The following is a 288,358-nucleotide window of genomic DNA, read 5'->3' as shown; positions in this document are numbered from 1 at the left end:
GGGGCAAGATGAGGCTGGGGAGGTGGGCAGGGATAGACCACAAGTGCCTAAAAGTTCTAGTTAAAGGTTTCAAAAGCAATGATTCTAAAAGCAATGGGAAGCATATATAAAAGATAACTAATAAGAACCTACTGTAGATGTAATAGAGAGAGGACCTTCAAGGTGGTGGAGTAGTAAGACATGGAGATCACCTTCCTCCCCACAAATACATCAGAAATACATCTACATGTGGAACAATTCCTACAGAACACCTACTGAACGCTGGCAGAAGACCTCAGACTTCCCAAAAGGCAAGAAACTCCCCATGTTCCTGGGTAGGACAAAAGAAAAAAGAAAAAACAGAGACAAAAGAATAAGGTTGGGACCTGCCCATTTCGGAGGGAGCTGTGAAGGAGGAAAAGTTTCCACACACTAGGAAGCCCCTTCACTGGCAGAGACGGGGGGTGGGCAGGGGGAAACTTCGGAGCCACGGAGGAGATCGCAGCAACAGGGGTGCAGAGGGCAAAACAGAAAGATTCCAGCCCAGAGGATTGGTGCTGACCAGCACTCATCAGCCTGAGAGGCTTGTCTGCTCACCCACCGGGACGGGTGGGGGCTGGGAACTGAAGCTGGGGCTTAGGAGGTCAGATCCCAGGGAGATGACTGGGGTTGGCTGCATGAACACAGCCTGAAGGGGGCTAGTGTGCCACAGCTAGGTGGGAGGGAGTCTGGGAGAAAGCCTGGAACTGCCTAAGAGGCAAGAAACCATTGTTTTGGGGTGCACAAGGAGCGGAGATTAAGAGCACCTCCTAAACGAGCTTCAGAGACAGGCGCGAGCTGCGGCTATCAGCGCAGACACCAGAGATGGGCATGAAATGCTAACTCTGCTGCTGCAGCCACCAAGAAGCCTGTGTGCAAGCACAGGTCACTATCCACACCTCCCCTCCCGGGAGCCTGTGCAGCCCGCCACTGCCAGGGTCCCATGATCTGGGGACAACTTCCCCGGAAGAACACACGGCGTGCCTCAGGCTGGTGCAACGTCATGCTAGCCTCTGCTGCTGCAGGCTTGCCTCGCGTTCTGTACCCCTCAGTCCCCCCGAACTGAGTGAGCTAGAGCCCCCTAATCAGCTGCTCCTTTAACCCCTTCCTGTCTGGGCAAAGAACTGATGCCAGAGGGCAACTTACATGCAGAGGCAGGGCTAAATGCAAAGCTGAACCCCAGGAGCTGTGTGAACAAAGAAGAGAAAGGGAAATTTCTCCGTGCAGCCTCAGGAGCAGTGGATAAAATCTCCACAATCAACCTGATGTACCCTGCATTTATGGAATACCTGAATAGACAACAAATCATCCCAAAATTGAGGCGGTGGACTTTGGGAGCAACTATAGACTTGGGGTTTGCTGTATGCGACTGACTAGTATCTGATTTATATGTTTATCTTAGTTTAGCTTTTAGTGCTTGTCATCATTGGTGGATTCGTTTATTTGTTTGGTTGCTCTCTTCTTTTTTTTAATACATTTTTTATTTTAATAACATATATTTAAATTTTTTACTTTAACCACTTTATTTATTATATTTCTTTCTTTCTTTCTTTCTTTCTTCCTTCCTTCCTTCCTTTCTTTCTTTCTTTCATTCATTCTTTCTTTGTTTCCTTTCTTTCTTTCTTTTTCTCCCTTTTCTTCTGAGCCGTGTGGCTGACAGGGTCTTAGTGCTATGGCTGGGTGTCAGGCCTGGGCCTCAGAGGTGGGAGAGCTGAGTTCAGGACATTGGACCACCAGAGAGCTCCCGGCTCCACATAATATCAATCAGTGAGAGCTCTCCGAGATCTCTATCTCAACGCTAAGATCCAGCTCCACTCAACTACCAGCAAGCTTCAGTGCTTGACACCCCATGCCAAACAACTAGCAAGACAGGAGCACAACCCCACCCATTAGCAGAGAGGCTGCCTAAAATCATAATAAGGTCACAGACACCCAAAAACACACCACAGGATGCAGTCCTGCCCACCAGAAAGACAAGATCCAGCCTCATCCACCAGAACGCAGGCACCAGTACCCTCCACCAGGAAGCCTACACAACCCACTGACCCAAACTTACCCACTGGGGGCAGACACCAAAAACAATGGGAATTACAAACCTGTAGCCTGAGAAAAGGAGACCCTAAGCACAGTAAGTTAAGCAAAATGATAAGACAGAGAAACACACAGCAGATGAAGGAACAAGACAAAAACCCACCAGACCTAACAAATGATGAGGAAATAGGCAGTCTACCTGAAAAAGAATTCAGAGTAATGAGAGTAAAGATGATCCAAAATCTTGGAAATAGAACAGAGAAAATACAAGAAATGTTTAACAAGGACCTAGAAGAACTAAAGAGCAAACAAGCGATGATGATGAACAACACAATAAATGAAATTAAAATTCTCGAGAAGGAATCAATAGCAGAATAACTGAGGCAGAAGAATGGATAAGTAACCTGGAACATAAAATAGTGGAAATAACTAATGCAGAGCAGAATAAAGAAAAAAGAATGAAAGAATTGAGGACAGTGTCAGAGACCTCTGGGACAACATTAAACGCAACAACATTCAAATTATAGGGGTCCTCGAAGAAGAAGAGAAAAGAAAGGGACTGAGAAAATATTTGAAGAGATTATAGTTGAAAAATTCCCTAATATGGGAAAGAAAATAGTCAAGTCCAGGAAGGGCAGAGAGTCCCAAAGAAGATAAATCCAAGGAGAAACACGCCAAGACACATATTAATCAAACTATTAAAAATTAAATATAAAGAAAAAATATTAAAAGCAGCAAGGAAAAAGCAAGAAATACCATGCAAGGGAATCCCCATAAGATTAACAGCTGATCTTTCAGCAGAAACTCTGCAAGCCAGAAGGGAGTGGCAGGACATCTTTAAAGTGATGAAAGGGAAAAAAAGCCTACAACCAAGATTACTCTAGCCAGCAAGGATCTCATACAGACTTGACAGAGAAATTAAAACCTTTACAGACAAGCAAAAGCTAAGAGAATTCAGCACAACCAAACCAGCTTTAAAATAAATGCTAATGGAACTTCTCTAGGCAGGAAACACAAGAGAAGGAAAAGACCTACAATAACAAACCCAAAACAATTAAGAAAATGGTAATAGGAACATACATATTGATAATTACCTTAAATGTAAATGGATTAAATGCTCCAACCAAAGACATAGAGTGGCTGAATGGATACAAGAGCAAGATCCATATATATGCTGTCTACAAGAGACCCATTTCAGACCTAGGGACACATACAGACTGAAAGTGAGGGGATGGAGAAAGATATTCCATGCAAATGGAAATCTAAAGAAAGTTGGAGTAGCAATTCTGATATAAGATAAGCTAGATTTTAAAATAAAGACTATTACAAGAGACAAAGAAGGACACTATATAATGATCAAGGGATCAATCCAAGAAGAAGATATAACAATTGTATATATTTATGCATCCAACATAGGATCACCTCAATACACAAGGCAAATGCTAAAAGCCATAAAAGGGGAAATCAACAGTAACACAATAATAGTGGGGGACTTTAACACCCCACTTTCACCAATGGACAGATCAACAAAAATGAAAATAAATAAGGAAACACAAGCTTTAAATGACACATAAAACAGGATGGACTTAATTTATATTTATAGGACAGTCCATCCAAAAACAACAGAATGCACTTTCTTCTCAAGTGCTCATGGAACATTCTCCATGGTAGATCATATCTTGATTCACAAATCAAGCCTTGGTAAATTTAAGAAAATTGAAATTGTATCAAGTATCTTTTCTGACCACAACATTATGAGACTAGATATCAATTACAGGAAAAAAGAACTGTAAAAAATACAAACACATGGAGGCTAAACAATACACTACTTAATAACCAAGAGATCACTGAAGAAATCAAAGAGGAAATCAAAAAATACCTAGAATAAAATGACAATGAAAACACGATGGCCCAAAATCTATGGGATGCAGCAAAAGCAGTTCTGAGAGGGCAGTTTATAGCAATACAATCCTACCTCAAGAAACAAGAAATACCTCAAATTAACAACCTAACCTTACACATAAAGCAATTAGAGAAAGAAGAACAAAAAAACCCCAAAGTTAGCAGAGGAAGGAAATCATAAATATAGATCAGAAATAAATGAAAAAGAAATGAAGGAAACGATAGCAAAGATCAATAAAACTAAAAGCTGGTTCTTTGAGAAGATAAACAAAATTGATAAACCATTAGCCAGACTCATCAAGAAAAAAAGGGAGAACCCAAATCAATAGAATTAAAAATGGAAAAGGAGAAGTAACAACCGACACTGCAGAAATACAAAGGATCATGAGAGATTACTACAAGCAACTATATGCCAATAAAATGGACAACCTGGAAGAAATGTACAAATTCTTAGAAATGCACAACTTTCCAAGACTGAACCAGGAAGAAATAGAAAATATGAATAGACCAATTACAAGCACTGAAATTGAAACTGTGATTTAAAATCTTACAACAAACAAAGGCCCAGGACCAGATGGCTTCACAGGCGAATTCTATCAAACATTTGGAGAAGAGCTAACATCTATCCTTCTCAAATTCTTCCAAAATAGAGCAGAGGGAGGAACACTTCCAAACTCATTCTACGAGGCCATCATCACCCTGACACCAAAACCAGACAAAGATGTCACAAAGAAAGAAAACTGCAGGTCAATATCACTGATGAACATAGGTGCAAATATGCTCAACAAAATACTAGCAAACAGAATTCAACAGCACATCAAAGGGATCATACACCATGATCAAGTGGGGTTTATCCCAGGAATGCAAGGATTCTTCAATATATGCAAATCAACCAATGTGATACAACATACTAACAAATTGAAGGAGAAAAACCATATGATCATCTCAATAGATGCAGAAAAAGGTTTCAACAAAATTCAACACCCATTTACGATAAAATCCCCCCAGAAAATAGGCATAGAAGGAACTTTCCTCAACATAATAAATGCCATATATGACAAACCCACAGCCAGCATCGTCCTCAATGGTGAAAAACTGAAACCATTTCCACTAAGATCAGGAACAAGACAAGGTTGCCCACTCTCACCACTATTATTCAACATTGTTGTGGAAGTTTTAGCCACAGCAATCAGAGACGAAAAAGAAATAAAAGGAATCCAAATCAGAAAAGAAGAAGTAAAGCTGTCACTGTCTGCAGATGACATGATATTATACATAGAGAATCCTAAAGATGCCACCAGAAAACTACTAGAGCTAATCAATGAATTTGGTAAAGTAGCAGGATACAAAATTAATGCACAGAAATCTCTAGCCTTCCTATACACTAATGATGAAAACCTGAAAGTGAAAGTAAGAAAACACTCCCATTTACCATTGCAACAAAAAGAATAAAATATCTAGGAATAAACTTACCTAAGGAAACAAAAGACCTTTATGCAGAAAAGTATAAGACACTGATGAAAGAAATTAAAGATGATACAAATAGATGGAGAGATATACCATGTTCTTGGTTGGAAGAATCAACATTGTGAAAATGACTCTACTACCCAAAGCAATCTACAGATTCAATGCAATCCCTATCAAACTACCACTGACATTTTTCACTGAACTAGAATTTAAAAATTCACAATTTGTATGGAAGCACAAAAGATCCCGAATAGCCAAAGAATATTGAGAAAGAAAAACAGAGCTGGAGGAATCAGGCTCCCTGACTTCAGACTATACTACAAAGCTACAGTAATCAAGACAGTATGGTACTGGCACAAAACCAGAAGTATAGATCAATGGAACAGGATAGAAAGCCCAGAGATAAACCCATGTACTTATGGTCACCTTATCTTTGATAAAGGAAGCAAGAATATACAGTGGAGAAAAGACAGTCTCTTCAATAAGTGGTGCCAGGAAAACTGGACAGCTACATATAAAAGAATGAAATTAGAACACTCCCTAACACCATACACAAAAATAAACTCAAAATGGATTAAAGACCTAAATGTAAGGCCAAACACTATCAAACTCTTAGAGAAAAACATAGGCAGAACACTCTATGACATAAATTACAGCAAGATCCTTTTTGACCCACCTCCTAGAGAAAAGGAAATAAAAACAAAAATAAACAAATGGGACCTAATGAAACTTCAAAGCTTTTGCACAGCAAAGGAAACCATAAACAAGACCAAAAGACAACTCTCAGAGTGGGAGAAAATATTTGCAAATGAAGCAACTGACAAAAGATTAATCTCCAAAATTTACAAGCAACTCATGCATTTCAATATCAAAAAAACAAACAACCCAATCCAAAAATGGGCAGAAGACCTAAATAGACATTTCTCCAAAGAAGATATACAGATTGTCAACATACACATGAAAGGATACTCAACATCACTAATAGTTAGAGAAATGCAAATCAAAACTATAATGAGGTATCACCTCACACTTGTCAGAATGGCCATCATCAAAATACCTACCAACAATAAATTCTGGAGAGGGTATGGAGAAAAGGGAACCCTCTTGCAGTGTTGGTGGGAATGGAAATTGATACAGCCACTATGGAGAACAGTATGGAGGTTCCTTAAAAAACTGAAAATAGAACTACCATATGACCCAGCAATCCCACTACTGGGCATATGCCCTCAGAAAACCATAATTCTAAAAGAGTCATGTACCACAATGTTTACTGCAGCACACTTTACAATAGCTAGGACATGGAAGCAACCTAAGTGTCCATCGGCAGATGAATGGATAAAGAAAATGTGGCACATATATACAGTGGAATATTAGCCATAAAAGGAAACAAAATTGAGTTATTTGTAGTGAGGTGGATGGACCTAGAGTCTGTCATACAAAGTGAAGTAAGTCAGAAAGAGAAAAACAAGTACCGTATGCTAACACATACATATGGAATCTAAAAAAAAAGATGGTCGTGAAGAACCTAGGGGCAGGACAGGAATAAAGACACAGACTTGGAGAATGGACTTGAGGTCAGGGGACTGGGGAAGGGTAAGCTGGGAAGAAGAAGTGAGAGTGGCATGGACATAGATACACTGCCAAATGTAAAATAGATAGCTAGTGGGAAGCAGCCATATAGCACAGGGAGATCAGCTCGGTGCCTTGTGACCGCCTGGAGGGGTGGGATAGGGAGGGTGGGAGGGAGATGCAAGCGAGAGGTAATATGGGGATATATGTATACGTATAGCTGATTCACTTTGTTATACAGCAGAAACTAACACAACAATGTAAAGCAATTATACTCCCATAAAGATGTTAAAAAAAATAAAATAAAGTACATGTGATGTTATTTTATTGTTTATCCCTTAAACCCATAGTTTTTGTTATATCCTGATTTCACTAGCAACAATCTTTACCAACAATAACATTTTCCAGGAATGTAATCCTTATGGTTGGCAAGAGTGATTATTTCCAAAATATGGAGTAACATGTGCAGATGGGCTGTTTCTACAATAAGCTACATTTAAGATCATGTTGTAAAAAGAGGTTTTATGCATGCATAATGGGAATTGAATTGCTATTTCTTAGAAAAAAATCCAAGAATGTCCTACAAGGACAGACAAATTTATGATAACTACTGTTCATTCAGTGTCTTCTGGCTCCCAGGGACATGCTTGATACTTGACCTCTATTATCGTAGATAATCTCATATTGGACCCTCAAGATAGCTATTATTATACCCATTTTTAAAAAATGAGAAAATTTCACCAATGGGGGAAAGCGGTGGTGGTGGTGGTGGTGGGATGAACTGGGAGATTAGGATTGACATATATACACCAGTATGTATAAAATAGGTAATTAATAAGAACCTGCTGTATAAAAAAAAAATTAAATAAAAAAAAAAGAACCTACTGTATAGTACATTCGGTGCTCTGTAATGACCTATATAGGAATGGAGTCTAGAAGAGAGTGGATATATGTATATGTGTGGCTGATTTACTTTGCTGTACAGCAGAAACTAACACAACATTGTAAATCAACTATACTCCAATTAAAAAATTAATTAAAAGAAAAGTAATGTGAAACTTTGATGGTGTTTAACCAGAAGAGTTACACATACAGATTTGTGTTTTTAAAATATTGCTCTGCCTGCTGTGTAAGAAACTGGCTGAAGGTAGAGGATGGTAAGAGCGGAAATGAGGAGACAAATGAAGAGCTACTGCCATAGTCCATGGTAAGGGTGTGGTGAGAATGATGGCAACGGGGATGCAGGGAAGCAGAAGGGCTCCATGATTGGATATGGCGGTGGTGAGGGAGAAACACCCGCAAAGATTTTCCTCTCTCTACGGTGCTATCTCCCAGGGTAGGTTTCTTGTGTTTGCTTTCCTTCTTACAGAACAAAGACAAAACCAGGCCCTTCCACGCAGCAGCTGGAACACAAAGGCAACACAGCCAGGCTTCAACTTTGTCTCAGAAAAGCTCTCCAAATATCCCATCATTAGGGATTCCCACAGTATTGGGAAAGGAAGCAAAATGTTCCCATTTGATTCTCACTTGTTTGATCCAGCTCTTTCAAGAAGACATTGAACTTCTCCCCAGGCAGTGGAAAAAAAAAATAACGTGTTATATAACACAAATGGGAAAGTGTCATGTTACGTAAAATGTTCAAAATACTATATTGATGATAACCCATTGGTCTCAGCACAGTTTCTGAATACCAAGGCTGCTGGTGTTAGCAATGATAATATAATTATTTAGAATTAGAAAAAAATTATCCTTACATTTTCTACTCAAAATTCTAGGTTGGAGGGGGCAATTTGTACGTAAGAAGAGTCAGGGCACCTCTGAGAGTGACAAATTGGAAAGAAAGGAATTGGGGGGCATTCAATTCATGTATATTAAAGGGCGGTGTAGTAGAAAATACATGGGCTTTGGAATCTGAGCTTGGTTCACATTCTGCTTCTTCCACTTCTTAGCTGCATGATGTTGAATAAATGTTACCCTTTCTGTATCACGAATGGCGATAAAAAACTGATAAAACCTCTAGGCCCCGGTTATTATGAAAAGTAAGACAATGCATTCACAACCAATACAGGTATAATATAAGCTACAATAATGTATTGTACAACATGGGGAACATAGCCAATATCTTATAATAACTATAAATGGAGTATAATCTTTAAAAATTGTAAATCACTATATTGTACACCTGTAACTTATATCGCATTGTACAGCAACTGTATTTCAATAAAAAAATAGTACCTGGCACAGAGTAAACATTCAATAAATGTTAGTGGCAATGTTGTCATGCTTCTGTTTAAAGGAAAAAACGATTTTGACTGTTGGTAGTGAATGGAAAATTCTTCACTCTCACTAGCAATGATAGAAAAGACCATTTCAATTTCAAAGTGAATGGTTTGATTTTCAAAAAAATCAACGAATATTTATTGAACATCTACTATGTGCTAATCATTTTGCAAGGTGATGTGAGAGAACCAAAGAGGCATTAAGACGAACATACAGATGAGTGGGTGAGACATAAAGTAAGACCCAGAAAGGGAGCTCGGTTAGGTCCAGGTGGGCTAAGTTGCCGGTGAGGACAGAGAGGGTGGGTGTTCTCATAAGTGAGAATTGCTATCTGGCGGAGGTGGCAGGGCTGGGACAATGGCTGGTGATAAGATCCACTTTCCTCACGTCTGAATGCAACCCCTAACTGCTAGTTTGGAAAAAATAAGGAAGAACAGTTTCCCCAAGCAATTATGAGTTGTTTTGGAATGGGTTGGAATAAAATATGTCAGCTTCAGGATGTGTGAGATTACTGCTCTGACGTTTACCGGTAAAGCCAGAGTCATTTGACCTTTATCTAAAAGGTATAACTTCGTGAGTTTTCAACAGTAAAAAAAAAAAGTCTGCTTTAGAAATGGCTGCCAGAGAAAATAAGCCTGAACAGACCCCATCGTGAAAGATCTGAGGGCTCCAACCAATTTTCAATTCAATTCAAAGTCATGAGTATGTTCCGGACATCTTCTCTGTGGCAGTCCCGTGGGCATAATGCTCTGTCGAGGATCTCATGGGCTAGTGGAGGGGACAGGCACGTCAACAGATAAATTATGAAACAGCGTGCAGAGTACAGCCGTAGAGATGTGTTCTAGGTTCAGAGGTCACACAAAGGAGAGGGTGATGTTGACGGCAGGTGGGGATGTCCAAGCTGGGTTTGAGGAGACAGCAGTAGGATTCAACAGAAGGATGAGGGAACGGGGAGGTAAGAAATGGTGTTAAGGAAATATACGCAGTTAGGAACTCCAAACAAGCCTCACCTCTCCCAGCTCCCAGGAGGACAAAGCCACGGCCGACCTCTCATGCTTTCTGATTCACACAACTTTGAACCAACTCTGCCCCAGATGCCTTCTCACCATTATTCAGGACGTCTACTTTTAGCTACAAGTTTTGATCCTTGTTTACAAACAGACACATTTTAAGCTGTAGCTGCTCATTTATACTTGAGTGCAGATGAGTTCCATGTGCTGTATCAGGAGAAGGTTTAAGATATTTAAAGAACAGGAATGTCGGAACCCAGACTAGAAAGCTTGATTATGTTCAGCCCCTCCTCCCAACACCCATTGGCTTCAAAACCTTCGCTCTCCATTGGCTTCAAAACCTACTTGTATATTTAAAAATTTACAAATCCGCTGGCTTTTAATTATGTTGACTTTGCTATGTTTGTTGTTGATTACATTTCCTTTTTCTTGGGTACATTAGTAAGACCCTCTAGCAAATATCAAGATGAGTCATTTAATCTTAACATTAGCCAGAATTTGGTCTTTACCTATAGTCTATTTCTTCTTTTCAGATACAGCACTCTGAGAAAGTCAAAGAAAAGTCAAAGAAAAAGACTCCTTTCTTCCTTTTTTTTTTAAAATTAAGCTTACCTGGAAATGCGCAAACTGTGTTCCATTCCTCCTGTGGCTCAGACCCAGATCCTCAGAGGAGAGCATGTGTCTGTCTCTGCAATTGCTTAGGTTCCTATGTGCGTCCGCAAGCCGTTCTCCTAGCCATGCAAATACACATTGTGTGACTTGCCAGGTATTGTGTGCTATTGTTCTTGGCAAAATACTTTGTTCCATTACTCTCCTGCCCAGAGGCAGAGAGGACAGAGGACGTCTAGAAGTCAACCTGGCAATTCTATTCCTCCATATAATTTAGAAGGTTCTGGGAACAGGACAATGTGTCATCAAAGTAGCACTTCCGTGAGATATTCAGTAGAAACAAAATATTGAAGTTCTTGGGTGATAAGAACCTTGGGAAGCCCCAAATCTCAGCAAGATTGACCATGTCTGCAAAGCGGCTGTTGGCAATGTTGCCAGCTTCAGAGAGAGTCTCAGAGAAGGGACTGTAGGTTGGCTTCAGGTGTCTCTGGAGATGGCCATGCATTTTTCTAATTATGAAAGAGTCAGAATATACCTGAGGTTTTGTGGGAAGTGGGTGGGGGCAAGAATGAAGGGAATAGACCTTCAATAGAAGGTCCAGAGGATCTAAAGCTATTTATGAGGCCAAGGACAGTGCATCCTTGCTTTCAGCAGTGGCATGCTGAGGAAAAAGCAGCAGAAGCAGGTGGGGAGAAGGAGCTTTGTCTCTCTCTGGACTAAGAGAAGGTACCAGCATGCACATATAGATGGACAGGCCTTCTGTGCAGACACACACTTGATTTCAGTCTGCTGTTCTTTGTATCCCATAAAACCTCATTCTGGGAGGAATTATCTCAAGATGATTATACTCTTCGAACCCCAAGGAGAGTCCTTTGGGGGACCTTGGTCCTCACCCACAGGTCCCTAGTGACAGGCACATCATGTTTAGGAGATGTGGGGTTGCTAGGGAGAAGGCATCCATTACTCCAGATGGCGTCACTGACTTTGGAGAAACTGCCACCATTATTCAGGACTTTGGGGGAAATCCTTGGAATACCAATGAATGAGGTGAAGGAAATCCTTTAGGATAATAGCAGTGGTCTCAGGGGTGTCCTGGAAAAACAAGAACAACATAGTTGGAAGAGAATAGAGTGACAACATTTGAAACTGGGATAGTTTTTCAGGTATATAAGAGATGAAAGTTTGCATGATGTCTATGCAGATTGAAGAGGAATGGAATATGTCATACAGAGGGAGCTGGAAATGATGTCAGCTGGCTTTGGTCCCACTGTCCTCTCCTCTCTAGACTGTCTTACACTCTGCCATCCAAGTTGATAGACCTAAAATACAAATCTGGCCATGCCACTTCCTATAAAAAGCAATTCAATAGCTCTAGTCATCTCCATGCGGGAAAGTTCACACACTTAGCATAACCCAGGGATCTCACTGATGTGGCACTGGCTTCTTCTCCAGCCTCAACTCTTTGCTTATTACCCATCGCCCCACGCCCACCCTGACCTTTTACCCTTTGCTCTGTTCTTGTTGAACAATTTACCTGCAAAAGCCATGCTCTTTAAAGACTGTACACATGCACATGCTACTCCCTTGGCGTTGCATATCTTTTTTTTTTAAGTCATCAAGACTAAATGCAAGGGACTTCCCCAGTGGCGCAGTGCTTAAGAATCCACCTTCCAATGCAGGGGACACGGGTTCGATCCCTGGTGAGGGAACTAGATCCCACAGGCATGCCGCAACTAAGAGTTCACATGCCACAAATAAGGAGCCTGCTGGCAGCAACTAAGGAGCACACGTGCCGCAACTAATGGAGCCAGTGAGCCGCAACTAAGGAGCCCACCTACCACAACTAAGACCCGGTGCAACCAAAAAAAAAAAAAAAAAGACTAAATGTAAGAGACTTCTAGGAAGACCCACTCAAGGAGAATTAATCACTAACCACCTCTTCCTACTTGCTGCTTCATGCACCCACTGTACCTAGTGTAGTTGACCCTTATTAGTTAATTTCAGATTTAAATTCCATGAGTTTGAATGCTATCAAGCAATTGAAACATCCATGACATATAAGAATTTGCTAATTTTGCCAAGGCTGTAGTTTGTGTTATACATGCTGGGAGGCAGGTTTCTAGAAGGTGGTTTGTAGCTAGTGAGAGAATCTAGTCAACCACCCAGCATTTGCCTTTCCAAGTGACGTGTCCTCCCCGCTTGTGGTCACGTAGGCAGTAATCTCATGGAGGGATGAAAACTTGTTGACCCCTACCTACAATATTACCTATTCAGCCCTATACAAACATACTTTCATGTAACCCTTAATGAAACTCCCATGAGTTCTTATGAAAATTCCCATTTTACAGGTTAGGAAATTGAGACAAATACTTTTCCCACATTTAAACAGCCAGTGGGACTTCTCAGGTGGAGCAGTGGTTAAGAATCCGCCTACCATTGCAGGGGACATGGGTTCGATCCCTAGTCTGGGAAGATCCCACATGCCGCGGAGCAACTAAACCCACGTGCCACAACTACTGAGCCCACGCACCGCAACTACTGAAGCCCGCGCACCTAGAGCCTGTGCTCCACAACAAGAGACGCTAATGCAATGAGAAGCCCGTGCACCGCAACGAAGAGTAGCCCCCACTGGCCACAACTAGAGAAAGCCCTTGCACAGCCAAAAAAAAAAAAAAAAGAAAGAAAGAAAGTATATAAATAGCCAGCAAGTGAAGTCAGGAATCAAACCCAGGTTCAAAACCAACAGAATGGGACAGAGAACATACAACTAGAACTAGTGATTTCTGAAGTTGGTGAAAAGGGACAAAGACTGAAGAAATTTAAGAATGGGATTCTTCTTTAGAAAAGGTTTTGAATAAATGAAACAGTGGGGGAAATTAGGTTAGAGAAGAATTTGCCAATTTGAGGATTCTTGAGGCTATCCTCACAAAGTTTCTGGACACAGATCTTTAGGAATAGTACTTAATGTTAAGGATCTGCGCTTCCATGGCCTCCATGTTGCTAAATCCGAGTCAACCCACAGACTTCTATAGCACTGGGCAGAGTCGATCACATTTCTTCCTGGACCTGCTTTCTTTGCCTGGCTTCTGGGACACCAAGCTCACCTGGTTCTCTTCCCTCCTCACTGGTTACTCCTTCTCAGTTTCCTTTGCTGGTTACTCCTCATCTCTCCAGCCTCTGAATGTCAGAGCATCCAGAGGCCCCTTGGGTTTATTCTTTGTACCTACACCCTCCTTGATCGTCCTTTCTAGTCTCCTGGTTTTACATCTCCCCTACGTGCTGACAACTTCCCTTGAACTTCAGACAACCATATTTCAATGCCTGCCAGACATCTCCGTGTGGATACCTGGCAGACATCTCAAACGTGAAATGTCTCTGAATGTTTATCTTCTCCTTCAAACCTGTTCTATTTTCATTCTTTCACAGCGTAGTTGATGACAATATCCTTCTAGTTGCTTCGGACAAAAACCTTGAGTCATCATTGATTCCTTTCTTTCTTACACCTCACGTCCAATCCATCAGGAGATTTCTGTCAGCTCGAACTTCAACATAGACCCAGAACTTGGCCACTTCTCACCATCCCTATTGCTACCACCTGGCCCAGATCATTGCGCTTCTCTTGTGGATTATACGGGAGCTTCCTAACCATTTCCTTTCTTTTACTCTTGCCACCCACTCCCAACCTCCACTGTCTGTTCTCAAAACAGCAGCCAGAGGATGCTATTAAAACATAAATCCGGGATTCCCTGGTGGCGCAGTGGTTAAGAATCCGCCTGCCAATGCAGGGGACATGGGTTCAAGCCCTGGTCTGGGAAGATCCCACATGCCGCGGAGCAACTAAGCCCATGTGCCATGACTACTGAGCCTGCACTCTAGAGCTCGTGTGCCACAACCACTGAGCCCACGTGCCACAACTACTGAAGTCTGAGCACCTAGAGCCCATGCTCCACAACAAGAGAAGCTACTGCAATGAGAAGCCCACGCACTGCAACGGAGAGTAACCCCCGCTCGCCGCAACCAGAGAAAACCCGTGCACAGCAACAAAGACCCAACTTAGGCAAAAATAAAAATTAAAAAAAAAAATTTATTAAAGTAAAACACATAAATCAGATGATGTCACTTTTTAAAAAATATCTCTAAGGCCTCCTTTGTTCAAAAACCTTTATATTTCTCAGAGTGGAAGCCAAAGTCCTTACATTGACTTATCATCCTCTCCTGACACCATCGCCTACTGACATACCGTATACCCCTTCTTTACTTAGTAGGCTTATCATTTCTTTTCCCTTCCATCAGAGAGCAGGGATTTTGCTCCATTTTATTTATTACTACTTACTATGTATGTCCTACCTAGGCAACACTAGGAGATATTGGGTGTTCAAAAAGTATTTGCCTAATGTTGCAATGGGATCTTACTGAAGGCCAGTACTTAGAGAGTGATGTGATTCTCGGTGTCTATCACGTGGGTGGTGGATACCCTCATGGCAGGGAGTAAGGCGGAAGTTAATATGGGAAATAAATTAAGAGCAGTATAACTGTGATAGGTGCTTATTTGTGCTACTGGTTTCCCAAATGGAAACTTCATTCTTAATGAAACCCTTTTTTCAAATGAGACCTGTTTCTAAATTAACCAGAGCAAACAAACCAGGCCAATGCCAATTTTACCATCAAATGTCAGTAGAAAATCACCTGTCTGCTGCTTTACCAGGAGTCGGTAATTGCCTAGGCACCCAAGGGAGGTGGGTGGTGGTGAGGACAGATATGGCCTATCTCTCACCAAGACTGTTGATGGAGAATGGGCTAAATTCACCAAGCTCTGAGTGAAATTTTTTAGGTTTTTTTTTGTCCCCTCTAAAGAATCCAGAGAATGGACTTGAGGATATGGGGAGGGGGAAGTGTAAGCTGTGACAAAGCGAGAGAGTGGCATGGACATATATACACTACCAAACGTAAAATAGATAGCTAGTGGGAAGCAGCCGCATAGCACAGGGAGATCAGCTCGGTGCTTTGTGACCGCCTAGAGGGGTGGGATATGGAGGGTGGGAGGGAGGGAGACGCAAGAGGGAAGAGATATGGGAACATATGTATATGTATAACTGATTCACTCTGTTATAAAGCACCATTGTAAAGCAATTATACTTCAATATAATTGAAGTATAACACACCATTGTAAAGCAATTATACTTCAATAAAGATGTAAAAAAAAAAAAGAATCTGATTCTTTTTTACAGAGCTTTAGTGTAACCACAGCAGAGATAAGTTTTATTTTACACGGTAGACATGTTCCCAACAAGCTGCAAATCAACATTCCATGAATTCAATTATGTGAAAGGAGGGGTGCTTACTTTTAACAGGACCCTGGGTAGGGGTTTAGGGGGTACAGGGCACCCTGGGTCTCCCACTTCCAGGGGAGCTTCCTCCATCTCTCAGTAAAATGGGTTAATAGTATCTGAGTCACAGGGTTGTTGAGATTATCTGAGATCATCAGTATATATGAAGGTAATTTGTAGAGTATAAAGTGATGTCTAAGTGTTGGTCTGTGACTAAGTAGTAAAACGTTTTCATAAATCAAAATGCTCCTCCCATAATCCTCCCATCATTTATCTACCTTGTAAGTTTCGATCTTTACATACAAACCTGGGTCAGATTTTTATTGTTGTTTTTGTATTTTTATGTTTTAATCTCCATTTCTGTTGTGAAAACTGAAATTGTTTCTAGTCAGTTCCATTATTTTGCTAGATCAGTTTATGCAAAGGACCAGGTGTTTCAGGTCAGCATCTGCTCACACTGACGATTTCCTGAACTTCCCCAGGCCTTCCCCAAATTGCTCAGGTTGGCCACTTTTATGGGTTGAATTGTGTCCCCCTCCCCTACAAAAACATGTGTTGAAGTCCTAACTCTGAGTACGTGTAAGGGTGACTTTATTTGGAAATAGGGTCTTTGTAGATGTAATCAAGGTTGTTGGGTGAACCTTAATCCAATAACTTGTGTCCTTATATGAGAAAGAGAGACACAAACTGACACACAGAGGGAAAACAACATGATGACACACGGGGAGATCTCTAAGTGATGACAAAGATCAGGGTGATATGAGCAAAAGCCAGGGATTGCCAGCAACGACAGAAGCCAAGAGAAAGGCATGGAACAGATTGTCTTTTAGAGCCTTCAGAGAGAACACAGGCCTTTGATTTGGGACTTCTAACCTCCAGAGCTATGAGAGAGTAAATTTCTGTTAAGTCACTCAGTTTGTGGTATTTGCATGGCAGCCCTAGCAAACTAAACACAGCTCTTTCTCCCATTGGCCCATCTGAGGTGGGCCTGGTCACTGTGATGGGCACCATGGCTTATTGCTCTGGGTTTGATAAATGACCTTCCAAGTCAAGTAAGAGACCAATGTAAACTTGAAATAAGTGGTCTGGAGTGAAAGTTCCATCCATTTATGTTCCTGAATGAGCAGGCTTACATCGTCTGTCATATAACTGACTGTACCAATGAACTACTAGTGTGAAAACAACACCCTTCTTGTTGGTTTTTCTCTCCCACCACTCTCTTTCCACTTTAATTGTGAATGGTTAAAAAAAAAAGAAAAAAATCAATTTGATGTTTTTTTGTTTTATACCATTAAAAATTTTTTTTTGAACTTAGGAAAAGCTGCATTATTTATTTCAACACTTTAGGGTAAGGTAGATGCATAATTTTTTTTTCAAATGTCTCTGGGGAGCATATAAATGTGTTGTTAGAAAGTCTCTATTTTGACTTGTCTTCGTGCTTTGATGTCATTCCAAGATTGATTTACCTCTTTGAAATGCACATATATTCCCTTTTACAATATCTTATAATGTTAAATTTTTATTAGTGAAAAAAAAAATGAGAGGGAAAGCTCTATCAGGCTTATCTCAACCTGAAAGAGAAAAACTCAGAAAACAATTTAGTGACCTTCTGCTCTGGTGGCCCACAGTCCTGGCTGCACTTCATAATTACATGGTCCTTTCAAAATATTGTCACTTGATTTCTACCCCTATTGACTTTGATTTCAGTGATTCGAGGTGGGGCTTGGGCTTTGGCACTGTTTTAAGTGCCCCAGACAATTCTCACGTGTAACCAGGATTCAGACCCAGAGAGCTGGTCCGACCATCTCACTTCACAGAAAGGCTGAGATCAAGCGAGGTTAGTGACTTGCCCAGGATCAGAAAGCCAAGTGTCCTGCCACTGCATCCCCAGAGCATTTTGCTCCTCCTTCCCCGTCTGGATAATTCCTGGTCACTCATCAAGGCTTAGCTCAAGTGTTGATTGCTCTTGGGGTCTTTTCTGACTCAACAACTCTCAGCTTCTCAGGCCAGGTCAGGACCTCTCCTCTGTCCCCTTACCTTTCACAGTCACTGCCCTTGTCATATACTTTGTTTCTATTCTTTTTAAAAATTTTTGAATATAGTTGATTTATAATATTACATTAGTTTCAGGTTTACTACATAAAGATTCAAAATTTTTATAGATTATACTCCATTTAAAGTTATTATAAAATATTGGCTATATTCCCTGTGTTGTACAATATATCCTTGTAGTTTATTTATTTTATACACAATAGTTTGTATCTCTTAGTCCTTTACCCTTACCTTGACCCTCCCCCTTCCCTCTTCCCACTGGTAACCACAGTTGTTCTCTATATCTGTGAGTCAGTTTCTGTTTGTTTGTTTGCGGTATGCAGGCCTCTCACTGTTGTGGCCTCTTCTGTTGCGGAGCACAGACTCTGGACGCACAGGCTCAGCGGCCATGGCTCACGGGCCCAGCCGCTCCGCGGCATGTGAGATCTTCCCGGACCGGGGCACGAACCGGTGTCCCCTGCATCGGCAGGCGGACTCTCAACCACTGTGCCACCAGGGAAACCCTCAGTTTCTGTTCTGTTATATTTTTGTTTGTTTTATTTTTAGATTCCACATTTAAGTACTAACATACAGTGTTTGTCTTTCTCTGTCTGACTTATTTCACTTAGCATAGTACCCTCCAAGTCCATCCATGTTGTTGCAAATTCCTTTCTGTGGCTGAGTAATATTCCATTGTGTATATATACCACATCCTCTTTATGCATTTGTCTGTTTATGAACACTTAGGTTGCTTCCATATTATGGGAATTGTAAATAATGCTACTATGAACATTGAGATGCATGTATCTTTTCAAATTAATGTTTTTGGTTTTTTTGGATACATACCCAGGAGTGGAATTACTGGGTCATATGGTAGTTCTATTTTTAGCTTTTGAGAAAGCTCCATACTGTTTTCCATAGTGGCTGCACCAATTTACATGCCCACCAACAGTGTACGAGGGTTCCTTTACCTCCACATACTTACCAACATTTTTTATTTGTGGTTTTTTTGATAATAGCCATTCTGACAGGTGTGAGGTAATATCTCACTGTGGTTTTGATTTGCATTTCTCTGATGGTTAGTGATGTTGAGCATCTTGTCATGTGCACGTTGGCACCTGTCTTCTTTGGGAAAATGTCTATTCAGGCCTTCAGCCCACTTTTAAAATCAGGTTGTTTTATTGACATTGATTTGTAAGAGCTATTTATATATATTGGATATGAACCCCTTATCAGTCATATAATTTGCAAATATTTTCTCCCACTCAGGTTGTTCTTTCATTTTGGCAATGGTTTCCTTTGCTGTGCAAAAGCTTTTAAGTTGAATTAGGTCCCATTTGTTTATTTTTGCTTTTGTTTCCTTTGCCCTAGGAGACAGATCCAAAAGAATATTGCTGTGATTCATGTCAAAGAGTGTTCTGGCCTATGTTTTCTTCTAGGAGTGTTATGGTTTCTGGTCTTACATTTAGGTTTTTAATCCATCTTGAGTTTATTTTTGTATACAGTGTTAAAGAATATTCTAATTTCAGGAATCCCCTGGCAGTCCAGTTGTTAGGACTCCACCCTTTCACTGCCAAATGCCTGGGTTCAATCCCTGGTTGGGGAACTAAAATCCCACAAGCCATGCAGTGCAGCCAAGAAAAAAAAAAAGAATCCTCTAATTTCATTCTTTTACATGTAGCTGTCTAGTTTTCCCAGCACTACTTATTGAAGAGATTGTCTTTTCTCCTTTGCATACTCTTGTTAATTGACCATAAGTGCATGGGTTTATTTCTGGGCTTTTTATTCTGTTCCATGACCCATGTGTCTGTTTTTGTGTCAGTACCATACAGTTTGGATGACTATAGTTTTGTAGCATAGTCTGAAGTCAGGGAGCATGATACTTCCAGCTCTGTTCTTTCTCAAGGTTGTTTTGATTATTCAGGGTCTTTGTATTTCCACACAAATTTTAGAATTATTTGTTCTAGTTCTGTGAAAAATGCCACTGGTATTTTGATAGGGATTTCATTGAATCTGTAGATTACTTTGGGAAGTATGGTCATTTTAAAAATATTAATTTTTCCAATCCATGAACATGGTATATCTTTCTGTTTGTGTCATCTTCAGTTTCTTTCATTAGTGTCTTACAGTTTTCTGAGTATAGGTCTTTTACCTCCTTAGTTAGATTTATTCCTAGTTATTTTATCCTTATCACACATTTTGATTTATAGGGCTTTCTTTCCACTAAAGAGTAAGCTTCTCTGGGGAGATAGGAAATAGCCAGTGGAAAATCATAAGAACTTGCTCCAAAGTTCAACAAAGGAGAACCCCACAGTACTTGCAGTTTCCTAATTTGCATATAATTCTTACGGTCAAATTCATCTCTGATCATTGTTAAGTTCTCTTGCCCTTTTGCTTGTACTTATTTGTTCATGTTTATTGGATTTTTTAATTAAAAAACTAATTCATACTCATGGTCAGAAATTTGGAAAACATTAAAAATTACAGAAATAAAATAAAATTCCCACTGAATCACCACATGAAAGCTTGTTGTTAGTGTGATTCCTCAATTAATCAAGCATTTATTGGGTGCCTATCATATGCCACTTGGTGTCAACAGCTGAGTTCAAGCCAATTCTCCATCTCTGTGTCCTTTCATTTATAAAATGTGCTTTGTTTGTAAAATGCTCATTCTCACAATGATTCCATTAAGTATTATTATTTGCACATGAGCAAACTGAAGTTTGAAGAGGTTGTCTATGTTTCTTAGCTTATAAGCACAAGTTCTGGGATTAGCACCCAGGTCAGGCTGACTCCAAAGCCCATGCCTTCTCCTCCACTGGAAGCATTCAATTGCCAAACTCTGAAGACCTGGTCAGTTCAAAAGAGCAATGAGATTCTGAGCTCTGCTGGTTACCATAGAACCCATTGTTAAGAATGAGTAAGTAGGGCCATCACGGACAGCTGCACAGGTTGTGCACTGTCAACCCCAAGAGGTGTCATTCACATTACAGTCCACATGAACTGCTATCCCAGACACTGTGCAGTGACACAGACTTGAAGATTGGAGCCTGCACTGAACTCAGGACTGTAGCCCTGAGCTGAGCTGGAACATCTGCAGGTGATGTGGAGTGACACTGAGGGCTAGATTGCCTCAGGTGGATGGTCAAGCCCCATGGCTCACTGAGCCACGAGACTGAAATACTGCACTCATGCTGGCCTTCTGAAATGTTCTCTGAAATGCTGCCAGTAAAAAGGAACAAGAGGAGGAGGCCTGGAGAGCTCTGCAGAGCAAGTCAAAGGCCATGTTTACTCATCTCGGGGAAAAGCACTTTCTCTGAGCCCAGAGCAGGAGGACATATTGATAGGCTGGCTGCAGGAGAAGCAAGGCTCCAAGAGGCACCGAGAAGGCACAGTGGGGACTGTTTCTTGGGCCAGGGAGCTACAGCATGTGCCTCCAAGGCTGCTTGAGAAACATCCAAGCTGGTTCCTGGGCATCTTGGGTAAGTGAACAAAGCTGACAGGGCTTTCTTCTCAGCAGGAAAGTGGTGGCCATACCCCCATAGAACTTTGGAGCAAGAAGCAAAGAGGTCTCCCCCAAACTCAGAAAAACCATTAGGAGGAAGGGTTGCGAGGGTGGTGGGAAGAAATAAACAACAAAAGAAACCTGTAAGACAGGCAGATTGCTGAGTTTTAATAATCAACATTGTCATTCTAACAAGCCCTGGCATTTCTGTGGCATTTGCAAAGCATTTTCATACTCTTTTCCCATTTGGTCTTCATAACTGCTCTATAAGGTCATCGTCATCATCATTTTACTAATGAGGAAACTGAAGTTCAGAGGGACCTGCGATCTGGCCGTTACATGCCAGGTGCCACAAACAGAACCTGGCCTCCATGTGCAGCCGAAGCTCCTGATGACAAATCTGAGCTCTCATCATAGGGGAGAGCTTCAAAACTCACAGTGGGAAGTGTGAGCCTTGGGAAGTGTGGCCTTGGGAACCACTGGAAGGAATGGTTAGGAAGAAGCCCTAGAAAAGCACAGGTGAGTCTCAGCAGGCTGGTTCATCTTTGATCTTGCAGGGGATGGCCCCCTGATCTCTCAAGATCTGGCCCCTGCCCACTCTCTAGAGTCTTTACCTCCTATTATCTCTTATTTCTGAAGCTCCCAACTCCCTGAAGCTTAGCCATCATGAACTGCTATTCTGCTCTGTTCATGTGGAAGATAATTCTTCCCCTGACTAGTTTCTAATCAGCAGTTGCCTCTTCCGGGAAGCCCACCCTCATCCTCAGAGTGGGTGCTCATGTTCTGAGTTCCCATAGCTTCCTTTTGCATACTTCTCTCAAAGCAATGATCAACTGGCTATTAGCTATCTTGGTAGCTCTCAGTGCCACCTCCAACAGAGATCCCCCATTACTACTAGTGAAGCCTTCATCCTCTCTCACCTGGTGATAGCCTCACTTCTGCTTTTGTTCCTTTACAGTCCATCCTGCATGTGGCAGTCAGAAGCAGCTTTCTAGGTATAAATGAGAACATATCACTCTGCTGCTTAAAATCCTCTATTGTCAAAGCTGACAATTTACAACTTGTTGGCTGAGTGGTGCTGCACGTGTTTTTGTAAATAAAGTTTTATCGAAACACAGCCGTGCTCATTTATTTATGTATTGTCAATGACTGCTTTTGCACTGCAACATCAGAGCCGAGTAGTTGCCACAGAGACCCTTTGATCTGCTAGACCCCCAATATTTACCATCTAACCTTTTACAGAAAAACTTTGCTGAAAAACTCCTGCTCTATTGGTTTCCCATCTGTTTGGGTTATCTATTGTTACATAACAAACCACCCCAAAACTTAGTGGATTGAAGAGCAGCAATCATTAATTGCTCATGAGTGGTCAATTAGCACATGGCTCATAGGAACAATGCTTCTCTGCTCCATGTGGGGTCAGCTGGGCGCCTGACTGGGGTGCAGGATCCACTTCTTCTTTTTTTAAATTAATTTTATTCAAGTATCGTTGATTTACAATGTTGTGTTCATTTCTGCTGTACAGCAAAGTGATTCAGTTATACATATATATATATATATATATATATATATATATACATTCTTTTTCATATTCTTTTCCATTATGGTTTATCCCAGGATAGTCAATATAGTTCCCTGTGCTATACGGTATGACCTTGTTGTTTATCCATTCTACATATGATAGTTTGCATTTGCTAAACCCAAACTCCCAATCTATCCTTCCCCTACTGCCCCTCCCCACTTGGCAACCACAAGTCTCTTCTCTATGTCTGTGAGTCTGTTTCTGTTTTATAGGTAGGCTCATTTGTGTCATATTTTAGATTCCACATATAAGTGATATCATATGATATTTGTTTTTCTCTGTCTGACTTACTTCACTTAGTATGACAATCTCTAAGTCCATCCATGTTGCTGCAAATATCATTATTTCATTCTTTTTCATGGTTGAGTAGTAGTCCATTGTATATATGTACCACATCTTCTTTATCCATTCATCTGCCGATGGACGTTTAGGTTGCTTCCACGCCTTGGCTATTGTAAATTGTGCTGCTATAAACAGAAGGGTGCATGTTTGTTTTTGAATTATAGTTTTCTCAGGGTATATGCCCAAGAGTGGGATTGCTTGGTCATGTGGCAACTCTACTTTTAGCTTTTTAAGGAACCTCCATATTGTTCTCCACCAACAGTGTAGGAGGGTTCCGTTTTTCTCCATACCCTCTCCAGCATTTGTTATTTGTAGACTTTTTCATGATGGCCATTCTGACTGGTGTAAGGTGATACCTCATTGCAGTTTTGATTTACATTTCTCTAATAATTAGCAATGATGAGCATATTCTCACGTGCCTGTTGGCCACCTGTATGTCATCTTTGGTGAAATGTATTTAGGTCTTCTGCCCATTTCTCAATTGGGTTGTTCATTTTCTTGTTATTGAGTTAGATGAGCTGTTTGTATATTTTGGAGATTAAGCCCTTTTCAGTCACATCATTGGCAAATATTTTCTCCCAGACTGTAGGTTGTCTTTTCATTTTGTTTATGGTTTCCTTTGCTGTTTGATTAGGTCCCATTTATTTATTTATTTTTTTTTTTTTTTTTTTTTTTTTTTTTTTTTTTTGCGGTAGGCGGGCCTCTCACTGCTGTGGCCTCTCCCGTTGCGGAGCACAGGCTCCGGACGCGCAGGCTCAGCGGCCACGGCTCACGGGCCCAGCCGCTCCGCAGCATGTGGGATCTTCCCGGACCGGGGCACGAACCCGGGTCCCCTGCATCGGCAGGCGGACTCCCAACCACTGCGCCACCAGGGAAGCCCCATTTATTTATTTTTGCTTTTATTTCTATTGCCTTGGGAGACTGAGCAGGGTCTGCTTCTTGAATGGCCCACTCCCACAGCTCACTTGTTGATACTGCCTGTTGTTCCGAGAGCTCAGTTGGAGCTCTTGTTCCTCTATGCGTGGGCCTCTCCAAGGAGCCGTTAGGATTTCCTTGCAGCTTGGGTTCCAAGGGTAAGTTTCTAAGGGACAGGAAGTAGAAGCTCCCAGTCTCTTAAGCGTCACATCTGAATTCTATTGGTCAAGCAGCCAGATTCAAGGGGAAGAGACATAGACCACCGACTTCTTGATGGGATCATACATGGAATAAAATCCAGGCTCTCCATAAGCCGACCACTGTCTCCCACTTTGCTGTCATTTCTGCATGCTTCCCCTTATTCACTTTGCTCCAGCCACATTCACCTTCTTGCTGCCCCTCAAACATGCTGAATGGGTTGCTTTTTGGCCTTTGTCCTGGCTCTTCCATGTGCCTAATCCCACCGGTACCCTCCTGGCTGCACCTTCCCATCTCTCAGCTTTATTGTCACCTGCCTGGAGAGGCCCTCCTCCACCTTCTTGTCTAATGCAGAGCCCACCCCGGTCGCTCTCTCTCTAACACATACTTTTTCTTCTTAGCACTTATCTACCTGAAATTCTCTTGTTTCTTGTTATGTGCTATTTATTTATTTACATGTTTACTGTCAGCGTCTCCCTCCCACAACAGAATGTAGAGACCTTCAGCGGGGAGGGATGATTTAGGAGTTTGGGATTAACATAGACACACTACTATAGATAAAATAGGTAACCAACAAGGTTACACAGGGAACTACACTCAATATTTTGTAATAATCTATAAGGGAAAAGAATCTGAAAAAGAGTATATATATATATATATATATATCTGAATCACCTTACTGTACATCTGAAACTAACACAACATTGTAAATCAACCATACTTCAATGTAAGAAAAAACAAAAAAGAATGTAGAGACCTTCAATTCAAGGCAGAAAGCCTGTTTTTGTGTTGATATATGCCCATCAGCCAGCACAGGCCTGGATCAAAGGGAGCATTCGATAAAAATGTGTTGGCACAAGGACTAACTGTTCTACTGACTACACTGTAAGCCCCTTAAGGACAGGTCCCACCAAGTCTGGTGCAGTCCCGGACACACCATGGGTGCTTATCAAGTAACTATTGAATGAATCAGGCTTGAGTATACTTAAATCAGAAATGAGAAATCCAGAGATAGGTAGCCATTCCCCGCTTCCCCACCGCTTTCAGATTAAGCTGCAGAAACAGGCCTGAAAGAGTCTCTCGGAGAGTTGGTTGGACTCTGTAGCTAATAGCATGTGCTCTGTCCATCCCACATCTCTCCCTTCTCCCTTCTTACCTCTCCCTACAACTGTCTCTCAATCTCAAATGGCTCTGAGGCTGCCCTCAGGATGTGAGTGGTCCACAGGGTGCTCCATGGCTGGGTGCTCATGAGCTCCAGGTACCACACTGTTGGACCTGAGACCTTCCCAAATGTTTGCATCGGCTCCAGGGTGGTCCCAAGATGAACTTAGGACCTAGACCTCTGACTAAGGCCAGAAATGGAGCCCTTAACGCGATAAGGTGAGACTTCCAGCGCTTAACCATGAGTAGCTCTGTCCAACCAACATTTGTCGAGTGAATGAATGAATGTAGGGGCAACCCTGGTCCCCCATCTGGCTAGAGATTCTCTATCCTGAGGTTAAGGGGGGAAGGCACAGGCCTGGCTGTGAGTCCCAGGGCCCGAGTCCCAGGCCAATGGCTGTTCCGCTCCTGCCTAGCCCCTGCAGTGACAAGGCCTGGCCCCTCCTGTTCACCCTGAGCATTAGGCACCTCTCTGTCACATCTCTACACTACCTCTTGGGCCAAGAACAGTGAACTCTGCTGCTGGGAACCTTGGAAGGGAAGGACACCCACACACACACATATATTCAGAAAAAAAAAAAAGAGAGAAAGTGGGCCAGAAGATCACTCTGGGCTGTTGCTTCAAGAGAAGAAGAGTTTCTCTCTCCTTAGAAAAATCTACTCACAAAGGCACAAAGCAGAAGGAGCCTGGAACTTTTGTTTTAAATAAAGTCCTTCTCCTAAATTATCATATTTCAAATTGGAATCACATCTCCCCCCCTGGGCCCCCGCCCCAGTGCTCTTTCTTCAGTGTGCAGGTGCACTGATTAAAAGCCACCCGCGATGGGCCTGCCACCCGCTAGTTCTGAAGAGACATGTCCAATTAAAACAGACAACATTTTCAAAGACCCCAGGCAGGCATTTCATCTCAGCACTTTCTCCAGCGTGTCCGCGTCACCTGCGGCAGTTCTTCCTCTTTTTAAAAAAATTCTTCCCCCAATATGAAATTTAGGTCAGTAACTGCATCATCCACAAAAACAACCCTGGCTGCCTGTCTCCCTCCTCCCACTTCTGGAGTTGGATGTTTGGAAATACATAATTGAGCCCAAATGCTGCCCCTGGCTGACTTTGGCGTTTTGGTGAGAACCCAGCCTGGGAATGCTGAGTGGCTGGTGAGCTCTGCTGCCCGCAGGACCTGTGATGAGAAAAAGGCCCAGAAGTTGGTTGTGTGATTCAATCATGAAGTCGAGCCACGCTCCCAGCCCAGGGGGCCAGCTGAGCTGTCTCACTGTGATATTAAATTCTCTGCCCCACCCTGCAAATCAACGGTGTGGCCCTGGGGGAGCCACCAGCCCTCTCTGGGTCCAGTCTTTTATCCACAAAAGGAGGCGACCTGGATGGATCTCTACACGATCCCTTGCTGCTTTTGCTCCAGTACTTCTGTGCTTCGACAGAGCCTTTTGGGGGCAGGTGCCCTCTCAGGGGGTACAGATCTCTCCCACTAATCAGCTGAGGGTGAATCTGTGTCCACTTGTTTCTCTGGATGCCTTGATACATCCAGAGAATGTCCAGATCCCAGAGAGATGGAGAGATGGGTGTCTAGAAAGAGAGGCCTCCCTCAGCCATACGAGGCAGAGGGGAATTGGCTTCCTTCCTATACTTAAGCCAGGGCGAGCACTGTGCCTGCCATAGAGACAGCATATTTTCTCAAACAGAAAAGTAAACTCTGTGCTTGGACAGTAGGCTGACTGGAGCCAGGGCCAGGGGAGGAGGACCTAGAAAATGTTCTCCTGCACTACTCCTGTCTCCGACTGGCTTCTCGTAGGCAAGAAGACTTCCGACATTTGCCAGGTGAACTCGGGAAAAACTTTTCACTCGACATTTTTCCATGGGAGAAAGCTGGGGAAACTGACTTAGGAACAGTCACCTGGTTTTGTCTGACAGACCGTCTGGCCCAGTACTGAGGCCCATCAGGGCACATGGGGACCCAATGGGGTGGGCTGTGGTCATTCATCCTCTCTGGGTCACACTCAGCTACAGGGACCTATTGCTAGAAGAGACCCTATGATGCTATACAGTCCAACCTCTCCAATCTGCAGATGAGGAAACAGGCCCAGACAGGGGAAGTGACTTCCATGTTCGCACAGAGTTACTCACCTTGTTGGTAGACCAGAGATTCCTGACTGCCAGGCTAAGATAATCTCCATTATCTTATGGCCTTTTTTACTATCTTCTTTTCTTCTTCCCTGTTTGAGAATTAATTTAATTCAATTCAAGGGATGTTAATGGAGCACCGGCCTTGTCCCAGGCACTGTGTGGGGCATTGGGGTTGAGAAGTGAAAGAGTCACAGACTCTGATCATAAGAAGTTCACTGTATTCTAGGCAGGAAATTTCTGTAGCGAAGGAAGTGCAGGTCAGCATGATAAACCCTTGCCTGAGCTCCAGGAGCACATGTACCTTCATCAGTAATTGCACCAGCTACATTGAATTATAAGTGATGTCCATTGGACACTGAGATCTTGGAACACAAGGACTTGGCTTAGTAATTTTGTGTCCTCAGTGCCCAAGACAGTGTCTAATACATGGTGGGTACTTAGTAAATATATATATATATATATATTTTTTTGCCATACACGTGCCTCTCACTGTTGTGCACAGGCTCCGGACGCGCAGGCTCAGAGGCCATGGCTCACGGGCCCAGCTGCTCCGCAGCACGTGGGATCTTCCTGGACCAGGGCATGAACCCGTGTCCCCTGCATCGGCAGGCTGACTCTCAACCACTGCGCCACCAGGGGAGCCCAGTAAATATATTTTTTAAAATAAATGAGTAAATGTTTCACTCAAACATAGTAATCTGGCAAGTTATTGAACATTCCTATGCTTCCGTTTCCTCATGTATAAAATAAGGATAAGTATTTCTTTTTCCAACTCTAGTGGACTAGTTTGTATCAGAATAGCTCTCTTGCTGAGAAAAATTTTAAAAGAAGAACTATATATATTTAAGTTATATTAAATATATCTATTTAAGAGCATATGTGTATATATACATATACCTTTACATAAATATATATTTTTAAAATTATATTGTCTATAAATAAAATATAATTTTTAAAGGGTATTGGCGGGAACAAGGAAGTTAGGACTCAAATGGTCAAAATCCCAAAGAGAAGGAAAAAGGGAAATTTGCCCAACATTTGGAACCAGTTTTTTCCCTAAGGTATTTGCTGGTTTCCAGCAGCAGTCAAGAGGCCAAGAGCAGGAAATGACAGCTAAGGAGCTGAGAAGCTGAGCAGGGTTTCAGTAGTCACTCCGGTTTTGAAGTTAAAAATTAGCATTATCTGTCCCCAGGGTGGAGAGACCCTAATAAACACACTGAAAGGTAACACCCTAGGAACAAAGATGAATTGGAAACACCAGTCATCACAGACTGAGGCACAGCTTAGCATCAGCTTAATCTCAGAATCTATGAACCTGATCTGCTTCTATCCTGACTGCCTACAGAAGCTGAAGTAAACCCTCTCTGGAGAAAGATAACATCTCCAGAGCCTTGAACTATTTCTACCATTTTCCACGCACTGTTACTAGCATTCAATCCCAAATCATCAGACATACCAGGAATCAAGAACAGAAAGGATCAAAACCAAGAGAAAAATTGACAAGAGAAATAGACCAATGAGAGATCCAGCTTTTGGAATTAACAAACATACATAAAATAGGTATAACAATAATGCTTACTAAATGAGCTAATGCATGTTTAATGCTCAGAATAATGCCTGGTACAGTGAGCCTAAGATAAGTGCATGTTAAATATAAAGTCAATACTTTGTTAAACATAAAATCAACACATGGGGGTTCTGTCGGGAGAAAATTTCATTCACCCGGCAGACACTTATTGGATCAGGTAGACACTGTGCTAGGCCCTGTGATTACAAACAAGGTGAGGACCCTGACTTCAAGATGGTCACAGCTGGATGAAGAGAGAAATTGAAACCGAGCAGAACCCTTTGGTGTCTTCCCGGGACAGATCCCTCCCCCCAGGTCCTCTGCTTTAGCTCCTCTCTGAAGTACCTAGATAATAGTATCAGATGCACATTTCCTGAGTTGTTTTACAGATGCTAAAACTACCACCAAATGGAAGAAATTAACTACTTGATGACCATGAGCATGTAGTCCCCAGACCTACTGGCACCTAAGGATTGATAATGTTAACCCCTGTGACATCACCCTGTTACCTCACCATCAATCAATCAGAGAATTTTGCACACGTTGATCACTACCCTGGGACTCCCCTCCGTCACTTTCCCTTTAAAAATGCTTCCCTAAAGCCCAACAGGGAGTTCCAGTGTTTTGACCACTAGCTTCCTTGGACTCCTTGCTTGGTACCCTGCAATAAACACTGCACTCTCCTTCACCACAATCTGGTGTCAGTAGATTGGTTTTACTGGGCATGAGCGAGCAGACCCAAGTTTGGTTTAGTAACAAAATTTATCAGTATGGGAGGATATTATAAGGTTGTTCTAAAGAAAAGAGGGAAAGGAAGAATCACAGTACATGGGGCCAATGGATCTAGGTAAACGGAATAGAGAGGTAAATAATATGGTGGGCACTGTGGTCAGGGGGATGGCCAGCTGGAGTCTGATGCCTTCCCATAGTCCTTGGCATTGGTTGGGATCATCTCCCATTCCTGAGGCAGCTGTTATTGTTAACAGCATCCCCATTTTATACAGCAGAAAGCAGAGGCTCAGAGTGGTTAAGGGATTTGCCCTGGTTGGTCAAAGCAGAGTTGGTGTTCAGATTTCCTAAGTGCCATCCAGTATTCTTCCTTCTCTATTATACTATTTCAGAATATGGGACTCCAGGCCAAGGTGAAGATATATAGCATACAGTAAGACTCACTCTAATATTTTAAATGCTATTATTTTTAAATGCTATTACTTTAAAAAAATTTTTTTAATTAAATGCTATTATTTAAAAAAAATTTTATTGGAGTATAGCTCATTTACAGTGTTGTGTTAGTTGCAGGTATACAGCAAAGTGAATCAGGTTTATGTATATATATGTATATATACAACAAAGAATAGATATATATCCATTCTTTTTCAGATTCTTTTCCCATAAATTTATTACAGAATATTGAGTACAGTTCCCTGTGCTATAAGGTAGGTCCTTGTTAGTTATCTATTTTATATATAGTAGTGTGTATATGTTAATACCAATATCTTAATTTATCACTTTCTCACGTTTCCCCTCGGGTAAACATAAGTTTGATTTCAAGATCTGTGAGTCTGTTTCTGTTTTGAAAATAAGTTCATTTCTGTCATTTTTAAAATTAGATTCCACATATAAGCAATATCATATGATATTTGTCTTTCTCTGTCTGACTTACTTCACTTAGTATGATAATCTCTAGGTCCATCCATGTTGCTGCAAATGGCATTATTTTGTTCTTTTTTATTGTTGAGTAATATTCCATTGTACGTATGTACCACACCTTTTTTCTTTCTTTTTTTTAACCTATCCCTGCCCCCTACGCCTGGCAAACACCAACATGCTCTCTTTTTCTATGAGCTCAGTTTTAGATTCCACATGAAAATGAGATTATACAGTATTTGTCTTTCTCTCTCTGACTTGTTTCACTTAGCATAATGCCCTCAAGTTTCATTCATGTTGTTGTAAAAGGAAGGATTTTCTTCTTCTGTTTTTTAAATTTAATTTTATTTATATATTTTTTATACATCAGATTCTTATTAGTTATCTATTTTATACATATTAGTGTATACATGTCAATCCCAATCTCCCAATTCATCACACCACCGCTCCCCCCACTATCCCCCCTTGGTGTCCATATGTTTGTTCTCTACATCTGTGTCTCTATTTCTGCCTTGCGAACCGGTTCATCTGTACCATTTTTCTAGATTCCACATATATGCATTAACATGTGAAATTTGTTTTTCTCCTTCTGATTTACTTCACTCTGTATGACAGTCTCTAGGTCCATCCACGTCTCTACAAGTGACCCAATTTCATTCCTTTATATAGCTGAGTAATATTCCATTGTATATATGTACCACATCTTCTATATCCATTCGTCTGTCGATGGGCATTTAGGTTGCTTCCATGACCTGGCTATTGTAAATAGTGCTGCAATGAACACTGGTGTGCATGTGTCTTTTTGGATTATGGTTTTCTCTGGGAATATGCCCAGTAGTGGGATTGCTGGGTCATATGGTAATTCTATTTTTAGTATTTTAAGGAACCTCCATACCTTCCCCATAGTGGCTGTATCAATTTACATTCGCACCAACAGTGCAAGAGGGTTCCCTTTTCTCCACACCCTCTCCAGCATTTGTTATTTGTAGATTTGCTGATGATGCCCATTCTAACTGGTGTGAGGTGATACCTCATTGTAGTTTTTTTTTTTTTGAATGTAGATGTATTATTTCCTGAATCCAGGGAAATGTATTTTATTTTTTAATTTTTTAAAATTTTTATTTATTTATTTTTAAATAAATTTATTTATTTATTTTTGGCTGTGTTGGGTCTTTGTTTCTGGGCGAGGGCTTTCTCCAGTTGCAGTGTTAGACCCAAACGGTCTACGAAGGATTCCAACTCGCCCAAGAACCGCCAAGAGTCGAGAGCCGTTGCAACACGCAAGAGGTTTATTAGGAGCCGATGCACCGGGGTTCCCTGAACCTCACGCAGGAGGCCTATGGGGACCCCTAAAAGCGGAATCACATACTTTTTATAGGTTTATTTACTCATAGGGCGGGTATATTCTCACAATGATTGGGTAAATGTGGTGACTTTTGAATTCATTGGCTTAGGAACTTTTGTCCCACCTTCTGGCCGTTATAGTTGTTTGTTCATTGTGGCGGTTAGGGCGTATACCTGTTACGGGCAACTGGAAAATTACCCGCTGTCTGGCAAGTCCCCGTCAACTGAAAAACTCCAAGAATTGGTTTCGATAGGGAGAAGGAGTGGCGCACGATAGGGAGAAGAATTGGTTTCGATAGGGAGAAGGAGTGGCGCACGATAGGGAGAAGAATTGGTTTACGGGAACAAGTGAGGGGGTGGAAAGTCCCTAAAGGCCCCACAGCAGCAAGCAGGGGCCACTCTTCATCGCAGTGCACGGGCCTTTCACTGTCACGGCCTCTCCTGTTGTGGAGCACAGGCTCAGACGTGCAGGCTCAGTAGTTGTGACTCACGGGTTTAGTTGCTCTGCGGCATGTGGGATCTTCCCAGACCAGGGCTTGAACCCGTGTCCCCTGCATTGGCAGGCAGATTCTTAATGACTGCGCCACCAGGGAAGACCCTCATTGTAGTTTTGATTAGCATTTCTCTAATAATTAGTAATGTTGAGCAGCTTTTCATGTGCTTCTTGGCCATCTGTATGTCTTCTTGGGAGAAATGTCTATTTAGGTCTTCTGCCTAGTTTTGGATTGGGTTGTTTGTTTTTTTAATATTGAGCTGCATGAGCTGTTTATATATTTTAGAGATTAATCCTTTGTCTGTTGAGTCATTTGCAAATATTTTCTCCCATTTTGAGGGTTGTCTTTTTGTCTTGTTTATGGTTTTCTTTGCTTTGCAAAAGCTTTGAAGTTTCATCAGGTCTCATTTGTTTATTTTTGTTTTTATTTCCATTACTCCAGGAGGTGGACCAGAAAAGATATTGCTGTGATTTGTGTCAAAGAGTGTTCTTCCTATGTTTTCCTCTAAGAGTTTTATAGTGTCTGGTCTTACATTTAGGTCTCTAATCCATTTTGAGTTTATGTTTGCGTATGGTGTCAGAGAGTATCCTAATTTCATTCTTTTACATGTAGCTGTCCAGTTTTCCCAGCACCACTTATTGAAGAGACTGTCTTTTCTCCATTGTATACCCTTGCCTCATTTGTCATAGATTACTTGACCATAGGTGTGTGGGTTTATCTCTGGGCTTTCTATCTTGTTCCATTGATCTATACTTCTGTTTTTTGTGCCAGTACCATATGGTCTTGATTACTGTAGCTTTGTAATATAGTCTGAAGTCAGGTATCCTGATTCCTCCAGCTCCGTTTTTTTCCCTCAAGATTGCTTTGGCTATTCGGGGTCTTTTCTGTCTCCATACAAATTTTAAGATTTTTTGTTCTAGTCCTGTAAAAAATGCCATTGGTAATTTGATAGGGATTGCATTGAATCTGTAGATTGTTTTAGGTAGTATAGTCATTTTCACAATATTGATTCTTCCAATCCAATAACATGGTATATCTCTCCATCTGTTTGTGTCATCTTTGATTTCTTTCATCAGTGTCTTATTGTTTTCTGCATACAGGTCTTTTACCTCCTTAGGTAGGTTTATTCCTAAGTATTTTATTCTTTTTGTTGCAATGGTGAATGGGATTGTTTCCTTAATTTCTGTTTCTGATCTTTTGTTATTAGTGTATAGGAAGGCAAGAGATTTCTGTGCATTAATTTTGTATCCTGCAACATTACCAAATTCATTGATCAGCCCTAGTAGTTTTCTGGTGGCACCTCTAGGATTATCTATGTATAGTATCATGTCATCTGCAAACAGTGTCAGTTTTTCTTTTCCAATTTGGATTCCTTTTATTTCTTTTTCTTCTCTGATTGCCATGGCTAGGATTTCCAAAACTATGTTGAATAATAGTGGTGAGAGTGGACATCCTTGTTTTGTTCCTTATCTTAGAGGAAATGCTTTCAGGTTTTCACCATTGAGAATGATGTTTCCTGAGGGTTTGTCGTATATGGCCTTTATTATGTTGAGGTAGGTTCCCTCTATGCCCACTTTCTGGAGAGTTCTTATCTTAAATAGGTGCTGAATTTTGTCAAAAGCCTTTTCTGCATCTACTGAGATGATCATATGGTTTTTATTCTTCAATTTGTTAATATGGTGTATCACCTTGATTGATTTGCATATATTGAAGAATCCTTGCCTCTCTGGGATAAGCTCCACTTGATCATGGTGTATGATTCTTTTAATCTGTTGCTGGATTCTCTTTGCTAGTGTTTTGTTGAGGATTTTTGCATCTATATTCATCAGTGATATTGGTCTGTAATTTTCTCTTTGGTAGTATCTTTGTCTGGTTTTGGTATCAGGGTGATGGTGGCCTTGTAGAAGGAGTTTGGCAGTGTTCCTTCCTCTGCAATTTTTTGGAAAAATTTGAGAAAGATGGGTGTTAGTTCTTCTCTAAATGTTTGATAGAATTCACCTGTGAAGCCATCTGGCCCTGGTCTTTTGTTTGTTGGAAGATTTTTAATCACAGTTTCAATTTCACTACCTGTGATTGGTCTGTTCATATTTTCTGTATCTTCCTGGTTCAGTCTTGGAAAGTTATAACTTTCTAAGAACTTGTCCATTTCTTCCAGGTTGTCCATTTTATTGGCATAGAGTTGCTTGTAGTAGTCCCTTAGGATGCTTTGTATTTCTGTGGTGTCCATTGTAACTTCTCCTTTTTCATTTCTAACATTATTGATTTGGGTCCTCTCCCTCTTTTTCTTGATGAATCTGACTAAAGGTTTATCAATTTTGTTTATCTTTTCAAGGAACCAGCTTTTAGTTTTATTGATCTTTGCTATTGTTTTCTTTGTTTCTATTTCATTTATTTCTGCTCTGGTCTTTATGATTTCTTTCCTTCTACTAACTTTGGGTTTTGTTTTTTCTTCTTTCTCTGGTTCCTTTAGGTGCAAGGTTAGATTGTTTATTTGAGATTTTTCTTGTTTCTTGAGGTAGGATTGTATTGCTATAAACTTCCTTCTTAAAACTGCTTTTGCTGTATCCCATAGGTTTTGGATTGTCTTGTTTTTGTAGTCATTTGTCTCTAGGTATTTTTTGATTTACTCTTTGATTTCTTCAGTGATCTCTTGGTTATTTAGTAATGTATTGTTTAGCCTCTATGTGTTTGTGTTTAGGTTTTTTCCTCTGTAATTGATTTCTAATCTCATAGCATTGTGGTAGGACAAGATGCTTGATATGATTTCAATTTTCTTAAGTTTACCAAGACTTGATTTGTTACCCAAGATGTGATCTATCCTGGAGAATGTTCTGTGTGTACTTGGGAAGAAAGGGTAATGTGTTGTTTTTAGATGGAATGTCCTATAAATATCAATTACATATATCTATTCTATTGTGTCTTTTAAAGGTTGTGTTTCCTTAATAATTTTCTGTCTGGATGAACTGTCCATTGGTATAAGTGAAGTGTTAAAGTCCCCCACTATTATTGTGTTACAGTTGATTTCCTCTTTTTTAGCTGTTAGCATTTGCCTTATGTATTGAAGTGCTCCTATGTTGGGTGCATAAATATTTATAATTGTTATACTTCTTCTTGGATTGACCCCTTGATCATTATGTAGTGTCCTTCTTTGTCTCTTGTAACATTTTTTATTTTAAAGTCTATTTTGTCTGTTATGAGAATTGCTACCTCAGCTTTCTTTGGATTTCCATTTGCATAGAATGTCTTTTTCCATCCCCTCACTTTCAGTCTGTATGTGTCCCTCAGTCTGAAGTGGGTCTCTTGTAGATAGCATATATATGGGTCTTGTTTTTGTATCCATTCAGCGACCCTGTGTCTTTTGGCTGGAGCATTTAATCCATTCACATTTAAGGTAATTATCAATATGTATGTTCCTATGACCATTTTCTTAATTGTTTTGTGTTTGTAGGTCCTTTTCTTCTCTTGTATTTTCCACTTAGGGAAGTTGCTTTAGCATTTGTTGTAGAGCTGGTTTGGTGGTGCTGAATTCTCTTAGCTTTTGCTTGTCTGTAAAACTTTTGATTTCTCTGTCGAATCTGAATTAGATCCTTGCCAGGTAGAGTGATCTTGGTTGTAGGTTCTTCCCTTTCATCACTTTAAATGTATCATGACACTCTCTTCTGGCTTGTAGAGTTTCTGCTGAGAAATCAGCTGTTAACCTTATGGGAGTTCCCTTGTATGTTGTCATTTTTCCCTTGCTGCTTTTAATAATTTTTCTTTGTCTTTAATTTTTTCAATTTGATTACTATGTGTCTCCGCATGTTTCTCCTTGAGTTTATCCTTCTTGGGACTCTCTGCGCTTCCTGGACTTGGGTGGTTATTTCCTTTGCCACGTTAGGGAAGTTTTCACAATATTTTCTCTCATCCTTTCTCTCTCTCTTCTCCTTCTGGGACCCCTATAATGCAAATGTTGTTGCTTTTAATGCTGTCCCAGATGTCTCTTAAGCTGTCTTCATTTCTTTTCATCCTTTTTTCTTTATTCTGTTCTGCAGCAGTGAATTACACCGTTCTGTCTTCCGGGTCACTTATCCATTCTTCTGCCTCAGTTATTCTGCTGTTGATTCTTTCTAGTGTAGTTTTCATTTCAGTTACTGTATTGTTCATCTCTGTTTGTTTGTTCTTTAATTCTTCTAGATCTTTGTTAAACATTTCTTGCATCTTTCTGATCTTTGCCTCCAATCTTTTTATGAGGTCCTGAGTCATCTTCGCTATCATTATTCTAAATTATTTTTCTGGAAGATATTTTTCTATCTCCACTTCATTTAGTTGCTTTTCTGGGGTTTCTACTTGTTCCTTCATCTGGTACATAGTCCTCTGCTTTTTCATTTTATCTATCTTTCTGTGAATGTGTTTTTCTTTCCACAGGCTGCAGAACTGTAGTTCTTCTTGCTTCTGCTGTCTGCCCTCTGGTGGATGAGGCTACCTAAGAGGCTTGTGCAAGCTTCCTGTTGAGACGGACTGGTGGAGAGTAGAGCTGGGTGTTGCTCTGGTGAGCAGAGCTCAGTAAAACTTTAATCTGCTTGTCTGCTGATGGGTGGGGCTGGGTTCCCTCCCTGTTGGTTGTTTGGCCTGAGGCAACCCAGCACTGGAGCATACCCAGCTACTTGGTGGGGCTAATTGTGGATTCAGGGAGGGCTCATGCCAAGGAATACTTCCCAGAATTTCTGCTGCCAGTGTCCTTGTCCCCACAGTGAGCCAAAGCCAAACCCCGCCTCTGCAGGAGGCTCTCCAACCCTAGCAGGTCGGTCTGGTTCAGTCTCCTAAGGGGTCAGTGCTCCTTCCCCTGGGTCCTGATGTTCACACTACTTAGTGTGTGTTCTGAGAGTCTCTGTTTCCCCCAGTCTTGTCGTAGTCCTGCAATCAAATCCTGCTAGTCTTCGAAGTCTAATTCTCTGGGAATTCCTCCTTCCATTGCTGGACCCCCAGGTTGGGAAGTCTGACATGGGGCTCAGTACCTTCACTCCAATAGGTGGACTTCTGTGGTATAGTTGTTCTCCAGTTTGTGAGTCACCCACCCAGCAGTTATGGGATTTGATTTAATTTTGATTATGCCCCTTCTACCATCTCATTGTGACTTTTCCTTTGTCTTTGGATGTGGGGTATCTTTTTTGTGAGTTCCAGTGTCTTCCTATCAATGACTGTTCAGGAGTTAGTTGTGATTCTGGTGCTCTTGCAAGAGGAAGTGAGTACACGTCCTTCTGCTCTGCTGTCTTGACCCACATCTTCTTTATCCATTCCTCTTTCAATAGATAAAATGTAAGTTGCTTCCCTGTCTTGGTTATTGTAAATAATGCTGAGATGAACTTTGGTTTGCATGTATCTTTTCGAATTATGGTCTTCTCCAGATATATACCCAGGAGTGGGATTGCTGGATCATACGGTAGTTCTATATTTAGTTTTTAAAGTAACCTCCATACTGTTCTGCATAATGGTTGAACCAATTTACATTACCACAAACAGTGTAGGAGGATTCCCTTTTATCCACACGTATTCCAGCATTTATTGTTTTTAGATATTTTGATGATGGCCATTCTGACCAGTGTGAGGTGATACCTCATTGTAGTTTTGACTTGCATTCCTCTAATAATTAGTGATGTTGAGCATCTTTTCATGTGCCTTTTGGCCATCTGTCTGTCTTTTTTGGAGAAATAAATGTCTAATAGTTTACCTCGTTATCCTCCTGATGTTCCAGACTCAGCTTCTAAAAGTCTGGAGACCCAGACTTCTTCCCAGCTGAGGGTCTGCAGCTGGGAGAAGCCGTGTTTGAGGTCCTCTCCAGGCAGGAATCCCTCCAGGACAGGATGCATAGCTGTGTTCCGGGAAGCTGGGCTTTAGAACCCTTGACCCTCTGCAGCTCACTCCAGTTTCATGGAATGTCCCACAGTCAGATGACTGTGGAAACCACAGAGCTGGACCCTAGAGCTTTCCCCACTAGCTTGCTGCTTGGAGGAATGGCCAGATCATAACTGCAGACTTATACTTCCTGAGAGCTGGAAGGTCCCTTCTCTCCTGGCCTGTGTGACTTCTTCCATAGCTGTCTCCAATAGCTCTTGGCTTCTCCACCTGTGGGGAGGGGGCGGGGGGAGGCCCTGCCTAGGGAGCTGTGTTCTAAGGGAATAAACAGGATAGCTTACCTATCCTAGCATAGTACCATGGCCTACCTGGCCAGGGTAAGAACAACATGCCCAGAATGGCATCTGTTGAAAGTGAAGCCTATTTTGAGGAGATGCTTGCTGTATCTATGAGATAATCTCTCCCACGGGGCAGATGCCCAGCCCTTCCAGGTAGTGAAATGTCAAGTGTTCAAGCGGAGGGCTGAGCTGGAGGAGGCTCTCCTGGGATGGCATGTGGGAGTGGCTCCAGGGTGGATGGATGGAAAGGAAGAATCATCCTGCCTCTATTTATGATACGAGACATGAGACAGAGGAACATGAGAAAGGCCATTTGAGGTTGCACATGTGACCACGTATACCAGATTCTCTTTCTGACATTTGTTTCTAGGGATGCGCTGGACATGAAGCCTTCTTACCAGTCAGTGGTGCTTTCCCACACAGCCTAGAAAAGAGGAGGGCTAGGAGGGGCCTCCCAGCTCCAAATCCCGGCCTCACTGCTGACCTGCAATGTGACTTGAACCTTAACCTCTCTGAGTTTTAACTTCCATCCTGTAAAATGAATATATGGATACTTACCCTGCCAACCTCATAAGATTTTTCTGGGGACAAAACCCCTGTCTACAAATAATTTGTTAATGATTCCATAGAGAAGCCTGTGCCAGAATGTAAATCAGTGGTCACTAAACACACAGTTTAGTTCAGAGGATAGTTGGTGTATGGTCAGGCCACTCAAGATGGCTGTTCTCTCACTCCCTGTACACCCCCTGCCTGACCAGTGCCTGTTTCACCTACACCCTACTCACAACACTGACCTTCCTGCATAATCACCCCAGGCCCCAGTTAGTGACTGTTCTTATCAAAGGGACAGTGAGAGGCATGCCCCTCTGCTGGTTTCCCTGGTAACCGATGAGCCAACCTGATGTCAACTCCCCTTATAACTGGCAGTCTCCCCCACCCCAGGAGTGAAGACTTCTGCCATGCTGTGCCCTGCCCACCATCTACCACACAAGGTGGGGTGTCACTCCAGGACCTTGCCTAAGTCATATACGCTCCCCCATCCGTTAAACCACTGATGTCTCTGTTACTGATTCCAGGCTCTTTCTTCAGTCTTGAAGCTGGCCAAATACAGCCTTGCAGGTCTACAGGATGCAGCCCAACAGTTTGTTTATCATAAGACTTCCTTGTTGAAGGAAGAAGTGCTGGGAGAGTTCCTTAGCCCTTTGAGTAGCACTGCTGTAAACATTATACCTATGGGTAGTTCTTGTCTTAAATGCCATTATCCTAGCTACCATATTCTCTCCCCTGGCCCCACCAGCCTAGCCACCTGTTGAACTCCTATCATTTTTCAAGATGTAGCTCAAGCATCTCCCACCCAGATTGCCAGTCCCTTCCTCCTTGGGCCTTTACTGTATGGCAATTATGAATGCAATATCTGTCCCCCAACTAGGCGGTGACATTCTTGAGGTCACATTCATCTCTGTGTCCAGAGACTGGCACAGAGGAGGTGCCCAATGTGCACTCATCAAATGAAATAAAATTTAGAAATATGAGATGTGATAAAATGGAATATTACTCAGCCATGAAAATGAACGAAATAATGCCATTTGCAGCAACATGGATGGGCCAAGAGATTATATTAAGTGACGTAAGTCAGACAGAAAGACAAATAGCATATGATGTCACTTATATGTGGAATCTAAAAGAAATGATACAAATGAGTTTATTTACAAAACAGAAATAGACTCACAGACATAGAAAACAAACTTATGGTTACTAGAGGGGCTAGGGGTGGGGGGAGATAAATTAGGAATTTGGGATTAACATCTGCACACTGCTGTATATAAAATAGATAAGCAACAAGGACCTACTGTAGAGCACAGGGAACTATACATAATATCTTGTTATAACCTATAAGGGAAAAGAATCTGAAAAAGAATACATCTATATAAATATATATGTATAACGTAAAATGTATATAATCACTTTGCTGTACACTTGAAACTAACAAAACATTGTAAATTAACTATACTTCAATTTTAAAAAAATCTGAAAAAAAAAGTGAGATGTGCTCCATCCCTGTCTATTTCTTAGGTGGGTGCCATTAAATCTGTTAAAGAGCCTGGACGGTCGAGGTGTGGTGGTTGAGAGGCAGCTCTGCTTGGAGGCTGGGAAATAAATGAGACACTGACCCTTTGAAGTTGAAAGATTCTGTGGAGCTTTATTTATTCAACACACAAGTATTGGTCACCTACCATGTCCCAGGCATGGTGTGAGGCATTGGGAATACAACTATGAACTAAATGCAGCATCAGTTCTCCAGAACCTGCACGACCTAGTCTCCATATGTCAGTATCACCTTATGGAAGGAAGTGGAGTCTCGGATGCCTGGACTTCCACCATTGGTGTGTCCACCTCATGACGCTGGGTGTTAATAATATGGACTTGATCCAAGTCTTGCTTTCTGAGAAATCCCTCAGAGCCTCACCTGCAGGTAAGGAAGAGGTTTGCTATTTAGATGGCAGAAAGGAGAGGTAAGGGTCAAGGAAGGGCAACAAAGGGTTGGGGGAGGGGATGCAAGGCTCAGTCTGATTCTTTCAAGGCAGAGCTTGCTCTCCCGGCACCTACCTGGCTACCCTCGTCCTATCTCTAGATGCCGCTCCTGCACTCGCTTGTCCCTGCCTTCGTTGGGCCACCTCCCTCCGTCTACATGTTACATCATCATGGCACTCACCAAGCTCCTTTGTATTATAATAATTTGTTTATATGTCTGCTTCTCTTCCTGGGCTGTGAGTTCCCTGAGGCACAAACCAAGTTTCAGTCTTTTCATCTCTTGCCGAGTGTGTCTATTTCTTGAATAGATGGATAATTATCTCCACTTACACAAATGCAGACCCAGGCTCAGAAATACTGTGTCCTGCCTAATGTCACAGCATGTGAGCCAGATCTTCTGAATCCAGCCACACCCAGCAGGTTGGCCCTGGGGACTATAATTAGAAAATCCCTACTCCAGATCAACTTTCCTGTTCTGAGAAGTAGAAACTGAGGCCAAAAAGGGGATCTGTGTTGTGAAAGTTTGAAAATAATGGCCAACTGGGGGTTCTGAATCAAGTTCTCTGGTCTTCAGGTCAGTAAATCTGGAAGTCATTCTGGACATTGCCCTCTGTTTCACCCGTCATCCTATACTCAAAGTATTCCTAAGTCGGGTGGATTCTGCCTCTTCACACCTCTCATTTCTCTCTCTCACCATTGTCACTGAATCAACTAAGACCCTCAGCGGCCTTCTAATTACTGGTCCTCCTCCAGTGACTCCTGCTGCAGCCAGAGTGGTCTTTCTAGGATGCAACCCCAATCATGCCCCTCCCCTTGTGGAAACCTTCCTATGGTACCCAGTGTCCCAGGAATAAATCTAAAGCCGTACCTTGGCATCCTTTCCATCTGACTTCGCACCTCTCCAACTCTCTCTCACCCTTCAACCCCTGTACTCAGGGAGCTCCCCCAGGCTATCTTCTCCCTGCCCAGCTCCAGCCTTTAAGACTTTCTTACTCTGCTCTGGAGCTTTGTGTTTCTGTCCTGTGCCCTAGGAACTAGATCTTTCTCTGACCCAGTCGCTTTAGGTTGGTGAACTGGTTACACATCTGCCTGGCTTTGCTTATTGTTTCAGACTCACGCTGATGCTCTGTCAACCCCTGTTGGCAGATCTAAGAGCACCCCCATCCCTCCCTTCATGCCCACCCCACTCTGTGAGCTTCTCCCGCCCCCAAGTTGCCAGTCTGGGTCTGACAATTCCAGTTCTCGCTTGTCTGGAAGACCCTATCAGAATGAATGAATGGGTGAACCAGGAATGAATGAGTACATTTCTGTACTTTCTCCCTTTCTTCCTGTTCAGATTCCCAGGGCCCTCATCCTGTGCCATGGTTCTTAGACAAGTCTCGCTACAGTTCCTCTTAGCCCAGGCCTAATCTCCCCGAAGTGGCCCATTCTCCAAAATAATCTCAACTTTCCTTGCTCTATCCCCAAGTCAAAATGTCCCTCCCTATCAGGGTGACTGATATGGAGAAAGGGTACAGGCATAAGCCTCAGGAGGCATAGCGTTTAGTCCCAGCCCTGTCCCTTAACCCCTGTGGAGCTGTCACTTAGAGGTCTCCCCTTCCAGAATCACTTGAGGCTCAGTAAGATCATAATCGTGGCAGATAGCCATTTGTGCAAAATTTAAGGCCCAGAGAAAAGCTGAAATTGTGGGCATGGCTTTCCTCTATCCTGATGCCCCAGGCCTGCCTGTCTTCCTGAATTGAAGCCCACCAACCCACTGCTTCTTTTTTGCTTTCCCCAGTCTCCATGCCCGAACTGGGCTTGGTAACGTAGAGCTCTCCATCAGAACCGCCGGTAGGGCAAGTCCTAGCAATGAGGCTGTCCCAGGCTGACACTAAAGCACTTTGCCTTGTTTTATGGTACGCAGTCCTCACGACATCTTTCTGAGTCAGGCTGAGCCGGTGTTAATATCTCCATTTTATAGTTAAGGAATCCAAACTCCAAAATGTGGAAAAACCTGTTCACGAACACAGAACTAAGTGGCAGAACCAGGATTCAACACCAGGTTTCTTGAACCTAATGTTGCATTGCTGCCCCTATAGACCAAAGTAATGGAATTGACCAGGGCCCCTGACCCCTTTATTCCTTCCCTTCCTTCTTGCCTTCCTTCCATTTCCTGGAATGTTGGGAATATAAAAAGACTGGCTCAGGGGCAGGGGACTTAATCCAAGGTGATGAGAAGAGTCTTTGACAGACACAGACCTCACAAAGAGCGTTGGGGGCCCAGGGCAGGGAGCTGGCACGCCGCTTTGCTTGCAGACAGAAACGTACATCTTTCAAATGGACTTGTAAGCCTCATCCAAATAACCATGCATGGGGAGGGGAGCAATCATCACCTCTACAGGAGAACGTGCTTCAGTTTGCCCACCTTGTATTAGATTCCATTCAAACTTGATGTGAAAAGCTCCCAGGGGTGAGAAAGACGACAGGTACCACTTCCAGGCCCCTCTCTCAAGGCTGTTTTGAAGGGCAGCCTGTCATCCTGGCATAGGTGATGGCTGACATTCCTCTCTGGGGCAAACTAGGAGCGGTCTAGACCTGTCCCAACAGCTGTGGGTGAAGATTCTTGGCCCTGCAGAAGAGACTGGGGTCGCCCTGTGCAGACAGATTTGGGCTGGGCCCAGGCAGCTCCACAAATGAGCCCTGGGCACCAAAGGGGAGTAGCTCAGAAGTTCTCCTTTCCAAGGAATCACCCACAGCAGCAGCCCTAGAAAATCCACCACACCCCCACTCCTGGCTGGTACCCGAGGCTAGGGTGCCCTACCTTCACTGACCCTGGGTTCTAAGGCGATCCCATGAGCGCAGCACTCGCCCTGAAGTGGTCACTGACCAGTGTCATTTCACCGCTCTGTCTTGGTTTCCTCCGCTGCAAGGGCAATGATAATACCCACGCTGCCCTGCGGTGAAGATGACAGGAGATCTGAAGATGACAGGAGCTCATCCCAATGAAAGTGTTTTGCAGATTCTAAGCTGTGATTATGGGAATGATTATTATCAGGATCATTAGGGTCACTGCCTGGTTTGGGTCTGGAGACCCAGTCAATGAATCCAGGAGGAGTCTGAAGGCAATCTGGGAGTCATAGGGCCGCCGTACTGATTAAAATGTGCCTGTCTGCCATTGGAGGGCTAGAGAGAAAAGGGGGCTGCTGTCCTTTCAGAGAGGGATGCAATAGAGCGTTTTCGGGTCCCCTTTCTGGAGGAAGAGGGATGGGATGGAGGCGCCAGTGTAATGAGCTCCCTGCGCATGCTACTGAGTGCTGTTCATGGTCACGGTCCTGGGAACAGCACCTGGACCCAGCTGACACTAATTGGTTTTCATGGCAAGTGTGGCTCCTCGGCGGAAGTGCTAAATGGCTGGCAGAGCTCCTGTTTCTGAGCCTCCCCAGATGGGACCCACCGAGGGGAGGGGGCTAGGAACCAGCCACAGGCCCCTGGATTTCCATTCTCAGGTCTCAGCCCACTTAACCACTGGCACAGTTTCCGTCTACACAGCATCCAAGGCCCCCAGCGTTAAGAGGACCTACAAACACCGATTCCGTCACTTGTGGGGTCAGCTCTATGAGTCACACCAAACTGGGTGGATTCAAGAACCAACTCAAAGCAGCTTAATGTTCAAATCCAAGTACGATCGCCTAAAAGAGCTTAATATTAAGAGTTCGGGTTCTAGGGTTAGATACACTTGGACTCAAATTCTAAGTCATCCATTTACAATTTGGGGGATCTAGAACAGGTTTTCTTATCTTTCAAATGGTAAAATATAATAGTACTAACCTCTTTGGGTTGTGAAGAATGAATGGGATAATAGAGGCGCCTGACAAGTAGCCAGTATTCGATATATTTTTGTGGTTTTGGATTTCTTCATCTAAGATGTTTTCACTCTAGAAGGCAGATAAATAAGGCACTGACTAAAATTATTTTTCATAAGAAAATTAGTCTAATTGCCCAAGCTAGAAACCTAAGTGTCATCCTTAACTCCTCCCTCACGCTCACTCACGAAGGCCAACCAGCCAGGTTCAGCTCTCAAATATCTTTCATATCTGTTCCCTTTACAAGGCCACTCACCAATTCAGGCCATGATAACATGCCACCTGTACTGCAGTATTAGCCTCTTTTTTTTTTTTCTTTTCTTTTTTTTTTTAATGCTGTACGCGGGCCTCTCACTGTTGTGGCCTCTCCCGTTGCGGAGCACAGGCTCCGGACGCGCAGGCTCAGCGGCCATGGCTCACGGGCCCAGCCGCTCCGCGGCACGTGGGATCCACCCGGACCGGGGCACGAACCCGCGTCCCCTGCATCGGCAGGCGGACTCTCAACCACTGCGCCACCAGGGAAGCCCAGTATTAGCCTCTTTATTGATCAGTTTATTCATCAAAGACACGTGCACTTGGCAATTAGAGTTCATCATATGAGATAACCACTGCTTCTAGAAGGAACAAAATGATGTGGTCCTGTGCTGCACTGCCCTAGGTAAGTGTACCGTTTCAAGTAGACTGTTAAAACTGCTGAGCATGGCTTGAGGTTCTCCTTAACTTCCGGTGCATGATCTGGTTCCTGCCTCTCTCTCCAGCTTTCCTTCTTGATTCTCCCCTCATGGTACTGTGTAAGTTCATCAGACGGAATTACTTGCTGTTTGCTGGACACGTCATGCTCTCTTTTTCTTTGCACATGTTATCCCCCCTGCTTTTAATACCCTTCACCTTCTTCATCTGGGAAAATCCTACTGGTCCTTTGGACTCAGCTGAGGTGTCACTTTCTTTGGGAAGCCTCTCCCCTCCTGCCCCCAGCACACATACTTCAAGAGTAGATTAGGTGCCCCATCCCCTAAGCTCCCAGGACATCTTTTTAATTCATTCTTTCACAGCACTTGTCACACTCTTTGGTTGGTCTCCTCCCTTCCTCACCCCCACTCCTCCACCCCATAGATGGCAAATGCCTTGAGGACAAAGATACATCTTAAAGCCTCTTTTCATATCACACTCCGAGTGGTACCTAAACAGGGGCAGGTGCTGCTGAACTTGGGGACGAGCACAGCCATTCTATCAGAATTCCTGCAAAGGGCTGCCTTCTAGGGCTGCCTTAGAGCCTCTGCTTATTTTTGTAACCACAGGTCAGTGGGCAACAGTCACCTACTGTAAATTTACAGCGCAAATGACTTCTCCAAGGTAGTCCAAATGGGGATTGAACTGATTTCAAGCTGCATTTCAACTTTTGTAACACTGAGTCTCTTTCGTATTTGCCCTTATTTCTGGGGCACAGCTCTCAAAACGACAAATGGAAGCCTAAGATTCCCAGGTTCCCTCTCCTTACCATGCTGAGATGGCCGAAGCCTGCCTAAGTTCTCAGCCTCTTATCTGACGCTTTCTGCTTGGCTAATCAGCGTGACACCATGCAACGTATGAATAGACAAATGCTTTGAGGAGAAAAGCATCTCAAATTGTCAAAATCACTTCACTGTGCTCCTTTCTCTCTCGGTCCTTCTATCCTGGCTCCCTTGGTGGTCCTGAACTTCAATTTGTGCTCAAAGCTCTGCTTAACCACTGCATTGCTTTCTGCTTGGCTTCTCAGTCTCTCAACCTAAACTAATTATGAGCTAGCAAATCCCTTGAGGAAAGGGTAGAATATCAAGCTCACCTCAACCAGAGTTTCCTCTTCACTCAGAGACCTTGTCCCCTCAAGTCCTGGTTTCCACGGTAACACTCTAATTCCTTTAGCTGTTTTTAAAGTATAGCCCTTCTGTTGTTTGCTTGTTTGTTTGTCAGTGGGAGGTTTGGTCTCCTGCAAATCAGTCCGACGCAGCTGACACCACTGAAAGTAAAGTCGGTTATTCCTCCTTTTTTAACAAAATTCCACTTAAAGGTGATTTTCGGGCTTCCCTGGTGGCACAGTGGTTGGGAGTCCGCCTGGACGCGGGTTAGTGCCCCGGTCCGGGAGGATCCCACATGCCGTGGAGCAGCCGGGCCCGTGAGGCACGGCCGCTGAGTCTGTGCATCCGGAGCCTGTGCTCCGCAACAGGAGAGGCCACAACAGTGAGAGGCCCAAAGAGCGGAGTTCATCCCCACAATATGGTTTCCATACAATACATTTGCATTAAATTTCCAGGAATAAACATTTATTTTAAAAAAAAAAGTGATTTTCACCTAAAGACAAATTCTGAATGAGTTTTTAAGATGATAAAAATTTATCTGAATTACTATATGGTGAAGGGTCATAAAGCAAATCAAACCCTATGAACTTGGGGTTCAAGAGAGAGAACAGCCATTTAAATACTGTGGGCAATTCTGTTTAATAGACCAGTCTATGCAATAAATGTGCTCCAGAAGGAATGTGAGATGGGAGTCATGAATCTCAGGCTCCCTTGGTCAGCTTCAGTTTAAGATACTTGCCATTCTACATGTGATGCTAGATAGAGAATTTTTTTTTTTTTTTTTGCAGTACGCGGGCCTCTCACTGTTGTGGCCTCTCCCGTTGCAGAGCACAGGCTCCGGACGCGCAGGCTCAGCGGCCATGGCTCACGGGCCCAGCCGCTCCGCGGCAAGTGGGATCTTCCCAGACCAGGGCACGAACCCGTGTCCCCTGCATCGGCAGGCGGACTCTCAACCACTGCGCCACCAGGGAAGCCCATGTGATGCTAGATAGAATGACACAGTACAATGCTTGTCTGTCTAAAAGGCAGCTCCTCCATCTGAAGGAATGGCAGGATGGCATCTGTATAGGATGCAATGGTTGTGTTGGACTTACTGAAAAATGGCATTTCAGTCTCCAAAATGATAGTTTATAAGAGACTGTCTATGCTGCTTTAATTCTATGCAATTTTCTCCTCGTATGCTAACTCTCAAGGTCTAGCTCTGTATCAAATTTAACTCAACCCATGCGGCACCCATTTTTCTGCTCTAATTACCTCACAGAACCAGTGCTGAGGAAAAGAGCCTTTACAGAGAAGGGTCATCATTCCCTCCTAGAAGTTTGGGCGGTGGGAGCCACCCTCAGGAATAAGAAGAGAGGACAGAAATCCAGAGGCACTTTCTGCTCCCATGTCAACATGAAGTCAGGAGCTGAAAAAAAGCAATGGAAAGATACCTTAATCTCTGTTAATTCCCCACATTTAAACAAATATCGTCAGCATGTTTTCCTTGGGTGATTAAAATGAAAAGGGCCTCTCTGGATGAATGGAGAACCTCGAGGATTGGGAAGTGGCAGCTCTGAAGGACATGGGCAGTGTACTGAGTGTCTAGGATCCACCGTTGGGGGATGGGGGGAAGGAGGGAAGCCTCAGCAGGAAAGCTGGGCTTCATCAAGCTTTACCTTAAGGATTGTGGGCATTTATTATAATTGTATATAAAATTCACTTTAAAATTTGATAAGTTATTTCAGGTGGGCGCGAGACCCTTATGCATGATATAAGAAAAGAAATTTTGTTTTTTTCTGAGGAGACGAGAGAAGAAAGAGGGAGAAAGGGTGGAGTTGGGAGGAGATGCGGTATAAGGGAGATGGAGAAAGATGAAAGAAAGAAAGAGAGAGGCTAGGACAAGGTAGGTCGAAGATTCTGTGCTACTCCATGCTGGGGATGCTGAAGGAGGCTTTGAGAATCATGTTTTATAAATGTTCCCTTTAAAGTCCTCCTATTAGTTTGCTAGTGCGGCCATAACAAAGTACCACATCCTGGGTGGCTTAAACAGAAGTGCGTTGTCTCACAGCTCAGGAGGCTAGAAGTTCGAAACCCAAGGTGTCGGCAGGGTTGGTTCCTTCAGGGGGCCGTGAGCTGTTCCATGCTTTTCCCCTAGCTTCTGGTGATTTGCTGGAAATCTTTGGTGTACCCTAGCTTGTAGAAGCATCACCCTGATCTCTGCTTCATCTTCACGTGGTTCTTCTTGGGTATAGGTCTGCCTCCAAATTTCCCCTTTTTATAAGGAAGCTAGATTAGGGCCCACCTTAATGATTTCATTTTAACTTGATGATCTCTGTAAAGAACTTACTTCCAAATGAGATGGCGTTATGAGGTACTGGGGTTAGGACCCCAGTACCTCATAATGGGGGGGACACAATTCGATGCCTAATAGCCTTCCTCTCACTCCTCACCAAATCACAAGAGCTCATAGGAGCTGCATTTTAGCAGAAGTCCCACAGCTAAGGCCATGTGCAGCCAGAGATAGCACAGGAGCTGCAAGAAGGACCTCAGGGGGGCGAAGGAGTCACAGGCTCACAGAAAACTTGAAGAAGTCTTCACATGTCTCCTGGCTACCACACCAGGGTGTTACAGATGACTTTTCAGAAAATTTCATTGAAAGCACAGATCAATGTTTTATTACAATCTTGTGGCAGGTGAAAAGGCCTCCAGTCGACGAATTCAAAGATTCACTTTTGGTAGGGTTTTTTTTTTTTTTTTTTTTTTTTTTTAGGAGAAGAGAATAGTTACATCATTATTGGACTACATACAAAAAGAAAAGAAAGATTATTTGGTTAAACATTTGGCTAAACATTAAGACCATTGGCAAGTAGGAGGTTAGGTGATTAGATTCCCAGAACAAAGTTTAATCTAGTTAAAGTTGATCAGAAAATTGATTAGTTAAGCATTTTATCAGGAGCACTCATTTCTTCCCAGAAGTAGATTTTGAATTATATTAATCAAAAAGGTTCTGGGAGGGCTTCCCTGGTGGCGCAGTGGTTGAGAGTCCGCCTGCCGATGCAGGGGATGCGGGTTCGTGCCCCGGTCTGGGAAGATCCCACATGCCGCAGAGTGGCTGGGCCTGTGAGCCATGGCTGCTGAGCCTGCGCGTCCAGAGCCTGCGCTCCGCAACGGGAGAGGCCACAGCAGTGAGAGGCCCATGTACCACAAAAAAAAAAAAAAAAAAAAAAAGGTTCTGGGAATTCCCTGGTGGTCCAGTGGTTAGGACTCAGTGCTTTCACTGCCTAGGGCCCGGGGAACTAAGATCTCACAAGGCATACTGCGAGGCCAAAAACAAGAAAAAAAGGTTCTGTCCTAGACCAGATTTCAAATGTTTTTTTTTTTCTCTGGCAGGGGTTCCTACCTATTCAGCTCCAGCTGACATCCAGGAGGCATTCTAAGGATCTCAAGTCCCACCAGCACCTCTTTAACACACACTTCTTCACCGCCTCTGCCCTCAGAGTCTGCCCTGCACTGTGTCCTCCACTGGAGCAGCTCCAGCCCTACCTGTCCTCATGCTCCCGGAAATGGGAGTTATTCTCCTCTTACAAAATTCAGACTTCTTCTCAAGGCCCCGTGCCTTCCTGCCTCTCTCTCACCTGACCTCAGTCCACCTCCTCTTGGCTCACTGTTCCCCATCCACAGGTCTAGAACATCCTTACTGTTCTGTAGACCCGTCCAGCTCACTGCTGTTTGGGGTCTTTGCACTGGCTCTTCCCTCCACCTAGAGCGTTCTTCTGCAGAGTCGGCTCCTCCCACCATTCGGAGCTCAGTTCCAAGACCCCTCCTCACGGATGCTTTCCTTATCCCTCTCCAAATGACCCTCCATCCTTTACCCTGTTTACTTTCTTCACGGCACTTAGCACCATCTGCCTTTGTCTTGTCCTTTTCTCGTCTGCCTTCCCTACCAGATTGTTAGATGCATCTGGACAAGAAACGGGTCTGTTCGCCACAGTATCCAACTGTCTGGCTCATGTAATAGATGCTCAGTAAATTGTTGGTGAATGTTCAATAAGTATCTGTTGGTGAATGATTAATAAATATACGGAGAAACTGTGGCTCAGAGTAGTTAAGTAATTTGCATAGTATCACACAGCATTAAGTGACGGAGTGGGGAAACTATCAGTAGTTTGACTCACTCTAAAGGCCCTACTCTTCACTAATCTTCTCTATCTTCTTTATCTCTTAACCCTGGGGGACCTCAACACTTCTTTGTTGTTAGTCTATGGGCCAGACCCTGTAAGAGTTAATTTCCTCTTGACCCAGAGACCACAAATCCCTTCTGATGCTGTGGGTCCCCCGGACAGTCCTTTGATACCCAATTTGCTCGGAACTGGTTGCCCTTCCTTCCAAAGCACGAGATACTCACTGGGCATCCCCGAAGCCTCTCTTTTTCTCCACCTCAGAAGCCTTTCACTCCACACTCATGCAGCAAATGGTCATTAAAAGCCTTCTCAGGCTTCCCTGGTGGCGCAGTGGTTGAGAGTCTGCCTGCCGATGCAGAGGACACGGGTTCGTGCTCCGGTCCGGGAGGATCCCACATGCCGCGGAGCGGCTGGGCCCATGAGCCATGGCCGCTGAGCCTGTGCGTCTGGAGCCTGTGCTCCACAACGGGAGAGGCCACCACAGTGAGAGGCCTGCGTACCACAAAAAAAAAAAAAAAAAAAGCCTTCTCTGGGCCAGGCCTGTTCTAGGAGCTGCCAAGTCATCCCTACTTCTTTCAATCAGGGCTTTCTGTCACTGTGCTGCTTCATCCTATTTCCTTCTCAGTTTCTCTAAAACACAAATAAATGAGTAACCACTTCTATCTTTTCTCTTCTTAAGCCTCTTTCCTGCAGGCTCTCAGGCCCAGGGCCCTGTTCACACCTGCCTGGTCCTGTCCCCCCGGGGAGGCAGAAAACAATCCATCCCAGCTCAGAACAAACATTAGCATATCAAAACCTCTGGTTTACATTGTGGTTACTCCCACTCAGCACAACCCCTGAGGCTCAAATCCAAGTGGATTTTGAGGCAAATGGTTTCATGTATTATATTTCCATAAAGGTGCCCTGGTAGGATGCAGACACACCAACCCCGTGGCAAACATCTCCTCAGACTTTCTCTGTCAACTCCAACCCAGATACTGAGTGTTGGGCGGTGGAGGGGGTAAGTTCGATTGGCCTGGCCTTGCTTCTTCTCAGGCATTAGTCCAGGAACAAGTCTAAAATTAGCCCCACCCCCTCCCAGTGCTAAAAGTCAGCTGGAGCAACATGGGGCCAGTTTACTTTAGAAAACCATCACTTTGGGGCTTAGGGTTGAGCAACAGAAACAGGTGTTGGAAACTGGGCCTGGAACCTGCAAGGCAGGAAAGAAGAGCCGGATCAAGTTCAGGAGCCTGGATCAGAACGCCAGATCCAGGGACAAGGGCTGCAAATCCAGACTGATGCAGTGGCCGCGGTCAGATGAAGGAGAAATAGCAGAAACCAAGCCAGAGCTGCCTGTAGCTCTCTATTGCAATGCTAAGGCAGGGTGGGGCCGGTAGGTACAGGAAAGGAAGGAAGTGGACGTTTATTAGGTACAGTGTGTACCAAATGCTTTATATGTGGTGTCTTGTGGAATCTCATTGGTAGGAACTATTACTTTGCCTCTTTTACCATTGACTAATGGAATGTCAGAGCTGTTCAGTAAGTTAGCCAATATCGCACAACCAATACATGGCAAAGCAGGGATTCAAACCCTAGCTTATTTAACATAAGGCCTGGCTGCCTCTAGGAGTAGCAGGAAGGGAGGTTTCAGATCCACCCACAACCCATGAGAATGCACCACGAAATTGCCTGACCAATATTTCTCACATCCTAATTTCCTGGGGAGCCTTGACAAAAGTACCAATGCCTGGGTACCATCACCCAGAGGTTCTATGTAATTGCTCTGGGGCAGGGCTTAAGAATAGGTATTTTACAATCTCCCAGCAGATTCTCTTATGCCACCTGGGTTGAGAGCCAGGCTCTTCACTTGGTGCTGACCAGTTCCCCTAGGGCAAGCTGGAGAAATAAGGTGGGGATAGATGTTTATGCCCGACTATCTGGGTTGCACTCCAGAGGGGCAGGGTACCTGGTCAGCCATGGCATTTTCCACAGAAGATTCTCTGGTTGAGGGTTGGTCTTCTCAAATTCTGAAGTCAGTTAAAGAATTGAAACTCATTCCCCCACTGTGCTGTAGAAACTAACACAACATCGTAAAGCAACTATACTCCAATAAAAATTAATTTTAAAAAAGTTAAAAAAAATACAAAGACAGATGAAACTAAAAAAATAAAATAAAATTAAAACGCTTTCCCACAAAGAGAGGGTGGAAGCCAGGAACCTGGGGACTTAGGATTCTGTAAAGCAGAAATTTTCAAAGAAGAGAGGAGTAGAATCAGCATCATCTATCATTCTAACATGTCACTGTGCCCATTTCACCAAACCTTTATAGAGGGAGGAGACTCCCTCAATGTAACTGGCAGGGATCTCTGCCCAGGAGTGAGAAGTACAGGTGAGTTCCACTTCTGATCTCACTCAGGAATGTCTATTCTGGCACATTAACTCACAGCTTCTATGCAGTTTAGCACTTGATTATGTATCTTTGGTGTCCTTTTGATTTCTAATTGTTTCATATTTAATTACTTCAAGTCTTGCTTTCTTTGAAGTCTCCTGGAGAGCACGGACTGTATCATGTAGGATACAGAAAATAACATCTGAAAACTTCTCATAGTCTTAGCTGGGACATCTTCGGGTCCTCATGATTGCATACTGGCATCATCTTGGAAATTAAAAACAATACTAATGACAGGGTCCCAATCCTTGAGAATGTGATTTAATTGGTCTGAGATGTGGCATGAACATCATGACTTTTCAAATATGCACGGATAATTAGAATATGCACCCAAGGCTGAGAAACAAAATTGAAGGATAATAAAAAGCTATGTGAAAAAAAGTTACAAAATGGTTATGTCTGTGAGGAGAAAAATGGGGTTATTTGATTTATTTATTTATTTATTTATTTTGCGGTACGCGGGCCTCTCACTGTTGTGGCCTCTCCCATTGCGGAGCACAGGTCCGGACGCGCAGGCTCAGCGGCCATGGCTCATGGGCCTAGCCACTCTGTGGCATGTGGGATCCTCCTGGACCAGGGCACGAACCCGTGTCCCCTGTATCGGCAGGCGGACTCTCAACCACTGCGCCACTAGGAAGCCCGATTTATTTTATTTTTGCTAATCTGTGTTCCCTATTTGCTTCTCCACATTGGTTATATAATTTTAAAAATAAGACCAAAACAAAAATGAAACTGGATTAGGTATTCCTAAAATTGTTTAATTTTTTCAGAGATAGATCACTGATGATAACTTGTACCAAGTTGGAATGGGTCCTGATCAGACATTATTCTCACTCACTCAGCAAATATTTATTGAGAGCCTGCTGTATTCCACATGATAGACACTGAACGTATAAGAGTGAATTTTACAAGCACAATCCCTGCTCTCATGAACCATCAAACAAGCAAATACAGACTTCAAGAAGATGTTCTAGTAGGTACAAACAGCTGAGTATTATATTGTTTTGTAAGTAACCATAACAGAAATTACAAATATCCAGCTTACATTTTCTCTCCTTTGTCCAAGGCAGACATTGCTTATTGATTATCTCACCCTTTTCTGCTGAAGCTCAGTATCCACTTCAACATAACCGATCAATCTGAGGTGGTGCTTGAAATAAAACATAAATAGTATCCCGGGAAAGAGCTATGAATTATCTTGTTGAAAGTAAACTAGATGACTCAAAAGGTAATTGAACCCTTCTGGTATGGCCAAGTAGCTCCTCTTGGACCATACATCTTGTAGATAACAAATATAAACTCTGGGCAAAATATAAGAACACCTAATTGAAGGTACTGGAGGGAAAAAAACAGGCAAAAACCAGAGGAGACTGAACCACTGGAAGAAGAGAATGACATGGGGTAAGTTTCCTGATTTACAACTTTTAGCCTAAGAATGGGGCCCTGTCTGTGATATGCAGGGCAGAGGGGAAGCCCTACATTCTATGAATAAACTCTGCCCAGATCTATGGCTGACCCCAAACCACATATGTAAGAGGCAGACTTTAAGAGTCCCAGCTACAGCTAAAAGAGCTGAACTGAAATTCCAGTTGCTACTGGGGAGATAGGATTTTGTAGTTTGAGTTCAGCCACTCTAAAGGTCTGAATAAAGAAAAGTCAATACTCACTAGAACAGCATAATAGAATCCAGACTTTTTACAATATATCATTCATAATGACCAAGATACACTCCAAAATTATTCAACATACAACAAAACAGATTTTTAAAAGAAAACACAATCAACAGAGTCCAACTCTAAGATGACTTAGATGATGGAATTAGCAGACAAGAATTTTAAAGACGTTATTATAACTATGCTCAAGTATGTAAAGGAAAATATGTCCATAATGAATGAAAATATAGAAAATCTTAGCAGATAAATAGAAATTATTTTAAAAGAAATGAAAACATAAGAACTGAAAAATAAATATCTGAAATAAAAATGCAATAAGTGTGCTTAAAAGCACAAGGGAAATGAAAGAAGAAAAAGTCAATGAACTAGAAGATAGATCATCAGAAATGATTCAAACTGAACAGAGGCATAATAAATGTGCAGAGACTCATAGATCTTTGAAACAATGTCAGAATGTCTTATATACATATAATTGGAGTCCCAGAGGAGAGGAGAGAAAGAACACCACAGAAAAGTATTTGAATAAATAATGGGTGAAAAGTTTATAAATTTGGAAAAAGACAAATACTTATGGACTCTAAAACCTCAATAAATGCCAAGAAAGATTAATATCAAAACCAAACCAAACAAAACAAAGATAAAAACATTCAGGCAAATCATAATCAAACTGCTGAAAATCAACGACAAAGAGAAAATCAAGAAAACAATGCTGAGAGAAATTGAAGATGTAAATAAATGGAGAGATACACTAAGTTAACAGATTGAACGATTCAGTATTAAGATGGCAATTACCAAATTGACCTATGGATTCATTACAATCCTAATCATAATCCTAATATGCTTTTTAGTCAGAATTGACAAGCTGATTCTAAAATTTCTGTAGAAATGTAAGGAATTTAGAATATTCAAAAGAAGTTTTTGAAAAAAGAAGTCAAAGGTGTAGACTTAACACTACTTGTCTTCAAGACCTACCCTAAAGCTACAATAATCAAGACAGTGCAGTGCTGGCACAAGGATCAACAAACAGATGGATAGAACAGAATAAAGAGCCCAGAGATAGACCCATACTTAGACATTTATTTTATTTTTGATGAAGGTGTTAAAGCAACCCTATTGGGAAAGGAACAAATGGTGTTGAAATAATTACATATTCATATGGAAACAAATTAATCTTGCCCTAAATCATACTATCCACAAAAATCAATTTGTGAAGGACCATAGACCTAAACATAGAAGCCAGAGCTACAAAACTTCTAGAAGAAAACATAGGGGATTATCTTCATGACTTGGGGGAAGGCAAAAGCCAAAAAAAAAAAAAAAAAAAAAAAATTTACACTTAATCAAAATTAAGTCTCTGTTCATCAGAAGAAATGTCATTAATAAAATGTATAGGCAAGCCACAGGGCTGGAGAAGATATCTGCAAAACTTGTCTGACAAAGAATTTGTGTTCTGAATATACTAAGTACTCCTAAAACTCAATAATAAAATGACAAACAACTCAATTTAAAAATGGTCAAAAGATTTGAACAGACACTTCACAAAAGATGGTAAATTAATGGCCAGTAAGCACGTGAAAAAAAGTTCAACGTCTTTAGTCATCAAGGACATGCAAATTGAACCACTATGAGCAACCATTCCACACTTACCAGCATGGCTAAAATTAGACTGAGAGCACCAAATATTGTCAGAAAAATGTAAACGTACATGGTTGGTTAGGAGGGGAAAATGGTCAAAACATTGACAAAAGATCTTCCAGTTTCATATAAATTAAATACATCCCCTTTCTAAGACCCAGCAATTCTACTCCTAGGTATTTACTAAAGGGATACAAAAACACATGTCCACAAAAAGTGTGTCCAAAAGTGTTCATATTAGCTTTATTCATGATAGCCCCAAACTGGAGGACCAGGTGTCCATTAATAGGAGCCTGGATAAACCGTGGCATATTCATTCAGTAAAATACTATTCATCAATGAAAAGAAACCAACAACATGGATGGATGAATCCCCAAAACATGATGAGTGAACAGAAATTCCACAAAAGTATACAAATTGTGCAATTTTATTTATATGGAGTACTAGAATAGGCAAAATTGATCAATGGTGAAAACATGAGAATATTGGATCTCTCTAGGAGTGTTAAGGCAGGAGTTTGCTGGGAAAGGACATGGGAAACTTTCTAGGGTGATGGTCAATGTTCTGTCCCTTGATAGGGTCTGGGTTGCACAGGTGCGTGCATTTATAGGAACTCATCAAATGATATGCTGACAATTTTTGCATTGCACTGTACACGATTTCATCCGAAAAGAAATAAAGGAATTGTAAACAAATTTGAACTCTGGTTAATAACACTGAAGTACTTTGGGGAATGTATTAATGCCTGCAACTTACTTGGGAATGTAATAGCAAAAATAATTAAATGAGCGGCTGGATGGATAGAGGAATGGATAGAGAATTAATATATGATGAAGCAAATACAGTAAAGCGTCAGTTGAAGAAACTATGTGATATGTATACGGGTGTTCACTATAAATTCTTTCAGCACATTTCTAAGTTTGAACATTCTATAATGGAATGCTGAGAACAAAGATAACTGAAGAGAATTGGCAGATTGCCCATGAGATGAAGTCCTGGCCCTGGAGAAAGACACCAGAGTCTAGCTGATGTACAGGGCGACAGGGTAGGCAAAAGGGACTCGTGGGTCCAGAAACTGACTCTCTTTGCTCTATTCTAACTGTGGCGATGAACCTGGGGGCTGAGGCAAAGCAAAGGACCAAGTGCCTCTTGTATTCCATAAGACCCAGGGGCTCATGCTCTCTGCAATTGCCTTGCTTACCAGACGGTGACTTTAAGAATTCTCAATGTATATAAATATCAAATCACTATTATGTACACTATGATGAACACATACAAAACTACAATGATGTTGTATGTCAATTATGCTTCAATTTAACAAAAAGTCCTCAACAGATCTGTTATAGAAATCTGGAACAGAAGGGGCTGTCGGACACCATTTATTCTCTATCTACTGAGCACCTGCTGTGTGCTACTCTCTGTGCAAGGCTCTGAGGAGTCTATGATCAACCGAATAAAAATGCCTCCTGCCCTTTTTTGATCTCAGCATTGATGAAACTCTGCTCCTCTTCTATGTTTCTCACTACTTACACCCTGACTAGAAGACTTGCAAATCCTTCTACAAGCCATGTTGACATTTCTTAAATCTCTGAATTCAAAAACCCCTTTCTAATGTTGGACGTGAATATCTCTATCTCAACAGAAAGAGATTTTTTTTTCTTGTTTTACCCTCTCTGGAGTGAAGCTTGACACAAGAAGATCCCCAAAGCCTCAAAATAGTTCGGCAAGAAATTGGACACATGCCTAGGGACCCCAAGTCGCTGTACACTCTCCTGAAGTAGAGATGTGATAGAAAGGGCAGTCAGCTGCGAAGCTCAACCCTCTGTCCTCCAACGGAGGTCACAGCCATTACCATGCCTTGTCCTGGCACCACAGCCAGGAGGTCTGCCCAAAGTTTAGCCCAAGGGCATGACATCAAGCAGAGGTGCCTGGCTTCCTGGGTAGCTTGACATGACCTTGAATCCCATGTTACACATCCGATTGCTCCAGACTCACCTTTAGCATACAAAAGAGAAAATTCCTGACTTAAACAAATGTCTCTTTCCCCAAATTTGGTGAAATGTGGGCACGTTATGAGCTAATATATTAATGTCACAAATGACCCCAAATGAGTTGAGTGATACCACAGACAATAAAAAGAAAATAAAAATAGGTCGCCTTCATTAAAAAGACTGTCAACTTTCCTTTCACACAGTGACTCATTCCCTTTGTGGAACTGAATACCTTCCCCTCTGCAAACTCCAGACCATCACCTATTTGTCATCTTTGTAGGCTTACAAATCACCAGGTCTGCAAATCTCTCAGCACAGTGATCCTTTCCAGCTTCTTACTGCTCCTCGTCCTGCCTGAAAGATCTTTGCTTTTTCTCTCGCCCCTCCTTCCCCAAGAATTTTTACCCCTCAGACGTTTAAATACCTGTTTTCCTTCCTTAGAATGTTGGATTCTTGGGAGATAATGATATGACTTAGGGAAATAAGTGTGTGGTTTCCCCACCCCTGGTGCTGGTGAAGACGGTTAGTGCTTCCGGACTTTCTGAAGCTCTTTGAAAACAACAGGGCAAATCAGATTCCAAAGCTTCACCTTCTGAAGGCTGAGCGTGTCTGGGCAGCGGCTGCATGATTTGGATGGAGTCATCACTGGCGAGGCCGAGTTGACTCAGCCAGGAAGCACTTGTTGCTCTTCTAAACTCCACGGCACCAGAGATAAAGTCACCTTTCTTCTTTTAAAAGCAACAGATCTGCCCTGTGAGTCCCTGTCACGTCTGCGGGAACTCAGTGTTTTTTCCACAGCTGGGCACCAGGACCTTCTCTCAGGTAAGAAAGCTCCTCTTTAGTGGATCTCCATTCAGGAAAGCTTGATTCGCGGGCCGGGGGGGGGGGGCACTTTTTAGGGCACCTCAGGGTAAAGTTGGAGTTGGGTCAAGGGACATTCTGGGTGAGAACAGCTGGTTCCCAGGCAGCTGGTACCCACCTGGTGGGCTGGCAGGCCCTGGGCTGAGTGACCACTCAGCTCGGGCTGTAGTGGCATGGAAATCTAACCCGGGCTTGGTTTCAGATGCCTGTTCTAACAGTGGGACAATGAACCCTTTGGTGAAGCAACTACAAGTGGTCTCCTTAGGCTGGGGCTGTCCTACCTGCTTTGCCTTCCTACAGTGGGCTTTGTGTTTTGGGTAGAACCCTTAGAGGGTCTCATGATAAAAGCTGATGTATAGGAAAGCAGCAGCTCTCTGGAGAGCCTTCATTTGCTCATTCGCCGGCTTGAATTCTTCCCTTTTCCTCAGAGTGTAGCAGGGACAAAGGCCCAGCCTCCTTGTCCTGACACGCAGGGACCTTGTGTAAACAATGGCTGTGCTCTCCTGTGGGGCAGAAGCGTGCAAACACATCTTAGAGCCTGTCCATGTGAGTTCTAAGTTTTGGCGTGTGTGCGTGCGTGTGTATGGTCGACCTGTGGTCCTAGGGGCCCCTGAAATCTCCCTGCCACACTTTCTATGAGTTATATGACTCACTGCCACTAATTGAATCATACAGCTCTTATGAGCTCTGGAAGTCTCAATAAAGACATCTTGGTGATGATGGAGGCACCTACAGGGTGATAAATGGCTTTTGAGAGAGTTGAACCACAGTAAAGTGAAAACACTGAGAATTGCAGGGTCCCTTTATAACCTGACACAGAACCCTATCCCACACAGGATTCAGTGCTTTCATCTACAACCTCTGAAGGGAACAAAGAATTTCATTGAGATAAGAGATGCTTGTTTTGTTTTAAATGCAACTGCATACTGGCTGCGAGCGCCTGCTTACTCATTCACCTCAAACTTGGCACATCCAGAATTTATCCTTACCTGAACTCTGCGGAACCTCCCCCGACCCCCGTGTCCCCCAGCTACGTGAAAATCACCTGGTTGTCCACGACAGATTTCTGGACTTCACCCTTGACCCCTCCTTCACCCTCACATTCCCACATCTAGTGTGGCAACACATCCCACAGATTCTGTCTCCATGTGATCTCTCAGATCCATCCACTCTCCCACTTCCATGGCTAATTTAAGCCCTTATCACCTTCTCCAGGAATATGGAAACCTCTTATCCCAGCTTCCTCTCTCCAGCCTCATCTTCCCAGGGCAGCCAGAGTGATGATTCTACAATGTCTGATTGGCACCTGCACGACCTGATCCATCACTAGTCTGTTGACCTGTCTTCTTAATAGTCCTCAAAATTTTTCTCGCCTACCCATCCCACCACCCTACCTGGTCCATCCCACCAGCACTCTTTGCCTGAGTTATTGCAATAGCCGCTTAGCTGACCTCCCTGCTACCAGGCTCACTCCCTTCCTAGTATAAGACACTCCAAGCTTTTTATCTTCCAAGAATTTTTTTTTTTAATTTTATTTATTTTTGGCTGCGTTGGGTCTTCGTTGCTGTGCGCCGGCTTTCTCTAGTTGCAGCGACTGGGGGCTACTCTTCGTTGCGGTGTGCGGATATCTCATTGTGGTGGCTTCTCTTGTTGCAGAACACAGGCTCTAGAAAAGAGAGTTTCAGTAGTTGTGGCTCACGGGCGCAGGCTCAGCAGTTGTCATGCATAGGCTTAGTTGCTCCACGGCATGTGGGATCTTCCCAGGCCAGGGCTCAAACCCGTGTCCCCTGCATTGGCAGGCAGATTCTTAACCATTGTGCCACCAGGGAAGTCCCTTCCCAAGCTTTTTAAGGACATTTCTAATAAGAGCAGAACTTGAAACACTTATTACCCTATCTGGGGTTTAGAAGCATTAGCATTTCTAGGACTCGTGTGGATATTTCAAGGAGGGAGGCAGAGAGAATGGGGGGAGATGGGAGATGTATATTGCAGTGGGAAGATGGCTTAAAGAACACATAACGCTCAGGCCCTGGAACCATGCAGGTCTGCATTGGAATCCTAGCTCCCTACTTCCTAGTGTGTCTTTCACCAAATTGGTAAATTTTCTTAAGACTCATTTTCCTCAACTATGAAATGGAAATAATAATGCCTATTTCTCTAGGTGAATATGAATTAAATGAGAACATTTATGAAACACAGCCATTAAGAGTTTTTAGTTCCTTTCCTTCTTTCCTTCTCTTTTACAACTTATAATCTCTATCATATATCTTATAAGTATCCGTGTGTGTGTATGCACGTATGATTATCGAGTTTTGGCAAGGTGGGGAGGAGTGGCAAAGAAATAGGTGAGAACTCTCTCAAGGAATTTGCGATTTACTTAGAGAGGTAAAGCAAACTTACATAGTATGAAAACATCGATAAAAAATGCATTCTGCCATTGTCATGTGGACAGTCCCAGTTGAGTACATAAGTGGGAAGAGCTTGAGAAAACAGGTCTGCGAATACCTGCAGACAGGGTGCAAGTAGATTTATATCAAGCAATTTTAGATTTAGGCTCTTTGGGAACTTAAAAATCATCGGCCTCTCTGATGTTGAAGTAAAACTTTCCAGAAGACTTTCCACTTTTAGAGTGATTTAAGGACATATGCATTAGAGTTTAAGTGACTTTACTCATTCATTCATTCATTCATCAAACACTTATTGAACACCTACTCTGTGCCAATAGGTCCTCTATTATACTCTTCCATGGGACATGGAACATGGATAATTCTCCTCTTCTTGAATCAGGGATAGCCTTAGAGACTTGATGATCAATAGGATTAGAAGAAAGTGATGTCCCCGAAGGATTCGGGGACATCCATGGCTAGGTTCTCAGGAGCTTTGCAGCTTCCACCTGGTTTTCCTGGCCCACTCACTCTGGGGGAAGCCAACCACCATATAAAGTCATGTGGTGGTAACCTGGCTCTCTGGGGCGGGGGGATCCCCCTGATTTGCAGTGTTTACCAGTTTTTATTCTATAAATACTCCCTCCCACCATGGCTGATTTCAAGCTACCAAAGTGACAGCACTGAATGCAGGGTTGGAAAGAAATACACAGAATCAGTTCTTACAAATTTGTACAAAACAGTCCCAGTGCATGACGGCCAGTTACCCTTGAGGCCATCATCCTGTGAGAACATACAATCTAACTAGATGGAGAGGCTCCATGGAGAGAAGCCCAACCAGCCGCAGATTTTCCAGCCATTCAGATTTAGGATACAGGAAAAAAGCCTACAGACGACTCCAGACTCAGCCACTATCTGACTGCAGCTGTATAGAAGACCCTGAGGGAGAACTTGTCAGCTCCGTCCAGTCACCCCACAGCATTCTCAGAGATGTGACAAGTCATATTCTCTAGGTTTAGAGGTGGTTTGTTACACAGCAAAAATAACTGGAACAAGGTGGTATTCTTGTTTATCCAGGAGGCAACCCAGATTAAGCCTCCAAGGGTGTGGAGGGGTAGAGGGATCTATCGAGAGAATTCTTTGTCCAGGCATATTCTCAGGCCTCAGACCACTGAGGAAGAAAGCATTTCATTTAAAAAGGCCTGGGACTTCCCTGGTGACAGAGTGGTTAAGAATCCACCTGCCAATGCAGGGGACATGGGTTCATGCTCTGGTCTGGGAAGATGCCACATTCTGTGGAGCAAGTAAGCCCATGCTCCACAACTACTGAGACTGTGCTCTAGAGCCCATGAGCCACAACTACTGAGTCCGCGTGCCACAACTACTGACGCCCACTTGCCTAGAGTCTGTGCTCTGCAACAAAAGAAACCACCACAATGAGAATGTCGCAACTAGAGAAAGCCCGCTGACAGCAACGAAGACCCAATGCAGCCAAAAATAAATAAATAAATTTAGAAAAATAAATAAATAAAAAGGCCTGAGAAAGAGACTCAATAACTTTACTAACTAGTTTTACCCTTATAACTAAATCAGTGAAAGAAATCTCTCTCTCTCTCTCTCTTTTCTCTCACCTCCCCCCACCCCTCATCATCTGCCCCATCACTTCCCCATCTAACTCAACTCACATAAAACTCTGCTGGGATATCTCCCTTACCTGCTCTTCGGGCTCTGCTCCATCCTCCACATGGAATTTGCCGGGAGAAGCAGGCAGACAGAAAAAACATGAAGTCGAGGAAATGCCCAGAGTCCAGAGCCCTGGAGGAAAGCAACTGAGACCCCTAGAAAAGAGCAGCCAAGAGGAGAATTTCAAAACAGGCTCTAGGGCTTCCCTGGTGGTGCAGTGGTTGAGAGTCTGCCTGCCAATGCAGGGGATATGGGTTCGTGCCCTGATCTGGGAGGATCCCATGTGCCGGGAACGGCTGGGCCTGTGAGCTGTGGCAGCTGGGCCTGCGCTTCAGGAGCCTGTGCTCCGCGACGGGAGGGGCCAGAACTGAGAGGCCCGCGTACCGCAAAAAAAAAAAAAAAAAAGGCTTTAGTGGAGACACAGGGATGAGTGGTCAAAGCATGAGTCGTTTTTTTTAAGCAACTTTATTATTATTATTGTTTAATTTTATTTATTTTTTGGCTGCTTGGGTCTTCATTGCTGCGTGTGGGCTTTCTCTAGTTGTGGCGAATGGGGGCTACTCTTCATTGCGGTGCGGGCAACAAGAACAATGTGGTGGCTTCTCTTGTTGAGAAACACAGACTCTAGGTGCGCAGGCTTCAGTAATTGCAGCGCACGGGCTTCAGTAGTTGCAGCGCGTGGGCTCAGTAGCTGAAGCACGCGGGCTCTAGGGCACAGGCTCAGCAGTTGTGGTACACGGGCTTAGCTCTTCCAGGGCATGTGGAATCTTCCCAGACCAGGGCTATAACTCGTGTCCCCTGCATTGGCAGGCAGATTCTTAACCACTGCTCCACTAAGGAAGTCCCAAAGCATGAGTTTTGAAATCAGATGACCTGGGTTCCAATCTGGATCCTGACATTTTCTATTTGGTTGACCCTGGAAAGTATCTAGACATCTCTCTTCTCGGTTTTCTTTATCTTTTTAATATTCTTCTTCTTCTTTTTTTCTTTTTTAATTTATGGCTGTGTTGGGTCTTCGTTTCTGTGCGAGGGCTTTCTCTAGTTGTGGCAAGCGGGGGCCACTCTTCATCGCGGTGCGCGGGCCTCTCACTATCGCTGACTCTCTTGTTGTGGAGCACAGGCTCCAGATGCGCAGGCTCAGTAGTTGTGGTTCACGGGGCCCAGTTTCTCTGCGGCATGTGGGATCTTCCCAGACCAGGGCTCGAACCCGTGTTCCCTGCATTGGCGGGCAGATTCTCAACCACTGTGCCACCAGGGAAGCCCTTCTTTATCTTTTTAAATTGAAGTATAGTAGGTGATTAACAATGTTGTGTTAATTTCAGGCGTACAGCAAAGTGATTCAGTTATATATATGTATATCTATTCTTTTTCAGATTCTTTTCCATTATAGGTTATTACAAGATATTGAGTATAGTTCCCTGTGCTATACAGTAGGTCCTTGTTGTTTATTTTATGTAGTAGTGTGTATCTGTTGATCCCAAACTCCTAATTTATCCCTCCCCCACCCCCTTTCCCCTTTGGTAAACATAAGTTTGTTTTCTATGTCTGTGCATCTATTTCTGTTTTGTAAATAAGTTTATTTGTGTCACATTTTAGATTCCACATATAAGTGATATCACATGATATTTGTCTTTCTCTGTCTGACTTACTTCACTAAGTATGATAATCTCTAGGTCCATCCATGTTGCTGCAAATGGCATTATTTCATCCTTTACTATGGCTGTCTTCTCAGTTTCTTCATCTTTAAAATTTGGATAATAATGCCGTCTCACAAAGTTCTTGTGAAGATTAACTGAGATGATGCCTAATACCTGGGGCTGAATAAATAGCAGTCAACCTTAGTAGTAGTGATAGTATCGGAGTCATACTAGTTTACTGTTGTCACAAGTCCCAGAGTCACAGGCTCTCCACAGGCCCAGAGATTCAGTCAGTCAGTCACACTACAGGTGACCGAGATTCAATAAGTACTTAAGTCAGACCAAATATCTATATTCTGAATGTTTATTCTACTGCCAAGTTTCTTCTCTTATTGTCCCCCAAATATATTTCCAAAGGCTTTAAAAGCATGACTGTGCATTATTTCTCCTGTATCTTAAGCAATATGAATTAAAACCATATTTTCTTATTTCTTGTGAGTCCTCTTCTTACCTTCTACTGTGTAGCAGGTAGTTGAGTAGTTCAGTGATCAACACATTTTAACTATTATTATTTTTTAAATGCTGTTAAGAAGAAATTGAAGTTGGGTGACTTTTGCAGGAATCCTGTGCCCAGGGTGCTCCAGAAACGTCAAGTTTACCATTTTACAGATGGCATCACTGTGGTAGGACAATCAGGTTGGAGGATAACATGATCCTTGAGAGCGAAGTGTGAGTGTTAAGTTCTCCTGCTTTATTTATACTTTGTGAATACGAGTTACTAAAACTTTAATCTATGAATTGACGTTAGGCAGACTTGTCTCATTAAATTTATGATTGGTCTAGTCATGTGGATTTTTTGAACAAAGAATAATGCAAACATTCAGACTGTTAAAGAAAAGCTGATTTGCATACTTCTAAAAAGCTTTTCTAATAAAATGTTTATTGATTCACACGTGTGTGCCCACTTCACCCAGCGTCCCCAGTGTCAACATTTTGTGTAACTATAGTACAATATCAAAACTAGGTAATTGACATTGGTACAATCCATAAACCGTATTCAGATTTTATCAGTTATATGTGTACTCATTTGTGTATATGTGTATAATTGTATGTAATTTTGTCATGTTTATTTCAGGTAACTATCACCACAATCAAGACACAAAACTGTATCATCACCACATGGCTCTCTTGCACTATCCCTTTGCATCCATCCCCCTCATCCCTAACCCTTTGAAACCATTAATCTGTTGTCCATCTGTATAATTTTATTTCAGGAGCATTATATAAATGGAATCATGAGTGTTTACATGCATGAGATTGACTTTTTCCACTCGGCATAATTTTCTTAAGATCTATCCAAGTCGTTGCATGTATCAATAGTTGGTTCTTTTTTTCCTGTTGAGTAGTAATCCACAGCATGGTTGTAGCAAAGTTTGTTTAATCTTTTGCCCATTTACCCATTGGAGGATATCTGGGTAGTTTCCAGTTTGGGACTACTACAAATAAAGCTGCCATAAGCATTTGTATGCAAGTTTCTGCATGAACATAAGTTGTCATTTCTCTGGGATAAATGCCTGAGAGTACAGTATCTGGGTCTCATGGTAAGTCCATTTCTAGTTTTAGGGTGAACGGAAAACTCTTTTCCAGAGTGACCATAACTTTTTGCATTACCACCAGCAGTGTGTAAGTAATGGAGTTTCTCTGTATCCTTGTCAGCATTTGGTTTTATCACTATTTTTTATTTTAGCCATTCTGATAGTTGGGTAGTGATAACATATTGTGATTTTAATTTGCATTTCCATAATGTCTAATGGTGTTGAACATTTTTTTTTTTCATATGCTTCTTTGTCTTCTATATATCTTCTTCAGTGAAATGTCAAATTAATGACTTCTGCCCATTTTCTAACTGGATCCTTTGTTTTTTTTATTGTTGAGTTCTGTGAGTTCTTTATATATTCTAGATAAGCATCTATTTTTCAGATGTTTACAAACATTTTCTCCTGCATTGTAAATTTGTACATCATCCTCTAAATAAGATCTTTCAAAGGGCAAAATTTTAAATTTTGATGCAGTCCGATTTGTCAATATTTCCTTTTATAAGTTGTTCTTTTAGAGCAAAGAATAAAAATTTTTTGCCTAGTCCTAGTTCTCAAAGATTTTCTCCCATTTTTTCCTAAAAACCTATAGTTTTACATTTAGATCTGTAATCCATTTTGAGATAGATTTGTGTAAGTCGGAGTTTAGGTCAAAGTTAATTTTTTTGCTTAAGTATGTTCAGTTGCTCTAGCACCATTTATTTAAAAGGCTATCTCTCCTTCATTCTGTTGGTTTTGAACCTTTGTCAAAAATCAAGTGAGTGGGGACTTCCCTGGTGGTTCAGTAGCTAAGACTCCACACTCCCAAAGCAGGGGGCCTGGGTTCGATTCCTGATCAGGGAACTAGATCTCACATGCCACAACTAAGAGTTCTCACACCACAACTAAAGATCTCACAGGCAGCAACTAAAGACTCTGCAGGCCGCAACTAAAGATCCCACATGCTACAACTAATACCCAGCACAGCCAAAATAAATTAAAAAAAAATATATAAATTATATGGTGATCTATCATCAAAAATTATTTTAAAAAATCAAATGGATGTATTTGTATGATTCCATATATGGGTTTTCCATTGTATCCCACTGATCCATGTACCTATCTGACAATACCACACGATCTAGGTGACTAAATCAAAAGCTATATAGTAAACCACACACCAGGCAGAGCGATTTCTCCCACGTTAGTGGTCTCTTTCTAAATTGCTTTGGTTATCTTCAGGTCTTTCACATTCCACATAAGTTTTATAAAATGCTTGCCTATGTCTACAAAAACTGTGCTGGGATTTTGATAGGAATCTTGTTAAACATGTAGTTTAATTTGGAGAGAAGACATTTTTACTAAGCTGAGTCTTCCAGTTCTTGGATGTGGAAATTTTCTGTGCTATTTAGATCTCCTACGGTTTCTTTCATCAGTACTTTGTAATTTTCAGCATTCAGATTCTGTACATGTTTTGTTAGGTTTATAACTAAGTATTTCATTTTCTTTGGAACAATTGAAAATGGTATTGCATTGTTAAATTACACTTTTCATGTATACATTTAGTATATAGAAATACAATGACTATTTTTCTTCTCTTTTTTCCCCAGCTTTATTGAGGTATGATTGACAAATAAGAATATATATTTAAGGTAAACTATGTGCTATTTTGATATACACATACATTGTGAAATGATTATGATAATCAAGCTAATTAACATGTCAGTCAGCTCACATAGTTACCATTTGTGTGTGTGTGTGTGTGTGTGTGTGTGTGTGTGTATTGTGAGAACATTTGAGGAGATTATTCAAGATCTTATTCTCTTAGCAAATTTCAAGTGTACATTATTAAACTATTGCACCATGCTGTACATTATGTCTCCAGAATTTATTCATCTTATAGTTGAATGTTTGTATCCTTTGATCAATATCTTCCCAAAACACAATTAAATGTTCTGTGTTGATATTGAATCCTATAATCATGCTGAACTTGCTTACTAGTTCTGGGTTGTTTTGTTTTGTTTTTGCTTTTTGTAGATTCCTTGGGATTTTCTACAGAGATCATCTGCAAATAGAGATTGTTTTAATTTCCCCTTTCCAATCTGTATGATTTTATTTCTTTGTCTTGCTTTATCACGCTGGCTAGAACTTTCAGCTCTATGTTGAGTAAGAGTAGTGAGACAGACATCCTTACATTGTTCCCAGTCTTAGAGGAAAAGCCTTCAGTCTTTCTGTCACCATTAAGAATAATGTTAGGGGGGTGGTGGTGGTGGGATGAATTGGGAGATTGGGATTGACATATATACACTAATATGTATAAAATAGATAAGTAACAAGAACCTGCTGTATAAAATAAGTAAATAAAATTTTAAAAAAAGAATAATGTAAATTGTAGATTTTTTTTTTTAGGTACTCTTCATCAAGTTGGGAAAGTTTTCCTCTATTCCTAGTTTGTTGAAAGTTTTCATCATGAATGAGTGTTGAATGTTTTTAAATGCTTTTTCTGCATCAATTGATATAATCATATGTTTTTTCTTCTTTAGCCTGTTTGGAGGATTTTTAAATTTGAGCAAGCTTTGCGTATCTGAAATAAATCCCACTTGGTCATGTATATAGTTCTTTTCTATAAAGATCTGCTGGATTCAACTTACTGATATTTTTTGGAGAAGTTTTGCATCTCAGTTCCAGAGAGTTATTGATTTGTAGTTTTCCTTTTTTGTACTGTCTTTGTCTAGATTTGGTAGCAAGGTAATACTGGCCTCATAAAAAGAGTTGCAAAGTGATTCCTTCTCTCTATTTTTTGGACATGATTATGTAAAATTGGTGTTCTTTAAATGCTTGATAAAAATCTCCAGTGAAATAGTTTGGATCTAGAGATTTCTTTTTCAGGAGCTCTTTAAGTATAAATTCAATTTTTATAATAATTGTAGAACTATTCACATTACTTATTTCATCTTGACTGAGTTTTCACTGTTTATGGTTTTCAAGGTATTAGTCCATTCCTTTGATGTTGTTGAGCCTAAAAGTGTAAAATTGTCCATATATTTCCTTATTATCTTTTTAATGGCTACAGGATCTGTAGCAATATCTCCTCTTTCATTCCTGATGTTGGTAATTTGTGTCTTTTTTTCTTTTTATCTTTATCAGTCTAGCTAGAGGTTTACTGATCTTAGTGATTTTTTTTTCTCATAACAACCAGCTATTTGTTTTACTGATTTTCTCTATTGTGTTTCTGTTTTCAGTTTAATGTATTTCTGATGTTATCTTTATTATTTCCTTCCTATCTCCTTTCTTATTTCTGTTATTTTTAAACTCTATATTTTGCATTTGGTTTTTTAAAATAACTTCTATTTCTTTGCTCAGATTTTATATTTTTTCATTTGTTTCAAGAGAATTTGTAATTATTTGTTGAAGCATTTTTATAACAGCTGCTTTAAAAATCCTTGTCAGAAAGCTGCTTCACCTCAATGCTGGCAATGGTTGATTGTCTTTTCTCATTCAAGTTGTGTTTTTCTTGGTTCTTGGTATGATGAATGATTTCCAATTATATTTTGGACATTTTGGATAACATGTTAGGAGACTCTTGATCACACTTAAATATTAAATATTTTATTTTGGTAGCAGTCACCCTACTTAGACTTTTTTTTAAAAAAATCTTTATTGGAGTATAATTGCTTTACAATTGTGTGTTAGTTTCTGCTTTATAACAAAGTGAATCAGCTATACATATACATATATCCCCATATCTCTCCCCTCTTGCATCTCCCTCCCTCCCACCCTCTGTATCCCACCCCTCTAGATGGTCACAAAGCACTGAGCTGATCTCCCTGTGCTATGTGGCTGCTTCCCACTAGCTATCGTTTTACTTTTGGTAGTGTATATATGTCCATTCCACTCTCTCACTTTGTTCACCTTCACCCTCCCCGTGTCCTCAAGTCCATTCTCTAGTAGGTCTGCATCTTTATTCCCATCCTGGCCCTAGGATTTTCATGACCATTTTTTTTTAGATCCCATATATATGTGTTAGCCTACGGTATTTGTTTTTCTCTTTCTGACTTACTTCACTCTGTATGACAGACTCTAGGTCCATCCACCTCACTACAAATAACTCAATTTCATTTCCTTTTATGGCTGAGTAATATTCCATTGTATATATGTACCACATCTTCTTTATCCATTTATCTGTCGATGGACACTTAGGTTGTTTCCATGTCCTGGCTATTGTAAATACAGCTGCAATGGACATTTTGGTACATGACTCTTTTTGAATTATGGTTTTCTAAGGGTATGTGCCCAGTAGTGGGATTGCTGGGTCATATGGTAGTTCTATTTTTAGTTTTTTAAGGAACCTCCATACTGTTCTTCATAGTGGCTGTAACAATTTACATTCCCACCAACAGTGCAAGAGGGTTTCCTTTTCTCCACACCCTCTCCAGCATTTATTGTTTGTAGATTTTTTGATGATGGCCATCCTCATTGGTGTGAGATAATATCTCATTGTAGTTTTGATTTGCATTTCTCTAATGATTAATGATGTTGAGCATTCTTTCATGTGTTTGTTGGCAATCTGTATATCTTCTTTGGAGAAATGTCTGTTTAGGTCTTCTGCCCATTTTTGGATTGGGTTCTTTGTTTTTTTAATATTGAACTGCCTGAGCTGTTTATATATTTTGGAGATTAATCCTTGTTGGTTAATTCATTTGCAAATATTTTCTCTCATTCTGAGGGTTGTCTTTTTGTCTTGTTTTTAGTTTCCTTTGATTTGCAAACGTTTTTAAGTTTTATTAGGTCCCATTTGTTTATTTTTGTTTTTATTTCCATTTCTCTAGGAAGTGGGTCAAAAAGGATCTTGCTGTGATTTATGTCATAGAGTGTTCTGCCTATGTTTTCCTCTAAGACTGTTATAGTGTCTGGCCTTACATTTAGGTCTTTAATCCATTTTGAGTTTATTTTTGTGTATGGTGTTAGGGAGTGTTCTAATTTCATTCTTATAGATGTAGCTGTCCAGTTTTCCCAGCACCACTTATTGAAAAGGCTGTCTTTTCTCCACTGTATATTCTTGCCTCCTTTATGAAATATAAGGTGACCATATGTGTGTGGGTTTATCTCTGGGCTTTCTCTCCTGTTCCATTGATCTACATTTCTGCTTTTGTGCCAGTACCATACTGTCTTGATTACTGTAGCTTCGTAGTGTAGTCTGAAGTCAGGGAGACTGATTCCTCCAGCTCTGTTTTTCTTTCTCAAGATTGCTTTGGCTATTTGGGGTCTTTTGTGTTTCCATACAAATTGTGAAATGTTTTTTCTAGTTCTGTGAAAAATGCCATTGGTAGTTTGATAGGGATTGCATTGAATCTGTAGGTTGCTTTGGGTAGTAGAGTCATTTTCACAACGTTGATTTTTCCAATCCAAGAACATGATATATCTCTCCAACTATTTGTATCATCTTTAATTTCTTTCATCAGTGTCTTATACTTTTCTGCATACAGGTCTTTTGTCTCCTTAGGTAGGTTTATTCCTAGGTATTTTATTCATTTTGTTGCACTGTTAAATGGGAGTGTTTCCTCAATTTCTATTTCAGATTTTTCATCAGTAGTTTATAGGAATGCAAGATATTTCTGTGCATTAATTTTATATCCTGCTACTTTACCAAATTCATTGATTAGCTCTAGTAGTTTTCTGGTAGCATCTTTAGGATTCTCTGTGTATAGTATCATGTCATCTGCAAACAGTGAGAGCTTTACTTCTTCTTTTCTGATTTGGATTCCTTTTATTTCTTTTTCTTCTCTGATTGCTCTGGCTAAAACTTCCAAAACAATGTTGAATAATAGTGGTGAGAGTGGACATCCTTGACTTGTTCCTGATCTTAGTGGAAATGCTTTCAGTTTTTCACCATTGAGGACGATGTTGGCTGTGGGTTTGTCATATATGGCCTTTGTTATGTTGAGGTAAGTTCCTTCTATGCCTACTTTCTGGAGGGTTTTTAACATAGTGGGTGTTGAATTTTGTCGAAAGCTTTCTCTGCATCTATTGAGATGATCATATGGTTTTTCTCCTTCAATTTGTTAATATGGTGTATCACACTGGTTGATTTGCGTATATTGAACAATCCTTGCATTCCTGGGATAAACCCTACTTGATCATGGTGTATGATCCTTTTAATGTGCTGTTGGATTCTGTTTGCTAGTATTTTGTTGAGGATTTTTGCATCTATGTTCATCAGTGATATTGGCCTGTAGTTTTCTTTCTTTGTGACATCTTCATCTGGTTTTGATATCAGGGTCATTATGGCCTCATAGAATGAGTTTGGGAGTGTCCCTTCCTTTGCTATATCTTGGAACAGTTTGAGAAGGATAGGTGTTAGCTATTCTATAAATGTTTGAAAGAATTCGCCTGTGAAGCCATCTGGTCCTGGGCTTTTGTTTGTTGGAAGATTTTTAATCACAGTCTCAATTTCAGTGTTTGTGATTGGTCTGTTTATAGTTTCTATTTCTTCCTGGTTCAGTCTTGGAAAGTTGTGCATTTCTAAGAATTTGTCCATTTCTTCCAGGTTGTCCATTTTATTGGCATAGAGTTGCTTGTAGTAATCTCTCATGATCCTTTGTATTTCTGCAGTGTCAGTTGTTACTTCTTCTTTTTCATTTCTAATTCTATTTATTTGAGTCTTTTCCCTTTTTTTCTTGATGAGTCTGGCTAATGGTTTATCAATTTTGTTTATCTTCTCAAAGAACCAGCATTTAGTCTTATTGATCTTTGCTATTATTTCCTTCATTTATTTCTGCTCTGATCTTTATGATTTCTTTCCTTCTGCTAACTTTGGGGTTTTTTGTTCTTCTTTCTCTAATTGCTTTAGGTGTAAGGTTAGGTTGGTTATTTGAGATGTTTTTTGTTTCTTAAGGTAGGATTGTATTGTTTTAAACTTCTCTCTTAGAACTGCTTTTGCTGAATACCATAGGTTTTGGGTCGTCATGTTTTCATTGTCATTTTCTTAAGGTATTTTTTGATTTCCTCTTTGATTTCTTCAGCGATCTCTTGGTTATTAAGTAGTGTATTGTTTAGCCTCCATGTGTTTTTATGTTTTACAGATTTTTTTCCCGTAATTGATATCTAGTCTCATAGTGTTGTGCTCGGAAAAGATACTTGATATGATTTCAATTTTCTTAAATTTACCAAGGCTTTATTTTTGACCCAAGATATGATCTATCCTGGAGAATGTTCCATGAGTCCTTGAAAAGAAAGTGTATTCTGTTTTTTTTTGGATGGAGTGTTCTATAAATATCAATTAAGTCCATCTTGTTTAATGTATCATTTACAGCTTGTGTTTCCTTGTTTATTTTCATTTTGGTTGACCTGTCCATTGGTGAAAGTGGGGTGTTAAAGTCCCCTACTATTGTGCTACTGTCGATTTCCCCTTTTATGGCTGTTAGTATTTGCCTTATATATCAAGGTGCTCCTATGTTCGGTGCATAAATATTTACAATTGTTATATCTTCTTGTTGGATTGATCCCTTCATTATTATGTAGTGTCCTTCTTTGTCCCTTGTAGTAGTCTTTGTTTTAAAGTCTATTTTGTCTGATATGAGAATTGCTACTCCAGCTTTCTTTTGATTTCCATTTGCATGGAATATCTTTTTCCATCCCCTCACTTTCAGTCTGTATGTGTCCCTAGGTCTGAAGTGGGTCTCTTGTAGACAGCATATGTATGGGTCTTGTTTTTGTATCCATTCAGCCAATCTGTGTCTTTTGGTGGGAGAATTTAATCCTTTTACATTTAAGGTGATTATCGATATGTATGTTCTTATTACCGTTTTCTTAATTGTTTTGGGTTTGTTATTTTAGGTCTTTTCCTTCTCTTGTGTTTGCTGCCTAGAGAAGTTGCTTTAGCATTTGTTGTAAAGCTGGTTTGGTGGTGCTGAATTCTCTTACCTTTTGCTCGTCTGTAAAGATTTTAATTTCTCAGTCAAATCTGAATGAGATCCTTGCTGGGTAGAGTAATCTTGGTTGTACGTTTTTCCCTTTCATCACTTTAAAGATGTCCTGCCATTCCCTTCTGGCTTGCAGAGTTTCTGCTGAAAGATCGGCTGTTAGCCTTATGGGGTTCCCTTGTATGTTATTTGTTGTTTTTCCCTTGTTGCTTTTAATATTTTTTCTTTGTACTTAATTTTTGATAGTTTGATTAATATGTGTATTGGCATGTTTCTCCTTTGATATATCCTGTATGGGACTCTGCACTTCCTGGACTTAATTAATTCTTTCCTTTCCCATATTAGGGAAGTTTTCAACTATAATCTCTTCAAATATTTTCTCAGTCCCTTTCTTTTTCTCTTCTTCTTCTGGGATCCCCATAATTCAAATGTTGGTGCATTTAATGTTCTCCCGGAGGTCTCTGAGACTTTCCTCACTTCTTTTCATTCTTTTTTCTTTATTCTGCTCTGCAGTAGTTATTTCCACTATTTTATCTTCCGGGTTACTTATCCGTTCTTCTGCCTCAGCTATTCTTTCATTGATTCCTTCTAGAGAATTTTTAATTTCATGTATTGTGTTGTTCATCATTGTTTTGTTTGCTTTTTAGTTCTTCTAGGTCCTTGTTAAACGTTTCTTTTATTTTCTCCATTCTATTTCCAAGGTTTTGGATCATCTTTATTATCATTATTCTGAATTCTTTTTCAGGTAGACTGCCTTTTTCCCCTTCATTTGTTTGGTAGGGTGGGTTTTTACCTTGTTCCTTCATCTGCTGTGTGTTTCTCTGTCTTCAGTTTGTTTAACTTACTGTGTGGGGTCTCATTTTTGCAGGCTGCAGGTTTGTAATTCCCATTGTTTTATGTGTCTGCCCCCAGTGGCTAAGATTGGTTCATTGGGCTGTGTAGGCTTCCTGGTGGAGGGTACTGGTGCCTGTGTTCTGGTGGATGAGGCTGGATATTATCTTTCTGGTGGGCAGGTCTGTGTCTGGTGGTGTTTTTTGGGGTCTCTGTGACCTTATTACGATTTTAGGCAACCTCTCTGCTAATGGGTAGGGTTGTATTCCTGTCTTGCTAGTTGTTTGGCATTGGGTGTCCAGCACTGTAACTTGCTGGTCATTGAGTGGAGCTGGGTCTTGGCGTTGAGATGGAAATCTCTGGGAGATTTACACCATTTGATATTATGTGGAGCTGGGAGGTCTCTGGTGGACCAATGTCCTGAACTCAGCTCTCCCACCTCAGAGGCACAGGTCTGACTCTTGGCCGGAGCACCAAGACCCTGTCATCCACATGGCTCAGAATAAAAGGGAGAAAAAAAGAAAGAAAGAAAAATAAATAAATAAAATAAATTTATTAAAATAAGAAATAATTATTAAAAAAAAGAATTTAAAAAGAAAGAAAGAAGAGAGCAACCAAACCAGAAAACAAATCTACCAATGATAACAAGTGCTAAAATCTATACTAAAACAAACAAACAAAAAAAACAGAAAAAAAAATGGACAAACAGAATCATAGGACAAATGGTAAAAGCAAAGCTATACAGACAAAATCACACACAGAAGCATACACATACACACTGATAAAAGAGAAAAAGGGGAAAAATATATATATCTTTGCTCCCAAAGTCCACTGCCTCAATTTTGGGATGATTTGTTGTGTATTCAGGTCTTCCACACATGCAGGTACATCAGGTTGATTGTGGAGATTTAATCCGCTGCTCCTGAGGCTGCTGGGGGAGATTTCCCTTTCTCTTCTTTGTTCTCACAGCTCCCGGGGCTCAGCTTTGGATTAGGCCCCGCCTCTGTGTGTATGTCACCTGAGGGCATCTGTTCTTTGCTCAGACAGGACGGGGTTAAAGGAACAGCTGATTCGGGGGCTCTGGCTCACTCAGGCCGGGAGGAGGGAGGGGTACAGATGCAGGGCGAGCCTGCGGCGGCAGAGGCCAGCATGACATTGCACCAGCCTGAGGCGCGCCGTGCATTCTCCCGGGTAAGTTGTCCCTGGATCACAGGACTCTGGCAGTGGCGGGCTGCACAGGCTCCCGGGAGGGGAGGTGTGGATAGTGACCTGTGCTTGCACACAGGCTTCTTGGTGGCTGTAGCAGCAGCTTTAGCGTCTCATGCCCGTCTCTGGAGCTCCTTTAAGCGGCGCTCTTAATCCCCTCTCCTCGCGCACCACGAAACAAAGAGGGAAGAAAAAGTCTCTTGCCTCTTCGGCAGCTCCAGACTTTTTCCCGGACTCCCTCCCGGCTAGCCGTGGTGCACTAACCCCTTAAGGCTGTGTTCACGCCGCCAACCCCAGTCCTCTCCCTGGGATCCAACCTCCGAAGCCCGAGCCTCAGCTCCCAGTGCTGCCCGCCCCGGCGGGAGAGCAGACAAGCCTCTCGGGCTGGTGAGTGCTGGTTGGCACCGATCCTCTGTGCGGGAATCTCTCCGCTTTGCCCTCCGCACCCCTGTTGCTGTGCTCTCCTCCATGGCTCCGAAGCTTTCCCTCTCCCCCACCCCCCATCTCTGCCCGTGAAGGGCCTTCCTAGTGTGTGGAAACTTTTCCTCCTTCACAGCTCCCTCCCACAGGTGCAGGTCCCGTCCCTATTCTTTTGTCTCTGTTTTTTCTTTTTTCTTTTGCCCTATCCACGTATGTGGGGAGTTTCTTGCCTTTTGGGAGGTCTGAGGTCTTCTGCCAGCGTTCAGTAGGGGTTCTGTAGGAGTTGTTCCACGTGTAGATGTGTTTCGCATGTATTTGTGGGGAGCAAGGTGATCTCCACTTCTTGCTCTTCTGCCATCTTGAAGCTCCTCCCCTATTTAGACTTAAAGTACAGGTTCTGGCCAACTTTTGTGAGCTATAGCTGCAATGACAATTTGTTTTCAGTGTTCTTGCAATACTAATATGGGCCTCCTGTTCCTCTGGGATTATTTGGGCTCTTGCTTTATTACTGCAAGAGCCTCCTGGGCTGCTTGGTGGATGTGGAGTGGGTGATGTGTCCCTAGCCAGGCAATTTCTGAGGGGAAAAGTAATGTCAGGAAGGAAGTCTAGCCATACTAGATATTAAAGCATGTCATGACGTTTACAATAATTAAAATACTGGTGCAACACTAGAGAGATCATGGAAAAGCATGAAGAGTCCAGAAATAGATCCAATAAAGATAGCAATGTGGCATTTCAATCTAGTAGCACTGGGATAATTGACCACCACTTGGAAAGAGTCCACTTTTTAAAAAGTAGCCAATTATCCCAATGCAGTTTATTGAGTAATCCATCTTTTCCCCACTGACTTGAAATGTCCTTTGTTTCATATACCAAATCAATTTCATTGATTATTTTTTAAACTTTTTTATTCTAGTCAAAACAGTTTATTCCAGGAATAAGATTACCCTCTTTGAATTACTTTAGCTTTATAATTTGTTGTGTTATCTGAGAAAGTAAATATCCTCTCAAACCCTGCCATTATTTTTCAAATCAAACATTTCTAGGCTAATAACCAAAATATATTAGTGTGAAAAAAAAGCCAGTCACAGCAAAAAAAAGTATGTGTGTGTGTGTTTGTATACTATTCATGTGTGTGTCTCTCTCTCTATATACATATATTTGTATGTATAAATACATGTGCATGTATATACATATATGTACATATATATTTGCATAGGCATAGACAATTTTTGGAAGGGCACACATGAGTCTAAAATAGTTACTTCCAGGAAGTGAGACTGTTGGGGATTCTATGGATGAGTGAGACTTACTTTTTTTCACTTTGGAGAATTCTCCACTTTTTATGTGTTCTTTAAAAAACAAATACGTATTTCTTTTATAATTAAAAACAGTACATGATTTTCTCTGCCAGAAGTCCAAGCCCGTACAAGGGCACATCATGTATATTAGTGTTTCTCAACTGTGACTACACATTAGAATTACTTGGGAAGCTTTTAAGAAATACGGATGCCCAGGGACCTGCCCCCAGAGATTCTGATTTCACAGGTCTGGGAGAGGCCGTGGGCATCAGGGTATTTTGAAAGTACCCCAGGTAGTTATGATGTGCAGTCACGGTTGAGAACCACTCCTGTAGATGATGTGAGGTTTTAAAGTGTCCCCAGAAGGCCACCGCAATGAGGTCTTTTCGGAATATAGTTATTTGGGAATGCAACCCAAAGTAATCCGTCACATCTCTATCAGGCTAAATGTAGGCATGAGATGGAGTGCAAACAAGTCCAGAGGGAGGTGGTGGAAAGAGCTCTGCTTGAATGTGTGTGAAAGCATCCATCTCTGTAGTAGGCCTTTTTGTTGAAAGGTATAGATTCATTCAGTCTTCCTCCATACATAAGGGATTCATATAAAATAATCATGACCATAAAAGATACAGAAATCTCATAGAAAACCAGAAATAGCAAAACAGCTGTGCCTCAGGAGCCCAGATTGTGTTTGATACTGGAAGGTTCCAACAGAGAATCAGGGTTACTTGGAGGCTTTCAAAATTCTTTCATCTGGAGAACTGCTTTGTGAAAATGAAATGCCCTTTGGAAGCCTGATCTGGAAAACAGATCAAAGAGGAGCCTGAAGAAACCTGAGAATTGACTGGAAACCCCACATTATTGTAACGCTTTCTGCTTCTTGTGTGTGTCTTCTTCTGATGCTTCTCCCTACCGACTGCCTGATTCTGCCTCTATAATACTGATAGAGGAGCTGATTGGCCCAACTAGTCCACAGTGGTCTGTCTCTGGTTGGACAAGCTTTTCCACAGCAGGTGACTACAGAGACGGAACTAACAGTTCATGAGTCATACGCCTATTCATCCCTGGTCACCCAGGCCAGAGAGGGCCTGGGGAGAACAAGTGGGTGCATAAAACTGCCTTGGGATTGCAGGGGGAAGGTGTGGGTAAGGCAGTTCCCTTTAGAATGGGAAAGTGGACGGAACATCCACCACGATTAACCTGCCCAGGCCAAGCACTAAGTTGGTCATCGGTGAGTGCTGAATTGGAGGAGGTTTTCAATGGGGTGTGAAACTGTTTAAATTCAAGCAAAGATGTTAAAGAAAAACTGTCAGGAATGAATATATGGCCCTTGCATGCTGTACATCTCCAAAGGTCTTTGCTTTCTCTATGAATCTGGGTTTTTAAAAGGTCTTAACAGCAGCCTAGGAGGTCTAGCAGAATGGAATTCATGTTCCCTTGTGATTAGCTCTGGGCCACATGTGGCTTTTGGGCACTTGAGGTGTGGCTGGTACAAATTGACTGTGCTGTAGTTGACTGGGTTTTGAAGGCTGGGTAGGAATAAAAGAAATCTGACATCCTCATTAGTAATTTTTTGTATTGAATACATGTTGAAATACTATTTTGGATATAGTGGGTTAAAGAAAATATATTATTAAAATTAATTTCACCTGTATTACTTTTTTAAAAATGTGGCTATTAGAAACTTTAAACTGATACATGTGACTCACATTATCTTTCTCATGGACAGCTGGGTTAGATGGTGACTCTGCTATCTCCCCCCCTGCACAGGTCTGGCTGTAAAGATCTGTGTATGAACGACAGTTCTTTGCTGTGGGGCCCACATCAGTATATTATTCTTGGTTCATAATCAGAGCTGTGGCAGTTCATCTTACTCGGGCTCTCTCTCTCTTTGCCCCGTAGACCGCAGCCTGATTCCTTTTCTCAAACAGAACCACCTAATCCTCTCCTGTGGTTTTCCAACATCCCATACCCAGGCAGCATTGTTCACAACTCTACCTCAGCAAGTCCTTACAGAACTTGGCTGAGCCTCTTGGCCTCTGTTATTCTTTCCTGCCTCATTTTCCCCCTTCTTTTCCAGGATCGGCACACAGCAAATGTTTCGCATCTGTATTCTTGCCCACTTTTTACAAATGTCCTTTTCCGGGAAGGCTGTCCTTTTCCAGCAGCCTTCATTTGGGGACAAATGACTGCTTCCTAATGCTTTGTCACAGTCTATCCTGGTTCCCCATGGAATGAAGTTTGTGGATGGGACTAAGTCACTTCCAGAAGTGTATCTACTAAAGAGTTAATAATGATTTTAATAAAAACAACTACTATTGCCATTTGTTGAGTTTTATTACTGGCCAGGATCTATACGAGGTACATTATAGATATTTCTTATTTAACCCTGACAACAACTTCACAAAGTATGATCCCCTATGACAGATGGGAAAAATTAGGTTCAATGACATTATATCCCTTGCTTACAGTTCTTGCTAGGAAATGGCGGACCTGCGATTTAAATCTAGATCTGTTCCCAAAGTCCTTGCTCTTACCCACTACATTTAACACTGCCTCCTGGATGCTCTGTCACCTCCCAAGTTGGGCAACTCCAAGTTGGAATTCAATGCTGCAATCAAGTGATATCTGTAAGCAAATTTGCTGTGCATTTGCATATTGTTTTCACGATTCTGCAGCTGACATACAGTTCTCATGAAACTCTGATAAAGATGGAATAATGGACTTTATGAGCCCTATTTCATACACTGGAAAAACTGAGCTCCAACAAGATGAAGTGATTCATCTGGGGTTACAATTTGAGTAGCAATCCCAAGCCAGGCAAGAACCCAGTTTTCTGAAAATATTTATTCTTTTTCTTTGCTCATCAGGGTGTCCTTGGGCATTACGCTGCTTGGATGGCAGCATATGGTGGCAAATCATGTGTTATGCTTTTGCTGATTTAACTTGAGTTATGTGAAGAGTTTGCAGGCACAGACTCATTTGAGTTTCTCAGCTGTAGGTGTGTCAGTTTCATTCATTTAGCAAGCATTGCCTGAGCCCAAGTCTGGCCAGCCATTGTGCTAACGGTGGGCATGAAAGGGTGGATAAGATATGATTTTGTCCTAAGAAGACTGCCTTCTAAAGAGGATGACAATCGTCTTGTAAAGAGAGTATTATCATCCAGTGGAAAAGTGTGGTCTTAATGGACTATAAAAAGTTCTGAGAAGTGCCAAGGGAGAAGGAAATAACTCTGCTTGGGAAAGTTTCATGGTGGAGGGAACTTCTGAGCTTGGTCTCAATGGACTGACTTTAGAGATGAAAAGCCTGAGTCACTGAGAGTTCTGCAAAGGATCTCATCATCTTATAACTTCATTAAGTTTCCTAAAAATATGCTTGTTGCCACAGCTCCTTAGAGAGTAGTAGCATAGATTATTTATTGGAGTACTTAAAATATTAACATCAATAAATTCCACAGGAACTTCACAAATACTCTGCCCAGTTGGATAAGCCAATCTGAAAGACTGGTTTTTAAGTTACTCAAACTTTCCAATTCTGCAAAGTTGATACGAATATGTGGAAACAAATACAAAGCCCAGGGGAATCATGTCAACTCTCTAAACAGCCATTTCAGAGAGAGGAAGACTCTGTGTCTCTAGCATTTCATGTCTTTTTATCCACATAAAGAGATGTAATCTTTCGCAGTGGATATTTACAGTGTTCTACTCTCTCTTTTCTTCATACAAGCTTAAAAGTCTTGTATTTTAAGTGCCGTTGAATTTTATCATTTGAATATTAAGAGCCCAGATGTATACTCTAATATATGTGGTTTATTTGGAGCTGAAAGGAAAATATCCTTCTAAGTTTAGAAGTTGAAACTCATCGGAGCCAAACCCTTGGGGCAGCCCAAGAGGAGAGTGCTCTCTATCATACTGTGGTTCACAAGGTTTCCGATGATTGCTTTTTTCTGGTAGCTGATACCAGGCTAGACCTAGTGCAAAGGACTGAAAGTTTGTGTTCCCTCAAAATCCGTATGTTGAAGTCCTAACCCCCAATGTGATTGTCTTAGGAAGTGGAGCCTTTGGCAAGAACTTAGATCATAAGGGTGGAGCTCTCATGCATGGGATTAGTGCCCTTTTAAGAGGGACCCCCACAGAGAGCTCTCTAGCTCTCCTTCTGCCATGTGAGGATACAATAAGTCAGTAGTCTGAAATGGAAGAGAGTCCCTCCAGAACCTGACCATGTTGGTACCTTAATCCCAGACTTCCAGCCTCAAGAACTGTGAGAAATACATTTCTGTTTATAAGCCACCCAGTCTGTGGTACTTTGTCATAGCACCCCATCCTGACTAAGACATCTAGATCCTAGATAATAGAGATCTTAGCTAGAAATTCCTAGTTGAGAAGGAAGATCCCATCTTGTGACCTCTTCCTTCTTGTGCTTCAATTTAGTCATTTGGTTTGTTTCTGTGACCAGATAGATTTATACCCCCTACTCATAACCAAGATGGAACGTTCCTTCTGATTCCTGACTCACTGAAGAATAAGGTCCAGATCTGCTTGGAGAGTATTAGAACTGGGATAAAATCTTGATATTCCTGGAAGAGTATTTCACCTTCAAGCAGCCTTTGAAGAACAGAACAAGGGGCAGGAAGCTCTAGAATGGCTCAGCAGCACTGAGGGTTGTTGGTGAATATCAATATTTTGTCAAAAATTTTAAAATGAATTGCTTGACTGAAGATTTCACAAATACAGTGGGCTGCCTGGGGAGAAAGTAAGGTCCTTCTCACTGGGTATTGAAGTAAAGGCTGCATAGACATATACTGGAGAGTCATGCATAAGGCAAACGTTAGACTAAAGGTCCTAAGATCCCATCTAATTTCCAGATTCTATTATTTACAGATCTTTGGTTTACTTTGTGCATGCCTCTAAGCTTGCACTTAGTACATTGTTCTGTAATAATATGTCCAGATATTTGTCTCCCCTACAAGATTGAAAACTCTTTGAAGGAAGGGCTGTATTTATCCTTTTCTATCCCAAGCACTTAGCACAGTGACTTGTACATAGGAGACACCAAGTAAATATTTATCAAATGAATGAATGAATTCATTTTATATCTATACATACTTTTATGTATATCTTGATTTATACTATAAGATATCAGCAAGTGGACCTGCTTGCTATGAAGGTGTTCATATTCTTTAGAACCCATGGCTGCTTGAATGCCTGAATGATGGAATATGCCATCCGATTCCCTAAGCATGGCACTTCTAGTTAATTAATCTCTTCTCTACTAATGGAGCTGTATTATGGCAGTTAAGGCAGAATCAAAGTATGGATAGGTTTTTTCTGAATTGTATTTCCAGATTAAGCGCCCCCAGAAATGACCCTGGAGGTTATTGTTTAGAGGTCTAGGTATGACCTAGCTGCATTAGGTGAGCAGCTGTGGATAATCAGAAGTGTAGTTGCATCCCAGTCTTGGGGAGGGAGGCAGGTATATGATGGGCAGGGGCTTCAGGGGCATGCTGGGCAGAGGAGTAGGTATGCACACTGAAGTGGGAGCATAAATGGGATAATCTCAGCCAGTTAGACCAGATGAGAAGGTCAGAATAAGGCCAGGAAACAGAGGCAGATAGGGTGCGGGTTTTAGGTGGAGAAATTGCCAAAGGAGCAGAGGAGGGGAGTGAGGTTGCAAAGAGAATACTTTCCAAAGGGACATGTTAAACTGAGGGATGCTTGTGCCAAACAACACCATTCAGTACTATACTCATTCATTCGACAAACACATATTGGGTGCTTGCTTACCTTGCGAAGCCCCTATACCAATGCTAGGGATACGAATAAATAGAATCTCTGCTCTTACGTACGTATACTACAAACTAAACTCTACAGGCATATTAACAGATAATTCCAGTGCAGGGTGATACATGCTATAATGAAGCAAGAACAGGGCAGTCTAGGGGGACACGTAACCAAATCTGAGATGTGAAGGATAAGTTGTATTTTGCAAGATGAGGCAGGAAGAACACTCTTGTTCCAGCTCTGGGAATGGCTGAATATCCAAAAGACCAAGGGGGGAGCTAATTCAGGGACTGCAAATACTTTGAAATAGTTGGGCCTTCTATGCCATGTTAAGTGGTCCAGAATTTCTCCTGGGAATAATGAACCATTGGAGTATTTTGATCAAGGAGTGACATGATCAAATTTGTGTTTTAAAAATATTACAACAAAGTGTGGAGAAAGGGTTGGAGGTAAGAAAGACCAGGACCCACTGAAGTCATTGCCATGTCTCAGTGAGAAGGGATGGTGGCTGAGCTAAGGATGAGACAATGAAAGCAGAGGGGAGTTGCATCCTTGAGACATTTGAAAGTTAAACTGGACAAAGCTTGGTGATTGATTTGATGTGAGATGTAATCAGTTAATCAAGGATGACAGGGGAATTCCCTGGCGGTCCAGTGGCTGGAACTCTGCAGGTGATTTCACTGCTGGGGCCCGAATTCAAGACCTGGCTGGGGAACTAAGATCCCACAAGCTGCGTGGCATGCCCAGAAAAAAAAAAAAAAAAAAAGATAAACAGTTTCTGGCTTAGGCAGCTCTGGAGGTGGATCCAAAAAGAGTTCTGGTGGTCGGGGAGACCAAAGGCTAAACTCCTTAAGTCCAAAGGTCCATCTGGCCTCATACTCTCTCTTAGGGTAGACAGATCTCCTTTGGGAGCTTAATGGGATGTAATAGCTGACTAGGGTCCTTACCCACACTGGCCATTATCATTTATTCATTCATTCAATCAACCAGTACTTGTTAAATATCAATTACGTGTTCATATTATGCCAGTATTCCATAGATCCCAGTGTCCCACTCTGCAGGTGGCTTAGTTCTTCTCTTTCTCTCTCTCCCCACTCCATCTTTTTTTTTTTTTTTTTTTGCTATTTATTTTTTTTCAGTTTTATTGAGGTGTAATTGACAAATAACATTGTCAGATATTTAAAGTGTACATCATGATGATTTGATATACATTGTGAAATGATTCTCCCATCTAGTTAATACATCCATCATCTCACATATTTATCTTTTTTTCTTTTGGTGAGAACATTTAAATTACACTCTTTTAAAAAGTTTCTATTATACAGCACAGTGTTATCAACTCTGGTCACTGTGTTATACATTAGATCTTCAGAACTTGTTCATCTTAGAGTTGAACGTTTCTACCCTTATACTAACCTTTCCCCTTGGCAACCACTTTTCTACTCTTTATTTCTATTAGTTCCACTTTTCTTTTCTTTTTAGATTTCACATGTACATGATACTATGCAGTATTTGTCTTTCCCCGTCTGGCTTATTTCACTTAGCATAATGCCCTCCAGGTTCATCCATGTTGTTGTAAATGGCAGGATATCTTTCTTTCTCATGGCTGAGTAATATTCCATTGTATATATATATTCCACATCTTTATCTATTCATCCAGTGACAAGACACTTAGGTTGTTTCCATATCTTGGCTATCGTGAATAATACATCAATAAACATGGACTATAGATATCTCTTTGAAAAAATGCTTCTCAAAGTCAGAGTTACAGCTGTTAAGTTTTCAGTAGACTTTCCCACTCATTCCATCAACCCCACCTTACTGTATATATTATTGTTTGAGCTGCCATGTGCTATTTTAGACAAAACTATTTCCTCACTTCTTTTTTTTTTTTTTTCATAGAGGGACACTTATTTATTAAATATGTGCTCTGATAAAAACTCTGCAAGTCAACATTTCAACAGAATATATTTTTCTCTGGCATGGAGACCCAATATTTTTTTCTGTAGCTCAGTTTTTCAGTTTGATAGGATCTAATGAAACCCAGGTTTTCTCTCTCTCTCTAATAAAAACTATATCCACTCCATATATAGTGATATATTATGTTCAATATAAGATCTGAAAGGACAAAATGTACACCATCGAAAAGTCAATGAACCAAATTGGTTTAAGTAGCTGCTCCAAACCAATTTTACTGGAAAACTTCAGGCCATATTGTATGGTGATTTTTTTTTTTCTGGTTTGTGATTTCTATCTTTTGGTTTTATAACATTTTCCATTTTGGCTTCTCTTTTTACATCCTCACAAAGATATTTAGATGAACTTTCATGACTTTAATAATAAGTGTAAAGAACAGGGTTTGAATTTATATTTTTCTTTAGTTTTTTTTTTTTTTTTAACATCTTTATTGGGGTATAATTGCTTTACAATGGTGTGTTAGTTTCTGCTTTATAACAAAGTGAATCAGCTATACATATACATATGTTCCCATATGTCTTCCCTCTTGCGTCTCCCTCCCTCCCACTCTCCCCATCCCACACTTCCAGGCTGTCACAAAGCACCGAGCTAATATCCCTGTGCCTTGCGGCTGCTTCCCCCCAGCTATCTACCTTACTACGTTTGTTAGTGTGTATATGTCCATGACTCTCTCTCGCCCTGTCAAAACTCACCCCTCCCCCTCCCCATACCCTCAAGTCCGTTCTCCAGTAGGTCTGTGTCTTTATTCCTATCTTACCCCTAGGTTCTTCATGACATTTTTTTCCCTTAAATTCCATATATATGTGTTAGCATACGGTATTTGTCTTTTTCTTTCTGACTTACTTCACTCTGTATGACAGACTCTAGGTCTATCCATCTCATTACAAATAGCTCAATTTCATTTCTTTTTAAGGCTGAGTAATATTCCATTGTGTATATGTGCCACATCTTCTTTATCCATTCATCCGATGATGGGCGCTTAGGTTGTTTCCATGTCCTGGCTATTGTAAATAGAGCTGCAATGAACATTTTGGTACATGACTCTTTTTGAATTTTGGTTTTCTCAGGGTATATGCCAAGTAGTGGGATTGCTGGGTCATATGGTAATTCTATTTGTAGTTTTTTAAGGAACCTCCATACTGTTCTCCACAGTGGCTGAACCAATTCACATTCCCACCAGCAGTGCAAGAGTGTCCCCTTTTCTCCACACCCTCTCCAGCATTTATTGTTTCTAGATTTTTTGATGATGGCCATTCTGACTGGTGTGAGATGATATCTCATTGTAGTTTTGATTTGCATTTCTCTAATGATTAATGATGTTGAGCATTCTTTCATGTGTTTGTTGGCATTCTGTATATCTTCTTTGGAGAAATGTCTATTTAGGTCTTCTGCCCATTTTTGGATGGGGTTGTTTGTTTTTTTGTTATTGAGCTGCATGAGCTGCTTGTAAATTTTGGAGATTAATCCTTTGTCAGTTGCTTCATTTGCAAATGTTTTCTCCCATTCTGAGGGTTGTCTTTTGGTCTTGGTTATGGTTTCCTTTGCTGTGCAAAAGCTTTGAAGTTTCATTAGGTCCCATTTGTTTATTTTTGTTTTTATTTCCATTACTCTAGGAGGTGGGTCAGAAAGGATCTTGCTGTGATTTATGTCATAGAGTGTTCTTCCTATGTTTTCTTCTAAGAGTTTGATAGTTTCTGGCCTTACATTTAGGTCTTTAATCCATTTTGAGCTTATTTTTGTGTATGGTGTTAGGGAGTGATCTAATCTCATACTTTTACATGTACCTGTCCAGTTTTCCCAGCACCATTTATTGAAGAGGCTGTCCTTTCTCCACTGTACATTCCTGCCTCCTTTATCAAAGATAAGGTGTCCATATGTGCGTGGGTTTATCTCTGGGCTTTCTATCCTGTTCCACTGATCTATCTTTCTGTTTTTGTGCCAGTACCATACTGTCTTGATTACTGTTGCTTTGTAATATAGTCTAAAGTCAGGGAGCCTTATTCCTCCAGCTCCTTTTTTCGTTCTCAAGATTGCTTTGGCTATTCGGGGTCTTTTGTGTTTCCATACAAATTGCGAAATTTTTTGTTCTAGTTCTGTGAAAAATGCCAGTGGTAGTTTGATAGGGATTGCATTGAATCTGTAGATTGCTTTGGGTAGTAGAGTCATTTTCACAATGTTGATTCTTCCCATCCAAGAACATGGTATATCTCTCCATCTATTTGTATCATCTTTAATTTCTTTCATCAGTGTCTTATAATTTTCTGCATACAGGTCTTTCGTATCCTTAGGTAGGTTTATTCCTAGATATTTTATTCTTTTTGTTGCAATGGTAAATGGGAGTGTTTTCTTGATTTCACTTTCAGATTTTTCATCATTAGTATATAGGAATGCCAGAGATTTCTGTGCATTAATTTTGTATCCTGCTACTTTACCAAATTCATTGATTAGCTCTAGTAGTTTTCTGGTAGCATCTTTAGGATTCTCTATGTATAGTATCATGTCATCTGCAAACAGTGACAGCTTTACTTCTTCTTTTCCGATTTGGATTCCTTTTATTTCCTTTTCTTCTCTGATTGCTGTGGCTAAAACTTCCAAAACTATGTTGAATAAGAGTGGTGAGAGTGGGCAACCTTGTCTTGTTCCTGATCTTAGTGGAAATGCTTTCAGTTTTTCACCATTGAGGATGATGTTTGCTGTGGGCTTGTCATATATGGCTTTTATTATGTTTAGGAAAGTTCCCTCTATGCCTACTTTCTGGAGGGTTTTTATCATAAATGGGTGTTGAATTTTGTCGAAAGCTTTCTCTGCATCTATTGAGATGATCATATGGTTTTTCTCCTTCAATTTGTTAATATGGTTTATCACATTGATAGATTTGCGTAGATTGAAGAATCCTTGCATTCCTGGAATAAACCCCACTTGATCATGGTGTATGATCCTTTTAATGTGCTTTTGGATTCTGTTTGCTAGTATTTTGTTGAGGATTTTTGCATCTATGTTCATCAGTGATATTGGCCTGTAGTTTTCTTTCTTTGTGACATCCTTGTCTGGTTTTGGTATCAAGGTGATGGTGGCCTCGTAGAAGGAATTTGGGAGTGTTCCTCCCTCTGCTATATTTTGGAAGAGTTTGAGAAGGATAGGTGTTAGCTCTTCTCTAAACGTTTGATAGAATTCACCTGTGAAGCCATCTGGTCCTGGGCTTTTGTTTGTTGGAAGGTTTTTAATCACAGTTTCAATTTCAGTGCTTGTGATTGGTCTGTTCATATTTTCTATTTCTTCCTGATTCAGTCTTGGCAGGTTGTGCATTTCTAAGAATTTGTCCATTTCTTCCAGATTGTCCATTTTATTGGCATAGAGTTGCTTGTAGTAATCTCTCATGATTTTTTTTATTTCTGCAGTGTCAGTTGTTACTTCTCCTTTTTCATTTCTAATTCTATTGATTTGAGTCTTCTCCCTTTTTTTCTTGATGAGTCTGGCTAGTGGTTTATCTATTTTGTTTATCTTCTCAAAGAACCAGCTTTTAGTTTTATTGATCTTTGCTATTGTTTCCTTCATTTCTTTTTCGTTTATTTCTGATCTGATTTTTATGATTTCTTTCCTTCTGCTAGCTTTGGGGTTTTTTTGTTCTTCTTTCTCTAATTGCTTGAGGTGCAAGGTTAGGCTGTTTATTCGAGATGTTTCCTGCTTCTTAAGGTGGGCTTGTATTGCTATAAACTTCCCCCTTAGAACTGCTTTTGCTGCATCCCATAGGTTTTGGGTCGTTGTGTCTCCATTGTCATTTGTTTCTAGGTATTTTTTTATTTCCTCTTTGATTTCTTCAGTGATCACTTCATTATTAAGTAGTGTATTGTTTAGCCTCCATGTGTTTGTATTTTTTACAGATCTTTTCCTGTAATTGATATCTAGTCTCATGGCGTTGTGGTCGGAAAAGATACTTGAAACAATTTCAGTTTTCTTAAATTTACCAAGGCTTGATTTGTGACCCAAGATATGATCTATCCTGGAGAATGTTCCATGAGCACTTGAGAAAAATGTGTATTCTGTTGTTTTTGGATGGAGTGTCCTATAAATATCAATTAAGTCCATCTTGTTTAATGTATCATTTAAAGCTTGTGTTTCCTTATTTATTTTCATTTTGGATGATCTGTCCATGGGTGAAAGTGGGGTGTTAAAGTCCCCTACTATGAATGTGTTACTGTTGATCTCCCCTTTTATGGTTGTTAGTATTTGCCTTATGTATTGAGGTGCTCCTATGTTGGGTGCATAAATATTTACAATTGTTATATCTTCTTCTTGGATCGATCCCTTGATCATTATGTAGTGTCCTTCTTTGTCCCTTTTAATAGTCCTTATTTTAAAGTCTATTTTGTCTGATATGAGAATTGCTACTCCACCTTTCTTTTGGTTTCCATTTGCATAAAATATCTTTTTCCATCCCCTTACTTTCAGTCTGTATGTGTCTCTAGTTCTGAAGTGGGTCTCTTGTAGACAGCATATATAAGGGTCTTGTTTTTGTATCCATTCAGCCAATCTGTGTCTTTTGGTGGGAGCATTTAGTCCATTTACATTTAAGGTAATTATCGATATGTATGTTCCTATTTCCATTTTATATATTGTTTTGGGTTCGCTACTATAGGTCATTTCCTTCTCTTGTGTTTCGTGTCTAGAGAAGTTCCTTTAGCATTTGTTGTAAAGCTGGTTTGGTGGTGCTGAACTCTCTCAGCTTTTGCTTGTCTGTAAAGGTTTTAATTTCTCCGTCAAATGTGAATGAGATCCTTGCTGGGTAGAGTAGTCTTGGTTGCAGGGTATTCTCCTTCATCACTTTCAGTATGTTCTGCCACTCCCTTCTGGCTTGTAGGGTTTCTGCTGAGAGATCAGCTGTTAACCTTATGGGGATTCCCTTGTGTGTTATTTGTTGTTTTTCCCTTGCTGCTTTTAATATGCTTTCTTTGTATTTAATTTTTGACAGTTTGATTAATATGTGTCTTGGCGTGTTTCTCCTTGTATTTATCCTGTATGGGACCCTCTGTGCTTCCTAGACTTGATTAACTATTTCCTTTCCCATATTAGGGAAGTTTTCAACTATAATCTCTTCAAATATTTTCTCAGTCCCTTTCTTTCTTTCTTCTTCTTCTGGAACCCCTATAATTCGAATGTTGGTGCGTTTCATGTTGTCCCAGAGGTCTCTGAGACTGTCCTCAGTTCTTTTCATTCTTTTTTCTTTATTCTGCTCTGCAGTAGTTATTTCCACTACTTTATCTTCCAGGTCACTTATCCGTTCTTCTGCCTCAGTTATTCTGCTATTGATCCTATCTAGAGTGATTTTAATTTCATTTATTGCATTGTTCATCGTTGCTTGTTTCATCTTTAGTTCTTGTAGGTCCTTGTTAACTGTTTCTTGCATTTTGTCCATTCTACTTCCAAGATTTTGGATCATCCTTACTATCATTATTCTGAATTCTTTTTCAGGTAGATTGCCTATTTCCTCTTCATTTGTTAGGTCTGGTGGGTTTTTATCTTGCTCCTTCATCTGCTGTGTGTTTTTCTGTCTTCTCATTTTGCTTATCTTACTGTGTTTGGGGTCTCCTTTTTGCAGGCTGCACTTTCGTAGTTCCCGTTGTTTTTGATGTCTGTCTCCAGTGGCTAAGGTTGTTTCAGTGGGTTGTGTAGGCTTCCTGGTGGAGGGGACTAGTGCCTGTGTTGTGCTGGATGAGGCTGGATCTTGTCTCTCTAGTGGGCAGGTTCACGTCTGGTGGTGTGTTTTGGGGTGTCTGTGGCCTTATTATGATTTTAGGCAGCCTCTCTGCTAATGGGTGGGGTTGTGTTCCTGTTTTGCTAGTTGTTTGGCATAGGTTGTCCAGCACTGTGGCTTGCTGGTCGTTGAGTGAAGCTGGGTGCTGGTGTTAAGATGGAGGTCTCTGGGATATTTCCACCGTTTAATATTATGTGGAGCTGGGAGGTCTCTTGTTGACCAGTATCCTGAAGTTGGCTCTCCTACCTCAGAGGCAGAGCCCTGACTCCTGGCTGGAGCACCAAGAGCCTTTCATCCACACAGCTCAGAATAAAAGGGAGAAAAAGTAGGGAGAAGTAGTAGAAGTATGAGTAAAGAAAGAAGGAAAGGAGGAAAGGAAGGAAGGAAGAAAGAAGCAAAGAAGGAAAGAAAGGAGGGAGGGAGGGAGGGAGGGAGGGAGGAAGGAAGGAAGGAGGGAAAGAAGGAAAAAAGACAGAAAGAAAGATGATACAGTAAAAATAAAATAAAGTATAATATAGTTATTGAATTAAAAAATATTTAGAAAAAAAAAGGGACGGATAGAACCTTAGGACAAATGTTGGAAGCAAAGCTATACAGAGAAAATCTTACACAGAAGCATACACATACACCTTCACAAAAAGAGGTAAAGGGGGAAAAATCATAAATCCTGCTCCCTGAGACCACCTCCTCAATTTGGGGTGATTCGTTGTCTAAAGGAGGGAAGGAAGGAAGGAAAGAAAGAACGAAGGTAAAGTATAATAAAGTTATTACAATTAAACTTAATTATTAAGAAAAAGAATTTTTAAAAAAAAGTCATGGACGGATAGAGCCCTAGGACAAATGGTGGAAGCAAGAATATACAGACAAGATCTCACACAGAAGCATACACGTACACATTCACAAAAAGAGGAAAAGGGAAAAAAATCATAGATCTCGCTCCTAAATTCCACCTCTTCAATTTGGGATCATTCCTTGTCTATTCAGGTATTCCACAGATGCAGGGTATATCAAGTTGATTGTGGAGCTTTAATCCGCTGCTTCTGTGGCTGCTGGGAGAGATTTCCCTTTCTCTTCTTTGTTCTCACAGCTCACAGGAGCTCAGCTTTGGATTTGGCCCTGCCTCTGCGTGTAGGTCACTGGAGGGCGTCTGTTTTTTCGCTCAGACAGGACGTGGTTAAAGGAGCCGCTGATTCGGGGCCTCCGGCTCACTCAGGCCGGGGGTTGGGGGATGGGGGAAGGAGGGGCACTGCGTGAGGGGCCGGCCTGCGGCGGCAGAGGCAGCGTGACGTTGCGGCAGAGGCCGGCGTGACGTTGCACCAGCCTGAGGCCCGCCGTGCGTTGTCCCGGGGAAGTTGTCCCTGGATCCCGGGAACCTGGCAGTGGCGGGCTGCACAGGCTCCGCTGAAGAGGGGTGTGGAGAGTGACCTGTGCTCGCACACAGGCCCCTTGGTGGCGGCAGCAGCAGCCTTAGCGTCTCCCGCCCGTCTCTGGGGTCCGCGGTTTCAGCCGCGGCTCGCGCCCGTCTCTGGGGTTTGCGCTTTCAGCCGCGGCTCGCGCCCGTCTCGGGGGCTCGCGCCCTCAGCCGCGGCTCGCGCCCGTCTCTGGGGTTCGCGCTTTTAGCCGCGGCTCGCGCCCGTCTCTGGAGTTCCTTTAAGCAGCGCTCTTAAACCCCTCTCCTCGCGCACCAGGAAACAAAGAGGGAAGAAAAAGTCTCTTGCCTCTTCGGCCGGTGCAGGCTTTTCCCTGAACTCCCTCCCGACTAGTCGTGGTGCACTAACCCCTTCAGGCTATGTTCAAGCCGCCAACCCCAGTCCTCTCCCTGAGCTCCGTCCAAAACCAAAACCCGAGCCTCAGCTCGCAGCCCCGCCCGCCCCGGCGGTTGAGCAGACAAGCCTCTCGGGTTGGTGAGTGCCGGTCGGCACCGATCGTCTGTGCAGGAATCTCCCCGCTTTGCCCTCCGCACCCGTCGCTGTGCACTACTCCGCGGTCCCGAAACTCCCCCCTCTGCCTCCCGCAGTCTCCGCCCGCGGAGGGGCTTCCTAGTGTGTGGAAACTTTTCCTCCTTCACAGCTCCCTCCCACTGGTGCAGGTGCCGTCCTTATTCTTTTGTCTCTGTTTTTTCTTTTGCCCTACCCAGTTACGTGGGGAGTTTCTTGCCTTTTGGGAGGTCTGAGGTCTTCTGCCAGCCTTCAGTAGGAGTTCTGTAGGAGTTGTTCCACGTGTGGATGTATTTCTGGTGTATCCGTGGGGAGGAAGGCGATCTCCGTGTCTTACTCTTCCGCCATCTTCAAGGTCCCCTTTCCTCACTTCTTATTCCTATGGCTGCATAATTTTTTTTTGCCTTTTATTTTCTTTTTCATGGACTTAGTCTCTGATAGAATTTTGACTTGGATAGAGGTTAAAATTTTATAGAAAACTCTGAATAAGTTGTTTTATATGGCCAGAAGTCTGGAAAATATTTTCTAGCCTCCAGAGTTTCATGAACCACTCTGGGGCTTCTTGTGGCTGATGTGATGGTGTTAGAGTTTCAGTAACAGATGTGATTGATCAGTCTTCCTTGAAATACTTGTGTTTGATGCAATTCATTTCACATTTTGTGCTTGACTTTCCCAAGCCGAGGTGTGAAATTCAAGCATCAGAGAAACCAGCAGGGTTTTTGAGTTGAAGTCAATAAAACACTCAACATGAATCTATGTAGTTCAGATTAATAAAATAAAGTGTATGGGTGTGAGAGCCTAACTTCACACATCTAGAAGATATCGCGTTGAGAATCTGTTTCCTGGGGGCCAGTGAGTGTCAAGGCCACTGGGCCAAGTGGGATGGAGAATCTACTTTGAAAACCACTCTCTTCTCCAATGATTAAGTAAAGCTCTATTAAAAAATTTAATTTAATTTACTTACTTTTTATACAGCAGATTCTTATTAGTTATCTGTTTTATACACATTACCATATATATGTCAACCCCAATCTCACACTTCATCCCACCCCACCCCCTTTCCCCCCTTGGTGTCCATATGCTTGTTCTCTACATCTGTGTCTCTATTTCTGCCTTGCAAACTGGTTCATCTGTACCATTTTTCTAGATTCCAAATACATGCGTTAATATACGATATTTGTTTTTCTCTTTCTGACTTACTTCACTCTTGTATGACAGTCTCTAGGTCCATCCACGTCTCTACAAAAGACCCAATTTCATTGCTTTTTATGGCTGAGTAATACTCCATTGTATATATGTACCACATCTTCTTTATCCATTCGTCTGTCAATGGGCATTTAGGTTGCTTCCATGACCTGGCTATTGTAAACAGTGCTGCAACGAACACTGGGGTGCATGTGTCTTTCTGAACTATGATTTTCTCTGGGTATGTGCCCAGTTGTGAGATTGCTGGGTCATATGATAATTCTATTTTTAGTTTTTTAAGGAACCTCCATACTGTTCTCCATAGTGGCTGAATTATATTCCCACCAACAGTGCAAGAGGGTTCCCTTTTCTCCATACCCTCTCCAGCATTTGTGGTTTGTAGATTTTCTGATGATGGCCATTCTGACTGGTGTGAGGTGATACCTCATTGTAGTTTTGATTTGCATTTCTCTAATGATTAGTGATGTGGAGCAGCTTTTCATGTGCCTCTTGGCCATCTGTATGTCTTCTTCGGAGAAATGTCTATTTAGGTCTTCTGCCCATTTTTTGGATTGGGTTGTTTGTTTTTTTAATATTGAGCTGCATGAACTATTTATATATTTTGGAGATTAATCCTTTGTCCATTGATTCATTTGCAAATAATTTCTCCCATTCTGAGGGTTGTCTTTTGTCTTGTTTATGGTTTCCTTTGTTTGCAAAAACTTTGAAGTTTCATTAGGTCCCATTTGTTTATTTTTGTTTTTATTTCCATTACTCTAGGAGATGGATCAAAAAAGATTTTGCTGTGATTTATGTCAAAGAGTGTTCTTCCTATGTTTTCCTCTAAGAGTTTTATAGTGTCCGGTCTTACATTTAGGTCTCTAATACATTTTGAGTTTATTTTTGTGTATGGTGTTAGGGAGTGTTCTAATTTCACTGTTTTACATGTAGCTGTCCAGTTTTCCCAGCACCACTTATTGAAGAGACTGTCTTTTACTCCATTGTATATCCTTGCCTCCTTTGTCATAGATCAGGTGACCATAGGTGCATGTGTTTATCTCTGGGCTTTCTATCCTGTTCCATTGATCTATATTTCTGTTTTTGTGCCAGTACCATATTGTCTTGATTACTGTAGCAGTAAAGCTCTATTTTTGTCAAACAAAGTTACTAGAATCTCCAACTCACTTCTCAAGGGTACTGCAAGGATTAATAAAATGGTTTTGAGTGACCAGTGTATGGTAAATAAATGTTGCTTTTTAAGGATGTAGTACTATTGTTGATATTATTTCATAATTGGTAAAGATATAAGATGTTGACTATTTAGCTCATTTGATTAAATGATGATACCAGTAAGATCATGACCCAGGTTTGGATTTCTATTCCAGACATGTTTTCAGTTCTACACAGAGAACATGTCTTATTCCAACTGCAGACTACCTCTAGCCTCAATCAGCCACCTCTCCCATGCTGAGGCTGATGTCTCAATTTGCTAATGGACAAATAACACAGCTTTCTTGGCCCACTAACGTGGTTGGATATGTCATCTTTGTATGTAGAAACATTATTATAGGTTGTAAGTCCTGGAAGACTGTACAGATCTTTGACATCATCTAGTCCTAATTCCTTCATTTGAAGTTGAGGAAATTAAGCCCTGAGAGCATAAATGTGTTTGCCCAAAGTCACCCCGTTAGTGCAAGAGTCAGGGCTGAAATCTGGATTTATTGTTAAGTCCAGTGTTTTCCCTATGGCATTGTGCTATACCCATTCTGGTCTAGAATTCCCCTCTAAAATTTTTGGGTGATTGCCTTGAACACAAATCCCTAGTGAGCCGGGACCCAATAAAGTGCAGTACACTGCCTTGTCTACAGTTGGACGGGCAGTGCAGGAACATGCAGAGCGAACAGCATTCTTGAGACGAAATCAAGCCAGCTGCTCTGATTACAACCATTGATAACTGGTGCCCATCATAATTAGGCTGATAGGATTTCTCCCCTGCTGGATGTCCCTCTGGCTGCATTCACAGATTAGGTCAATCAATCATGTTCAGTTATTCAGCCACGTCCTTTGGAGGACCTGTTATGCATTATGAAGTGTTATGAAGTCTCTTTGTAATGTAGGCAGACGTTTGGCCATGAGTTGTAATCTTCCCAGATACAGTTTACAGGTAGAGATTCCCAGGCTGGACTTCTTGGAGGCAGCCAGTGAGGAGTCCTTTTTATGGAAAAACAAGAACCCTCCTGAAATGGACTTTCTATCATGGTTTTCAAGAGGAAGTGGAAAATTGGTCTTCACGGTCCTTCTCAGTCCTGGGATTTTCCTTAAAATGTATTATATACTTTTTTCAGACTATAAAAGTAATGCATATTTATTATGGAAAATGCAGAAAGTTGCAAAGAAAATAAAAATAATTCATATTTCCAATACAATAGGAACTACCTCAAAATTTTAGTTCAATTTTTCCAGTCTGTTTTTTAGGCCTATATAGAAGTATATAGCTATTTATATTTTTATGAAATTGATACCCTGCCCTGAAATTCTAGGATTCTATAAAGCATGCAGAACTATACACAGTAAGTTCCTTGCTCAAAGCCTGGCCTGCAATAGTTGCTCCATAAACATTTGTTAACTGAATGAAGAAGGGAGCCATGGTGTGTAGACCTGAATAGCCAGCCTTGTCGGAAGATCTCACACTCAGGCCATGCCCGAATCTTTATTTTTTATTGAAGTATAGTTGATTTACAATGTTGTGTTAATTTCTGCTATACAGCAAAGTGAATCAGTTATACATATATATACATTTTAAAATATTCTTTTCCATTATGGTTTATCCCAGGAGATTGAATATAGTTCCCTGTGCTATACTGTAGGACCTTGTTGTTTATCTGTTTTATATTCTATATGTAATCGTTTGCATCGACTAACCCCAAACTCCCAGTCCATCCCCACACCCCGGGCAACCGCAACTCTGTTCTCTATGTCTGTGAGTCTGTTTCTGCTTTGTAGATACGTTCATTTGTGTCATTTTTTAGATTCCACATATATGTGATATCATATGGTATTTGTCTTTCTCTTTCTGACTTACTTCACTTAGTATGATAATCTCTAATTGCATCCATGTTGCTACAAATGGCATTATTTCATTCTTTTTTTATGGCTGAGTAGTCTTCCATTGTATATACGTGTACCACATCTTCTTTATCCATTCACCCGTCAATGGACATTTTGGTTGTTTCCATGTCTTGGAATGCCTGAATATTGACAACAGTCTTTGCATGCTAAAGAAACATAATAAACTAGAAATTGACCACTTTCCTTCAAGAAAGTGTCCCCTTTCCAGGACAGCATCAGTAGTCATTTATCTTCATTTTTTCATGCTCATTATTTATTTCAGGAGATTCCCTTTGATCAGAGAGCTGCACATACAAGAGACTTGCTGCAAGCATGGACCTCAGTGAAACATGGCCTTTGGAGGAAGGAACCTGGCTGTCTCATGCTGGAATTCATCATTTTGCCAACACCAGAGGGGGTATGGCTGCTTTTGCTGTCCCTGATACACGCGATCCTCTTCAACTCCTGCACCCATTGTGTCGACCCAGCTGTACTCTGTACGTGCCCAGTGCTGTTTGCCTTTTCACAGAAGCAGCCGGGTGGAGAGGAGAGGGCATGGACTTTGGTGTCAGACAGACCTGTGTTCAGATGTGGAATTTCCTTCTTATAAGCTATGTGGCCTTAAGAAAATCGATCGTTTCCTCAGCTCTAACATGAGAGTAAGAATGCCTACTTGTAGGGTTGTGATAAGCAGCACTGAGTAATGTAAGCTGTCATTGACTGAGCCCTTACCCTAGCTAGGTGGGAAGTTCATCACATATCTTTGAACACCTAACATGTGTCAGGCACTATTTTCTTGCCCATCTCCCCCCTCCTCCCCTCTTCTCTCCTCTCCACAGCCCTGCAAAGATTAAAGTTGAAGACAATGCAACTGGTATAAACAGTCTAGGTCAGTTCACCTTCCTTCTGGTTCTGTGTCCTAGCATCTGATTAATGCAACTCAGCATTAATCGATGGGGATGTTGTTTACTGTCCTGGCGTGGGGCATCCAAGTGTAAGAGTCACAACCCTGACACAGAGCAGTGGTCCTCTTTCAGGTCTAAGAGTCTGCCCCATCACCCACCCCCCAGATCTAATGGAGATCCACTTGGGCAGTAGGAGTCATTCTATGGATGGGAGAGCAAAGGCCACTGAAGTTAACGCATTCACATGATGTTTTTAGAGAGGGTATGCCTCCCATTTGTCGTTGTTTATTCATTTACTCAATAACTATTGAGCACCTACTATGTGTCAAGCACTGGGAATACAAAAAAAAGAGTAAGATAGACATGGAGATCACCAGACTACCCTCTCTACTGTGTCCCATCTCTAAAATGGGGTAACTTATACAGCAATAGACATTTACCGAACTTCTGCACTGCATCAGGGTACATCTTCCAACCAAGACAACTGCACACAATGGGAGATTCCCCGAAGGGAAGCTTGATACTCTAAGACAGGACACTTGGATGCAGCCCAAACAAAAACCAATAGCTGTTCACTCCTGTGCCCTGTCGCATTGCCACCCTAGTCACTGTTACAGGTCCTTAAGCCAGCGTCTCCTCACAGCCCAGCCCAGGGAGTAAAGTTGAACTTCCCCAGCTCAACATGCAGCCTTCCTTTCCTGATCTGACCCCTGCCTGCCTCTCTAGACTCATCTCCTGCTGCTCCTCACTAAAAGCAAACCCCTTTCTCATCACTGTATCGACCTCCCCCTGGATCCTTGAACACATCATGCTCTCACACACCTGTGCGCCTTTGCGGAGGCTGTCATTGCTATGTGCCTTCTACTTGGCCAGCTCCTGCCCACCTTTGAAGTTCCAGCTTAAGTCATCTATTCTGGGATCTCTTCCTGCTGCTGCCACCTACCCACCCCCGCCCTGATCTGAATGAGTGGTCCATCCTCAGTGCTGCCACGGAACTTGCAGATCCCTGTGTCACAGAGTTGCCGCACTGTGTTGTCATCGTCTGTATCCTAGACAATGTGTGAGCTTCTTGGGGGCAGACATCTTGTTTTATTCACCTTTGCATCCCTTTCACAAGTAGCCTGGCAAGTACTTGACGCATATTTGGGGGCTGGCCGGCCGGCTGGCTGGCTTGATGAATGAACGGATGGATGAATGAATGATGGCTAGGAACATATCCTCTACATATTGCTGCTTTCCTTGAGAATCTTTTTTGACTGTGGCGACCCAACTGGTTGCATGACTTCTTCTGGCACCACTACATCACTTCGCCTTACTTTCAGCATAACTAGAGCATTTCATTCAGTTACCCCTCTCCCCCCCAGAGCTTGTTAACCAAAGCTGGATGAGAGAGGAGAGAATTAAGTAGGTGTGGTTTGTCCGCTGGTGCTTTTGTAACCTAGGCAATAGAATCATCCATCATACAATTTTAGAGCAGAAAGAAGCCCTAGGGATCACTGTGACAAAGGGGTGGGGCTAGAAATTCTATTGTGACCAGCTCCAAGCATTATCACACACCTCCTTGAGTTCACCACATCATGTATCTGCAATCTTTGGAGGTATGGCTGGCTCATAGGAAGGGGAACCAGACCTGTGTCTGGATCTACCTAATAGGGAAGCACTACTCTTGGGTAAGTGATGAGCTTCTGGGGCGGATGGGCAACAGATACCATGACATCTGGCCCCAGTTCAGACAATCAGTATGTGATGATGGAGGTGTCCAAGACAGAGTATGGTTGTATTGCCATATGTGGGTGAAGCGCTGTCCCAGTGAATCAATGTGGCTGAAATGTGAAAGTCCTTGTGAGCAGCTGGATTAGGGTGTTTCTCAGAGGCCTAGGCTGCGGTTCAGGGAAAGGATGTAGGTCCTAAGAGGACTAGGCAGGGTGGCAAAATGGAAACATGGCGAAATGTTGAAATGAGGTGAGAAAACTCGCACTAGAAACAAAGAGGGAGCTCTGCTGTGCCAGACCTAAGTCAGAATTGGACAGATTACAAAAGCATATTTGTAATCATTTATTAGGTAGATACGTTACACCAGACATTATGCTATGTCCTTTTCCCCCTAGTTTTTAAAATTTATTTGTTGTTAAAATGTCTGTTTAATTTTTATTTTTTGTTTTAAAAAAAATAATGGTAAAACTCTGAATTCTACCTAAGTATGTATGGTAACATTTTTCACCTTTATTTTTGAAAGATAGTCTTTTTTTAAAAATTTTTTTATTTTATATTGGACTATAGTTGATTTACAGTGTTGTGTTAGTTTCAGGGGTACAGCAAAGTGATTCAGTTATACATGAACATATACCCCTTCTTTTTGAAATTCTTTTCCCATTTAGGTTATTACAGAATGTTAAGCCTGTGCTATACGTTAGGACCTTGTCGGTTATCTCTTGTAAATATAGTAGTGGGTATACGTCAATCCCAAAGGGCCTTTTTTTGTATAGATATAGACTGTCGCCATTCATTCTCACAACAACCTTATTCTCCTTTTATGAATGAAAATACCTGAGCCTGAAGAGACTGAGAAACTTGCTCAAGGTCACTGGCAGAGTGGGGATTTGAACCGAGGTCTGCCTAACGCCAAGCTGCGCCAAGCTATCGCTCCACAACTCATCCTCCAACCCTCGCTACTCAGCCTTCTCAGTTAAAGGCTCTGATGGCCCAGTTACAGATTTTTTATTGCTTACTTAATTGTCACAGTAGAAAAGAGCACTAGCTCTGAGCTGGGCCAAAAAATCCGCAGTTCTGTCGCAAAGTGTGGATTATCGTCCAAGACCCTCTGACGGCCGCCTCAGCTAATGCATTGCCAAGGCCTTGACCCACCTGCTTCAGAGCATCTTTCCTCCATCCCCTACCCCACGTCCCCTGTTTCCCAACACTGGCTGGTTCCATCTGCTCCATCTCTGAGGCCCACTGTGGGCTAATGGGATTTACATTTCTAGTGAGGTACCAGGGAAAGTCCTGGAAGTGTCCAGGCCTTGAGGTGTTTTTCTTGGCTTCCTGGAGTCCTCTGAGAACTGCATTATCTACTAGGGAGGCTCAGTCATCCTGGTGAGTCATGGGCCTTGAGACAGGGCCAGATCCACGCAACATCTGCCTTTCCGTTATCCTCAGAGCATCTCGGGCTGCCATGAGGGTGGGTCAGCCTCCAGGAAGCTGGCTGGGGAGAACCCAGGATGTCTGAGGGTGATACAGAATTTCTGCAGGAAAGTCCCTCTGCCACTCCCGCTTCCTACACTCTTAAAATACCCTCAAGGACGTGGGCCGGTGGTTATACAAACATATTTTAAAGGCTTGGAACACATTTTCCAAGTGAAATCATATGCAGTGCCTGACACACAAAACAAAAGGGGGTCGGAGCCCTGTTTCTGATTGGCGCAGTGTAAGCTCCTTTGGCCGCTCCTTTGATTTGCCAGCTGCCACATCAGACGTGTGGGATTTGTGCAGGAGGGGAGGCCTCCATAGCCCTTCTCAGTGAATCTATAAAACACTTCTTCATGTTATAGATGTGCTCGCTCAGCTGTTTGGGTATCCTGCTGCCATTCACTCTTCCCAGGGCACCCAGCCTGCTTAAGCTCCTCATTAGGGAAGAGTAAGGAAGCGTGGGAAACATAACCTGGCAGTAGGGGCCAGATGTGTCTAGAAATTCAGTGCTGCTGTTCCCATTCTGGTTATAAAAACAGGAAGGAGCGGATTTCCCTCCTGGTCCCTCTCAAGGTCAGGGAGAGTTTTAACATGTCAGGAAGGAAGGAAGGAAATTTTTCTCAGGGCGGTCTGGGTGCCAAGCACTGCTGTGGGCATTATTTCATTTTATTCAAATCCTCATTGAAATCTCTTCAAGTAGTTATTATTATCCCCATTTTTCAGATGAGGAAACTGAAGCTTGGGAAGGCATGATAACTAAGGCACCATAAGATTCATATAGCAAACACCAGCAGAGCTCACTTTCACACTCAGGCCTTCATTCCCCAGAGCTCTGCTTTGTCCATTTCACTTCTCCATCAGTTTCAAAGGGCAAATCCACCTTTCCATGAAGCTTGATCCTTTGTGTCTATTTCTTTTTTCCTTTAAATTTTATATTGGGGTAAAGTTGAGCTTTGTGTCTATTTCTCTTGCATACAGGGTGGTAAAAAGATTAATACGGGAACATATGTATATGTATAGCTGATTCACTTTGTTGTAAAGCAGAAACTAACACACCATTGTAAAGCAATTATACCCCAATAAAGATGTTTAAAAAAAAAAAAATTAAGAAAATAAAAAGGCAAGCAGCAGACTGAGGGAGAAAAAAAAAAAAAAAAAAAAAAAAAAAAAGATTAATACAACAGAATCTGTTATCCATGGTCTCCTATTGGCATTCGCTTTTTTTTTTTTTTTTTTTTTTTTTTTTAGCAGTACATGGCACTCTCACCTTGTGGCCTCTCCCGCTGCGGAGCACAGGCTCCAGACGCGCAGGCCCAGCAGCCATGGCTCACAGGCCCAGCCGCTCCGCGGCATGTGGGATCTTCCCGGACTGGGGCACGAACCAGTGTCCCCTGCATCGGCAGGCGGACTCTCAACCACTGCGCCACCAGGGAAGCCCGGCATTCGTTTTAACAAGTTTCATAAAGGTCATTTCTTTTTACAGAGGAGATACAGGCTAGGCAGGTTTGGAGACTTGTCAAAGATTAGTGGCAAAACTAAGGCCAGAACTCCGGCCTCTGATTCTCCTGCCAGCACCTACGGTAGGCTGACTGCTAAGGCCATAGCTTCTTGGAAAAACCATTTTAATGTGAAAAAAGAGAGACTCTTGTGCACCAGGTAGACTCTATTTGCAGCGTCTGAAAGAAGCGATTCCCTCTCAGGCCTCTGTCCAGGATACTGGGGTGGAAAATGGGAGATCAGGATGGTCTCTGCATCTCAGCAGAAACTCAGATCCATCCTATGGATGGTCCCTTGTAATGATGTAGTCATAGATTTCAATGGCAGCAAATGTTTTTACCCTTAATCTTAACACAGGGTATTTTGTCTGATTTCACTCAATAGATCCAACTGAGTGTGAGCTGGAAATGTATGATTTTCCTCTGCAGGGACCTTTTTCTTTGTGTATTTTTGGAATGGTTTATTCTGGTTCATGGCCACATACACCTTCTAGTTGCTTCTTGGCTCAGCCAGGGTTTATTTCCTTTGATATGATGTTGAGTGGGGCATCTTTTAAATCTTCATCTCTGTTCCATAGTTGGTAAAAGGAATCCTGGTTGCAGGGGTCTGGAGAGATCCAAGTTGTTTATATATTTCACAAAATGTCTTGCTTTTATTAGTAGCATCTACTTCATGGTATTTGAATTTTTCAGAGACTATATTTAGCATTTTTACCAAACTGAATCCTTGGCTTCCTGTCAGACTTAATATCATATCATCTCTGGGCTTGTATTGTTTCTGCTAAAAGTAATGATTTTTTTTTCAGGTGAGATATAGTGAACTATTCTTCCTACAGAGCCCATTTCTTTTTTCTGGATGTTATCAAACACTTAGAGCAGTTATCTGAGACTTGATTTTCATTTACGGGAAACAAAACAACGATATTTTCTTTCTCCCTTTCATCAAGGATTATATAAAAAGTGGGGTTGTACTAAAATAAAGGAATATTAAACCCTAGGAGAAGGTGAGATGTCCTTTGGGCCAATTCAGCCCTGGAGCTGATGCTGAGACCAATAAATGCAAAATTCTCTTTGATGAAACTATATGGGTGGGTGCATATATTTTCCTGCTGTCCTCTGTTGGCTCGTCCTGAGAGGATGCTGATAAGGGACAGGATAACAGGAGAGAGTCATGCCTTTCTTAGAGCAGACACAGACCCACTCTTCCCTCCTAAATCTGTCCTGCCCATGCTCCCCAGGGTGAGGAGGGGAGGGGGGGCAAGCATTGCTTCTCCACTCTGTTCTGCTGGAAACTAGCAGAGGGCCTCCAGGAGATGGAAGACTACCTGCAGAGCAGGTGAGCAAAGGGCGATGCCAAGGTAGAGAGGGAGGCAGAGGTAAGGCTTAGCTCGCTTCTTCCTGTCTTTCATGCTTGAGATTGGTGACCTCCCGGGGTAGGTGTTGGGAAGGCTGTGCACAGATCCGAGTGGCCTCTGGCTACCGTTCTAACTTGTTGTTATGGCATCCGTGCAGCTTCTTCTTGTAAAGGAATTGATAACATCCCTTGGCTGAAAAAAAAAACTTCTCCCCATGTGGCATTTAGCCCTCACCCATCTCTTGGGGGAAGAAGTCACATCTGTTTGAGACCCCATCTCCTCCTTTTCTCCACTGACCAAGGGGCTGTAGCCCCTGGGGGCCTCCAGAGTCAAAGCAGCCCATATAAGCCTGCCCTCTCCGTGGCCTTTCCTCCAAGCAGAACCTGCAGTCGAGGTAGGCCCTGCCACCGTTGCAGCAGAGGCCAGCCGGGGGTTGATGGCACGCCCAGACTCCTGTGGGGCATGGTCCTGGTCCATAGCTGCAGTCCTGCACACCAAGCAGGACATTAGCGATGGCTGTTTTGCTAGAAACCCCTCTGCTAGCCACTTGAAAAGCATTTGGAGTGTGCTTTTAGCTCTAGAAATGGATCTAAGAATTCCTTTGATCCTAGAGTTATGTTCAATGTGGCTATGTGAGCGTACTTCATTTACAGAGGAATGAGGGTTCTGATTAAGTGAGCTTTCCAGATAGCTGAAGTATAACTCTTTAAATGCCTAAATTTTGTTCAGGATTTTACAGTTTTGTAATAGTTGATAAAACTTTTTTCCTATGATTTTTTATAAACTTTCTTGCCCTACTAACCAGAGAACAGTCACACCTTAGTTTATGACTGGGGTTGGACCAAAATCTCATTTAGAAATGTATTGTCTTTCATTTAGAAGCCATAATATGATATCCAACTTGTTTCAACAGTTCATAAACATGTTTGAATATGCCTAAAAAATAATCTTGACCAGGGCAACACAGAGAGGTGTGGCTAGTGCTTCAGTTTGGGGATGGAGACTGTGATAGGACAGGAGAGAGGACTTCCATTTTTCAGCTTATACCCATGGGTATTAAATGTTTTTTCCTTCACCTTGAATATATATTATTTGCTTATATAATAAAAAATAATTTAAAACATTTAGAATTATGTATAATACAATATATATTATATAAGATTATTACTATTGATGAATAATATATTATTAACTTTATATATATAAAGAAATATTAAAGCTAGGGGCTGGGTTCCCAGTATAGCTCCCCAAAGTCTGTTCAACTCATGATGTAGTGGGTAACAGCTAGAGTGGACATCAGACATCAGCCCCCTGTGTACTCTGTTTCTATGGAAAACCTGAGCCCCAGAAACGCTTCCTTCTTGCTGCTTTCTCCCCACCTGTCCCACCTTCTAATAGATGCTGCCCTAGAAATAGGATGAGACTCCTTCCCTGTCTTCAGTGGCCACGGCAGCAGGAAGCCCATTCTCCTCCAAGGACGGTCAAAAGAGGGGAGTCCAGGGACTTCCCTGGTGGCGCAGTGGTTAAGAATCTGCCTACCCATGCAGGGGACACGGGTCCGAGCCCTGGTCTGGGAAGATCCCACATGCCGCGGAGCAACTAAGCCTGTGCTCCACAACTACTGAGCCTGTGCTCTAGAGCCCACAGGCCACAACTACTGAGCCCACGTGCTGCAACTACTGAAGCCCACGTGCCTAGAGCCCACGCTCCGCAACTAGAGAAGCCACCGCAATGAGAAGCCTGTGCACTGCAAAGAAGAGTAGCCCCGACTCGCCGCAACTAGAGAAGGCCCGCGCGCAGCAACGAAGACCCAGTGCGGCCAAAAATAAATAAATAAAATAAATGAATTTATTAAAAAAAAAAAAAAGAGGGGACTCCAGCATGCCTAAGCCTTCTATGTGGGAGAGAAAGGCACCGTGCTTGGTCTGTCTCACATTTTTCCTGTTTGGCTTCTCCTGACAATACAATGAGATAAGTATTATTATCAGGAAACTGAGGCTTTGAGAGATCTAGTAACATCCCTGTGATTTCTCCCCTAATAATTTGACAGCACTATTTCAACCTATAAGATTGTGCACTGTCCTTTATAACTCAGTGACCCTCCAGCAGAATCATTTCTTTATAAGAGGCCTATAAAAGTCAAGTGTGGGTAAGCACTTTGGACATTGCCTGAGGTTTAGTAAGGTCCTCTGAACCTATTAGAAGGTGAACAACATGAGGGCAGGAACCTGTTCCGATCACTCTTGTATCTGCGCCGCCTAGCACCATCCTGGAAGCATGGTCTAGTCCCCATAAATATTGTTTGCTTAACAAGAAACATTATTGTTTGCTCTGCTCTGCTTCCTAAGACAGAAAATTGGAATCATATATTTTAGAAAAATTGTCAACAACAGATATTGAAACAAGAAAAATATCTTCTCATGAACCTTCAGTTGGTTAGGAAATTTAAATAACTAAAGTGCTGTAAGAAAAGATCTTGGCTTACAAGCCATCCATTTATAGGAACAAACTGAAGGGGAATCCATCGTGAGTTAGAACAGTTTGGCAGGCTCCAGAACCTAATGACCTGGTAGAATATGTGTAATGCTCTTCCTATATGGGAATGCCTGGTCCCAACTCCACATAACCAACTTTCAAGGCACCTCTTAGAAAGCAAACTAAAAGATGGGGTAATGTACACAGCCTTTAATTTGAAGCATAATCTGTGGTTAGTGATTCCTTTCGGTAACTCAAATTGCTAAAGGAGAGAAAAGAGCCCCTTTTTTCTCAGCTATAAAGGAGCATGCCATCTAATAATAACTAACATTTGCTTGATTTTCACAATGTGACAGTCTCTCTAAATGCTGTAGTTTATTGCATTCTTGCCACAACCTTATGAGTTAGATATGATTATAATCTCCAATTTTATAGAAAACTAAGGTTAGCAGAAATCAAACTATTAGTTAATAGTGGAGCTGGTATTAGAACCAAGGTCTGGCTGACCCCAAAGCCCTCTGTAGACTGTCTCTCTTGGAATACAAAGACTAGTTGCCTCCCGATATGATGGGGAAATAGAGGAGACTGCTCCTGCAGACAGTCCATCTGAGCTCACCCACTTATGGATTCAGGGGTCAAAAGCTCCTATTCGGACCAAGAACTGACCGTTGGAATTTGGCAACGTCAAGGCCAGTCCTGGGCTGCACTAATATCCACTTGAGGTTAGTGGTTACAAATTGAAAATAAGACCAGTCAGCATGATGGCATGTTTCTCCAATGATGTTTCACTGGGTGCTGGCAGAGAGAAGATGAAGAATTAGATTTTATCAGAGTTGTGGTTTTCCCAAGGACTTCATATGGGGGGCGGGGAGAAGCAGAAAGAGAGAGAGGGGTAGAGAGGGAGAGATGGATTTGAAGGTGTATGTAAGAGAGAAATGATAATAATAAACCTAGAGACTAGGGTGGTTAAAAGAGGAAGGAAGGTCAAGAGGAGAGTGAGGAACAGAGAAAAGATCATGGGATAAGTAAATTATAGAAGCTGTTGGGGTCAAGGAGACATTGGGTTAGGATAACAGAAAGAATAAGCTGCAAAGATAGGAGGTGGTGGTTGGAGAGTGGGATGCTTGGCGTTGAGACGACAGGTGTCACTCTGAGAGCAGGGAGCTGGGATAGTTGGAGATCCAGGAAGGGAGAGGAAGTTGAAGAGTTGAGAGACCAGCGTATGAGAAGAATCCATGAGGTAGAATTGGAAATAAGAATTATCATGGGGATGGTATTGGGGGAAGTGACAGGGATCCAGATGCCAATATCTTCAAGGAATGAGGTAGAATAACACAATGGTTGCAGGGAGTAGGGGTGGTGGGCCATGTGGTCTCTTATTTTCAAGGAGAGTCAGGTTTCCATCCGAGTAAGGAATTGAAAGAAACATTCAGAGAAGAGGCTGAGGTTATTGGGGATTGTGATGAACCGTGAATTCCTGAGGGCAAATAGAGGTTTCTAGGAGGTGGGAGGGGATGGATTGATGCGTGCAAACATTCACCCAAGCACATTCACTTCTCGGATTTGAGAGCTCAGATTGTCAGGAGTGGGAGGAAAAGAAGGAGTTAGAGAGATAGGCTAGGCAGCTCAAGAATGGTTACTTTGGGGAGTTCCCTGATGGCCTAATTGTTAGGATTCTGGGCTTTCACTGCTGTGGCCCTGGTTCAATCCCTGCAGGCTGCACACAGCGCAGCCAAAACAAAAAACAAAAAACAAAAAAAAAGAAGAAGAAGAAGAATGGTTACCTTGGTGAGGAAGAAGGACAGTCTCAACCTGGTCCCCAGCCATTCCTCTGTGAGCACTCTGGCCAAAGTGGCTTCTTTCTGTCCTCCATGGTAATTTGGGTAATTTGTAAACTGACAGTGAAAAACCCAGAGATGACTGGGTTTACAGTTTACAGAATGAGAAGACCTTGGCACTGATCTGGGAGCCCTCAGTCTGCTGCAGCTGGTGATCTGATCAGTCTGAGACTATACAAGGCCATTGCCCAGGAAATTGCCCAGACTGTTGACTCTCCAACTATCAGTGTCCAAGGACAGGAATGGAGAAGAGACAACCATTTTCCATGTTTGCTCTTTCCTTCCTCTGGCTTTCTCCCAGCAGCTCTCTAGAGCACATCCCCATAGCCCAGGGCCCTCCCAGGCAATCAGTCAGTCAGTCCTGGTGGAAAACACATAATGCATCTGCATAGGTTATTCAGGCCACTGACCCAAATAGGGAGATTCCCGCAATCTGACGTGAATTTCTTTAGGACCTACAACTCGGACTTTCAGACCCTAACTTCTGTTCCTATATTCTGTATTTGAAACCTCTCGACAATAGAAGGAGCACCGCTCTGCTCTCCCCAGACACACCACACACACACACACACACACACACAGACACCCATCACAGTTCTGTGCAGTCATCCATAAGTTACTTAACCTCTGAGCCCCAGTTTCCCTACCTGTGAAATGGAGACATATTGCCTTCCTTGCTCGAACCACGTAGTCTCTTAAGAGGAGGAAATATTGTTTGGAGTGGAGTTAGAATTCAGGTTCAGGAACAAGGAGATGGTTGGGAGTATTGAAAGCTCCTCCTTCCTTGCTGCAAGAAATATTCAAGCTCTGAAAATTCTGCCTCTCCCCATGAAAAGCACAGAAAAACGATTTCCCAAGCATCGGAGTAGTACAGACATAGTACAAAAAAGCAGGGATCGTTTTAAAACTGGTTATGCTCTAATTTGTAATGAAAGGTCGAAGAGGGTGGGGGTGGGGAAGCCACCCTCCAACCGGGAATTGGGAGGCAGCGCGCTCGCTGCTGCCGAGCTTAACGGCCGCGGTCGCCTAGCAACGGGCGACGGGGGTGGGCGCGGGGAGCTCGCCGCCGCTGCTGCGCGCTCTCGGGTCTGCTGGACCCACCAGGAAACTTTGGGGCTCCTGGGCGCCGAGGCGTCGACGCTAGACCCAGCGGACGCCGCGATGCTCCCCGCGGGCTGAGGGCAGAGGATGAGGTCGCGGCCCTGCGCGCCCGGCCGGGCGATCCGTGGGGTCGCACCCACGGAAAGTTGGCGCGCGCCTGCCCGCGCCCGGAAGACGCTTGGTCCCTGGGTGGAACTGACCCCTGCCAAGTTTCTTTGACAATTTCTTACCCCTAGTGGATGGGGCATCTGGGACCCCGCGTGGCCCCCGGTTCACGGATTCCGGTCGCTGCGGGAGAGAAACCCGCGCTTTTCTAAGAGACCTACGACGGTAACTGATGCTTAATCCATTAGCCCTGAATGGTTGCGATTCTATTTTTGTTTTCTGCTTTTCTTCCTTCTCCAGACAGTGAGTTTGTGGAAGAAGCCTCATCCGCGCCCTACAGCCCCGAGTAGTTAGGTAAGTCTGCCCCTTTTGCTTTTTCTTCTCGAAATCCAGCCCGAGAACCGGGAATCTGGGGGGCGCCCGGGTCCAATCAGCCAGAGGGGCGGAGAGAAACGGTCAGGGAACACACTTCCCCAGCTGTGCGTTCCCTTCGCGGTGAGAACTGGCCTTTTCCTGGCGCGTGTGCTTTGGGGGTGGCGGGGAAAGTGTCAGCTGTGCCGTGTGTGTGTGTGTGTGTGTGTGTGTGTGTGTGTGTGTGTGTGTGTGTCCAGGTCCGTGGTGCTGCTCCCTGGAGCGCGGCCCAACAAACTTCCCGATCTGGGGGCCTCTGCAAGCAGCCTGACTCATCCTGCCTGGAACGATGCGGTGCGGGCTGGCTCAGTCTAGCCAGTACCTGCCCCAAGAAGGACATCGTGTGGCTAGTTCCTAACCTGAATTTAATGAAGTCCAGGGCCATAAACGTTCTGGTAATTAAATTTCAAGCCTTGGGAGCTGCGTTCCTCCCTGATTTGTTTCTCCTTCAGGCGTCTGGGAATAGGGCAGTTCATCTTCCTGTACCTGTCGTTCTAAGTGTAGCTTTGTGGTGGGTGAACGCGACGGTCTTGTCAGAGACAGACTTCCTCCTGTGAAGAGAAGGAAATTTGCATTGTCGGGATCCCTCTAAGTGTTCCTGCCACCCAGTCTCACTTGGTGGCTTAGTGGTTGATGGGTTTTTGTTCTTTGTTTTTCTCATTCTAGGGTTTAGTTAAGCTTCTAAAAATCCAGACTGTCAAGTCTGTCCTTGCTGTTCTTTTATCACCAGCGTGCCTGCCTGCCATGAAATGACAGCTGTTTAAAACTGTTTATCCACACTAAGGCGCTCAGCCTTGGGTACCGTGTGTCTGGTCAGCCTCTCCTCCTGGGCTGTATGTCCTCAGCAAGTCCCACACCACCTGAAGTAAAATTCCACCGCAGCAAGGACTTTCATCCTTTTCTAGGAGCCAGGTACCCAAAATAGGTCTGGATCAAGGATGGCGTTGTGAGGCAGGGAAGAGGACCTTGTTTTATTCAGAAGATGTGTTTCTGAAAAGTTGTGAGGCACTCACATCTCTGGAAATGGAATCATAAATTAAATGCATGGGCAAAACTAGCTTTTAAAGGTACACTATGGTGAGTCTTTTCATGAAATGAAAACGACAAACCGTAGCTTTGCATGAAGCAGTTTATTAAGAGGGCAGATTCTTGGTGATCTGCTCCACATGTGTTTAATTGTGTATTAATGACACCAGAATTGGTACCATTGCATTCACAGAATGGTTTATGTACCAGAAAGGCCCAGGTGATTGACCCTTTTTTGTTTTCATCTCTTCCCCCCACCCCACCCCCCACCCCCAACAGACTGGACGGCCCAGCTGAGGTGCTGATCAGTAGGGGGAGCCCTTCAGATTAGCAGTAGAAAACTCAGAAAATAACCTTTTTTCTCTTCAGCCCTTCTGTGGGAAAAGCCCAGTTTCTCAAGAGGAGATGAGAGTGTTATAGGAATCCTGGTCCCTCCTGGGCTCTGGGATGGCAGGATGATTGAGAATATAAAACACAAGTCAGAGTTGGAGACCAGGGTTCTGGGTGCTTCACCTTCCTTAGCAGATATGTTAACCAGTCTGTTTTCTCATCTTTGAAAAGCTGGGGTTGTGCCAGGTGGCCCCTAAGCATCATCCAGTTCCAGCCTCCTGAGACGGTAAGCCAAAGGAGGCCCATAGCTATCGGGTATTTATTACTTACATTCGGGTGCCACGCTGTTTGGGTGTGTGGTGGCTCCAAAGAGTTTTTCTCTTCCTGACAGAGCAGCTCATTGGATGAGACTGCATTGTTTCCGTGCCATTCAGGTCAAAGAGGGAGCTGGCCTTTCTCCCTTGGAAAGAGTTGTGATACTTTTGGGTGCTTTTCTAAGACACACAGCAGGAAAGATGCCTCCTACAGCAGTTGATGAGTTTGTCCAGCAGCCATTTTTTCTGGAGCACAGAAGAGCACAGATTCACCCCCTGGCCAGGATCTAAGGGTACTGGAGAAGAGGTGGAGGGAGGTCATAAACACTTAGTTTGAATTCTATCACTGCCCTTACCTGTGACCTGTGACAGTTTAGCAGGTGACTAAACTGCTCTGGGCCTCAGTTATCTCAACCTAATTGGAGACCTTGCATGGCTGGGGTCAGTGGTGTGTGTAGAGTCCTAGCCCCATGTGTAGTATGTGCAGGTATTCAGGAAGTGCTTCTTGCTGTTACTTTATTAGTAGTATTCATTTGAAAGACACTTATTTCCTATGCATGATGGAATAGCTCTCTCATCAATTGTCCCAATCTATTAACTAAAACCATTTTCATTTCTAGAAATTTCTCTGCAACTTACCTAGTCTCCAAACACAGATTCTTAGGAATGGTGATCAGGTCGATTGAATTATTTAGTGATTTATTCTTGGAGCAGCGTGTGGAATGGTGTTCCATCTGGGGTCTTCGGTGACGATCCCACTACTTTCTTGTGGCATGTTAGGTAGTTGGTTTTGCCTCCAAATTTTCATGTAAGTCTCCAAATGAACTATGACTTGCTCTTCGGGGGATTTATTCTCAGTGTTGTGGCAAGATCATGTAATGGAATTAAGTAACCAAAAAGGGGTTTTTGAAAAGAATGGAAAAAGGAGCCTATCTCTAGATGAATGCTGTATTGAAGGTATCCTCTCATGGAGAGTCCAGAAATATGCCCTCTCTCCTGTGATGGTACCACTTTCTACACCTTTCCATAGTCTTTCTATAGTCCCACCCATAGGTAGAAGTGATGGCCATCTGAGGGGGTGAGAAAGAATGCATGGGGAGTTGGGATGAACGCAGATGTGATCATGTCTGCCCATCTAATAACCTTTATCAACTTCCCACTACCTGGAGGATAGACATTTGGCTAGCCATGGGAGGACCTCCATGATTTGCGTCACCCCCAGCCACCATAACCTTCTAATTACATTGAACTATGGGATAGTCCTCTAACAGCAGCTCTCTTCCTGTTGCCTGCCTGCCTTTCCTCCCCCTTCTCTCCTCCTCCCCGGCTGGCTCCTACCCCTCTTTCAACACTAAGTCCACGTGTCATGTGCCCCTAGTGGTTCTTAACCCTAGACGTTAGAATCAGGGGAGCTATTAAAAGTCCCGAGACCAAGTACTAACCAATTACATCAGAATCCCTGGAGTGTGGACCAAAGCATCAGTGTTTCATCAGTGTGTACTTTAAAAATTGGATCTCAGTGATTCCAGTGTGTAGCCATGGTTGTTAGCTACCATACTAGGTTGTGGTCACCACACTTTTCTTTGCAAATCTAGCAGCGAGCCCAGTGCCTGGCACATGTAAGTCTTCAGTAAATGCTGGTTGAATGTGTGAGTGAGGGTCACCGCTGAGATGCTTTGTCTTTTCACGGTTATATACTCCTAAAATTGGCCTCTCTGCTTGTCATAACAGTGCCTTGGGGCACTTGAATCCTTTGACCTTTGACCTATATCTCTCTCCTTTGTTCATTCCTTAGGCTTAACCAGTTTATTTTCTTTCTTAAAAACTGAGATCCTAAAACCACTTTTTAGCATAAAAGTAACACATGCTGACTTTAGAAAATTTGAACATTAGAAAGAATAGGGGAAAAGTTCACTCCCTCACCATCCAAAAGCACACGGATGTGTCCTTGTTTCCATAACTTGTCCTAATTTGCTGCCCTTATGGGACTTGCTTGACCCTCTGGCACACCTCCTTGAGCTCAGTTGATGCTCTCTTTTGCTCAGACCCTGTGAACTTTCCTGAGTTCCAAAAGGAGTGCTCATGAGAATAGCATTCTTGGGAGAGAGCAGGGCCAATGCCCCCAGGGCCAGTGTACCATGAGAAAGGGTTTTCTTGTGCTATTCTTGCCTTCCTCATTCAAGCAGAATGTAGGGGCTTTATTAGAATAAATGATAACAGTTGTGTAGCTTCTTTAAAAGAATGACTTAAGTGTTTGCCAGCCCACCCCCTAGCCCTCCGAAAATAGGAGATGAGATTGCATTGTTGGATAAAAGTACTTATGTCTTTCAGAGCGCAGCAGCTGGTAAGTATAAATTTAGGATAGATAGCCCAACTGCTACAACAAGCAAGCCCAAACGTCAGTGGCTTAACACTGTAAAGGCGGTGTTTGTTGCTTGTGTTGTAGTCTAGTGTTGAGCTGTCGAGGGCTCTGCTCCATGTGGTCATGAAGAGCCCCAGGCTCCTTCCCTGCCTTGGCTCCATCCTACCCTACAGCATCAGGTTCCTTCACTGGATCCTTTGAATCCATTTGGCAGACAAGTCAATAAGGTGAGCAAGACCAAGGTATGCTCACCGATGGTTGTCTCAGCCTGGAGGTAACACACTGACCTTCCCTCATATTCCAAAGGTGGAAGCTAGTCCCATAACTTCATCCACGTGGAAGGAGGCTGGGAAACGTAGTCTAGTAATGTGCCAGGAAGAAGAGGAGCGCACTTACATTGGTGATCGCCAGCTTTCACATGCCTCTTATTGTTCTAACCACAATGACTGAGCTACATCCTGGTCTTTGTATTGTGTAGGATACTGGTTTGGCTGCTACAACCAAGGCTAAAATGACAGTGACTGAAATAAGAAACAAGTTAAATTCTCTTCCACTTGGAGCGTAAGCAACCCAGTGCCGATATGGTGGCTTCGTTGTCCTCTGAAAGACTCAAATGGAGCTTCCACGCAGTGAGCTAAGGTGGCTGCTTCAGATCCCACCATCACATCCACATTCCAGTCTATAGGAAAGAGAGAAGGAAAGTGGAGGGCATAACCTAAAAGCTGCACGCATTATTTCACTTACATTCCTTTGGACTGAACTTTAGTCAGATGGCCATACCTGACTCCAAGAAGGCTGGGAAATCTGGGTGGGAATAAGGTGGAGTCTATTACTGGAAAGATGACTGAGTAGGATACAGGGAGAAAGAGGCGCTGGTTAACGAGTAATCTTTTCAATCAGTTCTAGGAAGCATGTCTTAGTGGTTAAGTGCATGGACTCGGAATCATACTCTGTGTATGGTTTGAATTTTGTCCCACCTCTTATTCGCTCTATGACCTTGGGCAAGTTACTTCATCTATATCTGCTTCCTAACCTGTAAAATCATGTGGTGGCTCTTTTCTGATGTTCTTCCAGACCCACTCACCATCCTTCACTACCCTGGTCTGTGCCCTGGAAAACTTACCTTTTGGAATGTAGCCTCTGGCTTCCAGTTTGGCCAGTGAGAGGTACTGGCAGCATATGGGAGGGTGGAAACCAAGAGATGTCAGGGTACTTAGTCCCTTCCTGTCAGGCTGTGGGATAATGTGGCTGGATTAGTTCAGGCCACTGCTTCCTCTCTTACAGCATCAGATCGTGCTGGGTTCTGGAACCTCCCCTTCTGACTGAGGGGTGGCTCCCACGTGGCTTGCCCCAGGCTGCTTCTCCATCCCGTTTTCCCTTAACCCGCCCATCACACCTTGATCTGCAGTCCCTTCATCAGACTCTCTTCAGTCGCTTTTTTGAAGCATACCATCCATTTCCTCTTAGGACCCTAGCTGATATGATGGGGGTAATAATAGTATCAGCCTCAGACCATGGTGGTGAGGGCAAATGGGTTTTAGAAGGAACCCTTGAATGTCGTAACCATCATTAAATGTTTACTGTGTTTCATGTCCCTAGCCGAATGCTCCTATCCCTTCAGGCATGGTCAAACCTTCTGAAAGACCTGACTTTTGACGTATAAATGAAATAATACGGCCATTCATCTCCTCTTCCCCACCCCGTGTTAGGAAGATGCAGCAAGACCTAAGAGTAGTGAACAAATCTCTTCCTGCATCCAAAGTTTTCTTCCCTCCCATCATATGGGGATGAATAAGGAGAAAGATCCTGGGCCTTTATTATTATTCACCTACTCTATGGTGGGCACTTTACAGGTGTAAACAATCTACCCAGCTTCCCGGCTTGGGATTTAAATCATGTCACCCACATTGATAGCCCCAAATATAATGATTTCCAAGGATTTGCCTGCCCATATTACTAACAAATCAAGTCTTTCTCTAAGGCTACCCTCTAATTTTAGGCCCAAGAATTCTCAGGGGTGCTTGTTCGCAGTCACAGCTTCAGTTCTGGCTGCTCTAGCCTTTTGCCAAGGGAGCTGGAATCCAGATACACCTTACTGAGGCCAGTGGACACCTGGGTTACTGTTCCACGTGCTCTTTCTTCAGAAACCGGTGACCACATGACACAGTCATGGCTGCTGCTGCCCCTGCAGGCTTGGTGTTTGTTCGCCTGCTGGGAGCCTGACTGATTTCCCAGTGTCCTGCCCTGTGCTGGCCGCAGAGTGGGCCCAGGGCCTTCTAATCATTGCACAAGCCCAGACTCACCGAGGGTCTGGGATCAGATTGGCTACCTTCCCGGCTCTGAGCTGGTCTCTAAACGGGCAGGGCCATTCACCCCATCCCCGGATCCACCCCCAGATCTCTCCACCCTTAGAAGCCTATCTGTCCTCCTTATTCCTCCCCCCAGCTCCGAGCATAGCTTCTGAGAGGGAGGGAGTTTTCACCCCAGTTTAACTTTTCCTAAGGATGATTGACAGTGGAAAATTCAATTCCCTTCACAGGAAACCTCACCCTACCACAGGGGTGTGGTCTGGCCTCTCCGCTCCAACAAAACAATCACAGAAAGGCTCACCATTGTTACAGTTCCCTAAACCTGGGCACTCAAGTCTCTTCCACAATTGATCTTGTTAAGTTTATCAGCTCATTTCATCCTCAGAACAACTCAGTGAAGCAGAAGGAATTATTTTCACCTCATGGAGGAGGAAACAGAGGTTCAGAGGGGTTAACTTATCTGCCCAATGTCACACAGCTAGTTAAAGGCAAAACTTCCATTCAAAATATCATCTCTGGCTCCAGAGCCATTCTCAGTTTCTTGGAGAGGAGAATATACAAGTTGCCCTCCTCCCAGGCGGATTTGGTGGTGGGCTGAATGCTATAAATGATGTAAAAGGAACTAGCCCAGGGCCTGCCAGTACAGTATATGGCTGTTGGGTACTTTCTCTGTTGAATAAATGAATGAATAGTAGGTGCTCAAAGCCATATATATATTTTTTTTTTCTTTAGACCACCAAATAATGATTAATATGCTCCAAAGGAATTTTCCATAACGGGGTCTGAAGCAACAACCAGAAAAACTCTTCCTAGCTTCCTTCATTTAGTTCCTGCTGTCCCCACTCTGTATTACAGGGCCAAGTCCCTGGGACAGGAAACCTCTTATGGTTTCCTGATGGTACTGACGCCATTTCTAAAGGAAACTAGACCTTGGAAGCAGCACAGTTTGGGGCGGGACAGTGGCAGCCTGGAGGGGAATCTGAAAGCATAACTGAGGGCAGGTGGACTTGGGTCTGGGTGTAAAACTCATCCCGACTCCCCTAATGTTTGTGAAGTGACACTACTCATTGCCCAGGAGGTAAGATTTTATTTCAGGGTGTTCTCCTTGGGAGGGAGAATGGAGTAGGAAGGGGAAAATGACAATCAATTCTGGGAGATAAATGGTTATCTACCTTGGCTAAAAGAGCAAGGAAGGTGGTATGGAATAGTGGGATAAAATACACACACACACACACACACACACACACACACACACAGGAAAATGGAAAGGGCATTTTCCTTGCCAAAGAGATGTTTTACTAGAAAAATATAGGACTGTGTCCAGTCATTCCTGAATGTTAAACACAAACCACCTAGAAACCATGATATTTCATCAATTGTTAAGGACTTCCTGAGTCTAAAGAGTGTAAAATAACCAGCTTGATCTGTTCAAGAATGCTATGATTATGGTTTCTGGGTCACATTCTTACTGAATGATCTTTCTGGAATATGTCCTGTTGGTTTTGGTTTCTCTCAAATCAGTTGTGCCCATGGTGGTTGCATTAAAATGGCGTGCTGGGACTTGTCAGCTCTCACTGTCTCTCCTGGGTTACCCCTTCCCCTTTTCTCCTTTCTCCCCGCTTCTGACTCCCTGCCTCCCCCGCCCCCACCCCCGCCTCAGTTCCCCTCAGTCTGTCCCCTCCCCCTTTCCCCTCTTGCTGCCTCCTTCCTGTTCCCATGTTAAGTTGGAATACAGACAGAAAAGGCAGTGCTTGCCTTGCTAGGGCCCTCTGCCAGAAAAATGGAACAGGTCAAATTATAAAAAAGGATTAAAAAAGAATGCTCTTTGGCAAAATGGGGGAAACAGATGTTCAGGGGTGGTTTTGCTGTCTCGGGCTGTCTGCCGCCTGCTGAAACACACTCCTTATAGGATAGCTAGATACAGAAATTCATCATCATGGCACACATGTGGTGGTTTTAATGTCAAATCTGTATCCATATATTTGTCTCTGCTTAATTCTCCTCTCTCCGTGACCTTTGTAGCCCCAAATCCAGAGTTGGCAAGATTACTGACCACCTGATAGAAAGATTTATTTTCAGCCTCTTCTCAGAGGGATTTTTTTTTCTTTTTTTTCCTGGCTAGGAAATTTTTATTTATTTAAAAAAAATTTATTGAAATATAAATTTTTGTACAGCAAAGTGATTCAGTTATACTTATATATATATATATACATATATATAATTTTTCAGATTCTTTTCCTTTATAGGTTATTACAAGATATTGAGTTCCCTGTGCTGTACAGTAGGTCCTTGTCGATTACCTATTTTATATATAGTAGTGTGTATATGTTAATCCCAAACTCCTAATTTATCCCTCCCCTCCTTTCCCCTTTGGTAACCACAGGTTCGTTTTACAAGTCTGTGAGTCTATTTCTGTTTTCTAAATAAGTTCACTCGTATCATTTTTGTTTTTAGATTCCACATATGAATGACATCATATGATATTTGTCTTTCTCTGTCTGACTTCCTTAGTATGATAAGCTCTAGGTCCATCCATGTGGTTACAAATGGCATTATTTCATTCTTTTTTTTAATGAGTAATATTCCATTGTATATGTATATACCACATGTTTTTCCATTGATCAGTTGATAGACACTTGTGTTACTTCCATGTCCGGGCTATTGTAAACAGTGCTGCAATAAACATTGGGGTGCGTGTATTTTTTCTAATTATAGTTTTCTCTGGATATATGCCCAGGTGTGGGATTGCTGGATCATATGGTAACATTATTTTTGTTTTTTTAAGGAACCTCCACACTGTTTGCACCAATTTACATTCCTACCAACAGTGTTGGAGGGTTGCCTTTTCTCCACACCCTCAGAGGGCTTTTTTTAAAGACTACCGGGAAGAGTGGACACTGGAGCTGCTTTCAGGTCACTGTAAATATTTTATGGAAACGTCAGGTTCTTAAGAAAATAGAGAAGGAACTTGTGGGTGCAGAACCTGGTCTGAAATGAGCCCTACGGAAAGTTCATGGTTGAAGGTCTCCTGCTGGGACTTGTAACCTGCCAGAAGTCCTTTGCTTCTGTCTCCCAAAAGGCTTGCCATTTACTGGCTGTTGACTAGAAATAAAAGTCCATTACGTAGCCCCTGTGGTTGGCCAGCCAGAGAATTCAGACTATCTCCTTTAGAAAAATATTTCCCTTTTGGCTCTAAAAGCCATTTCCACCACAGACTCAAAAGAGGGATTCCAGATTCTGAACATTTGCTGTAGACTGAGGAGTGTGGCAGGCTGTTTCCGTGCCTGTCGGACCCTTGTGTGGGTTAACCTCACATGCCCACCTGGTGCCTCCCCCTCTAGTGGTTCCCCCTTGTCGTGTAGGAGTGTAACGAGCATCCAGTGAGTTAGCACATCTAAAGCGCTTAGAACAGTGCCTGACAGATGACCAGTGTTTAGTAAATGTTACCCTGATTTTACTGCTTTCCTTTTTTCCCCGCCTTCCTTCACATCCCTCATCACTTTCAAGTATGTCTTCCTTCCCTGAGCTCCATTGTTTCTTTTCCCCTATTCTGTTCATCTAGTGACACTGAAAGAAAAGGGGAAAGAGAATCAATTATGAATGTATAAAGTGAGAGCTGCCACCAGCCCAAACAGTGCCTCTGAGCAAATTAGAAAAAAGCATCCCCTCCAAGTGGATGAAGAGCAGAGTCCATGCTCCCAGTTTAGCGAGTAGAGGGCAAGCTGGATTTTAGCCCCACACCTCTGCTTCATTCAGTCTGTCAGCCCGGCACTCTTGTGCAGTGAACGGCTTATACAACTGGACATGGTAGCCTGGATTCCCCACTCCCAGCCTTCTCTTGGATATTTTTTCCCTTTTCTGGGAACTCTTTCAGTGTTGTGTAACTACTAGAAAGCCTAAATTCTTCCTTGAATAGTCCTTTTTTAAAAAAATAACAACAAAATATTTTTATTAAGTGTTAATTGGATACTTTAGATATGATACGAAGTTGGGATTATTAGTTGAATAGAATGCAAACAAGTAGACATATTTTTTTTCTAGATAACAAAGTCTCTGCTCAGTTATCTGACTGACATAGCATTAGGGATATAGAAGTAAGCAAGGCAGTCACAGGCCTTGCTCACTGGAGAGAGGGCAGTCATTAAAATATAATTACACACATTATTATTTAATTGCCCTTGTAACAAATTCTTTTTTTTAATTTTATTTTTTTATACGGCAGGTTCTTATTAGTTATCTGTTTTATACATATTAGTGTATACATGTCAATTTCAATCTCCCAATTCATCTCACCACCACCACCACCACCACCGCCCCCGCCACTTTCCCCCCTTGGTGTCCATACGTTTGTTCTCTACATCTGTGTCTCTGTTTCTGCCTTGCAAACTGGTTCATCTGTACCATTTTTCTAGATTCCACATATATGCGTTAATATACAATATTTGTTTTTCTTTTTCTGACTTAATTCACTCTGTATGACATTCTCTAGGTCCATCCACGTCTCTACAAATGACCGAGTTTCGTTGCTTTTTATGGCTAATATTCCATTGTATATATGTACCACATCTTCTTTATCCGTTCGTCTGTCGATGGGCGTTTAGGTTGCTTCCATGACCTGGCTATATTAAATAGTGCTGCAATGAACACTGGGGTGCATGTGTCTTTTTGAATTATGGTTTTCTCTGAGTATATGCCCAGTAGTGGGATTGCTAGATCATATGGTAGTTCTAATTTTAGTTTTTTAAGGAACCTCCGTACTGTTCTCCATAGTGGCTGTATCACTTTACATTCCCACCAACAGTGCAAGAGGGTTCCCTTTTCTCCACACCCTCTCCAGCATTTATTGTTTATAGATTTTTCTGATGATGGCCATTCTGACTGGTGTGAGGTGATACCTCATTGTAGTTTTGATTTGCATTTCTCTAATACTTAGTGATGTTGAGCATTCTTTCATGTGCCTCTTGGCCATCTGTATGTCTTCTTTGGAGAGATATCTGTTTAGGTCTTCTGCCCATTTTTGGACTGGGTTGTTTGTTTTTTTAATATTGAGCTGCACTGAATAGTTCTTTTAAATAGATTCCCCCAAATTATTTACATTATTTTCCCCAAGTTCTGATTTCCTGAATAAAAACTGTGTCTGAAACTTGCACTACTTATGCCAATAGTTAACCCAAAATTACTTACTCCAGCTCAAATGGCATTTTAGAATGTATTAAAATAAAAAGAGCTCATATTTGTGGAGGGCTTTTCATGTATAGGTGTCTTGCTAAGAACTTTATGTCAGGAATGTCAAAGCAATGCTGCGAAGCAGGTACTATTGTTTCCCTCATTTGACGGATGGAGAGTTGGAGCTTAGACAAGTTCAGTAACTTGCCAAGTCACACCTGGGAGGTGGTGGAGCTGGGGCTTGAGCCTAGCTTTGTTCTCTCTTCCTGGGATTCCTAACCTCTGTCCTCAATTCCAGAGCAAGTTACTAGAACCCAAACTCCTGATTCTCAGTGGCTGATTCTCGGCAGAACCATGATTTGCATCCAGGCCTATTTGACTGTAAAATAATGGGCTGACCCATTTACAATGCTGCCTCCCACTTGCCACACACTGCAGGCTGGGCTTGGGGACACAAGGGTGAATGAGAAATAATCCTTCCCTGGGAGAGAAAGACCAATTAATAGAAAAGTTTACAATGTGGTACTCTGGCTCCTCCAGACCAGTGGGCCCTTATTGACTGTGTGACCTTGTGTAGGTTATCTAAGCTTTCTAGGCTTTACCCATCTGTGATATGGGAATGCACATACCTACTTCATATGGTAGTTGGGAGGGATTAAATGAGATGATACGTACATATATATGTATACATACATACACACACACAAAGTGATTAGCACATAGTTGGCACTCCATGAGTGGTTACAGTTATTTTTTATTGTGGTGAGTGCTATATACAAGTATTCAAGGGACCGTGGGACCCCTGAGAAGAGGAACCTGACTCAGTCATGGAGGTCAAGGGGAAGCCAGGCAGGCTTACTGGAGGTCATCCACCTTTCACAGCATGTGCTGCAAGAGGAAGGGTACAGGGCATGAACAGGTTATGTCTGTGTTAGGACAGCTGGTGGCAGCCAAAGTCAGCTCCTCCTCTGGGGTCCGCGAAACTGAGTTCTGAATACTGGAGTGAAGGTGAATGAAGCGGAATCTTCTCCCTTGTACATGCCCAGGTTGAGCATGGAAACTCTACAAAGTGGGACTGTAACCTCATTAACTCTTTTTTTGTGTGTGTGTTACGTGGGCCTCTTACTGCCGTGGCCCCTCCCATTGCGGAGCACAGGCTCCGGACGCACAGCCTCAGCGGCCATGGCTCACGGGCCTAGCCGCTCCGCGGCATGTGGGATCTTCCCGGACCGGGGCACGAACCCGTGTCCCCTGCATCGGCAGGTGGACTCTCAACCACTGCGCCACCAGGGAAGCTCCCCTCATTAACTCTTTCCTCAAAATGCCGTGCACATCCTGATGACTCACAGGGTCTGTTTGTCCCACTCTTAAAAGGCCTTTAAATTTGGCATGGTAGGGTTCAGTGGGACAAAGCTGTTACACTGTGTCCATTTGAATTTCACTCCTTTTTCCATTATTATCATCATTATTGCTTTCTACTACTGTCAGCTTGACATTGCACACTGTTTGCCAAATGAGAGACTGAGGAATCCTCTAAAGCAAGTATAGCGGTATCACTCACGTAGGCAGGTAATTGTCAGAATTTGCAAAATCTAAACTGGGTATCCAAAAATAGAGGATACCCAGTTAAATTTCAGATAAACAGCAAATGATTTTTGTAGTAGTATATATATGTTCCTTGCAATATTTGGGACATAATATAGTAAAAACTTTTGTTGCTTATCTGATATTCACATCCAGCTGGTGGTGTCTGGCAGCTCTTGGTGTGGGAGCAGCATCTGGGGGTGCTCTGCTTTTCATGTCAGATTTTAGCTTGCTCTGTTAGAAGGTGTGGTAAAACATGGCTCAGGTCCTGTCGCTGGGTATTTAGTCCCCACTGGACTCCACTTAGGTGCTTACATTATTGAGAACTGAAGGCTGACGGGTGCGCTATTTTATCAATTAGAAAATGGTTGTTGGAAATTAGCCCTTCCTACAGCAGAAATCCTGAACAGCTTCAGGGATTCGATGCATGCTTATTTTGCATAATATATAAACACAGGAGCATTTGCCTGCTCCTGGATGGGCTCCATGACTTATGGAGTCTGGATACTGAGGTTTTGGTTTTCTCCATTCTCTCTTGTAACAGAAGCTCAGGTCTAATTTACTCGTTTAGAGCATCTTAGTGTCCTCATTGGAGGGAACACCCAGTGCCCTCTTTCCTTAATGCATGGTTCCTCAGCGTGGGCTAGACCATCACCATAGGGGGTGATGTATATGTGGGGGAGGGGGTCCTGCCTCATGAGAAAACCTAGTTTATTGTTATGCAGTGATCATTATTATAACACTTTCTTTGAGGGAGCAGAAACCTGATTTCCTGTTTCTTGCACCCAGTTGTCCATGTTTTACCTTCTAGAGCTTTCAAACATTTTTTTGTTTTTTACTGTGACCCTACATAAAGATACACTCTATAGACTCATAGAAATTTGAATATAAGTATAACTAAAACAGAAGTTTCATGGAATAGCAATTACTCCTTATTAGACTGGCTGCATCTGATATTTTCCACTTTGTTCTATTTTATTTACTTAAAATGCTGACTAACCTGTTCAGTTGATTTCCACTAATAGGTTGCCTACTACCGTTTGAAAAACAATGCTCTAGAGTGTTTATAGGAAATACAGAGTCAGTCTGTACCTCTTTTCTTTCTGTAAGCTCTCAAAATATTTTAAGGCGGCTATCAAATTGTATCTTAATCTTTTCTCCCTACTAGGTCTCTTGTTTTAGTATTATTTTTTGACTGAAGTATAGTTGATTTACAATATTGTGTTAGTTTCAGGTGTAGAGCGAAGTGATTCAGTTATACATAAATGTGTATATATATATATTCTTTTTTCTCTTCTTTGCCGTTATAGTTTATTACAAGATATTAAATATAGCTCCCTGTGCTATTCAGTAAATCCTGTTGTTTATCTATTTTATACATGGTAGTGTGCACCTGTTAATCCCATACTCCCACTTTATCCCTCCCCCTTGCCCCTTTGGTAACCATAAGTTTATTTTCTATGTCTGTGAGTCTATTTCTTTTTTGTAAATAAGTTCATGTGTACTATTTTTTTAGATTCCACATATAAGTGATATCATATAATATTTGTCTGACTTACTTCACTTAGTATGATAATCTCTAGGTCCATCCATGTTGCTGCAAATGGCATTATTTCATTCTTTTTTTATGGCTGACTAGCATTCCACTGTATATATGTACCACATCTTCTTTATCCATTTATCTGTCGATGGGCACTTAGGTTGCTTCCATGTCTTGGCTATTCCAAACAGTACTGGTATGAACATTGAGTTGCATGTATCTTTTCAAATTAGAGCTTTCATCTTTTCTGGGTATATGCCCAGGAGTGGGATTGCCAGATCATATGGTAACTCTACTTTTAGTTTTTTAAGAAACGTCCATACTGTTTTCCACAGTGGCTCTAGGTCTCTTTTTTAATATGCTCTGGTTTCTCCATCGATTCCCATGCTGCTCAACCTCTGCTGAGTGCTTTCGAAGAGGAAAGTTTTGTTTCAACCTGGCACCGAGAACTGAGCCTGACCTCACATATAACTTGACCAATATTTACCATAGTGGGATCATCAGACCCCTTGACCTCAACCCCCCACCCAAGTTAATATCATTCCATTACTCAATACCCATCGGGTGTAGTTATTTAATTATTTTAAATTCACCTAAAATACCTAAGCTAGCCCATTTTTTCCTGTTTTGTTTGTAAGGATCTCTTGAGATATTTTTCCTAGCTAGGGTGTGGGAGGGGCTCAGATCAAGATGCCTACCATTCATATTTCCTGGATCTGCCAACTGAATATTCCCAAACTTGAGAAACGTCAGCAGAAGAAGCTGTGTGTCTAGGACCGTCTAGCGCAGCAATAATTAAAGCTTCTCTAAAATGGCCATATTTTGAAAGAAAATGGATAACAGGTTAGTAATCGTAGCTGATAATTATGGAGTATGTGCTGCATGTTAAGAGCTGAGAGCTTTACATGCAATGACTCATGAATTTCTCACAACCCTTTGAGGCAAATACTGTTGTAACTACTACTTCTCAAAAGAAGAAAAACTGAGCTTTAGTCAAGTCATATAACTAATAAATGACAGAAGGGAAGTTGAGCCCAGGCCTGTCTCACTCCTCAGCTTGTGTTTTAGAATACTTAACTGCCCCCCACAGACTGAAAACCACCCCTGGTGGTTTTGAAAGAGACGATGTATGTAACACGCTTAGGGCAGTGCATTTGTGGAGGCTTAGTAGAGTTTATTGCCTTCCCTAAAGAAAGGGAAGAACTTAGTAACAAGTTCAGGTCCCTAGCAGCCCCCAGGAGCCTGTGAAAAGTGTCTGCACCCATTACTGGCTGCACAGGGTCGGCCTCAGAGTGCTCTGCAGCGGTGCAGTGGGTCTGGAGCCCGGGGAGCATCTCTCCCGTCCAGGGGAGCCTGGAGAGGGAGCTGTGTGTATGCAAGGCAATGTAGTGTAGCGTCAAGATCAAGAGCTCTGCTTTGAAGAACAGGTTTGAATCCTGGCCCTGTCACTTTTGAGCCATGGGATCTCAGGAGATTCCTATAACCTGGGGCCAGCCTCTTTTCCTCGTGTGTAAAAGAAGGATAATGAAGCCTACCATGCAGTGTGTTATGTAGCGATGAAATGAGGTAACATATGAAATCACCTGGCACAGAGGAGACACACTATTCCGTACTTGCTCACTCGAGACAGAAAACTGGGTTTTGATCATTCTCCTGCTACAATGCTTCTTGCTTGTTCCCTCATTTAGGTTGGGATTCTGAGTGCACAGAAATGTAGGTCCCCAAATATCCTAAACCAGGGGTTCTCAAAGTGTGGTCCGTGGACCAGCAGCATCAGCATCACCTGGGAACTTGTTAGATTAAAAGTGCAATTCTGGGGCCCCACCCTGAGCTGCTGAATCAGAAACTCAAGGGTGGGACCCAGCAGTCTGTTGTAGCAAGCTCTTCTGGTGACTTTGATGCAGCTCACGTTTAAGAACCACTGCCTTACTGGCACTGAGCATCCGAGGTCTTCCCCTGTTTTCAACAAGACTCAGATGGGGCTTCCCTGGTGGCGCAGTGGTTGAGAGTCCGCCTGCCGATGAAGGGGATAGGGGTTCGTGCCCCGGTCCGGGAAGATCCCACATGCCGCGGAGCGGCTGGGCCCGTGAGCCATGGCTGTTGAGCCTGCACGTCTGGAACCTGTGCTCCACAACGGGAGAGGCCACAACAGTGAGAGGCCCACATACCAAAAAAAAAAAAAAAAAAAAAAAAACTCAGATGAAGGCTCTAGAGAGACTGCATCCTTCACGTGGATATGGTGGTGACCAATGTGGAGTTCACTTTCAGGTTGTTTCCATTTAATCCTTTTATTATTCTTCATCCCAAATTGGTCATTTTCTGATGTTCTGGTCATTTTCTGAAGTTCCTTTTCTCTCTTCCACTTAATTTGAAACTCATATTATTTGAAACTCATAAGGTATTACATCCTATAGGATGACTGGAAAGGGACCATTCCCAGATTCTGGGTAAAGGAGGCTCATAACATTCCTAAGGAACTCATCCAGGGATGCTCCAGACTGGATCCATGCAGGCCCTCCTCCCTATGCCTCCTTTAAGCTCCTTCCTGCTTCAAGATCTCCGCACAGGCTGTTTGCTCAGCTGGATGGCTCTTGCCCCTGTTCTTCGTCTCCTTGGAGAAGCCTTCCCTTTCCACTCCCCCTAAATAGCCACCCTCTCCCTCGTGAGTCTTTGTTATTGCACCCTGTTCTTTTTCTTCATCGCACATAGACCAGTTTGAAATTATAGGTTTATTTATACACATTTTAATAAGCAGAGCCCATAGCAGGGTATTTGCACGCCTAGTGGAGGGTGTGGCTTATTCAATATAGTTGATATTTTTTGAATGAACGAATGAACCACTGCAGCTTTCACATGGCTCTGCCTTCTTTCAAACTCTGTTGTGCTTTCGGTTAAGCCTTTCAGTTAGTCCTTCTGTTTAGGACTTTATTTTTTCTAGTTATTTCTAATTATTCCCCTCCCGACCTTGGACTTAATTCCTGATTTCTGGATGGATCACCTACCATGTAAGATGTGAATTTTCACTCTCACCCTACCCTCCACCCCACTCTGAGATTATGCTGTAAAACAAATTTTTCTCCTGAATTGAACCGTCCAGAGTGGCCAGAGCCCTTGGGAATGGTGAGAGCTTCCCCACTTCTCTGTCTTTGGCATTTAAAGTATAAGATGTGCTGGAAGGATGCTGGTCTTTAGTGCATATTCTAGAAAGAGAAGAGCTAGAACTGCTGTGTAGGCTATGGAGGGGCCATTCTTCTCACTGTTCTTTCTAGCTATGAACAGAGAGGACATGTTTTCAGAATAAAACACACCTGCATCCTTTTCAGAAAGGCGACTACAAGCGATCTTAATTAAGTTTGAACATTCTGATCAAAGTTATCTCCAGTTATTGTGACGGTCCTTGTTTTTGATAGCGATTGTGTGTCGCTGTTGTTTCAGAAACTCAGTATGATTCCAGTTTTAGAAAAAAAAACAACAAACCACATATCTCTACCATCATTGGAAACAGAATAAAACCTAATTGGTTTTTTGTTCATGAAGAGAGAAATGGGAGGAAATTACCATAGTGTGATATATACTGTAGAACGAACAAAACTGAGGCCGCCTCCTATTAGTATGCGATCGGATTCACCCAACAGCTCAATGGAATGATCAGTATGGTTAGAAGCTTGGGAGCCTGTAAACTGGGCACCATTAACTACTCATCTAATTCAGTGGTTCTCAACCAGTGGGGGTGGGGGGGAGTTTTGCCCATAGGAGACATTTGGCAATATTTGGAGACATTATTAGTTGGCACAACTTGGAGTGGGAGGTAGGGTGGTTGCCACTGGCATCGAGTGGGTAGAGGCCAGGGATGCCGCTAAACATCCAACAATGTAGAGGGCAGTCCTTACCACAAAGAAATCTCAACACCAAATGGCAAGAGTGCCAAGGTTGAGAAACCCTGAAATAACCAATTAGCCAAAAAGTACAAGCTTTCAGTATTCCCGGGGTTTCTGTAGTTAAGAGTAGCAAATAACAGAATGATCATCATTTATTAAATACCTGTGACATGCCAGGTGTTTTATATTCATAGCTACTGAGTGTCTCAGTCAGGATCTGACCCCAGATTTATTTGGGGACAATGTCTCTACTCTTCCTTTTTAGCTTTTTGGTGTAGGTGCATTTTGCCTGGACATGATGGTATCCACCTTCTGCTTCTTGTGTTTTATATAGATCAGATTATGCATTTAATGTATATTATGTAACACGCTCAGAGGAGAAAGCTATGAGGCAAGAAGAGGCCAGTGTGTCACCATGGGTGTGAAGCTGAAAACATCCAGACAAACAGGCCTCAGATCCATAACTCACTAAATGAGCCAAACGCCGGTGGAGGATGATAGCACGGAGCCTGGCCCTTAGTAGGTACTTCATACATATTTATTGGGCAATTTTTTCGTAATCAACAGAGTCCTGGGGTAAGCCTCAAATGGAGTAGGGTTTTCAAATGACCCATCCTGTTATATGACACTTAACTCCTCCTGGGAGCAGTTTACCCATCTCTAAGGTACCCAGTATTTCCGGAGCTGCAGAGCGGTCACACCTGTGCGTCTTCCACTTGCCTTGCACATCTTCCTCTTTGTTTTTCACTGTCCATTCTCAGTCAGTCTGGCCTGGAAAAGGCTCATCCCTGACCCCACCTTCCTCACAGCAGTGCTCTCCTGGCATCCTCTGCTTCGGGCACTTCCAGGACCCCCTGCATTTTGCTCCTGTTAACAGTTTACAAGATGGGGGCAGGGCATATGTCAGAATCTCCGGAGGAGGAACTTATTTGAGAACGGGATTTTATATTTGGAAATAAGCAGGAAAAAAAAAAAATACAACTATTGTCTTTGTAAAACAGAGAACTGAAAGAAAAGCTTGGAAGAAATCCTCTTACCTGGCAATAATATAGATTTAGCAAACCTGGGGTTGGTGTGACCGTTTTATGTTTTGGAAAAGAAGAAGTTCAAAGGAAAAGTGTTGAGAAGCACAGCAATGTGCCCTCTCTGTTCCCCTGCCTTTGCTAGTAAGGACGTCCTTCCCTCAGCACTTGGATTTCTTGGAACCTGCCCCTTTCCCTCCCTGTACGAAGCCAGTCACTCCTGTATGCTCCCATAATGCTTTGCTTTTAACGTTCTAATATGTCACCCATTGTCCTTTACCTTTATCATATTAAGCTCGGGTACAGTAAATGCTGCTGAAAGAGAAATGGAAGAGCACCTTGACCCCAGTGAACCAGTGGGAGGCCTTAGTCCTTGACCCTCAAATTTTGGTGGGCTTGGCATTGCTTACAGTGGATTCTATGACGACTCCATCCTTGGAGACCCTGAATCTCTAGAATTTGGAGGTGAGACATCAGGAATTTAAAATTTTACATGCTTTGGCTTATAAATCACACTTTGGGAAGCACTACAGAACTTGGGTTTCTATGTTCTAGAAACAAAACAAGCGTTTGATTAAGGCAGCCTGGATGCATCGAGCCATTGGTTTGTTCGTGCAACAGGTGTTCATTGAGAACCACTAACTGTAGTGTGACCTGTCCTAGGTGATGCCGGGCAGTAGCTGTCCCTTTTGTGGACATGCCTATCCACTCTTTTTTTGCCATTTGCTGTTTCCCTTCTGGCAAACTCAGGCCCATTCTTAGGGCCCATCCTAGTCCAAGTAGCAGATGATAAAGACTTTTAAGGCTGTGTTTGGTGGGTGCAGAGAAGAAGGGTCGGGGGGGGGGGAGAGGATTCCCATTGTAATAGAGAAGTAAATTCCTTGGTATTTCAAATCACTGGAGAAGGGAAGGGTTGCTTTTACTGAATTCCTATTATGTGCCCAGCACTTGACATATATTTTCTAATCCTCACTATAAGCCAATGAGCTAGATGTAATGATTCCCATTTTACAGAGGAGGTAGCTGAAGCTTATGTTTTGTTACTCTCCATAGCTAGAAATAGGTGGACCCGGACTAGAGCTCAGGACTTAACTCTAAGACCATGCTCATCCTTCTCTTCCTGGATTCCTCTGTTCCCTCACTATTCTTCCAGCCTCTGTGCTTGTCTGGAACATCCTGGTACCTGCCCTGTCTGGAGTTAAAGACTGTTCCTTGAGGTGTCCCTAAGAGTGCCAAAATTGCTCTGTCACCTCCTTAACTTTCCTAGGGGTGAGTAAAAGACAACTTGGGTCGCTTTATAGAAAGGATGCTGACCTGTAGAGTGAGTACGTAGGTCCAAAATCACAGATGCTGACTGATTCACTCCCTTACTGCTAGTAAAGCTGCATTCAGTTTTTATTGTAAACATACCTTGTTTCTCTTTGGCCCCAGCCTTAGAATCTGTAGCCAAATATACTACAAAATGTTATCGAAGACTTCTTGTTTGTTAAATCTGAAGTCTTTTTCTCAGGCTAACGTGGATAATACGTTCCTGAACAAGCGTCAGATATATTTGATGTAGAAGATTATTCATTTTCTGCATCTGATATAGTGATTATTAATGATTGAGGAAATTAAGGTGAGTGGAGGGGGAAAATTGGCCTAGTAAACTATCACTCGGTATCAATTTGAAAAGTCTAGGCTGGGCCCACCCGATTGAATCAGCAGGTTCTTGAGCCCACAAGCTGTGCCTGTCACTTCCTCAGAAGTCTAGGAGTCTGTAGCATTTGATAGGGGGACCATCTTCTTAAAGCTTCCTCTAGCTTCCATGCCTGGAAACCTTCCTAGCTCTTCTACTTCCCCAGCGTCTGCCTCTTCTGCCTCCTCCTTTTCTGAATTTTCTGTCGTGGGCATCCTCCAAGTAAACTGATCTTCAAAGCTGCATCTCTTTTTTTCTCTGCATTTCTGTCCTTGACTTCTCACCCAGGCTCTTGTCCCTTTTTTCTCTTGCCCAGAGAACAGGAAGCCTGTCAACATCTCTCTCAAACCAGTTCCCCCTCTCAACTCTGCTTCTTCCATCATTGGTTCATCCGTTGGACCAACTGGTTTATAAGTGTTCCAAGAATGATCCATTCTTCCTATGACCCAGGCACAAAATCTGAGTCAACTTGATTACTTTGTTCTTTCTCCCAGGATAGCTGTCTAGTCAATGAAAAGAGTAAAATCTTGCTTCAGAGATTTTGTATCTTCCCTGTATTGGGCATCCTCAAAGATTTGGTATCTACATGGTATCTCTTTCTTCCTTTCTGTCTCCCAACCTCAGTTGTCATTGCTTCCTGTAGCTATGTCCCAGATGGGCTCCCTATGTCCGGGGCTAATGGAGGGTTGCTTGAAATAATAGCGAATGCGCTGAGCACTTATATGCATCGTGCTAAGTATTTTATATTCGTTGCTTTATTCAGTCCGTACAACCACGCTGTGAGGGTTGGTGCAATTTCCCCCATCTTGCAAATGAAGAAACTGAGGTTTAGAGAAGGTAGATGACTTGCCTAAGTGCCCACAGGACTCAACCACTCATTTCTGTTTTGTTCCAGTGGATGCTTGTAACTGTTAAATTCTGCTGCCTCTCAGGATATAGTATGGTATCTAATAGGGGGCAATTAATAAATGTTAGTTTCCTTCCTACTTTCCCTCCTTTTTCTATCCATCGCCTCTCCCCCAGCCTATGCTAAATTCATACAATGCCAGTGGCTCTGAGCTCCACCACTCTTCAAGGCTCTCCTTTCTCCTGCATGCACTCAGTCCTCTCCACCAGGGGCCCGCTGACCTGTTAGGAACGGGGCCGCACAGCAGGAGGTGAGTGGCGGCGAGCAAGCGAAGTTTCATCTGCCGCTTCCCATCGTTCCCCATTGCTCGCATTACCGCCTGAACTATCGCCCAGCCCAGTCCTTGGAAAAATTGTCTTCCAGGAAACCGGTCCCTGGTGCCAAAAGGTTAGGGGACCGCTGCTCTCCACTTTTTCCAAGCATCTCCAGTGCTTTCCTGCTCTGTGGTTGCATATTTTGTTATCTTAAATAAATAAATCCTTGAAGGGCTGGTTAACTGCTGTTTCGTTTCTTTTATGTGTTATCGAGTACTAGGGTATCGGACTTTAAATGTGCTAGGTTTTTGGTAAATAATTGTTAAATTATTGCATTTGGGTTTTATCTTGAGAGCAGAGGTTACTGAACCCTCAGGGATGTATCACAAGAAAAGACTGGAATCAGAGGGGCACACAACCCACCAGGATTGAGTGGAGGGGTAAAACTGCTGGCTGACTAGTTAGCTAATTGCCACAATCCAGGCGGGAATTCCTGAAAGAATTCTGGTCTAGACAGAAGGCAGAGAGGAGAGGAGCACAAGGTAAGAGGTGTGGTATGCCCTGGCTCTCCTATTAACATCTTCCTCAGCAATACTATTACCTGGCCTCTGCTCCTGTAAGCAGCAGAGACAGCTCCTGGAAGCTAGGGAGAGATGTTACATGGTGTGGGTAGGTTTGGGGTCCCCAGATCAAGGCTCTGGAGGTCTGCAATTGAGTATACTGGAGTGGGTGAGGAGTGTTACTCAGTGTAGCCTGGTTTAAGAGGTGGGACAGAATCAGCAACATTCTCCCAGAATTACTTTAATCGCCTCCGCTGGGGCAGGTAACAGCCTAGAGGTTTGTGACCACTGGTTGTAATATCTGAGGTTGTAGAATCTGTTTTGGCCCTTCTGCTAGTCAACGGAGCCCAGAGCAGCAGCTTGTCGCCCAATCCCAGCACATGATAGAAGCACTGGGGCTAGGGGAATGCAAAGAGAAAAGTCTGGCCACTTTTAATCTGGAAATTCCACGTAAGAAGAAAAGAATCCTACACAGAACTGATCTGGACTTTGAGGGCAGGTCGGGAAACCGATTTCGGCCGGAGTTGGCCTGGTGGGAAGGAAGAGAAAGTCAAAGGAAGGAGAAGTGGAGTCTGACATGAATTAAACCTCGGCAGGGACCAAAACAAGGGAGACCGTCGCCCTCCTAACTCTCGGGGAGACACGTCAGCTAGAGCTCGGGGCAATTTCAGCTGGCGATCTCCCGGGCCCCGGGAGGGGCGGCGGAAGCCTGGAGACGGGCTCTAGGGCCCAGCGGCCGGGAGCTGGGCGGGGGTGAAGTGTAGGGTTACAGTGACGATCCCGGACTACCCTCCCCGCGCGGGGAGCGCGGGGCGCGGGGAGCGCGGGCGGCGGCGGGAGCGCACGGGACGCTCTAGGACCCAGCGGCGGTGGTCCGGTTTGGGGCTGGAGGGGAAGCCTTGGCGTGTCTCCTCTTCCCTGTGAATGGGGCTGCTTGTCGGGCTCCGCTTCCCCAGGCTGCCACACGCCATGCCCGGCGCGCTGCCTGGCGGCCGCCTTCCCCAGCCGCGGCACTGAACTAGCCATGATCACCTCATGTGGAGGGCAAAGTTGCGGCGGGGAACTTGTGAGTCTGCAGTGAAAGGTAACCAGTCCCCGCTCCGGGCGCAGGGCGGGCGCCTCCGACTCTCCCGCGCAGAGGACCCGGCCCATCGGTGCTCCCCGCCCCCTGCCGCTCCGGGCCGGGGGCTCCTCTCCGGGAGTTCGGGGCGGAGATCGGCCCGGCTCCGGAACGACTTGGGCAGCCTTTTCGGTGCCGGGGGCCGGGAGTGCTTGCCACCGGAATCTTGATCTCCCTTATCCATATTGCTTTAAAAAAAGAAAAAGAAAGATCAGAACTCTGTTCCCGCGCCACTCTGCAGGCCCCGGAGCCGGCCGGCCGGGTCGCAGCGCCGCGCCTCCCCGCGCCCCCTCGAAGACTGGGAGTCGTTTGGCCGTCGTGGCCCGTGGCCGGGGCTGCAGGCGCGCCCTCGCCTTGGGGCTGGCCTTTCCGGAGGGGCGCTGCCATATGGCCGCCCTCTCCGCGACGCGCCGGCGCGCGGCTCTCCGGCGGCCGAGGGAGGCGGCGGAAGGGGTGGCCGGTGGCCGCTTCCCTGCGCGCGAGACAAAGGCGCGCACGGTGGCCCGCCCGACGCGCCGGACCCCTCCTGTAGCCCCAAAGTCTAGTCTCTGGCGGGTGGGGGCGGAGAAGCGATCGCGCCGCGGACCCCAGTCCTCGCATCGCGTTCTCTGACTGCTGCTTCTTTGTTCTCCCGGGACAAGTTTCTTTGACAGAAACTGGGGAGTTAGATCCAGCTCTCCCTTGCTGTTCGTGTTGCTTCAAAAGAATCTGGTTTCAGGGGGAAAAACATTAAACTTTCCAAGTGGAGATGGCTCTTCTTGGAATGGGACTTTCGTGGCACTTCGGTCGATGACAGCTGGGCAGAGCGGGGCCCGCGCTGTGGCAGGGGCCGGACGTGACCCGTGGGCAGCCGGGCTGGAGGACCGGGCGGCGAAACCGACGAGCGCTGGCTCGCACCCACCTCTAGGGCCTCCGCCGCGGCGACCTTTCCAAGTTTCCCTCTTAGGAGCCCAGGCTGAGAATCCGTCTGCCTGCCTGCAGCTCCCGCTCCTCGCCACGCCCTACTCTCTAGTATCTTGATTGGTGGCTGTAAAGACTTTCCCTTTCCATTTTTGTTCGAAGGGTGTCTGCTTCTTTGGCTTTGGCGTCGGTTTCCTGTCCCCGAGTGGCACATGCTTTGGAAAATGCCCGGCTAGTGTGTGGATCACCTGAACTGAGGCTTCAGTAGACGTGGCCCTGACGATGGGCCTCGGAGCCTTTGAGGTTGGGACCGAACATTTTCTGCCCTCGATCCCCCTCAGTTCTTTTGCCCTGTCCTGATACAGTGCGGACATGGTTGCCCGTTTTCTTCTTCCGAGGCATGTTAGGAGAATCGAGTTTTTGTACTGCTTATAAAGTCCTTAGTGGTGTTGGAGATAGTGGGTCACTAGAGCCATTTATGATGCCGGAAGATGCTTTGGACTACCCCAAACAATAACGTTACTTGCTATAAGCAAATACAACCAGAATAGAGGGATTATTAACAGCTACTATTCCAAAAAATTTCCTTCCTTTCCAGGAAGTGAAAAGTCTGGGCTTGAAATGTTGAATAGTCATTTCTCTCTCTCTGCTTCCAAAACTGGCCAGTGTGTCGCTGCCAAACTAAGATTTCCCCTGGCCGCCCACCACTCCGGGCTGTCCACCACTCCGGGCTGTCCACCACTCCGGCAGTCCACCACTCCTGGACCCGGCAGCTGTCCGTGGACGTCCGACCCAAGTGAAGCATTGGTGTCTCTCTAGCCTGCAAGTTCTTGAAGCACCTAGACCAGTGTGACATTTATCTCCCAGGACGCTGCTCTGATCATCATAGTACATCTACTATAATGCTTTTTATGGAAGCAACGTGGGCACAATCCTTAATACACTTGGAACTGTTCTACAGAGGAGCAAAGGGTTGGAAACCACTGATTTGACCAGAATTAAAAGGAGTAGGGCATAGAGTAGAAGGCTTTAGAGCTGCCTGTCTCTACTCTCCCTGGTGGGGCATGGGGGATGTTTAGTTTCTGGATGGGTATACTTTGCTTTTGTGAGATACATTTTTCAAGATAAATGAGGAAACCCTTGTGAACTCTGCAAGTGGATAGGAGGAGAGAAGGTGCTCTTAACTCCACTCCCACTCCCTTCTTTTTATTAGTATTTTTAGTTTTTATAAAAATGTTTATTTATTTAGCTGCACCGGGTCTTTGTTGCAGGATCCCTGCGTTGGGAGCACAGAGTCAACCACTGGACCACCAGGGAAGTCCCCTCTCCCTTCTTTTTTTTTTTTTTTTTGCGGTACACGGGCCACTCACTGTTGTGGCCTCTCCCGTTGTGGAGCACAGGCTCTGGACGGACGCTCAGGCTCAGCGGCCATGGCTCACGGGCCCAGCCGCTCCGCGGCATATGGTATCTTCCCGGACCGGGGCACGAACCTGTGTCCCCTGCATTGGCAGGCGGACTCTCAACCACTGCGCCACCAGGGAAGCCCTCCCTTCTTTTTAAAATGCACACGAGTCTTGGTCTTTTGGTTCTGTGTGATGGTGGGGGGTGAAGAATACTAATGTACTGAAGGGCATGTGGAGATCAAAGCACTTAAAAATTCATCTGTTCATACAAGCTAATGGAGGACTTTCGGTTTAAATGAGATTTTAAAGTGCTGTTAAGAAAAGCACAGGAGTGCAGAAATGTGAGTGATTTTCTGGGAAGGCACTCTGCTGATTAGACTTGAGAGTGTCTGCCCTTGGCCAGTTCGTCTGGAGGCTTCTGTGGATAGAGCTCTGCTTTTTTTTTTTTTAAGTCAACCCCTGTGGAGAATTGTAGACCCAGGGCCTGGGGGAAAGATGGCCGACCTAATTGAAATTAGATGGCAGTCTGGCTGGTGAGAGTTCTGTTGAAAAGTACAGCCCCTCGGTACCAGTGCTTCATAGCAATTTGTGAAAATGCTTTGAAAATGATAAAGCACTGTATAACGTAAAGCTTTTTAAAGAAAAAAAATAATGAACAACTTAGAAAACAAGGGAATTGCTAGTGAAAATCGTAAAAATCTGATTTTCCAGGCCAATACATTAAAAAGGAAGTGACTTTGTAAGACCCATTAGTAGTCCTGATAAGCAAAATTCTCCCAAAGTAACATCCTCACTCCTTGCAAGTAGCTATCTGCATTTTAAATGCATATGGAAGCTTAGATCAGGAAATTCTCTAGTGTTTTGAATAATTTTTCTCCTCCTATTCTTTCATTAGTTTTGGTAGGTTCTTATGTCCCAGAATTCACTAGGCAATAGAATACTTGAAAAGCAAGGGGTAACTTGGAGGTCAAGTAAGAGGACATAATTATAAGGTTTGTTGGAAATAGTCTGAGGTTGTTGAGGTTTTTATTTGTTTGCTTAATGATTTAAAAAAATTGTTTTATTTTGTTGGTTTGTTTTGTCTTGGAGGGAAGGCAACATTTAAATCTTGGCCATTGTGGGTAGATCCGTACACTACATTTTCTGGAACGGAGGCACGCCTGGGCTTGTGTGTTGGCACCACTCTGAGTTCTTCTCTAACTTGTGAGGCCCTTGGCCTCCATCCTTGTGAAATCTTAGGGTATATTCATTCCAGGCTCTTAGGACCAGACTTCTGGACTCCCAAAGTGTCTCACTCATCAGGCATTTTTTCTCCCTTTATTGGGGGGGCTGGGGGAGTAGCCCTAACGTGTTAGGAAATGTATCCCTGTTAAGCCTCTGGAGAATTGGGTTTAACTTAAAAAGAATAATAAAGTCACATGATCCTACTGTGTGTGTTTAAATCTGTATTTGGGACTTCACTGGCCAGTACTGCAGCTATGTACATCTCTTTTCTTGTTTGTTTTGTTTTTAAGTAAAATGCCTGTAGCTCACTTGTTTGTTTGTTTAACTTTTAGTTTTGAAATGATTATAACTTTACGCGAAGTTGCAAAAATAGTAGAGAGGTCCCTTGTACTCTTCACCCAGTTTCCCCCATTGGTAACATCTCACATAACCAGAGTACAACAGTAGAACCAGGAAATGGACCCTGGTACGACCCAGACCATATTCAGATTTCACCAGTTTTACATGCAAACACTCGGGTTTGTGTGTGTTATCCTCCTGTGCAAAATTTTTTTCACATGTGCAGCTTCCTGTAGCCAGCACCACAATCAAGATGCAGAGTTATTCTATCACCTCAAAGCTCTGCTTTGTGCCACCCCTTTATGGGCACCCTCCCCTTCCCCCCTATTCCATCTCTAAACTGTAGTAACCACTCTGTTCTCCTGTATAATTTTGAGAATATTACATACATAAAATTATGCAGTATGTGGTCTTTATGAGATGAGCTTTTTCACTCAGCATAATACCCTTGAGATCCACCCAGACTATTGCTTTATCACTAGTTTGTTCCTTTTTATTACTGAGTAGTATTCCCTGGTGTGGATAGACCACAGTTTGCTTAAGCATTTGCCCACCGAAAGACACCTGGTTGTTTTCAGTTTTTGGCTCTTACAGTTAAAGATGCTACGAACGTTCATGTACAGGTTTTGATGAGGACAGAGTTTTTGTTTCTTTGGAACGAAAGCCTAGGATTGGGATTGCTGGGTTTTGTATGGTAGGTGTATGTTTAGTTTTTTAAGAAATTGTCAAACTTTTCCAGAGTGTCTACCATTTTACATTCCCACCAGTAATGTTTGAGAGATGCAGTTTCTCTGCATCCTCACCAGCTTTTGTTTATTATTTTAGCTGTCCCAGTAAATTCTTTAATCTCATCATGGTTTTAATTTGCATTCCCTAATGGCTAATGACGTTGGACATCTTTTCACGTGCTTGTTTGCCACCTGTATGTCCTCTGTGGTGAAATGTCTGCTCCTGTCTTGTCATGTTCTAACTGGATTATTATTATTATTTGCCATTGAGCTTTGAGAATTCCTTATGTATTCCAGATATGAGTCCTTTGTCAGATATGTGGCTTGCGTATATTTTTTTTTCAGTATGTAGTCTGTCTTTTCAGTTGCAGGAAAAAAATGTTTAATTTTGCTAATCTCCAATTTATTGAGTTTTTCCTTTTCTGGATTGTGGTTTCGGTGTCACTTCTAAGAACACTTTGCCTAGGTTAATATTCCAAAGATTTTCTATTTTTTAAAAAAATTTCACAGTTTTACATTTTATATTCAAATTGTAGTTCACTTTTACCCTCTTAAGAATGTGTATGTCTTGCTATCCATCTTCTAAACCATCTCTTAGGTGTTGATTGTGCATTTAGTGCTCTGGAAGCACACGGGTGAATCAGGCATAGTTCCCACTCTCCAGAGCTCGCTATTGGTGAGGTGGTATGTGGACATTCCCAGGTGTTAATATTATGATAGAAGAGAAGAGCGTGATGTATTTGGGGGCACAGAGAAGAGAAGCAGCAGGGAGGTCTCACTTTGATCAGGTGGTCAGGGAGGGCTTCCCTGGGCATGTTGCCCAAGCACGGTGGGAAGAAAATGGGTTCTTGCCTTTGATCTAGTTTTTGGATATCTTACTGACATGAATTCTTCAGTGTGGGTTACCCTGGTTCTTGAGCACAGGCTGAAGGACTTTGGGTAAACTGAGTGGTTGAGGACTTCTTTGAACAGCACATGGCATAATAGGTTAAAAAAAAAAAAAAAAGAAAATGCAGTACTTAAAACTGAGTGTGAGTAAGGTTGAATTGATTTAAAGTTAGAATATGTGTCAAAATGAAGAAGGCAGTGGTATTTTGGATTGTTTAGGGTCAGATGGACTTAGTTTGCTTCCTGGCCCTAGTTTGCTTCCTGGCCCTGCCATCTCCTTTCTGTGTGATCTCAGGGAGTGTGACCCGTGCAACTTCATGGAGACAGTGGAGACAGTAATGGTTCTTACCTGGTGGAGTTGCATGCAGGTGAAATGAATCGATGCATATACAGCACTTAGCTCAGTGCTGGCACATTCAAAGCATTCAGTAAATGCCTATTACTATCATTTAGTAGTAACATAGCAGAAAGACAAATGGTTTTATAATGTTATGTGTTTTCTCATGTATCTTTTTCTTTGAGAAACTGGAATCCCAGTTCTTACTCATAGAAGCTTGCCTTTTCACACTTGGGAAAACTGAGCTGTATACCAAATACTGTTTATTTATTTAAAATTTTATTTTATGTCCTTATAGTTAATTTACAATGTAATGTTAATTTCTGCTGTACAGCAAAGTGATTCAGTTATACATATATATATTCTTTTTCATATTCTTTTCCACTATGGTTTATTACAGGATATTGAATATAGTTCCCTGTGCTATACAGTAGGACCTTGTTGTTTACAAATATTATTTATTGATTGAGGTTAGAAGCTAGGATACTCTATTCACGATCTAGTGCTCCTTATAGAATATACCTTTTCCCTACCTCTAAACCAAGAGTTTCTGAGTAAAGAACAATTTTCTCTCCGCCCTGACCACAGGAGGTGGTAGGAGGTGTGTGCTGTCCTGAGCTAGTTCAGAGTTTGGGGTCCTTATTACCCGAGGTACAGTAAGCCAGGGCTGATGTCACTGTGTCCCAGACTTCACTACTGGCAGCTCCCTTTCCTTTCCTTTGATGACCAAGTTGTTTATTTCCCAGAGGAAACGGACTGCGCCTTAGATGTACAGTTGTAGAGCAGTGGTTCTTAAACGTGGGTGGACGTCAGAATCGTCAAGAAGGCTTCTTTAAAACCAGACTGCCGGGCCCCAGCCCCAGACCTTCTGTTTCAGCAGGTCTTGGATGGGGCCTGAGAATTTGCATTTCTAACAAGTTTCCAGGTGATGTTGTCACTGCTGGTTCAGGGACCACACTTGGAGAAGCACCGTTTTAGAGCATCGGCCCCTATAAATTAGACTTAGACTGAGGTACCTTGCTCTTTGGAACTGATTCTGTTCATGTTTAATGGTTGAGATCGAAATAGATTTGATTTCTGAGGTTCTTAGTTGAACAGGAACCTGTATCCTTTCCTCTAATTTGATTTCTGAGGTTCCTAGTTGAACAGTACATGACTGTATCCTTTCCTCTAATCCCTCTTCCATGCCTTCCCTCTTCCCCACCCCGACTTTTCCTTCTCTCGGTTGTCTTTTGATCTCTCAGTGCTTGGAAGACATGCCAGGTTATGGTACATGGTGACCATATACCAGCCATATCGCCTTGGCTAATTCACTTAACTTCTGTAAAATAAATGTGTTTACTAATGCTTATATCCTAAGGTTATAGTGAGGCTTACCTGAGATAATGCCTGTTAAAGGGCCGTATAAGAGGTAAAGCCTGGTGCAAAGTTTGTTTTTTTTATTATTTTGAGCGTCCTTGATTTCCCTTTGGAAGAGTGTCCTTGGATTTGGAGGTAGACTGCCTCTCTTGATGCTGAGTTCCACTGCTGATGGGGGGACTCGGTAAAGATTGCTTAGAAATGTTCAGGGACACTGTGGAGAAGTTACCTGCAGTGGACCGGCGTTTGGGCTAGGGTCTCTGAGGGCTTCCCAAGCTGCAATGTTTTGGAGGCTCATTGATGTGTAGTTGTAATGACCAGAGAAGAGCTCAGGGCTGGAAAAAAGCTTGAGCAGATGCTGCAATGTTAAGAGTCTGCTTCCTCTCAGTGGAGAATTAAAATTCCATGATTTTTTCCTCGCAGCTTAATCTGGCCCCCAGATTTTTCTTTCTTTTTTTTTAAGTTCTAGATCTACACCTTCTATGTTAACCGCTAGCCACATGTGGCCATCTAACTTAATGAAAATTAAATGAAACTAAACATTCAGGTTCTCAGTCATAACTGGCCACGATTCAAGTGCCTAAGAGCCATGTCCATCATTACAGCAAGTTCCAATGGCCAGTGCTATTCTAGAGGGATGCTAGCCCTGTTTCTCTGAAGGCAGCATCATTGGGCTTCATATTGTGGGACCGGGGCACGTTTTTTGTTGTGGTACGCGGGCCTCTCACTGCTGTGGCCTCTCCCGTTGCGGAGCACAGGCTCCGGACGCGCAGGCTCAGCGGCCATGGCTCACGGGCCCAGCCGCTCCGCGGCATGTGGGATCTTCCCGGACCGGGGCACGAACCCGTGTCCCCTGCATCGGCAGGCGGACTCTCAACCACTGCGCCACCAGGGAAGTCCCCGGGGCACGTTTTTGAGTGAAATGTACCACTCTTCCCTTGGAAGTCTGGTGTGACTGATGGGGAGAAAATACCACCGGGATACTGCCCTGTCAGCTTGAACCTCACTTTGCCACTTGGCAATTCGGAGGCTCATTTCCTTTGCAAGGTGGGTCAGCAAGGCATCTGGGCATGGAGTTTATCAAGTTAGCAGGCTGTTATCAAGAGGGTGGGTGGTCTACTCTTTCTAGGGGATATTCGAGGCTTTGGTTCAGTTCATGGGATTCTTCCAGGAATCTGGTCCTTGAGAGAAACAAATGGAAATGTTAGGCTGGATTTAGCCCTGAGACCCCCTTCTCCTGGGGAGGGTCCAGAGGCGCCCTGGACTCCTCCGCCTTGGGTCGGCTGCCCTGTTGAACCAGCCTTTGTCCGTGGGAGGCTGGGGACTCACTCGTCTGGTTTGTGGCGCCAGTTTGGACTTGCTCGGATGCCATTCCGCGCTGCGTCATCCTCACTCTTGCCTCCTTTGAAGGTGTTCTGTAAACTGTCAAGTTCCTTTCCTTACTCCCCGGCATCCAGTCAGTCACCAGGTCCTCGCAGTTGACCCCAGGATGGTTCTTGCATACGTCCCCGCCCTTCACGTGTCTCCACAGCCCAACCAGCCGGACTCCTCATTACCTGGACTCTGTGGGAGCCATGTGACAGGTGTCCCCACTTTGCTGTCTCACACCTCTTCTGATGAACTCTGTCCTCCCTCCCTCCCTCCCTCCCTCCACCCCTCTCAGGACAGGCAGGTCAGGAAAAGGATGACAGATGTCATGTCTTTCAGGCTCACTCTGCCTCCTCAGTGTGAGGTGGGGCGCACACACACCCTGTGGCCCTGTGCCCCGGAGGAAGGAGGCGTCTCCCTTCCAGCTGCTGCTTCTCAGCTGTAAGGCCTGCTTCGGATGGCGTGGCCCAGGAACGGAAACCCTGAGAGCAGGCGTGAGGCAGGCCTTTCCCTTCCTTCCACGAGCTGTGCTCTGAAGGGCTCTGACCACCAAGTTTCCAGTGAGTGAGTCTTGCTATCTGGCAAGTCTGGGGAAAGGAGAGAATGTAAAATTCTCTAGTAAGGCCCTGTTTCCTGAGGAACGGGTCCCTAAAATCACTGCAACTAAGTTGTTCATCCTGGTGATGTGGGAGAAGGTTGAAAGATGTGAGGGTAATTTGTTCACTCATATAAACTCTGTAATTTCTAATCAATCCTCATTTTAGGGATGTTAGGTTTGTTTTCAGTATTGGATATTACAAGCAGGACTTTGTCTTTTACATACTTCTTTGCAAATGTACTAATATATATCTACTATAAATTCCTAGAATGATAACCATAGTATAAGTACATTTTGAATTTTAATAGATATTGCCAAGTTGCCATCCAGAGATGCTATTTTTTTTCCATAAATTCTCCCCAATTCAATTTTGTTAAAATTTTACCATCTGATAGACAAAAGACTGTTATATTTTAAATTTTTGTTTATTATGAGTGATATTTAGCATCGTTTTACATGTTTATAAACTACCTGTATCTGTTTTCCTGAAAACTTTCTATTTATGTTAAACTTTTGCTTATCCATCTATAAAATCTCCTCATACATTAAAGGATGAGCCATTAATTGTCAAAAAAAAGGATGTGAGGGCAGACAAGAGGGAGTGTCTGGAATCTTTTCTGAGGACTGGGGCAAGGAGGAGGAAGGACAGAAACAGAGACTAGGGAATGTGCTTTTTCAGATTTATGGAAACCCGTGGAGGCAGTGGACACTCCTTAGTGCATAGTAGTAAACTCACTGCAGAACACACGTAACCCCACCCTAGTTTCTGAAAGGAGACATGGATTAGTGTTCCTTTATCTGGAAGAGTAAAAGAAAATGTCTTCTGAAATCCCAATAGGCTTCAGTGAAGACACCTGGGAAAGTTCTGTAACCAGCACAAAACAATTTACGCAAACCTTGAAGATAATGGGGGTGTGAGGTTAGAAGCTGGAGGTTTGTAAAAGGACAGAATCCTGTCACACTCACCCTTCCCCATGCTGGTGACTGGCCTGGTAGGTCCAAAATGCATGGCAGCATGAAAAGTGGTGAATAAATTCACTTTAGCTAACTTTTAGATTTGCTCCTGTAAAATACTCATCCAAAAAAAGCAAAGGGTATATCTGAAAAGGTCTACTCTGAAATAGGGATTATCTTGGTCCTGAGTTTGGAGCTAAAATTTCCCCAAATTCTGAAGTTACTTTACCTTCAACTTTCTCCAAAATAAATTCCAGGAATATGGAGTGGAAAATAATGGAAAGAAATACAAATATTTATATTTTAATGGCATTTGTTAACTGTCCAAGATCACACTGTAGTTTAGGACCATAAAATGGGCTCTGCGTAATTAAGTTTGCTCGTAAAGTGAACAGCTTTTGTAGGATTAAATTTAGTAGTTAGGCAGAAATCACAAATATTCTAATTGAACCTACTCTGAATTAGTTTCAGCTTCTCTTAGGATGGTACATGTTGAACATTTGGGGAGCATGACACTTCTTATTTGGGGACAGAATATAAATTAGGCAAAATTTTGGATACAGAAGCTCTCACTGCTCTATAAAAATCTGTTGATTTACTAACTCTGGACTGTGCAAGTCAATACTGAGGTGGAGAATTTGGTGAGGATACAGTAAAAGGATATAGTTCCTCCATTTGACATTTGAGGTCTCTCACGTGCGTGGAACTGAACTCGGTGTGGGGTGTATGTCCTTTGCACCTATGGAATTTATATTCTAAAAGGAATGTAATGTTAGAAAACAGAAGGCAAATGAACTGGTTTATTCCACTCTGAGAAACGAAGGCCAAGAAACGATTAATAACTGCCTTTCAAGTATTCTGTCTTCACTGTGGACTGCGTAAGAGGAAACGTGTTGAAATGACAGATATCGTGACTTCTAGAAGCATGGAAGAGTTCCCTGCCAGGGAGCTTGGGAGGGTATATGGAGGACACAGATGCAACCAGGGAATTACTAGATGTGTGAGTGTGACTTAGTGGAGGACACTCGGTAGAGGTGATGGGAGGTGGGCCTAACGGGCCAGTTGTGATGTGTTCATCTGTGGAGCTGAATGGTTAAGACTCCAGAGCTGGAAACCTGGAGTCACTTCCCACCGGTGCCACTCACTGGCTTTGTCATCTTGGGCAAATTTCTTAACCTCTCTGTTAAGTAGTTTCCTCATATGTTAAATAGTGATAATAGTAACACCTACCTCAAAAGATCATTGTAAGAATTTATGTGTATTATGTGAGTTAAAATATGTAAAGTGTTAGGAACAATATCTGACACATTAAAAGAGTCATGTGTTAGTTATCACCCATGTTCCATTGCTGTGCAACAAGTTGCCTCATCCTACTGGCTTCAAACACTCATTTATTCTGCTTCCAGATTCTGTGGATCTGGACTTCAGACGGGGATGAGGTGGTTTGTTTCTGCTCCAATGTGCTGGGAGGAGGCTGGGGGGGTGACTGGATGGTTTGGGATTGGGTTATCTGGAGGCTCCTTCATTCACCTGTCTGGCGTCAGGGCTGGGATGCACTTGAAGGCTAGGTCCGCAGACTGGAGCCCCTTCAAGTGGCCTTTCCTCACAGCATCAGGCTAGTCAGAATTCTTACGTGGTGGCTCAGAGCTCCAGATGTGAGTATCCCAGGAAACAAGATAGAGATAGAATTAGTGTAAAAATTCACATACATGTTCTATGTGCAAAAGGTACTGGGTGATACACTGGAAAGCCCTATGCTGATGACGTTTCCCATTTCTTAAAGATTTGGACTGTGAGAGCCCTGGACACTTGCTAGGTGGAAGTTGGTCAGCACCCACAGAACAGACCAGAGTCATCAGCACTGCAGAGCAGTTCAGTGATAGCATATGCTCTGGATGGAGTTCCGAAAAAGTCATCTTGTTTAAAACAGTGTTCGAATTGGCAGACTTCTTTTCATTGGCTGTATGTAGCCTTCTAATGCCCTTGACTTAACTTGCAGCCTTAAAGACCTCCATGGCCTTTTGCTTCAGCTCTTTTTCACTAAGAACTGCTCTTAGAGGATTGATCCAAAGACAGCTCAGAACCTTCACATAAATCAGCTGCTTTCTGAGTCTGATAGGGTGGCTAAATCAGTATTGTCCTGGTCTTTTAGTTTTGCTTTTCAAAAATTTCTTTTCCCTTTCTTTTTTCCTGCCCTCCCCCTTTAAAAAATCATGATCATATTTTAAGTCATAATTTAAAGGTCATGATCCTTGGTTTGTCATTTTTGGTCTCTCTGGAGAAAGTGACAGCCAGTCTGAGAACTGGAAGTGGGTAGGAACAGTGCAGGTCTTAGACCTGAAGAATGCCATTTGTTGAAAAGGGACACGGAGCCCTGGAGGACTGGCAGGAAGCTCAGGTGGCTGGAATCGTGACCGACAAGGACCAGATCAGATTCAGTAGGTTCTCCCAGATGAGGGAGGGGAGCCCTTGGAAAACCACCAGGTGGGGCATGTGTCAGGGAGTCATATGAGACGTTCTATGGCGACAGCACGGGTTATGTCTACATTCACCTTTCAATTTTCTCTTTGATTTGAGTGAGTTGTTCTATCTGGGAAGACCAGTGGAAAATTAGTGCTAGTTATACATCATTGTTTGCAAAATCTGCCTTATTTCATCATATAGAAAAAGGATTTAGGAATCTGTGATCTGTTGTTTGCTCATCCATTTAAGAAGTTAAGAAGAAAACAACCCTCAGGCTCTTAATTCTGGTTATCACCTAGAAATCTCCACTAAACTAAACTTAAGCCACATCAGTGTAGCAGTGAAATCTGCTCACATTGATGACCTTTGTGTTGATTCAGACCTGAGATTCAGATCTCCAGAAATGTTACATTATGTTCTGGTCATATTGATTCAGGCCTTTTTTTCAGAGAAATTATTGTAAATCAGTTTTGAAACCCTTGACTTGGAGGAATTAGTCAGTTACTCGCTGTACTGGGCATTAGAGGAAATGTTCTAGTGGGTCTTTGTAGTCAACTGATACATTATACATCTTGAAGCGAGGTCAGCCATTTTTATTCTTTGATTTTTCATTTTATTGGCCAGTTATAAGACTTACTGCTTGGGGATGAAAATAGGTTTTTAGTTGCCACCTGTGTTACGATCCTGAAGGACTAGGTTTTCAGGATCATAGGTAGCAAAGGGTCAGTTTTTTCCTCCATTGACAGTGAAAGGGATGGACTCACTGCAGGAGATGCAGAGAAGAGATTTGGAGTTCACGCCTTGACCTCCATCCTGTTATACCACCGGCGGATTGAAAGAAAAGTCATGGAACACAGGTGCCAAGGAGAGGAGGGTTTTTTGAATCATTTGTAATTCTCAGTACAAAGGACAAATCTGCCTCCCCCCACCCCACCGCGACTCCAAATAACTACCCTATTGTCCTTCTGTCTGAAGGTGGAGCCTCCGGAGCAGCTGAGGGTGTTACAGGTTAGATTCTGGTTCCTGACACCTTCTCCAGGTCCACCTAGGCTCCTGTGTGCCAGGGTGGCCAGACAGGTTAGGAGTTTTGGAGAGCTTTTGGATGGCACCACGTATCCTTTTATTTTGGTTTTTGATAGTAGGACCACAACATTATGCTGGTTTTCTGAGGAATTGTGTGTTGTAAGATGTCCCTTATTCCAAATTCTTGGAAAATTGAAAATGTACTTTCAGTCTTGTTTGTCAGTCAGCTGAATAGTCTGACCTAAACCACTCTAAAAGCCTTCATCTCTGGTTTGCTTGAGCATCTTGCTGCTGTTCCTAAAAGCTCGCTGATTGGATCCTCTCTTGAAAGTGAAGTTTACGGCGATGATTCTTTCTTTTGTTGTTTCGCTTTTATTTTATGTTTTAATTAAAAAAATTTTTTTATATTCTTTTCCATTATGGTTTATTACAGGATAGTGACTATAGTTCCCTGTGCTATACAGTAGGACCTTGTTGTTTGTCCATTCTATGTATAATAGTTTGCATCTGCTAATCCCGAACTCCCACTCCAGCCTTCCCCCATCTCCCCCTTGGCAACCACAAGTCTGTTCTCTATGTCCGTGAGTCTGTTTCTGTTTCGTTAATAAGGTCATTTGTGTCATATTTTAATTCCACACATAAGTGATATCATATGGTATTTGTCTTTCTCTTTCTGATTTACTTCACTTAGTATGATAATCTCTAGGTCCATCCAACGGCCTTGATTCTTGTTCCGTTTCCCCATTCTCATCAAAAGAAGCTAAAATGTATTGAGCACTTACTGTGTGCTGGAACACTGCTCACAGCCCTTGCCATTGTGTCAGTTAAGCTCTGTTAACAGTCCTATGTAGTAGGTCCTATTATCCCCATCTCTTGGTAAGGTAATGGGCACCAAGAAGTTAACTCATTTGCTCCAGTTCACATAGCTAATAAATGGTAGAGCCTGGATTCTTACATTGTTTAAGATACAGATTTGTCAAGACAGAACAAAAAGCATGGCACATCCTTCCTTTCCATTCAGTGGGTATTTTCTCCTCTGTCGTTTTTATTCTTTAAATCTTTCTAACACTCAAGTCTTTTGGCTTGACAGCATCATTCTCTTTTCTCTTCAGTCATCATGTCTTAACATCCTTCCCTTTGTCCAAAGATTGCCTGACTTCCTACCAGGCAAGTTATTACAGTTTCTTTTCTCCCCACCTCCTAATAGCAATCTCGCGGAGGCTTTTTGCCCATCAGATGTCATTGTTGATTTTTATTCCCTTTTATAAGAATTCCTCAAGGGCAAGAAGATGCATTCCCATGCAGGTGTTTTCTAGAGGGGCTGCTCTTCCTCTTCAGATGCGTTTTCTGTAATCAACAGGATCTTTCTTCTGGCAGAGTTCAAGCAGCGCTTTGCATCAAAGGGCCTCTGTACGTCTTCTCTGTATGTCTCGCCAGCTTTTCGGGGCTGTGGGCATCTTCCTTTGCCTGGGCAGGGAGGTAAATCATTTTCAAGTATGACTGGTTTGCAACATTTTTCATCTTAAAATTCTCCTTAAGTTTCACATTTTTTGCTGGAAAAGGCTATAGAACAAAAAACAGTGTTTCTCAAAGTGTGGCTTGTGGAACCCCGGGGGTTTCTGAGACCTAAAAGTTATCTTCTTAGTAATACCAAGACATGCGCCTTTTTCACTGTATTGACGTTTGTACTGATGGTCCAAAAGCAAAAGTGGATAAAACTGCAAGCGGGTCCACATGACTCAAGGCAGTGGCCCCCGACTTTACTAGAAGTCAGGCAGCTTCTCACCAGCACACAATATAAAAAGCCCGTTTCACTTAAGAATGTTCTTGTTGAAGCCGTACAGATGATCAATTCTGTTAAATCTCCGACCTCAAGTACATCTGTTTAGTGTCTTGTGTGACGAAGTGGGAAGTACACATAAAGTACTGCTGCAGCAAACTTAGGAGGAGCCCTTGTGTGACAAGCACTTGAATCGTGACCTTAATAGCAGCTTTTCTCAGTTTTAGTTGAAAGAACATTCGACAAACTATGCTTATTCTGAGTTAGAAATTTGATAGCTGTTTTCTCAAAAGTGAATAAAGGGTGGCTGTTACGTCAAGAAAATCAATGCACAGTATTTGTTACCAATGATAAGACTCAAGCTTTCAAGTGAAATTTAGAATCTTGGAAAACTTGGATTTGCCACCATGAGCTCGACGACTTCCTAATACGTAAAAGACTTTTTGATGGTTGTGATCTGTGTTGTCGTAACAAATGTGATTTTGTCGATATTGCTTACTTGAAATATCTCCATGTATGGAAGATTTTGCATAATTCGGTGAACCATTATTTTCCCAATGACCAATGTATGATGTTAGGAAATCCTGCACTGGTAAAGAAAAGTCCCTTCAAAGTGAAAGATGGACCGGTAGACTTTAACGTAATAGAATATAGAGGAATATCCAAGAAAAGGTTTGTTTTTAAATTTACTTAATTTTTATTGGAGTATAGTTGATTTATAATGTTGTGTTAGTTTCAGTGTATAGCAAAGTGATTCAGTTATATGTATATGTATTATATATATGTGTATATATCTATTCTTTTCCAGATTCTTTTCCCATATAGGTTATTACAAGGTATTGAAATAGTTCCCTGTGCTGTACAGTAAGTCCTTGTTGTTTATCTATTTTATATATAGTAGTGTGTATACGCTACTCCCAATCTCCTAATTTATCCCTCCCCTCCACCTTTCCCCTTTGGTAACCATAGTTTGTTTTCCATGTCTGTGAGTCTGTTTCTGTTTTATAAATAAGTTCATTCATATCACTTTTTTTAGATTCTACATGTAAGTGTTATCAGATGATATTTGTCTTTCTCTGTGTGACTTACTTCATTTAGTATGACTTACTTCTAGGTCCATCCATGTTGCTGCAAAGGGCATCATTTCATTCTTTTTTATGGCTGAGTAGTACTCCATTGTATATGTATACCACATTTCTTTATCCATTCATCTGTTGATGGACATTTAGGTTGCTTCCACGTCTTGGCGATTGTAAATAGTGCTGCAATGAACACTGGGGTGCATGTAGCTTTTCAAATTATGGTTTTCTCCAGATACATGCCCAGTAGTGGGATTGCTGGATCATACGGTAGCTCTATTTTTAGTTTATTAGGGAACCTCCATACTGTTCTCTATATTGGCTGTACCAATTTACATTCCCATCAACAGTGTAGGAGGGCTCCCTTTTCTCCACACCCGCTCCAGCATTTACTGTTTGTAGATTTTTTGATGATGGCCATTCTGACCAGTGTGAGGTGATACCTCACTGTAGTTTTGATTTGTATTTCTCTAATAATTAGTGATGACGAGCATCTTTTCATGTGCTTTTTGGTCATCCTTATGTCTTCTTTGTAGAAGTGTCTATTTATATCTTCTGCCCATTTTTTGATTGGGTTTTTTGTTGTTTTGATATTGAGCTGCATGAGCTGTTTGTATATGTTGGAGATTAATCCCTTGTTGGTTGCTTCGTTTGCAAATATTTTCTCCCATTCTGTGGGGTATCTTTTAGTTTTGTTTATGGTTTGCTTTGCCGAGCAAACGCTTTTAAGTTTAATTAGGTCCCATTTGTTTATTTTTGTGTGACCCAGAGCATGACATTCCTGCTTTTTGTTTAGGAAAAAAGGAGATAATGAAACCTAATTCTCAGAGATGTGAGAATTATCTGAGATAATGTCTGTGTATCATGTCATGCTCAGTAATGTTACTTTCTTTGCCTTCCTTCCCTATAATTAGATAGCTGCTTGTTTTACATGACTTGCTGGCATAGATGGCCCTGTGATTTCTCAGTTTCAGATTTAGAAGTATTTATCATATAATATGGTAGGCAGTTTCCCAGGCTTTTTCTCATCATGCTGAATTAGATATATTTTTTTGTATGATCACTTTTCTATTGTATCTTTATAACAATATTTTAGATGTAGCTGAAATAGTCATATTCCCTTACCAGTCATTTGGGTTAGCTATTATGAAATATAGGGCACTAAAACTATTGACTTCAAATCTGAATTTATTAAAAAGTAACACATTTATGCAAAGGATTTTTCACTTTAAAGGAGTCAATGCAGATTGGTTGGCTGGTTGGTTTTAGGAAAAGTTGTCTCCTTTAATTGTTCATCATTGTTTGGATTCTTCAGATCTAACATGTTTTGGCTTAAAATGTGATTGATTTATAAAGTTTCAGTTTACCACAACTTTTCAGTTCATGTGTTGTATAAGATCTTATATGGCAGAGAAGTACAAGCTTCCCAAACCTGACTCTGCATTCAAATCAACTGTGAAGCATAGCCAAAAACTTCCTTTCTGGTCCGTACTTGTGGCGATCCCGATGTTACAGGTCTGACATGGGGGCTTGGAGGTGACATTTTAACATGATCCATGGGTAACTTTGACACACCACGGGTTTAGGATTCACTGTTAAAGTGGAGACGCCATCATGAAAATAATATGTGGCCAAATGGAAGGGATGGAAAGGTTGGTTTCATCAACTGCCTTGGTGTTCTGGTGATGGGCAGGTGGTGTGTTCTTATTACTCTAAGCTTTTATAAGAAATAACACAAATCTGTCTCACATATACTGGCATTTATGCAGGCATGTATGGAGGGAAGGAAACTTTCCCAGAGCCTTTCCCCATTATCCACAAGCAAGGACATTTCATTGAAACTCCTCTAATATTAATATAAGAAATTAGGCAGGAAAAGATGACTTAGAATTAAGTGTGCACTGCAATCCCGCTCCTGGGTATATATCTGAAAAATACAAAATTACTAATTCCAAAAGATACACGCACCCCAGTGTTTGTAACAGCATTATTTACAATTGCCAAGATATGGAAGCAACCTCAGTGTCCATCAACAGATGAGTGGATAAAGAAGATGTGGTAACTATGTATCTACAGACACATACAATGGAATACTACTCAGCCATAAAAAAGAATGAAATTTTGCCATTTGCAGCAACATGGATGGAATTGGAGGGTATTACGCTAAGTGAAATAAGTCAGACAATGACAAACACTGTATGATATTGCTTGCCTGTGGAATCTAAAAAATACAACAAACTGGTGAATATAACAAAAAAGAAACAGACTCAACAGATATAGAGAACAAACCTAGTAGTTACCAGTGGGGAGAGGGGAGGGGGGAGGGGATTTAGAGGTACAAACTATTAGGTATAAAATAAGGTACAAGGTTATATTGTACAACACCTGGAATATAGCCAATATTTTATAATAACTATAAATGAAGTATAACCTTTACAAATTGTGAATCACTATATTGTATACCTATAACTTATATAATATTGTCCATCAACTATACTTCAATTAAAAAAATTAAGTGTGCATGATTGGGGGATCTTTGGACGGCAGAATATTTGCTGTTGGAAGGGCTTAGGAGCTGTGCTGCTGGCTAGTTCTGTGACTCTGGACGTGACTTTACCACCGTGAGTCTGGTATCCCTGTCTGTACAATGGGAATAGGGAGATAATTAAATACAATAATTTTTATATCATCCCTGCACTTAATAGGCCCTCAGTAAATTGCTATTATTGATTATACTCTTCTTACTAAAAGGATGTTTAATTTCTTGGGGAATATTCGTTGCTTTAAATTATGTAGTTCATCCATGAGCCAATACTGACTTATGGGGTGGGCGGGAGTGATAAGAAGAAGTGTACTTGCCTCTCCAGAGTCCCAGTCCCTGTGAAACGCTGCCGCCTGGCAGACCTCTCGGTGTCACTAAGCTGCAACAGCACGCTCTTAGGATCCGGAAGGCTGGAGGGTCCTAAGATCCTCGTGTCCGAACTGTTCCTCTCTCTGCAGTGTGGGTGAGAGGGAGCTGTGAGGAGCACAGCTGTGCATTCATGTTGTCACCTTAAGTCTTGGGGTTTATTTTAAGGCTCTTCATCCTGTTTGTTTTCCTTTGTGCCCAAAACATTAAGTACTTACTGTCTGCAGACAGTGATAGAAACACGTTTGAGCAATGGAGCTTACCTGCTAGTAATAATTTGTTCTCCTCACTGGGAACAAAATGTGAGCCAGGGCACCCAAAAGAATCCCTTTGTGGTCCTGAGATAAGTATAAACAAATAGGGTGTGTTTAAAGATGATTTAAATTTCAGTTATTAAATTAATATAGGGCTTATTTATTAAAACTGATCCAAGTAAATGAGGTCTAGAGATCTATTATACAGCATAGTGCCTAAAGCTAACAGTACTGTATTGTATACTGAAAATTTGCTAAGAGGATAGATTAAGGTCTTACCACACACACACACATACACATACAAATCATAGAGGGGGTGGGAGAAAACTTTGGGTCGTGATGGATATGTCTGTGACCTTGATGGTGGTGATGGTTTTACGGTGTATGCTTATCCCCAAACTCATCGAGCTGTATACATTAAATATGTACAGCTCTTTATGTGTTAATCATACCTTAATAAAGGGGTTTAAAAGAAAAAACTTACCTGAGGAAAGGAATCTCTGAAGTCCAGGTACTTTTAGTTTTAGCTAAGTTAAACACCAAATACATCAACATGAAATATGAATTGTGATAATTATGTGTACTTGAGTCAAGATATTTATGTAGCCTTTGGATGTGATAGTAAAACCCACATTTAAAAAATGATTTCCTCTTGGTAGATGGGGTCCTTTTACCACGGACGCTCTCATTGTATACTCCCTGTGACTCTGGGTGGTGGGACTGCAATGACTCCTTTTATTTATTTATCTTTTTAACGGTGCATGAGTGTATACACTTAGAGGTCTCCCGACTGCACCAGCTCTCAGACATGTGAGGAAGCAGAAACCAAGGGCTGTATTTAGCACACAGTCCCAGGGCTCTGGGACCTGCTGTGGGTTTTGAGTGGGACCAAAGAGCCCCTTTCTCTAAATGTGAATTTGTGTTTAAGCTACAAAATCCCTGTGATGTTGTTACCTCTAACATGTACAAAGCCCCTGCAGGATTTGGATCACAGCATGCTTGTAATTAACCTGTTTTAGCACTAGATGGCTTTCTCCCTTTTTTTTTTTTTTTTTTCCCCACTAGCTTTTACCAAGCCTTGGTCTCCTGAGTAGATTGAAAGAGACAACTCCCCTTTGAGTTAAGCTCTGTAGAATTAAGAATATGTTTGTAATTGGTTATTTTAAAATGTATCTTAATTCCATTAATGTGTATTTATTGAGTGCCTATTATGTGCTAGAAACTGCTAGGGACTGTGAACATATGCAGATGGGTCATTGATTCAATAAATAGGAACTGAGCACTTACTTTGATCTTATTCCTGCTGGAAACTGGAGATACGAGAGGTGAATAAGGCAAGATCCTTGTTGTTGATCAACTTATAAGTGAATGGGGAGAGAAAAAAAACTAAAAAAATGAAATACACAGGCAATGTAATATATTGCAGCATAAATATGCATGAAATGTGATGGGAATGCAGGTGAGTGGCATATACAAAATTGGGGGAGGAGGAGTAGATGACTTCCTGGAGGAAGTGGCACTAGAGGAGGGCTTCCAGAGACATTTGGATAGTCAGGGTATATATTTTAGCATTTAGAGTGTGCTGAAGTAAGAGTTTCCTTGACCCGTATAGGGAGAAAGGCCCTCCAGATGGAGGAAACTTTGGGGGAACTGCAAGTATTTCTCCAGGTTTTGTGCAAAGGGTATTTGGGGCAATAGACATGAGTTGCTATAATTCAAGGCAGGTTGTGCCAAGTCATGTAGTACTTACCATACAGTGTTGTGTTCTTAGAATAGGGGTCAGAACAGTTAAATTATTTTGTAAGGTAAGTCTCTGTATCTATAAGAAGTTCTTTTTAAAAAATATTTTATTGAAGTATAGTTGATTTACGATGTTGTGTTAGTTTCAGGTGTACAGCAAAGTGATTCAGTTATACATAAATGTATATATTATTTCTTTACATTCTCTCCCATTATAGATTATTACAAGATATTGAGTATAGTTCCCTGTGCTATACAGTAGGTCCTTGTTTATTTTATGTATAGTAGTATATATATTTTAATCCCAAACTCCTAATTTATCCCTCCCCCACCCCCTTTGGTAACTGTAAGTTTGTTTTCTATGTCTGTGAGTCTATTTCTGTTTTGTAAATAAGTTCATATGCATAATTTTTTTAGATTCCACATATAGACCTATGATATATGTCTATCAGAAGTCCTTGACTGTAAGCAATGCAAAGTAACTTTGGCTAACTTAAGCAAAAGAAGAATTTATTGGAAGTGCATTGGGCAGCTCACATACTAATGGGAAGGCTCAGAAAATGAGCAGGAACCTAGGTGAAGATATACCGGCAACCCAGGCAGGGCTAGGCTCCTTGTCTTGTGATGATGGCGACTACCATGGATACCACTGTTGCTCCTGGACTCCTGGGGGTACTGTTACCATAGATACTTTATCAGCATCCTTTGTTTTTGTGTCATTTCCTCAAGATTCAAAGTCTTTGGTTGGAATATCAGTTGACTGGGCCTTGGTCCTCCTAACTGCTACAACAGGGAGGGGGCCTTTTGGCTTCTGTAATGGGAGGTAGACCCAGCTTCCAAGGCTCACATGGTGAGTTCAGGGTTCTCCAACACTATTAGTATTTAATTGGAGGTGATTGACTATCAGGGATATGATAGGTAGTAGTTGAAAGTTGAACCACTGAATTCTAAATTATTTTCCATTTCTGTAGTATTATGAAAATAATGTGCTAGTGCTTTTATTTTTATTAAAGCACAATTGATTTACAATGTTGTGTTAGTTTCAGGTGTACAGCAAAGTGATTCAGCTATACATACATGTATGTATATATTTTTTTCATATTCTTTTTTATTATGGTTTATTATAGGATATTGAATATAGTTCCCTGTACTATACAGTAGGACCTCATTGTTTATCTATTTTATATATAGTAGTGTGTATCTGATAATCCCAGACTCTTAATTTAGCCCTCCCCCACCCCCTTTCTGTTTCTGTTCATTTGTATCATAGTTTAGATGTTGCGTGGTATTTGCCTTTCTCTTTCTGACTTCATTTAGTATGATAATCTCTAGGTCCACCCATGTTGCTGCAAATGGCATTATTTCGTTCCTTTTTATGGCTGAGTAGTATTCCATTGTATATATGTACCACATCTTCTTTATCCATTCATCTGTTGACGGACACTTAAGTTGCTTCCACGTCTTGGTTATTGTAAGTAGTGCTGCTATGAGCATTGGGGTGCTTGTATCTTTTCGAATGAGAGTTTTCTCTGGATATATGCCCAGGAGTGGGATTGGTGGATCATATGATAACTCTATAGGCTTTTAAAACTAAATACTGGATTCTGGGTCTGCAGATACAGCTTCATCCTCCTCCTTACCTATACCCAAGCACCAGTGAATTCTCCATTGCTTAAAGAGACCAAACACTTTGGTGACTCAGTCCCTATGCTTCACCTTTACCTTTTGGGGCTCATCTTTCCTCACTAGCACCCTCTCCTCACCCTGAAGCAGATTAACATCCTCCTCCTTTTTTCCACTTCAGCTCAGGAGTCTCTTTCTCCTTGTCATTTTAGCTCCAAATCATCTCTGTCAATCATCGCGTAGTAACGAATTACTCCTGAGCCTCCAAAGCTTTGTGTCCCTTTAATAGAGCACTTACTCTGAGATGAAGTTTGGATAGTTGTGTCCTAAGGCTAAGGGTGGTCTTACTCATATCTTTGTTATTTATAGCTCACATCACAGGGCCCTGTTGAACTCAATTGTTACTTTAAAGGTTAAGCATACTTTCTGTAGTTTGGTCCACACTGATACTATCTCAGAGATATTTTTAAATAAGCATTACAAAGTTAAACTTCACACAACTTTAAAGGTATTCATCACAAATTCCACTCTGAGAGAGTCTAAATTAAATAGGTGTATTTATTTTTCTTGTTTTCTACAATGGATGGATTATTCCAGGGATTCAAACTGAAGTTCCATGCCCAGGAAGACCATATCTGTAGAGGCTGGGAATTTTAGAAATCTTCCCCGCTCCCACCTCCTCCCCACTCCCCCCATCTTGGGTTTCAAATAATGGTTACTTGGGAGAAAGGGAGTGAGAAGGTGTATTCAGCTGTGTGCCTTCAGTTTAGTGTTGGAGATCCCTGTTTGCTTTTTCAGTGTGTGTGCTGCGTGTGGGCGTTCATAGAGGGGGATGCCAGGACCTGTCTGCTTCCTTCAGGCCTCAGGATCAAGAGTGTGACTTGGCTACCCTAGGGAGGGAGCTTGGCTTCACATGAGGGCTTGTGAACAGACTACCCCTTATTTTTCAGGTACTGGTCGTGGAGTCTCCACGCTCCCTTTAAAAACATTGGTTCTAGGGCATCTGTCTCCCTGAGCAGAGTATTCTACTCCCCGGAGAAACCTCCAGTTCTGCCAGAATCCGAAGGCTTGGCTTGGTTGCTGACATTTAACTTTGAGGCTGCTGGCGCACTCAGTAAATTCCTTAGCTCTTTGAAAAGGAAGGTAGAAGCCACAGAATTGTTTTGCTGCTTGTGGTTAAAATCTCTGTTATAAGGTTAGAGGAGGTTATTCTAATCTCGACAGTGGAAATTTTTTTTTTTTTTTTTTTTTTGCGGTACGCGGGCCTCTCACTGTTGTGGCCTCTCCCATTGCGGAGCACAGGCTTCGGACGCGCAGGCTCACGGGCCCAGCCGCTCCGCGGCATGTGGTATCTTCCCGGACCGGGGCACGAACCCGTGTCCCCTGCATCGGCAGGCTGACTCTCAACCACTGCGCCACCGGGGAAGCCCAGTGGAATTGTTTTTAAAGGCATTAGGTGGTTTTGGCTTACATGGAGCTGGCAGAAAGTCTTGCACTTGGGTGCAGTGACACCTGGGAGTTTTTTCGCAGTGAGCAAAGGCCCCAGAGCATCACTGCCAGCTGCAAAGGGGAGAGCGAGTGCTTCCTCATCTTAGAGAACTGAGAGGGCCAGGGAATCATCGGGAACTCTCAGAGACTGGCTTTGAAGGGACCCTCTCATTAAACTTGGTAGAGACATCATCCCAGAGGATATGCCAAGTTCTCCATCCATCAGCAAGTAGTAAGGGAACATATATATACCTTATACAGAAAGTAGCAAGTACCCATATGGTGCCTTGTCTTCAAGCTTCACCAGGGCACTGGCACCAGCATATATATATATATTTATTTATATATATATATATATATATATATATATATTTGTTTATTTATTTATTGAAGTAGAGTTGATTTACATTGTGTTTAATTTCTGCTGTATAGCAAAGTGACTCAGTTATACATATATGTATATTCTTTTTCATATTCTTTTCCATTATGATTTATCATAGGATATTGAATATAGTTCCCTGTGCTATACAGTAGGGCCTTGTTTATTCGTCCTATATGTAATAGTTTACATCTCTGCTAATCCCAGACTCCCAGTCCTTCCCTCCCACATCGCCCCTTCCCCTTGGCAACCACTAGTCTGTTCTGTATATCTGTGAGTCTGTTTCTGTTTTTTAGATATGTGCATCTACTTAATGGTTGAGTAGTATTCCATTGTGTATATGTACCACATCTTCTTTATCCATTCCTCTGTCGATGGTCATTTAAGTTGTTTCTGTGTCTTGGCTATTGTGAATAGTGCTTCTGTGAACACAGGGATGCATGTATCTTTTTGATTTAGAGTTTTGTCTGGGTATATGCCCAGAAGTGGGATTGTTGGGTGCACCAGCCTATATTAAGTGACTACTGCAAACTACTAGGCAGTTGATGTTTAAGTGCTCAGTTGTGCGCTTTCGATCATCATTACCATGGCCATTGGGGGAAGGCAGGCCACTGTAGGGGAGGTAACCTGAAGAGGTAAATGTATTGGGATGAACTTTAGAGGACTTGGGGAAGGGAGTGTGCAGCTAGAGGATGGCGTTCCCAGCAGGGCCTTGGAGAATGAGGGTGGCCTGTTCACAGGAGGCTGGGATGCTGAGGGGACCAGCAGGACTGTTGACAGCTAAAGGAGGGGGCCGAGTGTAGACAGCCTTGAAAACCGAACAGAATTTGAAATTGAAGCTGTAGCCGATATGTTTATGTGCAAAGGAGTGGCATGCTGGCGGTGGAGTTTAATTAAGGACAGGTGATTCCCAGCTGTGTGAGTGCAGGACAGTAGTGGGGTGACGGTTTGAATGTCCTCTGGTGTTTACACCGGAAGGAGACTCCTGAGCCTCTTATGTTGGTCTGTTTATGGATTCCGGATCTGATCTTAGGGAACGAATCAGTTACAATGGAGGTGAAACAGCTGAGCAGGTGACCAGGATTCTTGTTGTACCTCTCGCCTCCCCCAGGAAACTCACTTCATTTTTACCTTAATTCATTTTTCCTTCAACAACGAGGCCTTTGTTATCCCTACTATGGAGGGAGGGAAAAAAGTCGTGTTCAGGGTCACATTACCTAAAGGCCTCTGGACAGTTACAAAGAAAGTGAGAGAGTAAAACCATAATGGGAAGGAAGTTTTCAGTGCTTTAGAAGCCAGCCAAAAGTAGTCATGCTCTTAGAGAGAGAAGCAAAGGATTCTTGTTGAGAAATGACATGCAGTTTTTGCAAAGAGAAAGGAACTATTCTTGTTGAAATGGGTCATCATCAATATAAGGCAGAAACGTTGAACCCTCAAACTGAAATTGCAGAATTTCACCCTCTGCCGAGTACAGCACAAACAAATGTCTAGCTTTACTTCATTCAGGCAGGAGCCCGAGGTGCTGCCCGCCCCCTGCCCAGAGGGAGACCCTGGGCGGGTTTCCTATTGCTTCTGCCAGTTTCCCCACGCAGACTAAAGCTGTGTGAGCCATGGTCCTTAGATGAAGGTTTGGGTTGAAAGTAGGTAACTGCAAGTTACTAAGTCAAGAGAAACTTACATGGAAACCCTGAGAGGCAACTCCATGTACAGATTACATAGAAGCTGAATCCTTGGTCAGCTGTGGACTCCCCTAAAACCTGCACTGTCACTTAGGCCCTGGGCCCCAGCCAGGCCTCGCAGCGCTCACCGGGTAGGGGTGGTGTCCGGGCGTCTCCTGTGGTTTCTCACAATTCTTGCTCCCGGGGCTGGAGACCTGCTAACAAGGAAAACCGAATTTCTGCTTATGACAGGTATTGATGTCCAGTTTCTGATTTCAGAGATCCTTGACCCTGTTGGTTAGATTATATACCCTATGTTTTTACATAAGAAAACAGACTCAAATCGTGCTACCGGAGTTCCTAACGAAGATCCTGCACTAGAACAGGAAGGGAAAGATTATGCGCACGTGGGACGGCGGATGGTGTCTCTCTTGCATTTTTGCTGTGTAGCCCAGGAATGTCGTGCCACCCTGTGATACACGTTATTATCATTTTACCTTGTCTTACAGGTGAGGGAGCTGGAAGTGAAATGATTCCTTTCAGGTGTGGCAGTGCTGGGATAGCTCACGGGGTTGTCTCTTGGCCCAGTGGAGTGCTGATTCCTGGGCCTGGCTGTCCGTAGGGTCTGTCCTGATCATCTTCTCTGCATTTCCAAGGAGAGGGGACAGAGTGGGAACGGAACTCTCGGTCAGTGTGTGGGCCACTGAGTCTTAGATGACTGTTCATATGGAGTTGGGCATCCTGTCCTTCAGTCTGCATAGGGGTGTGTGTGTGTGTGTGTACGTGCGCGTACAAAGAGCATTAGTTCTTTCTTAATACTGAGGCCTGCCGAAGAAATGGTGAGAGGCGGCGCATCTTTGGTGCCCTCTGAGCTTAGGCCCCTCCTTCCAGCTCTGCTCTCTCTATAGCGCCCTGTGGCCTGGAGCCCTGGGGCCTACTCTCACTCGGCAGGCCATTGGATAAGGTGTGGAAAAGCAGTTTATACCAGTGTTGTGATGATAGGAATGGCTTACTGCAGGGTTCTTAACTGGGCTCCATGTTGAAAGCATGTATCTATGCATACACACATTCCCTGCACACACCTTTATACACCCATACATATACACATATATATTCTTAGGTAGGCCACAGTTTTATTGGCAGTTTACTCTCTGTTATCATTTAAAATTTTTAGTCACATGATTAGATGGTAGGGCCCAAAGAGTTGTAATCTGTTGGCATATGCCATTCCTGATCCAGATCTTAAGAGAACACCACACTTTTTTTTTTTAATTGAATTGAAGTGTAGTTGATTTACAGTGTTGTGTAGTTTCAGGTGTACAGTAAATATATATATATTCTTTTTCAGATTCTTTTCCATTATAAGTTATTGTAAGATATTGAATATAGTTCCCTGTGCTACACAGTAGGTCCTTGTTGTTTATCTATTTTATATATAGTAACGTGTATCTGTCACACTTTCTTTACTCAAGTGTATGGGTCCTCAACTCCTCCCTGGCTCTGATTTGGTGGGAGAGAGGCGGAGGGTGCAGAAGGTGTGTTTGTGTTTTTTTGTTTCTTTGCCTGTGTGCACTGTTCTCCATCTAGCTTAGGGCTTCTCGGCAGTGGTTGCACATCGGAATCATATGAAGAGCCTTATAAAATACACATGCCTGGGCCCTGTCCCAGTGATTCTGATTGACTAGGTCTGGGTGAGACTGGGGTACTGGCATTGGCAGCGTTCCCCAGGTGATCCTAATAGGTGGCCAGGGTTGCTCTGTGCGTCTCTCCAACTTTCCACCAATATTTTCCACCTGCCTGAAGTAGAAGCCAGGCCAGGATTTGCCTTTGGATCCAGGCCATCGATGATTCCTAATTTTAGCCTTGACTTTTAGATTTATAGATGTAGAAGATGAGGCCCAGAAAGGGCTGAGTTTCTTTCCAGGGTAGTCCTTTGTTGGTCGGCCAAAAAGAGAACGCCGACAGATGCTGTCACAGGGATTGGAACTGTCACTTTAGGCTGATCTTTTCTTTTTTTTTTGCGGTACACGGGCCTCTCACCGCTGTGGCCTCTCCCATTGCGGAGCACAGGCTCAGCGGCCATGGCTTACGGGCCCAGCCGCTCCATGCCATGTGGGATCTTCCCGGACCGGGGCACGAACCCGTGTCCCCTGCATCGGCAGGCGGACTCTCAACCACTGCGCCACCAGGGAAGCCCCTAGGCTGATCTTTATATAGTATGTCATTCACACTCGGTTTTTATTCATCCTTAAGATCTAAGTCACAACTACATTATTTATTTTAGCATTGTAAGAGAAATATTCTGGTTGTCAAAATCTTTTTCCTCTTTTTCTCTCTAGTCTGTACACGCTTATGATACACGTCAGCACACGCGCAGATATTATTTCATGGGTTGAGGTAGAGAAACTCAGGAAGAAGTTGAGTAAATTTCCATCTTACAGCCTCTTAGAATAATTAGTTGCTTACTACTAGCTTGGGCCTTATGGGAAATGGGTAGATAACAATCCTAGCAAGAAATTGCAAATGACCTGTCTGAAGTGATGGCTGTAAAACATGATTTTTCTTCTCATGGAATTACCTCTGGGGCAAGGATTTTTTTTTTTTTAATGTATTTTTATTACATCGCGGGAGAACAACTCATGTTATCATGCTAAGTGACAGCAGCATGACACTGTGTGATTCCAAATTTGTATGTACAGATCTTAATGTATAAAATTAAACAGACACGTACCATAAGACTAACAGCAGCCCTCTATATGATTGTATTATTGGTAATACATAATCATAAAAATGCATTTTCTTTCATTGTGAAAATCAGTTACTGAAGCAGGATCAGCTTAAGCTCCTTGGCCTCTGTGCAGGTTTTCTTGACCTTTAGGCAGGGTTAGGCCCTTTGTCCTGAGCTCCCACTGTATCTAGAGCAAGCCTTTGTTACAGCCAACGCTACCCTGCATCGTAACTGCCAGCCAACGTGTCTGCTTCCTACTGAATTATGAGACTCCTGACGGCAGAGTTCTTGTCTTGTTTAACCCTCTAGCATGGCGCCTGACACTTAGAACATGCCGGGAACATGTTGACTAAATGTTGAAACAATTTCTATTGGAACTATAGACCAAAGTAATCAGATTTAATTCTGAGGCTTGGTATTGCCCACTCCTTTTCGGGTTCCACAGTCAGTAACACAAGCATCTCGGATAATATTTTTCCTAAAAGCTTTGTCTACAACTCGGGTAAATTGCCACCGAGAAATGGGCGCTGCTTGGGTGCCTGGGTGGGCAAATTCCTTTGAGGGATATGGAGGCATCAGACAACTCTACCTAGTCGCATCCATCATTTGATCATGCATCTACCTCCCTTACTGGGATTCCTTGCTCACCGTGCAACTTCCAAGCTGTAATTTAGCTTCTTGTGGAAATGTCAAAACAGTAAAAGTGCTAGCTGGCCTGGAGGGCATAAGAGACTGTTCCCTCTGGTGGTTGTGTTTCTCATGGTAAATTAATGAATTGGCAAAATTTGGATTCTGATGACCCAATGAGGTGCCGCCACCCTGTGAAGTCTCTTGGCATGCTTTGTACCATCTATCTTATCTCCACCAACAGTGGAGAATCAGAGGGGAGGGTTCATTGTCCAGAATGCTAGGGAAAGGATATCCAGGATGGAAGGGAAACTGTCGAGGTAAACTTTGGACAGCTGTGGACAAACCTTCAGGTTTGGGTACAAGAAAGCTTTGATACGGATTAATTCTACATGTGACGAGGAGAAGACCAGGACAAACTATATAATGATCCATTATAGTTACACGTTAACGGAAAAGGTACTAAGATGTCCTTAGCCGTTAACTCTCTAAATTGTTTTTCCTTGTATTTGTAACTAATCTAATTGATATTCATGTTTAGCTACCATATATATATGTCTATATATATGTATATATATAGTTTTTAATAGAAAAGACCTTTTATTTTTTTTGAACTTTTGAATTTTGTTTTATTTTTTTATACAGCAGTTTCTTATTACTTATCTATTTTATACATATCAGTGTATACATGTCAATCCCAATCTCCCAATTCATCACACCACCAGCCCCACCCGCTGCTGCTTTCCCCCCTTGGTGTCCATACGTTTGTTCTCTACATCTGTGTCTCTATTTCTGCCCAGCAAACCGGTTCATCTGTACCATTTTTCTAGATTCCGCATATATGCATTAGTATACGATATTTGTTTTTCTCTTTCTGACTTACTTCACTCTGTATGACAGTCTCTAGATCCATCCATGTCTCTACAAATGACCCAATTTCGTTCCTTTTTATGGCTGAGTAATATTCCATTGTATATATGTACCACATCTCCTTTATCCATTCGTCTGTCGATGGACATTTAGGTTGCTTCCATGACCTGGCTATTGTAAATAGTGCTGCAATGAACACTGGTGTGCATGTGTGGTTCTGAATTATGGTTTTCTCTGGGTATATGCCCAGTAGTGGGATTTCTGGGTCATATGGTAATTCTATTTTTAGTTTTTTAAGGAACCTCCATACTGTTCTCCATAGTGGCTGAATTACATTCCCACCAGCAGTGCAAGAGGGTTCCATTTTCTCCACACCCTCTCCAGCATTTGTTACTTGTAGATTTTCTGATGATGCCCATTCTAACTGGTGTGAGGTGATACCTCATTGTAGTTTTGATTTGCATTTCTCTAATAAGTAGTGATGTTGAGCAGCTTTTCCTGTGCTTCTTAGCCATCTGTATATCTTCTTTGGCGAAATGTCTGATTAAGTCTTCTGCCCATTTTTGGATTGGGTTGTTTGTTTTTTTAACATTGAGCTTCATGAGCTGTTTATATATTTTGCAGATTAATCCTTTGTTGGTTAATTCATTTGCAAATATTTTCTCCAATTCTGAGGGTTGCTTTTTGTCTTGTTTGTAGTTTCCTTTGCTTTGCAAAAGCTTTGAAGTTTCATTAGGTCCCATTTGTTTATTTTTGTTTTTGTTTCCATTACTCTAGGAGGTGGATCAAAAAAGATTTTGCTGTGATTTACGTCAAAGAGTGTTCTTCCTGTTTTCCTCTAAGAGGTTTATAGTGTCTGGCCTTACATTTAGGTCTCTAATCCATTTTGAGCTTATTTTTGTGTATGCTGTTAGGGAGTGTTCTACTTTCATTCTTTTACATGTAGCTGTCCAGTTTCCCCAGCACCACTTATTGAAGAGACTGTCTTTTCTCCATTGTATATCCTGCTTCCTTTGTCATAGATTAGTTGACCATAGGTGCGTGGGTTTATCTCTGGGCTTTCTATCTTTTTCCTTTGATCTATATTTCTGTTTTAGTACCAGTACCATATTGCCTTGATTACTGTAGCTTTGTAGTGTAGTCTGAAGTCAGCTAGTCTGATTCCTCCAGCTCCGTTTTCTTCCCTCAAGACTGCTTTGGCTATTCGGGGTCTTTTGTGTCTCCATACAAATTTTAATATTTTTTGTTCTAGTTATGTAAAAAATGCCATTGGTAATTTGATAGGGATTGCATTGAATCTATAGATTGCTTTGGGTAGTATAGTCATTTTCACAATATTGATTCTTCCAATCCAAGAACATGGTATATCTCTCCATCTGTTTGTGTCATCTTTGATTTCTTTCATCAGTGTCTTACAGTTTTCTGCATACAGGTCTTTTACCTCCTTAGGTAGGTTTATTCCTAGGTATTTTATTCTTTTTGTTGCAGTGGTGAATGGGATTGTTTCCTTAATTTCTCTTTCTGATCTTTCATTGTTAGTGTATAGGAATGCCAGAGATTTCTGTGCATTAATGTTGTATCCTGCAACTTTACCAAATTCATTGATTAGCTCTAATAGTTTTCTGGTGGCATCTTTAGGATTCTCTATGTATAGTATCATGTCATCTGCAAACAGTGACAGTTTTCCTTCTTCTTTACCAATTTGTATTCCTTTCATTTCTTTTTCTTCTCTGATTGCCGTGGCTAGGACTTCCAAAACTATATTGAATAATAGTGGCGAAAGTGGACATCCTTGTCTTGTTCCTGATCTTAGAAGAAATGCTTCAGTTTTTCACCCTTGAGAATGATGTTTGCTGTGGGTTTGTCATATATGACCTTTATATGTTGAGGTGGGTTCCCTCTATGCCCACTTTCTGTAGAGTTTTTTTTTTTTTTTTTTTTTTTTTTTTTTGCGGTACGTGGGCCTCTCACTGCTGTGGCCTCTCCTGTCGCTCCGGATGCACAGGCCCAGCAGCCATGGCTCACGGGCCCAGCCACTCCGCGGCATGTGGGATCTTCCCGGACTGGGGCACGAACCCATGTCCCCTGCATTGGCAGGCGGACTCTCAACCACTGCGCCACCAGGGAAGCCCTCTGTAGAGTTTTTATCATAAATGGGTGCTGAATTTTGTCAAAAGCTGTTTCTGCATCTATTGAGATGATCATATGGTTTTTACTCTTCAATTTTTTAATATGGTGTATCACATTGATTGATTTGCGTACATTATGGAATCCTTTGGGGCAAGGATTTTAATTTAAAAAAAAATAGCCTGACTCTTTCCCCAGAGTAAACTGAGTTACTTTTGCCAGAAAGAGCCTTCAACTTGGTGCCCATGCAGAGAAACGAGTGCAGAGAGGAAAGACAGCCCAGACCCATCCCGCTGAGTGTTCCCACGATATTGTAGATGCCAGATCGGTGTCGCTGTCGTGGTATCTCATGTTCAGGGAGTGTAGAATTGAACACAGTGTCACGTTTAATTGAATCAGGAAGCACACTCCTCTTTGAGTGTGAGGCAGATACCGAGGAGCTGAAAGGTCAGTGCCGGGCAGAGGACCAGAACCCATGACCCGGGCTCACACTGCCACACGAGGCTCCAGAACCCTCAGAGTGGGGCTGAGCGCTCTGTCCTGGGTTGGGACAGGCCCTTGCTAACACGTGGTCTGGCAAAGTGACCACCCCTCTCTGCATGTTTCATACATTCCAAGAGACAGCTGCCCTTCCCCTTTTAGTTTTCCTTTTCTGGCCTCCCTGCCTCCCTCCTTTCTGTCCCCCACCTTGACCTTTCCAAACTTGGTGACTTGTCCAGTTCCTCAAGGGGACTTGATTTCTGCCAGTGTTTCTGCTGCTGCCCTTGGAAGTAGGTTGTGAGGAAGGGTCCCTGCCTTCACTCAGCGTGTCTTGAAAATTGTTATTGTGACCTCACGGGTCATTTTGGTGGGTGGCTAGACTTGTGATGATTCTGAATAGTAACTTTGGAATTTTATGAATCGAAAAGACAGAGCTGCCACTGCCAGTGGAAACGTGTGTGGGAGAACAGCTAGTGTGACTCACACGGCAAAGAGGGAGAGGAGGACTTCATTGGTACTAATATGCACTTTGCTTTCTGCCCCCAGGTCCCCCTCCTGCCTGTTACAGCCCCAGTAGTCCCATCCAGATTCTGGAAGACCCCAACTACTTTTTCCCAGACTTTCAGCTCTATTCTGGGAGGCATGAAGCATCTTTGACGGTGGAGGCAAACAGTAGCATCAGGGAAAAAGTTGGTAAGTTTTTTTATTGGCACTTGTGTTGGAAAAGCAGAACAATCTTATGTTTCTCATTTTTCGCTCTTTTGCATAATTTTTTCTCTATCCTTGTTTTAAATATCAGCATATTGGATTATTGGTTGTCTCTGTATTGGTAGGTGCCTTATTTTTAATGTTTGGTAAACATTAACAAGGTTTTAATAGACTGTTTTACTATGATATGTGACCCTCTCAACAGAGTTCCTAAGTATGTAGGAACTTCAGAATTATACCATTTATGCCCTCATTTTCTTCTAATTCCTAAATATTCTTTTGTATTCTTTCCCAGAATCTTTCATTCTTTTTTTTCTTCTCTGCTTTCATTTTTACCTCTTTTTGCAAATGATTCAGAAATTCAGAGAAATTGAAAACTATAGTCGGGAAGGAACTGCTTCCTTTGTAAAAACTTTCTGCCTATTTTTGAGGGTTTATGAGATTGGTTAAACCATGAAAAGGAATCTTCAAAACCACTTTAAAGAAGATCTCAGGGTTCTTGCCAAATTTGCGTATGAAAAGGAAATTCAGTAGTTTTCATGCTTAATGAGACACCATTCCTTTTATTATTCATCCAAAAAAATCTTTTTCCTTTGGATATATATTTTATTTGAATTTTTATTCATTTTATTTTAAAATGTTGATTTTTATTTGAATTTGCTTATTTCATTAAGCCCTGAAGGTAAGGACTGTCCACTTCACTCTCCTAACCCCAGCACCTATCAGAATGCCTGACTATAGCAGGTTGGCAGTTGGTATTTGTAGAGTGAGTGATGGCTCAACTCAACCCACACTGTTAATCGCTTTCCTAGGGTTGTTCATCACTTATTACAATTATTTGGCAATTCATCTTGTGTGGACTTTCAATGATCTGTTTTTGTTGTTTAAAAATTTTTGTTGTTGGGCTTTCCTGGTGGCGCAGTGGTTGAGAGTCCGCCTGCCGATGCAGGGGACACGGGTTCGTGCCTCGGTCCGGGAAGATCCCACATGCCGCGGAGAGGCTGGGCCCGTGAGCCATGGTCTCTGAGCCTGTGCTCCGCAATGGGAGAGGCCACAGCGGTGAGAGGCCCGCGTACCAAAAAAAAAAAATTTTTGTTGTTGAACTTCTGGTTTAAATCTCAGTTACTGTACACCTTCTCTGAAGGTGAGGAATAAGTTTAAATTTACTCCACATGCCGTCCTGTGAGGCAGGTATGAAGCCTGACCATTATACAGAGCAGAGAGGTTCAGAGAAGCCAAGTAATTTGCCTGAGGTCACAGAGGTGTGATTTTGAGGTCGATCAGAGTTGAGCTTCAGAAACCAGTCTGTAAAGTTCTTTACTTGGCAATTATTATTATTTTTTTAACCACTTTTTTGAATTGAAGTATGGTTAGTTTACAATGCTATGTTAGTTTCAGGTGTACAGCAAAGTGATTCAGTTATATGTATATCTATCTATCTATCTATCTATATATCTATTCTTTTTCAGATTCTTTTTCGTAATAGGTTATTACAAGATACTGAATATAGTTCCCTGTGCTATACAGTAGGTCCTTGTTGTTTATCGCTTTCATGTATAGTAGTGTGTATATGTTAATCCCAAACTTCTAATTTATCCCTGCCCCCCACAATTCTTTCCTGAATGCCTTCTGTATATTGGGGTAGTATTCTAGGCACTGGGTATACGGCATGTGAACGTAACAGATAAAACTCTCTGTTCTCTGGTGCTTGAATTCTAGTAGACAAATACAGATAAATACAGTGTTGATCCAAAGGAGAAGAGGCCAGAGGCAAGAGATATTAGGCTGCTCAGGACATTTAGACAACTGGTTAGGGGACTGGAACCCGGGGAGTAGCTGAGGGCATGGAAGCTGGGGCTGCAGTCTTACTGTTACAGAGACACTCAAAATGTCATCTACGGTCACCTTTTCTCATATTTTAATACTGAAAAGTGTAAGAGGGATGTAATCCTTGACAGAATCCCTTGCCAAAAGAAGAAAATAAACCCAATGACTTATGTCTAGGTATATACACATGTATATGTGTATTTCTATATCTTGTAAGCATATCACACCACCTTCATTTTTTCGCGTTTCCCTTATCACACCACCTTCATTTTTCCTCATTTCGCTGTGGACTGAAAAGTGCCTGGCACTTGATTAAATGTAGGGAGCAAAGGAGACAAAAGGATCAAAATTGAATCTGAAATTTCTATCTGGTTGTCTCTGATGAGGATGCCATTCATAGAAAAAGAAAAGGCAACCTTGGGGAAGAAAGACGGTTTGGGGGAAAATGATGTGTCCTGGGCATATGTAAAAACAAAGAACCGGGCTTCCCTGGTGGCGCAGTGGTTGGGAGTCCGCCTGCCGATGCGGGGGACGCGGGTTCGTGCCCCGGTCCGGGAGGATCCCACGTGCCGCGGAGCGGCTGGGGCCGTGAGCCGTGGCTGCTGAGCCTGCGCGTCCGGAGCCTGTGCTCCGCGACGGGAGGGGCCACAGCAGTGAGAGGCCCGCGTACCGCAAAAAAAAAAACAAAGAACCATCACTGCATGGAACTGTAAGAGTGAAGGCTGCTATCTCTAAGGCTGCTTATCTCTAAGGGGCTAGCTCAGCTCCCTCTACTGACAGGGGAGGATGTTGAGCTCTAAGAGAGCAAGTGATGTGCTCAAAGTCTTGCCAGTAATAAGTAGTAGAATTTTTGCTATCCTAACACTATAAATATCCTCAATACACTACTTCTTAGTACTATTGTGAAATGGGGTAAATTATATATTTCATGGTGCTCAGATATTCTTCTACTGGTTACATGTTTGACCCCCATTACATGCAGGCACTGAGTTGTATGCTAGGGATACCCAGCTGAGGAGGCAAGATCTTTGCTTTTAAGGAGTTTAGAGTCTGTGTACATAAGTAACTGCCATCTATTGTGATGATTGCTCTAAGGGAGGTATAATAATGGAGCCCGGACATTGGAGAAGGAGGGCTCAAGCCCGCTGGGCTACAGCAGGAAGGGTTCTACTTAGAAGGTAGCTTTGGAGCCATCACTCAAAGCATGTCTAGGAATTTCCCAAGAAGGGTGTGGTGAGATGCATCTTTCTAGGCAGAGGGATAGATGGTAGCAATGTCCTGGAGGCCTGAGAGGGCTAGCATGTCTGGGAACTTCTTAGGGTATTGCTGGAACTTGAACTCCAAGGGGTTGCCGGTGAGGGGGCCAGTGATGGCATGAAGTGTTGCTGGATGGACAAAGCAATGCCTGCTACACCCTGTGATGGATTGTCAGTTTCATCCTATAATTAATTGTCGAGGAATTTTGTGCAGAGGAGTGATATGATTAAGTTTTCCGGTTTGAACAATCTTAGGGCAGTGGGGAAGATAAGTTGGAGTCTGAGGGGGTGGGTTTGGAAGTGGAAAAGAGACTAGTGTCAGAGAAATAGATGAGGGGGCTCTTGGAATGGTTTGGGTATGAGGCTCCACGGGCTTGTCATGCGGAATGAACACAGATTTCGTTGTGGAATGAGTCGGATCCTGGATCTGTCTTTTCCTACGTCTGTGACCTTGGTGATTTACCTTCTCTAAACCTCTCTCCGTATCTGTAAGATGGGGGAATTAATACCTGCCTCATGCGATTATATGTGGACTAAACTAAATAAAGGAGGGAATTTAGTACAATACCTGGCACATCATATGCTCCTTAAAAATGTTTTTTGTGGTTGTACTGTGGTTATTGATAATGAACTTGGAGACTGGCAGGGGAATAAAGGGGAGAGGTGGGAGAGATGTTTCATTTCGGATGTAGAATTGACAGGCAGGCGCTGACCAGATGTTGGGGGTAAGGGAGAGGAAGGAATTTTGGAAAACTCTCAGGTTTCTGGCTTGGCAAAGAGTAGACAAGGCAGGGATCCAGGGGTTGTATGGATGGACTGAGGAAGACACGTTGAGTTTGGAGGACCTGTGGGCCATCGGCTGGTGGTTGTAAATGGGTGGGCCGTGGGTCAGTAGGTTCAGACGAGCGGTGGATGAGATGAGAATCTGTCAAAGTGAGGGTGGGTGAGTGCTCAGGGCAGAGCTGTGGGAAAGAATTTAAGGGGCACGTGGAGAAAAGGGAGCCAGAGATGGAGTGTACGGAGAAACAGCAGGATCCCGAAACATGAGAGGGGGTGGCCTGGATGCTGAGTGAGGAGAGCATTTCAAGAAGTGGGTGATCAACATGCTAAATGCTTCAGAAAGGTTAGGCTGGAAAGTTCTCCCTGGGAATGATGACTAATCAGAGCGGTAGGGAGGGCAGTGGACGGCACGTTCGGAAAGTGGAGATGGCAAGTATCGATTGCTTTCTGAGGACGATTAGAAGGGGAGGAGAGCTGCAGGGTGGCACTTAGAGGTTTATGTAGAGCCATGAAAAGATGGTTTCTTTTTGTTTGGTTCTGAGTTTTGCTTGTTTTTTTTTCTTTTTCTTTTTTTTTTTTTTTTAAGATGGGAAAGACTTGACCTGTTTATATGATGAAGAGAAGGGGTCGCTGGGGAGCTTAAAGGAAAGGGAGGGCTTGAAGGCCCGAGCAAGGTCTAGGAGAAAACGGTAGGCAAGGGAAGGGAGAGTAGTAGAGACACTTTGATTTGGAGAGATGCTTCCATGAGAAACTGTAGGGTAAATGGGAGTGACGGTGTATTGGAAATCTTTAAATGCCTCTGTCGTTAGAAAGTTCGTTATTCACCATGTACGTCCAGACCTATATCTGCGTGGAACAGCCTGACATCTTTTTCCCGTGTTTACCTTCTAGTTGAGGATCCTCTTTGTAACTTCCACCCGCCGAACTTCCTGAGGATCTCAGAGGTGGAAATGAGAGGTTCCGAGGATGCGGCAGCTGGAACAGTGTTACAGCGGCTGATCCAGGAGCAACTGCGCTATGGTACCCCGACTGAGAACATGAACTTGCTGGCCATTCAGCACCAGGCCACAGGGAGTGCAGGACCAGCCCACCCCACAAACAACTTTTCTTCCACGGAAAACCTCACTCAAGAAGACCCACAAATGGTCTACCAGTCGGCACGCCAGGAACCGCAGGGTCAGGAACACCAGGTGGACAACACGGTGATGGAGAAACAGGTGCGGTCCACGCAGCCTCAGCAGAACAACGAGGAACTGCCCACGTATGAGGAGGCCAAAGCGCAGTCCCAGTTCTTCCGGGGGCAGCCGCCGCCGCCGCCGCAGCAGCAGCAGGGGGCTGTGGGTCATGGCTACTACATGGCCGGGGGCGCCAGTCAGAAGGCGCGGACTGAGGGCAGGCCCACGGTGAACCGCGCCAACAGCGGACAGGCGCACAAGGACGAGGCGCTGAAGGAGCTCAAGCAGGGCCACGTCCGCTCTCTCAGTGAGAGGATCATGCAGCTGTCGTTGGAGAGGAACGGTGCAAAGCAACACCTCCCCGGCCCAGGGACCGGAAAGGGGTTCAAGGCGGGCGGGGGGCCCTCCCCAGCCCAGCCTGCAGCTAAAGTGCTGGACCCCCGCGGTCCTCCACCCGAGTACCCCTTCAAGACCAAGCAAATGATGTCCCCGGTGGGCAAGACCCAGGAGCATGGACTTTTCTACAGTGACCAGCACCCGGGAATGCTCCACGAGATGGTCAAGCCTTACCCTGCTCCCCAGCCTGCGAGGACAGAAGTGGCCGTCCTGAGGTACCAGCCACCCCCAGAGTATGGGGTAACGAGGTGATTATCAAGCCTAGAAGTTTTTTTTTAATTAAAAAAAATTCTTTTCTATTGAAGTATAGTTGATGTATATTATATGTTATAGGTGTACAGTAGAGTGATTCACAGGTTTTAAAGGTTATACTTCATTTATAGTTATTATAAAATATTGGCTGTATTCCCCATGTTGTACAATATATCCTTGAAGCTTATTTTATACCTAATAGTGTGTACCTCTTAATCCCCTGCCCCTACATTGTCCCTCCCCCCCTTCCCTCTCCTCACTGGTAACCACTAGTTTGTTCTTTATGCCTGTGAGTCTGCTTCCTTTTTGTTGTATTCACCAGTTTGTTGTACTTTTTAGATTCCACATGTAAGTGATAACAGACAGTATTTGTCTTTCTCTGTCTGACTTACTTCACTTATTATGATAATCTCTAGGTCCATCCGTGTTGCTGCAAATGGTATTATTTCATTCTTCTTTTTAAAAAAATTAATTTATTTATTTTTGACTGTATTGGGTCTTCGTTCCTGCACGTGGGCTTTCTCTAGTTGCGGCAAGCGGGGGCTACTCTTTGTTGCGGTGCACGGGCTTCTCATTGCGGTGGCTTCTCTCTTGTTGTGGAGCACGGGCTCTAGGTGGGCGGGCTTCAGTAGTTGTGGCACGAGGGCTCAGTAGTTGTGGCTCACGGGCTCTAGAGCACAGGCTCAGTAGTTGTGGCATATGGGTTTAGTTGCTCCGTGGCATGTGGGATCTTCCCGGACCAGGGCTCGAACCCGTGTCCCCTGCATTGTCAGGTGGATTCCCAACCACTGTTGGGAAATCCACCTATTTCATTCTTTTATGGCTGAGTAATATTCCATTGTATATATATGCCACATCTTTATCCATTGATCAGCTGATGGATACTTGTGTTGCTTCCATATCTTGGCAATTGTAAATAATGCTGCTGTGAACATTGGGGTGCGTGTATCTTTTCAAATTAGTGTTTTTGTTTTTTTCGGATATATACCCAGGAGTGGAATTGCTGGTTCCTATGGTAGTTCTATTTTTAGTTTTTTGAGAAACCTCCATACTGTTTTCCATAGTAAGCCTAGTGGTTTAATTCATGTTTTTAGCACTCATTATTTTCAAGGTGTGTTAGCTTTTTGTCGTTGTTTTTTTTCTTGTGCATGATATTTAATAAGCAGCATTTTGGCCAAAATATGCAGAGTGAAACAGAAAAGAGGGCAATTGGGTATTTTCTCCAAATGTGACAGAAGGCAGCGGGGGATTTATGAGTTTAGGGGAGGAGCCTCCATTGCTGGCCATCCTTGGGAGCTCAGCCCAGTGGCCTGGCAGAGCAGCAATTTTCCTGGCCGGCTTTGTGGAGCATGTCCAAACTCCTGGAACATATTATTACCATGGGGTTTTATAGAGTCTTTCTTCATTGTAGATTTTAAAGGAAAATGTAGTCTGAATTCTAGAACAGAGGAGTTAAAGGGACCATAGAAATCATAAAGCCCCACCCCCGTATTCAACAGATGAGAAACTAAATTCCCACAGTACTCGACTCTGAGGCAGCTGGAGCAAGGCTCAAGTATCCTGGCTATCAAAACCTTATTCCTCCATTGCCTTAATTCCTCCTACATCTGTTGATGGATTCAGCAACACTTACCGAGTGTGTATTCTGTGCAACCCTGTACCTGGTCCAGAGATAAAGATATGGTTCCTACCGTCAAGGTCCTTCCAGCATCGTCTTGGGGGAAACCAGCATCTTAACAGATCCTCGTGGTGCAGTGTGCTGTTTTAGGATAGAAATATGCAGAGAGCGTTAGGGCACCAGAGAGGGTAGTGTGACTCACAGCTGTAGGGCTTAGGGAGAGCTTCACAGAGGAGGTGACATTTGAGTTGGGTCTTGAAGAATAAATAAGAGCTGTGGGGTAGAGGTGAAGTAGCGGTAGGTACTATGCAGGGGAGATGCCGTTTCTTCAGACAAAAAGCTTTGGAGGTTTTGCCGGGCATGAGCTGCAATAAGGCAGAGCACTGGTGGGGTAAGAAGTAGCAGAAGGTGTGTTTGGACAGGGAAGTTGAGACCGGTTGCTGAAGGTCTTTGACTGTCATACTAAAGAGTTCAGAATTTATCCATAAACAATTAGGAGAACCAGTGTTTTCCAGTAGATACTGTGTTGATGTTTACTAGGCTGACTTCAATGGCAGCGAGGGATGAATTAGAGGAAGGGGATACTGGAGGCGAGGAAGGGGATACTGGAGGCCAGGAGGGCCTCAGGGACCGGAGTCAATTGTCCAGATAAGACTTGGTGAGGGTGACCTAGGTTTGAGGACATAGGTATAGGGGAGCCTTATATGCTAAGAGAAATAGAATTGATATCATTTAATGATTGATCAGCTGTGGACGTTGAGGAATAATAGGGCAGCTGGAAATAAGGCAACTGGAAAACAAGCTCTCAGGAGAGAAACTGGGTCTGGAGATACACATTTGGGAATCGCCAGCATTTAGATGTTTCTGAGCTTGCTCTGCTCAGGGAGAGCATGGAGCATGGGAAGAGAAGACAAGTGGCCACTGCCTATCATGGATATGTCTTCATTCTCACCAAAGGCTTTATTCATCTGTTTCTAAATCAAATGAGCTGAGGTTTCCCCGTGCCACCCCAATGGCAGTGTGCAGGGCATACTTTGGCCGTACATCTTGCAAAAAGGGAGTGACTGGGCCTTGGCAGAGAGAGAGAGCTGGCTGATCGGCCTGCCACTTACTTCCCAGCTGCTGACGCATTTCCCTGCATTCGGTGGGGGATGGCAGCTGTGAAGCACTATGCCAACCTTTAGGCCCCTGACAGGCAGGAGAACTCAGTGGGCACAGTCTGACCCCACTGGGGAATCAAGATGGGGCCTGGGAGGGCTCTTATTCCTACCCTTTTATGGTTCCTTAAGCCAGGGAGAAATTTAAACTTAAAAACTATCAGGTTTGAAGAAGAAAAAGAAATCTTCAGATCTCTGGTGTTTAGAACATTGATTTGTCAGAGTTAAATAATCCATGATGTTTATCCCAGAATCATATCAGAGTTTGGTTTGTGATAGTTCGCATTTGTTTAAGTCGGCCTCTAGAGCCTGATAGAAAGTGAAAATATCCCCAGATCAAGCCTCCTTCCTTCTGCTCGGCTTTGTTCTTTGTTAAATGGCAATGCATAAAGTGGTTCATTTTGCTTTTTGTCACTTGGTAGTAGATGTGCTGCGAGTGGGAGACACAGTGAGGGGAGGAGGGAAGCCCTTCCTGGAGGGCTACCCGGTTATCGGTGGGCGGTGTCATTTGTCTCAAAGTTATGACATCAAAAAGAAGAAGAAATGTATGAAGGATTTGACCTGATTGCCAGGCTTGACAGCTGGGTCCACATGACACATCAAAATGTCCCAGAAGACGTACCAGACAGGCCATTGAGGCTGGACCTCAGAGCTCCAAGGCGCCTTTGTGAGCCTGCCCACGCCTAGCCAGCATGACTCCAGCAGTGCAACCTTTGGCCGACAGGGTAAACAAAGTTGTGTCCACACCAGCCCTGCTTCAGACACCTTCAGTGTGGCCTGAGCTCCAAGGGTTGGATCTGAAGTTCAGCAGTGTCTGATGTTCAAGTTATCTTTGACCCACGAGAAGAGCAGGGCTCCTTTTAATTTCACTGACACATTCCCTTATGCTTAACGGGTTATCAGTTTGTCATTAATAGTGATGGTTTGGGAAGCTGCGGGCTGTTGGGTCAATACATCGCAGACTCTTCTGAGTCGGAGAGACTCAGTAATCTCAGACTCTTCTGAGTCTGACTGAGATTACCGGGTCCACGTCTGGGCCGCGTGCTGCAAAAATGGCCTCAGTATGTTGTGAATGTTCAGTGTTCTGATCCAACCCATCAGCCTGTCGAGACTTCAGTTCGTTTTGCCTAGAGGTGGAAAGGTCCAAAGAGCATAGAGCTTAAGATAAGATGAGGAAGAACCTGGAGTTCTTTTGCCTTCATTACTGAGTCACCATAGCTTACAAATTCTCTCACCTGCTCTGATCTGCGAATGATGGGAGATGTGGTGGCTTATGGGCTCCTTTTGTGGGAAACCCCACGGAGAGACCACCAGTCAAGGTGTACTTGACTTGCACACCTTGGCCTTTTTTTGTGAGCGTGCTAGTGAGGCTGGGGAGATGGAAGGACTAGGGCAACCTGGCCCCACTGGGGTGGCTGGTGGGGACCTCCGGGGACCATGAGTGGCCATGGATAGAGACAATGGTTTAGTTCCTGCCCTTTCTTCCGTTTCCTTCAACCTGAAAGTGGAAATGGATATAAATAAGGACAAGGTGAGAATTGGACAGGTTGTTCTCTGGAGAATTAGGCTTTAAAAAAAATAAAGAAAAGGAAGAATTTTGATATTAACGCTGACACATTTTGTGGAAACAGAGCACTTCTAAGAGTTGTGACTTGGCTTACGCAGTCTGTACTGTTAATGGAAGTGAATGCACGAATGAATACCAGTGGATGATCTGATTTTCATCAAAGCAGTTTGGAGCACAGTTGTCAAATGTATGTTTGTTTTCCAAAGAAATCTGTCCATATTTCCCAAAGTGGAAACTAAAGATGCTAAAAGATTATTTAAAGTATCCTACTTTCTTAATACAACCACTGTTAATATTTTCCCTGTACAAATTAATTTTTTCACATGTTGTAATCATAGATTATATTCCGTTTAGTATCTTAGCTCTTTTTAGATAGTATTATATTACAAGTTTTTTTCTACAATGTTTGTTTTCATAACCATCCTTTCTATTGCTGCATAATATTTCATAAATTATATATTTACATCTTTTTCTCTATAAATAGTATAGAGACCATCATCATGCACATCGAATTTTCCGTATTTTGGTTTGCTTCTTTAGGCATCATTATTTAGAAATGAAATTATTGGGTAAATTTTAGTTAAATATTTAATGACTTCTGATACCAGATAATTTTATGAAAATATTATAGTGCCTGTTTCACTGCCCTATGACCAACATTAGTCATTATAATTACAAAAACTTTGCTAATGTAATAGGCAAATTGTGTTCATTTTTAATTTTCATTTGCAATTATTAGCTTGGTTAATTTGGCGGGGGGCGTGTATTTGACTAGTTAGGTTGATTTGATTTTGAAAATTGGCCCTTGGTATTTTTGTGTTCATGTGATCTGTATATTTTCATGGCTTCAGAATAAACTAAAACCTGTTTTCTCTGATACTTGCTCTGATTTTCCAGTTTCTGGAACTCCATCTCCACCCTTCTCAGGTAACAATGGAACAGAGGCAGTGGTAGCAGAGGCCTCAGGCACGGTGTGGGTCCTCCTCCTACACCTTCAAAACAGTTCTCAGGGATGGATACTCTGAATATCCCCATTTTATGATATGGGGATTTATGATATGATAAAAACTTAGGCTGAGAGAGAGAGGTTAAAGTAACTTAGTCACGGGCACCAGATTGGAAGTGCGGGAGCCGGGGTGCAGCCCTGGACCTCTCTGCCACACAGTGCCTCTCCCATGAGTGTAAACACTCAACCACTGCCAAGGATTTCCGGTTTTATTTGGTGTCACTTAGCCGGTGAATTTCTTTCTTTTTTTTTTTTTTTTTTTAAACATCTTTATTGGGGTATAATTGCTTTACAATGGTGTGTTAGTTTCTGCTTTATAACAAAGTGAATCAGCTATACATATACATATGTTCCCATATGTCTTCCCTCTTGCGTCTCCCTCCCTCCCACTCTCCCCATCCCACCCTTCCAGGCTGTCACAAAGCACCGAGCTAATATCCCTGTGCCTTGCGGCTGCTTCCCCCCAGCTATCTACCTTACTACGTTTGTTAGTGTGTATATGTCCATGACTCTCTCTCGCCCTGTCAAAACTCACCCCTCCCCCTCCCCATACCCTCAAGTCCGTTCTCCAGTAGGTCTGTGTCTTTATTCCTATCTTACCCCTAGGTTCTTCATGACATTTTTTTCCCTTAAATTCCATATATATGTGTTAGCATACGGTATTTGTCTTTTTCTTTCTGACTTACTTCACTCTGTATGACAGACTCTAGGTCTATCCATCTCATTACAAATAGCTCAATTTCATTTCTTTTTAAGGCTGAGTAATATTCCATTGTGTATATGTGCCACATCTTCTTTATCCATTCATCCGATGATGGGCGCTTAGGTTGTTTCCATGTCCTGGCTATTGTAAATAGAGCTGCAATGAACATTTTGGTACATGACTCTTTTTGAATTTTGGTTTTCTCAGGGTATATGCCAAGTAGTGGGATTGCTGGGTCATATGGTAATTCTATTTGTAGTTTTTTAAGGAACCTCCATACTGTTCTCCACAGTGGCTGAACCAATTCACATTCCCACCAGCAGTGCAAGAGTGTCCCCTTTTCTCCACACCCTCTCCAGCATTTATTGTTTCTAGATTTTTTGATGATGGCCATTCTGACTGGTGTGAGATGATATCTCATTGTAGTTTTGATTTGCATTTCTCTAATGATTAATGATGTTGAGCATTCTTTCATGTGTTTGTTGGCATTCTGTATATCTTCTTTGGAGAAATGTCTATTTAGGTCTTCTGCCCATTTTTGGATGGGGTTGTTTGTTTTTTTGTTATTGAGCTGCATGAGCTGCTTGTAAATTTTGGAGATTAATCCTTTGTCAGTTGCTTCATTTGCAAATGTTTTCTCCCATTCTGAGGGTTGTCTTTTGGTCTTGGTTATGGTTTCCTTTGCTGTGCAAAAGCTTTGAAGTTTCATTAGGTCCCATTTGTTTATTTTTGTTTTTATTTCCATTACTCTAGGAGGTGGGTCAGAAAGGATCTTGCTGTGATTTATGTCATAGAGTGTTCTTCCTATGTTTTCTTCTAAGAGTTTGATAGTTTCTGGCCTTACATTTAGGTCTTTAATCCATTTTGAGCTTATTTTTGTGTATGGTGTTAGGGAGTGATCTAATCTCATACTTTTACATGTACCTGTCCAGTTTTCCCAGCACCATTTATTGAAGAGGCTGTCCTTTCTCCACTGTACATTCCTGCCTCCTTTATCAAAGATAAGGTGTCCATATGTGCGTGGGTTTATCTCTGGGCTTTCTATCCTGTTCCACTGATCTATCTTTCTGTTTTTGTGCCAGTACCATACTGTCTTGATTACTGTTGCTTTGTAATATAGTCTGAAGTCAGGGAGCCTTATTCCTCCAGCTCCTTTTTTCGTTCTCAAGATTGCTTTGGCTATTCGGGGTCTTTTGTGTTTCCATACAAATTGCGAAATTTTTTGTTCTAGTTCTGTGAAAAATGCCAGTGGTAGTTTGATAGGGATTGCATTGAATCTGTAGATTGCTTTGGGTAGTAGAGTCATTTTCACAATGTTGATTCTTCCCATCCAAGAACATGGTATATCTCTCCATCTATTTGTATCATCTTTAATTTCTTTCATCAGTGTCTTATAATTTTCTGCATACAGGTCTTTCGTCTCCTTAGGTAGGTTTATTCCTAGATATTTTATTCTTTTTGTTGCAATGGTAAATGGGAGTGTTTTCTTGATTTCACTTTCAGATTTTTCATCATTAGTATATAGGAATGCCAGAGATTTCTGTGCATTAATTTTGTATCCTGCTACTTTACCAAATTCATTGATTAGCTCTAGTAGTTTTCTGGTAGCATCTTTAGGATTCTCTATGTATAGTATCATGTCATCTGCAAACAGTGACAGCTTTACTTCTTCTTTTCCGATTTGGATTCCTTTTATTTCCTTTTCTTCTCTGATTGCTGTGGCTAAAACTTCCAAAACTATGTTGAATAAGAGTGGTGAGAGGGGGCAACCTTGTCTTGTTCCTGATCTTAGTGGAAATGCTTTCAGATTTTCACCATTGAGGATGATGTTTGCTGTGGGCTTGTCATATATGGCTTTTATTATGTTTAGGAAAGTTCCCTCTATGCCTACTTTCTGGAGGGTTTTTATCATAAATGGGTGTTGAATTTTGTCGAAAGCTTTCTCTGCATCTATTGAGATGATCATATGGTTTTTCTCCTTCAATTTGTTAATATGGTTTATCACATTGATAGATTTGCGTATATTGAAGAATCCTTGCATTCCTGGAATAAACCCCACTTGATCATGGTGTATGATCCTTTTAATGTGCTGTTGGATTCTGTTTGCTAGTATTTTGTTGAGGATTTTTGCATCTATGTTCATCAGTGATATTGGCCTGTAGTTTTCTTTCTTTGTGACATCCTTGTCTGGTTTTGGTATCAAGGTGATGGTGGCTTCGTAGAAGGAATTTGGGAGTGTTCCTCCCTCTGCTATATTTTGGAAGAGTTTGAGAAGGATAGGTGTTAGCTCTTCTCTAAACGTTTGATAGAATTCACCTGTGAAGCCATCTGGTCCTGGGCTTTTGTTTGTTGGAAGGTTTTTAATCACAGTTTCAATTTCAGTGCTTGTGATTGGTCTGTTCATATTTTCTATTTCTTCCTGATTCAGTCTTGGCAGGTTGTGCATTTCTAAGAATTTGTCCATTTCTTCCAGATTGTCCATTTTATTGGCATAGAGTTGCTTGTAGTAATCTCTCATGATTTTTTTTATTTCTGCAGTGTCAGTTGTTACTTCTCCTTTTTCATTTCTAATTCTATTGATTTGAGTCTTCTCCCTTTTTTTCTTGATGAGTCTGGCTAGTGGTTTATCTATTTTGTTTATCTTCTCAAAGAACCAGCTTTTAGTTTTATTGATCTTTGCTATTGTTTCCTTCATTTCTTTTTCATTTATTTCTGATCTGATTTTTATGATTTCTTTCCTTCTGCTAGCTTTGGGGTTTTTTTGTTCTTCTTTCTCTAATTGCTTGAGGTGCAAGGTTAGGTTGTTTATTCGAGATGTTTCCTGCTTCTTAAGGTGGGCTTGTATTGCTATAAACTTCCCCCTTAGAACTGCTTTTGCTGCATCCCATAGGTTTTGGGTCGTTGAGTCTCCATTGTCATTTGTTTCTAGGTATTTTTTTATTTCCTCTTTGATTTCTTCAGTGATCACTTCATTATTAAGTAGTGTATTGTTTAGCCTCCATGTGTTTGTATTTTTTAAAGATCTTTTCCTGTAATTGATATCTAGTCTCATGGCGTTGTGGTCGGAAAAGATACTTGATACAATTTCAGTTTTCTTAAATTTACCAAGGCTTGATTTGTGACCCAAGATATGATCTATCCTGGAGAATGTTCCATGAGCACTTGAGAAAAATGTGTATTCTGTTGTTTTTGGATGGAGTGTCCTATAAATATCAATTAAGTCCATCTTGTTTAATGTATCATTTAAAGCTTGTGTTTCCTTATTTATTTTCATTTTGGATGATCTGTCCATGGGTGAAAGTGGGGTGTTAAAGTCCCCTACTATGAATGTGTTACTGTTGATCTCCCCTTTTATGGTTGTTAGTATTTGCCTTATGTATTGAGGTGCTCCTATGTTGGGTGCATAAATATTTACAATTGTTATATCTTCTTCTTGGATCGATCCCTTGATCATTATGTAGTGTCCTTCTTTGTCCCTTTTAATAGTCCTTATTTTAAAGTCTATTTTGTCTGATATGAGAATTGCTACTCCAGCTTTCTTTTGGTTTCCATTTGCATGGAATATCTTTTTCCATCCCCTTACTTTCAGTCTGTATGTGTCTCTAGTTCTGAAGTGGGTCTCTTGTAGACAGCATATATAAGGGTCTTGTTTTTGTATCCATTCAGCCAATCTGTGTCTTTTGGTGGGAGCATTTAGTCCATTTACATTTAAGGTAATTATCGATATGTATGTTCCTATTTCCATTTTATATATTGTTTTAGGTTCGCTACTATAGGTCATTTCCTTCTCTTGTGTTTCGTGTCTAGAGAAGTTCCTTTAGCATTTGTTGTAAAGAGCCGGTGAATTTCTAATCAGATTTATATGTTACACCTGATGTCCAGCCTGTGTTCCGCCCCCCTGGGACCAGGATCCCCTTTCTCTCCAGATACCTCGGAAGACTTAGGAGCACACTGAACCTTGCTGACAGCTGTAGGTTGTGAGCTTCGGCTGTCTTTGGTTTGCTTTCATTTGGAGGTCGGGGACTGTGAAGCAGTATACCAGCAGTACATGGAGTTGTTTGCTTTAGCCTGTGTTTAGCAGAAGGTTTCAGTTATGGAAGATGCTAAGTACTCTTTTAGTGATTTTTATGATTTTTTATGTTTCAGGCAGTATGAGAAAAAGACTAAAAATGACTTCTGTCAATGAAAGGCACTCTCTTCCTGCCTGTCCATTACCTTTTCTGCCCTTTATCTTAGCTGAATCTTGCCTTTCAGCATATGGGGTTTGATTTACTAGCTTCCCAGGGGCAGAGGGAAGAGTGGTAACTGTTTATTGATAGTTTATTCATCTATGAATGTATTCATTTTATTCTTGGTGTGTAGATAGATACTATAAAAGCAAGGAGTGGTGGCATTTGACCCAGCCCTTCTGTCCTGGGCTGATACAAGCATCTTCTTACAAGATGACGTCAGAGCCAGCGGTGCCGTGGATCCCCTTCCACAGAGCACATTTGCTCCTTCTCTTCGCAAGCCGGCATCACCACCACCATCCTTCCCATCAGTGCCAGGGGCTCGCGGTTTCCTGCACTAATGGAGGGACCCTATAGTGTGACTGGTCTCCCAAAATCGCTCATGTTTTCCTTTAAAAAATGCCCTGTACATTTTCCCCTAGATAAACCTCCTGGTGTGGTTTTATTTAGCATAGAGTCAAAGTTCCTGATGCTCTCTGGGAACATGTCAAAAGACAGTGCAGGGAGGAGGGAGGGAGCAAAGAGGACACAGCCCTGGGGCACATGTGGCGAATTAGAGAGAGAGAAAGCCTCTCCCCAAGAACACACATCGATCCAACAGTGCAGGCAGAATGCAGTTTACAACGTGAACAAGCATAAAGATACAGGCTAAAGAGCAGGTCTTACCTCTGGGTGGGCGTGAGGTCTGGAATGTGCTGTAGTACAGGAAAGAGTGTTTGGTGGTCCGATCTTACTCTGAGTTGGAAACGGCTGGAGGAGGAAGGAGGATTTTTGGAGTAAGTGTGTTTGCAAAGTGCTGATTTGCAGTTTAGACACCTATGAAAATGAATTGCTATGTGGCATCAAAATGTGAGCTAGACCCAAGGCTATTGGATTAACAGCTATGTGTTGCTCTTAACAAAAGTGAGGCCAGGGAGTGTTATTTAAATTCCACCAGCTAGAGCTTCCCTGGTGGCACAGTGGTTGAGAGTCCGCCTGCCGATGCAGGGGACACGGGTTCGTGCCCCGGTCCGGGAAGATCCCACATGCCGCGGAGCGGCTGGGCCCGTGAGCCATGGTCTCTGAGCCTGCGCGTCCGGAGCCTGTGCTCCGCAACAGGAGAGGCCACAACGGTGAGAGGCCCGCGTATCGCAAAAAATAATAGTAATAATAATAAATTAAAAAAAATAAATTCCACTAGCTAAACATGTGTTTTGAATACCAGCATTAAAACTCAGGAGTTTGTATAATTTTTAAGCTGAATTATGGCTGGATGAGCCAAATAAAATGCCCTGTTTATTGTGAGAAGCAACTCTGCAGTGTGGGAATTTCAAAAGGCTAGGGTCAAGTTCAGCTTACTTTCTCAGGAAATCTAACACAGTTCCCGCAGCAATGCATTAAATGAGTGGCTTCTCCAAACAAGAGGATTATCCATACGCATCCTGCAGAGGAATAATTTTGATATTAGCTTACCCAAGACCCTAGTCTCAATTTGAACATTTATGAGTCTCGTGTCTGCACCACCAAAGAGATCCAGGTGGGAAGGCTGTGGGTTTGGGAAAAGAAGATGTGAGGGGTTTTGAGTCCTGGCTCTCCCACTTTGTAGCAAATTGAATAAGTTCTCAGAGACTCAGTTTCCTTATGTGCAGCTTGTTACAGCTGATTTTTCCTAAAACTAACTGATTTTCTTCCTTACATAAATAAACATGTTCATTGTAGAAAATCTAGAAATATAGATAACTCCCACTTCCTCCACTCCCTAAAAAAAAAAAAAGAAGGAAAATAGAAATTACCTGCAGTCCCATTATCCAGCCGTAACCATTGTTAAATACTCCATTCACTGCTGCTTTGAGGGTTAGAAAATTATAAGAAAATACTCTAAGTTGGAAATCTCTAGGTAAATAAGAGGTATTTTTATTGAGTGAGAAGTCTTAAAATTTGAACCTCTTCACAGCCAAGAAGCCCTGTTATTTTCATCTCATTTTAAAATTCTTTTATTTTATTTTGTTTACTTTCTCTGATTATTAGAATAACTGCTGATTTTTTTGGCTTATCTTTATTTTCTAATTTTTCTCATTTTTTGGCTTATCTTTATTTTCTAATTTTTCTCTATTTTCTAATTTTTCTATAACATATATTACTTAGTGAAAATTTTTTTGAATAGCCATCCGTGTTCATTGTAGAAATTGTATAAAGAACAGAAAAATATGAAGAGTGAAAAAACATCCCTAATTTCATCACCTAGAGATAGTCATTCTGACCTTTTGTCATAGTTCCTTCTAGTCATTTTTCTATATACTATTTTTTACTCAGGTGAAATGCTAATATGTATCATATCTTGAGAATTTTAAAGAATCTTTGCTTAGAGGCTCAGTAAACATTCATTGAACTGAATTGTTAATGCTGATAAATGGAAAACAGTTGTCTTGATTTTACTTCTCTACTAATAAGTTTGCTTTAGGAAATGTATTTAGCTGTTTGCATTTTCTCTTCTGAATTACTTGATCATATCCTTCGTCTGTTTATCCATTGATGTTTCTTTTCCTGTTGTGTTTTGGACAATTTTTGTCAGTCACACAAGCCATACTTATTAAATGTTAGCATCATGGCCTAATTGTAGATAAATATATAGTTTAATACATTGAATATAGCTTGCTGATCACCATTGATGCTTGGGGATCTGGGGACAGTAGAGTGGGGACTGCTAGTCTGTTTGCATGAATTGTTTTGTTGCTCACTGATTTCTGGAATTGTCTCCAAAATGAGGCCTTCTGGTGTTCATGCAATGTGGACTAGAGCAGTGCTCAACAATAGAAATATAATGTGAGGAGGGGAAGGAGGGGTGGGATAAATTGGGAGATTGGGATTGACACATACACACTACTATATATAAGATATATAACTAATAAGGACCTACTGTGTAGCACAGGGAACTCTTCTCAATACTCTGTAATGACCTATATGGGAAAAGAATCTAAAAGAATCAGTGTATAACTGATTCACTTTGCTGTACAGCAGAAACAAACACAACACTGTAAATCAAGTACACACCAATAAAAATTTTTAAAAAATAAAATGGCTAAATTAAAAAAAATAAAGACATTGACATCCTTAAAAGAAAAGAAGTGTAATCTGGGTCACATATCTAATTAAAATTTTTCCTGCAGCCACATTTTTAAAAAGTTAAAAGAAACAGGTGAAATTAATTAAAAGACATGTTTTAGTTAACCATTTTTAAAAATTGAAGTATAATTGACTTACAATGTTGTGTTAGTTTCTGCTGTACATCAAAGTGATTCAGTTATACATACATATATACATTCTTTAAAAATATTCTTTTCTATTATGGTTTATCACAGGATATTGAATATAGTTCCCTGTGCTATACAGTAGGACCTTGTTGTTTACCTATTTTATATATATTAGTTTGTATCTGCTAATTCCAAACTCCTAATTTATCCCTCCCTGCCTTCCCCTTTGGTAACTGTAAGTTTGTTTTCTATGTCTGTGAGTCTGTTTCTGTTTTTTGTCAATAAGTTCATTTGTATCATTTTTTAAGATTCCAGATATAAGTGATGTCATATGATATTTGTCTTTGTCTGACTTACTTCACTTAGTATGATAATCTCCAGGTCCATCCATATTGCTGCAAATGGCATTCTTTCTTTTTTATGGCTGAGTAATGTTCCATTGTGCTTATATACCACATCTTCTTTATCCATTCATCTGTCAACGGACACTTAGGTTGCTTCCATATTTGGGCTATTGTAAATAGTGCTGCTATGAACATTGGGGTGCATGTGTCTTTTCCAAATATATGCCCAGGAGTAGAATTGCTGGATCATATGGTAACTCTAGTTGTAGTTTTTTAAGGAACCTCCATACAGTTAGTTAATCCATTTAAAAACATAATTTTAGATACATGTTTTAGTTAACCCATTATATGCAAAATATTATGATTTCAACAGGTAATCAACATAAAAAACTATTAATGAGATGTTTTACATTTTTTGTACTGTCATCAAACTTTGATGTGCCTTTTATACTTCCTGCACATCTCAGTTCAGATGAGTCACATTTCAGGTGTTCAGTAACCACGTGTGGTTTGTGGCTACTATTTTGGACAGCACAGGTCTAGAAGAAAGTGAGAATCTGTGTTCAAGAGAGAGTGTCCTGACGTGTACAGGCATCACCTTTATACTCTTGTTCTGCATTGCACTGCAAGCAAACAGTTCAGAAATGGAAGATTCTATGGTGCTAGCATTTGCTTTTATTCCTTGTTGAAGCTTTACTGTTAGGGACTGGGATTCTCAACACATAGTGTTTGAAGAGGAAGCGACACCCAAGGGTGCATTTGTCCCTTGCCTTTCTCCTAACACCCGTTAGCAGTGTGTGATAATAGAAGAGGCTAACAGTTATTAAGTATCAATAGTTTCCTAATGATAGACACTATGTGCAGTGCTTTACATGCATTATCTCATTTAATTCTCACAACAACTCTTGAGGTAGATACTGTTATCATCACCATTTAAAGGTGACGAAGAAGCTAAAAACTTGCCCATGGTTACTTGGCTAGAAGGAAGCAGAAGCAGGGAAAAGAGACCCCATATTAAGGAACAGTGCTCTCCTGTACCAACATGGGGCAAAAGCCCTGGTGTGGTGGGAGTATGCGGGTTCCAACCCCCAGTTCATAGCCCATTGTTTTGCTTCATAAAGACTGAGATCTCTGGTTTGTGATCCTCTGAGCCTTAGTTTGCATACTTTAAAAACAGAATAATAATATATGGTGTGACAGCAGGGAATGCCCAAGCTTGTGAGAATGGAATGACAGTGGATGTAAAGTGCTATTCATGGCACATTTAGTACAGGTATAATGTAAACACATACATTTAAACAAGCTTATTTATGAAGCTTACTGTATGCAGAGAGAAGCAAATGGATGTTGATTAGCTGTCTCCAATGACCTCGTTTCCCCAGTCCAGATAACATTGTCACTTCAGTTTTGAGCTGCATTTTGTGACAACTCAATACATGAGAACGGCAGTGACTTGGAGCTATGTTATTATATTGGCAATGTCATGATTGGAGATTCTACCTATGTGATCCAGAACCAATCTAAATACCAGAGGTCTCTTCCTTAATAAAACAATGTTGAAGGTTGAGTCAGTCTTTGAAAGTGCATCGAGCATATATGGTCTCCTAACTTGCTCTTGGGTTCAGGGGCCAAATCAATTGACAAAAATGTACTGGGTACCAGCTTAGTATAAGTCATGCTTTTCTACCCTCAAAAAAACATGCATGCTAGTAATTAGGGAGAATAATACACACATGCATAAAAAATTAAATAATATCGTATTTAAAAATTCAAGAGAAGGTAGGTTGTCAGGTGTGTGATTCAGGCAAGGTTGTAAGTTTGGAAGTAAGAAGCGGGTGCAGATTCTGGGGTCAGGCTAGGCCTGGGGTGGTCCAAGTCACTGACGATGGAAGACCAGCCTGCACGACTTCCCAGTATGACCCCCTATTTTGTCTCTTAGATGTGGCTCTTTAAATGCTCCTTGATTCTTGTTTCTAATACATCACTGTGGGCTTGGGGCAAAGAGGCTTTTTCAGCCCTGCTCAGACGTATTTAAATAACTGGTCAGTTCAGTGGCATGTGGGAAGAGGTCACTTTCTGTGGTGTCCCAAGGCTCATTTGGTTCCTTGAGAAAGGAGCAGGACCTGTTGGTGGTCCTGCCTTGGTTTGTGTGAGGATTAAGCAAGGTGATGAAATGTGCTAACTGGCAGATGGCATAGACCCTCAATAAATGTGAGTTGAATGCTCTCTGTAGAAGGGACATTAACCTATGAAAGATAATAATGTTGAAGGTAAGTAACAGTCCAAGAGGACAACTCAGGGGCAGGTTTCTAGCCTTCATGCTTCCCCTGAGGTGACTCAAGCCTACAAAAAGCTGTGATGCTGTTGTTAGGATGTGAGCCATGGATGTGGTGGTGGCTCAGACTGAGCCACAGGAACGCGGGAGCAGAGGACAAGGGGTGGCTGCCTTCCCTCCCTGCTTTCACCTGGTCTGTTCAGGGCAAGAGTGAGCTACAAGGACTCTGAAACTGAAAAGCCTGGGCTTTGATTCTCCTTTATGTTTCTATTATCTCTGTTCCATTTTGCAGGTTACTTACCATCTTGTCCCTTGCGTTCTCATCTAAATACAGAGCCTTGACGAAGATGCCTGTTTTATAAGGCAATCGTAAAGGTCAAAATGAGATGGTGCATGTAGTGGTGCGTACCACAGTGACTGGTACGTAAAAAGTGCCCGGTGAATGTCAGCCATAACCGAAAAAAATTATTGGACTGCTCATGAAAGCCACACTCAGGGCTAGGCTCTGGGATATAGATGATGATAATTACAATAATGGTGATAATAGCTAACATTTGTCCACTGCTTAATTTGTGCCTGGCTTTATACATATTAACTCCGTAAGTCCTTTAACAATAAGCCAAGTGGTGGATGGTCCCAGGAGGCACATAATGTCAAGTAACCTAGCTCTCTGCCTTCACTTTCTAACAGGGGGAGTAGGCTCACGAATAGAAGATTGTGGCATAGAATTCTATTCACAAGTAGTTTCTCGGTAAATGTTGGTTCCCTTCTCCCCTTTTTCCCTTTTCTCTGTGTCCCTTATGAGGAAGGGTTTATCCTGCTGGTGGCTGATCAGTAGCGTTCTTTGGAAGCTGGGGATAGCTTGTTTCATAGCACTGGTATGATCGTGACACTTTCCGGCCCTCCCCCACCATTCTTTCCTCTTCATTACCCTCAGCCAGATTTGCCTTGTACAGACCTTTGAGCCTACCAGCCCCAGCTGGCTGAGTAGCGAAGCCGCGGAACAGAGGTTTGCTCTCCTGGCTGCACGTCGTCCATTGTAATACGGTGCTTCTTGAATGTGTCACCGAGTTATTTTGTGAGGCCGGTGTTCTCTATTTAATAGAAGACTTCCCATTTTGAAAAACCCATTCTTTCTGTCTCCAAGCTTGGCAGACACCCTTTTCCTGCATTGCCACTCAGGTAACTCGTCACTGTCGTGGGTGGCTTAGGCTGACATTATGAAAAACCTCCCTTTTTCTTATATAAAGGAAAAGGATTACCGAGAAGATAAGCCCATCACTGACTGTGAGTTCCAAATCCCAGAGCCCAATAAATGTTAAAAGGTAGAAGCCCCAGCCTGAAGCTGCCTGGGTCAAAGGCAAGCCCGGATGCCTCATCTGTGCCCACTTGAGCTCCAAGGAGACGCGCCATGCTTGTCATTCGCATTGGATGAAGTGAGAAGGGAGAACCGAGGAGGTAGGGATGGGTGTCTGCCTTTGAATTGAGGCAGTGTAATTTGTGGCATTTTGTCTCTTGCCAAGGTAACCTCTATCCACGAAAACTGCACCGTAGTATTTAGCCAGTCTGTGGGAATGCACGTACTCACTAAGGATCTATGGTTTTCTGGGTCCACGACTGATAGGAGGTCCTGTGATCTGGGGTGAAAGTTGGGCGTTGTGAAGAGCAACCAGGGGCATCTCACTCTCGCTATGGAGTTGGACTTTGTACACACAGACCTCCTCATACACACGGGGCGACATGTATTCACATACACTTCAGTGTGGAAGGGGCACAGATTCATCAGAATGCAGAAACGTTGTATTTCATAACGGCCAGATAGTTAAGTATTCAATAATAGGTGTGGAGAGGGAGGGAGGAGGAAGGGTTTACACTTCCCCATCGACAGCACTCCTTTCTGAAATCTGAGACACTTAAGGAGTAAAGAACCACATTGAGCTTCATGGTTCTCTACCTTGACTTGGGGAACTTAGATCCCAGCTATTTTAACATGAAATGGATGGGGCGCCTAGATCGAAGGCATAAGGAAATCTAGTTGGGAACTATCTCCTAAGCCCTGGTGGAGTGCTCTGACATTGGTTACCAGAGCAGAGCTAGTGGTTAGTCACTCTGGCGGGATCTGCTGGGTTCCTTTTGAGGTCGTCTTTAGGAGTAACTGCGTCTCCATGTAGGGAGGGCTAAGGTGACCGTTGTTAACTTTTCTGCTAGAGAGTTTGACATTTAGCTGCCAGGAGTCAGCATTCAGAGGATTCTTAAAATGCCCTAAGAGGTACTTACAAACTGAGAGCTATGGAGGCTGACAGGGTCCGAAAACATTCCAGCAAATATACTCAAAAGGAAACATAAGGCCAGATGAGCTCCCGAGGAAAAGCGTAGTAGCTCTGAGAGTTTTGGCCACGGATGGCCACAAGTAATGGGAAGTGGCACAGGAAACTGTTACGGAGTAGAAGGATCTCAACCCCTTGATATAGAAAGTTGATGATTTGGGGCTTGCTGCTAATTCTTGGCACCCCAGTTCCCAGACTGAGACCTAAAGGTTGAAGGGGGCAGCAAGAAAACCATTTCTCCCAAGTCTGCAGAAGAGCGACAGCCGTGGTTGGAAAACTAGAGGCCAAGACTGTCTTTGCTGTTTATACCTATAGGAGTTGTCGTTAGGAGCCCTTGGCTTAGGCTGAAAGAAAATACAGTGATCCTTATGAAACAGGTTAGCAGAATCGTGAGGAGGGGATCGGTAGGGAGGGGCAACAGAAGGTGGAAATTCAAGTAAAGGAGCTAGTACCCAGAATTTGAACCATCAAGGGACACCTCTGTGTGTTCTTTTTTTTTTTTTTTTTTTTTGCGGTACGCGGGCCTCTCACTGTTGTGGCCTCTCCCGTTGCGGAGCACAGGCTCCGGACGCGCAGGCTCAGCGGCCATGGCTCACGGGCCCAACCGCTCCGCGTCGTGTGGGATCTTCCCGGACCGGGGTACGAACCCGTGTCCCCTGCATCGGTAGGCAGACTACCAACCACTGCGCCACCAGGGAAGACCTGTGTGTTCTTTTTAACCTGGTTAAAATCAGACTTTTGATCCTCAGACCTCCTTATCTCAGCAAATCAGAACACACAAAGTTTGTTCCTTCCCTAAGACTTTCCCATTTCATTAAATGGTACCCTTGTCCATTTGTGTGGACCCCAGAATCTAGGAGTAATTTTAAATTTTTTCTCACTTTCCCTCTCCCCATACGTAATATAAATAAAACATACCACAGATCCATGTACTATTTCTTTTCTGCTGCTACCCTCTGAGCCTTTGTTAGGTCTCACCTTGACCACACCCAGGCCTCCTCACTGGGCACCTTTGGTCCACCCTTGCCAACGTACATCCCATCTATACACCACTCAGAGTGGAAGCAGCTCCCCCACTGGCCCTGCTTCACACTCTAAGGGAAGGGCTGCCCTTGCCTCACAAGGACCCTCGCCCATCCCGCTGGCCTTAGCCTGTGCTGCTTTTGCTGGCTGTGCTCTGTATCGACTTGCTTTCTTCCAGTTGATCTTCTCCTCTAAGTCCTGCCTTAAGCCCCACTCGCAGGCGATACCTCTACCTGGAACACTTTTCCCACTTCTCTACCCCCTGCCCCCAGCCACTTTTTCCTCCTGTCTGTCAACAGACTTCGACTCAAGCGTCCACCCCTGACCTTTCGGTATGACCTAGCCACTCAGTCATTCCCTGTCCCTGTCCCCCTGATTCTTTGGAGAGGGCTCATTACTTTTCAGTACCTGGCTTTGTGTGTTTATCGTGTGATGGTGTGCCGGTCTCTCTCCCCGAGAACGCAAGCTTCATGAGAGCAGGGACCTTGTCTGTCTGGTCCACTCTTTCCTCAGTGACCAGAGCAGTGCTGATTCCGATGGGGAGAGCGCATTAAATATCTGTGGGATGGAGGGTTGAAGCTGCTTCAGTCAACCTAGCTTGGACCGTGCGTCAGTGACGACCCCTGGCAGTAGAAACCAGCCATAGTGCCCGTGTGGTTGGGCTTCCCTCCTCTCCCCACCACGGCCCTGGGGTCTGACTGCTGGTCTTCTGTTCCCTTGCAGCCGCCCCTGCCAGCTTCCTTTCCCATCAACGGTGCAGCAGCACAGCCCGATGTCCTCCCAGAACTCCTCCGTCAGCGGGCCGTTGCACTCGGTGTCCCTGCCACCTCCACCTCCGATGACCCTGGCAGCCTCGCAGCCCACGCCAGCCGCCTCCCCCAGCCAGCAGCTTGGTCCGGATGCATTTGCGATCGTGGAGCGAGCCCAGCAGATGGTGGAGATCCTAACGGAGGAGAACCGGGTGCTGCACCAGGAACTTCAGAGTTACTACGACAACACCGACAAGCTCCACAAGGTACCGGACTTCCCTAGGGGAGGGGAGGGAGAAAGTTCTCTGGAAGGGGAACACAATTCCTTACCTGCCCGTGGGGGGTTGACTCCCTGACTCACTGGCCACAGTTTAACTAGACCCCTTTTTATACCAGGCACCGAGCAAGGCTTTAGGGAGACAAAAATAAATATGCCACGGTGCCTGCCTTGGAGGAGCTTATAGTCCAAAAGGGGTAGAGTTGCGTAAGTTAAACCTGCAGTAGGACATCAAGAGGCTGCAGGAGGGGCAGCAGAGGTGCCCCTGGACCTGAGACTCAGAGGCTGAGTAGCATTTCCCCAGATGGACAGTGTGGAAAAGGGGACACCGAGAGTAACACAAAGCAGTGAGTTGAGAGAGACAGGTTTTTCCTTTCAATCTGGTATCTCAGACAGGAACCTTGTGATTGCCATGTTGGTTTCATTAGCTGGTTTCTGCAAAAAGCAGCGATGTCTCAGCACTGAGGGCAGAGTACAGGTTACTGCGTGCTCTCCTTATGCTATGACTTAACAGGTGGGGAGATGCTGCGTAATTCCAGCCTGTGTCATTGTCGTGGGAATATTAGGATGTACGGCAGCCTTCATTCTTAGGGCTTTACGCTGAAAGCCAAAGTCAGCAGGAAGACATCCAGCGAGAGTGAAATCACAGGCAGTGATTTCATGATGACCCACATGCCAGCACCTGAAATGCTGCAGGTAGAAAGGAAGAGGTGAGGGGCAAAAGTCATAGGATCTTTATTTTTTTTTTTAAGCAATTTTTTTTGTTTTTTTAAATTTTATTTACTTATTTATTTTTAACATCTTCATTGGGGTATAATTGCTTTACAATGTTGTGTTAGTTTCTGCTATATAACAAAGTGAATCAGCTGTACGTATACATACGTATAGCTCTTGCGTCTCCCTCCCACCCTCCCTATCCCACCCAGTCATAGGATCTTTTCGGGCAGCAGAGCCCCAGGGCACTCGAGTTTCCTTTCTGGAAGCAAGGAGGCATGTGTGGTAGAAGGCATCTCATAAGAGTCTGGGTGCGTTCTCTGTCCTGGGCAGTCGCTTTTGTAAAGAGAAAGTGTGAGAATGTAAACTCACCTGGCTACAGAAGCATTGCCACTTGGTTCTGTGTAACAGGACATGCTCCTGGCTGGCCCATGGTGTTCTCTGTGCAATGTTGATCTCTCAGTTAAGCCTGGCCTTTCTGCTGGTCCGGGAGTCAGAACAGTCAGCCCCTGTGATTCCCTGAGGGCTGGCAGCAGTCGGCTGGGAGCAGTGGGTGGAATGATGCAAACATTCACAGACAAGGACCTGCCCCAGCTCATTTGTGCAGAGCTTCCACCGAGAGGGTCTGGAAATCCCTGGAGTCAAGACCAGGCTTGGCCCAGAGAACTCTGGCTGCCTTTATTGGAGGGGAACAAATGAGAGCCGGGAACCAGCGGGCTGCCTAAGGATGGCGGCCTCACTCCCAGCCTCAGTCATACCCTTAGAAGTTGGGAAACACGTGCTGGCTCCTGGCCTTGGCTGGAAGTCACTGCTTAGGCCCAGGCTTGCCTCTGATGCTTCCTGGGGCAGCTTCTTTCCTGGTACAGTCTGAAAATTGGGAAGGGCCAACTCAGCATTTTCTGGGAAATCAGTAATGTTTTTCTTCTCCCTGATGAAGCCCTATGGCAGGTGCTTTCAGGAGCCGCGCAGACTCACCTGAGGGCAGAGTGTGGTTCTCTGTCTCTTCCATGGACATTTTTGAACAGTTGCAGGGAGGATGCATAAATTGTGAGGTCTTGTTATTCTTTGTTGACTTTTTATTAAGATACACTTTTTTATTGGCCTGTAACATACATCTTTTTTTTCTTTTTTTGGCCGCACGTCATGTGGGATCTTCATTCCCCGACCAGGGTTCGAACCTGCGTCCCCAGCATCGGATGCATGGCATCTTAACCGCTGGACCGCCAGGGAAGTCCCCTATACATCTATTTCTTGATGTTGATGCCCATTTCTATTTTGAAAACCAAAATCAGCCTCCCAGTGATTCATTTTCCCTGTACAGGGGATGACTCTTAAACTTTGTGACCAAAAGCATTTTGATGACTTAAGGAGAAAAATCAAAAGCTGTGTCCCTTCTGGATTCCCAGACTCCTTCAGTCCCTTGAATGTTATGAATGGTTCTATAAATATTGTATTTCATTAACCTGTCATATGTCGAACTGGAATTGCCGATTTGAAATCTCAGGTTTTGATCGCTACTTGCCATATTTATCACTAAGTTCCGCAGCTCTTCTCAGCAGCTAGGGCCAAGAGAAAGAGAGCTGCATGAAACCGTGACTCGACAGTTGAAGGCTTGTGTTCCCGAGGTCATCCTAGCCTAGGCCTCACTGCTCCGCCGTGTCTCAGCAGCTGCTTATTTAAGCCTCAGGTCTAGGGAGAGGCCTGTCCAATGAGGTGACTTTACTCCTTGGGGATGATGACCCCCGGCTTGGGTGGAACCACAGTGCTGCACCGTAGGATGTGGCTGCCCTGTGCTGGCAGGAACGTCCAACCCAGAGTCCTTCCTCACAGCTTTGGGAGCACTCGCAGAAATTCATCACCAGGGCAGAACCAAAAATAGATGAATTTTTAATTGCGGTGCTTAGCCTGTGTGCACTGAGCCAGGAGCACGACAGGAAACGACGACTAAACTCAGAGGCTGCCAAAGTACCGCCTGGAAATGAAGACCCGTTTCCAGAGAGGCACAAGGCAGTGATTATCCCTGTTAGTGTTGGAATGGTGGCTGGGGACCCCCAGAAAGAGCAGTGGTTTTTCATTATTTCCCTTGGGGCACTCGTTTTGCTTCTTTTTCCTCCCAGTTTCCCTGAAACATAGTTCATGGATGGAATTTCCAGCTGGGCCAGACTATGAGCTGGTTGGCCTCAGAAGCCATCAGGGTGGAGATGGACGTTTGAAGGGAAAGGGCGCCATGTTTACCGTCCCCCCGGGCTTGCTTTAGCAAAGACCCTCTTCTTTTGTCAGCGAAACAGAGGTGGCTGTGATTGGGCAGTCTGAGGCTTGGATGGCAGGCCTGTCTTCGATTCTGTAGGTCCCTGAGCTGTGCAGGCGAAGGTATCAGGGAACAAGCCAGTTTCTAGAGCTGGGAAGGGCTGAGATTTTTCTCCGGACACTTTTCTGTGCATTTGCTTCGTGGCAGCAATGCCAGTGAAAGCTGTGTGAGGCTTTCCCTTCTGCTCGTGGTTCTGTTTCTGGGCCAGGGAGTGCTTCTCCATGTGATTTCAGGGGATCTTGCAAGCCTGGCCTAAGAGCTTCCTGATGTCTAGGCTGTAAGGGAGGATGGGAGCTGTGGAGGCAAACCCAGTATCCCCTTCACACGATCATCCTCAGACTCTGAACTGGCCCAGATGTCTGTATATCAAAGGCAGCCTTTCCACCTCCCTCCACCTCTAACACGCATCAAGGGGAACTTAAGATGTTGTGGAGCTGCTGATGTGAAGAAGAGGGTGTGGTTCTCCTTCTGAAGGAGTGTGCAGTCAGAAACTGTAGAGCTTTAGACTAAAAATTATTAAAATGATTCTAGTCCAGTTTCCCACCCCTTAGAAAGCCTTGCTTCATGTCTCCGAAGAGAAGATGTTCATCTTTTACTTGAATGTTGCTAGAAAAGAGAAGCTCACTACTGGGTAGACTTTTGGGAAAGGTGGTTAGGAAATTCCTCCATATGTTGAATCACAGTCTCATCTCATTAGGTTGCTGCGTTTAGTCGTAGTTCTGTCCTCTCCGGTCACACTGAAGGAGACTCATCTGTCTCCACCACGACAGGTATCGCTTTTTGCAGGAAATACATTGTCCAGAAGTATGACCCTTGCCCTTTCTCTCTTGGTAGCTACAAGCACGTAACCTTGTCCCAGTTCCTGTCCGTCTGAGTATCTGAGACGGTAAACTATGCCGTCTTGGGGACACTGCAGTTTCCCTTTATAGCGTGCGGACGGAAGTTCTTTTCATGAAAGGAAAGAATCCACAGCCAGGTGTAGTTTGATCAATGTCCAAGGCTGTCTTTAGGAGTCATAAATATAGAGTAAACAGTCAGTACTTTTGTCATAAGAAGGCACAGGTCTGGGGCTGTAGGGACTGTTTCTGCCCTCAAGTAACTGACAGTCAAATGAGAGACACAAAATGCATCAGAATTCCAGTCAGGTGAATACAACAGATGAAAGTACGTGAAATCAGATGGAGGGAAGTTCCTACGGGTGGCCTAGTTGAGGAAGGCATCCTAGTTGCCCTGGGCTTGCAGAGGTCGACACCTCAGGGTTTTTGGTGCCCTCAGCTTCCTTGGGGACTAGGTGATGCCTTCGGTCTAGATGGGGATGGTCCAACTGTCCAAAAACCAAGGCCACCTTTTACAGATGGAATTAGCATAGAAATGGTGGTATGTTTTGGAGCCATCTCTTTTGAAAACAAAATTAAAAGGAAGGAGCATAATTTGCGGTAGAACTGTGAACAGGATTCAGGACATGCTGTTCTTTCTGCTGCCACATGACCAATCATTCATGTTATCTTTGCAAGAGATAGAAAGGCTTTGTAGAAATGACGGGACTGTGGAACAACCAACTCTGCTATGAGGAGGCCTTTGGGAACATCTCCTGGTGCCGAAGGGAGCCTTGGCGTTGGGCCCCTCCCTGGTTGGAGGCCACTGAGCAGAAGGCCTGATGCCCTCCAGCCTCTTCACCCACCTCTTCTCAGATGTGTCTTTTTTTTTTTTTTTTTTTTGCGGTACGCGGGCCTCTCACTGTTGGGGCCTCTCCCGTTGCGGAGCACAGGCTCCGGACACGCAGGCTCAGTGGCCATGGCTCACGGGCCCAGCTGCTCCGCGGCATGTGGGATCTTCCCGGACCGGGGCACGAACCCGTGTCCCCTGCATTGGCAGGTGCACTCTCAACCACTGCGCCACCAGGGAAGCCCTCAGATGTGTCTTGGCTCCGTCTGTAACCTCCAGGGCATTGACCACATCCGGTCTCCTTCTTTAAGTTCCTGGGTTCCTGGCTGCAATGGCACCCCTGGCATCAGCCTGTCTCCTGGGTTCTCCTGCCTCGCCTTCTCCTGCAGTGTCAGCGCTCCCACCCTTGGCCCTCTGATCTTCTGTTGATCTCCCTAAGTGGTCTCACTCTGTGACTTCGTCTGTCATCTATGCACAGTGAAACAACTGCCCACCTGACTTTCAGACCCGTCTCTTTCCTACTAACTGTTCTGCAGGCACTTCAGACATGGTATCTCCAAAACCAGACTTTTGGTTTAGGTAAACCTGTTTCTCTTATCATTTATCTTGGTTAAGTCTTGTTACTCTGTCTTCTAAGCTATGAATGTCTGTGATTTCTTTCTCCCTTACCGTCCAGACCAGTCACGGAGACCTATTGATTCTACTCTTCAGTGTCTTTGGAATTTGTCCTTTTGGTTATCTGGGTTCATGCCCTTGTCCTGTCATTAAACTGTTTATGTTCGCTTCTTGCCTGGACTCCTTTCTCCTGCCTTCTCTCCCTACACCCACCCTGCAACCCCATCCTTTAATATGATCTCCATAAAACCTCAGGTGCGATTTATGCTTCTCTCCCCTCCCCAAGCTCTTCCCCCCACACCCCAACAATTACGTTTGCCTGTAAAGTCCTTCCTTATGGCCACTTGCCCCTTGCTGTCATCCCCAGATGACCTGTCGTGTCAGAGACATGCACTTTCCTTCGTGGCTCTCTGTCTTGGGTCATTCCCTGTCTTCTGCCGAGAATGCCAAAGCCCTTTGGCCTTTTCTTTTCTGCTTGGCAAATTCCTGTTCATCCCTCAGGACTCATTTTAAATGGCATTTTCTCTGAAATCTTTTTTAAAGAAACCCCTTCTCACCCCTGCCAAATTAATAACTTTGTCTCTAGGCTACCATAGCATTAAATCACCACATCCCTTGTCACATTGCACTGTAGAAGCATATGTATCTGTATACAGGCCAGCTCTAGGCTGTGAGACCCCAAAGACCAGGAATTGTCTTATGTCTGTTTCCTTGGCACCCAGACACATAGTAAGTGTGCAATAGGTATCTGTTAGGGTATGTATTACTTATAGGAGTGTCAGCAGGGACTTTTTGATCTGGGCAATTGGAGTTCCGTTAGTCGGGGTGTCTGCCTTATGGTGACAGCTCTCCATGGAGGCACCAAAACACGGTGCAGTTCTCTTGGTGCCCAGGGAGAGGCGCTAGTGTTCTCAACCCTGCCACTTTGCCTCTGATTCCAACTTTTGGTAGCCAGGTTTGCAGGTACTCTTTACGCTTTCTCCTGCATTTATGTTACACAACAATAAAATGGGATTTATTAATTTCTACTTTAAAACGTGCTGTTATGTTAGGCTCCTGTTATATCAGTTATAGCTACTTGTTATAGATTTATATATGCCGTAGATTAAAGGCTCTCCCAGTTACAGCTCTTGATTTCGTGAAATACAAAAAAAATATTGGTTTTTATCCCATGTCTTCCAACTCCCACATATAAAGAGGTTTTCTATGGTTTACAGTTAGATACAAATCCATTAGTCCTTTATATAGATAATTTCATAGACAAAGGGATAACAAGGCTAAGCGATGAAACCTCTCTTCGTGTGGATTTTATGTTCCTTTGGGGATGGGTAGGAGGGTCTCAGGAGAGCACTGTACTTGGAGTCAGGAAATTAGGGTTCTACTTGTGATCCTTTAGTTTTCCTGTACTTTAATATTTCCCTCACATTAACTAGGAAAAATAATAATAGTTGTAAATTGCCATACTTAATATAACGGTTTATGTTTATTTTATGTTTATTATTTTTTTTAACATTATATTTATTTTATTTTATTCTTTGGCTGTGTTGGGTCTTTGTTGCTGCATGCGGGCTTCCTCTAGTTGCATCAAGCGGGGACTACTCTTCATTGCAGCACGCGGACTTCTCATTGCGGTGGCTTCTCTTGTTGCGGAGCACAGGCTCTAGGCGCGCCGGCTTCAGTAGCTGTGGCACGTGGCTCAGTAGTTGTGGCTCGTGGGCTTCGTTGCTCTGCACCAATTGGGATCTTCCCGGACCGGAGCTCAAACCCGTGTCCCCTGCATTGGCAGGTGGATTCTTAACCACTGCGCCACCAGGGAAGTCCTAAGTTATGTTTAAATTCACCCCTTCCTGATATTTGTACCAAGAGACTATTACCAGGTGACATCAGATGGTCCCACCAGACTTGTGAGTCTGTAATTCACAGGATCCTAACATGGTGCTGGGAGACAGATGGGGGCGTGGTGAAGTCGGTTGCAGGATTTGGTAGACAAACTTAAGACACAGAAAGGCTGCATTGAAGATACAGCCTTCACAACTGGAGCATCCAAGAATCAGCATAGCTAAGGCATGGCGGGGAATGTCAGAAGTCTCACTTTCGTGCTGCTTCTTTCTTTCAGTTTGAAAAAGAACTTCAGAGAATCTCGGAAGCCTATGAGAGCCTGGTCAAGTCTACCACCAAGCGAGAGTCGCTGGACAAGGCGATGAGAAACAAACTCGAAGGCGAGATTCGAAGGCTCCATGATTTCAACAGAGACCTCCGAGGCATGTCAAGTTCACTCATGTTTTCTCTACCCTAAACGCCCCGTGTTGCTGACAGCCGGACTTCAGGCCCAAGTTATGTTACATAACCTTGTAAATCCCAAGCCCCTGGGAAAGGGGCACCAGAGAGCAGAAGTGTTCTTTTCACGTTGTAGGTTGTAGGTTGCAGCACTGAGCCTGAGAAGTGACAACCTCTATACACGAGTCCCTGACAGGGAGGGAGTATGTGTGCAGCTCCTTCTTGCTTTAAAAGTACTTAACATGACTCGTGTTGTGAATGGGAATGTCTGAAAAGACCAATGTTCCATGCACAACCCTTGTCACATCAAGCTGAGGCATTTCGTTGCCTTCTTTGAAAGCCAACAGTTAACACTTGCTTGGTATATAGTGTAGAAGGCAGAGTTAGACACATGTCCCTCTTGGAGGAAAAAAAAGCCCACGGTTGTGAAAAGAGTAGATATGTATCAACTTCCTGAAAGCTAGGAGCCCCCTGTTACAGGATCTTGGCAACCTCCAACATGCAGAATGATCTGACCCATGAAATTATACTTCACTTTCGGTCAGCCAAGCCATTTTTCAGTTCCCTCGTGTCAAAAGACTCAGTGTACTGGCAGTCTGTAGCTGGAACCTACCTTTTTTTTTTTTTTTATTATTACTGCAAACCCTTTAGTCTTGGGTATTATGTAAGCTCAATAAAGACTTGTGAGGCTGAATTATTTAATTGAGTAGATGAAGATTGACCAAATGGCATAAGCAGACCTAGAACTCACTGAGTAGAATCTTCATCCGTTAGGTCATCTTGACTTGTTTCCTGGTATTTATTTAATTGTTATTTTTAATTTTTTGCTTCCCAGCTACAGAGGGCTGATGGTCAAGGTTAGACGAGGGCTGGGTTTGAGGCCAAGGGAACTCAACCCCTTTTCGAGGACTCTGCTGGCCTTGCAGGAACCTGTTCTTCGCTGCCTACCACCGGTGCACACCTTGCCATTAAACTGCATAAAGGCACAGTGTGGCGTCTGAGGACTTTTCTTTTTGATGTTCTGGAGCATCTTGTCCCCCCCCCGCCAAGAGTTGTTCAATTTGGGGCTCCTCCCTGGGCATCTCTCCCCACCCAGCTCTCGGCACCCAGGTCATTTGCCTGTTGGAGGATGACTTAAATGCAAGTGCATTTCTTTGTAATCGTTTCCTTTCTGTGCACAGATCGACTGGAGACTGCCAACAGGCAGCTGTCCAGCAGGGAGTATGACGGACACGAAGACAGAGCGGCCGAGGGGCTTTACGCTTCCCAGAGTGAGTCTCCATGCTTACCTATCCCAGCTGGGTAGTTTTAAAAACTGGGGGCCTGAGGAAAGAGAACCCTGTTAGTTTTAAGTAAGTTTTGTGCTGCTTGCTTTTTGTTTGTTGATTTAACATATAAGCTGTTAGGCCGAAGATGAGACCCTCCTAGGTCTGCCAGAGACAAAGCCTAGGTTGATGTGTTAATTTCAGTAATGTTTATTCCGACCTCCTTACCTACAGTTTCTGTTTCTCCCTAATACCCTCCATGGGTATTATAGAGTATTTGCTGGCACTCGCCACTTGGTCTAAGGCACAGTTCTCTTTCCCCATGGAAAGGGAAGGAGGCCTGTGGTGGGATTTGCTCTTTTGTCACAGTCTGTGTGTGCCTAGGTTGAGCAGTTCTGGACCGGCTGCCCCTGGCATCATGAAGCCACCTAAATGTTCCCAGCACGTGTCTCAGTAGGTGACGCTCGCTTGCGAACCATTGGGCCCATTTCAGCCAGGAATAAAATGGCTTCCTGTGCCTCAAGATTTATTGGGAGAATATTCTATTAGTTTCACCAGAGACAAACGATAGAAGCAAGTGGGTTTTTGTTGTTTTTTTTTTTTTTAACATCTTTATTGGGGTATAATTGCTTTACATTACAATGGTGTGTTAGTTTCTGCTTTATAACAAAGTGAATCAGCTGTACATATACATATGTTCCCATATAGCAAGTGGGTTTTGAGAAACCATCGATTAAGGTTCGAATTTCTGCTCATTCATTCATTGTCCAAGTCAGAAATGTAAAAATCCAACTGGCTTTTTTGGGAAACTGTTTTTAGAAAACTGAATTCATTTCTCTGTCATAATTCTCAACAACATTGTGAGTTAAGTGCTCACAAACTGAAGACAGTTTGAGCAACAAAAAATCCTGTGTTCAGACTCTGGCCATCCATTGTATAATGGCAGTATTCTGATGCTTGGGTCGCTCAACGCAGCTCTACATTTTCAAGGCTGGGAAACAATTGGTTAAACTTTCTAATTTCCAGTACTATTCGTTGGGGTTAAGCTCCTTTGTTTTCCCCAGATTCACTCATGATTGCATTCCATTTTGAGTCTCAGCTTCATTTTTTAAATTCTCTTCTGGCAAATGGACACTAATACAGCCTTGGGCTTTTGCATCAGACTCCTTTGCAGTCTTGCAGTTAGGTGAATTGGCCCGTGCTCCAGACTCATATACAAAGCTATGTATATCAGCGTCTTGAATTATTCACTTTCCTAACAAAAGTTATTTCTTCTCATGGGTGCAGTAGATTTACCATTTCATCTGAGCTTTCATTTGGAAAATGAGTCATCTGTACTATTTGCACTTGATTTTGACACCTTAATTTTGGGTGATGGTCCGCTTAGGTAGAGTAAGTATCTTTGTGGCAGTTATGTCAGTGACGTCACTTTGCTGATACTCTGCCTTCTTGTCAGGGGATATTATTTTGTCACTTAGTTTGGGTCAAAATGGAAACGTCAGTGAGTTTCATCTGATGGGCATTTGCTGTAACCTCCCAGCCTAGGCTGTGCTAACGGACTAATAGGTTTTGGTGTCGTGCGAGTTCGGAAATGTTCTCAAAGATTTTAACCTTCTGGCTCAAAGCTAAAACATCAGTAACGTAGGCAAAGAGGCCCCTCCAGCTTTACAGGGAATGATTTGTTCTGTGCAAACATACGCTGCTATGTTCCAGAGGCGTAAACAAGAGAGTCCAGGGGCATTTTTCAACTGCTGAAATGTGCCTTAGTGTTGCCATGTAATGTAATTGCATCTTGGCAGGACATTTGAAGCAGGTTTGCTAGCTGTGATATCTAACTAATTTTTCAGTACCTGGTCTTTTCAGGACACGTTGTGCCTTCCTCACAGCTTTACAATTATTTGCATTAGCTTCTTGTCTCCTGGTGTAGCAAAGAGATGGACTTGAGATGTTATTTCAAATTTACAATAGGTGTTTTTCTTAGTGAGTTGGAAGAACTCTTTGTATATGAAGGAAACTAGCATGTCCCCTGCCAAATATAGTGCAGATATTTTCCCCAGTTGTTTTTTTATCTTTGAATATAGAGTTCTTTATCTTACAGAAGATTTTTCAAGTGACTGTATTTATGCCTTCTAGGTTTTATGTCATACTTAGAAATGCTTTTTCCAATCCAAAATTATAAACATATTCACCTATGTTTTCTTCAAGTATGTTTATGATTTCATTGTTTGCAAGCCTTATATTTTAGAAGCCAATTAGAGAGGCACAGGAGGAGAGAAATTCACGAAGAACTAACCTGTAGGCAAGGAGACTAGTTAACAGATATTTTAGTATCTGGGCAAGAGAGGTAGAGGTCCTGAACCAAGACAGAAGTAGTAGTGGAGGGTAGGAGACAGATAAACAGGTGACAAATTAGTAGGATTTGGTGACCAATTGAATAAGGACAGTGAGAGAGAGAGAAAAGAGTGTGACTAGAGCCACTAGATGTGTGGTCATCCTTTACCAATAAAAAGCAGCAGGAGGAGGAGGAGTTGGGATTAAGTAACCAGTGAAGGTTTTTTTTGTTTGTTTGTTTGTTTTTTTGAGGTACGTGGACCTCTCACTGCTGTGGCCTCTCCCATTGCGGAGCACAGGCTCCGGACGCGCAGGCTCAGCGGCCATGGCTCACGGGCCCAGCCGCTCCACGGCATGTGGGATCTTCCCGGACCGGGGCACGAACCCGTGTCCCCTGCATCGGCAGGCGGACTCTCAACCACTGCGCCACCATGGAAGCCCCCAGTGAAGGTTTGAGCATGTTGAGTCATCTCCTGCCCATAGCTAAGCGAGCAGGTGTAATAACAAAGGTGCAGACGTACCCTGGAGGCTGGTGATGGGTGGTGCTCTCTGTCAGGCTTTCTTTTTAGCACGTGGGCACAGAATGGCAGGCACAAATTGCTATCTCTCTTCACAATTATTAATGTGTTCAATTTTTAGAAGCTCTATTTAGCTAAGCTCTGTTTAGCTTTTTAGAAGCTCTATTGTAAGAGTACTTTTCAGTGCCTAGTAATCATAATTATAAACATTGGACACTCGAGAGGAGCCATCCTTTTCAAATGTCTTTTGAGATTCTAATGCTTGGCTAAGAGAGAGGCAGGTCTGACTGTATAGCAAATAGTGACTTCTCTGGCTCACGCCTACCAGGAGCTAAGGCTACGGTGGGAAGCCCCTGACAACCACCTTGGCCAGTGGAAAAGTTTGAAGGAAAGGGAATAATAACGTGTTTGACCTTTTTGCTCGGTGTTCAGGTTGAAGCTTGGAGTCCAGGTCCAAGAGCGCCCAAGGCACTCTTGCAGCAAGAGCGGTCGGGAGGACTTCTGTAAACTCTCAGCTAACGGAAGGGGAACATCCTTCCTGGCATGATTTCTAAATTTCCCTGCTGCCCAGAGTAGTTTTTCTTTAAAGAAACAAAATTCTGCTCTTTAGTTGGAGCCTGATGAAGGCCTGGAAGGACTGCCTTGGTCATTACCACTTAGCTCTACAAGTTGAAATGAGCATTCAACAGGGCGATAATTGTGCTCCTCTCGGACGTGTGATTTGTCTGTATTAAAAATCTTGCTGATTGAAGTGCCTAGGAATTTGATGGCTCTGAGGAGTGTTTTTCCCTATCACCTCATGGCATTGTGTTTTTCTCTTTGGAGGAATTCAAAAATTTGTGCGTGTGTTTTCTGGTCTTACTTATTTGTTTTTCCAAATACGTTTGCAGCCAAACTGCTCCTTAAAAACAGCGCATCAAGCCAATTTCCTTTCTGATCTGGCTGAGTGAAACTGGGACTTCTTGGTCCTTCAGCTTTTTTAACTTACTGAGATTCCTAGTTTTCCCATTCACTTATTTGTCACATGTATGCGTGCGTGCTTGTGTACACACACACACACACACACACACACACACCAGACACAGGCCACTGTCCACTAAACGCAGTGCCCTGGGAATGTCTGTCATCATTCTTAGCTCTGTCTTCTCCATAAGTGAAACGTTTTAACTGTTTCTTTCTGAAAATTGATAACTGCCGAGTTTCCATCACTAGTAGGTCAGAAAACCAAAAATAAAATATTAGCTGTGGGGAAACAAGACTGGCACAGCTGATCTTCTTATATTCTTGAGTGGAGGGGGAGCTGATTAGCTCTGGCACACTTGTATTATTCCAGGATGAAACCCAGTCATGTTACAGGATGGCCATCAACTTATCTCCCCACCACCACCCCGTTAGGATTCTTTAGGCCCCATGGATTCAGCATATTCGGTTAAACTGAAGTCTATGTAAGTCAGATTCTGGCTTTTGTTAAATGTCCCTGTCTAAGAAAATAAGGTGTTTTGGGCATTCATTTGTTTAAATTAATAAGTAATGGGTGTAAATCAGTCAAGACTAATTCATAGGATTTGATTTCCCTTATAATCCCCATGGGTTTAAAAATGAAACCCAAAAAAGTGTGGGACCACTCTATTAAAAATAATAGTAACTTGCCATTTTCAGTGTATCTTATAATCGTCATCTTACCCTTGAATTTTATCTTAGGTACTTTGATTTTCTGTCTCTTATAGAACATAAAAGAGACAAAAATAATTTCCTAAAAGAAAATCCCTCTGGTTTTTGTATTTCCTCTAAGGGCTTGTGTGAAACACAAAGCAGAAGCTACAATGACATAAACATTAATTCTGTTGACCTACATAGAGTATAAGGAGCTTATTCTGAATCCTCATTGGGTTTCATTACATCATGTTGTGGGTTTCTATCAGGCTTCAGTAGGAAGGAGAGGTTAGATGTTGTCACACGTGGATGCACTGGGCTTCTTCCTCCTCTGTGGGCCTGCTGGTGCTTGCAGCTCCTGACTCAGTGCGAAGCCCCTACTACAAGCACCTACTCTGCCTACATTCTCTGTGGGCACCATTCCTTTGCATGGATCTCCTTCACTGGGTGAGAGAACTATAGGCATTCTTTACCAACATCCATCCCCAACCCTCAGTAAAACCCTTTGGATCTTTATGTACCTGGCACTCAATAAATGTTTATTGAGGGACTGAGTAAAAGTGGGAAATCCCTGTAACAACAGGCTTGAAATTCTCATATGGTGCATAGTATCAAAATGTTCATTTTAGCTCAATGTCTCCCAGTCATGTTGGGAGCTACCTCTGGTTTTGCTCAATTATTTCAAGATATTAGGCGAAATTATTAATGAACTACCTTCAGAGTAAGAAGAAACTTAAAAATGCTTGATTTTTTTTTTTTTTTTTTTTTTTTTGCCTTCCACCTTCCCCCTTTCCTTCCTTCCTTGGTTTTTCAAATAGGAAGATATCCAGGTAAGGGAAATCTTCTACTATGAGGAACAGTAGTATTTTTTCATGAAAATGACTGCTATATGCTACAATATAGTTGACTTCTGGTTCCCTGACGCCTTCTCTTTACTCTGCTGTGGTTATGTTGGAGATGAGAGCTGGTTATGGTATATGAAAGTTTTTGTAGCAGCCGGCCATATTTTCACACTAACCAATCCATAGATCATGCCAGACACCACAGATCAGCTCCCGGGCAAAGGGGAAGGAATCGTCCACGAAGCCTGCCAAGGTGCATCTCTTAAACCAAGAAAATTTTCTTGCCCTAAATGAATGATTCTCCTTTGAAGGAGATGATCTTTTAGATGACGTCTATATTTAGTAGTACTGTGCGATTCTAGAAAGCAAAGGTTTTGTAGGCATGGGCTAAAGCAACTAATCTTGGATCAGTTACCGCATCTTCTGGTTCCTGGGCTCTCACTGACATGTTCAGTGACCTGAAGTTAGATGCTTAATCTCCCTGTACCTACATTTCCTCTAAAGAAATAGAGGAATAAATCTCCCCATTGAGCCAGCAGAGCTCTTCGGGCTAATCGATGATAGGAAATGCAAAGAAGACTTTATACCATGCATTTATTCTGCAGCACTCCTTCCTGCTCCTTTGCATTCTCCCTCCACCTTCTCTGAAAGGACCTGCCAGTTTTCAGGGTGGGGTCAATGGGCCGTGTTCCCAAAGAATGCCTGGGTGGTCCGCCGAGCCTTGCTGGGTTTGGAAGGCAGAGCATATGAGTGCTTAAGCCGCTTGATCAACCTTGACAGGCAGCACCAAGAAACTTCAAACCTCCATGACAACCAGCAGCGCACCCAGGCTGCAGGGCATCTGTTTATGTTCCATCACTTTCCCCGAGTGTGAAAAGTAATGTTCCTCCATTTAGACCGATTTTCCGTGCTTAAAAAACCAGAGCCGATAGCAGAACGGTCTCTTGGTCATGTGTCGATATCCAGTGTCTAACAGGTGAACCTGACTTATGATTTTCACCTTGTTGGTTTTAAAATTATTTATTTGCTTGGCATTCCTGTTTGGGGATTGAAAAATCAAGTGTCTCGAACTTCATTACGCTCTGTGTTCCTTGCACTCATAGCTGGACGGATGGATGGAGGAAGCACAGACTGAAAAGCAGACTGAAACCCATTTGCATTTCATGTGGCCTCAGGGACCCCTCACTTTCGCTGGCAGTTCAGAGGCAAGAAATCCACGTTCAGGTGTCGGCTCAAATTAAATGGCAGTTACTCAGAGAAGGCTGCCTGAGATAGGATCCGGTCTTCCTTTTATATACTCTGCCAGTACCCTGTTCCCTTTGTAAACACTCATCATACTGTAAATAAGGAATCGTTTGGATGATCATTTGCTCTCTTCCCGTACTAAACTGTCCACACCACGAAGGCATGGACCCTGGCCGTCATCCTCACCATCGTAGCCCCAGGTCACTGTGTTTCAGAAGCTGGCACAGTACCTGGTGCTTAGAAGCATTTAATAAACATTTATTGGATGTTGAATGAAATGATGACCATTATCACGTATTCAAAAACCGTTATTGGCTACCTACCATGAATGCGCAGTGTTCTAGGCCATAGGTCGGCAAACTCTTTCCGTAAAGGGCGAGAATGTAAATAATTCTCTGCTTGGGGGCCGTAACTACTCAACTCTGTCCCTGTAGCCCCAAAGCCGCCATAGACGAGCCGTGGACAAGTGGCCTGACTGTGGGCTGGCTTTGGCCTGCAGGGCATAGCCTGTGAACCTCTGCTCCAGGCACTGGTCATGGAAGAGAAAGGGAAAGAAGAAACCCCAGCAAAAGGAGGATGGAAAATAAAGAACTTCGGAAGTATTTAGGTCTTATTTTGTAAATTGTCCTAATTTATAAATCGGGATATAACTGTCATTTTCTTTCCTGGGAGAGTTTCACGGTCATCTTTTACTTAATTCCTAATCGGCTGAGCGTGATTATTTCACATTAGATAAAACGAGACACATACAAATGCCGTCACAAACCTTAGTTAGCCCAGTGGGGATCCACAATTAGCTCACGATGGAGACAGGGCTGGGCAGGACAGCCCTGTGGTTAGCCACGGCTAGTAACTGCCTGGGTAGTGAGGTCTCAGGGGGGCCTCTCCCAGCAGGGCCGTAAATCCTCCCATAAGCCTCCTGCTGTGAGATGATGTCTGCAGATCTTGTATATCAGGGTTGGAAAGGACCTGAAAGGTCACAAGTCTGGTTACCAGCAATACACATGTCCTCTGAACCAGAGCTCATTAGAAGGCCATCTGATGGCCGTTGGGAGTGACAGAGTTTCCGGAGGCTGTTGATCTGATGGTTCAAAGTTTATCTTCAGGTGGAGTTGCAGGGGTGCTCCCTTGTAATCTAGCCTTCAGGTTCTGGTTCAGGTCATCTAACGGCAGTAACAGCTGCCACCATGGACTGAGCACTTACTGTGAGCCAAGCACCGTGCTAACCTCTGTAGGTACACCGTCTGTTCATCCTCCAAGCAGCCCTGTGAGGGAGGTGTTACAGGTATTTAATAGATCAGGAAACTGGAGCACAGGAAGGTTAAGTAACTTGTTCATGGTCATACAGGCAGGTAAGTGGAGAAGACAGGTTTTGAACCCAGGGCATCCTGACCCTGGAGAGCCACTTCCTGTGTACCAGGGAGGTGGGAAGAGGTGGCAGGGTTGGACTCCCCATGATTTTAGAGCTCGTTTAGCACGGCCTCCATGCTTCGTTAAAGAAGAAACTGTGACCAAGGATGATCAGATGATTTGTCCAAGGCCCCCTAGGTGCTTAATGCAAGACCATGACAAGAACACCTCCTTTTTCTTGTTTTCTCCTTCCCCTTCTCCAAAGGTCATCTCTGCTGGCTCTGGGGGTGATGAAAGCTTTCACATTTTTACCCAGAGAGGAATCCAGCCTTAGTAAGCGAACATAAATAATTCTTGTACTAGAAGTCTTACTGCAAATTATTTAGCCCAGTAATGTGACTTAATAATAATGTATTCAAGTCATCTCAAATGAGTGCTAACTACTGGAATGAACATTCTGTGTTTCTGACTTCTACATCTGTCTTTGAACCAGAGCCAATTATAATAAAAGGCCTTGCTGGATAATCCACTACAGATACAAAAACAAAAAAAACTGTCGAGACCAGCATAGAGTTTAGACTCTTAAAAGTTTTCTCAAAATGTCTATGAAATTAAACTCTTTGTTCTCTGGATGACAAGAATAAAAAATTAGCAGAACACAATGAGTAACCCTGTGGTATAATTTCTTACAATTAGTTTTTGAAATTATTTTTGGTTCATGAATTGGAGGGAGAACATACAGTTGTATCTTAGTGGAATTCAAGAACTTTGACAGGACGAAGTGTTTGCTTTAAGTTCAGAAAATTTGGTCTTGGACCATTAAAAATAAGCTTGCATCTGCTACTAATTTTCTTCTTGCTGCCAAAGACTGTGGTTTGGTAGAAAGAAGAAGAATAAAAGGATATGCTCAAAGCAAGTTACAAAAATGACAATGGGAGGGGTCGCAGAAGTTAAGGAAGGGAGAACATATAATTGCAGGTGATGCATTTCTTTCTCCCTGGTCAGTCGTAGACTGAGTCCCTTCTGTCCCAGATGTAACAATTTCCCCAGCATCAACTTCTATCTTTCAGCCAGGTTTTGGCGTTAAGCCATATCTGCCCTTCAAAGGGTGCATTTAGAAAGCATCATTTTATTATACATATTATAATAATGCCTTAATTAAACCAAATATAGGTATATAATATATACCTATATGTACACACAATAAAGTGTACACATTTTAAGTGTACAGTGCCATGAAATGTGACAATGGCCACAGTCTAGCCCCAGCACAGGTGCAGCTCTGTCCTCTGCAGTGAGTGGCCTCTCACGCCATCTGTCGGCCTGCCTCACTTTTCACTCCTGTCAGGTCATTGCTCTCTGCATTATATCCAGGCTTCATGGCCGTTTTCTGCAGGGGCAGCCAGATTGTCTGGTAGGGTCTTACTTTGTCATACCTGGAAATAGACGTGTATGTTATTTACCTTTTTGTATTAAGAAAAGAGAAAGCAAAAAGGGACTTCTGTGGAGGTTATAGAAAGTGTAAGTTATCAGGTTTAGTTGTTAATCGATTCACGCGTAGGTGTACAGTCAAAATCAAATGCCCTGTGCATCCTGTATTTATGTGGCGTCTTTAATTCATTGCTTCATTTGTTATTATGCTGTCTGCAGTGACACAGAAGTAGCAGTACATTTTTACTTCAAGTTAAAAAAAAATAAAGTAGAAGGTTGAACAGTACATGTGGAAGCTGAGCTGGATGAATGGGTGTATATTCAGTCAAGTGAGTTTGCAGGCTACATATGTATAAATCTAGGCAGGTAAAAAAATACCTATGATTTATACCCGGGTGTATAAGTATAGTTTCTAAAATAAAAATGCAATATGGGGCTTCCCTGGTGGCGCAGTGGTTGAGAATCCGCCTGCCGATGCAGGCCACAGGTTCGTGCCCCGGTCCGGGAAGATCCCACATGCCGCGGAGCGGCTGGGCCCGTGAGCCGTGGCCGCTGAGCCTGCGTGTCTGGAGCCTGTGCTCCGCAACGGGAGAGGCCAAAGCAGTGAGAGGCCCGCGTACCGCAAAAAAAAAAAAAAAAAAAAAAAATGCAATATGAAGAATGAGTAGATTAGAAAAAGTTATATTAAGAGAGCTTTTACTGGTATTCAAATAAATATTTTACCAAATCATACCTGAGATATTTTACATTTGGTGCTACAAAAAGTAGCACCTTGGGGTATTAAACTCACTTCCTGGATATTAAAGAGCAATGGATAAATTAAGTATGTTAAGACCAAAATGTGTTGTTTTCTTCCATTATTACTAGAAGATTTTGTGGTTCTGCTTTGTTACTTTCCAGTGATAAGCATCTGAAAAGGATCATTTTTGAATTTTATTTTAAATATCCAGTTAGAATTTGATCTCGTATCGATAGGATCCTCTTATTCAGTGACTGTTGCCTAAACTTGTCATATTTCTTTCTTCACATACGAAACACGCTATCTTAGATTCCTAAAGTCCTACAAAGGTAGAGGGGTTTAGACACATTGTGAAGTAAGCCCAGTAGGAAGGATAAGTCAGACAGACATCAGTCACTGTACCTGGAGTACAAGCAGAATATGGTATAACGACTCGTGAAAGAACTACTTTCCCCCAGCAAAGTGTATGTGTGCAGGTTCTCCCGTACAGGAGAGATCTGTTTTACTGAAGGAATCAGAAAAGCTTCGTGCAGTGTGTAGCCTTTAGGGTGGGCCTGGGAAACTAATTTGCATGTTAGAGTAATTTTGCTGCCATAATACTTTGTAAAAGGGAAAGTTTCTCTTTTCCTTTTAACTTGGGGCAACAAAGATTGAATAAATCCTTCACACTTCAGTCTTTGCCTCACTTTCTCGTACTGATTCATTTCTCAAAACAAATGTCTTCCCTACATTTTAACAATAGCCGTTTCCACAAATCTGTGTTTCTCTTGTAATGTCTGAACCACTGGCTTTCAAACTCAGAGCTCTTGTTTAAAAGGAAGCGTATCTGGAAGCCCAGTATGTAAAACGCACGAAACCCGAACAGATTTCTGGTTGAGACAGGGGTGCGTTTGTCAGAAGCCTCCTCCTTCCTACTTGGCCCACTGCATCCCTTTTCTCCTCTCTCCCCATCCTTCTCTCTCCCAGGGCTCTGCAGAACAGAGTCTGGTTGAACTCCCCTTCTTAATTTTCTTTATTACACAATTCGTTTTAAAACAGTTCACTCTCAGCCATTTAAAAACAAGCCCTGGCTGGAGTGTCCCTGTGTTTGTTAACAGACCTATTTAGTTGCCCACTCACAACCCTTGTCTCCCGTTGCCTGGAACCATGGCAACTTGCACATGCATACAGGGAAGGCAGAGCGCCCAACACCCTTTTCTGAAATAACGAGCTCCCTTACCTGAGAAACTTTATCAGCAAATTTTTAAAAGATAACAAAAAGCCAAACCAGGGGCGTTATGGGGTCAGCTTTGTATTCTATCGCTTTTTCATTTCCGAATGAATGAGTGTGGCTTTTAAAGGTAGGTCAGCTCTTGTGTTATTTTGTATCAAATAAACCTCATGTGAACAGATCACTCTTACACGATGTGAACAGTGCTCTGTTTGGATAATATTTTGGGGATCTCTTTACGGGTTTGTCAGTTTGACACTCAAACCGGGGTGAAGGGGTGAGGGCGGATATAAGAATGAGCTTCCAAGGGTAGCATGTCTTTGAGGCAGAATGAACCTAAATAGTTTTGCGGATAGCGAAGTAGTTGGAATACCTTCCTGTTGTCTTTCCACTCCCACAACCTCAAAAGAAAGGACTTCCGGTCTTCCCTGGTGGCGCAGTGGTTGAGAGTCCGCCTGCCGATTGGGGGGACGCGGGTTCGTGCCCCGGTCCAGGAAGATCCCACGTGTCGCGGAGCAGCTGGGCCCGTGAGCCATGGCCGCTGAGCCTGCGCGTCTGGAGCCTATGCTCCGCAACAGGAGAGGCCACAACAGTGGGAGGCCCGCGTAACGCAAAAAAAAAAAGAAAAAAAAGAAAGGACTTCCAAGAGGATCTGACTTCAGTTACCCCATAAATCATAGCTGACCCTCGGAACAGGCTCCAGCAGCTGCTCAGAATTATAAGAATATGGTGCCGGGATATGGAACTCAGGGCCAAAGAATCCTGAGGAAGAAGAAACAGGAGGAAACATTTTAGGAAGAGATAATATGGCAAGTAATTATTCAGACGTCTTTTCAGAAGAGGGAGTCCATTTTACCAGCATGGTGAAGTGACTAGTTACCAGAGTCAGTGCCATTAGTGTTGGTCAGCCTTGTCCTAAGGCATTACTATCAAGTCCTTTCTTGGTGGAGACGGGAATAGAGGTGTAAAGAAACAACAGAGAGTGTCTTAGTGATCTTTTGGTTACAAAAAGAAAAATCCAACTGGGCTAGCTTAGGCCCAGATAAGAGGAATTTTTTTTTTTTTTTTTTTAAAGAAGTATCTTTGTGTGTGAAGGAGGCCCCAGGCAGGACGTGTAGGCGGGCCTCGCAGGGGCCAGGAGCCGGGGGCCTGGGCTGGCCTGTTTGTGAGAATCAAGGGGCAGATGGTTTTGGGGGGCTCAGTGTTGGTCCGTGTGGCTCTGTTTCCCGCTCTCCTTCTCACCGTGGACGCTCATCCATCTCTCCATGTCCATCTGCGTGAGTCTTCACTCTCCACCGTGTGCTTGCTCTGTTTCTCTAGTGCACACGTGGGACGTGCTCACTAGCCTCAGAGCTGGGCTGCCTCTCCGTGTCAGCATCCCCCTCTCGCCCAGAGGCTCCCCCTCACACGGTCCCAGACCAGAGACTGTAAGTGACTCTGCTTGGGTCACAGGGCCCTTCAGGTTTGATCCTGTCAAATGGGAGTGGTGGGTAGGGGAGGGTGAGCAGGGTTTTGTGATGCAGATGGGCTGCTCAGAACTTAGCTCTGTGAAGGGAGGAGTATAGTAAACATGCTTCCAAGTGGAGTGCTGTCTGGGCAGCCACTGTGAAAGCTGTCTACTCCAGGTGAGGACACACTTGCCTCTTTTTTTTTTTTTTAATTGAAGTATAGTTAATTTACAATTTTGTGTTAGTTTCAGGTATACAGCAAGGTGGTCCAGTTTTATATACATATATATATATGTACGTATACATATATAGTCCTTTTCAGATTCTTTTTTATTATAGTTTATTACAAGATATTGAGTATAGTTCCCTGTGCTGTACAGTAGGTCATTGTTGGTTATCTATATATAGTCGTGTGTATCTGTTAATCCCAAACTCCTAATTTATCTCCTCCTTACTACCCGCTTTGGTAACCATAAGTCTGTTTTCTATGTCTGTGAGTCTATTTCTGTTTTGTAAGTAAGTTCATTTGTATCATTTTTTTGCATTCCACATATAGGTGATATCATGCTATTTGGAGAAAGACCTCTCTTTCTCCAAATGCTTGAAATGCCTTCCAAGCCTTCTAGTGAATTAGTCACCCCTTGGTCAAACTGGTGGCAACCAGACTCCTCCGTCCCTCCAGCTATATTGGGCTTAGGGAAAAACTCATCAAAAACCCATTATATCAGGAAAGGCCTAGAAAATTAATACCTCCTTGAGAAGGGCCAGGTTACTGCTTTGCACGCCGCCATGAGCTCCAGCCATAAGTTGGAGCACTGCGTTAAAAACTAGCAGCACGGCGCACGGTGCCCTGACACCTCCACTGCCAGACCCCACGCCATGCTCCACCTGTTTCTCAACAGAGGTTACTGGGGTCCACCACCCAATGGTTCAGCTAGCAGTCAAGCTTAGTGCTCAGATAGTAATTGCAGAAACTCTTTCACCAGACCGTCCACTTCGAAGCTTACGCAGAGCTGGCAAAGAAGGGTAAGATGGAAGGGGAGCATCTTTAAATTCTGGGCCCAGTTCTCACTTCCATCCACTTCTGCTCTTTTTCAAGCAAGGAGACTAACCTAGGGGTAGAGGCACAAAAGCGACTACCATTTGGCCTGTTGCAAGTATCATAGCTCATCTTGCTTCCGATTTTTCAGTTGTCAAGTGGAGTTGATATAAGGATTCAGGAAATGAAGTTCTGTTGTAAAACTGAAGGCACAGTGCCTGGGTGTCATGTGTCTTAGCTCTTGCTGTTTATTAAGTATCTGTTATGTGCCAGGCCCCGTAGTAGGTATTTTACAGGTCATCGTTTTCATCCTCATAACAGTCCTGCAAAATAGGTCTTGTTAGTTCCATCTGAGGAGATGGAGTCTGGAGAGGGGAAGTCACGTGTCCAAGGTGAACCAGTATGTGAAGGTGCCAGGATCACACCAGGTTGGCCTGGCTACAAAGCCCATGCCATCGCTGTGGTTTCCAGAATAAACTGTGTGCGAGCAGACATCCTCTGTGTAAATGGGACCAGAGCCATCAGGCTAAACAATGCCCTGCTCCACACAGTTGAGGGTAATTCGTATCCACTGAGTAAACAGACCACGCTGGGCAAGAGTTCCTTTGTGTCAACTTGCCTGTTCTAGGAATTCTCAGTATATACATTGGAGCACAGCCAAAAGTTCAGTGTGGGGCTGATCTTTCTTGAGATCCATCCCAAGGGGGCTTAGCTAATAAACAGACTGAAAGGACTTCCCTGTGAGGTGGTTTCACTCATGGGACTCACCCTTGGCATCTCCCAAGAGATAACTTTTTCCAGTGGTTCTGACACACCCAGTTCCCATGTCTCCAGGGAGTTAAGGGGCACAGTGACCCCCACCACATAGGCTCACTGCCTGGGCACCACCTCCTCCTCACACCCTGGCCTGAGGTCGGGGTCCTTCCTGCGTTGTCACAGTCCCTGCGCAAGCATCAGTTAGAGCAGCTGGTCCCGTTGCCTTTGCCTATGTCCCTGACACTCTTCCCACCTGGCTGAGAGCAGAATGCTCCATCCTATGCACCATGTAGCCCAAGGATTTATCACAATTTTTCGACAGCAGCAATAACCTTGGCATTATCATAGTTGACATTTACTGGGTACTTACTCTATGCACTTTGAAGTGGGTACTATTGTGATCCTCACATTAAAGGCAAGAAAACTGAAGCACAAAGACATCCGTTTACTTCATGTCACAAAACCATAAGTGGTAGAGCTGGATATGAACCTGGGAAGCTTGATTCTAGATCCATGCTTTTTTTTTTTTTTTTTTTGCGGTACGCGGGCCTCTCACTGTTGTGGCCTTTCCCGTTGTGGAGCACAGGCTCCGGATGCGCAGGCTCAGCGGCCACGGCTCACGGGCCCAGCCGCTCCGCGGCATGTGGGATCCTCCCGGGCCGGGGCACGAACCCGTGTCCCCTGCATCGGCAGGCGGACTCTCAACCACTGTGCCACCAGGGAAGCCCTAGATCCATGCTTTTATCTAGTACTCTGTGATGCCTCCATGTAGCAGATGCTTAATTAATTAATATTTGCAAAGGGATACACATGAGGATTAATTGCTGTATTTTGAGATACATGATATGATCTGTGACATACTTAAATTTGTGCCACAATGAGCTGTGTTACAATGGCGCTCTCCCACGCCCCCTGCTTCTGTTATTCTGTGGGTCTTCATCCCCGCACGCTTGCACAGCAGAGACAGTATAGCGCCGTGCCTTTGAACATGCATTAGAGAGAGGCCGATGCCGGTTCTCGCTCTCCCACTGACGGGCATCACTTCTGTGGACACGTTACTTATCCTTTCTTAATGTCATGTTCCTCCACTGGAAGACGGAAATGATAATAGCGCCTACCTCATAGAGTAAACTTAAAGGAAATAATATAAATGGAGGAATTAAAGGGAATAATATAAGGCGCCATTCCTGGAACACAGTACCCATTCAACAGACATGAGCACGTTTTGTTATTATCACAATTGTCATGAACATCGTTTTTAAAACTTTGCCATCGAGAACACCGCTTCCTGTCCACGGACAAGGAGTTCTGAGCCAGTGTGAGTGACACTAACTGATACTGCTTCAGCCTGAGGTCTAAAGTCACCAAACTTAGGACAAAGATGTTTGGACCCATGAATTCCAGAGACCTGAAAAACATTCCAGAGCTAATGGATGGAGTCTTCGTCTGATACCCACATCTTTGTCCTGATGTGCGCCCTGTGAGGTTCAGGGAGCCTGGGCAGAGAAGGGAACCAGAGACGTCCAGGGTCAGTACCAGCCATCTGATGAGTGGTGGCTTCAGAGGTAGAGTGGACTGCTGCATAACAAAGGCTGTCAGGAGATCCCAAGGATGCTAAACGCTAACAAGAGCTGCCATCTATTATACCATTGGCAATGAACTTGGCACACAGTAGAGATTCATTCATTCATTCGTTCATTCCCAGGCCTGCCCACTGAGTGACTAAGTCCCGGGTGCCCTCCAGAGCTTGGACGAGGGCAGTGGGCACCACGCCTGTTCAGATGTTGTCCAAACCCAGGGAGCTAGTGCTCAAATGTCAGTATTTTGCACAGAAAGCGTGAAATGCTCTGGTCCACCCTGGTGGCAGTGGATGGTGGGCCCCAGAGCCAGTGGGCTGCTCCTGGCCCATTTGTTTAGGCCTCTTACGTGCCCGTTCTCCATGCACTGGGAAGGAAGTTTCGGAGGCAGCATCTCATGCCACTGAAAGGGAGAAGCGGGGAGGGCAGTTGGTCATTGCAGTGGGGTATAAAAGCCCCAAAGCAAGGCTCTCTTCTGGGTCAGAATCCCGGTGGCCTCGTTTTGTTTCCGAGAGGCGCCATTATTTCTAGGCATCACAGCCAATGCTCGCTTTACAAGTCCGCTCCTTCATTCTGTTCGTTCCGAAGCTTTTCCGTTGCGCCCTGTTCCCGTCAACATAAGCTCACAAAGCAAGGGCAGTGCCGTCCAGCGGGAAGGACGTTGTAGTGGCCATCAGGAGACCCGGAATCTGGCCCTGGCTCTGCCCCAGCTGGCGGGGCACCTTGGATGAGTGCCTTTGCTCCTGGGCTTTCCTTTCCTCACCCGTAAAACAAAGTGGGCAGAACTGGATGGGGGTGTTTCCTATGATCCCTTCCGGCTTTAAAATTGCGAGTTGTTTCTTGAGTATTGACAGCCTTAAAGTGTCTTTGCCTGTATTCAAAACCACATTTTCCCCCCCGCTCCTTACGGGCAGCGTTCTTTCTATTGCTTTAGTGCCCATAAGGCTGGTCCTTAATGTTTGATAACTCTTCGCTTAATGAATGAATGGCTATACAAGGAAATCATGAATGAGTGAAACCACTGTCACATGCTCGTATAGCTCGCAGACTTTGGTTCTTGGTGTTTCAGTTTGGTTTGCTAGGAGGACTAGGTAACCAGTATGAGGCATCTGAGTGGTGTGGGCACAGAGGAATCAATTTCTAACTGTTGTTGTTGCCCTTACCCTTATAATTATACAGCCTGTTTTCTACAAATTTGGAAGAGTGTGCATAGGGTTTTGTAACCACCGTTTTTCAACAATGACGATTTTTTTCCTCATCACTAATATTCTCTTACTTAGCTTTAATGGGTGCATCCTGTTCTATTGTAGGGTTTACTGTAGTTTATTTAACCAATCCCTTAATCTTACACAGTAAGTCCATTCGAGTTTTTCCATATTATAATCAACATATCTAAATATTCTAAATTACCTTAAAAATAAAATGTACAGCCATAACTTATTTTATTACGCTTTGTTTTACTGCATTTTTTACAAATTAAAGGTCTGTGGCTACCGTGCATTTAGCAAGTCTCTTGGCGCCATTTTGCCAATAGCAGCCACTCCATGTGTCTATGCTATGTTTTGGTAATTCTCACAGTATCTCAGACTTTTTCATTATTATTATACTTGTCATGGTGACATGTGATCAGTGATCTTTGATGTTACTGTTTTCATTGTTTTGGCATTTTTTAGCAATAAAGTATTTTTTAATTAAGGTACATACATTGTTTTTTAGACATAATGCTATTATCGCACATTTAATAGACTACGGTATAGTGTAAACATAACTTTTATATACACTGGGAAACCAAAAAAAATCATGTGACTTGCTTTACTACGGTGGTCTGGAACGGAACCCGCAACTTCTCTGAGGCATGCCTGCATTGTTTTTGTAACAGGAGAAATGTTTTCAGTAAATGACACTGATCTCATGACAGCGTGGGCCCTGCCTGCTTAAGTAAATTGGTGGATGAGTCTATAGGAGAGCTGTGTGGAAGCCACTGTGAGGCAGCCTTTCCTCTCCATGTGCAGAGTGACAGTGATCACCGTCAGCTACAGTGTCACTGAATGAGAGGACAGCTGTTTCCCCACATCCAGAGCACTTTGTCTTTCTTCTCTTGAGCAGAACTAAGAGAAAAGGTGAGGCCGGGTCATATGCAAGAGGACCCAGACAGAGATAGGAGGCCCGGGTTGAAGCTCCCCTCTACCGCCTGGCCTCAGAGTGAAAGCTTAACCTTCTGCACCTTGGTTTATTTCTCTATGAATGAGAGCGTTAGTATTATCGTTAGTATTGCCTGCCTTTCCATCACTGGTTTGGAAGGTAGGAGCTGGAGAGCTTGTGAGCCTGAAAGAAAATCATAGGTCCCAGGTTAATTTGCAGCCTTAAAGTAAATGTTGTACAGAAGTGAGTCCCTGAGAACACAGGGTCACTGGTTCTTTTTGTGCCGTTCATCTCTGGAACTGTGACCTGGACTATACCTATAGTTGACAGTGGTTTTTTTTTTTTTTAACTTTTTTTTTTAATTAATTAATTAATTTATTTATGGCTGTGTTGGGTCTTCGTTTCTGTGCGAGGGCTTTCTCTAGTTGTGGCAAGCGGGGGCCACTCTTCATCGCAGTGCGTGGGCCTCTCACTATCGCGGCCTCTCTTGTTGCGGAGCACAGGCTCCAGACGCGCAGGCTCAGTAATTGTGGCACATGGGCCCAGTTGCCCCACGGCATGTGGGATCTTCCCAGACCAGGGCGCGAACCCGTGTCCCCTGCATTGGCAGGCAGACTCCCAACCACTGCGCCACCAGGGAAGCCCGACAGTGGTTTTTGAGAAAATCATTGCTTCACACACCACCACTATGAATAGGGAGCAAAGGCAGTAATTCAACCCTCTACTTTTTGTATGCTTTTTTTACTTTTAATCCTTGCCAGATGTAGACTGGCAGTGAGCCCAGAGGGTGAGTGCCTTCTGATAGAGGTCGTTTTGTTCCCATCTTCCTTCTAGACAAAGAATTCTTGAAGGAAAAGGAGAAGTTAGAAATGGAGTTAGCGGCAGTGCGGACCGCGAGTGAGGACCACCGGAGACACATCGAGATCCTGGACCAGGCTCTGAGCAACGCCCAGGCCAGGGTCATCAAGCTGGAAGAGGAGGTGAGCCTGCGGGGGGGCGGGGTGGGGGTAGGGCGCAGGGGGTGGGGTGCAGTGCACAGAGCCCCGAGGGCCTCCGTTTCCGTTTCCTAACCCAGCGACTTTAACCAGAGCCAACTCCAAGGGAGCTGAGTCAGGGGAGCGATGTAGGTGACCTCCCAAATAAAAACGAATAAAAACAGAATTTATCCACCCCAGAGCCGGGCAGAGGATGAGAGGCAGACGTGAATAACCATCAGCAAGGAGTTCAGTCTCAGCCATAAACCCAGGCTGCTGCCCACTGGCTGGCAGGTGTCCAAGGCTGAAAATAAATGGGAGGACTGGGAACCACTGGTGCCTGTGGAGAAAAGAGACTCAGTTAACAGTTCAAGTGCTGTGTCTCTGGGCTCTCGATTGCATAAAAAAGGCCAGGTCTTCTGATGCGGTGGGATTGGGGTTGTGTTCAGCAAACCTGTCTCCAATTTTCAGAAGTTAGCTTGGCCAGGTAATGACCCCCCAATCCAGGACCGACTTGGTGCTTGGCTCGCAGGAAACAGCACTATTATTAATCCAACTGCTGTTGCTGTTGTTGTCGACAATAAAAAGCTGTTCCTTCAGGAAACATCTCCTGGCGCCAGGTGGCTTGGGTGTCTCAGCAAACTTCACCTTCAAGGCTAGTGCAGCTAAAGGGGAAGATTGTTAAGTCAGTAGTGTCTTGTCCATTCAACCTGTCCCGTTAAACCCCACAAGTCCTATGTACAGTTTTAATACTAGCATGAGGATCCCAGGCAACAGCCCCAGAGTCTCTTCCTTGTCACCAGCAAACAACTCATTAAACAGGAAACTATCTGCTACAGAAAGTGACCTTGACCCCTGAAGGACAGGAGGTCTGCTTTGAGGAAGGGAGGCCAGTACTCATTCTGAGGGCACTTATCAAGGCTCCATCTCCATGTATGGAGCAAAGGAAAGTGATAATTTTGAAACATTTTAATTTTAATATTTCTGTTAAAGCAAAGTTGTGAACTCCTTGAAGACAGGTTCTTTATAATCAGCATTATGGGTCTTTTCTTGTCATTATATTTATATAGGATCTGTGTTTGGTTGACTGTATGTAACTTCTCCAAAATGTCTCATGTGTCTGGCTTCCAGTGTCCCTCCTTGTTCTTATTAAAGTTTCTTTTAAAGGATCTTAACTCAGTTTAGATGGCTCACACTGAGTGCTTACCATAACTTCCCATGATGCTTAAGGGCTTGGACTCTAGAGGCAGACCACGTGAGTTAGACGGGTGGTGTATCAGCTGTGTGACCTTGAGTGAGTCACTAACCTACTCAGTCCTCAGTTTTCTCACTTGTTAAATGGAGGTAATAAAAGAGTTTACCTTCTATTGTTATTGGGCGGATCAAACGAGATACTTCATATAAAGCACAAAGCTTGGCATGGTAGGGCCTCCAAAATGTTGGCCGATTAATTACTGTTACTACTAGTCATCATCATCATTATATACTCCTTGCTAGACCTAAGGCTGACCCAAGGGTGAATGAGAGAGATCGATGCCTCCAAGAATCTTGCAGTTGGTTAGTGATAATATTAACTCGTTCATTTAACAAATACTTATTGAGTACCAGCTGGATGCCAGGTACTGTTCCAGGCCTTGGGGACGTATTGTGCGCTCTGCCCCAAGCAGACAAATCTCGTGGCACTTATATTCTAGGGGCCACACACTCAGAGAATGGTATACAGTCTACGACATGGTAAGTGGTGTATGAATGGTACTCACAAAATAGTTTATCAGATGAGGCTTTTCTAGCACAGGAACCTGCAGTTAGTAGGTCCTCAGACAATCAGAGGCACAGTGAATGAAAGAGTCAGATGAAAACTAATCCCAAGAGCAGGTGTAGAAAAGGCTATAAGTTGCTGTCCGTGCCCCCGGCTAAATGTCAGAAGCACCTCGTTTTTCATCGCAGTGGTCTTGGCTAGGGCACAGGCATTGCTCCTGGCAGGGCTGCCTGCTAAGTCAGAAACCACCCTTTGCAGCGAGCACTTAAATCGCTAGCATGTTCCAACTTGCCAGTGGTTGAACTCAGGATCTGAATCACCGGCAAGGCATCTGCCTGCCCAGGTGCGGAGTCACAGGAAATGGCATCTGGTGTCTTCTCACCCGGGACCAGATCAAGGAAAAGCCTCAGTCTGATTTTTGGCACCAGCCAATCCCCAGAAAGTTAGAAATGTGCCTGGGATTTATGAACATGGGTCAAACTCCTAACTGGAAGAAAACAAAGTCTGAGGGTAAGAATTTGAAGTGGTTGATCAGTGAGTCTAAATCCACACCTGATGTGACATTTACATAAATCAGTTTTTACCTTAATTTGCCTCTCCTCAGTGATTGTGTGGTTTGCGTGTTCATTAGGCCTTTCCCGTCTCTCCAGGGCTGTCATCCATAAAGGGCTCTGAAATCTTTAGGAGGAAATCACTCCACAAGTATCTATAATCAGATATTGTCATACTCATTCACACATACACAAATGGGTACACATGCATAGATACATACAGACGCAATTTTTCTAATAGTAATCGGTAGTTATAGAAAATTTGAAAAATACAGAAGAGAGTAAAGAAGATGAAAAATTATTTTTCTGCCATACAGACAAACACAGTTGATGCTTTTATTTCCTTTCAGTCTTTTTTCATACATAGATGATAGATAGATAGGCAGGCATAGTTGTGATAATGTATATAATTTTTGATTTTGGATTTTTCAGTTAACATTATAGAATAAGCATTTCCTTATAACATTTAAAAAATCTTTATTAACCTCATTTCCAATGCCTGCTGATGCTGTAATGACTCAGCGATAACCATGGATTGAGCTCAGAGCTGTATAAATGACTGAAAGCAGGTGGCCTGTTAGGGTCTTCAGTTCCTAGCATCCCAGCTGATTTAGGTGTAACTGGTGGCCTTCGTCTAAATCTTTTCTGTCCCAGCACACCTGAGGGATAGGAGTGGAGAAGGTACATGCACTTGTAGTTTAAATAGCGTCTCGGGGTACTCTGACACACACACCCCCAATCTCCACCCCAGCTTTGAGGATCACTGTCCAAATTCCGTGTTCCCTTTTCCTCTCCTCCTCCACTCAGCTCCGAGAGAAGCAGGCATACGTGGAGAAGGTTGAGAAGCTGCAGCAGGCCCTGACCCAGCTGCAGTCCGCCTGCGAGAAGCGGGAGCAGATGGAGCGGAGACTGCGCACCTGGCTGGAGAGGGAGCTGGACGCCCTGAGGACCCAGCAGGTGAGGGGCGGGGCCCTCGGAGTCTGGCGCAGGCGTTCTGTGAAGGCCACGGAGCTGAGCACCTGCTGCCCGCCAGGCTCTGCGCTCTGCCCTGAGGATTCAGGGGTAAACGAGAGCTTGCTGTCCTCCGTGGTCCAGCACAGAGGCCAGTGGAGGAACCAGTAAGTCCACTCACTGGAGAGACAAACGTCTTGACAGGGAGAAAGTGGTGACCCCTGGGCACTGGGTATGGGGGAATGCGAGTGCAGACGGCTTCATAGCGCAGGACATTTGAGTTGGACTTCGAAGGATGAGTTTGTTGGCCATTCTTGGGGAAGCATCAGAGATAGAGGAGGAGTATGCGTGGAGGAGAGAGATGAGAGGCACGTGGTGGGTCCAGGACAGCTGGGGGCAGCCAGCTGGGGGAGCATACCAGCTGGAGGCAACGTCCAGTTTGTGGAGGACTTTTGGTCAGGTTGAGAGACTGGATTTTTTTTTTCCTGTAGGATCAGGAGAGGAGCCCTCTGGTGGTGTCAGAGGAGGGGCTGGAGGAACAGATGTTGAAGTCAGGGGGGCCAGCCCGAAAGCTGTTAGTGTCATCTAGGGTGTAGTGACAGTGGGAATCCACGGGGGACCTAGAACGGGGGTGAAATTGGGAGGACCTGATCGTCAGTGAGTTTTCAGAGGTAAAGGACAGGAAGGAGTCAAGACTATCCCTAGAAAATAATATTGGCCATAAGTTCCGTGTCCTTCTGCCTCTCCCTGTTTCTCCTGGTAACAGCTGTTCATGTAATTCAGCTGCAAATAAACTCAGAGTAAAACACCCCAGCCCAGGGTCCTCGTGGGCCTTGGCAAGAGGAGGAGTCCTGTAGCTGGGCCGGGCTCCATTATAAGCGGGTCAAGGGCTCCTGGTGTGTCATCAGCCAGCGTGGTGGGCAAAGCCCTCTATGCAGCTGGTGAAGAGTGTGCTCTAAGTTTGGAACCAGGGAAATGCGAGACAGGACTCCGTGGAATTATCTGGTGGATAGGGCATAGTGGTTATGGTTGAAACACTTGAAAACACTTGAAAGCATATGCTCTGGCCAGCTCAGCCCTTTCTCATGGCAGTGCACACAGTTCCCTCTGGGCGTATGTACTTGGCTGGAGATGGAGGTGTTAGTGAGATTGCCCAGAAAATCAAGGAGCCCACCCAGGCCCCTACCAACTTGGCTTAGTTGATAGCTCACAGGGAAAAGTGAGTCTGTCTCTGGACTTCTGATCCTTCTAACCTGTGCTGCATTCTCTGGCATTTCAGGGCCACCCTTCAGCCATTTTCTGTTGCTCCGTTATTGAGATCTTAAGTTCTCCAACTGGAGGGCAGGCTCTCTGGTGTCTGGTACTGTGCTGGCACCTGGTGGGTATTTATGAGTCTTTGGCTGACAGAATGGGCACATCTCAGTATTTAGAGCAAAAAAGAATGTTCTTTTCCAGTTAAAGTGCCACCCACGCCCTATAGTTAAATTACTTATCCCTGGATCTTCTATTTTGAGTGCTATGAAAACAGACTCTTCATTCATTTCAGCTACTATACGTATTCTAAACTATATCTCTCCCATTGATCGCTTTTGGGATTTGTGCCAGTGGTATTGCTGTTGCAGGCAGTACTCTGATAAGCTGACTTTTTACATGTCTCCTTGCAAAAAAAGGTAAGAGCTTCCCAAGAGGATATACTTAAAAATGGGATTTCTGGATAACAAATGGATATGCAAAACATCACTAGATATTGCCAGATCACTCTACAAAGTAAATATACCAATTTATCCAAAATGTATAAGAATGTCTTCCTGTACATTATCATCAACATTTAGTTTCACAAGATGTCTTTTTCTTTAAGAAATAAAAAGGGGGGATGAAAGAAACCAGACTCAGCTCCATTATCCTTGTTGTGTATCAAGAAGAAATGTGAATGAGGCATTATTTGAAAAATTTCTCTGTTGCCACAGAGGACCATTCCCGTATGCACACTCAGACCCACACACACTCAGGCACATTTTTTTCCTCAGAGCAGCAAACACAGCTTTCCCACTGTTTGTAAAGGATGCTGTCAGATTTCGGCTGCCTGTGGAGGACAGAAGTTTCAGAATCAGGGCTGTCCTGGGGAATTACGTGGTTTGCATTTTGGACTTGTCTTCGGGAGCTGACAGCAGATCCCTAGATGTGTACGGCTGACATGAGACCAGAGAGGGGGGAGACAATCTTTAAACAGAACTTTGCTGCCCAGCATCTCTTTAAAATAATATTACAATTGTTTTTTTAATGAGAATGTTAATCTGTCTCCTCTGTTATGAAAGGCACTTGGGGATTTCCCTACTTTTCCCTGCTTTTGCCTACTCATTAAAAAGATGAGTATTATTTTTTATTTTTTCCTTTAATACTTCATTTTCTCATTTTACCTATGAGCATACATTATTCTATAACCAGAAAAGACAAAAGTGTTGTTACAAAGAAGTCCACCAAAATACCTTAATAGTTCCACGTGGCCAATACTATAGTTTGGTTCAACTCCTGCCTGGAGTCTGTGGACAAGTGTGGTGATCAGAGTTCCGCTGGCCCCCAGCAGGGGTGACCAGCGTCCACCCTGGAGCGTGGGGTCACCCGAGAAACTCTGCCTCTCTGATCTGCTTCCTCCTATTTAGTCTGAGGAGCTCACACATGTGTCCACCCCGGATGTGGGCAGCCCACCTCGCACACTGCTCCTTCACCCCGGGGTCACCGAGGCATTTACCTGACCCCATTAGAAGGCATACTGAGGTCACACAAAATAAATAAAGCCCCTTGTCATCTCTCCCCTCAACAAAGCAGTGAGACCACACTGCCTGCCTCTTCCCACAGAGAATCATTCTGAAGGGACCATTGAGAGAACAGCTTAGAGCACTTTTGAATCAACACCCACGAGGGCTCTGCCGTAGACCCACGCCAGGACACAGCTGAGCCTCTCCACCTGGCCCTCTCCACACAGAGCCCCCAAGTGAGCTCCAGTTACTCCTGCAAGTTATTTCTTCTGGAACCTTCCAGAAGGGTGGGTAGGCCGGAGGTGAGCAGAGTGGCATGGAATCGTGAACTGAGTCAGAGCATAGGCTCGGGGGTTAGGCTGCCTTCTTCTCCTACTACAAAAGGGATCTTTCTGAGCCTTCACTTCCTTGTCTCTAAAATGGGGCACATAAATTATATTTACCGTATACATGTAACTAAAAATAAGAAAATCTGCACAAAGTACTTACACAGTGCCTGACACTTAGCACTTGGTGAAGGAAGGATAACTATCATTGTTGTTCTTCTCTTCATTACCTTCAGAGTCATTTGATGGCTTAGGGCATCTGTGGTGCCCAAGTTACTCCAACTTTTCCAATCCCATTGAAAAAAAAAGTGACAAGTGTGGCTGGACTAAGAAGGTCGGAGAGGGAAGATAGGTCAGGACACTAGGACCAGCAGGAAAGAGCAGCTGTCCATGAACAGGTTCTGTTATTAGAAGTAATCTCCCTCTACTTTGGGAGGCAAAGTGTGGTACTTAAGCATTCCTAGAAGTTGGGGGGAAGTGAAATCGAAATAATGGTAAAAGAGGAAGAGAACTTAACATTTTTAAGAACTCACAATCTTTTCTTTCTGGAAAAGAGCTGAAAGTAATTTTCACGTCTTACTTCCACAGTAGTCTTAGGAGGTAGAAGAAAGAAGTGGGGAATGTTCTTGAAGGGCAGAACAAGGTCCAGGGCAGCTAAGAGACCAGCCCAAGGTCATGTAGCAAATTTAGGCCTTTTCTCCCAGGTGAACACGCTGAGGGCAAAGATTTTTATCTGTATTGGTCACTGTGGTATCCCCTGCACAGGGTGCGTGCTTAGTAAATATTTGGTGACTAGCTGAACGGGCAGCAAAAGCTGGCCTGCCTGACCCTTCATCTGTTTTTCTGGGCGATGTATTTACCTGTTAGACCGTGCTATCTCTGAACTCTTGAGTGTCTGAATTCTTGCATTTATTTAAACAGCTCTTAAGGACCTGAGCAGGTCACCAGCCGAGGTGGCAACACAAGGGATTTGGATAGAAACCATAGATGGCAGCTAAGTGAGGCTGTGGGATCTTTTTTCTTGGAAAGTTTCTAACAGGGTAGTTTCTCATCTCAGTGGACTGGTTTGTTTGTCCTCCTGCCCTGAGGCCGGGTGCCTGGCTTGATGGGGTCGGTGGCTTCCTATGCAGGCTGATGAGGACAGGTACACGCTTTCCACTCTATTCTGGCTTAAATGCCGGCCACTGGGCAGCTACCACTGGATCCTAGAATGACTTGTATTTGTAGCTTTCAAGAATCAGATAGAAGCATATGGTCTACAAAAAGCCCGTAGGCCCGTTTGTTCTCTTCTGTCTGGTGGGATTGGGTTCCAGCAGTGCAGTTCAAATGCCCAGCTGTTGCTCTGGGTAATTTATGTGGTTCAGGGTGAAAGGTACCTCTCACCTTGCAAACAACGCTGCATTTAAAGTTTGTGATCACTGGGAAATAGGAGGGGAATGCATGTCCCAGGACAGAGAAGAGCTGGGATGAAATCCTTCTCCCCTTGAGTAGCTCAGGCCTGACTGGTTTCCTAACCCCGGGTTCCCGAGATGACCCATCTCCACCACTGGCCAGAAAGTCAAACCTCCTCATCCTCTCAGTCATCTGTTTAGAGGAAATACTATCCCTGAGTTAGAAGGGAGAAAATCTGAAAAGTGAATATCCTCAGCTCATGAGCTATTCAGATAACGCAGCCGCTTGGTGTTGTGTTATCCGAATAACACTTCTCTCTTATGGACACAGATGGAGAGAAGGGGCTGGAAACTGAGTTTGACTTGCCTTAGAGGTTTTTCTGGTAACACTGTACTTTGGTTAGCCCTTTAAAGTATATTAGGTGCTTTCATGTTTATTATCCTATTTGATTGTTGGGCTTCCATCTGGGGCAGGTCTTAATTTCTGTTTCCCAGATGGGAGGCTGGGCAAGCATGCCCTTAAGGCATCTCACAGCCCACTTCCTGTGCCTTCCCATTCTATCTCCCAGCCTCAGGGGAAGCAAACAGCTGAATCACTTCCTTGAACTCTGGAGAAAGTGTCCTAGACCAGGAAGCCAAACTTCGTTCCTGTTCTGGCTCTTGGTATAAATAAACTGCAAGACATTGGACAGGCCACTTACTGTCATGCAAAGCTGGATATAGGCAGACAGACTTGGGTTTGAACCCTGACCCTGCTACTGATCAGCTTAGAGACAAGGAATAGTTCATTCAATCTCTCAGCAGCTTGGTTTTTCCATCTGTAAAATTGGGATAATACTCTCTGTTTTATAGAGCTCCCGGAGAATTAAATGAGATAGAGGAAGTGGGGATAGAGGTTGATGGTGTCAGAATCCACCCCCATTCGGGTCATCAGTGCTGGAGCAGGGAGCAAGGGTGAATGTGCTGCAGGATCTGGGTGAACCGTGCGTGCTCCACGTGGGTTACTCTGCCCACCCAGGGTCTACGTTATAGTCCCGATTCAGCAGGAATATGTTACTTGGGCTTCCCTGGTGGCGCAGTGGTTGAGAGTCCGCCTGCCGATGCGGGGGACGCGGGTTCGTGCTCCGGTCCGGGAAGATCCCACGTGCCGCTGAGCGGCTGGGCCCGTGAGCCACGGCCGCTGAGCCTGCGCGTCCGGAGCCTGTGCACCGGAACGGGAGAGGCCACAGCGGTGAGAGGCCCGCGTACCGCAAAAAAAAAAAAAAAAAAAAAAAAAAAAAGATGTTACTTCTTCCAGAAACACGGAAACGGCCAGCTAGCCAGCCTGCCGGAATACAATGCCCCGGCCCTCATGGAACTCGTAAGGGAGAAGGAAGAGCGGATCCTGGCGCTGGAGGCTGACATGACCAAGTGGGAGCAGAAGTACGTAGAGGAGAGCGCCATCCGGCACTTCGCCATGAACGCTGCAGTCACTGCAGCGGCCGAGAGGTGAGTGTCGTGGAACTGTGCTGCTTGGAAAAGCACAGCTGGAAAAACAGAGTGTAAAACACAGAGTGTCCAGAGGGGTTCAGGGATGCATCCCAGGGAGTGAGAACAGTTAAAAATAATTATAAAGTGGCTGTAGTGCTAGTTGGAGAGCAAAGTGGTATAATGTTTCTGAGGATGATTTTGGCAATATGTACGTCTCCTTTGGTTCCAAAATTCTAGTTCTCCACATTTATCTTAAGGAAATCATTATATTATATAAGTGCCTGAAGTTACATAAGTTTTTATCCCTGTGTGGTTGAAAACATCAATACATTTAAAATAGAGTAGAGCCCAACAAGAGGGATTCATTCAATAATTTCAACTCCATCCACACAGCGGAGTACTATGTGGTCTTTAAGAATGATGCTGGGAAAGTATACTTTATGCTCTTTTAAACAGTGGGTATGTTTCATGGACCAGACAAGAATATGCAATCCTCATAACAGCCCTGAGAGTGGGAACTATTATTATCCTCATTTTGTAGGTGAAGAAATGAGGCTTAGAAAGATGCAGTGGTTTATTCCAGATCACACTGGTAGTAAGTGTTGAAATTTGTCTGACTCAAAGCCTGATTTCACTTGGTTTGCAGTCGTTTGCTGCTGCTGTCAGTTATTACCTCTGTTGCTTTATCTCCTTTGTTGCAGGCACACAGCCTTATTTTTACTTTAAAAATTAGCTCGGAATGCTCGATAGTTCACAAAATAATCCCGTTAAGCTCTACCTTTGTCTGAATGAGCAGGTAGTTTCCCTTGACTGCTGGACCTCGCCTGACTTGCGTGGCTGTGCGTTCTACCAGCCCTGCTTTTCACCCATAAGTTATTCAATATATTGAGCATTGAATTGTCCCTCTGCTGCGGACTATAGGTGTGTGACTGCACCAGCCTTTCTGAGTGTCACTTTATTCAGAACTTACCCAGTTTCTGAAATGGAAATTATAATTCTTGACTGGTTATGAGCAGGAAACCAGACCGTATTCCCCTGGCTGAGGACACTAAAGCCCCAATAACAATGTAAGTGCGTTACCTTGGAAGCATGACCCAGGGCCTTTATGGGTCATTGTTGTCTCAGCTTTTTTGATTTATCAGATTAATGCATGCTTGGGGTCCTAGGATGAATGGGACTTGAATGTAAAAGAAGTAGGGGAATGAACTGGTCTGAGGCATGAGACTCCTGGTTGGGCACAGGATGGGGGTGGGGGGATGTCGTGAGTAGAACCAGCCAGAGTGCACAGATGGTCAGCCCCACTCACGCTGTGCTAGGCCCAGCCTTGGCCGTCATCCTTCGAGCAGGGGAAACACCTCTTGCCCTCAGAGAATAATCCTTTGGGATTTACCCAGCCCTGTTGCTCTCCACCTCTGCTCTGTTTGAAGTCCTGGATGGATGGATGGATGGATGGATGGATGGATGGGGACCCTTTCCACCATCCCTGCCTTCCCCCATTCTTTGCTTCCACATGTATCTGTTGAGCATCTAACAGCTCCATGGGGAACTACCCTCCCCTCTACCGACCACTGCTTCCCACAGTCTTGGGAAAACACAGTTCAGAGGAGGTCATGTTTTTAGCTCCAATCTTAATGTTCTTTTCAAAGAAGACCTCTATAGTTTAGCATTGCTTTTCTGTTGACAAAAAGGGAGAAAAGGAAACTGAAGAAATTTTGAGAAAGGTCAAAATTCTAAGCTCTTATTGCCTAGATCTAAATGGCTGCATAAGAATTGGTAAAAATGGCTATTTCCGGCCGTTAGTTTTGTGACGTCAGCTACTGCTACATACTTCATGTTTACAGGCAGTGATATTTGTAGTACAACTGATTTTGCCGTCTTGGTGCATTTTGGCACCGCTGATCAGAAGATTGAGAGGCTGGGCCTATTTTGTGTGGGTGGAGAAGCTTTTGAAACTTTTTGAGCATTTCAAAGTAATGTAATATTTTGCGGAGAGCTGTGTGTATTTACCTTTGAAGTCATTTTCGTCTAGTTGTACCTGCCGTCCTTGACACTATAAACGTGGATTTTTAAATTTGTCTCCAGCTCTACCTAAACTCTCCAAAAAAAAAATCGGTTGAAAATGTTTCTGGCCACTGATTCCTATCTTGATGATTTTTGTGTACCATGCAGTGAATTTATAATTTTGTCAGTATGTTTGCTGGTTTTCTGTGTTATTTGGCTTTCTGATTGGTTTTCAGCCAGTTTGCACTTAGCCATATTCTCACGTGTGCCCTCGTCGCTGGTTTATCTTATCATTCATGTACCTTTGCGGAGGCCTTCTTCATGAAGATACAGGAGACTTGGGAGCGTCGAGTAATGGTTACGGGCATGGACTTTGGAGTCAGAGATATCTGGATTTGAATCCCTTTCCACCTTCACTAACTGGGTGTTCTTGCAAGGTCACCCATTCGTTCATCTTGAAATGAGGATAGTAATGCCTCCTGCACAAGTTCCTGAGAGAACTAAATGAGATACCACGGGTAGCCTGCTTCACGCAGGCCTAGGCATGAAGGAAACGCTCGTTCATGGATAGCTGTTGTTAAAAGAGACAAAAGAAGGGCCCCCTTTTTTGCTTTTTTGGGTGTTCTAGAAAAGAGCTGTAAGATTTTAAATATGAATATGATTGTAACAATGGAAAATGAAGTTAAAGGGATGTGAAATATTTGGCTGGATGATTTCTTACTAGTTTAAGATTCACTGATCAGAGACATTTTGGGCCTTTCAGCCTAAGACATACTTGGATCACTTAGATGGCGCAGTTATCTTGTTTTTACCAGTCGTCATTAATTAGGAGTAATTCAATTGACAAAACCAGTGGCAGGAGGAACAGTTACCTTTGACCAGTGGTTTTCAGTCAGGCATCTGTTCCCGGCTACACTGCTTTGCAGTCTCCCTCTGTCTGTCCCTCCCCTCACTCTACCCCCTCGACTAGACTTTCCAAGGACAGGGTGTGTGTCTTCCTCATCTTTGTGCCCTGCTGCCCAGTACGGTTGTCACTCTGAACGGAGCTGAATCCTAGGCAGGGGCTCATAAAAGCGGTGAGCTCGAATGCGAACGTGAAGGGGGCTTCAGCCGGAGCCTCGCTGTCCGGGAGGGCCAGTCTCCGTTTCAAGGATTAACTGAGTCCCCATTTACTGTAACATACTTGAAATAGCTGCTATATGGGTGAGAAATAGAAATAAAACTTTAACTCTGATTGAGAAAGTGAGAAAGGAGAAGTGAGTATGGAAGATTACAAGCTTAGAAATACTAACCATTATGGTAATATCAGTATCCACATGTCAGTAGGTTAAACCTGTAGATGTGCAGTAGTGTCCGTATTCAGAGCACGCCACGTAGCTTAGAATTCGATGTCATTAGTAGAAGGGGCAGGGGATTTGGATTTGGGGGTTTTATTTTGTTTTCCTTAGATACTATCTTAGTTCTAGCAATTTAGGGAGAGAATTGGCCAGGATTTAGGAGAGGGCAAGGGCTGAAGGAGTCTGTGGAGAGAGATTTTTAGTGTGGCACCCTTGGACCCCTCCCCACGAGCATCATTCTCTGTGTTGCCAGGGACACCACGATCATCAACCACTCGAGGAACGGCAGCTATGGCGAGAGCTCGCTGGAGGCCCACATCTGGCAGGAGGAGGGGGAAGTGATGCAGGCCACCAGGAGATGTCAGGACATGGAGTACACGTAAGGGACAGCTGTGCGCGGCCACCAGGCTCCACTCTGGGCACTTCCCTCAAGACCCCAGTGGGGCCGCCAGCCTGATGTTTGCACTCACACTTCAGCCCTTTCCTGTTCTGAGCAGCTTCAAGCTTGAGTTCTCCCTCCCACCCTGCCCCAGAGAGAAGGGAAAGAGTCTACTCAACAACGGGCCTGGAGCCTGAAGTCTCTGGGGGCTAATTTCATGTCAGATGCAGGTTTTAAGATGGAGGCTAATAACAAGAATTTAGATGCCCATGTGTTTTCTGGGTGTCTGTCTCTACAACATTCTAGACATTACCAGCTGGACAGGGGAAACATCATATTCCAAAGTCTCAGAGATTTTGAGCCAGGATTTATATATTCCAGCCAGAAATAAAGAACTTATATAGCTAATGCATTCTTCTCATGGACTAAACAAGACGTCCAACGGGCTTGGTGACATAATGGAGCTAGCCTGCCGCCCACCCCCAGCCCTCCCCGCGGAGCCCTGGGAAGCTGAGCTTCTCATTTTGCAGATGTGAAAATAGGACTGAGTCGTTGGTAAGCTCAGCAAGTTACTATTTGGGTTGTGAAAAGAACTCACGTGTTTTCTGATTCTCATCTTTGACCTTCAGGGAGGAAAACAACAGCTTCTCACAGAAAACCTGTCCGTCTGTTTTTTTTTTTTTCCTCAGAAAATAGGGAAATGGACCCTCCTGAGCAGCCCACCCTGTGTGAGCCTTGAGTCTGTGTGCTTTCCTACTGCTTCTCCATGCCTCCCACTGCCAGGGTCCTAGACACAGTTCAGTCCAGGAGGTCCCTGCTGGGTGGCCGTGGTCACTCAAACTGTGTGTCCCTGGGGTCCCAGGACATCCCAGAGTCTCCTGAGGGGCCACAGAAGGTGCACCCTTTTCAGCTACTACAAAAGATCCGTCTTCTGCAATTTGGAGATTGTAACTGAAGACTTACACTGCGTTTAACTCTCTGTCCTTGAATTATAATTAAAGTCCCTGGGCATCCTGAGAGAAATGTTCATGTTATTCTAGCCAGATGGCTTTTGATCATGACTTTTGTTTTGTTACACAGTATTAAAAATCTCCATGCCAAAATCATAGAGAAGGATGCCATGATTAAGGTCCTCCAGCAGCGATCCCGTAAAGACGCCGGGAAGACGGACTCCTCCAGCCTGCGGCCGGCTCGCTCTGTCCCGTCCATCGCTGCAGCCACTGGGACTCACTCCCGCCAGACCTCGCTCACCAGCAGCCAGTTAGCCGAGGAGAGGAAGGAGGAGAAGACCTGGAAGGGGAGCATAGGTGAGCCCCGCCCCTCTCTAGGAGAGCCCCACCCCTCCCCAGGCTAGCCCCGCCCCCTCAGGCAAGTCCCGCCCCTCCTGAGGTGAGGCTCTGAAGAGGAGGAGGCACACAAACATTGAGAGGCACCTCATCTGACCAAAGGAGTTCAGACACCCTTGTGAGAGCAGAAATATTGAGTATTCCCCAGTCTCAGTTTACTCGTATGGAAAGCGGGGAAGGATAATCAAGCACACTTTGGTGGTGGAAGCAAAGACCACCCCACCAGAGTCGCTGTTAACCACGGGTTGGTTCACCTCATAATTATCATCATCATTGTTGAAAGCTGAGGTGACCCTTAATGTGAAATGTTCTAATGGGAAAAACCCAGAGACCTCAGGCCTCTGAATTTGGCTCTGCCCCAGACCAGTGGTAAGACTGCTCCACCTCTGCTTCTGTGTCTCGCAGAGCAGGGCGGTGCCTGGAGGTGTCTGCCCTGCTGCACCCCATGGGGTCATGGCAAGGGCAAAATGAGATAATGGAGAGAAAGCGCTTGGGAAGCAGTGCTCTCGAGTGCAAAGTTCTGGTGGCGGTGGTTTTGCTGGATTGTTGTTAGACAGGCAGAATGTTGAGGAGAGTTCTGCAAACGTGTGGTCTCAGCCACGAACACGTTTCCTGGGGTGACGGAGGCTGGCTGGGTCTGGAGAGAAGCGGCAGAGCCGCCCGGCTCGCAGGCAGTGCTCCCTGACATGCATCCTCCGCTCTTGTCCCCGGCACTCCACACCCCCAGGGCCCTGGCCCTTCTTTGATGCATTTCCCCGGCTCAGAGTGTGTTTTGTTTATCTAAGGAGCCGTGAGCCTGTTTTTCTCAAAACAGAACCCCAGAGGAGCCTGGCTGCTTCGTGCCAAAGGGGATAAGAGCTTCCAGAACGAACGTGACAGACTTGGGGTGATCAAAGGCACCCAGCCACAATCTCTGTTTGAAGTTCCCCCACGGGTTACTTCTGCAGCCCCTGCCCTCCAAGGAAATGCACTTCAAAGAGGACGTGTGTGGACAGCAGCTGGGATCTTCAAAGACCCTCCCAAGGACACTTAGCTCCCCACCCCAGTTAGAGAGCCTTGGAAGCGGTGCTCAGGCAGGCCTGGTAGGGGAGTCTGAATGTGCTCAGCTCGCATAGAAACCTCCCTGGCAGAGGCCAGTCTGTGACATCCACCCAGGCAGGCATTTCCCTGGGGTCTGTGCCTGTACCCTTAGCATCCGATGTGTCTCAACCAGGCCTGGGAGCCAGAGGACCCGGCTGCGGGAAGAGTTGCTGTGTTCTCTGCACTGGTGTTCCTCCTCGTTACTGTGATTGGTGTCCACGTGTCACAAAAACAGAGCGGGGCCCTCTGAGGTTCCAGGCAGAGGCACACAGTCAATTCGCAAAGGTACAGTGCTCAGTCCCCAAAGTGTTTCCACAGTCCCTTGCCTGAGGGGCTCTGGAAGGAGGTAGAGGTGATGACATATACCTTCGTGATGGCTCAGGGGCTCCCAGGTGAGAAGACAGGCCAGTGACTTGGTTCCACAGAACATCCTTGCCAGACGGTGGCTTTTCACCAGACAGGGCGATGAGGTGGCAAGAACACAGGGTGGACTTAAAGGCAGGCACAGCTGGGTTCCAGTCGCATTTCTGCTATTGATACTTCTAACTGTGGGATACTTACTGCTCCAAGCTTCCATTTCCTTTTCTGTAAGACAAAGGCTAACAACAGGCCCTACCTCATATGAAATGAGATGATGTGTGTGAAGCACCTAGCCAAAGCCCCTCGCTACTCAAGGTGTGGTCCTTGGACCACGGCACCACCCTCTCCTGGGAGCTTCTTAGAGAAGCAGACTCTCAGGCCCCACCCACTGACTTGAATCTTCATCTTAACAATATATCCAAGTAATTGATAGGCACATTACTTTTTTTTTTTTTTTTTTTTTTTTTGCGGTACGCGGGCCTCTCACTGTTGTGGCCTCTCCCGTTGTGGAGCACAGGCTCCGGACGCGCGGGCTCAGCGGCCACGGCTCACGGGCCCAGCCGCTCCTCGGCATGTGGGATCTTCCCGGATGGGGGCACGAACCCGTGTCCCCCTGCATCGGCAGGCGGACTCTCAACCACTGCACCACCAGGGAAGCCCTGCACATTACATTTTGAGAAGTGTTGCTGTAGACAGGCTGGATTGAGTTGCATTCTGTTATGAATGGGCATCTTGAAATAGCCCTGGCAAAGAGGCGTTACGAATCGCTGGCTCATTCAATACGTGAACAGACACTCGATTGTGCTTACCGCATTTTCTACAGGCTAGTGTTCCGGAGTGCTGGCACTGTTCTGAACGTGGGCCGTATTTCACCATCATAACAGTGACTGTTCTGTCCAGCTTTGTAGGAAGACGTTGAGGAACAGGGACACCACAGCGCGTCATGCCTCCCTTTTCCCCAGCCAGCCCGCCCTCTTCCTGCCCCAGCCTCTCTGCTCCTGGGGCGGGCAGGGAGGGAGAAGAGAGCTGAGTGGTCCTTCCCAGGAGCCCAGCTGGCTTCCTACTTCTTGGAGGACATGGCTCTCCATTGCAAGGATCTCTTTGGGGAATATTGTACACGGCTCTGTGTTGCCCTGATCAGGAAGCGTGTTTGTTTTGACCCGGGGCCTGTAGGAGACCATCCGTTAACCAAGAGTGGAGGGGTGTCGGGGCCTATTAGGCAGAGCAGCAGGCTGATGGGACCGTGTCTAGGAGCAGGGAAGCCTTCAGGTTTTCTGAAGCACACAGCCACTGCCCAGGACTAGCCCTCCTGGGCCATATTAGGTAAAGCAAGCATCGCCTCTAGAACACTTTGCAAGAATGCCCTCACCCCTCGACACTCTGCCTATAAGGTGCCTCTTCTCCATTCTTCCATAGCACCCTGGGAATAATAGTATCCTGTCATTTGTCATGTTATATTAGAACCAATTTACATGACAACTCCTCCCCCGCCCCAGACTAGGTGTTTTGGTTTTGTTTTTAAAGAATGGCATTGAAAAAGCTGCTCTTCGGCCCTCAGGGTTGCTGCTGGGGAAGGAGCCCCATGAACACGCATCCACCCCCGTGCTGCCCACCCCGCCTGCCACAGCGCTATTTCCTGCGGCCCTTGTCACCTCGACCAGCAGCGCCCACGCAAAGACAGGCAGCAAGGACAGCAGCACACAGACGGACAAGAGCGCCGAGCTCTTCTGGCCTGGTGTGGCCTCCCTGCCCACGCGCGGCCGGCTGAGCGGAACCCCTTCCAACAGCCCGGTCCTGAAGCACCCAGCGGCCAAGGGCACGGCAGAGAAGCTGGGTATGAGGTCCCCGCCTCCTCTCACGCTCCGGGGATCCTCAGCGCTCCCTGGCCTGAGAGGGGGAGGCTTTCGTTGAGCTGGGGAGGGAGCAGGGCTCCCAAGCAACTCTGACTTTACCGGTTATCTTATGATTATGGTTACCCTAATGCACTTAGGCTCTGCATGCCCTTTATTATTCTGGAATTGAAATGTGTGTAGAGACTCCTCACTTACTAGCATTTAAAGGAGTCCACAAGTTGCATCTGTCCTTTTAGTGTATGCTTTGTAACTAGCCCCTCCCCAGAAGGTGTGCAGACAGACGCTCCAGGGGATGTTAGGGAATTAGTTCCCCGCCCCCCCTCCGCCCCCAGTATATTTGGGAGCTGATACCGGGCACCACCAGGTCCATCAAGACCAACAGGTACAAAGGCATTGCCTTCAAGGTGTTTACTCGTCAAGGATTCGGGGTCGAGAGCACCTCCTGATTGAAGGAGAAGGTAGATTTAAAGTAGGCGAACTGGCCCAGTACTCAGGCCAGTTCTAAGGAGTTGCCGTCAAATATTTAAGAGAAGACAGCTTAGGAGGAGCTTGGCGATGAGTCCAAAAGTGGCTTTGGACTGTTCGTAGTCATGGGGTGAGGAGGAGGTGGGAGCTACCGGGCGTAAATGAATTGTTTCCTCCAAAGGAGTTCCCTGTGTTTATCCTCCAAAATAGACAAGTAAACACAATGTTATTTTCGGAGATTTAATTCTTGGGATGCTTTTCTGCAGGGAAGGTGGGGAACATGTGACAAGGACCTGGCTTGTGGCGTGCACTTGATAGTTTAGAGGAGAGGAGGAGAGCAGGGGTGAGGGCTCCGCACCAAGTCCCGATGCCACTTTCACCCACTCAGACCTCTCCCATGACGTCCTAGTTCTGTTCTTTGTGTCTGAATCCCAGGGCCAGTCATTTAGCTTTGGTCCACCGTGGGCTGGGCGCTACGGCCTTAGCCGCGTGCACCGATGGTGAGGGGTGGTACTTAAATGGTTCCGTTTTAGAGAGGGCTGGGAAGGCTGTGCTCCTCCTGGGGAACGGGCTGCTAACGTGTCCCTTCTGTTTGGCAGAGAATTCTCCTGGCCACGGGAAGTCACCTGACCACAAAGGTCGCGTCAGCAGCTTGCTCCACAAGCCCGAGTTCCCTGACGGGGAGATGATGGAAGTTCTCATCTAACACCGGCATCCCTGTTGAATTTTGCAACAGAACTTTGATGAGCAAGGAACGTGGCAAAGAGAAAGAAAGATCAAGAAGGTTGTGGATGGGAAATCAGGAATGATTTGAACTGATCGGGATTTCAGATTAATGAGAACACTTTTTATAAATGTTAAAAACAAAACAAAAACAGAAGGCCTACATGACTGAAAATGAAGACGATGTCGTGGATTTTTACTGCATATGGTGGAAGAGAGAAGATGCATGTAGGTTTGGAAACAAAGAAGAAATAGGAAATGGAATTTTTCCGTTGTACAGAAAATGTATCTCTTGGGGAGGGTCTGTGTACACCCATTCTCTGGTTATAAACAGATAAACCTGGGCATGGATCTTCCTTGAAATACTCCCCATTCTCCTTGCCTCTTAGCTTGTTTTGTTAGAGAAGAACCTCCTAGGAATCTCAGAGAGTCCATCTTGCTATAACGTAATAATATCACCTGTGCCCTCCATGGGGTGTCCTGTGAATGCGTGTGGGTGTGGCAGGGAGGAGAAATGTCCAGGGTGATGGGGAATTTAAAAGGCCATCTTCACCTCATTACCTGCTTGGTTTGGACATCTTAGCTTTTCTGGATTGAGCAGTATTTTCTAAACAGGACGGGAGCTTTCTGGTCCTGGTGTGCATCCTCCCTCACTTCTCTGAGTTCATCTCTGTCTCTGCTTCATACTCTTTAATTTTGCCCTTTTTTCCTTCCTTTGTTTTTTTCCTTTTGCGACAAGCCATGACAGAATTCCTTTGTTCTGGGGTTTATCAGAGCAGTAACTTAACGTTCATCATTCATCGTGACCGGTGGGACAAAGCCGTATGGCGGGTCCCCTGGCTGCTTTCTCCACCTTTGAGGAGTTGGGCTGCAGTGGTTGATCTCATTCTGGCCATGAACTAGGTAAGCTCCGACTCGGCGGACGATCCACGAGCCCTGTGACATCCTGCATTAAGCTCACGGGCCCGACTTTTTTCTCTCTCACATCAGCTCTTGCGTGGAGTTTGGTATCTCCACCTCATTGCTCTGTTGAGGTAGGACTTTCAGGACTGCACTCCGGGAAGCGAGTGACACTTGACTTGGTGGCATCTAGAATCTCCCCAGGCACTCCCGCTTTCTACTGTTTGTGGCCACCGCTCTGCCCGCCCCTCGCATCCCTCTGGGCATTGTTGATGAGCACGCAGACTCTGTGACCGTCAGCACGTGTGTGTCAGCACATCAGTTCTGCCCTGCCAGGAACTTGCTTTGTAACCTAACAGGCCAGTATGTATACAGTGTGGTCAGGTTTTTCAGGATTTCAGTTGGGAGCAACTTGTCCAAAGTAAGACGGAAACACCAGGTCAAAGAGCCAGGAGTGAGTGAGGTCGTGGGCCTCATCCCTGTGCTGTAAGGTTTCCCATCTGACTCCTCAGATACTCAGATATCGGCTTTCTTTACAAATCTAGAAGGTGCTGGATCAGAGGAGAGAAGCTCGTCAGGCCGTCAGATGCTCACGCAGGGCCCTGATAGTTTTCTCCCTGCAGGGTAGCTGGATCTGTGTCTTCCCAGGTCCCTTTCCTCATGCTTATTTAAGGAAAGAAAGAAAAAAATAAAAGCCCCAGTTCTGAGGCTTTTTCAAGTCCCACCCAAATGAAGCCCTGAAGACAGCATCACTTAGGAAATTTTGCTTGGGTGGCTCATTTTAGAGTTGGTCTTTGGAGTGTAACCTGGGTGAAGCCTCCCCAAATTGAGGTGGTGGAAGGATGACAGAGGTGTGAGCTGGAGAGGGAGAGTTGGGGAAGGAAACCAACGGCTTTGCCCAGGTGGCCTCTGAGCTGCCTAGTGGTCAGGAGAGTAAGCAGAACGGATGCTGCTCAAGCCCTGCTCTGCGGTAGGCGCTGTGCATCGCGCCTGTTGCCTTCTGCAGTCCTGCGTTAAGCATCGCTGAGGACTGTGCAGCCTGGGAAACCAGAGCAGCCCTGGGTGTGAGGAGGGAGCGGTGAGGCCCCGTGGCTGGTGTGGAGGCCAGGTGAGTATGGACACGTCAGGGCAGGGATGGGGCAGAGGGTTCCCCATCTCAGTCTCAGTCCCCGTCACTTTTTATAGGTGATGAGGCTCGGTTGATGGCAACTAACTCTCTTAAGGACACTTTGACCCCTGATGAACGTGGGGGATGGAAAGAAAACGTCTAGAAATAAGAGGGCACGTCATCTCTGCCGGCCCCCATCATCCGTGTCTGGGCTCCCCCAAACATGGGCTGTGTCCCCTAGAAACGGGTGAGAGTGACAGCCGCAGCCCAGTTTCCCGCAAAGCCTCATCTTTATGCCCCAGCACATCTCGTTGGCAGCTCAGGCACAAGGCCCATTTGCTTTCCTTGGTCCCCCGAGTTGCCAGGCGTGTTAATTGTCAGAAAGCAAACACAGACGTCACCATTTTTCAGTTGTGCTGTAGTTCTTAATCTTTCTTCTAACCTGCTAAGACTCCTCCGTAAGAAGAGGGACCTATAGTTTTGAAATGTCTTCTTTTGTGGGCCCTGACACTTTTCATCTTCATAGCTCGAAGCCTTGCTTGCATTTAGGAGAAATGCAGCTTCTGAGCTCCCACTGTGTGTTCTGGCCGTTGACAATATATGATCTCACTGGATTTTCAGAAAATAATCCTAGCTCTGTTTTTTTAGTGCCCACTGTATGCAAGCACTGGGGTAAGTCCCTTTTAATGAGTCCTCAGACCACATGGGAGCAGGGGCGAGTTTATCATCCTTATTTCACAGAGGAGGAAACTGGGGCTCAGGAGGTCAAGTCCCTTCCCCAGGAGAGGCTGGGATCTGAGCCGAGGCTTTGGGAGAGGAGCTGTGCCTTCGACACAGGCTGGACTGCCTCTGACTTGGGGATGATAAGTGCCACAGCTTGACCTGCTCTGTCCCCTCTATGTGATGTGTGCACTCATAGACACACACACACACACACACACACACACACACACACACACACACACAGCTTGCTGCCCCCTTGCCACCCCGGGAGCTAAGAAATAGGACTAAAGCCCAGAACTGCTAGAACTGCCCATAAACACAGGTATAGGTAGGAGTCTTTGTGTTCCATTGTAAGCAGGACCACAAAGTCTGTTTAAAAAGCACTTACTTGCGAGTGGTCCAGAGGCCGGGCCTTCTCCAGAACTTTTCAGTGGTGTCTGCTAATGAACTCGCGAGCCGTGTCTCAGGGTGAAGGGTAAAGGCCTTGGCCTCGTGTGGTGACGTGCTGGAGTAACTCCGCTTCTTCCTTCAGCGTGTCGCCTGGCGGTTTCTGCGTGCTGCCCGGGGTACTGTGTGCAGCAGGAGGTGTTGCTGCTTTTGGGCACTAATTTCAGAGCGTGTGCAGAACCTTTCCTTCGCTTTTTCTTATTAGCTTTTCTTCTGCTTCCCAGAGTTGGGAAGCCAGCCACCGTGTCATGCCCAGTCTGCTTGGAGCAGGCATGCAGGACAGGGCTGCCATGTCCCTCCCAGGGCTCGGGTTGGAGGGCAGAGAGTGGAGGCATGTCTCTCTCCTTCAGTTTTGCAGAACTTGCTCTTGGGAACCTATGTGTGCATTTGACTACACAGGACTTGGGCTGGATCGAGACAGTTGCTCCCAATGGATTGTGAACTTGGAAGAGAGAGTTCGTTGGTTCTGTGGCTCAGCGGGGAGGCTGTTGGAATGCCCCCTGCAGAGGAGCCAGCCATCACTGCTGTTCTCTCCTGGGTTTGCGCGCAGCCTCCTGTGTCCCTAGGATGCTGAGCACTGACAATTGCAGGTGGCTCCTGCGTCCTTGTCCGTAGCTGATGGCAAGAGAAATTCTCCCTACAGCAGCCTGAGTCCCAGGGACTGATGTGAACACAGACGTCAGGTGGGGCAGCGGAGACTTGCAAGGTGGAGGAGTTGCAAGGTTTTGAGGCAGGGAGCTCACGCTTGGGCTGCTGGGAGCTGAGCAAAGAGGTATGTTTTCCAGAACAAAGTCCTGCTGCGTGTCTGCACCGGTGCCGGCGGGGCATGCTTCTCTCTGCCCCCAGTGATCTCACACTCCTCCTAAGCCTTGGAGGACCGTGGTACAAGGGAGCCGGGCGACTGTTCTTAAACAGAGAAGGTCCAGCCCACAGTTGCCTGCTTCTCCCCTCCAAGTCTGACACAGCCATGGTATACGCTTTATGAATGTCGGTTTTCTCTTCCTTTTTCTTGCTAATTAATCAGTGGGTTTAAAACGTCTTCATTCGACATGAGGATTGTTTAATGGGTTTGCCTCTGGTGTGTGGCTCTGTGGGAGATGCGCAGAGTAATTAAGAAGTTACCAGAAGCTGATCAGCTGGGAGCATGGAGAAGTCAGCATTTCAGTAAATGGATTTCTTCTGGAACTGTCAATAATGAGCAGTCTTTTTCTGTCCCTTTTAAGTAGTATCCCCCTTTCTCATCTGGTCATTTAATGGTATAAAGACATGTATATGTCAGTGCATACATAGGAGGTGTGACTGTAAGGTTGTATGTCGAGTTTCTTTTCTTAATATCCAGAAGAATGCAAGTGTTTCATCTCACCCCACGTTGCTTAAGAGGTAACCCTTTGCGAGACTCTGTGCTGATTACTGCCGTGCTTAGTAGAAACACTTTGCAGACGCCTCTGTTAGAATGGATCTGGGGGCCTGGCATGTTCCTCTGGTTATCCTTAGAGATGAGAAAGCATCATCCTTTGAAGGCAGGCTTAAGTTTGGAAATAATCCCAAGTCATTCACTTGGTTGGATAAATAAAGATGGGTGATTAAGGTAAGTCACATCCTTTTAGCTTTTTTCTTTGAAAGAAGTCCTTAAGATGTTTCTGGGGGATGAGTCTTTGGACCCTCAGAGGCTTTCAGAGTGACCACTTCAAAGGAGGACAGTCATCGTTAGTACACGTACCTTCCAGAGGGTTCGTTGTAAAAAACCCGCTCCCTTGCCACGCCTTGTATGTGTTCACGTCTCTGCGTACACGCGGGTGTAAGTGTACATTCACGAGTAGCCGCCTCCAGTAGGAATTCTGTAAAACCCTGTTAGACTTAAGTGCATGTTATTGTCATGTTAGGCCAAGACTGAGGTGTTTCTTTGTCATGAAACTTCGCTTCCTCACGGAATTAAAATATTGTTTTTTCAATATAATGAAGTACATATACAGTATTTTCTTGTATCAGCTCCTGAAGTTTTGGTGCCCAGTGGTGTGTTTACATGTGGTTTGCCTAAGATTCCGTTCACGTAGAGACAACTGTAAGTATTTATTACAAACCAGAATGTAAGCAAATTGATCCATAGTGATTTTCTTTGAATTAAGGTGTTTTCCCCTTTTGCGGAGGGGAAGGGGAGGCTCCTTCTCCGCGTGAGGCTCATGCAGAATCTGGGACATTCTGTGAGGCTGGGCAGGCCGTGCACCCACCTCAGCCAAAGCACCAATGGCCGGGGTGCTGCCACACTTCCCGCCAGCTGTGTGTGCCATCGCCCTGCTTGGTGGCGTGTGCTGTGTTCCCTCCAGCAGACTCTGGTGTACGATTCTGGCATCTTCGATTTGCTAGTCTGTATTGAAGCAGAGGTGGAGGGTGCAGAGCTGCACGGCCAGATGGGTCTGTGTCCAGAGCGGGGAAATCCAAGAAGACGGCATGTCCCTCACAGCGAATGTTGATACTGTTGGTCAGCCAAAGATTTTCCTATTCTTTGCTGCTTAAACTTGTGCCTTAATATTGTATATAATAAATGGATAAAATGGCTCTCTCCCTCACGCTTGCTCTTTTCTGTCCCAAGGAACTTATATACCAGGTGCTCAGTGAATGTTGGTTGAATTTCATTTCATTTTACTGCTGGAAGCAGCCTCACTTGCTGTTTGGCTTGAAGAGGCAAGAGGCATCCCACGTGCTCCCCTCCCTCCCCCCAGCCCCTGTGGGCCTCATGCTTTTGATCCCAGGAGGAAATGAGTCATCCAAACCCCTGGAACTTGCCGTCCACCCTGCCACCCACCCCTCCAGACAAATACAGAAGGAAGAAACGCCGGGGACGTGGGCCCGAGAGACGGTGGCCACTTTGATCACATCTGAGTGTCCTCTTTGGGCGATCCTGGGTTCAGGGCCTGCCAGTGACCACCGTCACTCAGGAATTTACCCAAGCAGCCTGGGCCCTGAGTCTGAGCTGGAGTCGGAAGCGTCTCTGCACCCCACGATGGACGTGGCAGATGTCGCTGCCTTCTTAGTGTCTTGGGGTCACAGGAAATGTGGGGGGCTTTGGTAGAAAGAAGTCACATGGTAAAGTGGTGAAATTCAGGTGGGAGCCACAGTGGCTGAAGCAGGAGAAAGGGACAAATTCCATGAGAGTCCCCGAGTGAAGGGTCCCCCCCTCCACCGCCCGAAGGGGACAGTGACCTGGGAACACTGCTGGGGAGGATGAGGTGCCCTCTGTTTGTTTTCTAGTTGTGTCTTTCTGAGCAGAGGCCTCTTGCGCCCGCCCTTGGCCCAAGCATGGGTAGAGCTTCCTAAACGTGAGTGTAGGGAGAGCGAGGGATGCACCTCTTGTCCCCCAGGGACGGCCGGTGTGGTTTGCACGCATTACCGTCTTCAGTCCTCACAACAACCTGGGCATCCCCATTTTAAAGACAAGGAAACTGAGGCTGAAACAACCTTGGGCAAGTAACGTGCGAATGATGGCAGGATTTGAACCAAGATCTACCTGACCAGGAGCCTGTGCACTTGCAGTGAAAGGTGGGTAGGGGCTGGGAGCTTGGGTTCTGACCTGTCCTGCCTTCTACCCAAAGGAATTCTCTGCAGGGACCCCCAGATCCCTGCACGTGTGCAGATGTGACTCGTGAGAGTAAAGGGCAAACTGGGCAGCTCCCCAGCCTCCACCTCCCGGGACTACTACGGAAAGAGAGCTGGAGGCCCCGCATGCCTCAGGGCTCGGATGAGGACCCTTCTGAGCTGGCATCCACCTCTGCCATCTCCCTGCCCTGACTCCGTGCTTGCCACTCGTGGGAGGTGCCCAGGCCTCTGTCCTGGATCCTGGGCTGGGGCCTCTGCACTGCGGGGAATGGGAGCAATGCCTTTTAGATTGCCTGGGCTCACTGTAATCAGGAGTTACGCCCCAGGTGTGAAATAAATCAGGAGTTCTGAAATTCCTTTCTTAAAATATACAAAGCTCGGTGATGAAATAAAAGGAGCTTTAGGTCTTTAAAGAATGTTGCCGTTTTCCTGTTTCTGTGGCCCTTTTATCAGGTACAGCCATGTCTGCGATGTGCTTCCTTTACCTGCCCTGTTCTTGGCAGGTAGACGTTCTCTCTTAGCGAGTCTGTCTCCCTCAGAACTCTCCCCTTATGCGGCCCAGAAGGAGACCCTTCCCATGTGGTGTGGATTTCTATCAAAGGGTGACTCTTCCCAAGTTCCTGATGTGAAAACAGAGAATACAGGGCTCACAGGCTATGTAGCTGGGTAATTTGGAGTAAAATAATGTGAACCTTAGTCCTAGTGTTGGAAACATACCACGGAACTTTACATCCTGACTGGTTTCAGCCCTCTGACTGTTTGAGGGAGGAAGGACCTAACATTTATTGAGTTGGCTTTGGAATACTGCTTCACCTTAACAACCTCCAAGGTAGGTGAAGGCATCTTCATCCCTGAGTTTCAGATGAGGAAGTAGGCTCACGAGAAGTGTAGTGCGTGTCGGGCTGCACGTCCAGCCCAGGCCGGCTTGCTTTAAGTCCCCATCCTTCTCTCCTGTACTGCATCGTGGCCTTTGACTTTAGTGGCTTTTATTTTTAATGGTTTGTTTGCTTGTTTTTTGGTTTTAATAGTTATAGAGAGAATTGGTAGGCAAGTGGCTAGTTGAAAAAAAAAAAACACTTTATAGAGAGAATCGATAGGCAAATGGCTCTTTTCAGAAATGTATTTCCAGCAGAAGGCCTGTGTAGATGGACAGGCTTGATCCAAGCCTCTGGTCTCTTTGCAAGATGAAGACTTAATGTAGAGCGGCTTGACTGTGTACTGACGTAGGTACACTTGGGGGGGCGGCACCAGAGAGAAGGGACCCAAGGTAGATGTGGTCGCAGGGCCCACTTTCGGGCTGGGGTCCCACTCTTGTTTTTCCTCAGGCACAACCTGAGCCCACAGACCTGCGGTCCAGAGATGCTGAGGGTAAAACGGAAGTGCCTTTTTTTTTTTCCGGTCAGATGAGTCCTGGATTGTCCCTGACAGACATCTCTGTGTGGGTCTCCCCAGACCTGGTCCAGACCTGGCGCCTTCCCTTCCACCTCTGTGCTCTGCTCGCCGTGCCATCCTCTCCGTCACCTCTGCTGGGCATCGGGGCTGCTCCCTCCTGTCCCCTGTTCCTGGCTACGCACTCCACCTTCCCATGTTGTTTCTCTCCTTTCATTCTCTCCATCCTCACGGCCTTAGCTCCAGACCTCATCTCTCACTTGGACAATTTCAGGATCCTCCTGCCTCCCACTGCAGCCACTGCATCCCTGACACGGACACCAGAGAGACGAGGAATGGCCAGCGTTTATTTATCGTCATTATGCAAACCCACGCTCCTGTGAGCCACTCCTACCTTAGGACATTGAATTCTTACGGTCACTGTGAGGCCGGCACTGTTATTAGATCCCCATTCTACTGGAGGAGAAACTAAGAGGCAGAGAACTTAAGTCCCTTGCCCCAAATTCTAGAGCTTGTGGATGGCAGGGCTGGGATCCAGACCTGGCAGACTAGCTCCAGAGACTCCAGGCCACACTGGTCCCCTCAAGCTGTTAAAGTCTGATCACATCACCCCCTCAAGGGGAACCACAACAGAATTATGAGCTCCCAGTGGCCTTCAGGAGAACGTCCAAACTGCTGATAAAGCCTTCATACTCCATAATCCTCGGCCTCAGCCCAGGCCCCAGGCTGGTTTCCCACCACTTCCCTCCCTCTCCGGCCCTCTAGTCACCCCGCCGCCACTTCCATGCCCCGAATCTGCTCTGTGCGTTTCCATTCCAGCCCTTGGCTCAGAGCCCCGCTCTCTGTCTGTCCAAGTCCTACTCGTCCTTTAAAGTGGAGTTCCAATGTCTCTTCCGTCAGGGAGGCGATCCAGACCCCAAGGGTCAACATGCATCGGCCTTGCTCCATCAGTAGCTGAAGCACCTCGAGAAAGTTGCTGAACTTCTCAGAACGTCTCACCTGTAAGATGACATGGGGGTGGTACCGTGTCTGTTTCTCCACTAATATGAATCGGGCCCTAGTACGTTTCATGACACTCTATAGGGGCTCGAGCACGTGTTGACCGAATGAGTCAACCCTGAGGATTTCATGGGGGAAGAATTGGAAAGTGCCTGCCCGTGGTAGGCCCTCCACACAGGACGGCTCTGAGCATCGTGGCACCTCCCAGCCTCAGTCCACCTCCTGTTACGGTGAACTGCATGCAGGAGTGTCTGTCGTCAGCTCGTCCATCTGGGGTAGGAGCCCTGTCCTGTAGCCAGAGCAGATACTCATAAAGATTTGAACCGAATGTGAATTCTCCCAAGCGGCTTGCATGTGTTCAGCAACTGTTTTCAGGGAAACCGGCAGAAGAAACCAGAGTAAAATGCAACTTAAAAATGATCCAAGTAGGGCTTCCCTGGTGGCGCAGTGGTTGAGAGTCCGCCTGCCGATGCAGGGGACACAGGCTCGTGCCCCGGTCCGGGAAGATCCCACATGCCTCGGAGCGGCTGGGCCCGTGAGCCATGGGCGCTGAGCCTGAGCGTCCGGAGCCTGTGCTCCACAACGGGAGAGGCCACAGCAGGGAGAGGCCCGTGTACCGCAAAAAAAAAAAAAAAAAAAAAAAAATGATGCAAGTAATCCATGTTTGTTATAAAAAGAACAATCCCATGATATGGAAGTATACAAATTAGAAGCTCTAAATCCCTGTAAGTCACCACCGTGAACAGTTGTATACAACCAAATAGGTAGGTATACAGATGTGAGAATGAATATTAATTTTAAAATAAGACCATGCTATTTCACACAAAATTCTTTTTCACTCAATAATGGATCACAGGCAGATTTCTCTACCCGCATATATAGGTCTATCTTCTTGTCTTTGGTGGCTGTACAGTGTTCCTTTGTATGGAAGAGGGGAGTTGATTGAAGTCCATGCTCCGTTGCTGCCCCCACCAGCTTCCCTACAGCATTTTCCCAGCAGTTAAGGGAGAACTAACTGCTAAGAAAGAGGCCCAAACTTACAATTTGTGTCAAGCTTGGCCAAACGCCGTCCCCAGGTTCCTCCAGGACGTCGTAACATTTCCATTGGCCTGTCCAAGCACGATGACATTGGGACCCCAAGGACTTGACAGTGCCATGGCCCCAGCTGATGGTTCAGGCCCAGGCTAGCCTCGCCTGCCCTGCTTCTATCCAGAAAACCGGCCAGCTCTAACCGACAGGCTCATTTTCCATCCAATGTCCTAGGCTTCAGCCCAGAGAAGGACACGTTTTCCTGACGTTATCCAGCTCAACACGAGGCCAGTATGACTTTGTCCAGTGATGTTGATTATGTTGATTCCTGTCTTGTCTCCGGCATTTTCATTTCACAGAGTGTCTATCAGATTTTTACAAATATTTAGCTTTGGGAATAGCCTGTAAACAGAAGCCCAGTTCACAATTCACTTATCACGTTATTACTGAAAATTAATTATGTGCCCAGCACATGTCAGATCCTGGGGGCGGGAAGCCAGGAGGTACAGATCGCTCTGGTGATTACAGCCCTGAAGGAAGAGGAGGGGAGACTCAAGTGAACTGACCAACTACTGTGAGCCAGGCATTTTACATCAGTCACTGCACTGGGTCTTCAGGACAGCAAGTACAGGGAGATTCGGAGAGGTTCAGCAAACGACCCAAGGTCCACCCTTACCCAGGTGAGTGGCCCGGTGGCATGTGAGCCTAGGTTTGGGTGCATAAAAGTCAAGATTTTCCCATTATAACCTGCAGCCTCTGCGTTTAAGTCTAATTGAGGTCGCGGGTACAGGAAACAAATTGCTCCTTGCTTATCTTTGTTGGGGCAGGTACACCAGATCCCTGGACGGATCTGTTAAGACCCCACCACCCTCGGCAATTGGGAATCAAGCATTGGGCTCAGCCACGTGCCGCCGTCCCTAGCTGGGGTGAGGGGGGTATATGGGAAGAACAGAGGTTCCACCAACATTTGCATGTGGCAGTCTCACAGTCGGGACCCAGTGGGAGAACCCAGGCTGAATCTTTTCCCCCTTCTTTTTTTTGGGGGGGGCGGTGTTAAGTTTTTTTAATTTAATTTTTATTTTATGTTGGAGTATAGTTGATTCGCAGTGTTGTGTTTGTTTCAGGTGTACAGCTAAGTAATTCAGTTATACATATGCATATATCCAGTCTTCTTCAGATTCTTTCTTTTCCCCCTTCTTCTGTCTCTAAGAGCTCCACAGCCACCAGCAGGGCCCATCAGCTGTCCTGTCCCAGCCTTTCCAGAAGAGCCACGGAGAGGGGATCCGCAAAGGAGCCCGTGATGTTCCCTGCCCTCCTCTCTCGCTGGTCTATTTACTCTCTCAATTCCATTTCACCTGGAAGGGAGGTAGTTGGAGGCAATAACCATAAGCAGTATCTTTATTTATTTAAAAGAACTTGGGTGGAATTCCCTGGCAGTCCAGTGGTTGGGACTTTGTGCTTTCATTGCCAAAGTTCCGGGTTCGATCCCTGGTCAGGGGACTAAAATCCCACAAGCTGTGCGGTACAGCCAAAATAATCATAATAATAGTAGTAATAATAATATTTTTAAAATTAGATGTCAATAGTTTATATCTTGAAAAATAAAAAATCTCTTTCCTGCTGTCACGTCACTGCTCCCTTTTCCTACAGAATTCACAGACTCAGGCTTGGGCACATGTCACAGCTGTCCAGGAATGTGCAACTGACGTCATACATCAGTCATAAACAGACGTAATCAACGGAAAAGGCAGAGCCAGCCACTGCTCAAGTCGTCTGTGCCTCTCAGTCAAAACTATCACAGTGATCTGGAGAGGAGTGCATTTCGTTAGGGCTTCTGGTAACAAAAAAACACCACCACCCACATTTGCTCTCTGTAGAGTAACACCAGACATCCAATGAACGGCTGATAAATGTGAAGTCTCTACTTAGTAACATCCTCACCCTCTGCAAAATGCATTTCTTCTAAAGAACCTAAGTGTGTCTTTTACTGCTATTTAGTTACATGCTATTAGCGCTGCCTAGGGATGGCTGTGTGATTCCTGGTTACACAGCTGAGAGAATGAGAACAGAGAACTGGAGCACCTTCCCAAGGTCGTGGTGAAGTGCCAGCAGAGCCAGATTAGAGCTGGGCTCCCCTGCAGCCCTTTTAGTGCTTTTTGGGCAGAGGGATCCCTCTGTGCTGATGCTGTGTGGGCATCGGGTCTTTTCGGAGCCCTGCCCCCTTTCCTGCCTGGGGATCAGTAAACCAAGAAGTGATGGGTGTGATGTGAGTCGGTCAGGCCATCACCTGAGAAGAGCTTCACATCTAACTCATACGTCTAAGGAGCCAAGAGATACATCATAAAGGCGTAATTCCAGGCTCAGAGGTTGGGATTTCTCCCAGTGTCAGAGCCAGGCAGGTAGGGCCCAGGACTGTGGGATCACAGCAAACAATGCTTGAGGACTCTTCCTTTGACAGCCTCAAAACCTATGACACTATAGCAGTGCTGAGATGAGAATGGCCACAGCAGCAAGATGGCAGATGAAAACAGACAGGGGCCTCTCCCGGGGATAACAGAGCTGATGGCAGATGCAGGGCCCCTTTGCGTTTGAGAAACAGGGTTGGAGAGACACCTCGCGTCACAGTCTGGTAGGGACCACATATAGCAGCTGATTCTTCAGGCTTCTCAATATGTGGAGGATGTATAAAGCATCCCAAATCACGCGTGATTCACACTGAGAAACACGCTTAAAGGGAACACACACACATCAGCTCAACAATCCTTTATTGTGTTAGATGAGAGATGCAAACATAAATAAGATGCTGTACCTGCCTTCCGTGCCCCACGCCCCCAAACTTATAGTCCGGGTGAAAAGACCAGAGGGGACCACAGTACCGTGTATAGTAAATGTCAAACTCACGGGTTGTACAGGTTGTTCTGTTGGTCTAAAGAAGTGGGGAAATAGGCAGGAGACGTGTGAGTTGAACGTGGATGAGTGAGAAAACGAGACAGAGCTGAGGTCAGAGGGCAGAGGGGTCCGTGGGCACAGAGGCAGGGCGTCCCCAGGAAACCACGGCTCTGGTCTGCAGGGGCTGGTGGGGATGAGTCTGGGCAGTCCTCTAGGTCCGTGAGCTGCCGTGTCAAAGATTCTGGCCCTTGTCCTGTGGCCATAGATGTTGGGAGTGGGCAAAAGTATATTTAATCAGGACTGTGATCCAATAGATGCTGTTTTATAGAAAGATAACCAAGGGTATTGAGTCCACACCATGAAGAAGGGATAATAATGACATTGGGTGTTTCTGTTTCTATGGCCATATCACAATTGCTCCCAAACCTAGCAGCATAAAACAACCATTTATTTTGCTCAAAACCGCACTTTGGGCAGGGCTTGGGGTGGTGGGGGGGGTGGTATTTCATCTCTGCTTGGCTCAGCTGAGGTGGCTCAAAAGCATGGAAGCTACAAGAGTGGGGAGTCCCGGGGCATCTCCCTCCGTGGTCTCTCCCAGGGTCTCTCCAGTGTGGCAGCTTCAGGGTGGTTGGACGTCTTATGTGGTAGCTCAGGGTGCCAAAGGCATATATATATGGAGGGGGGGGGGAGGCAAAGAGCACAAGGGACTAGAGATATCACTATTGCCGTGACCATTCTGGAAAATGAAGTCTGTCACACGAGGTACATGTCAGACCCAGTATCCTAAGTTATACCTACATTTTCTCATCTTACTCTCCCCTCTACCTGTGAGGTAGGTATTATCCTGCCCATTTCATATATGAGGAAATTGAGGCTTGAAGATGTTAAGAGGTCTGCCTGAAATCACACACCAAGAAGGGATGGAGCTGGATTCTGTGTGCAAGTCTAATGACCCCAAGGTCTCTTGTTCTCTCCCTGCTGCAGCTTCAGGCGTGGGAGAGAAAGCACGGAGACAGACTAATTCAAAGACATTGTTCTGCCCAGGAATGTTGTCACCACTAAGAAGGGCAGGTGAATTATGAGCTGCATAGGAAACTGAATCAGCAGATCTGCAGACCAGTTGAATTTGTGTTGTGTCTGAGTCATAGATGCCAGATGACAAGCATTTCCTGTGGTCGTCAGTGCAACTACCAAGCAGGCAGAGCTGACACTTGCCACTTACCAAGTGCCAGGCTCTGTGCTAAGTACTTTCTGTGCATTAACTAATATTCACAATAACCCTATGGGACAGGTATTATTGTTGCTGCTGTTATTAGGCTTAAAGGCATTAACTAATGTTGCATAGAGAGGGCATCACCCCCAAGGGCCTCCCACCTCCCTGCCATGAATCCCTTCCCCAACCAGCAACATGATGTCATGAATAGATGAACCAATGGTCTCCCCTCTCAGGGGCACCACCAGCCATGGAGTGGTTAGGAAGGCCCCTCTCTGGAGTCAGACTGGTCAACTGGAAACCAGCTCTACCATTTACTAGCTGTGTGAGCCTGGGCCAGTCACTTAACCTCTCAGTGCCTCAGTGTCTTCATCTATAACATGAGGATACAGTCTGTTTCTCATAGAGATTCCCATCAGGAGTATAAGACATGTCTGGACAGTACCCAGTGTAGACCTTGGCCTGGAGAAAGCACACGATGGATGTCAGCTATTGTTCTTAGTGTAGAGGCTGGTGCCAAGGGCTCCTTGGGATTGACTTGTAGACGGTGAGTTCTTATGGTCCAGGGACATGCACTGTTTTCTTCAGAGGGCCAGGGAGCAACTTGTTTTACTAGCCTTGTTGGGATGGATGTGGGGGGTCAATCTGTCCAGTCAGGCGCAAGGGATAAGCCAACCAATGAGATGAGGTGGCGGCGGGGAGGGAGGAGTTTGCAGACACCGTGCTGCTTCATGGATGCTGCAAAGTGCAGAGAGCTGGTCCCAAAGCCAGGGTTGTAACTGATGCACTGAGTCAGGGCCCACACAGAGCTGTTTCCCGTGATGGGGGGAGGCCCTGCATTTAGGCTCCCGTGCTTTGGGTTAACAAAGGAGCTACGGATGAGGAAGCAGGAGCCACCTATGATTGTCAGCATCTTACCACCTGTGACCTCCATTCCTAGGCAAACCCGCTTTTGCGTTCAAGGAGAAAGAAGAGAGCTCTCTGGTTGTACACAGGGAGGTACACAGTCCTCCCTTGCACTCTGCATCCCCCTGTATGCTGACCTCTTCAGCTTGAGCCAGGCTGCAGTCCCTCCCTGGTGGTAGAGCTGGCATCTGGTGGACAGGCACTCTACATTTTGGAAGCACGGTTGAGAGAGAGCATAGCAGAGAGGAGTGACTGGGAGCCTCTGGGCTGGGTTCCTGCCCTTGGTTCCTGTCGTCTCAGCCCCAGAGCGCTCCTGTCCTTCTGGTGATCTGGTTAGGTGCCAAAACATCTCTCCTGTTGCCCAAACTGGCAACTTGGGTCCTTCTGGTCCCAAGTAAGGTAAGCACAGGTAAGGTAAGGCTCCTGTCTCAGCCCAGGCAGCTGGCTTCTCACGCCCACAATGAGGATAGAGAATTCACAGCATGGCCTCCTTCCAAACATCTCAAAACCGGACCCCAGTGTGTCGTCACTGGAGACCCCCATTGTCAGACCTCTGATGGTTCCAAATATGAGAGAGTCTGCCCCTCTTTCTATAGTATCACCTCTGCAGGCTTCCTTGTCAGCTAAACCTGCCCTTTGTTCCTTTCATTTCCTTTCCTTTTTGAAAAACAAGGATCAACATTAAAGACTATAGATATGCCTCAGATTTCCACCTTCTTGACAGTAGCCATGGGCCTCCGGAGAGTCCCGAGATGAGGAACGATCCCTTCCGCCTCGCTGTGTGTTTCAAGTGGGAGTTTTACAAAACTTCTGTTTATACACAGCTTTCAAAGAGCATGTCAATTTTGTGTTCTGAAAATCTCCGTCCCTCCTTTTTCTCACTTCCTTTGTACTTGGCCAGCATCTCCCGCAGGAGATTTGAGTGTGGGCTTTCTGCCTTTCTGACGTCTGTTTGCTGGCTTGTTTGTACCTTTCATCTTTCCCACAAGGATTCCAGGTGGCTAACAGCAAAGTACACACACACAGAATGGTTAATAAAATAAAAACCGGAGACCCTCGATGTTTGTGATTTCAAATTCTCAGTTTCAGCTCTTCTTTAATAATGCTGAAGATCGGTGACATAAGAGAATTTTGAAATCTCTTAAAAGTCGAGCCACTTGGCCTCAGACCTTTCCTAGGAGGCAGGACAGTCTGTACACTTCAGAGTCAATAAAGCGTTGCAGGCTCACCCCACTCTCTCCCCAAGGCCAGCAGTGCCATCTAGGACACAGCCAGAAGCAGGCCAGGGTGGCAGGCCTCCTGATGCAACTCAGCTGCCTGCCTGACTCATGAGGCCTCAGCCAAGGCTGTGCTGACGCCAAAGGGGATGTTTGTGGGGAAGGGCGGGAGTGTTGATACATTTCAATGCGTTCTCCTGCCCCTAGTGTGTTTGATAGTCAGATGCAACTTCGAGAATTTCTATAAGTGCTGGAGAGGGTGTGGAGAAAAGGGAACCCTCTTATACTGTTGGTGGGAATGTAGATTGGTTCAGCCACTATGGAGAACACTATGGAGGTTCCTTAAAAAACTAAAAATAGAATTACCATATGTTCCATCAACAGATGAATGGGTCAAGAAGGTGTGGTTTACATACACACACACACACACACGCACACACACACACACAATGGAATATTATTCAGCTATAAAAAAGAATGAAATAATACCGTTCGTAGCAACATGGATGGACCTAGAGATTATCACGTTAAGTAAAATATCATATGATATCACCTCTATGTGGAATCTAAAAAATAATACAAATGAATTTATTTACAAAGCAGAAACAGGGTCACAGACATAGAAAACAAATTTATGGTTACCAAAAGGGAAAGGGGGGGAGGGATAAATTAGGAGTTTGAGATTAACAGATACACACCACTATATACAAAATTGATAAATATTAAGGATTTACTGTATAGCACAGGGAACTATATTCAATATCTTGTAATAACCTATAATGAAAAATTATCTGAAAAAGGTATATATATATATATATATTCCCTGAATTACTTTGCTGTACACCTGAAACTAACACAATATTGTAAATCAACTATACTTCAATAAAAATTTTAAAAATAAAAGAATTTCTAAGTGACAACTCTCCATAGTCCCTCCTTCCATACAGAAGGCTGCCAAAGCCTCCTGTTTGGGTCTGGGATTTTGCCCCACTTCCCAGGTAATAAGCTAGCCTGTTTCTGTTCCATGGAGGCTGGCAGAAGACATGGCACTCTTGAGTCAGAGACAAAGGACTTTGTTATTCGTGGCACAGAAAGCAGTGTGAGCACCATGTAGGTATCCATTTTCCACACCCTCACGTCACACAGGGTCATGCAGAAGGGCCCAGGTGGATGCTGTCCGCGCAGTGGGTTTGCATCAAAGCTGGAGATCACTGAGTTTGAGGCAGCCGCTGCTTTTATAGAGTGTGGTAAGCAAGCTTCCTCTTTGTCCAGAGGGAGACATTATCCCATTCCTCAAGATACAAGCCTGAAAAAATGGTCTGGGTAAAGAACAGTGAGGGCTTGGCATACCCAAGATAGATCATCTCTGTCAACAACTTTCCTGTTAAGAATTCGGGGTGGGATTTCCCCAGCTGCCCAGTCTCCTCAGGCTGCAACCAAGACTGCAGAGGGTTTCTCAGCTCTTGGTCCGTCCGTGACTTCCACATTCCCAGTCCAGCCTTTGGCTCCACAGCACTGACTGCTGACCAAACATACAATAGCAATGATGGTGGCTGAACTTGGCGGAGCCTGTACTGTACCTGGCACCGTGCCAAAACCTCTGCATACATTATTTCATTTAATCCTTGCAACAACCATTGAAAAAGCGTGACCCTCCCCTCCCTACCCACTATTAACAGATGAGGAAACCAAGGCTCAGAGAAGCTAAGGAATTTGCTGCCTGTCAGCCAGCTTGTAAGTGATAGAGGCCAGTTGTGGCCCACAGTCTGGCTGCCTCCACAATCCATGCTTGTTATCTTCTCACTGGTGCTTCTGTTCCTTTCCTGGTCAAGAAGGAATGGGCTTATTCTTTTTCTTTCTTTCTCCCTTCCTTCCTTCCTTCCTTCCTTCCTTCCTTCCTTCCTTCCTTTCTTTCTTCTTCTTTATTGCTATTATTATTATTAGCAAATTCTTCTTCACTGAAGGGCATCTTCCTCTGACCTCCAGCCTCTATCCATACCCAAAGGCCATTCACATCTAGGGAGATGCTTGAGTTCAAGTCACCTCCTGCAATTGGCTAGTGCCCAACCTATGCAACCATACTGGTCAGGCCGAGTCACACAGACCCGGTTCTACACTAGTTCTGCCATTTACCAGCTGAGTGATCTCAGGGACGTCACTGGGCTCACTGAAGCTCAGTTTCTGATAGAATGTAGTGTTGCCGCCTTGTCTAACTTGTTCACAGGTTTGAAGAGGGAAATAAGGAAGAGCTGTTGCTTAAGACCCAGGGGAGAATTTTCTTCTTGGGATAAGATGGAAATATTAAAAATCAGAGACTGGGACCTAGTCCCAGAAGGACATGCAACCCTCCCTACCTCTCCATCCAGCCATAGGGGGGATAATGGGAATCCTTTTAAGTCCTTATGTGTTTTTTTGTCCCAGTGAGAGAGGAATTGGGCTAGTAATTGAGGTTTGTCTTTTGTTTCCTCTGCTCCTACCTTTTCAGTGACCTATTCCTTCCACAAATCTTACCCCTTTCCCACCCTGCTCCTCTTCCCATTACTTTTCTATTCTTTCTTTCTCCTAGTCAAGTCTACGTTCAAAAAATGATTGGTAAGTCTTAATGATTCTTTGGAAAGTTACTTCTAAATAACTTTAGACCCCAAAACCCCTCAAATCTAATCAGCGCATTTGGACCTCAGGGAAAGCTATTTGGGAGCCAGTTCCTGCATATGACATGGAAATATCACCAAGAAGATGACCATCTGTTCCACCTTTGAAAAGCCTATAATAAGGGAGACGACCTGGTGTCAGAGCTTGCTCCGCTGACAGTAGCCCCCTCTAGTGGTCGACCGTGGGAATGGCCACCATTCTCGCTCTAGGATCTGGACTTGGAAGTTCTGCTAGTCCAGGGCTGGCTCCCGGCAGATGCCCAATGCTTTAAACAGTCATTGCAATGAGATGAGACATTATTTGGGTTTCGTGGTCATCTTCTGATGTCTAGAGGGAAGAACTTCACTCTCTCCCATTATTCAAGAGCTCTGGTCTCTAGGTCAAGCTCAGTCATTAGCTGGGGCAACTCTTAACTTCAGTTTCCTTATCTGTAAAATGAGATGAAAGATGCCTGGTGTCTGTCTCTCATAATACTGTTGTGAGGATCAAAAGAGACAGTAAGGGACAAGGGAGGTGAAAGCTCTTTGAAAACTGCATCCATAAATGTCGTGATGGTTCTGGTATGCTGTCCTAATAGAGGAGCCACTAGCCACATGTGACTATTTAAATTTAAATCGATTAAAATTAAATGGAAATAAAAATTCAGTGCTTCAGTCACACTGGCCAGGTTTCAGGTGCTCAGTAACCACGTGAGGCTAGTGAGTTACAGAGCACAGATCTAGAACATTTCTACCATCACAGAGAGTTCTGTTGGACAGCCCTGCAGCTGTCCAACAGAGAATTGAAGAACAAGCTTTACATTCCCCAATTCTGTTCTGCCCTCAAGAAGAGAGCTCTCATGCAGCAGTTTGCAAGTCTAGGAAGACGCCTAGATCACAGTCACCTGGGGGGTACGACTCAATTTGGCATGGATTCATTCATTGTGTGTGTGTATGTGTGTGTGTGTGTGTCTCCCATACAAATACACACACACACACACACACACACACACACACAGAACCTGCTATGCGTCTGCCAAGCACTGTGCCAAGCTCATTGTCCTACCAGGAGGAGGGCCTGGGTTGCTGAAGTGTATTTCTGCATCAGGGTCTCTGGATAACGGAGTATGAACAGTGCAAGGAAATTTCATTCGCACGTCAACCTCCTACCTCAGAGACACACAATTGAAGTAGCTCCTGTTGCCTCTGGGAAGACTTTCCTACTCTCTCCACACTAGGCTGTGAGACCTCCTATTCACTCCCATATTCCGCTGTTCTTCCTTTTTCATTGCACTTTTTATATTGTATTGCGGCTTGCCTGTTCGATTGTTTTCTGTTAAAATGTAAGCTCTCTGAGTCAGGGGACCAGTTCTGTCTTATACTCTCTTGTACCTTCAGCCTCCCATACAGGGCCTGGCCCATACATAGTAGATGCTCAAAAACTATTAATGAATGGGTGGTATTTATAGATGGGTGGATTTCTTTGTTCCTTCATTCGGGGTCCTATATTCCCCCGCATAAAGCCCTCAGTTATGGGACTGCTGGAGATTCTCTTTATGCTGGGCCACCAAATCCCCTGGCCGTGTCCCTCGCCCTAAAAGGGAGACACAAGTTGAGAGGGAAAGGTACAGTCTGATTTCTGTTTCTGGCAGTTCGGTTGATGAAAACAACTAAAAGGCTGGATAAAATTTTTAAAGCGTATTTTTAAAAACATTGCTGATGCACACAGAAACCTGTCCACAAATGTTTATAGCAGTGTTATTCACAATAGGCCAAAGTGGAAACAACCCACATGTCTTTCATTTGATGAAGAACAAAATTTGGTATATCTATGCAATAGAATTCTGTTCAGCAATTAAAAGGAACGAAGTATTAATACAACAATGGTCAACCTCGAGCAATTGGCTAAGTGAAGGAAATCGGTCATAAAATGCCACATATTACATGATTTCATTTGTATGAAATATCCAAAATGGGCAAATCTATAAAGACAAAAAGTAGGGCACTGGTTGTCTAAGGCTGGGAGAAAGGAAGATTTACTGATCATGGGCACAAGGTTTCTCTTTGCGGTGATAGAAATTCTCTAAGATTAGACTGCAGTGATTGTTGCACAGCTCTGTGAATCTACTGAAAACCCGGCTTCTCTGATGAATTTTATCAAAAGCTTAAAAATCAATTATTACCAATCGTTCACAAACTCTTCCCACCGCCCCCCCAAAATAGAACAGGAGGGAACACTTTCCAACCCATTCCATGAGGTCAGTATTACCCTGATACCAAAACCAGAAAAGATATTACAGAAAAAACAACAACAGCAACAACAACTACAGACTAATATCTTTTTGAATATGAGCTAAAATCCTCAACAAAATAGTGAAAACTAAACCCAACAACATATAAAAAGGATTATATGCCATAATTAATCTATCTCAGGATGCAAGGTTTGTTCAACTTCCAAAAGCAATTAATGTAATAAACAAACCATATTAATAGAATAAAAGACAAAACCAGCATGATCATCTTAATAGATGCAGAAAAAGCATTTGACGAATACAACATCTTTTCATGATAAAAACATGCAATAAAATAGGAGTAGAAGGGAAACTTCCTCAACCTGATAAGGGCAATTACCAAAAACCCACAGCTAACATCATACTTAATGGTGAAAGACTAAATGTTTTTCCCCTAAGTTCAGCAACAAAAAAAGGATGCCTGCTCTCATCACTTCTATCCGATATTGTATTGAGTGTTCTAGCCAGGGCAATCAGACAAGAAAAAGAAGTAAAAGGCATCCAGATTGGAAAGGAAAATGTAAAGCTATTTCTATTCACAGATGACACGATCATGTATATTGAACATCCTAAAGAATTCAAAGCAACTGCAGGAACAAGAAAAAAAATTAGAACTAATAAATAAGCTTACCAAGGTGCAGGATACAAGATAAATATACAAAAATCAGCTGTATTTCTATAACCTAGCAATGAATAACCTGAAAATGAAATTAATAATACAATTCCATTTACAATAGTATCAAAAAGATTAAAATATTTAGTAATAAATATAACAAGATTATTATAAAATCTGTACACTGAAAACTATAAAACGCTCTTTAAAGAAATTAAAGTAACCTATGGAAAAACATACATGTTCATGGAGCAGAAGACTTAATTAATATTGTTAAGATGGCACAAGTCCCCCAAATTATTTACAGAGGCGACATAATCCTTATCAAAATCCCAGCTGCCTTTTTTGCAGAAATCAACAGGTCAATCATAAAATCCATATAGAAATGCAAGAGGTCTAGAATATATCAAACAATCTTGAGAAAGAACAAAGTTGGAGGACTCACACTTCTCAATTTCAAAACTTACTACAAAGCTACATTATCAAGACAGCGTGGTACTGACGTAAATTTAGACGTATGGATCAATGGAATGGAATTGAGTCTAGCGATAAACCCTTACATTTATGGTCTCTTGTCCTCAGTTCCTGAAATCAGAGCCACAAAGGCAAAATGGGTATCTTGTTATTTATAACAGCAGTCTTCAACTCTTTTGGCACAAGGGACCGGTTTCGCGGAAGACAATTTTTCTATGGACCGGTGGCGGGGGTGTGGGGGGATGGTTCAGGTGGTAATGCGAGCGATGGGGAGCGGCAGATGACGCTTCGCTCGCTCACTGCTCACCTCCTGCTGTGTGGCCGGGTTCCTAAGAGGCCACTGACCGGTGCGGTCCGTGGCCCGGGGGTTGAGGACCCCTGATTTATAACAAGCCATTTTCCACCATAACTGGGTTTAGGTTAATGAGGTGACTTTTGGAAAGCAGGTAAGGACGAGGGCTGGTTGCCATGGGAACCAACCCTGAAGACAGTGTTTGAACTTTCAGTCTCACTCCTCATACTCCAGGGAGGGGAGAGGGGCTAGAGGTTAAATCGATCACCAATGGTCAATGATTTAATCAATCATGCCTATGTAATGAAGCATCCATAAAAACCCAAAAGGAGGAGGTCCAGAGAGCTTCCAGCTTGTGGAAACAGAACACTTCCAAGTGCCACCGTGCCAGACGCCAAACTCCATGAGAACAGAAGCTCCTTTGTTCAGGACCTCTCCCCATGTATCTCTGCATCCGGCTGTTGATTTGTATCCTTTAATACCCTTTAAGATGAGTTGGTAATCTAGTAAGTAAACAGGTTTCTTGAGCTCTATGAGCTGCTTTAGCAAATTAATCAAACCCAAAGAGGGGGTCGTGGCAACTTCTAATTTATAGGCTGCTGATCAGAAGCACAGGTAATAATCTGGACTTGTGACTGGCGTCTGGAACCACTCTAGCAGATTAAACAAACCCTAGGAGGAAGTCTTTGGAACCTCCAATCTGTAGCCAGTTGCTCTGGGCTTGCCATTGGTGTCTTAAGTTGGGGTGGGGTGGGGGACAGACTCGTAGGACTGAGCTTTCAGACTGGAATCTGAAAGTGTCAGAATTGAGTTAAACTGTAGGACACCCAACGGGTGTTTGGAGAATTGCTTGGTGGTGTGTGGGAACCACCTCTCACTGCCATCCCTCCACCCACCCCCAACGTTGGAATTGGTCCCAGAACTTTTAATGCACTTAGCATATTTCAGAAAGAAGTACAAGGCAGGCTCTGGACCTTTATAAACTGGGTCTTTGCTGACACAGCAGAGCATGAGCCCAGTGAAACAGCTGTCTCACTGCTCCCAGTGTCTTCCTTTTGCCCTGAGAGCAGCCGCAGTCAGTCCCTATGACAGGCACGGTCTTTGTGAGACAATGTCATTTGTGGCTCAGAAGATGAGCTATGGGATCAAAGAGACCTGGATTCAAACCTTGATTTTGATGTTCCTACAAACTTTGGGCAACTTAATCTCTGAGTTTCAGCTTCTGCACCTGTTTGGGGATACCATTTGTCTCCCAGGGTTGCTGGGAGATACCATTTGTCTCCCAGGGTTGCTGCTGGCAACCTGCAACCTGTTTACTTAGACAACCCACATCAAGTTCCCAGCACAGGCCTGGCACATATGGAGCAGTCAGCAAATGTCAGGTATTCTTATTACTCATTTTGCTTTATAGAGATTTGGCAGATCTACTTGCAGGACATAGGAAAGAGAGAGGAGGTTTTGTTTTCTCTCTGTGCTTTGATGATCCTGCAAGTACTCAGGAAGAGAATCCAGACAGCCTCTTTCCGGCTGTAGATTCCTTATAGAAAATGGGCCTAAAATGGCCCTAGAGAGTCCCATGGCTGTTAAAGGAAGTAAACGCTGGAAGGCTTACTATATCTATACTACTCCTCAGGCCCTCCACACCCCAGGGCATGCCAGTTCCCATTCAATGTTCAGCTTTTATGAGTATTTTTAAAACTTTCCTTTGAACATATCTGTAGGATGGTGTCCTCAAATGTCTTGTCCAGGCAACAAAGTTCTTTATTAACAGATGCAAAGAATGGCTACATCCATTGCATACCTCATCTTAGCATGGTTCTCTTAATAATCCACCTATTTTTAAGAATGGTGCTTCTCTCTAGTTTCTTATGGCTCTGAAATGTTGATGCTTTCATTTCATTAACTATGGCTTCCTAGGCCAAATGTTGGAAAATCTCAGAAATAGGGGAACTCATTCATTCATTTATGCGTACCATAAACAATGGGATTCTCATACTGGGTACCAATTCCCTGCTCCCTGGGATTTCTGTTGGTTGACTCAGTATCAGTTATGTACTGAGAATTGTGCTAGGTCCGGAGTGCACCAGGGTGAGCCTGCCGGATGTCGCTTCTAATCCAGTGGGGGCTACAGACTCTTACATAGATGGTTATGATGTAGGGGGATGACCTGAAAGAATGGGATGAGAATGGGTGTTGGCTGAAGAACTAGAAGAGTTTTTCTGCCCCAGAGTGGGAACAGAAAGAAGTGTGGGATAGAACAAAATTGCAGGTTGGGTTCTTGGGAAGAAGATGCTGAGATGGAGTTCAGTAAGGTGTGAGACGTTCCATGGGGTCAACTCCTGGGAAAGGTAAGCGAAGGAAGCAGGACGGGGCCAAGGAAGAAACTGAGCTGCAATGCAGTCTCAACAAGCCTCAGTCCACCCGTTGTGGGGCTCTGGAGAGAAGATTGCCGGTCGCAGGGTTCCAAGTGGGGCTGACACCACCTTCCTCAGCGGCTGGATGAGGCAGCTGTGTGGCTCTCAGTGGTGCTGTCCACTCATGCATTCCTCACAATAGGGCAGCAAGAGCTTCCCTGAAGGGGGACCTGGGTCTTCTAGCATCATGTCTATCTCAGAGGGACAACTCCTAGAATAGATAACATCTAAACCAAGATGTGAAGGACAGACACCAGGTACAAAGGTGGGATAGGTGGGGAGTGGGAACAGGTAGAGGGAATAGCCTGTGTGGAAGCTTGGAGGGACTGAAAAAGGCCGAGTTCTGGGGAGGCGTGGCCAGGGGGGCAGTGTACAGACATGAGATTGGAAAAGTGGGAAGGGGGCCCGTGGGTCACATGTGTGGGGTGTGGGCTTCATCCTAAGGGTCATGAGATGCACTTACAGGTGAGTCCACTGTGGCCTCCTCTCTGGATGGTAGGTTGGGAGATGAGGACAGGTGGGGATCAGAGGGATGGAGGCTGGAGGCCCTGTGGGGAGAGTGTGGGTCCCCGGGGAATGCCCCCAGGGAAGGGTGGCTCCCTCCATGTGGAAGTGTGCACTGGCCCATGGCTCCCTCTGAGGGAGGAGGCAGAGGCCTCCTGAGCCTTGGGGAGGCCTGGCATCTTCTGCCGTTGCACTCTTGGGAGAGGTCCAACTCCACATTTCTCCACCCACGGCCCATCTTATTCCTCTATATCCTCATCAATTTCCTCTTTCTCATATCATTTTGAAGCAAATCCCAGAAATTATGTAATTTAGTCCATAAATATTTCAGGATATACCCCTAAAGATAAGGATATTAAAAACAATAAAATAAAACCATGGAAAACAGTATGGAGGTTCCTCAAAAAACTAAAAAGAGAGTAGTCATATGATCCAGCAATCCTACTCCTGGGCAATACCCAGACAAAACTATAATTGGAAAACATACATACACTCCTATGTTCATGGCAGCACTATTTACAATAGCCAAGACATGGAAACAACCTGAATGTCCATCAACAAGTGAATGGATAAAGAAGATGTGGTACATACATACAATGGAATACTACTTGGCCATAATAAAAAATGAAATAATGCCATTTGCAGCAACATGGATGGACCTAGAGATGATCATACTAAGCGAAGTAAGTCAGAAAGAGAAAGACAAATACCATGTGATATCACTTATATGTGGGATGTAAAAATACAACATAAAGGAACATATCTATGAAACAGAAACAGATTCACAGATATAGAGAACCTGTGGTTGCCAAGGGGGAGGGGGTTGTGGGAGGGAACGATTGGGAGTTTGGGATTAGCAGATGCAAACTATTATATATAGGACGGATAAATGACAAGGTCCTACTGTATAACACAGGAAACGATATTCAACATCCTGTGTTAAACCATAATGGAAAAGAATATGAAAAAGAATATATATGTATAATTGATACATAGGTATATATGTATTTCTTGCTGTACGGCAGAAATTAACACAACATTGTAAATCAACTATACTTTAATAACATTAATAAAAAAAATAAAACCACAATCTTAATATCACCTAAAGAAATGTCATGGTTTCTTGATACCAAATGGGATATCAAACTTTCACTTGTCTCAAAATGTAATAGATGTTAACTTTTTGCAGTTGGTTCAAATCAACATCCAGGCAAGGTCCACTCACTGTGTTTGGCTGATATATTTTTGTCTCTTTTTATTTACATGTTTCTCTCCCATCATGCTTCCCCTCCACCCAAAAACCACCCCCACTCCCACAATTTATTTTTTGAAGAAACTGAGTCATTTGTTTTATTTCATTTGTTCCGAGTCTGGATTTTGCTAATTACAGCCCGAAAGCATATATTGAACATGGTCCTCTGATCACAGGCACACCTTGGGACCTGCCTAGCATGCTGGTAATAGATGGGGAAGAGATTCCACAGGGCACAGGTGAAGGCAGAGATCAGGGAAAATTAAAGCAGCAACGTGCTTGTGTCCTGTACAACGGATCAACAAACTAAGAACCAAAGCAACTATGACTACCACAAACATTCTGATGTGGATCTCCAGCTCAGTTCCAGTTGATTTCTTGGACGTGCCTAGAGATGCTTTCTTTCCTCGAAGTTCTGCCCTATTCTTTTTTTTTTTTTAAGTATAGTTGATTTACAAAGTTTCAGGTATACAGCAAAGTGATTCAGTTATATATATATAAACACACACACACACACACATATACATATACATAATACATATATATATTATTTTCCAGATTCTTTTCCATAATAGATTATTGCAAGATATAGAATATAGTTCCCTGTTCTGTACAGTAGTTTCTTATACATGGATTCTATTCCCATATAGGTCATTACAGAGTATTGAGTAGAGTTCCCTGTGCTACACAGTAGGTTCTTTTCAGTTATCTATTTTATATATAGTAGGGTACGTGTCAATCCCAATCTCCCAATTTTTCCCTTCCAGCTCCCCCCTTCCCCTCTTGGTAACCATAAGTTTGTTTTCTATATCTGTGACTCTATTGCTGTTTTGTAAATAGGTTCACTTGTACCATTTTTTTTACACTCCACATGTAAGTGACATCATATGCTATTTGTCCTTCAACGAGAGAAAACTTGGTGATAGACTTGGAACTAGAGGAAGAGGACTGTGTTGGAGATGCCAGTTGAATCTAGCTTGTGAAGCCAGACAACTGGCAGGGCCATTGGCCAACACAAGTGACAATGCAAAAAAAAAAAATAAAGGATCATGTGTTCATTTTGAACTGAGTCTGAAATGCCACTGAAATGTTTAAGTAAAGACGTCAAGGAAGCAATTGAATGAATGCATCTAGAAGTCAGAGGAAATACCTGGGCTGGAGAAGTAAATATATTCGTTATTTGTAGGTGGGCATTAAACCTATATGTTTGAGGTTTTGGGCGGAGATCACATGAAAAAAGTACTGAGAGGGCTTAGGCTGAAGCCCTGAGGAACTTCATGGGAGGAACTGAATCAGAAAGGTCAGCCTTCGATGGAGACAGAGAAGGAAAAACCAAAATAATAGAAGGAAAACCAGAAGAGAGTGGTGTTCCCGGAAACAAGATTGGATCTGTGTTTTAGAAGGACCCCTATGGCCATTGTATCATGGATGGTTAGAGTCAGAGAGATGGGTCAGGTGTGCCTGTTTTTTTTTTCAGTGTTTTTTCTAAACACTGACGACCTTCAGCCACAGCAAAAAAGTAGCCTGAAGTGTGAGCTTTCTGCCTCACTGCTTCGCTGATGTAACTGAGGTCTGCTGCCTACAGGAATAAGAGACTCCTAGGAATCAAACCACTGTTTAGTGAGTCACTGGAAAGAATTCTTGATCTTATGTTTCTCTTCCTTTGTTTCTTTCAAATGCAATTTTGCTACGCTGAACCCATTTAAAAATAGCTATATCTATGGAAAATTAGGACTAGAGAGCCACTCAGGCTCCTTTTGCTTTAAACCTCCAGTACCTTGTTACCTCACATGAAACAGTAGCAATTATGCTTTTATGGGTCTTCCCAGTTTTCAAACTACATTTGAGATCCCCATGCAGTGAAGATGAAACAGTTCAACTGAAAAGTGGGGACAAAGCTACATTTTCTTGAAAGGGAACAAGTTTGGTTTTTTTTTTGTTTTTTGTTTTTTTATCTCCAGCTGCTGCATTAAGAACATTTGATGCCCAGGAAAGAAAAAAGCTACTGGAAAATGGGGCACGGAAAACTTCTCCCACTGTAGCTACTCAGTTTGGATGAGCATATTCGTAAGCATTTTGTAGGAGGCAGTTTTCAGAAGCGTTATTCATTCATTCCATAAATATTTATGGAGCATCTATTTTGATCCAGGCATTGGGCAAGGCACTAGGATGGTTAAAAGCATCTCCAGCATTCCCTTTTAATGCATGACTCTGCAGTTGCAAAGAGGAACCAAAAACAACCAGAGCAGTTGAAGTCTGGGCAGCTGAAGACAGCGAGTCTTTGAGTGTTCCTAGACTAAAACTGTCTACAGCAGCAGATCCACCATGACTCAAGGAAGTCATCCCTCCTGTGTCCTGATATGTACCCGAATGGAATCTGGATGATGAAGGTGATCCAGAAACAGGACGATGGAGGAGGAGAATGCAGACCCGGACACGCACACCCTGGCCACTTGCCTCACTAATCGTAGGGAAGCCTTGTTCCTAAGGCATTATGTTGGTGTGCGGCTGGTGTGCTGTGAACAGTCCAATAAAGGTGGGTAATGGTGACCCTGCTAAGAGCTACACAAACACCGTCACACTTAATCCTCACAGCTACCTTATGCAGTGCTTACTCTTATTATTCCCATTTTAGAGAACAGGAAACTATGACCTAGGTAGCTAGTCACTTGCCTAAGAAGACGTAATAGCGTGAGTACTCGGCCCAGACCTCCCTGACTCCTGGGCCGTGCTCTGAGCCCCCATGTGATTGGGGCCAACCCAGACTTAATAAACCCGGCCATGCTGACTCCATAACCTGTGTTTGTTTCTGCTCCATTCGTCCTTTTGCAGTTCTTATGATACCCTGAATTAAAAGAGCCCTTTCAGGCATGATTTGGGGAAAGTTTCTGGCAGGATGGACCAACAGCTGGAGACACCAACCAACAGCTGGAGTCGCCATTCCAGGGCCAAGATGGGGCAGACAAGGGGAATGGTGCCCTTTTCAGAACAATCCTGAACAAGGCCCATTTCACGACTTTCACCTATAGTTGGTCCTCCCAAGGCTTTAGGAGGTGTGACAGCTGCATACACTGAGGTTCAGATATAAATTCCAAATGGAGGAGCTGGGACGCAAACCGCTGTCTTGCCTCTAGGGCTGCTACCTCTGCACTTGGTGAATAACAGATGCTTGTCATTTACACGTGTGCCATCTGGAGAGAAAGTCCCTGGACGTGCAAATATGTAGCCGGCCAGGCAGGCTTTGTTATTATTTGTTTTCTTTAAATCTCAGAGATGAAAACCTGGTAGTTTCTCCTGAATCTGAGCATGAATGAATCCTTGGGAGAGATGGGTTTGGGGGTTAAATCAGCCAGTTTCACTGAGGCCTAGGTGTGTGTGTGTGTGTGTGTGTGTGTGTGTGTGTGCGCGCGCTGGGCTGTTATATAATCTTGGTAAGTGTCGGTACCAGGTGTGGGTGTGGCACACTGTGGATTATGGGTGTCTTGTTTTTCACTATTTAAAAATATACATTTTGGGGGTGGCTAGCCCTTTACGAGGGTGCTTTTCCTGCAGTGTGTTTTCCTGGCTCTGCGCAGAGTTTGGGGCCTGTCCTGAGGACTATAGGCCTCGCTTGACAGATTCATTCATTGGGTCAATTAATAGTGACTGAATACTTGCTCGAGGCAGGTATAGTCAGGCCATTGAAAATGGCCGTTCTCTTGCTCTCTGTACATCCCCTGCTCCACCAGTCCCTGTTTCATTCACATGACTATCCAATCCTCTCAATTATAGGGTTGAATCAGTACCAGCCTCGTGCTTTCTCCCTGCCCCAGCCACTGGTTTCCCTGGTAACTGATAAGCCTACCTGCTATCAATCCCCCCTATAAATGGTAGCCTCCTTCTCCCCCAAGATGCGAAGATTGCTGTCATGTCCTGCCTGCAGTTTACCGTCCATGGTGGTGTGTCCCTCCAGGACCCTGTTGCTTTGGACGTATAAGATCCCCTGTCCAATAAACCACTGATGTCTCTGTTGCTGTCTCTGGGCTCTTTCTTCGGTCTTGAGGCTGGGCAACTACATGACTTTCAGGCCTGCGAGGTGCAGCCCAACAAGGCGTACAGGTGCATCCTGGAACTTGTCTGTCCGGGCTGGAGTCCTGACTGGTCTACTTAGTAACTATGCAAATCTGGTTAAGTTCCTTGAACTCTTTGTGCCTCAGTTTCCACATCTGTAAAAAGAAGATAAATAATAGATCGTGCCTTGTGAACTGGTATGGGGATTAAATGAGTTACTATTTCACAGCAGAGAGCTCTGCCTGTCTATTGCTCATGACACAGAGAAGCACAATGCCATGAACCTGCCCTCAGGGGCTGGTAGACCAGCTGCAGGGCTAACACTGTAAACGGTGTAACACAAGGTCAGAGAAATATGTATCCTGAGATACGGGCAACAGAGCATCGTGGGGAGGATATTGGACTTGATGGGCTGTTTCTTTTTCTAAGATTTTTTTCCTTCAGTGTCCTGTTCTTCCCTTGTAGTTTTCACGATGTCATTTTTCTAAGGTACAGCATTCTAGATGTTTAGAAGAAGCCACTGATCTCTCAGTCCAAGCTCCTTATTTTATAGCTAAGGTAACGAGGCCCAGAGAGGTGGAGTGAATTGCCCAGGGTCCAGACCTTTTTTATGGTAGAACTGAGTCCCAGACCATTGCTCTTTTCCATTATTCTAAACAGCTTTTTAATGTGTTGGATCTCTAACGTAAAGGGCACAGAGTTCACCTTAACAGCCATCTGTGCACTAGAGCATGAGGCTGGGAGGAGAGAGATATTTAAAATATGCAGAATGGGGACTTCCCTGGCAGTCCAGTGGTTAAGACTTCACTTTCCAATGCAGGGGGTGTGGGTTTGAACCCCGGTCGGGGAGCTAAGATCTTACACGCCTTGCGGCCAAAAAACAAAGAACCATAAAACAGAAGCCATATTGTAACAAATTCGATAAAGACTTTAAAAATGGTCCACATCAAAAAAAAAAAAGGCAAGTTTAATAAATAAATAAAATAAAATCTGCAGAATGTCTAGAATCCTCATCTGGGCTCAGAGGTTTACCTAGCACCCCAGGGAAAGCCTTTTTCAAGACTTCCAAGGACAAGAAAACCTGGAGGGGAAGGGGCTGTGCATATGTGTGCCAGCCTAGAAGACATGGAGAACAGTGTTTAGTGGCTACCAAGGTCTGGGAACCCATAAGTTGTAATAACTCAATTAGTTATTAGTGCCTGCCATGGCCCAGGTACTTTGCTAGACATCAGGAATGCCAAAGTAAACAAGACAGTCATAGACACTGCTTTCATGGAGAAGAGGTTCTTAACATGGGGCAATTTTGCCCCCCAGGAGATATTTGGCAATGTCTGCAGGCATATTTTTGTTTGTTTGTTTAAAACACCTTTTCATTTTTATTTTATTTTATTTTTTAACATCTTTATTAGAGTATAATTGCTTTACAATGGTGTGTCAGTTTCTGCTTTATAACAAAGTGAATCAGCTATACGTATACATACATCCCCATATCCCCTCCCTCTTGCGTCTCCCTCCCACCCTCTCCATCCCACCCCTCTAAGTGGTCACAAAGCACCGAGGTGATCTCCCTGTGCTATGCGGCTGCTTCCCACTAGCTATCTATTTTACGTTTGGGAGTGTATATATGTCCATGCCACTCTCTCACTTCATCCCAGCTTCCCCTTTCCTCCTCCCCGTGTCCTCAAGTCCATTCTCTAGTAGGTCTCTGCAGGCATTTTTGATTCTCATGACTTGGGTGGGTGGCAGGGTTGCTATAGGGGTGCCGTCAGCATCCAAGAATACATAGGGGAGCCCCCATGACAAAGAATGGTTCGGCCAAAAATGTCAACAGTGCTGAGGTTGAGAAGACCTGTCCTCAAGCATAAAGTCCATGCCAATTAAACAAGTAGTTAAAGTATAATTAGTGTCACGGTAGAGGAAACTCAAGACACTGTAAGAACCTATACTATGAGGACTTAACCTAGAGAGTAAGGCAGGTCTCTGAGAATATGGGATGTTTAAACTAAATCCCCAAGGGTGAGTGGGATGTTGCGATGCAAGGGAGTAGGGATGGGAGATCCAGGAAATGGGGGAGAGGGAATACAAAGACCTGGAGGAGAAACAGATCTCTCTTAAGGAGTCAAGAGATGTCTAGCGTGGCTGGAGCAGTCTGAAAGTGGAAGTCACAAAAGATGAGTCACAGAGGTTCTCATAAGGCATCCCATTAATACACATTAGGTGTCCACCAGGAACTGTGCCCTGTTCCCATGCTGGCGAGTCCTACCTGAGCCCACTAATAGCACGGTCTTTGAAGAGCTTCTAGTCTCAAGAAGTGAAGGATTTTAGCTTTTATCCTAAGGGCAATGGGAAGCCATGGAAAGGCTTTATCCAGGAGATGACAGAGTAATATTACATTTTTGGAAAGCATGCAGAGGATGGAATTGAAGGCAGCAAGAGTGGAGGCAGGAGGACCAGTTGGAGGTTGTTACCATAATCCAGATGGCGGATGAAGATGGCCTGAATCAATAATGGCACCAACCATTATCCCAAAAGCAAAAGGGCCAGAAAACAAGGGCCCATCAGTGAATGATCATATTTAGTTTCCTAATGCTGCTGTAGCAAACAACTGCAAGCTTAGTGGCTTAAATCATCACACATTTATCCTCTTACAGTTCTGGAGGTTGGAAGTCTAAAGTCAAGGTTTGGACCAGGCTGCACTCATTCTGGAGACTCTAGGGAAGAATCTGTTTTCTTGCCTTTTCCAGCTTCTAAAGGTTACCTGCATTCCTTGGCTTGTGGTCCCTGCTTCCGTTGTCATATTTCTGTGTTCTCCTCCACTTCCACTGTCACATCATCTTCTCTGACTCAGATACTCCTACCTTCCTCTTAAAAGGGTCCTGTGATTATACTGGGCTGCCAGGATAATCGATGATAATCTCTCCTATTTTAAGATTCTTAACTTTCACCTGCAAAGTGCCTTTTGCCGAGGTAACATATTCATAAATTCCAGGGATTAAGACATGGACATGCTTAAGGGGCCATCATTCAGACTCCTACAGGTCTCTCACAGCTGCTGCATCCTTGCTCATTACTGTGAAGACCACTCACACTCCTTGCTGATGGATGAGCCCCATTGGTTCTTCTGGAAATGTCAGTCCCACTGCCCCTGCCCCCATAGTCACTCCCTGCATGGGCTCTTTTGGTTCCCACCAACAGGCTCAATGATTTTCAAAAGGATGTTCTGAGTCAGGGTGACAAAATTAGGGGCTTCCAGGCTCAGATCCACATTTGTCCCCAAGACTCTATACCTAGATTGAGCTGAGGGGCAGACTCACTTTCCATTCATTTATTCCAGTGTTAGGAAAGAGGTTAAAAAACAAAACAAACAAAACCCCCAAAAAACAAAATAAACAAACAAAAACCCCTCTGATTTACCACGATCAGTTATGCTTCTAAGATGCCATCGTTGCCATGGTGACCAGAGGCTAAAGAGATTCTCACCTCTTTCCCATTTCCCACCCCTCTATACATTTCCTCAGCAAGTCTCCCTTGCATTCATTTATGGATACCCCAGGGGCACTCTGCTACCTAAAGAAAATCCTCTTTCTGCTGCCTGCAGGTGGGCATCTCGCTGACCAGTGAATCCAGCCTCCAGGATGGATAGGGCCTAAGCTGGCAGCTCTTGGCCTGCCTCCTCCAGACAGATGGACGAGGAACTGGCTGATGTGCTCCCAATGAATAAATGATAAGCATCTTGCTGCCAAGTCTCTGTGTGCTGCGAGTGTCAATGCCTGCAGTGGGGAGAGACGTGGGGAGGGATCAAGGGAGGATGGAGCTGGTCCACGGAAAACAAGAGCCACTGAATCCACTTGTTAGAACCCCTCTTCTGCACTCCTTTCCACGATGACACATCACGTCCCGTGGTTACGTACCTCATGCCCCCCACTGCCATGGTCTGATGTCCATCGAGGCCCAGGAGGCTGGACTGGAGAGGCTGGAGTATAAGATCTAGGACGGAAAGATGTGACGTTGTTTTCAGCTGTGTGACTTCAGGCACGGCAATCTGCCAAGCACAGCCTCCCCATCTGTAAGCTGTGATCAAGACCTCTGCCGCACCTGCTCTGTGGGATCCTTGTGAGTGAGGGTCAGATCAGATCACTGGTATGAAGGTGCTCTCTGAGCTTGGTATGAGACTGCACATGTGAAGATGACGACGATGATGGTGGTGGTAGTGGTGACAATGTCATAAAATTGGAATCATACCGTATGTAGCCTTTTCAGACTGGTTTCTGTCACTTAGCACTTAAGTTTCCTCCATGGATTTTCATGGCTTGATAACGCATTACTTTTTATGGCTGAGTTGTATTCCACTGTACGGATACGCCACACTTAGTTTACCTATTCACCTATTGAGGGGCATCTTGGTTGCTTCCGAGTTTAAAGCTGCTATAAATAGTCATGTGCAGGTCTCGTGACATAAGTTTTCAACTCATTTGGGTCAGTATCTGGGAGCACGATGATTGCTGGGTCATACGGCAAGCTTATGTTTAACTTTGTAAGAGACTGCCAGATTGTCTTCTAAAACAGCTGTACCATTCTGCATTCCTATCAGCAGTGAATGAGAGCTTCTGTTATACCACATTCTTGCAAGCATCTGCTGTTGCCATTGCTTTGGATTTAAGCCACTCTAATAGGTCTGTAGTAGTATCTTACTGTTTAAATTTGCCATTCCCTAACAACATAATGTTGAGCAGTTTTTCGTATGTTTATGTGCCATCTGTATGTCTTCGCTGGCAAGCTGTCTGTTTAGAATTTTTGGCCATTTTAAAATTAGGTTGTTTTCTTGTTGTTGAGTTTTAAAAGTTCTTTGTATACTTTGTTAACAGTCCTTCATCAGATATGTGTTTTGCTGAGATTTTCTCCCAGTCTGTGCCCGTTTTTTCATTCCCTTAATGGTGTCTTTCGCAGAGCAGTTTTTACAATTTTAATGAAGTCCAACTTATCAGTTTTTTCCTTCATGGATTGTGCTTTTGGTGTTGTATCTAAAAAGCTATTGCCAATGCAAAATCATTTCGATTTTTTCCTATGTTATCTTCTGGAAGTTTTACAGATTTGTGTCTTACACATATAAAGTCTATGGTCCATTTTGAGTTAATTTTTGTGAAAGATGTAAAGTCCATGTCTAGATTCACTGTTTTGCATGTGGATGTCCTGTTGGTCCAGCACTATTTGTTCAAAAGACTACCCTTTCCCCATTGAATTGCCTTTGCTCTTTTGTCAATGATCAGTTGACTATATTTGTGTGTGCCTCTATTGGACTCTCTATTCTGTTCCGTTGATCTATTTGTCTATTCTTTCACCAGTACCACACTGTCTTGATTACCATAGCTCTATAGTAAGTCTTCAAATCAGGTGGTGTCAGTCCTCCAATTCTGCTCTTCAGTACACCGTTAGTTATTCTAAGTCTTCTTAGTAGTAACTTTAGAATTGGTCGTTGATATCCACAAATAGCTTGCTGGGATTTTGATTTCAATTGCATTTTTGATCAAGCTGGGAAGAACTGACATTTCTACATATTTGAGTCTTTCTATTGATAAACATGGAATATCTCACAATTTATTTAGTTGTTCTTTGACTTCTATCATCAGTGTTTTGTAGTTTTCCTCATATAGATCTTATAGAAATTTTGTTAGATTTATCTCTAAGTATTTCTATTTTGGGGGGTGCTAATGTAAATGGTGCTGTGTTTTTGATGTTTAATCCCAGTTGTTCATTGGCTGGCATATAAGAAAGCAACTAACTTTGTATCCTGCAAGCTTGCTATAGTCATTTATTAGTTTTGGGAGTTTTTTCGTTGATTCTTTGGGATTTTCTATAGAGACAATCATGTCATCTGTAAACACAGATGGTTTTATTTCTTCCTTCCCAGTTCGTATACCTGTTATTTCTTTCTTTTTTTTTTTTTTGCTTTATTACATTAGCTAGGATTTCTAGTACAATGTTGAAAAGAGTATTGATAGGGCACATCCCTGCCTTGTTCCTGGTCATAGGGAGAGAGCATCTAGTTTCTCACCATCAGGTATGATGTGGTGGGTATTGGATTTTGTCAAATGCTTTTTCTGCATGTATTGATATAATCATACTTTTTTTCTTCCTTAGTTTGTTGATGTGGTGGATTACATTAGTTGACTTTAGAATGTTCAACCAGCTTTTTACACATTGTTTGATTTGATCTGCTAATATTTTGTTGACAATTTTTGCATCTATGTTCATTTTTATTTTTATTTATTTATTAATTTTTTGTGGTATGCGGGCCTCTCACTGTTGTGGCCTCTCCCGTTGCGGAGCACAGGCTCTGGACGCACAGGCTCAGTGGCCATGGCTCATGGGCCCAGCCTCTCCGCGGCATGTGGGATCTTCCCGGACCGGAGCACGAACCCATGTCCCCTGCATCGGCAGGTGGGCTCTCAACCACTGCACCACCAGGGAACCTATGTTCATTTTTTAAAAGCTCTTCAAGTGAGCCAAATATAGTTTGGTTGGGGGTCACTGACATACAGAAACACTCAGCCATGTATTCTGAGAAGTATATGTCTGGGGATATTCATTGAAGCATTGTTCATAATAGATAATATTGGAAAACACATAAATGTCCATTAATAGAAAACTAGTGAAATCAACTATGGTACATTCATACTGTAGAACACTGACAGTTAAAATAGAATGGGTAGACTTATACATACCGACTTGTTAAGATGTCTGGAAGATATTTTTAAATGAAAAAAGGTATGTTGTAAAATAATTGCTAGTATAATCCTATTTTTAGTTACTTCCTCAAAATTGTATATTTCTCCATGTTTGTAGGTATGTAAGGGCATAGAGAAAGGCCTGGAAGGAGGAATTAATAAATTGATTACTCTGGGAAAAGTAGTGAGATTGAATTGGGGTCTCATTATCTTTATTACTTAGACTTTTTACAGTGACAATGTATTAGTATAGTATTTGAGCACTAAAACATATTTTTAAATTAAGATGTTGCTTACCAAGTCCCAGCCCTGTGAAAAGTTGCAAAAACTCCAAAATGAATAATACATGGTCCCTGTTCTAAAGGGCTTATAGTCTGATGGAAGGGATAGACCTGTAAGAACAAGAACAATAGAATATTATGCATACTATGGTGAAAATCTGTGCAGGTCACAGTGGGAGTTTAAAGGAGGAAGAATCAATTAATTCTACCTTTGGGTGGGTGGTCGGGATAAGGAAAGGCATCATGGAGGTAGCAACCCGGAGCTGCATCTTAAAAGATGAGTCGTGTTAAATTAATTAACCCAGAGAGAGATGGCTCTAATGTCATGGTCGCCTACATAGCAAACCAAAACCCAAGATTCTAGAGGCTTCAAGGTTACAAAATCAAAACCCAAGGACAACTAATCACAGACAACTGGGCTTTAAGCTACAGCCAATCAGTAATGTCCTTGCTTTGCTTCTACCTTCTCTCTGTAGAAGCTTCTCCCTGGCTCCTGTCGTTGGAGCATTCCTAACCACTTCTGGTTTGGCACTGCTCAATTCAAATCAATAAGTATTCAAAGAAACCCTGCACATTTTTAATATGCTTCAGTTTAACTTTGAACAGTAGAGAGTTGCCAGGCCCTTGTGGTGTGGGTATGGGGTGGAGTGGAACCCCGGGAGGGAGGCTGGATGGGGGTTCCAGGCAGAGAGGACCTTGTGCACAAAGGTGAGGGGGGCATGTTTGGTGTGTTTGGGGATTGTGTGGCTACATCAAATGTTCAAAACAGATAAGACAGAAGGTAAGATGGAAGAGGCACAGGGAACTATGTTCAATATCCTGGGATAAACCATAATGGAAAAGAATATAAAAAAGAATGTATATATATATGTATAACTGAATCACTTTGCTGTACGGCAGAAATTAACACAACATTGTAAACCAACCATACTTCAATAAGATTAATTAAAAAAAAAAAGACTGAAGAGGTTAGCCCAGGGCTTGGGGCACGGAGGGTGCGCCTTCATGTTCAGAAAGTCACAGGGAGGAGGGGTATCACGTGCCATGCGCAGTGCTGGGTTTGCATATCCTTGAAATGAACACGCACAGGGAGCCTCGGGAGAAAGCTGCTGCTGTGACTGTGTCTTGTGTTCTAAATCCAGTTCCGCGCTTCAGAGCAGTGGAATCATTCTCAAATTATACCCGGCCCTCCGTCTCCTCGTTTCTCAAGTGGAAATCAGCATATGTCCCTCACAGGGCCCTTGTGTATAATGTATGATATAAAATATCGGATCATCAGCAGTGAGAGTCCCCTCGCTTCCCTCTCCCACGCCCCCTCCTGTCTTCCCCGTACGCAGGCACTCCTCACACAGACCCTCCTTCTTCCTCCCCAAGCCCAGTCCAAGATCCAGGGGCCAGAGAAAAGCCTCTGCCCCCGCAGGAGGAAGCAGAAAGTCAGTGTGGGAAAGGGCTCCAGGAGCGGCAAGGGTCTCCTGAATCTGGGGATGAGAAGCTGGTGGCAGAGGAGATCTGAGCCAGTGTCCTGACCCCCAGCCCCACACTGCAGGGAGCTCTGGTGTCTCCTCTCTAGCTGTTTCTGGGAACTATGCCTGCAAATATTTCTGTCTGGATTCATCTGCACTTTCAAGACCTCTGAATTAAAACGTTCTAAACTACTGTGAACTAAGAACCCCGCCGGCTCCTTTAAAGGTCACCTTAAAATCTTTACAAGCAAAAGGAATTAGGTTTTCCTCAGAACACTGTGTCCTTAATAATAACACTCCTGGGCACCCATCTCCATGTTATGCGTTTCAGAATGCCTTGCCTGACCTCATCTCAACTGATTCTCTCAAAACGCCACAAGTAGCCGGGCAGGGCAGGTATTACCAGCCCCAGTTTACAGATGAAGAAACCAAAGCTCAGAGATTGTGTGTCCTACAGAGCTCGTCAGTAGCAGAAATGAGATCATCTCAGGGCTCTTTCCTCCATATCGGACAGGACATGGGCCCGCCCAGCCATGTGGTCATGAGAGACAAACACCCTCTGAGCAGCTGCGATGCAAAGGGAGCCCAAATTTGGGAGGCAGACAGCGCAGGGAGGTCCATATCTGACCCCATAATCTGTGTGGCCCCAGATGCGATGCTATCTAGAGCTCCGTTTTTCTCTTCATGGAACAGGAACAAAAGGCCCTGTGCCTAGATGATGGCATTTTGTAAAAGCCAAACAGGATGATGCCAAAGAGAGTGCTTTCAAAATGTGGCACACCAGCTGTATTGAGAGAGGAAGATTCTTCCGGCTGCTATCGATGCCATTGCTATTAGGGACAGCTACATTGCTGGCTACTTGGAGGACTGAATACATGCAGAGAGCCTGGTTCAGTGCCTGGCACACAGTAGGCACTCAGTAAGTGGAGTTATTTTCATTATGTGCTCTGAATCAGTAACTTCCCATTTGGTCTCCAGTTTTATGTCCCCCAGGACCATCGGGGATCCCTAACATCAGCTGGAGACAGCAGAGGTCCACAGAAAAAAAATAGTAATTTAACAGGTCAGTGGAACGGGAATCCATACCGCCTGACCCTACAGAGACCAGGTGACCCGAGACCAGGTCCATTGGGCTCAGAGGGAGTTCTCCTGGTCTCAAAATTCATACCATGGAATAACGATACCATTCAGTTCCTGGGGATTTGTGGGAAATCTCTGCCCTTACTGCTTCATCTTCCTGCCTGCCTGCAGGGCTTAGTGTGGCTCCTTGGCTTCTGTGACTCAGCGAATGGGGACAGGGGAAGTGTCTGGATCACAAATCTGTACTTCTGGCATGAATGGCTTTTACTATTTTCGGAGGCTTTGCAATTCTGGGCTTAAATGAGGCTTTGGGAACTCTATGGAATTTTCGCTATTCATGCCCCAATTAGCAGGGACAATAAAGGGTTATTTCTGTTTGCCCCTCCTCATAGCCAAGCTGGGGGCGCCAATAAACAAGCCTTGGAGAAGTGATTTGGGTGCGGTAATGGGTCTGTTCTCCTAGCATTGCCATTCAAGGGCTGGAGAACATTCATTCAACACATATTTGTTAGTCCCTACTTTGAACTTGAAACTAAGCTGGGTTCTGGATAATACATCAATAAAAATAAGGTCCCTGACCTTAAGGAATTCATAGTTTATTAAGGAATGCCAATAATTAGTCAGGCAAGTACAATTCAGTGGGATGGGGCTCTAGAAACATGGGAAAGAGGTGTTTTAAACAATTTTGGGGTGTGTGTCAGGAAAGGCTCAAGTGAAGAGTGAGAAAAAGGAAGCTAAAGATAGGATCCAATGGCACCATTATTACACGTAGGACCCTGGACAAGCTCTCCATCTGTATGGATTCCAATTTCTTTATGTAAGAGTAAAAGAGAATGGTTTCATTTTGCTATATCTAAAGTAACTTACAACTCCAAAATTCTATGACATTTTTAATTTAAATTTTCCAAAATATTAGTTGCATGCCCAAATAAAGCTACAGCTATCGAAATCTAAAAAAAAAAAAAAAAAAAAATTCATCCATGTGTTTTAGAAACAAAAAAGATGGGGGGAAGGAATAAATTAGGAGTTTGGGATTAACATATAACCACTACTGTATACAAAATAGATAACCAACAAGGACGTACTGTATAGCACAGAGAACTATACTCAATATCTTATAATAACCGATAAGGGAAAAGAATCTGAAAAAGAATATATATATAACTGAATCACTTTGCTGTACACCTGAAACTAACACAACATTGTAAATCAACTATACTAAAAAAAAAAAAAAAGGTCATCTTTGTTGAAAAAAGATAAAATCAGGACCCCCCCCCATAAAATAACATAAAAAAGATAGACTCCAATGGGATATTTAAGGGACAATATCCAATGGGATGTTTAAGAGATGAGAGGAGCCACAGAGGAAACTGAGTAGTAGCAGTGAAACCAGGAGAAAACAGGACATGCAAGAAAAGAAGGAGAAAAAACAAAGGGCAGAGTGCTCAACAGGAAGCCACAAACTGAAAAGTGTTTGCTAGATTTGACCATCAGGTCAATGGAAATACTTAAGAGAGCAATTTCACTGGTGTGGTGAGGGAGAGACACCCAGACCTCGGGGGTTATAGATGGGGTGGGATGTAAATATCGATCACTCTTTCAAGAAACCTGGCTGGAAATATGGCAAAATCTTGAATCTGGGTAAATACAGTACACAGGTGAACCCTGTACTATTCTTGTCTGAAGAGATTTATACTACTAATTATATTGTATTGGCTGAAGGAAAAAAGAGCAAGAGAGCGGTGGCTAGGTTGAATATGACTGGCAGAGGGTTTGCTTTTTTTAATGAGAGAGGCTTGAACATATTTAAATCCTGGTGAAAAGAAGGGGATAGAAATTGAAAGGGAGAGAAAGGTGATTAAGGGAGAAGAAAGGAGGGGATGGAATCAAACACAAGGGGAAGGAATTGTCTTAACGACCAGGAGAAACACATCTTTTGAGAAGGATGAGGGCCAGAAAAATTGTGGAGATCCCCCTTGATTATCCTTACTTTACCAAGTTAAGGCAAAGTTTTCCAGTGGAAATCATGGCCAGAGGAAAGTTCTAGAGCAGCTGTTGGAGGGAACAAGTAAGGCAGAGCAACTGCAGGTGTGTAGTTCTGAATTTCGCAAAGATATTCCTCCACACGCTCCCAGCCCTGCACCGAGCCCTAAGTTCTGCCCAGCCCAGAATTAAGGGATGACCTTGTCATTTGCACCAAAGTTGTGTGTGTGATAGCGGTGGCTTCGGACTGGGATGCTGGCGAGGGACCTGCAAAAGGCTTGCCGGATAGCCTTGAGGCCCTTCTGAATTTGGAGACTTTGAGTTCATTTGCAAAGACTTCCGTCTGCAAATGAGTATGACCGTTTCTTGCCATGTTTTGAAGTGTGAGAATAAGAAGGGAGAAGTCAGATGGGCTAAAATCATCCACAGTTGTGGTTTTGCCAGGTGAGTGAAAAAGTAATGCCAATGGGATAAAGTAGTTGGAGGTGTGACAAGAAATTTAGTGATGGTCCACGGGATCAACACTACAGAGCGGCGGATGTGAAGACAGGCTGATAGATGGGAAGTGAGGAGAATGGAGGAATAGAGGACAGGGAGATTTTGATAAGGTCCAAGAACAGATAAGATGCATGCAAGAAAGGGCAAGTTCAGGAAGAACGGAGGTTGAGATGAGAGCTCTTTGTGTGGTATTTAGCAGTTAGGAGCTGTCATGTTTCTTTTGTAGAAGAGTTCCAGGTAATGACAAGGTCTAGGTGTGGCCATAGGAAGGGCTAAGGTCAGGTGGAGATGAACAGCGATGAGACAGAGGTGTGAGCTGGGGGTTGGATGGCCTGTCCACGGTGACACGGGGCTTCTCTGGTGATGGCGGGACGGGAGTGACGAGGCAGACGCAGGATCAGTGGTGAAGTCCTCCGTGAGAGTGTGTGTGTGTGTGTGTGTGTGTGTGTGTTTCTGAAGACCATATAAAGATTGAAGGTGTTTCTTGTCCTTTTCATGGAAAAATTATGTTACAGTACTTGACATCAGCTTGTATTTCAGAAAACTGCAAAACAGGAAAAGCTTGTCTGTGGAGTACTCTGCCATTTTTTATGCAGGCTTGGTTTTGACTATCGTCCTGTACCTATGACCTTTATGCAGGGGTTAGAGCTCAGATGTATGTTTTGGAGTGGGGAGGTCAACATTTAACCCACTATAGGAGACTGAGACAGGAATTCAAGCATTTGTGTGTGGAGGGGTAGACGAGCTTCATGTGAACAGCCGGAGGGCAGCCCGCAAGTTGACAGGACAGGAAGGAGCCTGTGAAAAAGAATGCTTCAGCCAGGCTCATAGACCTGTCCTCTACCACAGCCGGACACGCTGCCTTAGGGATCACTGACATCCTTTATGCAGGATCTTTTCACACCCCAGAGAGGATTCAGCTGGAGGACCCTGAGGTCCCTTCCAATTCTGAGATTCTGTAAGAGATCCTTCCAGATGCTGGCACTTCTAAGGTTGATGACTGTTTTGAATGGATCATGAAACCAAGAAACTGAGAGAAGGCTGGCAAACAATTGTCTAGAAAGATGAGAGGCCCTGTGTTTGGTGTGTCTGGCTTAGGTGAGGCTCCTGAATGCGGAAACTCCCTCTGGGAAGGGTGTTGAAGACAGGTAGGACCTGGCAGCAACCCGGGCACACACCGGGTGGGTTTCCTTCAGCCGCCTGGCCCCAACCACACTGCAGGGCTCCCAGCTGTATAAGAGGCAGCTGGCAAAGCGCACGGTTCTCCATGGCTGCTCCCGGGGACCGGCAGCAGTACCTTGCGACCTGTGAGAAATATACATTCCCAGGCTCTCCCTGGACTTCCCGAGTCAGACGCTCTGGGAATGGGGTCCAGAAGCCCGTGTATCAACCAGCCTTGCAACTGAATCTGAAGCCCACCACAGGGTGGGGTGACTGGCACGTGGTTAAGAGCTCAGTCTTAGGTATCACATATACCTTGATTTGAATTCCAGCTCTCTCAACCTGTGTGACTCTAGACAAGTTACCTAACCTCTCTGAGCTCTGGTTTTCTCATAGGTAAAATGGCAGTAGCTATTTTATGAGTTTCAGAGAATTAAAAGAGGTAATATTTGTAAAGAACTTTGTATAGCAAATACCAAAAAAATAACAATAGCTATTGTTATTAGGCCAATAGTGGCCACTGGTCTCTTCCACGTTGTATACTTAGAATGACCACCTTTAATTCTGTGGCTTCAGCTACCAGGTTCCTGGCTTTTCTATACCCCAAGTTTGTCACATGAGGCTTCTTGGCAGACACTCGACCTGTCAATTCAATTCTGCCCCAAATTCAGCTTGACCAATTCTGTTCATAGAATGCATGGCTGTCAGCTTGACCTGTCCTAATAAATTAGTTCCTGTGAAGAGACTGATGCATGTTCCCTGTGGAGCTGCAAGCCAGCATTGTGACTCCAGAACCGGGAACCAGCATGAGCTGAATGGCGAGGCCAGATTGCATTCTGGGCAATCTGAATGCTGCCTGGTTGGGGAGTGGCCTTCGCTTCCTGCTACCACACTTACTGTTGTCTGTTTTTCACAACATGTTTTCTTTGAGGGATTCGAAGTGCTTGAAAAGTCTGTTTTTTTCATAACTCACGTCCACAAAGAATGTCTGTGCACATTTTTTTCTCTCGTTTCATCATATCCTGACTGCTGTGTGCAACAGGCAGAACAGGGCATGTTTCTCCATTTCACAGATGGGGAGACTGAGTTGGGGTTGAAATGACTTTGTCTAAATTAAGGTCACGCAGCTGGTGGGCATAGTGCCAGAACTATAACCCACTTTCCTGAGTTCTGGTCTAGCGGTCCTTCAAATAGACCACAGGGCTTCCTAAAATGAAAACGAAAGTTTCTCCAAACCAGGGGACCTGAGCTCTAGAAGGAAGACATTTTTGTCTGAAA

At 43.9% G+C, this 288,358-nt stretch overlaps 1 protein-coding gene across 3 annotated transcripts; it reads left to right on the top strand.

Moving 5' to 3' along the window:
- Positions 1-111,264: 111,264 nt before the first annotated feature.
- Positions 111,265-248,689, top strand: AMOTL1 (angiomotin like 1). 3 transcript variants are annotated; one of them, XM_032640083.1, is made up of 13 exons: positions 111,265-111,777; positions 169,756-169,902; positions 174,672-175,599; positions 195,806-196,097; positions 203,527-203,671; positions 204,869-204,958; positions 224,068-224,213; positions 227,325-227,474; positions 233,239-233,429; positions 237,003-237,128; positions 238,209-238,435; positions 241,473-241,748; positions 242,832-248,689. In XM_032640083.1, the coding sequence occupies exons 3-13, from the start codon at positions 174,731-174,733 to the stop codon at positions 242,936-242,938; spliced, it is 2,619 nt and encodes an 872-aa protein (XP_032495974.1). In that variant the 5' UTR covers positions 111,265-111,777; positions 169,756-169,902; positions 174,672-174,730; the 3' UTR covers positions 242,939-248,689. The 3 variants fall into 3 exon arrangements, with proteins under 3 accessions (XP_032495974.1, XP_032495973.1, XP_032495972.1); XM_032640081.1 differs by lacking the exon at positions 111,265-111,777 and adding an exon at positions 135,526-135,848; XM_032640082.1 differs by lacking the exons at positions 111,265-111,777; positions 241,473-241,748; positions 242,832-248,689 and adding exons at positions 135,518-135,848; positions 239,688-240,278.
- The last annotated feature ends 39,669 nt before the right edge of the window (positions 248,690-288,358 follow it).

Source organism: Phocoena sinus, chromosome 8, assembly GCF_008692025.1.
Source record: "Phocoena sinus isolate mPhoSin1 chromosome 8, mPhoSin1.pri, whole genome shotgun sequence".
Classification (NCBI taxonomy): Eukaryota; Metazoa; Chordata; class Mammalia; order Artiodactyla; family Phocoenidae; genus Phocoena; species Phocoena sinus.
This window is presented reverse-complemented; position numbering and strand designations above follow the sequence as displayed.

Excerpts from the sequence above, each read along its gene's own strand:
- AMOTL1 (XM_032640081.1), top strand. The coding sequence starts at position 135,800 with ATGTGGAGGGCAAAGTTGCGGCGGGGAACTTGTGAGTCTGCAGTGAAA. Across the intron at positions 135,849-169,755 it reads TTGTGAGTCTGCAGTGAAAG|GTCCCCCTCCTGCCTGTTAC; the intron begins GTAACCAGTCCC and ends TTCTGCCCCCAG. Across the intron at positions 241,749-242,831 it reads GGGCACGGCAGAGAAGCTGG|AGAATTCTCCTGGCCACGGG; the intron begins GTATGAGGTCCC and ends TCTGTTTGGCAG.